At 41.7% G+C, this 267,527-nt stretch overlaps 3 protein-coding genes across 5 annotated transcripts; 2 read left to right on the top strand and 1 right to left on the bottom strand.

Moving 5' to 3' along the window:
• Nucleotides 1-45,750: 45,750 nt before the first annotated feature.
• Nucleotides 45,751-171,721, bottom strand: nbr1b (NBR1 autophagy cargo receptor b). Of its 3 annotated transcripts, none has more exons than XM_061981690.2 (23): nt 171,520-171,721; nt 166,129-166,191; nt 163,000-163,018; nt 162,909-162,931; nt 158,349-158,537; nt 144,515-144,583; nt 144,212-144,432; nt 122,249-122,374; nt 114,189-114,395; nt 113,517-113,676; nt 101,459-101,542; nt 92,355-92,540; nt 92,192-92,299; nt 82,763-82,838; nt 80,202-80,306; nt 79,983-80,138; nt 79,726-79,908; nt 61,257-61,449; nt 59,313-59,561; nt 59,063-59,151; nt 58,902-58,980; nt 51,158-51,251; nt 45,751-48,165 (listed from the first exon to the last, which is right to left on the bottom strand). In XM_061981690.2, the coding sequence occupies exons 1-23, from the start codon at nt 171,619-171,621 to the stop codon at nt 47,992-47,994; spliced, it is 2,955 nt and encodes a 984-aa protein (XP_061837674.2). In that variant the 5' UTR covers nt 171,622-171,721; the 3' UTR covers nt 45,751-47,991. The 3 variants fall into 3 exon arrangements, with proteins under 3 accessions (XP_061837674.2, XP_061837675.2, XP_061837677.2); XM_061981691.2 differs by having other exon boundaries at nt 45,751-48,158; XM_061981693.2 differs by lacking the exon at nt 162,909-162,931 and having other exon boundaries at nt 171,520-171,667.
• Nucleotides 171,722-179,017: 7,296 nt separating this feature from the next.
• On the top strand, nt 179,018-207,930 carry aoc2 (amine oxidase copper containing 2). Its single transcript, XM_061981689.2, has 5 exons — nt 179,018-180,839; nt 188,692-188,810; nt 200,356-200,522; nt 200,731-200,863; nt 205,399-207,930. The coding sequence occupies exons 1-5, from the start codon at nt 179,294-179,296 to the stop codon at nt 205,687-205,689; spliced, it is 2,256 nt and encodes a 751-aa protein (XP_061837673.2). The 5' UTR covers nt 179,018-179,293; the 3' UTR covers nt 205,690-207,930.
• A 3,936-nt stretch (nt 207,931-211,866) lies between these two features.
• Nucleotides 211,867-246,022, top strand: LOC133620608 (all-trans-retinol 13,14-reductase-like). Its single transcript, XM_061982203.2, has 12 exons — nt 211,867-212,032; nt 212,631-212,813; nt 222,646-222,784; nt 222,846-222,948; nt 223,782-223,977; nt 224,050-224,247; nt 227,540-227,659; nt 227,740-227,878; nt 232,047-232,156; nt 237,814-237,980; nt 244,387-244,546; nt 245,377-246,022. Exons 1-12 carry the CDS (start codon nt 211,879-211,881, stop codon nt 245,514-245,516), a joined length of 1,809 nt encoding a protein of 602 aa, XP_061838187.2. The 5' UTR covers nt 211,867-211,878; the 3' UTR covers nt 245,517-246,022.
• The last annotated feature ends 21,505 nt before the right edge of the window (nt 246,023-267,527 follow it).

Here is a 267,527-nt window from a genome sequence, read left to right as displayed (position 1 = left end):
CCACCTGTCCTACGGGGAGCCAAGTCGCAACCTCCAGCCAGGCCACCTCCGCCAAGGTCACGACTAGCCTCAACCCAGGTGGGCCTGCAGACGCTGCCATCCTCTCCGGTGGGCCTGCAGACACCATCCTCTCCGTTGGGCCCGCAGACGTCGTCATCATCTCCGCCTCCTGTGCCAGCTACCAGGCTTCCTCCTGTGCCTGCTCCACGACTGGTCCCCATGCCAGCACCCAGGCTGGGCCGCCTGCCAGCACCCCGGCTGGTCACCGTGACATCATCTCGGCTAGCTCCTGCGGCAGCACTACGGCTAGCAGCACCACGGCCGGCTCTTGCGGCAGCACCATGGCCGGCTCCTGCGCCGGCACCATGGCAGCCTCCTTCGCCTGCCGCTCAAGTTCCAGACACGCCTCCTACTCTTCTCACGACGACGTCATCGTCTCTTGCTGGCCTTCCCACCGCGCTGCCTCCATCTTCCTCGTCTCTGGCTGGCCTTCCCACGGCGCTGCCTCCATTTTCCTCGTCTCAGGCGGGCCTTTCCAAGGTGCTGCCTCCATCTTCCTTGTCTCCGGCGGGCCTTCGCACGGCACTGCCATCTTCCTTATCGTCTCCGGCGGGCCTTCCCACGGCGCCGCCATTCTCCTCATCATCTCCAGCTGGCTGTCCCACGGCTCCCTCAGTGGCCAGTTCATGGACGCCTTTTGCGGCAACAGCAGCGGCGTGTTATATTAATGATATACAAAGTACATGTACTCAACACCACCCTTAGAATCACCAGCTGTGTTATAGTCATAGGCATCCGTCCGTCAGTGGTGACGATTGACGATTGATAAACAAATACACAAATTAATAAATGCATGAACAAATAAATAACTGAATAAATGAATAAACAAATGAACAAATTAATAAATAAATGAACAAATAAATAACTAAATAAATGATTTAAAAAATACATTTAAACAAACATATAAATAAGCAAATAAATGAACGTCCTCTGGCGTTTCAAGGCGACATTGAACGAATAAACGGGTAAATAAGCAAATAAATAAATGTACAATTAAATAAATGAACAGATAAATAAACAAATACAGGAACTAATAACAAAGCAAAAAAATAAATAAATCAACAAATAAATCAACAAATGAATGAATACATTAATAAACAAATTACCAAATAAACACATTAATACATGAATAAACAAACAAAAAAACAAATAAATACATGTACAATTAAATAAATGAACAGATAAATAAACAAATACAGGAATAAATAAATAAGCAAACAAATAAATAAATCAACAAATTAATAAATACATTAATAAATGAATGAACAAATAAATAAACACATTAATACTGTACATAAATAAACAAACAAATAAATAAATGAACACATAAATAAACACGTTAATACATAAATAAACAAACACAAATAAATGAACAAATAAATCAAATAATGAATAAATAAATAAACTAATAAATAAAGGAACAAACAAATAGCTAATTAAATGAATAAACAAACAAGTAAATACAAAAACTTAAAATAAACAAACAAATAAATGAACAAATAAATAAATAAACATGATACATAAATTAACAAAAAATAAACAAATAAATCAATACAAAATAACTAAATAAATGTATGAACAAATAAAAAATACAAAAATATAAAATACAAAAATAAATACATAAACAAATAAACAATTAAATGAGCAAATAAATGAACAAATGAATAAATAAATAAACAAACTAATAAATAAATGAACAAATAAAAAACGAAATAAATGAATGAACAAATAAAAAATAAACAAACAAATACATAAATGAACAAATGAATAAACACATTAATACATAAAAATAATAATAATAATTCATTATTGTACAATAAATTAACAGATAAATAAACAAATACAGGAATAAACAAAAAAGCAAACAAATAAATACATCAAAAAATTAATCAACAAATTAATAAATACATTAATAAATAAATTAACAAATAAATAAACACATTAATACATAAAAAAATAAACAAAAATAAACACATAAATAAACACGTTAATACACAAATAAACAAACTAATAAATACATGAATAGAAAAACTTTAAAAAATCCATCCATCCATCCATTTTCTACCGCTTGTCCATTTTGAAGCTGACGGCCTGGTCTTCGGAGAACAACCTCGCTCTCAACACCAGCAAGACCAGAGAGATCATCGTCGACTTCAGGAGGAGCAGCACCGACCCTGCCCCCCTCTACATCAACGGCGAGCGTGTAGAGAGGGTCCACACCTTCAGGTACCTTGGAGTCCACATCTCTAATGACTTCTCCTGGACAGTCAACACCACATCAATCATCAAGAAGGCTCAGCAGCGGCTACACTTCCTTAGAGTCCTCGGAAAGTACAACCTGAAGCCTGACCTGCTGCTGACCTTCTACCGCTCGTCCATCGAGAGCCTGCTGACCTACTGTATTACGGTATGGTACGGCAGCTGCACTGCAGCAGACAGGGAGAGGCTGCAAAGAGTGGTCAAGACGGCTCAGAAGATCATCGGCCGCCCTCTCCCCTCTCTGACGGACATCTACACCTCCCGCTGCCTCAACAGAGCCAGTGCCATCATCAAGGACAGCACCCACCCTGGCTCTGACCTGTTCCACCTGCTGCCCTCTGGGAAGCGCTACAGGTGCATTAAAACCAAAACAAACAGGCTAAAGAACAGCTTCTTCCCCAGTCCTGAACGGACTGCCCCATTGTCCCTCATAACTGCCTTCTCTTCGGTGCAATAACCCATTCCACCAACCACCCTGTTTTTTTTTTGTTTTTTTTCATGTATATATTCATTTCACACCATATTCATTGCACTTCTACATTTTTTATATTTTTATATATTTGCACATTGTTTTTCTAGCATGCACACATCGCACTGTATGGAATGGCCTCAATCTCGTTACCTTGCGTACTGACAATAAAGCTGATTCTGATTCTGATTCTGATTCTGATTTTGGGGGTGGCGGGGGGTCGCTGGAGCCTATCTCAGCTGCATTCAGGCGGAAGGCGGGGTACACCCTGGACAAGTCGCCACCTCATCACAGGGCCAACACAGATAGACAGACAACATTCACACTCACATTCACACACTCGGACCAATTTAGAGTTGCCAATCAACCTATCCCCAGGTGCATGTTTCTGGAGGTGGGAGGAAGCCGGAGTACCCGGAGGGAACCCATGCAGTCATGGGGAGAACATGCAAACTCCACACAGAAAGATCCTGAGCGCAGGATCGAACCCCAGACCTTCGTATTGTGAGGCAAATGCACTAACCCCTCTGTCACCAATCTGCCCACTTAAAAAATAAATGAACAAAAATAATCAAAAAATAAACAAACAAACAAATAAATGAACAAATAAATAAATAACAACATAAATAAATGAACAAAAAAATAAACAAACAAATAAATGAGCAAATAAATGAATACACAAATAAACAAATAAATAAATGAACAAATAAATAAATACATAAATAAATGAACAAATAAATAAATAAAGAAGATAAATAAACAAACAAAAAATAAGCAAACAAATAAATGAGCAAATAAATGAATACATAAATAAACAAATAAATAAATGAACAAATAAATGAACAAATAACTAAATAAATAAACAAACAAATAAATAAATGAACAAATAAATAACTAAATAAATAAACAAACAAACAAGTGAACAAATACATTAAAAAACAAATACACACATTAACAAATACATAAACAAATATACAAATAAACACACAAACAAATACATAAATAAGTCATGGAGTGTTAGAATATGCATGACTTCCTGCCTGTGATACATGAGATACACCAAGTACCAAGATAGTACAACTGAAGTAGTACTAGGGACAGTAGTACAAGGGGCAGTAGTACGAGGGACAGTAGTACAAGGGGCAGTAGTACTAGGGGCAGTAGTACAAGTACTTGTTCCAGGTGTGATCTCTTCTTCCTTCAGACATTTCTCAAGGTGACTTTTTTCTTTTCTTCTTTCAATTGTACTTCAAAAGAGTAAGTAATACTTCAACTTCTACTACAGTATGTATATACTTTTGTTTACAAGGTACTTTTACACATATCAGGACTACTTACCATAGTTCACTCGAGTCCTAGTATTTGAGCAAGAAGTACACAACTATGTACTTGTTTACTGATACAGCACTGTAGTACTTCCATAGTACTTTTAGTCATAGTGGTATTCCTTCACAGTACCTTGCCATGTTGATAAACGATGTATTGACATCTGTTAGCCAAATACTACTGACAAGTACTTCAACCAATCAGAGAGTAACTTGGACTTGTACTAATTCATATAATATTTACTGCTCATTTAACAGTACATTTATAGTATTTTTGCTCATTTTACAGAACATTTATAGTATTTTCTGCTAATTTTACAGTACATTTATAGTATTTACAGGTCATTCAAAGTATTTGTTGTGGTATTTGCAGGTAATTTGAAGTACTTCTTGTGGTATTTGCAGGTATTATCATGTCGGCCATGCATTGGGAGGCCAGACGGCGTCAAAGTACTTTGGATCGCAGGATGGCGAGAGACAAAGAGCAGGTAGTACTTTATACTTTTAGTAAGAGCTACAGTAGACATATGTATTGAAAGTACTACTCAGTACTGCTAATAAAGTGATGTTGTGTACTTTTGCAAGAAGCAGTACACAAGACAACTAGATGTTTGTGAATACTTTATAGAAGATGTGTGCTGAAAAAGTATCACATACTACAAAAGTACTTGAATATTCTACTGCATTATTCAGCCAGGACATGTGACACTGAGCAGCAGGTGTACTTCCTGTACAAGTACAGTACAAGTACAAGTACTCCTTGCTGACCTTACTGCAGTATATTTTAGTCCCTCTGTTATAATTCATCTTTGAATACTTTCCTCTGATGTGAGGATTTGATTGATGATTTGTGTCTTTGAAACTGTTGCAGCAAAGTGAGAAGAACTGCAGTACAACTGAATGCTACACAACACAAGTACACACAGGTAGTACTTTGTACGCAGAACTGTCCTTCAACAGTGAACATAGTCTTCTTATTCAACATCATCATCAATAAAGTACTTTTGAAATTACTCACACATCAATCCTTGAATGCCCAAGATATATTAAATATGAATCAATAATCAATCAATAATCAGTCAATATATAAAATATTACATATGTATCAATAATCAATCAATAATCAGTCAATATATCAAATATTACATAAGCATCAATAATCAATCAATAATCAGTCAATATATGAAATATGAAATATAAATCAATAATCAGTCAAAATATGAAAAATGAAATATGTATCAATAATCAGTCAATATATGAAATATTACATATGTATCAATAATCAGTCAAAATATGAAATATAAATATGTATCAATAATCAATCAATAATCAGTCAATATATGAAATATTACATATGTATAAATAATGAATCAATAATCAGTCAATAATTGAAATATCAAATATGTATTAATAATGTATTAATAATAAGTCAATATATGAAATATTACATATGTATCAATAATTAATCAATAATCAGTCAATATATGAAATATTAAATATGGATCAATAATGAATCAATATTCAGTCAATATATGATAATACATTTGTATCAATAATCAATCAATAATCAGTCAATATATGAAATATTAAATATGTATCAATAATCAATTAATAATCAGTCAATATATGAAATATTAAATATGTATCAATAATCAATCAATAATCAGTCAATATATGAAATATTAAATATGTATCAATAAGCAATCAATAATCAGTCAATATATGAAACATTAACTATGCATCAATAATCAATCAATAATCAGTCAATATCTAAAATACTAAATATGTATCAATAATCAATCAATAATCAGTCAATATATGAAATATTAAATATGTATCAATAATAAATCAATAATGATGTAATTATGATTATGTATTTCAGTAATAAATATAAATCACACTTGTACAAAGTTTGATTTGTGCCAAAATGAAAAAGATACATAATTAAAAGATATATTCATCTAAATGTAAAATAACGAATGACAAAGTTCATAATTAATTAGAAAAAGATACATTTGAATTAGTTTATCAAATCAATATTTTATAACTGATTTATATATTTGTTATTCTGTTATTTCATCATGTTTTGATTTACCATTTTCTCTATAAGGAGAAAGTTGACCAAAGATATTTAAAAATATATTAAAATATATTAAGCAAATCAATCCATCCATCCATCTTCTTCCGCTTATCCGAGGTCGGGTCGTGGGGGCAGCAGCCCAAGCAGGGAAGCCCAGACTTCCCTCTCCCCAGCCACTTTGTCCAGCTCCTCCCGGGGGATCCCGAGGCGTTCCCTGGCCAGCCGGGAGAGATAGTCTTCCCAACGTGTCCTGGGTCTTACCCGTGGCCTCCTACCGGTCGGACGTGCCTGAAACACCTCCTTAGGGAGGCGTTCGGTGGCATCCTGACCAGATGCCCGGACCACCTCATCTGGCACCTCTTGATGTGGAGGAGCAGCGGCTTTACTTTGAGCCCCCCCCGGATGACAGAGCTTCTCACCCTATCTCTAAGGGAGAGCCCCGCCACCCGGCGGAGGAAACTAATTTCGTCTGCCTGTACCCGTGGTCTTGTCCTTTTGGTCATGACCCAAAGATCATGACCATAGGTGAGGATGGGAACGTAGATCGACCGGTAAATTGAGAGCTTTGCCTTCCGGCTCAGCTCCTTCTTCACCACAACGGATCGATACAGCGTCCGCATTACTGAAGATGCCGCACCGATCCGCCTGTCGATCTCACGATCCACTCTTCCCTCACTCGTAAACAAGACTCCGAAGTACTTGAACTCCTCCACTTGGGGCAAGATCTCCTCCCCAACCCAGAGAAGACACTCCACCCTTTTCCGGGCGAGAACCAAGGACTCAGACTTGGAGGTGCTGATTCCCATCCCAGTCGCTTCACACTGTGAACTGATCCAGTGAGAGCTGAAGATCTTGGCCAGATGAAGCCATCAGGACCACATCATCTGCAAATAGCAGAGACCTAATCCTGCAGCCACCAAACTAGATACCCTCAACACCCTGACTGCGCCTAGAAATTCTGTCCATAAAAGTTATGAACAGAGTCGGTGACAAAGGGCAGTCTTGGCAGAGTCCAACCCTCACTGGAAACAGGTCCGACTTACTGCCGGCAATTCGGACCAAGCTCTGACACTGAATATACAGGGAGCGGACCGCCACAATAAGACAGTCCGTTACCCCATACTCTCTGAGAACTCCCCACAGGACTTCCCGGAGTACACGGTCGAATGCCTTCTCCAAGCCCACAAAGCACATGTAGACTGGTTGGGCAAACTCCCATGCACCCTCAAGGACCCTGCCGAGAGTATAGCGCTGGTCCACAGTTCCACGACCAGGACGAAAACCACACTGTTCCTCCTGAATCCGAGGTTCGACTATCCGGCGTAGCTTCCTCACCAGTACACCTGAATAGACCTTACCGGGAAGGCTGAGGAGTGTGATCCCACGATAGTTGGAACACACCCTCTGGTTCCCCTTCTTAAGAGAGGAACCACCACCCCGGTCTGCCAATCCACAGGTACCGCCCCCGACGTCCAGGCGATGTTGCAGAGTCTTGTCAACCAAGACAGCCCCACAGCATCCAGAACCTTAAGGAACTCCGGGCGGTTCTCATCCACCCCCGGAGCCTTGCCACCGAGGAGCTTTTTAACTACCTCGGCAACCTCAGCCCCAGAAATAGGAGAGTCCACCACTGATTCCCCAGACACTGCTTCCTCATAGGAAGACGTGCTGGTAGGATTGAGGAGGTCTTCGAAGTATTCCCTCCACCAATCCACAACATCCGCAGTCGAGGTCAGCAGAACACCATCCCCACCATACACGGTGTTGACAGTGCACTGCTTCCCCTTCCTGAGGCGGCGGATGGTGGTCCAGAATCGCTTCGAAGCTGTTCGGAAGTCGTTTTCCATGGCTCCCCCGAACTCCTCCCATGTCCAAGTTTTTGCCTCCGCGACCGCTGAAGCCGCACACCGCTTGGCCTGTCGGTACCTGTCTGCTGCCTCCGGAGTCCTATTAGCCAAAAGAGCCCGATAGGACTCTTTCTTCAGCTTGACGGCATCCCTCACCACTGGTGTCCACCAGCGGGTTCTAGGATTACCGCCACGACAGGCACCAACCACGTTGCGGCCACAGCGCCAATCGGCCGCCTCGACAATAGAGGTACGGAACATGTCCAGCGCCTCCCTCGTGACATGTTCAAAGTTGTTCCGGAGGTGGGAATTTAAACTCTCTCTGACAGGAGACTCTGCCAGGCGTTCCCAGCAAACCCTCACAATGTGTTTTGGCCTGCCAGGTCTGTCTGGCATCCTCCCCCACCATCGCAGCCAACTCACCACCAGGTGGTGATCGGTAGAAAGTTCCGCCCCTCTCTTCCCCCGAGTGTCTAAAACATGAGACCGCAAATCCGATGACACAACTACAAAGTCGATCATGGAACTGCGGCCTAGGGTATCCTGGTGCCAAGTGCACATATGGACACCCTTATGTTTGAACATGGTGTTTGTTATTGACAATCTGTGACGAGCACAAAAGTCCAATAACAAAACACCACTCGGCTTCAGATCCGGGCGGCCATTCTTCGCAACCACGCCTCTCCAGGTTTCACTGTCGTTGCCAACATGAGCGTTGAAGGCCCCCAGTAGAACAAAGGAATCACCCGGGTGAGCACTCTCCAGTACTCCCTCGAGTGAATCCAAAAAGGGTGGGTACTCTGAGCTGCCGTTTGGCATGTAAGCGCAGTCAGGACCCGCCTCCCCCACCCGAAGGCGGAAGGAAGCTACCCTCTCGTCCACTGGGTTGAACTCCAACGTGCAGGCTTTGAGCCGGGGGGCAACAAGAATTTCCACCCGAGCCCGACGCCCCTCACTGCCAGAGTTGAAGAGAGTCCAGCCCCTCTCAAGAGAACAGGTTCCAGAGCCCTTGCTGTGTGTCGAAGTGAGTCCGACTATATCTATCCGGAACTTCGCCACCTCACGCACTAGCTCAGGCTCCTTCCCCCCCAGCGAGGTGACGTTTCATGTCCCAAAAGCTGGCTTATGCAGTCGAAGATCGGACCGCCAAGTGCCCTGCCTTCGGCTGCTGCCCAGCTCACACTCCACCCGACCTCAATGGCCCCTGCTATGGGTGGTGAGCCCATTGGAGGGGGGACCCACGTTGCCTCTTTGGGCTGTGGTCGGCCGGGCCCCATGGGGACAGGCCCGGCCACCAGGCGCTCGCCATCGTGCCCCACCTCCGGGCCTGGCTCCAGATGGGGGACCCCGGTGACCCGCGTCCGGGCGAGGGAAATCTGGGTCCTTTGTTTGTGTTCTTCATAGAGGTCTTTGAGCTGCTCTTTGTCTGATCCCTCACCTCAGACCAGCTTGCCTTGGGAGACCCTACCAGGGGGCATAGAAGCCCCCGGACAACATAGCTCTTAGGAACATTGGGACACGCAAACTCCTCTACCACGTTAAGGTGGCAGCTCAGAGAGGAGTAATAAGCAAATATTTATTGTTAATAATAATTGTCTATTAGGAGAAAGTTGACCAAAGATACTTAAAAATATATTAAAATATATTGAAGTGAAAGATACATCATGCAGATGCGCTGAGACACATCATCAGTGATGTTGTTTCCTCTGATCATCGGGGGTTTCGGGTCTTTCAACATCAGACCCCCTCGGCCCAGGCAGGTTGATCAAGGGTGATCAATCCCCAGCCTGTGTCCCGGCAGCGTTTGCCCACGGTTCTGCGCTCTTAATCCAAAGCCATCTTGTGGCTTTCTCTGCGGCTTCAGTTGCGGATCTGATAGCCTTCCGTTTTTGTCCCCGACAAGTCCTAGCTGGGTGAGCATCTGCAGAGTGACCGCACTGCGACAGCCCACCTCCAGAGGCGTTGTTGTTTTCCAGCCTTGCCTCTACACTTTTCCTCCAGCTCCTGGTACTTGGCACACTTCCTCTCATTGGCCTCGTCCATACATTCTTCCCATGGCACAGTTAGCTCCAGAATAATCAGCTGCTTGGTGGAATCTGAGACAATGAGCATGTCTGGGCACAGCCTGGTTGATGTAATCCTAGAAGAGAACTTCAGTTGCCTGCCCAGGTCCACTTCCAGTTGACAGTCGTTGGCGGAGGTGAGAAGGCCGGACTTTGCCCATGGTGGTATGTTGGGCTTCTCTCCAGCTCTGTGGAATGCGATGGTATTTGCTGGTGTTGATGGTGGTGGCGATGCTGTCAGCGACTGCCCTAAGCACCTGGTTGTGACGCCAGTGATAGCGCCTGTCTCCAAGAGCTTTTGGGCAGCTGCTGAGTACGTGTTCCAGGGAGCCCTGTCCTGAGCAGCGGGGGCCTGATGGTGTCTCCGTTTGACCCCAGACATGGAGGTTTGCTGGGCTTGGGAGAACATCATACACAGTCTGGACTAAGAACCTGATTCGACGGAAGTCTGCTTTCCAGATTTTGGACCAGGTGATTTTCAGTTGCAGAACATTCTCCCATTTAGTCCAAGCTTCTTGGACCATCCTGCTAGCTCATACTTCCTCCACGCCTGCCCGCACTTCCTCCTGGATGATGACGCTCCTTGCCTTGGGCCTTGTCAACTCTGGTTGACGAAAAGTAGCCAATGCCTGCATTCCCTGTTGCTTTGGACCAGTGCCTTCTGCCTCAGCCGTGACTCAGCCACATCTATGGCTTTGCCTGCGTTCCATTTCCTGCCTGTTTGCACCTGGATACCAGCTGATGCCACCTTTGGATCTCTGGATTCTCTGTATTGCAATGCTTCCTGTGTTTTGAACACCATGAACTCTTCAGTGAGGCCACTGATTGGGAGCTGCAGTATGTTGCTGGTGCCATACAGAGCAGAGCTTCTTAGGCTGTGTGGTAGACCAAGCCATCTTTGCAGGTAGCTGCTGATCTTTCTCTCCATGCCCTCGACTGTTGTTATAGGTACTGTGTACACTAGCAGAGGCCGCAGGATCCGAGGCAGGATGGAATGCTGGTAAATCCAGGCCTTGAACCTCCCTGGCAGACCAGTCTCTTCAACCCGGCTGAGCCAGTCCTTAAGTTCTTTGCTAGTTCTCTGGATGGAGGCAGTCTTTGAGGCTACAGTCAAAGTACTTTCCGAGGCTCTTGACTTGCTTTTCTGTGATGAATGAGATGGTGGCTCCAGCCAGTGAGAAGAGGAACCTGTCCACTACTTTCCCTCTCTTGAGCACGAGAGACCTTGATTTTGCTGGCTTAAAACTCCTCCCAGTCCAGGTGATGAGCTTCTCTAGGCCTTGGACAATCCACCTGCTGCCTGGTACGGACGTAGTGGTGACAGTCAGGTCGTCCATGAAGGCTCTGATTGGTGGCTGGCGTACTCCTGATGTTGTCAAGGGGCTCCTGCACTCTACCTCCGCTGACTTGACGATCATGTTCATGGCGAGGGCGAAAAGGATGACTGAGATGGTGCAGCCGGTTATGATGCCTTTCTCAAGCCTATGCCAATCTGATGTACCTGATCCAGCGTTAAATCTTAGCCTGAAGATACTGTCGTAATCCAAAATCAGGTCTGAAACTTTGCTGGGTACATGATGTCAGCGGAGGGCAACCTCAACAAGCTCGTGTGGAATGGAACCATATGCGTGGGCGAGATCAAGCCATAGCACAGTGAGGTCCCCTTACCCCTTACACGTGCCTCCCTGAGGAGTTGTGTTCTAAGCAGCCAGGCACTCCAGGGATTCCAGCCTTCTGAACAATGTAGCTGTTCTTCAGAAGGAACTTAGACTTAGACTTAGACTTAGACTTAGACTTAGACTTCCTTTTTATTGTCATTCAAGTCCGTTAGTCATCATGACAAGATGCTGAAGAAAATCTTGCCTTTGAGGTGTACTATCTATCTATCTATCTATCTATCTATCTATCTATCTATCTATCTATCTATCTATCTATCTATCTATCTATCTATCTATCTATCTATCTATCTATCTATCTATCTATCTATCTATCTATCTATCTATCTATCTATTAACCAAAATACAAATAATAATATTCAAGCTGTGTTGAGTTCCAAACACAAAGTGAGCTTCTTTCCAAAGATGATGCAAATATGAATGATTAATCATCGTTAACGTTATCTTTCACAACTTGATGTTTCAATCTGCTGCTCATATTTTCCTTCATCAACAATAAAATTATGTTTTTATCATCCTGATCGTCTTTTTTTACAGTTGTTCAAACATGTCCTCACTGCAACAAGAACGTCCATCACAGTGGACAAAACCGCCACAGATTTTCTGTGAGTCTCAGCACAACAACATCATGTTTGCACAAATATTATCATGTCAACAACATGTTTACACTAATATTATCATGTCAACAACATGTGTACACCAATATTATCATGTCAACATCATGTCTAAACTAATATTATCATGTCAACATGTTTACACCAGTATTATCATGTCAAAAACATGTTTACATCAATATTATCATGTCAACAACATGTTTACATCAATATTATCATGTCAACAACATGTTTTCACCAATATTATCATATCAACAACATGTTTACACCAATATTATCATGTCAACGACATGTTTACACCAATATTATCATGTCAACAACATGTTTACACCAATTTTATCATGTCAACAACATGTTTACCTAATATTATCATGTCAACAACATGTTACACCAATATTATCATGTCAACAACATGTTTACACCAATATTATCATGTTAACAACATGTTTACACTAACATTATCATGTCAACAACATGTTTACACCAATATTATCATGTCAACATCATGTTTAAACTAATATTGTCATCTCAACATCATGTTTACACCAATATTATTATTTCAACATCATGTTTACACTGATATTATCATGTCAACATCATGTTTACACCATTATCATGTCAACAACATGTTAAAACTAATATTATCATGTCAACAACATGCTACACCAATATTATCATGTCAACAACATGTTTACACCAATATTATCACGTCAACAACATGTTTACACCAATATTATGTTAACATCATGTTTGCACAAATGTTATCATGTCAACAACGTGTTTACACCAATATTATGTTAACATCATGTTTGCACAAATGTTATCATGTCAACAACGTGTTTACACCAATATCATCATGTCAACAACATGTTTACACTAATATTATCATGTCAACATCATGTTTAGACTAATATTATCATGTAAACAACATGTTTACACCAATATTATCATGTCAAGAACATGTTTACACCAATATTATCACGTCAACATCATGTTTACACCAATATTATCATGTCAACAACATGTTACACCAATATTATCATATCAACATCATGTTTAGACCAATATTATCATGTCAACATGTTTGCAGTAATATTATCATGTCAACAACATGTTTACACCAATATTATCACGTCAACAACATGTTTACACCAATATTATCATGTCAACATGTTTACACCAATATTATCATGTCAACAACATTTTTACACCAATATTGTCATGTCAACATAATGTTTACACCAATATTATCATGTCAACAACATGTTTACACCAATATTATGTTAACATCATGTTTGCACAAATGTTATCATGTCAACAACAAGTTTACACCAATATCATCATGTCAACAACATGTTTACACTAATATTATCATGTCAACATCATGTTTAGACTAATATTATCATGTCAACAACATGTTTACACCAATATTATCATGTCAAGAACATGTTTACACCAATATTATCATGTCAACAACATGTTACACCAATATTATCATATCAACATCATGTTTAGACCAATATTATCATGTCAACATGTTTACAGTAATATTATCATGTCAACAACATGTTTACACCAATATTATCACGTCAACAACACGTTTACACCAATATTATCATGTCAACATGTTTACACCAATATTATCATGTCAACAACATGTTTACACCAATATTATCATGTCAACATCACGTTTACACTGATATTATTATGTCAACATGTTTACACCTATATTATCATGTCAACAACATGTTTACACCAATATTATCATGTCAACAACATGTTTACACCATTAATATCATGTCAGCAGTGTCAGTACTGTCACTTTGACATATGAAATCTTTGTATGTTTCAGTCTCTGCAGTACGAGCAGCAGTGGTGACGCAACAAGAAACCTGCCAATTTGTGCTTGCAACCTCTTCCACCAAACATTCATTAATTCACAAACCAAACCTTCATTCATTCATACACTAAACATTAATTCATTCATACACCAAATACTCATTCATTTGCCAAACATTCATTCATTCATACACCAAACATTCATTGATTCATACACCAAAAATTAATTCATACGCCAAACATTCATTGATTCATACACCAAGCATTCTTTCATTCATACACCAAACATTTATTCATACACCAAACATTCATTCATACACCAAACATTCATTCATTCATACACCAAATATGTATTTATTCATACACCAGACATTAATTCGTACACCATTCATTTATTTTTACACCAAACATTCATTCATTCATACGCCAAACATTAATTCATTCATACGCCAAACATTCATTCATGCGTACACCAAACATTCATTCATACTCCAAACGTTCATTCACTCATACACCAAACCTTCATTCATTCACACATGCACCAAACATTCATTCATAAGCCAAACATTCATTCATTCATACAACAAACATTTATTCATACACCAAACATTAATTCAATCATACACCAAACATATGTTCATTCATACACCAAACATTCATTTATTCATACACCAGACATTAATTTGTACACCAATCATTTATTTTTACACCGAACATTCATTCATTCATACACCAAACATTCATTCATTCACCAAACATTAATTTATACGCCAAACATTCATTCACTCATACACTAAACCTTCTTTCAATAATACACCAGACATTCATTCATTCATACACCAAAAATTCATTTATTCATACACTGAACATTCATTTATTCATACACCAGACATTCATTCATACACTAGACATTCATTCATACAGAAAACATTCATATATTCATACACCAAACATTCATTCATTCATACACCAAACATTCATTCATACACCAACCATTCATTCATACAGCAAACATTAATTCATACACCAAACATTCATTTATTCATACACCAAACATTCTTTCATACACCAAATATTCATTCATACAGCAAATATTCATTTATTCATACACCAAACATACATTTATCCCTACACCGATCATTCATTCCTACACCGATCATTCATTCATACACCAAACATTCATTCATACACCAGATATTCATTCATACACCAAACATTCATTTATTCATACAAAAACGTAATTAATTCATACAATAAACATTCATTCATTCATACATCAAACATTCATTAATTCATACACCAAACATTCATTTATTCATACACCAAACATTCTTTCATACACCAAATATTCATTCATACAGCAAATATTCATTTATTCATACACCAAACATACATTTATCCCTACACCGATCATTCATTCCTACACCGATCATTCATTCATACACCAAACATTCATTCATACACCAGATATTCATTCATACACCAAACATTCATTTATTCATACAAAAACGTAATTAATTCATACAATAAACATTCATTCATTCATACATCAAACATTCATTAATTCATACACCAAAAATTCATCCATACACCAAACATTCATTTATTCATACACCAAACATTCTTTCATTCTTACACCAAACATTTATTCATACACCAAACATGAATTCACAAACCAAACCTTCATTTATTCATAAACTAAACATTAATTCACTCATACACCAAACATTCATTGATTCATACACCAAAAATTCATTCATACGCCAAACATTCATTGATTCATACGCCAAACATTCTTTCATTCATACACCAAACATTTATTCATACACCAGACATTAATTCGTACATCATTCATTTATTTTTTTACACCAAACATTCATTCATTCATACACCAAACATTCATTCATGTATACACTAAACATTCATTCATACTCCAAACATTCATTCACTCATACACCAAACCTTCATTCATTCACACATACACCAAACATTCATTCATACACCAAACATTCATTCATACACCTAACATTAATTCAACCATACACCAAACATTCGTTCATTCATACACCAAACATTCATGTATTCATACACCAGACATGAATTCGTACACCAATCATTTATTTTTTACACCAAACATTCATTCATTCATTCATAAACCAAACGTTCATTCAGACAACAGACATTAATTTATTCATACACCAGACCTTCATTCATACACCAAACATTCATTCATTCATGCACCAAACACTCATTTATAGCCAAACATTCATTCACTCCTACACTAAACCTTCTTTCATTAATACACCAGACATTCATTCATTCATACACCAAAAATGCATTTTTTCATACACTGAACATTAATTTATTCATACACCAGACATTCATGCATACACTAGACCTTCATTCATACAGCAAACATTCATTTATTAATACACCAAACATTAATTTATTCATACAGTAAACATTCATTAATACACCAACCATTCATTCATACAGCAAACATTCATTCATACACCAAACATTCATTCATACACCAAACATTCATTTATTCATACACCAAACATTCATTTATTCATACACCAAACATTCTTTCATACACCAAACATTCATTCATACAGCAAACCTTCATTTATTCATCCACCAAACATACATTTATTCCTACACCGATCATTCATTCATACGCCAAACATTCATTCATACACCAAACATTCATTTATTCATACACCAGACATTAATTCATACACCAAACATTCATTCATTCATAGACCAAACATTAATTTATACGCCAAACATTCATTCACTCATACACCAAACCTTCTTTCATTCATACACCAGACATTCATTCATTCATACACCAAATATTAATTTATTCATACACCAAACATTCATCTATTCATACACACCAGATATTCATTCATACACCAGACATTCTTTCATACAGCAAACATTCATTCATACACCAAACATTCATTTATTCATATACCAAATATTAATTCATACACCAGACATTCATTCATTCATACACCAGACATTCATTCATTCATACACCAGGCATTCATTAATACAGCAAAAAAATCATTTATTCATACACCAAACATTCATTTATTCATACACCAATCATTCATTTATTCATACATACACCAAACATTTATTCATACACCAAACATGCATTCCTTCATACACCAAACATTCATTCATACACCAAACATTAATTCATTCATACACTAAACATTAATTCACTCATACACCAGACATTATTTCATTCATACACCAAACAATTAGTTATTCATACGCCAAACATTCATTCATACATACACCAAACATTCATTCATACTCCAAACATTCATTCACTCATACACCAAAACCTTCATTCATTCATACACCAGACTTTCATTCATTCATACACCAAACAATGTATTCATACACCAAACATTCATAGGCCAAAAATGCATTCATAAGTCAAACATTCATTCATTCATACAACAAACATTCATTAATACAACAAACAGTCATTCATACTCCAAACATTAATTCAATCATACACCAAACATTCATTCATTCATACACCAAACATTCATTCATACTCCAAACATTCATTCACTCATACACCAAACCTTCATTCATTCATACACCAGACATTCATTCATTCATACACCAAACATTTATGTATTCATGCACCAAACATTCATAGGCCAAAAATTCATTCATAAGTCAAACATTCATTCATTCATACAACAGACAGTCATTCATACACCAAACATTCATTCAATCATACACCAAACATTAATTCATTCATACACCAAACATTCATTCATTCATACGCCAGACATTCATTCATACTCCAGACATTCATTCATTCATACATACACCAGACATTCATTTACTCATACACCAGACATTAATCCGTACACCATTCATTTATTCATGTACCAAACAATCATTCATTCATACACCAAACATTCATTCATGCACCAAACATTCATTTGTACACCATTCATTTATTCATATACCAGACATTCATTCATACACCATTCATTTATTCATACACCAAACATTCATTCACTCATACACCAAACATTCATTTATTCATACACCAAACCTTAATTCATTCCTACACCAAATCTTCATTCATTCATACACCAAACATTAATTCATTCATACACTAAACATTCATTTATTCATACACCAAACCTTCATTAATTCATACACCAAACCTTCATTAATTCATACACCAAACATTCATTCATTCATACACCAAACATTCATTCATTCATTCATACAGCAATGTGAGTGGAACTGGAGCAAAGTGACGAGGATGGTGGAAGCTGGAATGGTACCAGGAACCTTGAAGTCTCCTGATGGCTGCTCTAACATCTAAGCTGCACCATCACAAATCACATATCACATGACACATACCACATGTTACATATCACATGTTACATACCACACGTTACATATCACATGTTACATATCACACATTACATATCACATGTTACATACCACATATTACATATCACATGACACATATCACATGACACATATCACATGTTACATACCACATGTTACATATCACATGACACATATCACATGACACATATCACATGACACATATCACATGTTACATATCACATGTTAGATGTCACATGTTACATATCACATGACACACATCACATGTTACATATCACATGTTCTAAATCACATGACACACATGACATGACATACATCACATGACACACATCAAATTACACATATCACATGACATCACATCTTACATATCACATGTTACATATCACATCACGTGTTACATATCACATGTTACACATCACATGTTACATATCACATGACACATATCACATGTTACATATCACATGACGTCACATCTCACATATCACATGTTACATATCACATGACGTCACATCTCACATATCACATGTTAAATATCACATCACATGTTAGATATCCCATGTTACATATCACATATTACATATCACATGTTACATATCACATCACATGTTAGATATCACATCACATGTTAGATATCACACATGTTAGATATCACATGTTACATATCACATCACATGTTAGATATCACATGTTACATATCAAATTTTACATATCACATGACGTCGCGGGGGGGGGGCGGCACGGTGGAAGAGGGGTTAGTGCATCTGCCTCACAATACGAAGGTCCTGAGTAGTCTTGGGTTCAATCCCGGGCTCGGGATCTTTCTGTGTGGAGTTTGCATGTTCTCCCCGTGACTGCGTGGGTTCCCTCCGGGTACTCCGGCTTCCTCCCACTTCCAAAGACATGCACCTGGGGATAGGTTGATTGGCAACACTAAATTGGCCCTAGTGTGTGGATGTGAGTGTGAATGTTGTCTGTCTATCTGTGTTGGCCCTGCGATGAGGTGGCGACTTGTCCAGGGTGTACCCCGCCTTCCGCCCGATTGTAGCTGAGATAGGCTCCAGCGCCCCCCGCGAAGGGAATAAGCGGTAGTAAATGGATGGATGGATGACGTCGCGGGTTGCGGGGACTGCGGTCTGGTGGCCTGCCATTCCCGGGCAGAGACCTCGCTGAGGGTGTGAGGCTTTTATTCATTTTTTCAATTTTTTTCTTTCTTTATTTATTTGTTATTATTATTATTATTATTATTATTTTTTTTAATAAATTTTTTTAAATTATTTTTAAAATTGTATTATTTATTTATGTGTGGCGTCGCGCGGGTCTCGCTTCCTGTTGGGTGGGGTCCGTGCCCGTGTGGCCCGGACTTGCGCTGTGGGGTCTGTGTTGGTGACTTGATGCGGTGGCGGCGCGGCCCCCTTGTCTGGTCTAGATGCTGTGTCTCGGTTGTTTGGGCGGTGGTGTGTTTGTGCGGGTTTGGGTTGGGGTGGTGGGGTCTTTTGATGGGGCCGTGGGGGAGGTGTTAATGTCTCTTGTTTGCATGTTGGCGTTTGGGCTGACTGGCGGGCTGGCGCTGGCTGGTCTCCGTGATCCTGTTGGCGTGTGGTTGCCGGTCACAGTTTTTTCGATCGCTTTGATTTGATCGGGTGGTGCTGGCTGTCTGGGGGTATTGCAGCTGCTGTTTCGACTGCCGTTTGTTTGTGGTGTGGGCGCCTGTGGCTGCTGGGTCTGGTGCAGGGGGGTGGCTGATGTTGTGACTGGTGGCAGCGCGTGCACTTGGTGGTTGTCGGGGCTGATGAACTTGCCGGCTTCATATTCTTTTATTGTAGTGTTGGTTGGCTTGTCGGGTGTGGACCTGGGATGTCCTTGCGCCATTCCGCGCCACCCTTCGCGCCCGGTGTCATGCCGTCATCTGGTGCAGGCTTGTCGGGAGCTGTCCTTGGGGGACGAGGATGCGCGGCCGGACCTGTGGGTTTGGGGGAGGAGATCGGCTGGTTCTCAGTGGGCAGTGGGTGCCGGGACTTGATCGCTGTCCCGCCGGTCTGTGTACGGATTTGTTGTTGTTGTATATATATATGAGTGTGTGCGTGTGTGTGCATGTGGATGTGGATGGATGTAGGTATGTAAATGTGTGTATTTACGTGCATGTGTGTGCATGTATGGATATAGGAATGTGTGTGTTTATAGATGTGTATGTGTGTGTATATGTATATATGTGTATGTGTATGTACATGCATGTGTATATATATATATATATATATATATATATATATATATATATATATATATATATATATATATATATATATATATATATATATATATATATATATATATATATGTGTGTGTGTATATGTATGTGTATGTATATGCATGTATATATATATATATATATATATATATATATATATATATTTATGTGTGTGTATATGTATATATATATATATATACATACAGTATATGTATATTTCTGGGGGTACGCTCTGGGCCTGGCGGGGGTCGGCGCCTCAGGTTACTGCATCCGGGCTGCGTGTCTGGAGCTCCTGGGTCCCACCGTCCATCACTTCCGGGTGCCCGTCTTGGTTGGGGCTGCTGGGTCTAGTCCCCGTGTCTATTGTGGTAGCTTGGTGCTGTAAGGTACTCCGAGGTGCTGCAAGTCGGTCAGCTGCTGGGGTAGTGACCTTGTGTGTCAGCATGTCTGTGATCTTCGTTTAATTCTTTTTTTTGTATATAATAATAGTAATAATAATAATATTTTTTATTTATTATTATTATTATTTTATATATATTTTATTATTATTATATTTTTTATTTTTTTCCCTCCCTCAGGGGGGGGAATTCGACATGGCGGTTGCTGGTTGTTCCATCTTCATCGTTGGGGTCCCTGCAGGTGGGATGGTTGTTTCCCGTGGCCCCGTGCTGGGCGGTTCTGCGGCAACCAACTTGGGTGGGGTGGCCTGGGGCGGGCCGCACCGTGCTCTCTGGGGGTGTGGGGTGGGCCCGTGGGGGCCCGGTTGCTGGTGGGGCGGGGGCGGTCTTCCCGTCCGGTTGCGGGGAGTCTCTGGACCCGCCTTTCTGCCCGTATGGGGTGTGGTCTCTCGCTGGCTTGAGGGCTGGCTGTCCCCTGCTTCTCCCGTGCCTTGTCCTCTGCCGGGCGCGTCTGTCTGAGGCCTGCTGCTGGCTCTTCCGGGCGGCACGGTGGGCCGGGCTCTGGGGTTCCTGTCGCTGGCCGGCCTGGCTGCGTGGGGCCGGTGGTCCCTTGTTCCCTGGGCGCCACACCTGCTGTTTGTGGGTTGGGCTCTCTGGGTGGCTGGGGCCGTACTCTGGCTCCCACACATACTGGGAGTCAAATATATTGTACATGCGAATACACATATACTCACATACACACCGTTATTCATACATACATATATAGGTACCTAGGCTCCCACATACATACACAAATACAGTACATATCTACGTACTCAAAGTTCGTACATCCACATGCACATTCACTGTACAAACATACATATACACATTCTGTACATATGCATTCACTGTACATACATACATACATACATATAGCTGTACATATACATTCACTGTACAAACATACATATACACATACTGTACATATACATTCACTGTACAAACATACATATACACATAATGTACATATACAAGTACATAGACAAACATACACTCATGCACATAATCATGTTTCATCAAACATAATTTAACGTTGTTGCCCTAGGGTAAACTGGGTAACACATGGCACGCTGACAAAGCTTAACCTATTGTTACTATAACAATCTACAAGGTTAATATAGGTTGCTTCTCTTTCTTCCCCTCCATTTTTCTGCTTTCGTTTGTATTTTCAAGTTATCATTACATATATGTATTGTTGCATTTGAACAACTGAATTGTTGATAATAGAGGTCATTATTGGTATTGTTCATTATCAATAGCGCTATTTCTATTGGTATTTGTAATGTTCCATTTGTAGTGTAATAATGCTCATTGTCATTGCTGTATTATTATTTATTTCACTAACTGCTTCTTTGCTATCACTTTTATCATCATATTTGGACATATCCTATTTGCTGATGTTGCTCTATTGTTGTTGTTGTTGTGTTTGCTGTTGTTGTTTTTGTCTCTCTGTCTTATCCCCCACTGTCTTCCTTTTTTCTCTCTTTCTATCCCCTCCTGCTACGGCCCGGCTGCGCCAAATAATGATATAAATACATTTAATAAAGTCAAATACAAAAAAGGCAACAAGAGAAGTATCCCACACTTCTCTTTTGTAAAGTAAATCTGTACAGCTGATATGGGCATCTACATCAACTATATGATTTGCCTGAGAAGCTGGACAGGACAAAAAAAAAAAAAAAGACATCATATGTAACATATCATATGTTGCATATCACATGACGTCACATCTTACATATCACATGTTACATATCACATCACAGGTTACATATCACACAACGTCACATCTTACATATCACATCACAGGTTACATATCCCGTGTTACACATCACATGTTACATATCACATGTTACATATCACATGACATCACATCTTACATATCACATCACAGGTTACATATCACATGTTACACATCACGTGTTACACATCACATGTTACATATCACATTACGTCACATGTTATATATCACATCAAAGGTTCCATATCACATGTTACACATCACATGTTACATATCACATGACACATATTACATGTTACATATCCCATGTTACACATCACATGTTACATATCACATGTTACACATCACATGCTACATATCACATGACACATATTACATGTTACATATCCCATGTTACATATCACATGTTACATATCACATGATGTCACATCCTTACATATCACATCACAGGTCACAAATCACATGTTACACATCACATGTTACATATCACATGACACATATTACATGCTACATATCACATGTTACATATCACATGATGTCACATCCTTACATATCACATCACAGGTCACAAATCACATGTTACACATCACATGTTACATATCACATGACACATATTACATGCTACATATCACATGTTACATATCACATGATGTCACATCCTTACATATCACATCACAGGTCACAAATCACATGTTACACATCACATGTTACATATCATATGTTTCATATCACATGACGTCACATCTTACATATCACATGTTACATATCACATCACATGTTACATATCACATCACAGGTTACATATCACATGTTACACATCACATGTTACATATCACGTTACATATCACATGACGTCACATCTTACATATCACATCACAGGTTACATATCACATGTTACACATCACGTGTTACACATCACATGTTACATAGCACATGACGTCACATGTTATATATCACATCAAAGGTTCCATATCACATCTTACATATCACATGACACATATTACATGTTACATATCCCATGTTACATATCACATGTTACACATCACATGTTACATATCACATGACACATATTACATGTTACATATCCCATGTTACATATCACATGTTACATATCACATGATGTCACATCCTTACATATCACATCACAGGTCACAAATCACATGTTACACATCATGTAATATGTGTCACATGACACATATTACATGCTACATATCACATGTTACATATCACATGATGTCACATCCTTACATATCACGTTACATATCACATCACAGATCATGACACACATCACATGTTACATATCACATGACACATGTTCTAAATCCCGACACACATCACATGACACATATCACATGGTACATATCACATGTTCTACATCACATGACACACATGACATACATTTAATGACACATATCACATGTTACATATCACATGACACATAACATGACACACGTGACATGACATACATCACATGACACACATCACATGTTACATATCACATGTTCTACATCACATGTTCTACATCACATGACAACTAACATGACTTATATGTAAAATGGTAAATGGGTTATACTTGTAGAGCGCTTTTCCACATTCACACCCCCATTCACACCCACATTCATTCACCCATTCACACACACACACACACACACACACACACACACACACACACACACACACACACACACACACACACACACACACACGCACACGCACACGCACACGCACACACATACAGCCATTCACACACATATTTACACACACATTCATACACTTATTCACACACACATTCACACCCACACATTCCCACACACATTTACACACCCCATTCACACACACATTCACACACACATTCATACACTCCATTCACACACTGATGGCGGGAGCTGCCATGCAAGGCGCTAACCAGGACCCATCAGGAGCAAGGGTGAAGTGACTTGCTCAAGTACACCACGGACGTGACTAGGTTGGTAGAAGCTAGGGATCGAACCAGGAACCCTCAGGTTGCTGGCACGGCCACTCTCCCAACCGCGCCACGCCGTCACCACATATCACATGTCACCTACACTGCAGCTTGCAATAAAGTAAACGTACAGAAATAACGTTACTGTTCATGTCTTTATTGTTTATATATACATGCCTCACACACAGGTGTGCAGCCCGTGAGGAGTCAGTTAAGCTAGAACTAACCAGCGTCAGGCTGGAAAATCCCTGCACACATAGCATTTCTCCTAGAACAGGGGTCGGCAACACGCGGCTCCGGAGCCGCATGCGGCTCTTTGATCACTCTGATGCGGCTCAGCAGCTTACTTGCTGAACCCCCCAATTTTCCCGTGAGACTTCCGGATTTCAGTGCCTCTCGCAGAAAACTCCCAGGATTAATATTCACCTATTTTCACCCTTTCAGCTATAATAAGGGCGTGCCATGATGGTACAGCATTTGGCGCCCTCTACAACCTGTATTAACAGCGTGCCAGCCCAACACTTGTTATACAAAATACATTTTCTGCTTGCACACGTACGCGACAGCAATGAGCAATGCATACTTGGTCAACAGCCACACAAGTTACACTGACGGTGACCATATAAAACAACTTTAACACTCTTACTAATAATGCGCCACACTTTGAACCAAAACCAAACAAGAATGACAAACACATTTCGGGAGAACATCTGCACCTTAACACAACATAATCACAACAGAACAAACACCCAGAATCCCATGCAGCCCTGACTCTTCCGGGCTACATTATAGACCCCTGCTACCACCAAACCCCGCCCCCACCCCAAGCCTGCTCCCTCACACATCAACCCCCCCTCTCTGTGCGTCGGTTGAGGTGGGCGGGGTTTGGTAGCGGGGGGAGTATAATGTATCCCGGAAGAGTTAGGGCTGCATGGGATTCTGGGTATTTGTCCTGGTGTGTTTATGTTGTGTTACGGTGCAGATGTTCTCCCGAAATGTGTTTGTCATTCTTGTTTGGTGTGGGTTCACAGTGTGGCGCATTATTAGTAAGAGTGTTAAAGTTTTTTTTTTTTATACCGCCACCGTCAGTGTAACCTGTGTGGTTGTTGAACAAGTATGCCTTGCTGTCACCTACTTGAGCAAGCGGAAGCCCCATACAACGTGTGGCTGATCAGGCACGCTGGTTGTAGTGGGTGCTATATGCTGTACCATCACGGCACGCATGACGCTGACAAGCGCTAATCATTAGAAACCCGCGTGCCGCACCAGCTTAAAAATTCCATTCAAAGGTGTGGGCGGCGTGTCTGAGACCCCTGGTTTATACATAGCACAAAGCAAAAAATACAACTTTGTATGCAGTGTTATTTCATTTAAAAATTTCAAAATGTTTTGCGGCTCCCATTGTTTTCTATAATTTGTGAAACTGGTCAAAATGGCTCTTTGACTGGTAAAGGTTGCCGACCCCTGTCCTAGAATAATACACAACTCACATGTTTTTTCTGTAGTGCCTCAAAACAGCCCACAACCTCTAATATGGTCTTTTTAAACATCACATCATTGTCTCCCAAAACGTTGTTAGTTAATGAGGTCATTATAAACAACAATCCTAACAAAACGTTATTAGTTAATGAGGTCATTAGAGACCACAATCTTAACATCATTGGTCTCAGCGAAACCTGGCTCAAGCCAGACAGATTTTTCCCACTTAACGAGGCATCTCCTCCTAACTATACGAATGCACATATTGCCCTTCCCCTTAAAAGGGGTCGGGGAGCTTACTATGAGGTCTGTTGCACCGCTACCTCTCTACCTGGCTATTATCTACTGCCCCCTGGCCCCTATTCAGACTTTATCAGTGAATTCTCAGAGTTTGTCGCTGATCTAGTCCGGTTTCAGGGCAAATCACGTATCACGCATTGGTCTGTGAGACTTAGCCTTGTCTTGGTTTAACTCCTATCTTACTGACAGGATGCAGTGTGTCTCCATAACAATGTGACCTCGGACTGTGTTAAGGGAACATGCGGAGTTCCACAGGGTTCGATTCTTGGCCCTGCACTCTTCAGCATCTACATGCTGCCACTAGGTGACATCATATGTTTTAACTTTCACTGTAATGATGATGACACCCAACTCTACATTCCCCTAAAGATGACCAACACACCGGATTGTAGTCACCTGGAGGCGTGTCTTAATAAAATTAAACAATCACCTGGAGGCGTGTCTACTTTAAATTAAACAATCACATGGAGGCGTGTCTTAATGAAATTAAACAATCACATGGAGGCGTGTCTTAATGAAATTAAACAATCATCAGGTATATATATATATCTATATATATATATATATAAATAAAGGTATATACAGTATAGGTACAGTCGTGGTCAAAAGTTGACATACACTTGTAAAGAACATTGTTATGTACCGTATTTTCCGCACTATAAGGCGCACCGGATTATTAGCCGCACCTTCTATGAATTACATATTTCATAATTTTGTCCACCAATAAGCCGCCCCGGACTAAAAGCCGCGCCTACGCTGCGCTAAAGTGAATGTCAAAAAAACGCTGCGCTAAAGTGAATGTCAAAAAAACAGTCAGATAGTTCAGTCAAACTTTAATAATATATTGAAAACCAGCGTTCTAACAACTCTGTCCCAAAATGTACGCAAATGTGCAATCACAAACATAGTAAAATTCAAAATGGTGTAGAGCAATAGTAACATAATGTTGCTCGAACGTTAATGTCACAACACACAAAATAAACATAGCGCTCACCTTCTGAAGTTATTCTTCATTCGTAAATCCTTCGAATTCTTCGTCTTCGGTGTCCGAATTGAAAAGTTGCGCAAGCGTGGTATCCAAAATGGCCGGTTCCGTCTCGTAGAAGTCATCGGGAGTCAGTGTCGCTGTTGTTCTGTGAATCCTGCCTTCCGGAAAGCTCGGACCACAGTTGTGACCGAAATATCTGCCCAAGCATTTACGATCCACTGGCAAATGTTGGCGTATGTCGTCCGAGGCTGTCTGCCCGTCTTAGTGAAGGTGTGTTCGCCTTCGGAGCTGTGTGAAAAAAGCCACCCGGCCTCTTCGCGTAAACTTCCCTTAACCACTCGCTCATCTTTTCTTCATCCATCCATCCCTTCGAGTTAGCTTTTATGATGACGCCGGCTGGAAAGGTCTCTTTTGGCAAGGTCTTCCTTTTGAATATCACCATGAGTGGAAGTTAGCATGGCAAGCTAGAACCACAGTGAAGGATGACTTCATTCCCTGTGGTGCGAATATTCACCGTACGTGCTCCCGTTCCACAGTGCGGTTCACAGGAATATCAGTTGCTGTGAAATACGGTAGTAATCCGTGTGCGGATGGAGAGATTGCGTCTTTTTATGAACCGGATCGCTTATTAGGAGCCATTTTGTGGTCTTTACAGATGTAAACAGGAAATGAAACGTACGGTGATATCCGCGCGTTTTTTCTTCTTCTTCCGGGGGCGGGTGAAGCGCTTCCTGTTCTATGGGGGCGGGTGAAGCGCTTCCTGTTCTATGGGGGCGGGTGCTTTCCTTGGCGGTTGCTTGCGTAGAAGAAGAAGCGCTTCCTGTTCTACCGGGAAAAAAGATGGCGGCTGTTTACCGAAGTTGCGAGACCGAAACTTTATGAAAATGAATCGTAATAAAGCGCACCGGGTTATTAGGCGCACTGTCAGCTTTTGAGAAAAATTGTGGTTTTTAGGTGCGCCTTATAGTGCGGAAAATACGGTATGTAGGAGCGAGTTGTGACGGCACAGAACCACAAAGGGACCATATTGCTCTATGTATTTATTATATATAGAAACAATATAATATAATATATAATGAACAATATATATAATTAAACAACAAAGGAATGGAGTGTGACAAAACCCAAAGGGTGTATGGTGTAAGACTATGTGTATGAATGATTAGCTGTTGAGGTTTACCGTGTAGTGTTGAGCGAGACAACAGACAATCTCAAAAATGGGCTAGGCAGAAAGAGGTTGTGATCCAAGCGGGATGTCCGTGGGGCTGGAGAGCGACAAGAGGTCTGTGTCCAAAGCGGGGGTCGAGGATCGGGGGGGGATCCAAGGAAGCGAGACGCACAGCTCGAATCCAAGGCAACGGAAGGGAAACACTGCGGGCACAAGGGAGATGACAGGGGACAAATCAAACACGGGGAACAAAACACGGAGAGCAAGGAGCTAAGTTGCATAGAGCCAACGATCGCTTACGGGACATCAACAAAAGGTTACGTTCTGGCCACAGATAGCAGGTTGAGCAGGGTCTTGAAGACAGGACCTCATTGGCGCCAAGTGCGTAGATTGCCGGCGAGTGATTGCAGCTGCTCGCTGACGCCGGTCTGACGCGCACTCTCGGAGCTTCGCTCAGCACAGCACATAGATGAATGCGGACTGATGCGCACCCGAGCCGTGACGAACATAATGTCATGGCTGTATTGAGTTTCCAATCATTTCTACAACTCTTATTATTTTGTGATAGAGTGATTGGAGCACATACTTGTTGGTCACAAAAACATTCGTGAAATTTGATTCTTTTATGAATTTATTATGGGTCTACTGAAAATGTGAGCAAATCTGCTGGGTCAAAAGTATACATACAGCAATGTTAATATTTGCTTACATGTCCCTTGGCAAGTTTCACTGCAATAAGGCGCTTTTGGTAGCCATCCACTAGTTTCTGGCAAGCTTCTGCTTGAATTCTTCGCCACTCCTCTTGACAAAATTGGTGCAGTTCAGCTAAATGTGTTGGTTATACGACATGGACTTGTTTCTTCAGCATTGTCCACACGTTTAAGTCCATTCTAAAACCTTCATTCTAGCCTGATTTGGACTACATCCGTTTCTTGGGCACCACCATTACCCAGGACCTCAAGTGGGAACCGACCATCAGCTCCCTCATCAAGAAGGCCCAGCAGAGGATGTACTTCCTGCGGCAGCTGAAGAAACTGAAGGTGCAGACCGAGATGCTGGTGCAGTTCTACTCAGCCATCATCGAGTCCATCCTCACCTCCTCCATCACCGTGTGGTTCCCCGGCGCCACAGTCCGGGACAAGCATCGACTGCAGCGCATCGTACATGCTGCTGAGAAGGTTATTGGCTGCAAGCTCCCATCCCTCCAGGACCTGTTCTCCTCCAGGACCAGGAGGCTTGTGGGTCGGATCACAGCTGACTCTTCTCACCCTGGACACAAACTATTCTCCCCTCTACCCTCAGGCAGGAGACTACGGTCCATCCAGACCCACACCTCCTGCCACCTGAAGAGTTTTTTTCCCCTCGGCCATCAGGCACATGAACAATAACAAGATCTGATAGCTGAGTTACAGCTCATGTTATTCTATTCTGTGTTATATGTGTTTTATGTTGCACGATTGCACCAAGAAAAATTCCTAGTTTGTGAACCCGTTCTTAAACTATGGCTATAAAAACTCTTCTGATTCTGATTTAGCCATTCCTTTGCCACTTTTGACATGTGTTTGGGGTCATTGTACTATTGGAACACCCAACTGCGCCCAAGACCCAACCTCCGGGCTGATGATTTTAGGTTGTCCTGAAAAATTTGGAGGTAATCCTTCTTTTTCATTGTCTCATTTACACTCTGTAAAGCACCAAATCTATTGGCAGCAAAACAGGCTCAGAGCATAATACTACCACCACCATGCTTGACTGTAGGTAAGGTGTTCCTGGGATTAAAGGCCTCACCTTTTCTCCTCCAAACATATTGCTGGGTATTGAGACCAAAAAGCACTTTTTTTTTTCATCTGACCACAGAACCTCCAGGAGGTCTTATCTTCGATCCAAGCCACCCACCTGTCTTTTAGATCCCCTCCCTACTGCTTTGGTGAAAGTCTGCCTCGCCTCACTGATCCACCTCATCACCAATATCATCCATTCTTCTCTCACTACTGGAATTGTCCCCTCTTTCAAAACAGCAGCCATAACACCAATTTGGAAAAAACCAGCGTCAGATCCAAATAATTTTAATAAACTTCGTCCAATTTCAAATCTGCCATTCATCTCAAAAATCCTTGAAAAAACGGTCTCCTCCCAACTTCACTCCCACCTACAGCTAAATAACCTATATGAACAATTCCAGTCTGGTTTCCGCCCCCTGCACAGCACTGAAACAGCACTAGTAAAAATCACAAACAATCTCCTCCTGGTAGCTGATTCTGGTCTTCTCACTATCCTAATCCTCTTAGATCTCACTGCAGCCTTTGACACCATTTCACACACTGTCCTCCTCCATAGATTGCACAGTATTGGCATCACAAGCACACCCCTTCACTGGTTTAGATCATATCTCTCCGACCGCACTCAGTTTGTTCAACTCTGTTCATTCAAATCCCCTCCGTCTCCCGTTTCTTCTGGTGTCCCCCAGGGCTCTGTTCTTGGTCCCCTGCTTTTTATCATTTACATTCTTCCCCTGGGCAATATTTTCCGTAAATTTAAAATATATTTTCACTGTTATGCGGATGACACCCAGCTCTACATCTCCACCAAACCAACTGCCTCTCTCCCTCCTTCCTCCCTTACAGACTGCCTCAGTGAACTCAAGCAGTGGTTCTCATCCAATTTCCTTCAACTCAATAGTAATAAAACCGAAGTCTTACTTGTCGGTACAAAAACCATTCTCGCCAAAACCATCAGCTTGTCCGTTACTCTCGGCAATTCCTCTGTCTCACCCTCCTTCCAAGTCAAGAGTCTGGGTGTCATCCTCGACAGCACACTTTCCTTTCAAGCCCACATAAACAACATTACCCGGTCTGCTTACTTTCATCTACGAAACATTAATCATCTTCGCCCATCCCTTACCCCACATACTGCTGCCATACTAGTCCATAGCCTGGTCATCTCTCGCCTGGACTACTGCAACTCACTCCTGTTTGGTCTCCCTCACAAGTCACTTCACAAACTTCAGCTTCTCCAGAACTCTGCAGTCCGGATAATCACTAGAACCCCTTCAATCCAGCACATCACCCCTGTTCTGCAGCAACTCCACTGGCTACCCATCAAACATCGCATCCACTTTAAAATAATTATTCTCACTTTCAAAGCCATCCATAACCTCTCTCCATCATATCTCTCTGACCTGCTCCATGTCGCCACGCTCTCACGTTCCCTAAGATCCTCTTCATCCATCCATCTCACTGTCCCTTTATTTAAACTGTCCACCATGGGTGCCCGAGCTTTCAGCCGCTCTGCCCCACATCTTTGGAACTCTTTACCACCAGACCTTCGCAACTTAGATTCAATATCCCTCTTCAAATCAAGACTCAAAACACACCTATTCCTGACTGCTTATTCATTGTAATCATATTTTCTTTTCTCTTTGTTGTTGTTGTTGTTGTTGTTGTTTTTTTTTATCCAATTTGATTTTATTGTTGTGATTTTGTACGATGTCCTTAAGTGCCCAGAAAGGCGCCTTATAAATACAATTTATTCTTATTATCTTTGCCCGATGCAAGATGGCGCCAGTATGTGCTTTGGCCTGCCGTCTCTCGCTGTCAGCTCTGTTCGTTTTTGTGTTGTTTGCGTCTATTTTCGTCTCTGTCAGCTCACTGCTTGTGTATGACCGCCAAACACTGTTGGATCTTTGCCCCTCTCCCACTGATATGATCAACTTCGACGTTGGTTTTTCGACGTCCCAGTCAGCTTTTTCACCTGGCCGGATTCCTGCCTTCCTTTCCCGCCCCCTGGCTCCTCTCCCCCGGCGGAAGCGTCTCCGGCGCCGCGGTAAACGTGGCGGCCAGCTGGTGAAAGTTAGGGCACTCCTGGTCCGGCTTCCCGTGGCTTCCCGAAGGAGGAATGGTGCGGTATCCGGTCTCCTCCTGCACCCACGCTCGCTCGATCCCATCGGCTCCTGGCTGGTTCCTATCGTTGGTTTGGAGGAAGAAGCTTGCCGTCGTCGCTCCTGCTGTCCCTGCCCCCGGAGGCGCGGGGTGGATCACCGCCACCTGCGGGCTGTGTGTCGAGCCCCACCCGGATTAATTGCGGCCTTGGACGTGCTGGCCCCCGCCAGGTTCGGTCTTGTGAACGCAAGATCTTTGACAAACAAAACTTTTATCCTGAAGGATTTCTTCACTTCCCGCGGACTGGACTTCCTCTGTGTGACGGAGACATGGCTGAGAGCCGGTGAGTCCGCCCCTCTTAATGAACTTCTGCCTCCGGAGTGTTCCTACTTTAATTCCCCACGGCCGTCCGGTCGAAAAGGAGGAGGATTAGCAGTCGTTTTTAAAAATGACTTTAAATGCCGTCAGATCCGCCTACAATCCTCCTTTTCAAGCTTCGAACTGTGCATGTTTGAAGTGGGTCTTTCTGATGTCGTCCTGTGTGCCGTCATCTATCGACCACCCAAGTACCACAAAGACTTTATAACTGACTTTTCTGAATTTCTGGCTGAAATCCTGCCCAAATATGATCGTGTCCTTATTGTGGGTGATTTTAATATTCACACCTGCTGTCCAGACGAGCCGCTTTCCAGGAGCTTCCTGAATATAATCGACTCATTTAACTTTGTACAGTCTGTGTGTGGTTCTACACATGAACGCAGGCATACACTCGATTTAGTGCTCTCGTATGGTTTGTGTGTTTTTAATTTGGACATTTGCGACGCTGTGTTCTCTGATCACATGCCGATCCTGTTTGATATTGCCACGCAGTGTCCAGTTAAATTGTGCGCACCGCCCCAACGCTCTCGCATGTTTAATTCTTCGTCTCCTGCTCGTTTCTCCTCTATTTTTTCGACTCTTTGTGATGATAATTCTGCAGCATCTGTGTGTCTGAATACTGAAGAGTTGGTTTCTGGGTTCAACTCTATTTGTTTACAAACACTGGACACGATCGCGCCTTTCAAATGCCGCCGCTCTAAAGCCACGCCTCAACCCTGGTTGAATGACGTCACTCGGGCTGCCAGGCGCGTATGTAGAAGAGCAGAGAGAAAATGGAAAAAAGACAGGCTGCATGTGTCCTTTGCCATTTTTAAAGAAAGCCTGTTTTCCTTTCAGATGACTGTAAAAGCAGAAATGAATATATATCTATCTCAGATTATATCTTCTAACTGTAACAACCCCAGAGTTCTGTTTAAAACTGTTAACACTGTCATTGATGCTCCCAAATCTGCTGGTTTTGATGCTTCTTTTGAATTCTGTGAAAATTGTCTCCATTTTTTCACTGACAAAATTGTGTCAACTAGAGCCAGTCTATCTCAGCCTTCATATGACCCTTCTGTTCCTCTGCATTTCTCTTCTGTTTTCCATCAGTTTGAGCCGGTGTCCTTTTCTTTTTTAAGTGACACAGTTAGTCATATGAAGCCCTCTGGTTCTCCTGCAGATGCCCTCCCACCTCGCCGGTTTAAGGAGGTACTTGCTACTATTGGATCAAGTGTCCTTAACATTATCAATAGTAGCCTCTCTTCTGGAATAGTTCCAGTAGAGTTTAAACATGCAGTGGTACGACCTCTACTTAAAAAACCCAGCCTCGACTCCTCTCTCCTCTCTAACTTCAGACCTATCTCTAATCTTCCATACATTTCCAAAATATTAGAGAAGGTTGTCTACAGTCAGTTGTTGCCCTTCTTAGAGGATAATGGTATCACTGAGCTGTTCCAGTCCGGTTTTATAGCCCTCCACAGGACAGAGTCAGCGCTTCTAAAAGTTTTTAACGATATCCTCCTGTCCACTGATTCTGGTAAATATGTTGTCCTGGTGCTTTTAGATCTGTCTGCTGCGTTCGACACCGTCGACCACGCCACCTTAATCACTCGTCTTGAGAACTGTGTGGGCATTAAGGGCGCCGCCCTCAACTGGTTCCGTTCGTACCTAACCGACAGGAGTTTTTGTGTAAAAGTAGACAGTTTTATGTCGTCCACAGCTCCTTTACCACATGGGGTCCCCCAGGGCTCAATCCTTGCCCCAATTTTATTTGCGCTTTACCTTCTCCCCCTTGGTTCTATTTTTAGGAAGTACAGTATTGCATTTCATTTTTATGCCGATGATTGCCAGATTTATTTTCCCATGGCACAAAATAACACGGTTCAACGTCTTATTGACTGCCTGCACGACATCAAAGTCTGGCTTTCAGCTAACTTCCTGAGCCTAAATGAAGACAAAACAGAAGTTATGTTGTTCGGTCCAAGTCGCTCTCCCTCCCCCAACGTTGACCTCGGCACTCTGACCCCGTATCTCAGCGACTGTGTCACAAACCTGGGGGTAAAGTTTGACTCAGATTTTAAATTCGAAAAACAAATCAGCAGCGTCGTTCAAAAAAGCTTTTATCAATTACGCCAAATAGCGAAAGTGAAACCGCTTCTATCAAGACATGATCTTGAGAAATTAATCCACGCCTTTATCTCGACTCGTCTTGATTATTGCAATGCCCTGTATGTAGGCATTAGCCAGGCCTCCCTCGCCCGCCTGCAGCTCGTGCAGAACTCTGCTGCTCGTCTGCTAACACAGACCCGCAGACGTGAGCACATCACCCCTATTTTAGCGTCCCTTCACTGGCTCCCTGTGCGTTACCGTATCAATTTTAAACTCCTTTTATTTGTTTTTAAATGTCTAAACAACCTCGCGCCAACATATCTCTCCGACCTCCTTCAGCCTTACTGCCCCACCCGATCCTTAAGATCAGCCGATCAGCTGCTGTTGACGGTCCCTGACACAAGGCTGAAGCTTAGAGGTGACAGAGCTTTCGCCGTTGCTGCTCCCAAGCTCTGGAACGACCTACCTCTGAGTGTTAGACAAGCCTCCTCTCTTCCTGTTTTTAAATCTCTCTTAAAAACATACTTTTATTCCATGGCTTTTAACACTGAGTGATATCCATCCTGCAATGGCGCCCCATAATACACCTGCTGTGATCCTGTTTTTATGTTTTTATGTTTTTATTAATTCTATTTTAATTATTTATTTTTTATCGTGTTCTGTTTGTGTTGTGTTGTGTTTGCTCGGTACTCGTTTTATCTTTTAACCTGTTCATTGTACAGCACTTAGGCTACCCCTGTGGTAAATTGTAAATGTGCTTTATAAATAAAGTTGATTTGATTTGATTTGATGTGATGTCAGAGTGTGGACAATGCTGAAGAAACAAGTCTGTGTCAGAAAACCAACAAATTTAGCTGAACTGCACCAATTTTGTCAAGAGGAGTGGTCAAAAATTCAAGCAGAATAGAATAGAATAGAACGTACTTTATTGATCCCTTGGGAAATTCAGCACCACAGTTCGCTCACAATAGACAATAATAATAATAAATAATATAATATATGTAGTATATTATATATTATATATATAATATATGAATAATATAAATATATTCTACATATATTCTACATTTAAGTGCAGTCAAGGAACATGTGCATTATACAGTCTGATGGTTGTCGCTTTGAAGGGCCTCCTGTGTCGTTCCGTGTTGCATTTTGGGAGTCTGAGCCTTCCACTGAACGTGCTCATTCTCTCCGCAAGGTCCGAGTGTAGTGGGTGGGAGGTGTTGTCCATAATGGCTAGGAGCTTTACTAGACTTCTCCTCTCTGACACCACCGCCAGAGAGTCTAGCTCCACTCCCACCACGTTACTGGCCTTCTCTACCAACTTGTCCAGTCTGTTTGCTTCCCTCGCTCTCAGCCCGCTGCCCCAACAGGCCACGGCGTACAAGAAGGCGCCCGCCACCACCGACTCGTAGAACATCTTCAACATCTTTGTACAGACGTTGAAGGATCCTAGCCTCCTGAGGAAGTAGAGGCGGCTCTGTCCCTTCTTGTAGAGGGCCTCAGCGTGTTTTGACCCATTCAGCTTGTTGTCGATGTGTACACCGAGGTATTTATAATCCTCAACCATGCCCACATCGACCCCCCTGATGGAAACAGGGGTCGCCGGAGTACTCCTCCTCCTTCCCAGGTCCACAACCAGCTCCTTGGTCTTCGTCACATTGAGCTGGAGGTGGTTCTTTCCACCAGAGGTGTGGACTCGAGTCACATGACTTGGACTCGAGTCAGACTCGAGTCATGAATTTGATGACTTTAGACTCGACTTGACAAAATGTAAAGAGACTTGCAACTCGACTTAGACTTTAACATCAATGACTTGTGACTTCACTTGGACTTGAGCCTTTTGACTTGACATGACTTGACATGACTTGCCACTTTCCCCAAAATCCAAAGCTTAAAAAGTTATTTGGGAGCGCTCCGTATTTTTCATTTTCTCCGTCTGTCTATCAGCGTGTTGTTCCTGTCAGCTGGTGTGCTGTCAGTACAACAGCCAATCAAATTAGAACTACGTTGTTTTCATCACGCAGCATTCATCCAATCAAATTGCAGGACAACCAACCAATGAACAAGAGTTGGTCCAACAACGTGCCAGTGATAAACAATTATGTTAAAGTTGGTTTCGTTCGGGTATAAAAACTACGACTTGGTCAACAAAAAACGAATTGCCGTATGCAAATCACGCAGTTCGAATATTACAGACGGAGACGCAACAACTTCCAACTTCGTTCGACATTTGAAGTTGCACAAAGAAGGGTAAGTTTTGAATGTAAGATAACGTTTATTGGCTAAGTAACGTGACTTTTATTTGCTGTGTAGTTAAATCAGTGAGGCTGCAAACTCACTGCTAACGTTATAACCATAGACATCTTATAAGTAGACGCAGCATAGAGCGCTACTGCCTACTGGCGCAGACGAGGCGCGGGGCCGCCATCTTGGAGTGGTGATCCGCTCCACTCAGTGCAATTCATTTGGCAGGAGCAATGAACTGTCAGCGCATTTAATTCATTTTACCTCACTGAATACCACTGATTTTCACGTGCTTTTTTGTCATACGTGTGTAACAGACACATGTTTTGGCGTGTTTTATTATTCATAGTTTGCTTAACAGTAATATAATATTCTTATACGCTATAAGTGACCAGACGTCCGAGATCAAAACTGGGAATATAATCCCAGAGAAGGGGGAAAAAAACGGTAAACTATTTTTAAGTTGAAGAAACAATATGATTAGGTTATATATACATATGCGTGTATCCTACACAAACAATGTATGAATACATTAGATATCTATATATCTTAGGGACCTATAGACTGTATCTCTGTTGCTTCAGCAGCAGAGAGTTTATTCTGTCTTGACACTTTGTATTGATATTTTCTATTACATTCTTCCCTTAAATGATAATGTTTGCAGTGATTGTTTTATATGTATTATTTTATGTAAGTTGCTTTGGATAAAAGCGTCTGCCAAATACTTAAACATATATAAACACCTGAAAGTCTTCATATCAGCTAAAACCACCAATCTGTTTCACTGGATTCAGAATAAAACCAAATTCTGTTTAACCCAACAATGTTAGTATTTGAATATTGTTACTTGAAGACTGATTCCTGGTTACAATTATACTGTTATAAATAATGATAAATGGGTTGTACTTGTATAGCGCTTTTCTACCTTCAAGGTACTCAAAGCGCTTTGACACTACTTCCACATTTACCCATTCACACACACATTCACACACTGATGGAGGGAGCTGCCATGCAAGGCGCTAACCAGCACCCATCAGGAGCAAGGGTGAAGTGTCTTGCTCAGGACACAACGGACATGACGAGGTTGGTACTAGGTGGGGATTGAACCAGGGACCCTCGGGTTGCGCACGGCCACTCTCCGGGTTGCGCACGGCCACTCTCCCACTGCGCCACGCCGTTAAGAAAGTATTGTCTTATACTTTGCCTAAAATGAGAATGCATCATAATCAGTAGTGGCTGGTGAATTTTGTTTTAGGTGGGGCTGAAAGTTTGTAAACCAAACCCCTGTAGGGGCGTCATCCTCCCCCAGAAGATTTCTTTGTGATTTTCACATACAAATATTGAAGATCTTTGATCCTTCTCAACTCTGTGGTAATATTATTTTCATAAAATACAACCAATAGTACGTTAATGTTAAATCTTACTTGTGAAAAGTAATCCCCCGATTCCTATTTTCAACAGTCCGCTCATTAGAGCAGGAAAACGCTGAACACCATCTTTGTTTTCTACCTTTCAACTGTCAGTTTAGGCTGCTCGCCGGCTCCTCATCAGCACTTCAAGATGGCGGGCAAATTGCTCACGTCACAGCAACCAATGCTGCGTCTACTTATAAGATGTCTATGGTTATAACGTCATTGCAAACACTGCAATCTGTTGCGTCCACTGCAGTTTGCTACCTTATTCATACTTTTTGTCAAGTGATTTTTTTTTTAAGCAGGGTTTCATGAGGTACCTATACATAACGTTACGTTAGTCAATGTATCACACACAGTAACGTAACGTTAGTCAATGTATCACAAACAGTAACATTACGTTAGTCAATGTATCACACACAGTAACATTACGTTAGTCAATGTATCACACACAGTAACGTAACGTTAGACGGCAGTCAGCAGCACCGCGTATTTTAGCCACCTACAAAAAGACAAACATAGTCAAATAAAGGTCAGTTAAAATGTATACTATATTAAGAATATGTGTACATATTGCATAGGGTCCTGACATCTAAAAAGTACAACTCTGTTCATTGTTATGTTCATATATTTGTTATGTTTTTCATGTGTACGCACACATAAACACACATACAGTATGAGATGAGATCAATGAGATAAGGTAAGAACAGGATAGAAACTGCTGTGGAACTAGTTACAATGCAATATGCCATGGAAATACAATGTTAACACTTTTGTGCAAATAAGTACAGTTGCACTTGTTTTTTTCAAATGTGTTTATTCTGTAAAGGAATGAGTTACATGTTTAAAATGACTGGTTAATAGTGCTATTTTGAAGTGCAATGTCAGCACTATCTTTTTCCCTGCAATTTCAAATGCACTTGTTTTAATAAATAAATACAGCGTTTTAAAAGCATACACAATCTGTGTAAATATATTAGTCTGTGGTTAAATGACTTGAAAGGACTCGAAACTCAAAATGCAGGACTTGGGACTTGACTTGAGACTTTCCAGTCTTGACTTTGGACTTGACTCGGACTTGCCCTGTCTTGACTCGGGACTTGACTCGAGACTTGAGGGTAAAGACTTGAGACTTACTTGTGACTTGCAAAGCAATGACTTGGTCCCACCTCTGCTTTCCACACCATGTGACAAAGTCCTCCAGCAGTGCCCTGTATTCCTCATCGTCATCATCCTCAATACACCCCACTATCGCAGAGTCATCAGAAAACTTCTGAAGGTGGCAGGACTCTGAATGATAGTGGAAATCGGTGGTGTAGATGGTGAAGAGGAAGGGGGAGAGGACTGTGCCCTGTGGGGCCTCGGTGTTGCTGACCAGCCTGTCAGACACACAGCCCTGCAGTCGCACGTACTGTGGTCTGTCAGTCAGGTACTCAACAACCCAGGACACCAAGGGGGCCTCCACCTGCATCGTCTCCAACTTCACACCCAGTAGTCCAGGCCGTATGGTATCGAAAGCACTGGAGAAGTCAAAAAACATTAACCTCACACTGCTCGCAGGCTTGTCTAGGTGGGTGTGGGCTCGGTTCAGCAGGTAGATGACTGCGTCCTCCACTTCCAGTCGGGGCTGGTAGGCGAATTGGAGTGGGTTCAGGTAGGGCTTGACTGTAGGAAAGAAGCTTGCCAGAAGCTTGTGGATGGTTACCAAATGCACCTTATTGCAGTGAAACTTGCCAAGGGACATGTAAGCAAATATTAACATTGCTGTATGTATACTTTTGACCCAGCAGATTTGCTCACATTTTCAGTAGACCCATAATAAATTCATAAAAGAAGCAAACTTCCATCCATCCATCCATCCTCTTCCGCTTATCCAAGGTCGGGTCGCGGGGGCAGCAGCCTAAGCAGGGAAGCCCAGACTTTCCTCTCCCCAGCCACTTCGTCCAGCTCTTCCCTGGGGATCCCGAGGCGTTCCCAGGCCAGCCGGGAGACATAGTCTTCCCAACGTGTCCTGGGTCTTCCCTGTGGCCTCCTACCGGTTGGACGTGCCCTAAACACCTCCCGAGGCAGGCGTTCGGGTGGCATCCTGACCAGATGCCCGAACCACCTCATCTGGCTCCTCTCGATGTGGAGGAGCAGTGGCTTTACTTTGAGCTCCCCCCGGATGGCAGAGCTTCTCACCCTATCTCTAAGGGAGAGCCCCGCCACCCGGCGGAGGAAACTAATTTTGGCCGCCTGTACCCGTGATCTTGTCCTTTCGGTCATAACCCAAAGCTCATGACCATAGGTGAGGATGGGAACGTAGATCGACCGGTAAATTGAGAGCTTTGCCTTCCGGCTCAGCTTCTTCTTCACCACAACGGATCGATACAGCATCCGCATTACTGAAGACGCCGCACCGATCCGCCTGTCAATCTCACGATCCACTCTTCCCTCACTCGTGAACAAGAGTCCGAGGTACTCCCCAACCCGGAGATGGCACTCCACCCTTTTCCGGGAGAGAACCATGGACTCCGACTTGGAGGTGCTGATTCCCATCCCAATCGCTTTACACTCGGCTGCGAACTGATCCAGTGAGAGCTGAAGATCCAGGCCAGATGAAGCCATCAGGACCACATCATCTGCAAAAAGCAGAGACCTAATCCTGCAGCCACCAAACCGGATCCTCTCAACGCCTTGACTGCGTCTAGAAATTCTGTCCATAAAAGTTATGAACAGAATCGGTGACAAAGGGCAGCCTTGGCAGAGTCCAACCCTCACTGGAAACGTGTCCGACTTACTGCCGGCAATGTGGACCAAGCTCTGACACTGATCGTACATGGAGCGGACAGCCACAATCAGACAGTCCAATACCCCATACTCTCTGAGCACTCCCCACAGGACCTCCCGAGTGACACGGTCAAATGCCTTCTCCAAGTCCACAAAGCACATGTAGACTGGTTGGGCAAACTCCCATGCACCCTCAAGGACCCTGCCGAGAGTATAGAGCTGGTCCACAGTTCCACGACCAGGACGGAAACCACACTGTTCCTCCTGAATCCGAGGTTCGACTATCCGGCGTAGCCTCCTCTCCAGTACACCTGAATAGACCTTACCGGGAAGGCTCAGGAGTGTGATCCCACGATAATTGGAACACACCCTCCGGTTCCCCTTCTTAAAGAGAGGAACCACCACCCCGGTCTGCCAATCCAGAGGTACCGCCCCCGATGTCCACGGGATGCTGCTGAGTCTTGTCAACCAAGACAGCCCCACAGCATCCAGAGCCTTAAGGAACTCCGGGTGGATCTCATCCACCCCCGGGGCTTTGCCACCGAGGAGCTTTTTAACTAACTCAGCAACCTCAGCCCCAGAAATAGGAGAGCCCACCACAGATTCCCCAGGCACTTCTTCCTCATAGGAAGACGTGTCGGTGGGATTGAGGAGGTCTTCGAAGTATTCCCTCCACCGATCCACAACATCCGCAGTCGAGGTCAGCAGAACACCATCCGCACCATACACGGTGTTGACAGTGCACTGCTTCCCCTTCCTGAGGCGGCGGATGGTGGTCCAGAATTGCTATGAAGCCGTCCGGGAGTCGTTTTCCATGGCTTCCCCGAACTCCTCCCATGTCCGAGTTTTTGCCTCCGCGACCGCTGAAGCCGCACACCACCTGGCCTGTCGGTACCTATCCGCTGCCTCCGGAGTCCTATGAGCCAAAAGAACCCGATAGGACTCCTTCTTCAGCTTGACGGCATCCCTCACCGCCGGTGTCCACCAACGGGTTTTAGGATTACCGCCACGACAGGCACCAACTACCTTGCGGCCACAGCTCCAATCAGCCGCCTCGACAATAGAGGTGCGGAACATGGTCCACTCGGACTCAATGTCCAGCACCTCCCTCGTGACATGTTCAAAGTTCTTCCGGAGGTGGGAATTGAAACTCTCTCTGACAGGAGACTCTGCCAGACGTTCCCAGCAGACCCTCACAATGCGTTTGGGCCTGCCAGGTCTGTCCGGCATCCTCCCCCACCATCGCAGCCAACTCACCACCAGGTGGTGATCGGTAGAAAGCTCCGCCCCTCTCTTCACCCGAGTGTCCAAAACATGAGGCCGCAAATCCGATGACACAACTACAAAGTCGATCATGGAACTGCGGCCTTGGGTGTCCTGGTGCCAAGTGCACATATGGACACCCTTATGCTTGAACATGGTGTTTGTTATGGACAATCTGTGACGAGCACAAAAGTCCAATAACAAAACACCACTCGGGTTCAGATCTGGGCGGCCATTCTTCCCAATCACGCCTCTCCAGGTTTCACTGTCGTTGCCAACATGAGCGTTGAAGTCACCCAGTAGGACAAGGGAATCACCCGGGGGTGCACTTTCCAGTACTCCCTCGAGCCTATCCACAAAGGGTGGGTACTCTGAACTGCTGTTTGGTGCGTAAGCACAAACAACAGTCAGGACCCGTTCCCCCACCCAAAGGCGGAGGGAGGCTACCCTCTTGTCCACTGGGTTGAACTCCAACGTGCAGGCTTTGAGCCGGGCAACAAGAATTGCTACCCCAGCTCGTCGTCTCTCACTGCGTGCAACGCCAGTGTGGAAGAGAGTCCAGCCCCTCTCAAGAGAACTGGTTCCAGAGCCTTTGCTGTGCGTCGAGGTGAGTCCGACTATATCCAGCCGGAACTTCTCTACCTCGCGCACTAGCTCAGGCTCCTTCCCCACCAGCGAGGTGACGTTCCACGTCCCAAGAGTTAGCTTATGTAGCCGAGGATCGGACCGCCAAGTGCCCTGCCTTCGGCTCCTGCCGAGCTCACAATGCACCCGACCTCTATGGCCCCTCCCATGAGTGTTGAGTGAAATCTGAATCCTTGTTGTTTCATTCCCATAGAAGTCTTTGAGCTGCTCTTTGTCTGATCCCTCACCTAGGACCTGTTTGTCTTGGGAGACCCTACCAGGGGGCATGAAAGCCCCTGGACAACATAGCTCCTAGGATCATTGGGACACGCAAACTTCTCTACCACGGTAAGGTGGCAGCTCAGAGAGCAAACTTCATGAATGTTTTTTGTGACCAACAAGTATGTGCTCCAATCACTCTATCACAAAAAAATAAGAGTTGTAGAAATGATTGGAAACTCAAGACAGCCATGACATTATGTTCTTTACAAGTGTATTGTCACGGCCAGGGCACATTCAAATGCGCCCTCATCTTTGCGCTCTGCTTGTTGCGCCTCCGGGAGCACGCTTCGGGACGCACCCATGGCCGCGCACTTCTAGGGATGCGGCGGGCGCGTCTCCGCACTGCAGCAGCCGGCAGCTGCAATTATTCACCGCCAATCTGCCCACCTGCCGCTAATGAGAGGTCCTGCCTTCAAGAGCCTGCTCAGCCTGCTATCCATCGCCAGAACGTAATCATCTGTTGTCGTAAGCATCCCGTGTCTGGCCTCCCTGCCGTGCGCCTGATCTCTCTCCATGTCGTCCGAGTTCCCGTTCTGATCCCCCTTGTGTCTTCCCGCAGCGCTTCCCGTGCCTTCCATGATCGAGCTGTCCGTGTTGACTTTCCCTTTGGACTGCTTCCCTTGATCCCCGAACCCCGCTTTGCACACAGACCTCTTGACGCCTCTCTTAGCCCCACGGACCTACCGCTTGTCTCATGAACCTTCTTCCTGCTTTGTCCCTCCTCTCGCCCAACACGTCACGGTAAAACACAACAATTAATTACACACATAGTCACACACACATAAACCCCTTTTGGATTAGTCACACTCCATTCTCTTGTTTAGTTTATATTTTCTTAGTTGATTATTATATATACATATATATAACAAAATACATATATCAACATTTCCCCCTTGTGTCTGTGCCGTCAACTCCCTCCTGCAAACATAACAGTACGTTCTGGCCAACTTAATTACAAGGACCTGACAGCACAGTTTTTCCTTAGTCCTGATGTTAGTCCCGCCCCCAGTGACTTTTTTTTACTTTTTGCCCCACTCACCATGTCTTTTTCTTTTCACTCCACCCTGGATAATTTTTGTAGCCCTCCTCATTCTTTCAAGGGAATGTTTACTTCCCATATGGGGATGGAGAACTTTACCCGTCGCCTGACCGCCCGCTTCCCACCCTTAGTGACTGTTCCTCAGTGTGCAGGAAGCGTCTGGCATCCGCTGTCAGAGGGGATGATACTGACGGCTGTGCTGGTGGGGTAGCACAGCTGCGGCCAGAAAGACCGCTACCACTGGTCTTTCGGTTTGCCTGGCCGCACCCACCAAACAAACTACCAGCACACGCTCCTGAATTGGTCCCCGACCCAGCACATGCTCCAGAACTGGTTCCTGACTCAGCACCCAGGCTGGTCCCTGTATCAGCCCCAGCACCTAGGCTGGTCCCTGTACCAGCACCAGCACCCAGGATGGCCCCCGAGTCAGCACCAGCTCCCAGGATGGCCCCCGAGTCAGCACTAGCTCCCAGGCTGGCCCCCGAGTCAGCACCAGCTCCCAAGCTGGCCCCCGAGCTAGCACCCGCTCCGAGGCTGGTCCCCGAGCTAGCACCCGCTCCGAGGCTGGCCCCCGAGCTAGCACCCGCTCTGAGGCTAGCACCCGCTCCTGCACCACGACTGGCCTCTGCATCAGCACCAATAGTCACTACTAATGGTCACTAAAAATAGTCACTACTAACAGTCACTAAAATAGTCACTTCTATTAGTCCCTACTAACTGGCACTACTAATAGTGACTACTAATAGTCACTACTAATAGTCACAGTGAGTAAATCATTGACAACAAGCAGTAAAGGACACAAACACTACGTATAGTCAGTAGTATTTTATTAGGAGTGTGCCATTCATTCCATTTGTTATCATTCCGTGTAATAACTCTTTATTGTGATTACTAATAACTCTTTATTGTGATTACTAATAACTCATTATTATGATTACTAATAACTCATTATTGTCATTACTAACTAGGATTATTTGTCAGCATCATTAAATAAAGTCAACAAATATCAGACAGAACAATACAACACGTTCCCCACAACATAAAGTAATACATATTACATACAGTGTAATACTACATATTACAGACAGTGTAATACTACATATGTATGTAATACTATGTAATACATACAGTGTAATACATATTACATACAGTGTAATACATATTACATACAGTGTAATTATACATATTACATACAGTGTAATACATATTACATACAGTGTAATTCTACATATTACATACAGTGTAATACATATTACATACAGTGTAATACATATTACATACAGTGTAATTATACATATTACATACAGTGTAATACATATTACATACAGTGTAATTCTACATATTACATACAGTGTAATACATATTACATACAGTGTAATACATATTACATACAGTGTAATACATAAAGTGCTTTTACAAATAAGACTTCTTTGTACCAAAATGATTGTGTTGTTTCCACAGACGTCACTACCAGAATGTTTACTACAAAACAAATCAGAAATAATAAACACTTTCAAATCAAATTTAACAGCGATAAGTTCATTGAAGTAAAATCATCTTTTTTTGTACAATGAATACACCTAGTGTGTGTGTGTGTGTGTGTGTCTGTGTGTCTTTCTCAAGTGAGTGGAGTGAAAATAAAAGAAGTAAAAAAAAATAAAAAAAAAGTACTCCAGGGAAGCGTTTCAAGACAAGAGGCACTGAAAAGTGCTTGGACCCCTGCTGAGACTCCCATGATAACGTATTGGTGCTTGGACCCTTGCTGAGATCCCCATGATAACATATTGGTGCTTGGACCCCTGCTGAGACCCCCATGATAACATATTGGTGCTTGGACCCTGCTGAGACCCCCATGATAACATATTGGCATTGCTTCACTTTCCCCACATTTTCACATTTATGTCCAAAAAGGAACACATTCATTTTTGTTCTCAAAATTCTACACACAATACCCCATCATGACAATGTGAAAAGTTTTTTTTTGGCAAATGTAAATAAACAAGGAAGAAATGACATGCAGCTGAGATAGGCTCCAGCTACCCCCCGCGACCCCGAAAGGGACAAGCGGTAGAAAATGGATGGATGGATGGAAATGACATCATTATTCACAGCCTGGGCCTTGAAGCTGAAAAGGTGCAACTAGTCCTTCTTGAGATGTTCTTACAGCTTCAGTGGAGTCCACCTGTGCTAAATTCTGTTGGTCGGACACAGCTGTCTATATAAAAGGTCCCATGCAGAGCACAAACCAAGAAGGAAGTCCAAGGAACTGTCTGGAGACCTCAGGCACAGATCTGCGGCCTTGAAGGTCCCAATGAGCACAGCGGTCTCCGTCATCCAAAAATGGAAGAAGTTTGGAACCACCAGGACTCTTCCTAGAGATGAGTGATCAGGGGAGAAGGACCCTAGTCAGGGAGGTGACCAAGACCATGGTCACTCTGTCAGAGCTACAGCATTCCTCTGTGGAGAGAGGAGAACCTTCCAAAAGGAAAATCCACCAATCAGGACCAGACGGAATACATTTCTTGGTCAAAAGTTTGCACCTGAAAGACTCTCAGACCAGGAGGAAATAAATCCTCTGGTCTGATGAGACACAGATTGAAGTCTTTGGCGTGGATGTGTGGAGGAAACCAGATGCAATACCATCCCTACAGTCAAGCATGCTGGAGGCAGCATCATGCTCTCGGGTTGCTTTTCAGAGCCAGGAACTGTTAGACTAGTCAGGATGGAGGGAAAGACGAATGCAGCAATGTACAGAGACATCCTGCATGAAAACCAACACTTCATCCAACCTGATGGATCTTGAGAGGTGCTGAAAAGAGGAAAGAAAGAAAGTGCCCAAAGATAGGTGTGCCAAGGTTGTTCAAAAAGACTTGCCGCCAAAGGTGCATCGACAAAGTACTGAGCAGAAGATCTGAACACATGTCTTTTTTGAGTTTTTCTACATTTGCAACAATTAAAACAACTTTTCACATGGTCATTACCAGGACAAGAACCACGGTCTTCCATTTTGGAATAAGATTGTGACTACACCTGTGTCACACCTGCGTGGCGTCAGTAAGGTGTGGAGTAACAGTCACTGTCAGTCAGCTGCACCAGCTCGTTGACAACGTCCAACAGGTGGTACTGGTGTTGGTGCAGCAGGCGCTGGTTCAGGGGCCGGTCACCAAAGCCCATCTCCAGCAGCACGGCCATCATGGTGTCCTGGGTCCACTGGTCCACTGGGGGCTGACAACACTTTAGTAGGTACTCAAGAACATACTTCACTTGTACTTTAGTAGGTACTCACGAACATACTTCACTTGTACTTTAGTAGGTACTCAAGAACATACTTCACTTGTACTTTAGTAGGTACTTAAGAACATACTTCACTTGTACTTTAGTAGGTACTTAAGAACATACTTCACTTGTACTTTAGTAGGTACTTAAGAACATACTTCACTTGTACTTTAGCAGGTACTCAAGAACATACTTCACTTGTACTTTAGTAGGTATTGAAGAACATACTTCATTTGTACTTGGACTCTTTAGTAGGTACTCAGGAACATACATCACTTGTACTTAAGGAGGTACCCAAGAACATACTTCACTTGTACTTGGACACTTTAGTAGGCACTCAAGAACATACTTCACTTGTACTTGGACATTTTAGTAGGTACTCAAGAACATACTTCACTTGCACTTTAGTAGTTACACAAGAACATACTTCACTTGTACCTTAGTAGTTACTCAAGAACATACTTCACTTGTACTTTAGTGGGTACTCAAGAACATACTTCACTTGTACTTTAGTAGGTACTCAATAACATACTTCACTTGTACGTTAGTAGGTACTAAAGAACATACTTCACTTGCACTTTAGTAGGTACTCATGAACACACTTCACTTGTACTTTAGTAGGTACCCAAGAACATGCTTCACTTGTACTTTAGTAGGTACTCAAGAACATACTTCACTTGTACTTGGACTCTTTAGTAGGTACTCAGGAACATACTTCACTTGTATTTAAGGAGGTACTCAAGAACATACTTCACTTGTACTTGGACACTTTAGTAGGTACTCAAGAACATACTTCACTTGTACTTGGACACTTTAGTAGGTACTCAAGAACATACTTCACTTGTACTTCAGTAGGTACTCAAGAACATACTTCACTTGTACTTGGACACTTTAGTAGGTACTCAAGAACATACTTCACTTGTACTTTAGTATGTACTCAAAAACATACTTCACTTGTACTTTAGTAGGTACTCAAGAACATACTTCACTTGTACTTAGACTCTTTAGTAGGCACTCAGGAACATACTTCAATTGTACTTAAGTAGGTACTCAAGAACATACTTCACTTGTACTTTAGTAGGTACTCAAGAACATACTTCACTTGTACTTGGACTCTTTAGTAGGTACTCAGGAACATACTTCACTTGTACTTTAGTAGGTACTCAAGAACATACTTCACTTGTACTTGGACACTTTAGTAGGTACTCAAGAACATACTTCACTTGTACTTGGACACTTTAGTATATACTCAAAAACATACTTCACTTGTACTTGGACACTTTAGTAGGTACTCAAGCACATACTTCACTTATACTTGGACACTTTAGTAGGTACTCAAAAACATACTTCACTTGTACTTGGACACTTTAGTAGGTACTCAAGAACATACTTCACTTGTACTTTAGTAGGTACTCAAGGACATACTTCACTTGTACTTGGACACTTTAGTAGGTACTCAAGAACATACTTGTACTTGGACTGGAACTCCAAGCTAGTTGGTTCTACATGTTGTATTGTATGTGACATAAACAGTCATCATTTCCTGCAGGATTGATAGTAGGACACACACATGTTACATTGTTGAATACATGCGTGTGTAGTAGGGTGGTCCGGTATACTGTACTAGTAGCGGTATCCTATACTAGTACCGGTATACTCTATTAGTACCGGTATCCTATACTAGTACCGGTATACTCTACTAGTAGCGGTATCCTATACTAGTACCGGTATACTATACTAGTACCGGTATCCTATACTAGTCGCGGTATCCTATACTAGTAGGGGTATCCTATACTAGTATCAGTATACTATACTAGTAGCGGTATCCTATACTAGCACCGGTATACTATACTAGTAGCGGTATCCTATACTAGTACCGGTATACTATACTAGTAGAGGTATCTTATACTAGTACCAGTATAGTATACTAGTAGCGGTATCCTATACTAGTAGTGGTATCCTATACTAGTATCGGTATATGTTAATAGTAGGGGTATCATATGCTAGTACCAGTATCCTATACTAGTACCGATATACTCTACTAGTACCGGTATACTCTACTAGTAGTGGTATCCTATACTAGTACCGGTATCCTATACTAGTATTGGTATACTATACTAGTAGCAGTATCCTATACTAGTAATGGTCTAATATACTAGTAGTGGTATCCTATAATAGTAACAGTATACTATACTAGTAGCGGTATCCTATACTAGTAGGGGTATTCTGTACTAGTAGTGGTATACTATACTTGCAGTGGTATCCTATGCTTTTACCGGTATACTATACTAGTAGCGGTATCCTATACTAGTGCCAGTATCCTATAGTAGTAGCAGTATCCTATACTAGTAGCGGTATACTATACTAGTAGTGGTATCCTATACTAGTACCGGCATCCTATACTAGTAAGGGTATACCGTACAACCCTAGTGTGTAGTGGTTGTTGGCTTGATACAATATTCCACATGTGTGTGTTCCACCTGAAAGTATGAAGTACCTGAGTGGGGCCCTGTCCAGTGAAAATATGAAGTACCAGAGTGGGGCTTTGTCCAGTGAAAGTGTGAAAGTACCTAAGTGGGGCATTGTCCAGTGAAAGTATGAAGTACCTGAGTGGGGCCTTGACCAGTGAAAGTGTGAAGTACCTGAGTGGGGCCTTGTCCAGTGAAAGTGTGACGTACCTGAGTGGGGCCTTGTTCAGTCAAAGAGTGAAAGTACCTGAGTGGGGCCTTGTCCAGTGAAAGTATGAAGTACCTGAGTGGGGCCTTGTCCAGTGAAAGTGTGAAAGTACCTGAGTGGGGCCTTGCCCAGTGAAAGTATGAAGTACCTGAGTGGGGAGTGGGGTCTTGTCCAGTGAAAGTGTGAAAGTACCTGAGTGGGGCCCGGTCCAGTGAAAGTATGAAGTACCTGAGTAGGGCCTTGTCCAGTGAAAGTGTGAAAGTACCTGAGTGGGGCCTTGTCCAGTGAAGAGAGCTTTGTAGGCGGAGGCAGCGACCGACAGAGCTCCTTTGACCAGGTCACTGGTCACACCTGCATGCCTGAACACAGGTGACAAAAGAGCTCTCACCTGTGTGCTTCAGAGGACATTCTTCTTCTCATGCTTCTTCAACTTGCCAGTCTTCTTTAGACAAGATTGTGGAGCACAAGTACTTTCACATTTCATCCTCTCAAAGTCTCCTTTTTCTTGATTTGATACTTGACTATCAGTAACTTAGTTCATTGAGGTGCCTGACCATTATCTAGAATTTTCTTCTACTTGTCTAGGTCTGGATTGCGAAGTCCAGACATCCCAGTCCCTGGACACCTCTTTCTGGAGCTCCCAGGCCAAAAGTCCACAACGGGGCATGAACATGTCACCTGGGAAACATCCAGGAGGCATCAGGGTTTCCAAATCCATCTAAACCGGCGAAGAGGATCAGTCAGTGCCCAAAGCTGGTGAGCATAGGTGAGGAACGTACTGCAGAAGGACCAGTACATGGAGAGCTTTGTCTACTGGATCAGTACAGTACTGCTGCAGACACTAGCCTTCCCTCACCCAGGAACAAGATCCCCAGACATTTATACTCCTAGACCTAGTTTTGCTGTCCACATTTAATGATATTATTCCACAGTACAGGTTGTGTTATTTTCTTACTGTTTGATACAGCACAAGATATCCCATAATAAGAAAATAACACAACCTGAGTATGTTGCTGGCAGTATGAGTCGGGACACAAGATAGTCCGCAACATTGCAAACATTCATATGGAACAGTATCAGTCGGGAGACAAAATAGTCCAGGACATTGCAAACCTTCATCTGGAACAGTATCAGTCAGGACACAATATAGTCCAGATCATTGCAAACTTTCATCTGGAACAGCATCAGTCAGGGCACAAGATAGTCCAGCACATTGCAAACCTTCATCTGGAACAGTATCAGTCAGGACACAATATCGTGCAGAACATTGCAAACCTTCATCTGGGACAGTATCAGCCAGGACACAAGATAGTCCACAACATTGCAAACCTTCTTCTGGAACAGTATCAGTCAGGACACAATATAGTCCAGAACATTGCAAACCTTCATCTGGAACAGTATCAGTCAGGACACAAGATAGTCCACAATATTGCAAACCTTCATCTGGAACAATATCAGTCGGGACACAAGATAGTCCACAACTTTGCAAACCTTCATCTGGAACAGTATCAGTCAGGACACAAGGTAGTCCACAACATTGCAAACCTTCTCCTGGAACAGTATCAGTCGGGACATAAGATAGTCCAGAACATTGCAAACTTTCATCTGAAACAGGATCAGTCGGGACACAAGATAGTCCACAACAGTAACAATCTTCATCTAGAACAGTATCAGTCAGGACACAAGATAGTGCAGAACATTGCAAACCTTCATCTGGAACAGTATCAGTCAGGACAAAAGATAGTCCAGAGCATTACAAACCTTCATCTGGAACAGTATCAGTCAGGACACAAGATAGTCCAGCACATTGCATACTTTCAGCTGAAACAGTATGAGTCGGGACACAAGATAGTCCACAACAATAACGACCTTCATCTGGAACAGTATCAGTCAGGACACAAGATAGTGCAGAACATTGCAAACCTTCATCTGGAACAGTATCAGTCGGGACACAAGATAGTCCAGCACATTGCAAACCTTCATCTGAAACAGTGTCAGTCGGGGCACAAGATAGTCCACAACAACAATAACCTTCATCTGGAACAGTGTCAGTCAGAACACAAGATAGACCACAACATAGCAAACCTTCATTTGGAACAGTATCAGTCGGGACACAAGATAGTCCAGAACATTGCAAACCTTCATCTGAAACAGTATCAGTCGGGACACAAGATAGTCCACAACAATAACAACCTTTATCTGAAACAGTATAAGTCGGGAAGCAAGATAGTCCAGGACATTGCAAACCTTCATCTGGAACAGTATCAATGGAGACACAAGATAGTCCAGAACATTTCAAACCTTCATCTGGAACAGTATCAGTCGGGACAAAAGATAATCCAAAACATTGCAAACCTTCATCTGGAACAGTATCAGTCAGGACACAGGATAGTCCACAACATTGCAAACCTTCATCTGGAACAATATCAGTCGGGACACAAGATAGTCCAGAGCATTGCAAACCTTCATCTGGAACAGTATCATACGGGACATAAGATAGTCCAGGCATTGCAAACCTTCATCTGGAACAGTATCAGTCGGGACACAAGATAGTCCAGAACATTGCAAACCTTCATCTGGAACAGTATCAGTCAGAATACAAGATAGTCCAGGCAATTGCAAACCTTCATCTGGAACAGTTTAAGTCAGGACACAAGATAGTCCAGAACATTGTAACCTTCATCTGGAACAGTATCAGTCAGGACACAAGATAGTCCAGAACATTGAAACCTTCATCTGGAACAGTATCAGTCAGGACACAAGATAGTCCAGTACATTGCAACCGTCATCTGGAACAGTATCAGTCAGGACACAAGATAGTCCAGACATTGCAAACCTGCATCTGGAACAGTATCAGTCAGGACACAAGATAGTCCAGAACAATAACGACCTTCATCTGGAACAGTATCAGTCGGGACACAAGATAGTCCAGCACATTGCAAACCTTCATCTGAAACAGTGTCAGTCGGGGCACAAGATAGTCCACAACAACAACGACCTTCATCTGGAACAGTGTCAGTCAGAACACAAGATAGACCACAACATAGCAAACCTTCATTTGGAACAGTATCAGTCGGGACACAAGATAGTCCAGGACATTGCAAACCTTCATCTGAAACAGTATCAGTCGGGACACAAAATAGTCCACAACATTGCAAACCTTCATCTGAAACAGTATCAGTTGGTACACAAGATAGTCCAGGACATTGAAAACCTTCATCTGGAACAATATCAGTCGGGATACAAGATAGTCCAGACCATTGCAAACCTTCATCTGGAACAGTATCAGTCAGGACACAAGTGAGTCCAGAACATTGCAAACCTTCATCTGGAACAGTATCAGTCAGGACACAAGATAGTCCAGTACATTGCAACCGTCATCTGGAACAGTATCAGTCAGGACACAAGATAGTCCAGACATTGCAAACCTGCATCTGGAACAGTATCAGTCAGGACACAAGATAGTCCAGAACAATAACGACCTTCATCTGGAACAGTATCAGTCGGGACACAAGATAGTCCAGCACATTGCAAACCTTCATCTGAAACAGTATCAGTCAGGACACAAGATAGTCCAGCACATTGCAAACCTTCATCTGAAACAGCATCAGTCGGGACACAAGATAGTCCACAACAATAACAACCTTTATCTGAAACAGTATAAGTCGGGAAGCAAGATAGTCCAGGACATTGCAAACCTTCATCTGGAACAGTATCAATGGAGACACAAGATAGTCCAGAACATTTCAAACCTTCATCTGGAACAGTATCAGTCGGGACAAAAGATAATCCAAAACATTGCAAACCTTCATCTGGAACAGTATCAGTCAGGACACAGGATAGTCCACAACATTGCAAACCTTCATCTGGAACAATATCAGTCGGGACACAAGATAGTCCAGAGCATTGCAAACCTTCATCTGGAACAGTATCAGTCAGGACACAAGATAGTCCACAACATTGCAAACCTTCATCTGAAACAGTATCAGTTGGTACACAAGATAGTCCAGGACATTGCAAACCTTCATCTGGAACAGTATCATACGGGACATAAGATAGTCCAGGCATTGCAAACCTTCATCTGGAACAGTATCAGTCGGGACACAAGATAGTCCAGAACATTGCAAACCTTCATCTGGAACAGTATCAGTCAGAATACAAGATAGTTCAGGCAATTGCAAACCTTCATCTGGAACAGTTTAAGTCAGGACACAAGATAGTCCAGAACATTGTAACCTTCATCTGGAACAGTATCAGTCAGGACACAAGATAGTCCAGGACATTGAAACCTTCATCTGGAACAGTATCAGTCAGGACACAAGATAGTCCAGTACATTGCAACCGTCATCTGGAACAGTATCAGTCAGGACACAAGATAGTCCAGACATTGCAAACCTGCATCTGGAACAGTATCAGTCAGGACACAAGATAGTCCAGAACAATAACGACCTTCATCTGGAACAGTATCAGTCGGGACACAAGATAGTCCAGCACATTGCAAACCTTCATCTGAAACAGTGTCAGTCGGGGCACAAGATAGTCCACAACAACAACGACCTTCATCTGGAACAGTGTCAGTCAGAACACAAAATAGACCACAACATAGCAAACCTTCATTTGGAACAGTATCAGTCGGGACACAAAATAGTCCAGAACATTGCAAACCTTCATCTGAAACAGTATCAGTCGGGACACAAAATAGTCCACAACATTGCAAACCTTCATCTGAAACAGTATCAGTTGGTACACAAGATAGTCCAGGACATTGAAAACCTTCATCTGGAACAATATCAGTCGGGATACAAGATAGTCCAGACCATTGCAAACCTTCATCAGGAACAGTATCAGTCAGGACACAAGTGAGTCCAGAACATTGCAAACCTTCATCTGGAACAGTATCAGTCAGGACACAAGATAGTCCAGTACATTGCAACCGTCATCTGGAACAGTATCAGTCAGGACACAAGATAGTCCAGACATTGCAAACCTGCATCTGGAACAGTATCAGTCAGGACACAAGATAGTCCAGAACAATAACGACCTTCATCTGGAACAGTATCAGTCGGGACACAAGATAGTCCAGCACATTGCAAACCTTCATCTGAAACAGTATCAGTCAGGACACAAGATAGTCCAGCACATTGCAAACCTTCATCTGAAACAGTATCAGTCAGGACACAAGATAGTCCAGACATTGCAAACCTTCATCTGGAACAGTATCAGTCAGGACACAAGATAGTCCAGAACAATAACGACCTTCATCTGGAACAGTATCAGTCAGGACACAAGATAGTCCAGAACAATAACGACCTTCATCTGGAACAGTATCAGTCGGGAAACAAGATAGTCCAGAACATTGCAAACCTACATCTGGAACAGTATCAGTCGGGACACAAGATAGTCCAGAACATTGCAAACCTTCATCTGGAACAGTATCAGTCCGGACACAAGATAGTCCACAACATTGCAAACCTTCATCTGGAACAGTATCAGCCAGGACACAAATGGTCTTTTCCTTTGGATTTCAAATTCCTTCCATCAACCTACCGAGCCTTTTGAATGAGATCTGAGACATTCAAAGTTTCCATGATTCTCCTTCCAAAAATTCCTTCAAACAAACTCTATCCCGTCTTTCTTTGCTTCGGAGCTGCATCCCCCCAGATACCTTCTTGGTAGCGTCATGTTGGTAGCATCAATCCAAGACCATTTCTTGATGCTGTCTGCTATTGAATGTCAACATACCCACTGGAGACCTAATATTTCTGCCAATATTACAAACCCCGTTTCCATGAGTTGGGACATTGTTAGATGTAAATATAAACGGAATACATCCATCCATTTTCTACCGCTTATTCCCTTTGGGGTCGCGGGGGTCGCTGGAGCCTATCTCAGCTACAATCGGGCGGACACCCTGGACAAGTCGCCACCTCATCGCAGGGCCAACACAGATAGACAGACAACATTCACACTCACATCCACACACCAGGGCCAATTTTAGTGTTGCCAATCAACTTATCCCCAGGTGCATGTCTTTGGAAGTGGGAGGAAGCCGGAGTACCCGGAGGGAACCCACGCAGTCACAGGGAGAACATGTAAACTCCACACAGAAAGATCCCGAGCCCGGGATTGAACCCAAGACTACTCAGGACCTTCGTATTGTGAGGCAGATGCACTAACCCCTCTGCCACCGTGAAGCCCCCTGACTGATCATTGTATTCCGTGCTTCACGGAATACAATGATTTGCAAATCATTTTCAACCCATATTCAGTTGAATATGCTACAAAGACAACATATTTGATGTTCAAACTGATAAACATTTTTTTTTTTTTGCAAATAATCATTAATTTTAGAATTTGATGCCAGCAACACGTGACAAAGAAGTTGGGAAAGGTGGCAATAAATACTGATAAAATTGAGGAATGCTCATCAAACACTTATTTGGAACATCCCACAGGTGAACAGTAAAATTGGGAACAGGTGTGTGCCATGATTGGGTATAAAAGTAGATTCCATGAAATGCTCAGTCATTCACAATCAAGGATGGGGCGGGGGTCACCACTTTGTCAACAAATGCGTGGGCAAATTGTTGAACAGTTTAAGAAAAACCTTTCTCAACCAGCTATTGCAAAGAATTTAGGGATTTCACCATTTACGGTCCGTAATATCATCAAAGGGTTCAGAGAATCTGGAGAAATCACTGCACGTAAGCAGCTAAGCCCGTGACCTTCGATCCCTCAGGCTGTACTGCATCAACAAGCAACATCAGTGTGTAAAGGATATCACCACATGGGCTCAGGAACACTTCAGAAACCCACTGTCAGTAACTACAGTTGGTCGCTACATCTGTAAATGCAAGTTAAAACTCTCCTACGCAAGGCGAAAACCGTTTATCAACAACACCCAGAAACGCCGTCGGCTTCCCTGGGCCTGAGCTCATCTAAGATGGACTGATACAAAGTGGAAAAGTGTTCTGTGGTCTGACGAGTCCACATTTCAAATTGTTTTTGGAAACTGTGGACGTCGTGTCCTCCGGACCAAAGAGGAAAAGAACCATCCGGATTGTTATAGGCGCAAAGTTGAAAAGCCAGCATCTGTGATGGTATGGGGGTGTATTAGTGCCCAAGACATGGGTAACTTACACATCTGTGAAGGCGCCATTAATGCTGAAAGGTACATACAGGTTTTGGAGCAACATACAGTATGTTGCCATCCAAGCAACGTTACCATGGACGCCCCTGAGAATTTCAGCAAGACAATGCCAAGCCACGTGTTACATCAACATGGCTTCATAATAAAAGAGTGCGGGTACTAGACTGGCCTGCCTGTAGTCCAGACCTGTCTCCCATTGAAAATGTGTGGCGCATTATGAAGCCTAAAATACCACAACAGAGACCCCCGGACTATTGAACAACTTCAGCTGTACATCAAGCAAAAATGGGAAAGAATTCCACCTGAGAAGCTTAAAAAATGTGTCTCCTCAGTTCCCAAACGTTTACTGGGTGTTGTTAAAATAAAAGGTGATGTAACACAGTGGTGAACATGCCCTTTCCCAACTACTTTGGCACGTGTTGCAGCCATGAAATTCTAAGTTAATTATTATTTGCAAAATAAAAATAAAGTTTATGAGTTTGAACATCAAATATCTTGTCTTTGTAGTGCATTCGATTGAATATGGGTTGAAAAGGATTTGCAAATCATTGTATTCCGTTTATATTTACATCTAACACAATTTCCCAACTCATAGGGAAACGGGGTTTGTACAGCGGACATTACGTACCACAGAGCTCGGCTGGTAAATTGTAAGGACACACAGAGGCTAGTAAATAGTCATAGGTCAGCCGGCAAAGCAATATATTTATCCGTGCTAAAAGGAGATAAGCGCCCCCCAGTGTACGGGAGGCACACGGCGTATGACCAATAGGGGCATTAGAGAGAGTGCATGGACACTTGGACTTCACACCAACCAACCAATTTGACTCATTTAGTGAAAGGAGTGTTTCTTTCTAACCTGGGGTCCTCAGTGCTGTCTTCATCAGGGTCTGCCGTGGCTTGAGAAACATCTGACTCTTTCTTTTCCACACTAGATGCTGTAAGAAAAAACCCAGATCAAATGAATTAGAATTCAAGGATACAACTTCATACTACAGATACATGAAACATAATACTTACTATCATGAGTTTGATAGAGTTCACACTCCTCTGTTTCTTCCTCAGCTGCACCTACTTCTTCTCCTGCTGCTTTCCCAAAACTGTCTGGACTGTGGACACCAGGCAGCAAAGTTTAACCTTCATGCATGCCGAGCAGAATATCTGGCATACAATTCAATCTTAACAATCATAGCAGTATTCTTCTGAATGACCATTCATGCAATGAAGTATTCTTATGGAAGTATTCTTCTTCATGACCAATCCTGCTGACCTTGGTGTGAGGACGGCTGTCGGCGGCATCAGCACCTCAGGTGTCAGCGGCTCGTCATCAAGTGTCTGAGATGTGCAAAGCATGTCGTTAGCGCTGCTGTTGCCCAACGTCTCCGAATCCATCTCTGGAGCTGTGGTCTCATGCGCCTCTTCTTCTTCCTGGGGGTTGCTACCCGCAAGTTCCGAGGTCTGGGCTTCTGGCTCTGGGGGGTTGCTGGCTGGGATGTCCCCAGGTTGTGACAGAGCAGAGCTGTAACAGGATGACCAACATTAACAATCAAGTTCCACCAGGTGTCCATTAATCAGTGCAAAACACATATAGTCACGGTCTACACTGTAGTACACACTTGGGCTGTAAAACTACATGTATTTGTAGTACACACTTACATTGCCCATATCAAAAAAATCAAGCCAAACAATTTACAAAGCATTTTAGAAGTTAAGGGAGAGTCTAAAAAGGTGAGGTTCTGCATTGGTGATGACCCAATACCAATGGAGTCGCAGCAACCTGTCAAAAGCCTGGTTAGATGGTACAACGCAAGCCTCAGGAACAAGGACCAGGACCTCACTAACAGCCTGTAAGATAAATTGGAGACACATCTGACTGGAAGACATAGACCTTACTGAAGCTTGGCTCGCTACCCATGACAGCAGTTTCCAACCTTTTATGGGGCGCCGTAAGTGCATCCCATCATTATTCCTGTTCTGTTACGCTCTACGGTGTTCGTCTAATCTTGGACAGGTTTGTGCTGAACGTGACATTTTGTTGGACTTGTGCAATGACAAAACAGATCCTTCTTTCCTGTCTCAGTTTCTTGGAGACTAAAAAAGTAAAGAAACGAATATACCCCTAGAGCTTGCGGCGGTGCAAGATGGCTCAAAGATTGACAACAGCTACAGACAGACCCAGGAACGGATATGAGCATGAGCACGGCACATGAAACAACAAGCTGTGCACTTATGGTCGCACTTATGGCAAATATAACCCCATCCAGGGAACTGAGAATCCACCAAGGAATGAGAGGCTGCTTTAGAGAGCAGAGACAAGGGCCTCACATTGACCAGTGCTTCTCACAAAGCAACCAGTCAAGTCAGTCAATTGAAGCACAGCGACGAACAAATACAAAAGTTTACAGAACATCAGCACCCCAGTCACTGCAAAGGATAACGCAAGGAAGTAAGGCAGGTTGACGTAAGGCAAGTTGATGTAAGGCTTCTACTTTACAGAGGTGGAAAATGGTGGTCGAGGAGGTGCAGGAGAAGAAGCACTGAGGCTGTCTCTCTTACTAAGCAGGGACAACAGATGAGGTGGGAAGAGGAGAGACCTCACTTGAAAGCAGCTCTGGGAAATGGCTTTATCAACTTCATTTTTAGAGCTACACATGAAGTGCTCCCGTGGACCCATGGTGTGGACTTCACCTGCAGCCTCTGCCCAAACCCAGCGACTCTCTAACACATATCGACAGGTTGTAAGACAAGTCTCTGTTACACCTGGAGGCCCAATCAGGTCCTCAAGAGGCTGACAGCAGCCCTCGGAAGCAAGAGGAATACTATTAACTCAATGCCTTGAGAGCAACTAATAGCACCAGAGTGCCAACATTCACCTGAAAGGGGAAGTAAAAGCCCAAACATTCTCCCAGTGGCATAAGGTCAAGCGCACAGATCATTGTTGGGCTCACAAAACAGCAACAAGATCCGCTCATTGACCTCAAACCCTTTGCCCACTGGCCCCACCCAGACATGGGACACAGGCTCAGGCTTGATCACCGTGGAGCTGGCCACCTTTGATGAGGGTGTCTAAAACCCCCAGTGATAAAGGTAAACTAATAATGTGTCCCCAAATGTACATTCTTCCCACGGCTGACACCAAATTCCCCCGACACTCTCAACATCAAGGCCAACACCAACAGTTTTGCATCATGACCTTGGTTTTAGGAACCTGTACCTGTACATGGACTCCCCTAGTGGCCGACTGGTGTCAAAGCAGTCAGGAAGGATGATGATGTAATCCTCAGAGGAGGTGGAAGATGAGCGACTCCTCCTTCCTTCCTCTTTTCCCCCGCCTTTGGTGACGTCTGCTTCTTTCTCACTTTGCCTTCCTGTGGGCGGCACACTGCGTCTCGGACCCTTGCCTTCAGCTGCGTTCAACACAGGAAACAAAAATTATACACATGACTTTAGCTAGCTCGTCCACTTTGAACATGCGCATGTGGAGAGTGTTCACTTTGGACATGTTTGTCTCACAGTCATGTTTTATTGACCATTCTACAAACAAGCCTTCATCTAGGCAGGAACAGCAATGTGAGCAGATCTCAGCATTCTAGGACAAAGTATAAAGATTGAAGCACAAATTTCACTTTTTCACCAATGCATTAAATGCTTCTTATTCAATTTTTGGCGGACATAGATTCATTTATCTAGGCTATCATTTAGATCGACTGTAACTACAGTATCTGGTCACTTTGGATTGACTGTACCGACAATATTCTGTCACTGTAGATTGACTGTAACTACAGTTATGTCACACCTGGGTGAAGTCTTGTCTGGGTTTCGTCTGGTTTCATGTTGTTTTGTCATTTCCCGTTTTATTTTGAAATGCTGACTCTCCCTCTCGTTTTAGATCACTTGCCCTTCCTCCTGTTTCACTGGTCTGATGTCTTTCCTGATTGCCTGATTGTGCCCACCTGTGTCACCCTCTCTCATGTGTATAAATGTCTCGTCCTCCTCCTGTCCTGTGCCAGAGTGTTTCGTATCTTCTTGTGCGTACCTCCAGCGTTCCTTTGCCATAGTATTGTCCACAGCCATAGCCACGTATTGTATACCTTTTTGGATCCACTGAGTATTTTGGTTTGTAAGTTTTCTCAGGTAAGATTAGCTTCCAGCATCACCTCTGTTGGAGCGCTTTTTGTTCTACTTAGTAGTTTTTGTTCATAGCCCTTTTTCCCTCCGTAAACGGAACCTTTTTTATTTTTTTAAATATTTTTAGTAAGTTTAGTGGTCAGGTTAGGTCTGGTTTGATAGCCTGTTTTTGTTTCTCCCGTTTTGGACCCCTTCCCTGTTCAGAATAAATATCTGTTTCTGAAAATCCTGCATCTGTGTTCAGAGTCCTGTTCTGGTCATGACACAAACACAACAATAACAACAACAACAATAGGGCAACATCAGCAAATACGATATGTACAAATATGATGGTAAAAGTGATAGCAAAGAAGCAGTTAGCAAAATAAATAATAATACAGAAATGACAATGAACATTATTACACTACAAATGGAGCATTACAAATACCGTATTTTTCGGACTATAAGTCGCAGTTTTTTTCATAGTTTGGCCGGGCTCCAGTGCGACTTTTATATGTTTTTTTCCTTCTTTATTATGCATTTTTGGCAAGTGCGATTTATACTCCGGTGCGACTTATACTTAGAAAAATACGGTACCAATAGAAATAGCGCTATTGATAATGAACAATACCAATAATTTACCTCTATTATCAACAATACAGTTGTTTAAATGCAACCATACATATATGTAAAAGAAAGCAGACAAATGGAGGGGAAGAAAGAGAAGCCAGCTATATTAACCTTGTAGATTGTTATAGTAACAATAGTTTAAGCTTTGTCAGCGTGCCATGTGTTACCCAGTTTACCCTAGGGCAACAACGTTAATTTATGTTTGATGAAACGTTATTATGTGCATGAGTGTATGTATGTATATGTACTTATGTATGTACAGTATGTGTATAAGTATGTTTGTACAGTGAATGTATGTATACAGTATGTGTGTATGTATGTTTGTACAGTGAATGTATAAGTACAGTATGTATATATGTATGTTTGTACAGTGAATTTATATGTATATGTACATGCATGTGTATATGTATGTGTGTACAGTGAATGTATATGTACAGTATGTGTGTATGTATGTTTGTACAGTGAATGTATATGTACAGTATGTGTATATGTATGTTGGTACAGTGAATGTATATGTACAGTATGTGTATATGTATGTTTATACAGTGAATGTATATGTACAGTATGTGTATATGTACGTTTGTACACTGAATGTATATGTACAGTATGTGTATATGTATGTTTGTACAGTTAATATGCGTGTGGATGTACGAACTTTGAGTATGTAGGTATGTACTGTATTTGTGTATGTATGTGGGAGCATAGGTACCTATGTTTGTATGAATAACAGTGTGTATGTGAGCATACGTGTATTTGTATCTAGGGATGATGTTCGAAAACCGGTTCTCCCGATGCTTCGATAAGAAAAGAACCGATTCCTTGTATTTCAATCCCTTTTTGAGAACTTGTTCCCATTATCGAAACCACTATACCGTATTTTCGCGACCATAGGGCGCACCGTATTAAAAGGCTCTGTTTCAGTTACGGGTGCTATTTCTGTATTTAACGCATAAATAAGGCGCAGCATATTTTTGGACGCAGGTATGGTTAAACATACGCACGCTAGCTTAAAACATATGCTAGCATGCATGGACACTGTTTTAAAAAGGCAGCAGGAGCAAAGCTGAGTTGGATTGTACTTTATTCAAGTATTTATCAATGTACTCACATTATTTTTTAATCAATCCTCATCCACAAATCCATCAAAGTCCTCATCTTCTGTGTCTGAAATGAACAGCTGGGCAAGTTCTCCATCAAACACGCCAGATTCCCTCTCGTCATTTACAAAGTCAGTCTCGTTGCCGTGGGTCTTCTCGGAAAAGATGCCGGTTTTTGCAAAAGCTCGAACAACAGTGCAAGCAGACACGTTAGCTCAAGAATCCACGATCCATTCACAAATTGTGGTGTAACTCGCCCGACGCTGCCTCACAGTTTTGGTGAAGCTGTGTTGGTCTGTCATTCATCACTCCCATGACGCTTACAACTTCACTTTGAACGTCCTGTTTATACCCATGTCCAGCGGTTGGAGTTCCTTCGTGATGCCTTAATGATGACTCCAGGTGGAAACTTTTCTTTCGGCAGCGTCTTCTCCTAGAAAATCACCATAGTTGGCAGTTTCTGTCCATTAGCCTAGCAAGCTACCACAACAGTAAAGGCCGACTTCTCTTGCCCCGTTATGCGTATGGATTCTCTACCGTGCTGGTCCCCTTCTTATCCACAATGTGCTTCACCGGGATGTCGAAAGTGAGCGGCACCTCGTCCATGTTGGTGATGTGTTTGTTGGCAATTTTTTTATTTACAACGCACATAGCAGCACTATATGATCACTGGGGGCGTGCCTTTAGCGTCCTCTCTCACCTGAAACCTTCACCCTTTAACGTCCGCATGCTGTCCTCAGTCACATCCGCCTTTCCTCCATATAAACAGCGTGCCGGCCCAGTCACATAACATCTATGGCTTTTGGAACTCAGTGCACACACAACAACCTATCTGGATTCGATAAGAGATTCCATAAGAGGATTCGATAATGGCATCGACATCGATAATTTCTTAACGAACATCATTCCTATTTGTATGTACAATATATTTGACTCCCAGTGTGTGTGGGAGCCAGAGTACGGCCCCAGCCACCCAGAGAGCCCAACCCACAAACAGCAGGTGTGGTGCCCAGGGAACAAGGGACCACCGGCCCCACGCAGCCAGGCCGGCCAGCGACAGGAACCCCAGAGCCCGGCCCACCGTCCCGCCCGGAAATGCCAGCAGCAGGCCGCAGACAGATGCGCCCGGCAGAAGACAAGACACGGGAAAAGCAGGGGACAGTCAGCCCTCAAGCCAGCGAGAGACCACACCCCACACGGGCAGAAAGGAGGGACGCCCTGCCTGAGGGGCCCAGACACTCCCCACAATCGGACGGAAAGACTGCCCCCGCCCCACCAGCAACTGGGCCCCCACCCACCATCGATTGTAACTACAGTATTAGGTCACTGTCGATTGACTGTAACTACAGTATTGTGTCACTGTGGATTGACTGTAACTACAGTATTCTGTCACTGTAGATCGACTGTAAGTACAGTATTCTGTCACTTTGGATCGACTGTATAACTACAGTCTTTGGTCACTGTAGATTGACTGTAACTACAGTATTCTGTCACTTTGGATCGACTGTAACTACAGTATTCTGTCACTGTAGACTGACTGTAACGACAGTATTCTGTTAGTTTGGATCGACTGTAACTACAGTATTTTGTCACTTTGGATCAACTGTACTCTGTCACTGTAGATTGACTGTAACTAAAGTATTCTGTCACTTTGGATTGACTGTAACTACAGAATTTTGTCACTTTGGATCGACTGTAACTACAGCATTCTGTCGCTGTAAATTGACTCTAACTACAGTATGCTGTCACTTTGGATTGACTGTAACTACAGTATTGTGTCACTGTAGATTGACTGTAACTACAGTATTTTGTCACTTTGGATTGACTGTAACTACAGTATTCTGTAACTGTAGATCGACTGTAACTACAGTATTCTGTTACTGTAGATTGACTGTAACTACAGTATTTGGACAATTTGGATCGACTGTAAGTACAGTATTCCATCACTTTGGATCCACTGTAACTACAGTATTCTGTCACTTTGGATCGATTGTAACTACAGTCTTTGGTCACTATGAATCAACTGTAACTACAGTATTCGGTCACTTTGGATCGACTGTAACTACTGTATTCTGTCACTTTTGATCGACTGTAATTACAATATTCTGTCACTGTAGATTGACTGTAACTACAGTACTTTGTCACTGTAGATTGACTGTAACTACAGTATATTGTCACTTTGGATCGACTGTAACTACAGCCTTTGGTCACTGTAGATTGACTGTAACAACAGTATTCTGTCACTGTAGATAGACTGTAACTACAGTATTCTGTCACTTTGGATCGAATGTAACTACAGTATTCTGTCACTTTGGATTGACTGTAATTACAGTATTCTGTCACTTTGGATCGACTGTAACTACAGTATTTGGTCACTATGAATTGACTGTAAGTACAGTATTTTGTCACTTTGGATCGACTGTAACTACAGTATTTGGTTACTATGAATCGACTGTACCTACAGTATTCTGTCAATTTGGATCGACTGTAACTACAGTATTCTGTCACTTTGGATCGACTGTAACTACAGTATTCTGTCACTTTGGATCGACTGTAACTATAGTATTCTGTCCCCTTAGATCAACTGTATTCTGTCACTGTAGATTGACTGTACCTACAGTATTTTGTCACTTTGGATCGACTGTAACTACAGTATTCTGTCACTGTAGATTGACTGTAACTACAGTATTCTGTCACTTTGGATTGACTGTAACTACAGTATTCTGTAACTGTAGATCGACTGTAACTACAGTATTCTGTTACTGTAGATTGACTGTAACTACAGTATTTGGACAATTTGGATCGACTGTAAGTACAGTATTCCATCACTTTGGATCCACTGTAACTACAGTATTCTGTCACTTTGGATCGATTGTAACTACAGTCTTTGGTCACTATGAATCAACTGTAACTACAGTATTCGGTCACTTTGGATCGACTGTAACTACTGTATTCTGTCACTTTGGATCGACTGTAACTACAATATTCTGTCACTGTAGATTGACTGTAACTACAGTACTTTGTCACTGTAGATTGACTGTAACTACAGTATATTGTCACTTTGGATCGACTGTAACTACAGCCTTTGGTCACTGTAGATTGACTGTAACAACAGTATTCTGTCACTGTAGATTGACTGTAACTACAGTATTCTGTCACTTTGGATCGAATGTAACTACAGTATTCTGTCACTTTGGATTGACTGTAATTACAGTATTCTGTCACTTTGGATCGACTGTAACTACAGTATTTGGTCACTATGAATTGACTGTAAGTACAGTATTTTGTCACTTTGGATCGACTGTAACTACAGTATTTGGTTACTATGAATCGACTGTACCTACAGTATTCTGTCAATTTGGATCGACTGTAACTACAGTATTCTGTCACTTTGGATCGACTGTAACTACAGTATTCTGTCACTTTGGATCGACTGTAACTATAGTATTCTGTCCCTTTAGATCAACTGTATTCTGTCACTGTAGATTGACTGTACCTACAGTATTTTGTCACTTTGGATCGACTGTAACTACAGTATTCTGTCACTGTAGATTGACTGTAACTACAGTATTCTGTCACTTTGGATTGACTGTAACTACAGCATTTTGTCACTTTGGATCGACTGTAACTACGGTATTCTGTCACTGTAGATTGACTGTAACTACAGTATTCTGTCACTTTGGATAGACTGTAATTACAGTATTTTGTTACTTTGGATTGACTGTAACTACAGTATTTGGTCACTATCAATTGACTGTAACTATAGTATTCTGTCACTCTGGATCGACTGTAACTATAGAATTCTGTCCGTTTGGATCAACTGTATTCTGTCACTGTAGATTGACTGTACGTACAGTATTTTGTCACTTTGGATCGACTGTAAACACAGTATTCTGTCACTATAGATTGACTGTAACTACAGTATTCTGTCACTTTGGATTGACTGTAATTACAGCATTTTGTCACTTTGGATCAACTGTAACTACAGTATTCTGTCACTATAAATTGACTGTAACTACAGTATTCGGTCACTTTGGATCGACTGTAACTACTGTATTCTGTCACTTTGGATCGACTGTAACTACAATATTCTGTCACTGTAGATTGACTGTAACTACAGTACTTTGTCACTGTAGATTGACTGTAACTACAGTATATTGTCACTTTGGATCGACTGTAACTACAGCCTTTGGTCACTGTAGATTGACTGTAACAACAGTATTCTGTCACTGTAGATTGACTGTAACTACAGTATTCTGTCACTTTGGATCGAATGTAACTACAGTATTCTGTCACTTTGGATTGACTGTAATTACAGTATTCCGTCACTTTGGATCGACTGTAACTACAGTATTTGGTCACTATGAATTGACTGTAAGTACAGTATTTTGTCACTTTGGATCGACTGTAACTACAGTATTTGGTTACTATGAATCGACTGTACCTACAGTATTCTGTCAATTTGGATCGACTGTAACTACAGTATTCTGTCACTTTGGATCGACTGTAACTACAGTATTCTGTCACTTTGGATCGACTGTAACTATAGTATTCTGTCCCTTTAGATCAACTGTATTCTGTCACTGTAGATTGACTGTACCTACAGTATTTTGTCACTTTGGATCGACTGTAACTACGGTATTCTGTCACTGTAGATTGACTGTAACTACAGTATTCTGTCACTTTGGATTGACTGTAACTACAGCATTTTGTCACTTTGGATCGACTGTAACTACGGTATTCTGTCACTGTAGATTGACTGTAACTACAGTATTCTGTCACTTTGGATAGACTGTAATTACAGTATTTTGTTACTTTGGATTGACTGTAACTACAGTATTTGGTCACTATCAATTGACTGTAACTATAGTATTCTGTCACTCTGGATCGACTGTAACTATAGAATTCTGTCCGTTTGGATCAACTGTATTCTGTCACTGTAGATTGACTGTACGTACAGTATTTTGTCACTTTGGATCGACTGTAAACACAGTATTCTGTCACTATAGATTGACTGTAACTACAGTATTCTGTCACTTTGGATTGACTGTAATTACAGCATTTTGTCACTTTGGATCAACTGTAACTACAGTATTCTGTCACTATAAATTGACTGTAACTACAGTATTCTGTCACTTTGGATTGACTGTAATTACGTCTTTGGTCACTATGAATCAACTGTAACTACAGTATTCGGTCACTTTGGATCGACTATAACTACTGTATTCTGTCACTTTGGATCGACTGTAATTACAGTATTCTGTCACTTTGGATCGACTGTAACTACAATATTCTGTCACTGTAGATTGACTGTAACTACAGTACTTTGTCACTGTAGATTGACTGTAACTACAGTATATTGTCACTTTGGATCGACTGTAACTACAGCCTTTGGTCATTGTAGATAAATAAATAAATGATAAATGGGTTGTACTTGTATAGCGCTTTTCTACCTTCAAGGTACTCAAAGCGCTTTGACACTACTTCCACATTTACCCATTCACACACACATTCACACACTGATGGAGGGAGCTGCCATGCAAGGCGCTAACCAGCACCCATCAGGAGCAAGGGTGAAGTGTCTTGCTCAGGACACAACGGACATGACGAGGTTGGTACTAGGTGGGGATTGAACCAGGGACCCTCGGGTCGCGCACGGCCATTCTTCCACTGCGCCACGCCGTCCCCTTTGATTGACTGTAACTACAGTATTCTGTCACTGTAGATTGACTGTAACTACAGTATTCTGTCACTTTGGATCGACTGTAACTACAGTATTCTGTCACTTTGGATTGACTGTAATTACAGTATTCTGTCACTTTAGATCGACTGTAACTACAGTATTTGGTCACTATGAATTGACTAAGTACAGTATTTTGTCACTTTGGATCGACTGTAACTACAGTATTTGGTCACTATGAATCGACTGTACCTACAGTATTCTGTCACTTTGGATCGACTGTAACTACAGTATTCTGTCAATTTGGATCGACTGTATCTACAGTATTCTGTCACTTTGGATCGTCTGTAACTATAGTATTCTGTCCCTTTGGATCAACTCTATTCTGTCACTGTAGATTGACTGTACCTACAGTATTTTGTCACTTTGGATCGACTGTAACTACAGTATTCTGTCACTGTAGATTGACTGTAACTACAGTATTCTGTCACTTTGGATTGACTGTAACTACAGCATTTTGTCACTTTGGATCGACTGTAATTACGGTCTTCTGTCACTGTAGATTGACTGTAACTACAGTATTCTGTCACTTTGGATAGACTGTAATTACAGTATGTTGTTACTTTGGATTGACTGTAACTACAGTATTTAGTCACTATGAATTGACTGTAAGTACAGTATTCTGACACTTTGGATCGACTGTAACTACAGTATTCGGTCACTTTGGATTGACTGTAACAACAGTATTCTGTCACTTTGGATCGACTGTAACTACAGTATTGTGTCACTTTGGATTGACTGTATTCTGTCACTTTGGATCAACTGTAAGTACAGTATTATGTCACTGTAGATTGACTGTAACTACAGTATTATGTTTCTTTGGATTGACTGTAACTATAGTATTCTGTCCCTTTGGATCAACTGTATTCTGTCACTGTAGATTGACTGTACGTACAGTATTTTGTCACTTTGGATCGACTGTAACTACAGTATTCTGTCACTGTAGATTGACTCTATCTACAGCATTTTGTCACTTTGGATCGACTGTAACTACAGTATTCTGTAACTATAGATTGACTGTAACTACAGTATTCTGTCACTTTGGATTGACTGTAACTACAGTATTCTGTCACTTTTGAATGACTGTAATTACAGTATTTTGTTACTTTGGATTGACTGTAACTACAGTATTTGGTCACTATGAATTGACTGTAAGTACAGTATTCTGTCACTTTGGATCGACTGTAACTACAGTATTCGGTCACTTTGGATTGACTGTAACAACAGTATTCTGTCACTTTGGATCGACTGTAACTACAGTATTGTGTCACTTTGGATTGACTGTATTCTGTCACTTTGGATCAACTGTAAGTACAGTATTATGTCACTGTAGATTGACTGTAACTACAGTATTATGTTTCTTTGGATTGACTGTAACTACAGTATTCTGTCACTTTGGATCAACTGTATTATGTCACTGTAGATTGACAGTACCTACAGTATTTTGTCACTTTGGATTGACTGTAACTACAGTATTCTGTCACTTTGGATTGACTGTAACTCAGTGACGTGCAGTCACTGGAGGCAGGTGAGGCGGGGCCTCACGTGCCATCACGGTTCCGGTTCACCGTGCGTGACTGCTCGCTGACTGCTCGCTGTTTCGAAAAAGCTAAGTATCGTTCTATTTGTGTGCTTTTAAATTGTTCTGCAGCTTTCTTTATTACTTTCTCAACATATTTAGTAGTACTATTTAACTTGCAAATCACCCGATCTCTGTCTCTCCACCCCTCCCGCAGCTAGCTAGCAGCTAGCTGCTAAGCTAACGAAGCTAGCGCGGAGAAAGGCGTCGCCGGGCGCCGGTCAGAAGGAGTCTACTCCTGCACACCGTGACCAGGACTTCTCGGAAGACAGCAGGAACTTCACTCGGTGACAGAAAACACCGTGAGTATGGCTTCCTGCGCGTCATGCACCTTACTCACGGAGAGGCTGGCTCTGCTAGAGGGCCATGTCCGCCAGTTAGAGCAGAGTAATCTCGTAACTTTAGATGTTGTGGACACATCTGCTAGCGTTAGCTGTAGCGAGCTAATTAGCCCAGTCTGTAGTAGTCCTAAGCGGCCTACAAGCTACGGTGTACCGGTTGAGACGCATAATAGATTTAGCTCTTAAGCTAGTCCTACACCCCAGTCTACCGGGCACCACACCTTAGTCATAGGGGACTCCATCACCCGAAACATAAAGCTTAGCAAACCAGCCACAATTAAGTGCATCCCGGGGGCCCGAGCACCTGACATTGAGGCTAATCTTAGGGAGCTAACTCGCAACAGGCCTAGTAAACACGTACGACAGGCTAATCGCACCACTAGTTATGCGAATATAGTTGTACACGTTGGCTCCAATGACACTAGAATGAGACAGTCAGAGATTACAAAGAGAAACATAGCCAGGACTTGTGATCTCGCTAGAAAGATGTCCAGGCATCGAGTAATTGTCTCTGGCCCCCTGCCTGCGAGAGGCAATGATGAGAGATATAGCAGATTAGTCTCGCTTAACAAGTGGCTGGCTAGCTTCTGTAGACAACAGGGACTAACGTTTATTGATAATTGGCCCTCTTTCTGGGGCAAACCAGGCTTGCTGATGAGGGACGGCCTTCGCCCTAACCAGGAAGGCGCCATCATCCTGTCTAAAAACATAGACTACTGTTTAAGTCACATTTGACTAACTACACTAGAGCAAGCCCGGTCACAGGCAATTACAGAGCCTGCTAGTCCGGGTGAGGAGTCAGTTAAGCTAGAACTAGCCAGCGCCAGGCTGGATAATTCCTGTACGCATAGCAATTTTCTTAGAATAACACACAACTCACATAATGTGTTTTCTGTTGTGAATGTGTCAGGGGTAGATATGCATTCTACTGAGGTGGCAAATCATGATGCGTTCAGTCGATCGCTGCATCAAGCAAACAATCTGAAAATTCCCGTCGTATCAATTCCTAGATATGGTCGAAACTATTTAAAGTGCACTACGTATAATAAACGCAACATTATTAATATTTCTACTACGGATAATTTAAACAAAAACTCGTCAAAACAGCCCAATACTTATAATCTGGGCTTTTTAAACATAAGATCATTGTCTCCCAAAACGTTATTAGTTAATGAGGTCATTAGAGACAACAATCTTTTTTTTTTTTTTTTTTTTTTTTTTATTTTTTATTTTTTTTTTTTATGTCCTGTCCAGCTTCTCAGGCAAATCATATAGTTGATGTAGATGCCCATGTCGGCTGTTCAGATTTACTTTACAAAAGAGAAGTGTAGGATACTTCTCTTGTTGCCTTATTTGTATTTGACTTTATTAAATGTATTTATATTATCATTTAGTGCAGCCGGGCCGGAGCAGGAGGGGATAGAAAGAGAAAAAAAAAGAAGACAGAGGGGGAAATTGTGGGGACAAGAGGGGGATTAGACAGAGAGACAAAAACAACAACAGCAAACAACAAGAGCAACATCAGCAAATATGACATGTGCAAATATGATGGTAAAAGTAATAGCAAATAAGCAGTTAGCGAAAAATAAAAAATAATACAGAAATGACAATGAGCATTATTACACTACAAATGGATCAATACAAATACCAATAGAAATAGCGCTATTGATAATGAACAATACCAATAATTTACCTTTATTATCAACAATACAGTTGTTTAAATGCAACAATACATATACGTAATGATAACTTGAGATACGAAAGAATGCAGAAAAATGGAGGGGGAGAAAGAGAAGCAACCTACATTAACCTTGTAGATTGTTATAGTCACAATAGGTTAAGCTTTGTCAGTGTGCCATGTGTTACACCCAGTTTACCCTAGGGCAACAACGTTAATATATGTTTGATGAAACGTGATTATGTGCATGAGTGTAAGTATGCATATGTACTTGTATATGTACAGAATGTGTATATGTGTTTGTACAATGAATGTATATGTACAGAATGTGTATATGTGTTTGTACAGTGAATGTATATGTACAGTATGTGTATGTGTATGTTTGTATATTGAATGTGCGTGTGGATGTACGAACATTAGGTAGGTAAATATGTACTGTATTTGTGTATGTATGTGGGAGCGTAGGTACCTATGTACGTATGTGAGCATATGTGAATTTGCATGTACAATACATTCGACTACCAGAGTGCGTGGGAGCCAGAGCACGGCCCCATCACCCCCGAGAGCCCAACCCACAAACAGGAGGCGTGGTGCCCAGGGAACCAGGGACCACCGCCCCCACGGACCAGAGACAACAATCTTAACGTCATTGGTCTTAGCGAAACCTGGCTCAAACCAGACGAATTTTTTGCGCTAAATGAGGCATCTCCTCCTAACTATACGAATGCGCATATTGCCCGTCCCCTTAAAAGGGGTGGGGGGGTCGCACTAATATACAATGAAAACTTTAACCTTACCCCTAACCTAAATAATAAATACAAATCGTTTGAGGTGCTTACTATGAGGTCTGTCGCACCGCTGCCTCTCGATATGGCTGTTATCTACCGCCCCCCAGGGCCCTACTCGGACTTTATTAATGAATTCTCAGAGTTCGTTGCTGATCTAGTGACGCACGCAGACAATATAATCATAATGGGGGACTTTAATATCCATATGAATACCCCATCGGACCCTCAGTGCGTGGCGCTCCAGACTATAATTGATAGCTGTGGTCTTACACAAATAATAAATGAACATACGCATCGCAACGGCAATACGATAGATCTAGTGCTGGTCAGGGGTGTCACCACCTCCAAAGTTATGGTACTCCCGTATACTAAAGTAATGTCCGATCATTACCTTATAAAATTCGAAGTTCTGACTCATTGTCAACAAACTAATAATAATAACAACTGCTATAGCAGCCGCAACATTAATGCTGCCACAACGATGACTCTTGCTGACCTACTGCCTTCGGTAATGGCACCATTCCCAAATTATGTCGGCTCTATTGATAACCTCACTAACAACTTTGACAATGCCCTGCGCAAAACCATTGATAGTATAGCACCGCTAAAACAAAAAAGGGCCCCTAAAAGGCGCACCCCATGGTTTACAGAAGAAACCAGAGCTCATAAATTATCATGTAGAAAGTTGGAACGCAAATGGCGCGCGACCAAGCTTGAGGTTTTCCATCAAGCATGGAGTGATAGTTTAATATCGTATAAACGCATGCTTACCTTAGCTAAAGCTAAATATTACTCAAATCTCATCCGCCTCAACAAAAACGACCCTAAATTTTTGTTTAGTACAGTAGCATCGCTAACCCAACAAGGGACTCCTCCCAATAGCTCCACCCACTCGGCAGATGACTTTATGAATTTCTTTAATAAGAAAATTGAACTCATTAGAAAGGAGATTAAAGACAACGCATCCCAGCTACAACTGGGTTCTATGAACACAGATACAACTGTATCTACGACGGATACTGCAATACAAAATAGTCTCTCTCTTTTTGATGAAATAACATTAGAGGAACTATTACAGCGTGTAAGTGGGATAAAACAAACAACATGTTTACTCGACCCACTTCCTGGGAAACTTATCAAGGAGCTTTTTGTATTATTAGGTCCATCAGTGCTAAATATTATAAACTTATCACTTTCCTCTGGCACTGTTCCCCTAGCATTCAAGAAAGCGGTTATTCATCCTCTGCTCAAAAGACCTAACCTTGATCCTGACCTCATGGTAAACTACCGACCGGTGTCCCACCTTCCCTTTATTTCGAAAATCCTCGAAAAAATTGTCGCACAGCAGCTAAATGAACACTTAGTGTCTAACAATCTCTGTGAACCTTTTCAATCCGGTTTCAGGGCAAATCACTCTACGGAGACAGCCCTCGCAAAAATGACTAATGATCTACTGCTAACGATGGATTCTGATGCGTCATCTATGTTGCTGCTTCTTGATCTTAGCGCTGCTTTCGATACCGTCGATCATAATATTTTATTAGAGCGTATCAAAACACGTATTGGTATGTCACACTTAGCTTTGTCGTGGTTTAACTCTTATCTTACTGACAGGATGCAATGCGTCTCCCATAATAATGTGACCTCGGACTATGTTAAGGTAACGTGCGGAGTTCCTCAGGGTTCGGTTCTTGGCCCTGCACTCTTTAGTACTTACATGCTGCCGCTAGGCGACATCATACGCAAATACGGTGTTAGCTTTCATTGTTATGCTGATGACACCCAACTCTACATGCCCCTAAAGCTGACCAACACGCCGGATTGTAGTCAGCTGGAGGCGTGTCTTAATGAAATTAAACAATGGATGTCCGCTAACTTCTTGCAACTCAACGCCAAGAAAACGGAAATGCTGATTATCGGTCCTGCTAAACACCGACATTTATTTAATAATACCACCTTAACATTTGACAACCAAACAATTACACAAGGCGAATCAGTAAAGAATCTGGGTATTATCTTCGACCCAACTCTCTCGTTTGAATCACACATTAAGAGTGTTACTAAAACGGCCTTCTTTCATCTCCGTAATATCGCTAAAATCCGTTCTATTTTATCCACTAGCGACGCTGAGATCATTATTCATGCGTTCGTTACGTCTCGTCTCGACTACTGTAACGTATTATTTTCGGGTCTCCCTATGTCTAGCATTAAAAAATTACAGTTGGTACAAAATGCGGCTGCTAGACTTTTGACAAGAACAAGAAAGTTTGATCATATTACGCCTATACTGGCTCACCTGCACTGGCTTTCTGTGCACTTAAGATGTGACTTTAAGGTTTTACTACTTACGTATAAAATACTACACGGTCTAGCTCCGTCCTATCTTGTCGATTGCATTGTACCATATGTCCCGGCAAGAAATCTGCGTTCAAAGAACTCCGGCTTATTAGTGATTCCCAGAGCCCAAAAAAAGTCTGCGGGCTATAGAGCGTTTTCTATTCGGGCTCCAGTACTATGGAATGCCCTCCCGGTAACAATTAGAGATGCTACCTCAGTAGAAGCATTTAAGTCCCATCTTAAAACTCATTTGTATACTCTAGCCTTTAAATAGCCCCCCTGTTAGACCAGTTGATCTGCCGTTTCTTTTCTTTTCTCCTCTGCTCCCCTTTTCCTTGAGGGGGGGGGGGGGCACAAGTCCGGTGGCCATGGATGAAGTGCTGGCTGTCCAGAGTCGGGACCCGGGGTGGACCGCTCGCCTGTGCATCGGCTGGGAACATCTCTGCGCTGCTGACCCGTCTCCGCTCGGGATGGTGTCCTGCTGGCCCCACTATGGACTGGACTCTTACTATTATGTTGGATCCACTATGGACTGGACTCTCACAATATTATGTCAGACCCACTCGACATCCATTGCTTTCGGTCTCCCCTAGAGGGGGGGGGGTTACCCACATATGCGGTCCTCTCCAAGGTTTCTCATAGTCATTCACATCGACGTCCCACTGGGGTGAGTTTTTCCTTGCCCTTATGTGGGCTTTGTACCGAGGATGTCGTTGTGGCTTGTGCAGCCCTTTGAGACACTTGTGATTTAGGGCTATATAAATAAAGATTGATTGATTGATTGATTGATGGAAAGAAAAAAAATGTAAAAAAAAAAAAAAAAAATTTAATTGTTATATGTATCCGGTGATTATACTATAAAGTTATTTTCCATTTAACTTCACCAGTTTTAGATTATATTTATTCAAAATCGCTGAATTTTACATTTGCCGTTCAAATACTGAGAAGAGACGGTGCGGTGATCAGCAGCCAGTTGAGGCACGTCACTCAGTTGTGCCTCACATGGATTGCGGACTCGGCTAACTGCTGGCCTGCTGTGCAGAGAGACCGTATTGCTATATTATATTATACATTTCCATAGTTTAGTTAGCTGAGGTATATAATGTACAGTGTATTTTGTCAACAACTGTATGTGTGTAAGTATTTCTTGTGCTGAGCGATCAGAAAACGGCTGCAAAAGACGCACTGGCTGAGGCTCGCAGTAATCCCGCCTCCTTGTGCTGGATGCACCCCCGCCGTAGAATGCACCCCCTAACGGGAGTGTTATATTAACTAAAGCCCACACTTAAACTTTCCACGTGCAAGACTGAATCTATTTAAAAAAGTTATTTAATAAGAAGCCAAAAAGTGCAAAAACAATAATGTTTGTGTTGGAGGAGTTGTGAATGACTGCAGGGCCACAACATAAGGTACACCTGCAGACTGCAGCACGGATTTCATATTTCATTCATTCACAACTCCTCCAACACGAACATTATTGTTTTTGCACTTTTTGGTTTCTTATTAAATAACTTTTGTAACCTATTTTTATGGGCTTTCCTCTTTGTGATGTTAAGTTCCTGTAATACGCTGTTATACAGTATATGCCTTGAGCTCTTATTTTGAAGGCGCTAAAAGCGGAAGTGATGACACGGAGTGGAGCGGAGGTTTTTGAAAGAAGGTAAATAAAGTGGTCCTCGTGTAAACTGGAGCCTCCGTGTTTGTTATTTTGTAGTTTCATACAGTATAGGCGACATTTATAAACCCTCGGTTACACTTTTTTAAATAGATTCAATCTTGCACGTGGAAAGTTTAAGTGTGGGCTTTAGTTGATTGATTGATTGAGACTTTTATTAGTAGGTTGCACAGTGTAGTACATATTCCGTACAATTGACCACTAAATGGTAACACCCGAATAAGTTTTTCAACTTGTTTAAGTCGGGGTCCACTTAAATTGATTTATGATACCGATATATACTATCATCATAATACAGTCATCACACAAGATAATCACATTGAATTATTTATTATTTACAATCCGGGGTGTGGAGGGGGGGTGGGGTTAGGTTTGGTTGTTATCATCAGTCATCAACAATTGAGAACAGAGAAATGGATATTGGAACAGTGTAGATCTGACTTGGTAGGATATGGACAGCAAGTAGTGGGCATAGAGAGAGAGAGAGAGAGAGAGAGAGAGAGAGAGAGAGAGAGAGAGAGAGAGAGAGAGAGAGAGAGAGAGAGAGATCAGAAGGCATAAGAAAAAGTATCTGCATTTGATTGTTTACATTTGATTATTAACAATCCGGGGAGGGTGTTAGTTGTAGGGTTGATATAACACTCCCGTCAGGGGGTGCATTCTACGGCGGGGGTGCATTAATCCAGCACAACAGCGGCGCATGGACTTAATTTATAAGTAAAGGTAAGACCATAATAACGTTTTTTTTATTAAATGTGCTTTTTTGTGTGCTACAGTTTGTATGTGTAAAGTTAAAGTTCAGTTAAAGTACCAATGATTGTCACACACACACTAGGTGTAATGAAATGTGTCCTCTGCATTTGACCCATCCCCTTGTTCACCCCCTGGGAGGTGAGGGGAGCAGTGGGCAGCAGCGGCGCCGCGCCCGGGAATAATTTTTGGTGATTTAACCCCCAATTCCAACCCTTGATGCTGAGTGCCAAGCAGAGAAGAATGCTGGTATGAGCTTTTAAACATATCCCGTTAACTGCTGCCAATTAAATGGTGAATAAGATACTCTTTAGGGTTCATATGTTTGTAAATCTGACTGTGATGAAGTCAGTGCCTCACCAGCCATGAACCTCACCGCACGTCACTGCTGTGACTACAGTATTTGGTCACTATGAATCGACTGTAACTGCAGTATTCTGTCACTTTGAATCGACTGTAATTACAGTATTTTGTTACATTGGATTGACTGTAATTACAGTTGTTTGTCACTTTGGATTGACTAACTACAGTATTTGGTCACTATGAATTGACTGTAAGTACAGTATTCTGTCACTTTGGATCGACTGTAACTACAGTATTCTGTCACTTTAGATCGACTGTAACTACAGTATTCTGTCACTTTGGATCGACTGTAATTACAGTATTTTGTTACTTTGGATTGACTGTAACTACAGTAGTTTGTCACTTTGGATTGACTGTAACTACAGTATTTGGTCACTATGAATTGACTGTAAGTACAGTATTCTGTCACTTTGACTCGACTGTAACTACAGTATTCTGTCACTTTGGATCGACTGTAATAACATAATTTTGTTACTTTGGATTGACTGTAACTACAGTAGTTTGTCACTTTGGACTGACTGTAACTACAGTATTTGGTCACTATATGACAATATGGGTTGAGAATAATTGAGGGAGAAATTTGCGATCAAGCACTGACCTATTGTGCTGCACTCCATAGGGGTGGTTGGAGTGTGGAGTGGTACTGGCACTGAGCTGGGACCGGCCACCTGGGCTGTAGACTGGGGAGCAGGTAGGTAGGCTTTAAGAGGGGACGGCAGGGACGACTTTTGGCCGCTGCCCCCAGTGTCACTGTCCAGAAGGTCATGGCTGCCACGTAGCACTGCCACAAGTACACAGAAGGATGATGCAGGATGTGCTATGGACTGTACAGCTTGTACACTTCTTTAAGGAGACCTGCTCTCATCGGTGGGCCATCAGGGGCCTCCTCCAAGGCCATGGAGCGAATCACCGTCTCACAGACAAACTGAGTGCCACTGATGTCCTCCTCGCCCTCCTCTTGTGCTGGCACGCCGCTGTCCTCCACACCAGCAGCCACCTCACCAGGGACGTCTGAGCACACACAAGAAGAACCATGAAGAACAGCTCAGGATGAAGAAGAGTCTTGCAACACACCCATGATGCTCATCTCCGTCTCTTCTTGGATCAGCCCCAGGGAAGGGCTGACTTTGTCCGGCAGGTAGCCATCTTGAGGAAGAGGTGAGATGCAAGGAGTCCCGTCTAAAAGAGAGGGAAATATCCCTCGGTGATAAGTACACAACAAAGGTATAAAGTAGGGGTGAACAATATGTTATCAATAACATCAAATTAGGGCTGGGCAGTATACCTGTATTATAGTTCATACTGGTATATCTTAGAAAGCAATGTATATTTCAGACAATACCGCCATACCCGTATTACAGTTCATACCGGTAAATCTTAAAAAGCAATGTATATTTCATCCGATTCAAAACGTTCCAACTTCAAAATATTCAGCCTGTTCAGGAATTGTGTGCTCCCTTTTAACAATTATATCATTTTTTTTGCAGATTTCCTGGAATTCCCAGTTTTAGGGACATTTTCACCATTAAAAATTAATTATCCATTTTTTAAACGTCCACAATTCCCACATTTTTCAACCTATTCAGACCATTCCACCTTCGACACATTCAACTCATCCCGGAAATTCAAACTACCATTTTTCCACGTTTAACACGTTTCCAGGAATTCCTGTTTTTTTCCAACCTTATTTTCAACTTTTTTTCATTCGACGACTTCTTTCACATTTTTCAACCCACTTCAACCGTTCCACCGTCAAAACATTCTTCTTAGTCAGGACAAAAAAACAAGTCGGTTTAAGAACTTGAAAAATTCCCGGTTTTCCAAAAATTCCGTAATATAATTTTTCAATTAAAAACTGTTACTAAGTTAACATTTGTTGACCGATTCAAGCAATTTCAACACCAACCAATTCAGCTCATTCAGGACATTCATGTTCCTAATTATTTTTTTTTAAATCCCGCTTTTCCCAAAACTCCCAAATTTTCATGAAGTTCCCTTTGAAATGAATGAGACATTTTTCCAAGTTGCACAATTCCACATTTTTATCCGATTCAAAATGTTCCAACTTCAAAATATTCAGCCTGTTCAGGAATTGTGTGCTCCCTTTCAACAATTACAAAAAAAAAATCCCTGATTTCCTAGAATTCCCAGTTTTTAGGGACATTTTCCCCATTCAAAATTAATGATCCATTTTTCAAACTTCCACAATTGCCATATTTTTCAACCCATTCCACCTTTGACACATTCAACTCATCCTGGAAATTCAAACTACCATTTTTCCACGTTCAACAAATTTCCAGGAATTCCTGTTTTTTTCTAACCTTATTTCCAACCTTTTTTCATTCGACGACTTATTTCACATTTTTCAACCCACTTCAACCGTTCCACCGTCAAAACATTCCTCTTAGTCAGGACAAAAAACAAGTCGGTTTAATAAAGAACTTGAAAAATTCCCGGTTTTCCAAATATTCCATCATATCATTTTTCAATTAAAAACTGTTACTAATTTAACATTTGTTGACCGATTTAAACAATTCCAACACCAACCAATTTAGCTCATTCAGCACATTCATGTTCCTAATGATTTTTTTCTTTAAATCCTGCTTTTCCCAAAATTCCCAAATTTTCATGAAGTTCCCATTGAAATGAATGGGACATTTTTCCAAGTTGCAAAATTCCCACATTTTTATCCGATTCAAAATGTTCCAACTTCAAAATATTCAGCCTGTTCAGGAATTGTGTGCTTCCTTTCAACAATTACAAAAAAAAATCCATGATTTCCTAGAATTCCCAGTTTTTAGGGACATTTTCCCCATTCAAAATGAATGATCCATTTTTCAAACTTCCACAATTCCCACATTTTTCAACCCATTCCACCTTCAACACATTCAACTCATCCTGGAAATTCAAACAACCATTTTTCCACGTTCAACAAATTTCCAGGAATTCCTGTTTTTTTCTAACCTTATTTCCAACCTTTTTTCATTCGACGACTTATTTCACATTTTTCAACCCACCGTCAAAACATTCCTCTTAGTCAGGACAAAAAAACAAGTCGGTTTAAGAACTTGAAAAATTCCGGTTTTCCAAAAATTCCGTAATATAATTTTTCAATTAAAAGTGTTACTGATTCAAAATTTGTTGACCGATTTAAACAATTCCAACACCAACCAATTCAGCTAATTCAGGACATTGATGCTACTAATATTTTTTTTTTTAAATCCAGCTTTTCCCAAAATTACCACATTTTCAGGAAGTTCTCATTGAAATGAATGGGACATTTTTCCAAGTTGCACAAATCCCACATTTTTCAAACCATTCCACTCATCCTGGACATTCAAACTAACACTTTCCCAAGTTCCAAACCAAATTCTGGTTTTCCTGGAAATTCAAACTCTTCAACATTCAAAGCATTCCAACATTCAAACTATTCTTACATTCATACTACATTCTGTCAGCATTTCACTTCAACTTCAGCATTGGAGCATTAACACCTCATCTAGTACTTCCTCGTTTATCCCCTCTTAATAAAACACAGGAAACACCCGCCTTTTTCCAGCACACGTTGATCTTCTTACCTGTGGAAGTGTTATTTGATCTTCTTAGCTGTGGGAGTGTTTATTTGATCTTCTTACCTGTGGGAGTGTTATTTGGGGCACTCTCCAACTCTTGAACAATGTTGATGTCCAACAACTCAAAAGAGAGAAGATCCTAGATGACAGAATGACAGGAGAGCATCGATGACTATTACTGGAATACTTTTGCACACACACACACACACACACACACACACACACACACACACACACACACACACACACACACACACACACACACACACACACACACACACACACACGTGCGCTGGTGTCAACATGCTTGGTTATAACGTTGGTCTTTCAAGGAGACTGGTGCATGCTGGGAAACATGACAATATCTTAATTATTCCTAAATGCATGCAATACTTTATTTCCTGGTGCATGTGAAGGTAGTGACCATGTTGTTGTATTAGCATATCAAACGGCCACATGCTAACTTCTGTAACTAGCTGTACTCTAGTTAATTTTCCTCTTAGCTATTTTGAAATATTGACTCACAATCCCAACACTCAGTGATTCACACATCTACCAAGCTGTTTTCCCTTTAGGGGGTGTATAGACCCCCAGCTGTTGCCCGGTGGGAAATGACTTAAAATCTTACAAAACCCCAAAAGCAGTGAAGTTGTCACGTTGTGTAAATGGTAAATAAAAAGAGAATACAATGATTTGCAAATCCTTTTCAGCTTATATTCAATTGAATAGACTGCAAAGGCAAGATATTTCATGTTAACGCTGAGAAACTTTGTTATTTTTTGCAAATAATCATGAACTTAGAATTTAATAACAGCAACACATTGCAAAAAAGTTGTCACAAGGGCATTTTTACCACTGTGTTACATGGCCTTTCCTTTTAACAACACTCAGTAAAGGTTTGGGAACTGAGGAGACACATTTTTGAAGTGGATTTACTTCCCATTCTTGCTAGATGTACAGCTTCAAGTTGTTCTCCCTTCTGATATTTTAGCCTTCATATTGCACCACACATTTTTAATGTCTGGACTACAGGCATGCCAGTCTAGTACCCGCACTATTTTACTATGATGCCACGCTGTTGTAACCCCTGACTTGGCATTGTCTTGCTGAAATAAGCAGGGGCATCCATGATAACGTTGCTTGGTTGGCAACAAGTGTTGCTCCAAAAGCTGTATGTACCTTTCAGCATTTGGGCATTAATACACCCCCATACCATCGCAGATGCTGCCTTTTACACCTTGACCCTAGAACAGTCTAAATGGTTATTTTCCTCTTTGGTCCACAGTTTCCAAAAACAATTTGAAATGTGGACTACAGAAGACTTTTCCACTTTGCACCAGTCCATCTTAGCTTGGCTTTGCATCGTAGAGTTTTAACTTGCACTTACAGATGTAGCGACCAACTGTAGTTACTGACAGTGGTTTTCTGAAGTGTTCCTGAGCCCATGTGGTGATATCCTGTACACACTGATGTGGCTTTTTGATGCAGTACCGCCTGAGGGATCCAAGGTGCGTAATATCATGGCTTGCATGCAGTGATTTCTCCAGATTCTCTGAACCTTTTGACGGTATTCCGGAGCGTAGATGGTGAAATCCCTAAATTCCTTGCAATAGCTGGTTGAGAAATGTTGTTCTTAAACAATTTGCTCAGGAATTTGTTGACAAAGTGGTGACCCTCGCCCTGTCCTTGTTTGTGAATGACTGAGCATTTCATGGAAGTTGCTTTTATACCCAATCACCTGTGGGATGTTCCAAATAAGTCTTTGATGAGCATTCCTCAACTTTCTCACTCTTTTTTGCCACTTGTGCCAGCTTTTTTTAAACATGTTGCAGGCATCAAATTCCAAATGAGATAATATTTGCAGAAAATAACAGTCTCTCAGTGTGAACATGAAATATCTTGTCTTTGCAATCTATTCAATTGAATATAAGTTGAAAAGTATTTGCAAATCATTGTATTCTCTTTTTATTTACCATTCACACAACGTGACAACTTCACTGCTTTTGGGCTTTGTATAATGATCACATTTCAAATACCGGTAGATGTTACTCCAGATCAGACATGGGCAAAATAGGGCCCGCGGGCCCATTAATATTTTCAATCCGGCCTTCCTTTTTTTTTTTAGATTTTTTAATATCAAAAGTCTATTTGCCATTATGATGTGCAGTGCTGTTTTTAAATGACCGTAAGTCTTGAACTACAGAAAGTATTTCAATGGTTGAAATCTGCGCTTTTGGGTGTTTTTGGAGTTATTACAGTAATCTACGTCACAAGGAAGCAGAGTGGGCGGGGTTTGTTTTCAGAGCAGTCAGCCCCAAACACATGTGTCAGGAACAGATGTGGAAGCAGATTTGTACAACAAATGTCTGTATGAAAGTGATAATATATCATATTGTAGGTGTTTATTACATTTTGCATTCATATTTTGCTATTTGTAGCATTTGTGTTGCGTTTTGCTTGATTGTAAAAGATACACAACTATGGAGAAGTAAAAGATGTTCATATGTTGTTAGTATTCAGTGTTTTATTGTTCGTAGTTAATATTGTAAATCTCACTTTCTTTATTTTCATGGACATTTTGGGTGTCCCATTCAGTAAAGAACTGCGAAATTCCATTCCGTTTTTTTGAGGTGGTCTGTCATAACTTTTTTAGAACTCTATGGGACATTGTGACTTTTGGTGTTAGTGTTACTGAACGAAAGGGAGCCAAACACACAGCAGATTGTTACAGTTACATGTGTACATATCATTTAAACACATTGGCACCCCAGACACATGTTTTTCTGTCAATATGGCCCCCGAGTCTGTCAAATTTAATGCGATTCATCCAAAAATTATGGCATTAATCATGTCTAAACACAGATCACAGTGTTTCCCACAGGACAGGCATCTATTTGTGGTGGTGTGGTCGGCAGGCGGGCGGGGGGGCCGGTGGGGGGGGCGGCGGCGGCAGCGGCGATGACCAAGAAGAACGCGGAGTTGGAATATAATTACAACATTTTATGTACATATTTATATACAGATTTGAACAATTAGTGATTCACTGAAATATATTTATTAATTGTGGTTCTTACAAAAAATATATCTTATAAAATATAAAAGCTAAAATGTCTCTTAAAGCTCTGCCCCTTTAATTAGTGAATACTAAATAATTTAACTTTAGCCTACTACTACAACCATATTATTTACCAGCAACATGAAGTGAAACAGAGGCAGAGGTGTCCTGCCACAGTCAGTCAACCTCCTCCTCCTCCTGCTGCTGCTGCTGAACAGGTCGCACCTGTGGTCCGAACTGTAGGCCTACCTCCTCTCCAAGTCGAGCCCTTTTCGGCCGTTGAAAATATTTTTCTATACTCATCTGTGTGAAGGAGTGAACATCCAACATTAGAATTTATTACTAACGAGCAGAAGCGCTCTATGTACAGTGCTGTCTAACCTTAAGCGGCAGCAGCTCAACACATGCAGAGTTCAATGTTAAGGTTTTTTTCTACTTGCCTGACTTCTCAAATCTACTTGCCCCAATATTTGTACTTGTCCTGCCTAGGTTTTTTTCTGGCTGTGTAGTGCTCATGGCTTATATCTTAATAGAATCCTTCCCGTTGACTATTTACAACACTACACAGTATTTATTATTATTATTATCTATAATTGCATTTAAATGGCATTGCATACATGTAAAATTAAATGCTATTTCACATTATTTGACCAGTAGCAGTTACACTCATCTGAACAGGTCAGCCACCTGTTTAAAGCCCAATCACAGTTGAAATCTTGAAATGAATGGTCTTTAATGGCCAAAACATTAACCTGGACAACATTTTAACAGCTGGTTGGCTCAGATTTTATTATTTTCATTGCATTCACATGCTGCAGGGGACAGTGGACAATTTAGCTTCAGTCCATGTGTGTTTATTGACAACATGGTTATAACCTGGACACGTTAGCTCGTCGGTATTGTAACACGTGACTGTTACTACGAGCGTCTGCCCCGGGCCACGAGTCAAACAGCGGCGGTGTTAATGAAGCAGCGTCAGGCTGCTCACCGTCAGTGAAACGCTCGGTGAAATCACGGATTAACGTTAAATATATGACGAGCCGCGAGCGATGCACCTATAACCTATCTACTAGTGATGGGTTGATGAGGCGTCATGAAGCGTTTTGACATATTGCAAAACTGTATTGATACTGTGTCGATACTGTGTCACTAAATAATGACATCTGCTGGACATTAAAAATCCCTACAGGCAACCTATGGACCGACTCAACTGACACTGATTTTATGACCTAGTACAGTGGTTCTCAAATGGGGGTACGCGAACCCCTGGGGGTACTTGAAGGTATGCCAAGGGGTACGTGAGATTTTTTTTTAAATATTCTAAAAATAGCAACAATTCAAAAATCCTTTATATATTTATTGAATAATACTTCAATAAAATATGAATGTAAGTTCATAAACTCAGTGAAGCACAAGCTCAGGTTTGTCACTAAAATGTCTGTCAAAAAGAACTGTGAAAAGAAATGTAACTATGCAATATTTAGTGTTGACAGCTAGATTTTTTGTGGACATGTTCCATAAATATTGATGTTAAAGATTTATTTTTTTTGTGAAGAAATGTTTAGAATTAAGTTCATGAATCCAGATGGATCTCTAATACAATCCCCAAAGAGGGCACTTTAAGTTGATTATTACTTCTAGGTGTAGAAATCTTTATTTATAATTGAATCACTTGTTTATTTTTCAACAAGTTTTTAGTTATTTTTATATCTTTTTTTTCCAAATAGTTCAAGAAAGACCACTACAAATGAGAAATATTTTGCACTGTTATACAATTTAATAAATCAGAAACTGATGACATAGAGCTGTATTTTACTTCATCTTTTTTTTTTCCAACCAAAAATGCTTTGCTCTGATTAGGGGGTACTTGAATTTAAAAAAAAAATCACAGGGGGTACATTGCTGAAAAAAGGTTGAGAACCACTGACCTAGTATATACAATAATATAAACCAAGTCATTGTATTTCATTTAGGATTATTTCATAACTTCATTTAAATAAAAATATATTTTTTGTCTTTTTTAGATACAGTCAAATAATGTGAACATGTATCATAACATGGAAATCTAAGAGAACATGTTGTGAATGAGGATGCTTGTGGACCTGGAAATTATTATTTATTTATTTTTACACATTTTTATTTTAAAAAAACAGTTTTTCCAACGTATTCAATTTTAGACGCTTTCTCTTCTTAGTTATTTCTCCGGCTGTAGAAAAGAGCCGCTCACAGGGCACAGAGGAGGCGTCAGTGCGACACAGTTCGCGTATCGGTCACGTGACCAAAACAACTCATGATCGGTCACGTGACTTTCTAAAAGCGGTACGCGCACCGACACAGGGTTTCGCTCTATGAGCTCGACGCATGCGCCGATGCATCGGTGTTGCCGGACACATCACTACTATCTACCTATAACACCTGTAAAAATGAAGCAATGCTACCACGCTAGCAAGCGTTAGCTAGCCGGCTATGAGCCACCAAGCTGCTAACTGTCGCCAAAAGGCACCATTTAAGTTTTTTTCCCCATGGCATCCTGGATCAAGGCTTTCAGCAGCTTTTGGACGTTTGAGGTAGAAACGTAGGAAGCGCCATCATTATGAAAAGTAGCCGGCGAGTATTTTGATTCCGTCCGTCCCTCTTCTTCTTCTTCTTCTTCTTCTGGCCCACCAGGTGAATTAAGTGCTATTGCATAGTGCATAGTAGGCTACCGCCACCTACTGCACCTGAGGTGTAACTACAAGCAACATTCACAGACAGTCCCATTGCTTTTATGAGCGGTCGACCGAGTCAAACGCCGAAAAATCCATTTGTGGCGGACGTAATTCTTTCGTGGCGGGCCGCCACAAATAAATGAATGTGTGGGAAACACTGGATCAATCACAGCATGTACTTGTATTCACCTTGGTTACCTGAAAGGTGTGTCACACGTCAGTGATCAGGTCGATGCGCATGAGTGACGCTGACTCAATCATTTCAAAATAAACCCTGACTGAGTTTCCAGATAGAAAAAAACATTTTAACAAATCTTGTTTATGACATTCTGACAATAAAACTGCTGTTTGTCAAGATATTTGAAAAGGTCTTTTAAATTATACGAGCAATCATTTCATCAAAAAAGACAAATGAAATGTGTTGTTATTAAATTAAATGACAGCAGTAATTTTTACCAGACTATTCTCTCATCATTTTAACGAGCTATTAGGGCATCACACTATTTATTTTCTAATTGACTTGGCCCACTTACGATGAAAATAACACAAATATTACTAATGAGCTACAATCGTGTACTTGCACTTGTAAAGAACATAATGTCATGGCTGTCTTGAGTTTCCAATCATTACAACTCTTTTTTTTGTGATAGTGTGATTGGAGCACATACTTGTTGGTCACAAAATATTCATGAAGTTTGCTTCTTTTATGAATTTATTATGGGTCTACTGAAAATGTGAACAAATCTGCTGGGTCAAAAGTATACATACAGCAATGTTAATATTTGGTTACATGTCCCTTGGCAAGTTTCACTGCAATAAGGCACTTTTGGTAGCCATCCACAAGCTTCTGCTTGAATTTTGACCACTCCTCTTGACAAAATTGGTGCAGTTCAGCTAAATGTGTTGCTTTTCTGACATGGACTTGTTTCTTCAGCAATGTCCACTCGCTTAAGTCAGGACTTTGGGAAGGCAATTCTAAAACCTTCATTCTAGCCTGATTTAGCCATTCCTTTACCACTTTTGACGTGTGTTTGGGGTCATCGTCCAGTTGGAACACCCAACTGCGCCCAAGACCCAACCTCCGGGCTGAAAATTTTAGGTTGTCCTGAAGAATTTGGAGGTAATCCTCCTTTTTCATTGTCCCATTTAAAGCACCAGTTCCATTGGCAGCAAAACAGGCCCAGAGCATAATACTACCACCACCATGCTTGACGATAGGTATGGTGTTCCTGGGATTAAAGGCCTTACCTTAGCTCCTCCAAACATATTGCTGGGTATTGTGGCCAAAAAGCTATTTTTTTTTTCATCTGACCACAGAACTTTTGTCCAGAAGTTCTTATCGTTATCCATGTGATGTCAGAGTGTGGACAATGCTGAAGAAACAAGTTTGTTTTTTAATTTAAAATTTAGCTGAACTGCACCAATTTTGTCAATAGGAGTGGTCAAAAATTCAAGCAGAAGCTAGTGGGTGGCTACCAAAAGCGCCTTATTGCAGTGAAACTTGCCAAGGGACATGTAAGCAAATATTAACATTGCTGTATGTATACTTTTGACCCAGCAGATTTGCTCACATTTTCAGTAGACTCATAATAAATGCATAAAAGAAGCAAACTTCATGAATATTTTGTGACCAACAAGTATGTACTAGTATTGTGAGTGCTGGTGGGGGTCCTACTTTGGAAAGTAACCCTTTTAGATCACATTTAGTTCCCTTTAACACCTTCACATGTTGCACAATGAGATGTAAACATAGGGTAAAGTGTACATTCCTGTAATCTTTTTATTAGCATTTCTGTAATCTAGTAACAGCATTTCACGATTAATATTTAAAAATGAACATTCCAGTAGAACAAGCACACGTCTGATTGGGGAGTCCGAATGTAATGACCTGGAATTACACTCTATGTCTGGTGTTGGAGTTGTCCCACTTTTTGTGCGGCCTTAAACGCATCACTGGCCAAGTGCCTAATGTGGGCGTGTTAGTGCAGCCATTGTTGATATGACAAAGAGTTGGTGATATTTTTAGCAGTTTTTGCTGTGGTTACGGCCCACAATAAAGAGTTTTGCTCGATTCGCGTTCCCCTTAAAGCGCCTCGACAGACGTTAGAATAATTGACCATCATTTGTCATGGCTTTATTTTGTTCAGGTGGACTTTGAGGGGCACGCACCTTAGAGGGAACGTTGCTTGTAAGCCAGTTGACTTTGAAATCAACCAACAAAGAGCGCCCCCACCTGGCCGTAAGAGTGATTATGATACAATTCAAACATGTCTAAGTATTTGATCGACAGTCTTTCATTTTAATTGGGATTTTTTTGAAGATGATTTTATTTTATGATTTAAATTTAATTTATGATTATTGTTATGATGATTTTACTTTGAATTATCATCATTTTTTTTACTATTTATTTTATTGACATTTCAATTATAATTGTTTTTATGATTTTACTTTATGATTTTGAATGGAATTCTGATTATTTTTAATAATTTATTTTATTATTTACATCCATCCATCCATTTTCTACCGCTTATTCCCTTTTGGGGTGGCGGGGGGCGCTGGAGCCTATCTCAGCTACAATCGGGCGGAAGGCGGGGTACACCCTGGACAAGTCGCCAACTCATCGCAGGGCCAACGCAGATAGACAGACAACATTCACACTCACATCCACACACTAGGGCCAATTTAGTGTTGCCAATCAACTTATCCCCAGGTGCATGTCTTTGGAGGTGGGAGGAAGCCGGAGTACCTGGAGGGAACCCACGCAGTCACGGGGAGGACATGCAAACTCCACACAGAAAGATCCCGAGCCCGGGATTGAACCCAAGACTACTCAGGACCTTCGTATTGTGAGGCAGATGCACTAACCCCTCTTCCACCGTGAAGCCCTATTATTTACATTTGAATTATAATTGTTTTTATGATTTTAAATTGAATTAGGATTACTTTTAATGATTTATTTGATTATTTATATTTGAATTCTAATTTTCTTTTATGATTTCAAATTGAATTATGATTACTTTAAATCATTTATTTTATTATTTACATTTGAATTATAACTGTTTTTATGATTTTAAATTGAATTATTATTACTTTTCATGATTTATTTTATTGTTTACATTTGAATTATAATTGTTTTTATGATTTTAAATTAAATTAAGATTACTTTTAATGATTTATTATATTATTTACATTTGAATTATAATTGTTTTTATGATTTTAAATTGAATTAACATTACTTTAAATTATTTATTTTATTATTTACATTTGAATTATAATTGTTTTTATGATTTTACATTGAATTCCTATTACTTTGAATTATTTATTTTATTATTTACATTTGAATTATAATTGTTTTTATGATTTTAAATTGAATTAGGATTACTTTTAATTATGTTTTTTTTATTATTAAAATTTCAATTATGACTATGATTATAATTTGAATTATGATTGTTTAATTCTGATTTTATTTCATATTGTTTGGAATAAAAAATGGTATATATATGTTGTCATTTGTATATGTAGTTGTATGTTTATATATATGTTGTCATATGTAAGTGTGTTTGTTGTGGTTGATCTTTCCTCTTACAGTCATGTATTATGGATGGATGGATGTATGATGCATATATATAATACATCATGTTCTATATTGACATTTTCTGGGCAAGTGTCCATTATTAAAAATGTCTCCTGCAGGTCCTAGTATGCTGTCAGTATGATGCAGATCCATACCTGTGCAGTGAGCAGGTCCACAGAGGGGATGAAGTACTCTTCTCCACTGTCCACAGACTTTCTCCATGCTGTACCTGCTTTTCCATCCTTCGGTACTGGGTTCTTACCCTGTGGTGTAGTATTACTTCAATCATCATTCCACAAAGGAGGCCATGTGTCCTACCTGTGGTGTGACACAAGGAGATACCAGGATCCCGTCAGCCAGCATGGGGGCAGGGGCCAGAGGGTCCACCAAGATGCTGCACCAGACTCTGGGTCCAAACTGCTCTCCAGCATGGGCCAGACGCCAGTGGGAGGTGTAGGAACCGTCCACCGAGGGAGCGCATAGTGCCACACTCACGATGCCAACCTGGACACATGTAGGTTCATGACTACAACCATTGCCACATATCAAGACTTAGACCAGGGCTGTCCAAATTCTTTGCCCTAGGGGCCACCTTGAAATCTAAACATTTGGTGCAGGGCATGCAAAGTAACATACAACATACATATACACATAGATATATGTATGTATAAATATTTATACATATATATATATATATATATATATATATATATATATATATATATATATATATATATATATATATATATACATATATATATATATATATATATATATATATATATATATATATATATATATATATATATATATATATATATATATATATATATATATATCAGTGACGTGTGGTCACTAGAGGCAGGTGAGGCGGGGCCTCACCTGCCATCATGGAAAGAAAAAAATGTAAAAAGAAAAAAAATTAATTAAATTGTTATATGTATCCAGTGATTATACTATAAAGTTATTTTCCATTTAACTTCACCAGTTTTAGATTATTTTTATTCAAAATCGCTGAATTTTCACATTTACCGTTCAAATATTGAGAAGAGACGGTGCGGTGATCGGCAGCCAGTTGAGGCACGTCACTGCGTTGTGCCTCACCATGGATTGCGGACTCGGCTAACTGCTGGCCTGCTGTGCAGTGAGACCGTATTGCTATATGAACTATATTATACATTTCCATAGTTTAGTTAGCTGAGGTACATAATGTACAGTGTATTTTGTCAACAACTGTATGTGTGTAAAGTATTTATTGTTCTGAGCGATCATAAAACTGCTGCGAAGACGCACTGGCTGAGGCTCGCGTAACCCCGCCTCCTGGTGCCGGTTAAGGCACCTCCGCAGCAGACTGAACCCCCCGACGGGAGCGCCACACCAACCAAAGCCCACACCCAAACCCTCCACGTGCAAGACCGAATCCACCAAAAAAAAGTCACTTAACAAGAAGCCAAAAAGTGCAAAAACAACATTGCTCGCGCCGGAGGAGCCGTGAACGACTGCAGGGACACAACATTAGGTACACCTGCAGACTACAGCACGGATTTCATATTTCATTCATTCACAACTCCTCCAACACGAACACCACTGTCCCGCACTTATAAGTAAAGGTAAGACCATAATAACGTTTTTTTTATTAAATGTGCTTTTTTGTGTGCTACAGTTTGTATGTGTAAAGTTAAAGTTAAGTTAAAGTACCAATGATTGTCACACACACACACTAGGTGTGGTGAAATTTGTCCTCTGCATTTGACCCATCCCTTGATCACCCCCTGGGATGTGAGGGGAGCAGTGGGCAGCAGCGGCGCCGCGCCCGGGAATAATTGTTGGTAATTTAACCCCCAATTCCAACCCTTGATGCTGAGTGCCAAGCAGGAAAGAATGCTGGTATGAGCTTTTAAACATAACCCGTTAACTGCTGCCAATCAAATGGTGAATAAGATACTCTTTAGGGTTCATATGTTTGTAAATCTGACTGTGATGAAGTCAGTGCCTCACCAGCCATCAACCTCACCGCACGTCATATGTGTGTATATATCTATACATCTATATGTATATATATATATATATATACATATATATATAAGTTATATATAAGTTATATATAAGTTTCCACCATCACTGATGGTGGAAACTTTACACTAGACTTCAGGCAACGTGGATCCTGTGCCTCTCCTGTCTTCCTCCAGACTCTGGGACCTCGATTTCCAAAGGAAATGCAAAATTTGCATGGTTGGGTGATGGTTTGGGGTGCCATGTCATCTGCTGGTGTCGGTCTACTCTGTTTCCTGAGATCCAGGGTCAACGCAGCCGTCTACCAGCAAGTTTTAGAGCACTTCATGCTTCCTGCTGCTGACCTGCTCTATGGAGATGGAGATTTCAAGTTCCAACAGGACTTGGCGCCTGCACACAGCGCAAAATCTACCCGTGCCTGGTTTACGGACCATGGTATTTCTGTTCTAAATTGGCCCGCCAACTCCCCTGACCTTAGCCCCATAGAAAATCTGTGGGGTATTGTGAAAAGGAAGATGCAGAATGCCAGACCCAAAAACGCAGAAGAGTTGAAGGCCACTATCAGAGCAACCTGGGCTCTCATAACACCTGAGCAGTGCCAGAAACTCATCGACTCCATGCCACGCCCCATTAACGCAGTAATTGAGGCAAAAGGAGCTCCAACCAAGTATTGAGTATTGTACATGCTCATATTTTTCATTTTCATACTTTTCAGTTGGCCAACATTTCTAAAAATCCCTTTTTTGTATTAGCCTTAAGTAATATTCTAATTTTGTGACAAACGGAATTTTGGATTTTCATTTGTTGCCACTTCAAATCATCAAAATTAAATGAAATAAACATTTGAATGCATCAGTCTGTGTGCAATGAATCAAGTTTTTCAAAATATTCTAATTTACTGGCTTTTACCTGTATATATACATATATATATATATATATATATATATATATATATATATATATATATATATATATATATATATATATATAATATATATATATATATATATATATATATATATATATATATATACAAACCCCGTTTCCATATGAGTTGGGAAATTGTGTTAGATGTAAATATAAACGTAATACAATGATTTGCAAATCCTTTTCAACCCATATTCAATAGAATGCACCACAAAGACAAGATATTTGATGTTCACACTCATAAACTTTATTTTTTTTTGCAAATAATAATTAACTTAGAATTTCATGGCTGTAACATGTGCCAAAGTAGTTGGGAAAGGGCATGTTCACCACTGTGTTACATCACCTTTTCTTTTAACAACACTCAAACGATTGGGAACTGAGGAAACTAATTGTTGAAGCTTTGAAAGTGGAATTCTTTCCCATTCTTGTTTTATGTAGAGCTTCAGTCGTTCAACAGTCCAGGGTCTCTGCTGTCGTATTTTACGCTTCATAATGTGCCACACATTTTCAATGGGAGACAGGTCTGGACTGCAGGCGGGCCAGGTAATTACCCGCACTCTTTTTTTTACAAAGCCACGCTGTTGTAACACATGCTGAATATGGCTTGGCATTGTCTTGCTGAAATAAGCAGGGGCGTCACAGATGTGTAAGTTACCCATGCCTTGGGCACTAATGCACCCCCATACCATCACAGATGCTGGCTTTTGAACTTTGCGTCGATAACAGTCTGGATGGTTCGCTTCCCCTTTGGTTCGGATGACACGATGTCAAATATTTCCAAAAACAATTTGAAATGTGGACTCGTCAGACCACAGAACACTTTTCCACTTTGCATGAGTCCATCTTAGATGATCTTGGGCCCAGAGAAGCCGGCGGCGTTTCTGGATGTTGTTGATAAATGGCTTTCGCTTTGCATGGTAGAGCTTTAACTTGCACATACAGATGTGACAAACTGTATTTAGTGACAGTGGTTTTCTGAAGTGTTCCTGAGCCCATGTGGTGATATCCTTTAGAAATTGATGTCGGTTTTTGATACATTGCCGTCTGAGGGATCGAAGGTCACGGTCATTCAATGTTGGTTTCAGGCCATGCCGCTTACGTGGAGTGATTGCTCCAGATTCTCTGAACCTTTTGATGATATTATGGACCGTAGATGTTGAAATCCCTAAATTTCTTGCAATTGCACTTTGAGAAACGTTGTTCTTAAACTGTTTGACTATTTGCTCACGCAGTTGTGGACAAAGGGGTGTACCTCGCCCCATCCTTTCTTGTGAAAGACTGAGCATTTTTTGGGAAGCTGTTTTAATACCCAATCATGGCACCCACCTGTTCTCAATTAGCCTGCACACCTGTGGGATGTTCCAAATAAGTGTTTGATGAGCATTCCTCAACTTTATCAGTATTTATTGCCACCTTTCCCAACTTCTTTGTTATGTGTTGCTGGCATCAAATTCTAAAGTTAATGATTATTTGCAAAAAAAAAGTGTTTATCAGTATGAACATCAAATATGTTGTCTTTGTAGCATATTCAACTGAATATGGGTTCGAAATGATTTGCAAATCATTGTATTCCGTTTATATTTACATCTAACACATTTTCCCAACTCATATGGAAACGGGGTTTGTATATAAAGTAAAAAAAAAGTTAAAGTACCAATGATTGTCACACACACACTAGGTGTGGCGAAATTATTCTCTGCATTTGACCCATCACCCTTGATCACCCCCTGGGAGGTGAGGGGAGCAGTGGGCAGCAGCGGTGGCTGCGCCAGGGAATCATTTTGGTGATTTAACCCCCAATTCCAACCCTTGATGCTGAGTGCCAAGCAGGGAGGTAATGGGTCCCATTTTTATAGTCTTTGGTATGACTCGGCCGGGATTTGAACTCCCAACCTACCGATCTCAGGACGGACACTCTAACCACTAGGCCACTGAGTAGGTATATATATATATATATATATATATATATATATATATATATATATATATATATATATAATAGTATATTATAATATATAATAATAATAGTAGGTATATATATATATATATATGTATGTATATACATACATATATATGTATATACATACATATATACATACACGTACATACATACATACATATATATATATATATATATATATATATATATATATATATATATATATATATATATATATACACAGTATATACATACATATATATATGTGTGTGTATACATATACACATATATATACATATATACACATATTGTTTATTGTTTAAACAATAAACACAACACGTACATACATACATATATATATATATATATATATATATATATATATATATATATATATATATATATATATATATATATATATACACAGTATATACATACATATATATATGTGTGTGTATACATATACACATATATATACATATATACACATATATGTACATATACACACACACATATATATATATATATATATATATATATATAAAAATATGTATATACATATATACAAATATATATAGTCGAGGTTTCTGTGGTTTATCCGTTATACAGTGCTCAATAACGGGGTAAAGCGGAATATACGTTAGGTCAGGAAAAAACACAAGAGGCTATATCATCCCTACACCAAGGACTGTTTTCACTGCTGGACTCTAGAAAGAGGTTCCGCAGCCTCCGAAGCAGAACCTCCAGGTTCTGTAACAGCTTCTTCCCTCAAGCCGTAAGACTCTTGAACGCATCATAATTAAATTATCCCCTCAACTCCCCCCAAAATGGATTAACTTGCTGGAATAAAAAAGACAATATAACATACATCCATAAACGTGGACGCATGTGAAAAAGTGCATTATATGTATCTGTACAGTAATCTATTTATTTATTTATATATATTTATTTATTTTATATATATATTATATATATTATTTATAAATATTTATTTCAGCGTTTCTCAAAGTGTGGTGCGCGCCCCACTGGTGGGGAATAGAGACATGACAGGTGGGGCGCGAGGAACGGGAGGAAATTTCACTTTACATTTTTATTTTTTATTATTATATTCTTAGATAAATTTTTTTACTATGCTTTCATTTTCTATACACACTGTAAATCACTTTGTGATTCTGTCTGTGAAATCCGCTATATAAATAAATGGAAATTACCGGTACTTATTTTTACTGTAGGCTTTATATTTCTCGGTACTAGCGAAAGTTTGACAGACATAGCAACAGTAACTAATGGGGGCGGGGCTAAGCTGAACAAACTTTCGCGCGAATGGGTAGCAGGCTAATGTGTGGATCACAATTACACAAATATATACATTTGTGACTCGCACCTCAAAGGTCGTCGAGCCAGAGCCAGAGCCAGCGCCTGCAGAGAAACAAAAATCTGACGGGCACACACTGTGTCATTCACTGCGAAGCACTCGCGTCAAGGCAGCTCAGCCCCGAACTCAATGAGGTTTTAACAGATGTTGTGAGCGTGGTAAATTTGATCAAAACACGACCACTGAAAGTGCGACTGTTCTCTGCACTGTGTGAGGAAATGGGAGCTGATCATACAGCCGTGCTGTTTCACAGTGAAGCAAGGTGGCTCTCCTGGGGCAAAGTGCTGTCACTTGCCCTGTCTTGCCAAATGCATAGCTCCTCCTTTTTTTTTTGCAAAGATTGCAAAGTGGCACTTTTATTGTATTTATTATTGAACTTGATGCAAGTTATTTGATTTATTATTGAACTTGATGCAAGTTATAACACTTTTTTTGATTTATTATTGAACTTGATGCAAGTTATAACACTTTTGTTTTATTTATTATTGAACTTGATGCAAGTTATAACACTTTTTTTGATTTATTATTGAACTTGATGCAAGTTATAACACTTTTTTTGATTTATTATTGAACTTGATGCAAGTTATAACACTTTTGTTTTATTTATTATTGAACTTGATGCAAGTTATAACACTTTTTTTGATTTATTATTGAACTTGATGCAAGTTATTTGATTTATTATTGAACTTGATGCAAGTTATAACACTTTTATTTGATTTATTATTGAACTTGATGCAAGTTATAACACTTTTATTTATTTATTATTGAACTTGATGCAAGTTATAACACTTTTGTTTTATTTATTATTGAACTTGATGCAAGTTATAACACTTTTTTGATTTATTATTGAACTTGATGCAAGTTATTTGATTTATTATTGAACTTGATGCAAGTTATAACACTTTTTTTGATTTATTATTGAACGTGATGCAAGTTATAACACTTTTTGATTTATTATTGAACTTGATGCAAGTTATAACACTTTTTTGATTTATTATTGAACTTGATGCAAGTTATAACACTTTTATTTGATTTATTATTGAACTTGATGCAAGTTATAACACTTTTTTTGATTTATTATTGAACGTGATGCAAGTTATAACACTTTTTTTTTATTTATTATTGAACTTGATGCAAGTTATAACACTTTTGTTTTATTTATTATTGAACTTGATGGAAGTTATTTTATTTATTATTGAACTTGATGCAAGTTATATCACAGCTGCACAGTTATTTTATTTATTATTGAACTTAATGTTATTTTATGTTATTGAGTTTGAATGTATACAACTTGATGTTCAATAAATTTGAAAATGTTAAAGCTTGGCATTAGCACTCTGTTGGGGCGATGGGGGCAGGTGGGGCTTGAAAACTCCCCCTTGTCCAAAGTGGGGGATGACAAAAAAAATTTGAGAACCACTGATTTATTTATTTATATATGCACCTTATTGCTTTTTTATCCTGCACTACCATGAGCTTATGTAACGAAATTTCGTTCTTATCTGTGAAGTAAAGTTCAAATTTGAATGACAATAAAAAGGAAGTCTAAGTCTAAGTCCTACAAGCCTATTTTGCAGGTTTCCCTTCATAAAAAAGGGAAACCTGCGAAACAGGCTTGTAGGACTGATATAGCCTCTGTGTTTTTTCCTGATCTAACGTGTATATATATACAGTATATATATATATATATATATATATATATATATATATATATATGTATATATATATATATATATATATATTAGGGCTGCAACAACTACTCGATTAAATCGATTAAAATCGATTATCAAAACAGTTGGCGATTAATTTAGTCATCGATTCGTTGGAACAATGCTATGCGCATGCGCGGAGGCTTTTTTTTTGTTTGTTTGTTTTTTGTTATTTTCTCTGTTACTTTTTTTGTTTTATAAACCTTTATTTATAAACTGCAACATTTACAAACAGCTGAGAAACAATAATCAAAATAAGTACAAAAACAGTACAAAACAGCACCAGGGCGGCGCTGAGGCTACGTCTCATGAGGTGGAGGTAAGCTAGCCAATGATGTGTCATGTACAGCTCACGTGACCACGTCGTCTCCTTTGCTGGAAATATTCGAAAAATGGCGCAGGAAAACAGTACCGATAGTTCAGCGGAAAAACATCTTGAGGTTATTGCTTCAATGGAGAAAAGTGTACGACCTAAGTCGTCAAAAGTGTGGGAACACTTCACTTTAAAGACTTCAAAGAAGACCGTTTCCTGCAAAATGGCACGGAAGTACAACATTGCTTCAGGAGCACCTGAAAAGGAAACATGTTGGAGCCATGGATGAAGGGAACTCACAGTACGTAACTTTTTAAGACCATAGTGGCAACAACCATTCATGGGTTCAGCTTTTTTGTGAGTAACGTTATGCCTTTGTTGCAACGCGGGGCTGATAATGTGTCTACGGCACACTTGACTCCGTTTTGAGAGAGAAAATGCACGCTTACCAATTTCGAAATAAACGTACCGGACAGAAATATCTCAGGTTGGTTTCATAATGGATTGTAGCCGGGCCCGATAAATCTATATAAATATATTTAGATTTGAGTGACGCTTTAGTATTACTAAACGTTATGAAGGTGCTGGAATATTTCATGCTATTATTCAGAGGCAGCCTAAAATGAATCCTTTATTATTCACAACAGAAACGTGTACAATATCTGATTCAGTTCTGATGAGTTACATTTCTGTGTTATTATTGGTGTATGCTGCACCCCCAATGTCCAGAACATGGTGCCAGTATGCTGTTTTTTTTCAATAAAATACTGGAAAGGATAGAAATGTAGTTAGTCTCTTTTATCCGATTATTAATCGATTAATCTAAGTAATAATCGACAGATTAATCAATTATCAAATGAATCGTTAGTTGCAGCCCTAATATATATATATATATATATATATATATATATATATATATATATATACATACATATATTCATATATACACACACACACACACACACATATTATATATATATACGGTACACATACACACACATATTTATATATATATACACTGCATTGGAGCATTCACACCTCATCTAGGTTATATTCATATACAATAGAAACAAGTGATAGGACTTCAATTGCAAATTAATTGATTAGTGATCAGAGGAGTTGACAGAGGAAAAAAAAGGTCACCTGTCCAGGCTGGAGAAAGGGAACAGACACTTCTCTCCAACGATCTCCAGATCCCACAGCCAGGTTTCCCCACATGAACTTCAGCTAGAGGAAGCAAGTATTGGAGCGTTACAATAGAAGATTGAAAGAAGCAATCACTAAACAATGATAATGAGTATAGTAGTAATAATAAGAGTAACTTAGCCTCCTCATCTATGGGGGTTCTTGACTCTGAATATTTTTTACACAGATTTTTTTTTCACTGAATATTTTTTACACCAAATATTTTTACACTGAATATTTTTTACTCTGCATATTTTCACACTGAATATTTTCACTCTGAATATTTTTTACTCTGAATTTTTTTACATGTAATTTTTTTCACTGAATATTTTTACACTGAATTTGTTTACACTGGATATCTTTACTCTGAATACTTTTTACACTGATTTGTTTTTACACTAAATAGATATATAGATAGATAGATAGATAGATAGATAGATAGATAGATAGATAGATAGATAGATAGATGGATAGATAGTACTTTATTGATTCCTTCAGGAGTTCCATATGTTTACACTGAATATGTTTACTCAGAATTTTTTTGCATTTATTTTTTTTCACTGAATATTTTTAGACTGATTTTATTTTACTCTGAATATTTTTACACTGCATATTTTTACACTGATTATTTTTTTACACTGAATATTTTCACACTGAATATTTTTACACTGAATATTTTTACACTGAATATTTTTACACTGCATATTTTAACACTGAATTTTTTTTACACTGAATATTTTTACACTGAATTTGTTTACACTTTGTATTTTTGCACTGGATATTTTTACTCTGAATATCTTTACACTGGATATCTTTATACTGGATAATTTTTACACTGATTTGTTTTTACACTAAATATTTTTTACAGTATATATTCTTACTATGAATATTTCACACTGGCTGAATATTTTTACACTGAATATTTTTACTCAGACTTTTTTTGCATTGAATTTTTTTCTCTGAATATTTTTACACCAAATATTTTTGGACTGAATTTTTTTATTCTGAATATTTTTACACTGAATATTTTTACACTGAATATTTTTACACTGAATATTTTTATACTGCATATTTTAACACTGAATTTTTTTTACACTGAATATTTTTACACTCAATTTGTTTACACTTTGTATTTTTGCACTGGATATTTTTACTCTGAATATCTTTACACTGGATATCTTTGTACTGGATATTTTTTACACTGATTTGTTTTTACACTAAATATTTTTTACAGTATATATTCTTACTATGAATATTTTCACACTGGCTGAATATTTTTACACTGAATATTTTTACTCAGACTTTTTTTGCATTTAATTTTTTTCACTGAATATTTTTACACCAAATATTTTTGGACTGAATTTTTTTATTCTGAATATTTTTACACTGCATATTTTTACACTGATTTTTTTTTACGCTGAATATTTTCACACTAAATATTTTTACACTGAATATTTTTACAGTTAATTTTTTTTTCACACCAAATATTTTTACACTGGATATTTTTACTCTGAATATTTTTTACAGTGAATATTTTTTACACTGAATATTTTTACTCCTCTTTGAGCTGCCACCTTAACGTGGTAGAGGAGTTTGCGTGTCCCAGTGATCCTAGGAGCTATGTTGTCCGGGGGCTTCCATGCCCACTGGTAGGGTCTCCCAAGGCAAACTGGTCCTAGGTGAGGGATCAGACAAAGAACAGCTCGAAGACTTCTATGAAGAACACGAACAAAGGACCCAGATTTCCCTCGCCCGGACGCGGGTCACCGGGGCCCCCCTCTGGAGCCAGGCCCGGAGGTGGGTGACGATGGCGAGTGCCTGGTGGCCGGGCCTGTCCCCATGGGGCCCGGCCGGGCACAGCCCGAAGAGGCAACGTGGGTCCCCCCTCCAATGGGCTCACCACCCATAGCAGGGGCCATAGAGGTCGGGTGCAGTGTAAGCTGGGCAGCAGCCGAAGGCAGGGCACTTGGCGGTCCGATCCTCGGCTACATAAGGTAGCTCTTGGGACGTGGAGGGGAGGGAGCTTGAGCTAGTGCGTGAGGTGGAGAAGTCCCGCCTAGATAAAGTCGGACTCACTTCGACGCACAGCAAGGGCTCTGGAACCAGTTCTCTTGAGAGGGGCTGGACTCTCTTTCACTCTGGCGTTGCCGGCAGTGAGAGGCGACGAGCTGGGGTGGCAATTCTTGTTGCCCCCCGGCTCAAAGCCTGCATGTTGGAGTTCAACCCAGTGGACAAGAGGGTAGCTTCCCTCCGCCTTTGGGTGGGGGCACAGGTCTTGACTGTTGTTTGCGCTTACGCCCCAAACAGCAGCTCAGAGTACCCACCCTTTTTGGATTCACTCGAGGGAGTACTGGAGAGAGCTCACCCGGGTGATTCCCTCGTTCTACTGGGGGACTTCAACGGTCATGTTGGCAACGACAGTGAAACCTGGAGAAGCGTGATTGGGAAGAATGGCCGCCCGGATCTGAACCCGAGTGGTGTTTTGTTATTGGACTTTTGTGCTCGTCACAGATTGTCAATAACAAACACCATGTTCAAACATAAGGGTGTCCATATGTGCACTTGGCACCAGGACACCCTAGGCCGCAGTTCCATGATCGACTTTGTAGTTGTGTCATCGGATTTGCGGTCTCATGTTTTGGATACTCGGGTGAAGAGAGGGGCGGAGCTTTCTACCGATCACCACCTGGTGGTAAGTTGGCTGCGATGGTGGGGGAGGATGCCAGACAGACCTGGCAGGCCCAAACGCATTGTGAGGGTTTGCTGGGAACGCCTGGCAGAGTCTCCTGTCAGAGAGAGTTTCAATTCCCACCTCCGGAAGAACTTTGAACATGTCACGAGGGAGGCGATGGACATTGAGTCCGAGTGGACGATGTTCCGTACCTCTATTGTCGAGGCGGCCGATTGGAGCTGTGGCCGCAAGGTGGTTGGTGCCTGTCGTGGCGGTAATCCTAGAACCCGCTGGTGGACACCAGCGGTGAGGGATGCCGTCAAGCTGAAGAAAGAGTCCTATCGGGCTCTTTTGGCTCATTGGACTCCGGAGGCAGTAGACAGGTACCGACAGGCCAAGCGGTGTGCGGCTTCAGCGGTCGCGGAGGCAAACACTCGGACATGGGAGGAGTTCGGGGAAGCCATGGAAAACGACTTCCAGACGGCTTCGAAACGATTCTGGACCACCATCCGCCGCCTCAGGAAGGGGGCGCAGTGCAATGTCAACACCGTGTATGGTGGGGATGGTGTTCTGCTGACCTCGACTGCAGATGTTGTGGATCGGTGGAGGAAATACTTCGAAGACCTCCTCAATCCTACCAGCACGTCTTCCTATGAGGAAGCAGTGCGTGGGGAATCTGTGGTGGGCTCTCCTAGTTCTGGGGCTGAGGTTTCCGAGGTAGCTAAAAAGCTCCTCGGTGGCAAGGCCCCGGGGGTGGATGAGACCCGCCCTGAGTAACTTACTCAGTGGCCTAGTGGTTAGAGTGTCCGCCCTGAGATTGGTAGGTTGTGAGTTCAAACCCCGGCCGAGTCATACCAAAGACTATAAAAATGGGACCCATTACCTCCCTGCTTGGCACTCAGCATCAAGGGTTGGAATTGGGGGTTAAATCACCAAAATGATTCCCGGGCGCGGCCACCGCTGCTGCCCACTGCTCCCCTCACCTCCCAGGGGGTGATCAAGGGTGATGGGTCAAATGCAGAGAATAATCTCGCCACACCTAGTGTGTGTGTGACAATCATTGGTACTTTAACTTTAACTTTAACTTTAGTTCCTTAAGGCTCTGGATGTCGTGGGGCTGTCTTGGTTGACAAGACTCTGCAACATCGCGTGGATATCGGGGGCGGTACCTCTGGATTGGCAGACCGGGATGGTGGTTCTTCTCTTTAAGAAGGAGAACCGGAGGGTGTGTTCCAACTATCGTGGGATCACACTCCTCAGCCTTCCCGGTAAGGTCTATTCAGGTGTACTGGAGAGGAGGCTACGCCGGATAGTCAAACCTCGGATTCAGGAGGAACAGTGTGGTTTTCATCCCGGTCGTGGAACTGTGGACCAGCTGTATACTCTCGGCAGGGTCCTTGAGGGTGCATGGGAGATTGCCCACCCAGTCTACATGTGCTTTGTGGACTTGGAGAAGGCATTCGACCGTGTACCCCGGGAAGTCCTGTGGGGCGTGCTCAGAGAGTATGGAGTAACGGACTGTCTTATTGTGGCGGTCTGCTCCCTGTACGATCAGTGTCAGAGCTTGGTCCGCATTGCCGGCAGTAAGTCGGACCCGTTTCCAGTGAGGGTTGGACTCCACCAAGGCTGCCCTTTGTCACCGATACTGTTCATAACTTTTATGGACAGAATTTCTAGGCGCAGTCAGGGCGTTGAGGGTATCTGGTTTGGTGGCTGCAGGATTAGGTCTCTGCTATTTGCAGATGATGTGGTCCTGATGGCTTCATCTGGCCAAGATCTTCAGCTCTCACTGGATCGGTTCGCAGCCGAGTGTGAAGCGACTGGGATGGGAATCAGCACCTCCAAGTCCGAGTCCATGGTTCTCGCCCGGAAAAGGGTGGAGTGTCATCTCCGTGTTGGGGAGGAGACCCTGCCCCAAGTGGAGGAGTTCAAGTACCTCGGAGTCTTGTTCACGAGTGAGGGAAGAGTGGATCGTGAGATCGACAGGCGGATCAGTGCGGCGTCTTCAGTAATGCGGACGCTGTATCGATCCGTTGTGGTGAAGAAGGAGCTGAGCCGGAAGGCAAAGCTCTCAATTTACCGGTCGATATACGTTCCCATCATCATCTCTGGTTATGAGCTTTGGGTCATGACCGAAAGGACAAGATCACGGGTACAAGCGGCCGAAATTAGTTTCCTCCGCCGGGTGGCGGGGCTCTCCCTTAGAGATAGAGTGAGAAGCTCTGTCATCCGGGAGGAACTCAAAGTAAAGCCGCTGCTCCTCCACATCGAGAGGAGCTAGGTGAGGTGGTTCGGGCATCTGGTTAGGATGCCACCCGAACGCCTCCCTAGGGAGGTGTTTCGGGCACGTCCGACCGGTAGGAGGCCACGGGGAAGACCCAGGAGACGTTGGGAAGACTATCTCTCCCGGCTGGCCTGGGAACGCCTCGGGATCCCCCGGGAGGAGCTAGACCAAGTGCCTGGGGAGAGGGAAGTCTGGGCTTCCCTGCTTAGGCTGCTGCCCCCTTGACCCGACCTCAGATAAGCGGAAGAAGATGGATGGATGGATGGAATATTTTTTACTCTGCATATTTTTACTCTGAATATTTTTATTCTGAATTTGTTTACAGTGAATATTTTAACACTGAAATTTTTTACACTGAATTTGTTTTAACTGGATATTTTTACTCTGAATATTTTTACTCTAAGAATTGTTTTACATTTAATTTTTTTCACATAATATTTTTACACTGAAATTTTTTTACTCTAAATATCTTTACACTGGATATTTTTACAATGGATATTTTCACACCAAATTTTTTTTACACTGAATATTTTAACACTGAATTTGTTTACACTGGATATTTTTACTCTGAATATTTTTTACACTGAATATTTTTTACTGTGCACATTTTTACTCTGAATATTTTTTACACTGATTTGTTCTTACACTAAATATTTTTTACAGTGAATATCTTTACACTGAATACTTGTACTCTGAATTTTTTTGCATTGAATTTTTTTTCACTGAATATTTTTTACACTGAATATTATCTGCACCAAATATTTTTAGACTGAATTATTTTTACTCTGAATATTTTTACACTACATATTTTTAGACTGCATATTTTTTTACACTGAATATTTTTACTCTGAATATTTTTTTACAGTGAATATTTTTACACTGAATACTTGTACTCTGAATTTTTTTGCATTGAATTTTTTTTCACTGAATATTTTTTACACCAAATATTTTTAGACTGAATTATTTTTACTCTGAATATTTTTACACTGCATATTTTCTTTACACTGAATATTTTTACTCTGCATATTTTTTTACATTACATTTTTTTACACAGAATATTTTTACACTGAATTTTTTTCGACTGAATATTTTTACTCTGAATATTTTTACACTGAATGTTTTTACACTGATTTGTTTACACTGAATTTTTTTTTACATCTAATTTATTTGCACTGAATTCTTTTGCACCAAATATTTTACACTGAATATTTTTACACTGAAATGTTTTTACTCTGAATATCTTTACACTGGATATTTTTACAATGGATATTTTCACACCAAATTTTTTTTACACTGAATATTTTTACACTGAATTTGTTTACACTGGATATTTTTACTCTGAATATTTTTTACACTGAATATTTTTTACTCTGCACATTTTTACTTTGCACATTTTGACTCTGAATATTTTTTACACTGATTTGTTCTTACACTGAATATTTTTTACAGTGAATATTTTTACACTGAATACTTGTACTCTGAATTTTTTTGCATTGAATTTTTTTCACTGAATATTGTTTACACCAAATATTTTTAGACTGAATTATTTTTACTCTGAATATTTTTACACTGCATATTTTTACACTGTATACTTTTTTACACTGAATATTTTTACTCTGCATATTTTTTTACATTACATTTTTTTACACAGAATATTTTTACACAGAATTTTTTTAGACTGAATATTTTTTTCACTGAATTTTTTTTACATGTTTCTTATTTGCACTGAATTATTTTGCACCAAATTATTTTACACTGAATGTTTTTACACTAAATATTTTCATAATGAATATTTTCACTCTGAACTTTTTTTACACTGAATATTTTTACACTGAATTTTTTTTACACTTAATTTTTTTACACCGAATATTTTTACACTGAATGTTTACTCTGAATATATTTACTCCAAATATATTTACTCTGAATTTTTTTACAGTGAATATTTTTACACTGAATTTGTTTTACACGGAATATTTTTTACACTAAATATTTTTATACTGAATTTTAGAGATATCCGATAATGGCTTTTTTGCCGATATCCAATATTCCGATATTGTCCAACTCTTAATTACTGATTCCGATATCAACCGATACCGATATATACAGTCGTGGAATTAACACATTATTATGCCTAATTATGTTGTGATGCCCTGCTGGATGCATTAAACAATGTAACAAGGTTTTCCAAAATAAGAGAACAACTTCAACTCAAGTTATGGAAAAAAATGGCAACATGGCACTGCCGTATTTATTATTGAAGTCACAAAGTGCTTTTTTTTTTTTTTTAACATGCCTCAAAACAGCAGCTTGGAATTTGGGACATGCTCTCCCTGAGATAATCCTGATACCCACTACAACTATGGGAAATACTATACTTTGACTTTCACAAAGTGCATTATTATTATTTTTTTTTTAATCATGCCTCAAAACAACAGCTACAAAAACAATGAAGGCACACAGCTTCAGTCCAGAGTATACTAGAGTAATAAAGTAAACAATAACATAGTCCTCCTTTAGTGCAAGGCTGCCTGGTATACTGTATAACAGGAAATTATAAACTGGGCTCAATCTGCCCTGCTCTAACGTATTTGTATGAGTAACACAAATGTGCTGCAAGCTAGTGATGAGTGCTTGAAGTGGCCTACCAGTCAGCCAGAGCTTTTGAAATGCTGCGTTGAGACATGGCACCTCTGTTCACTGCAAGCTGCAAAGTGTGCGCGGGCAGACTAGCCATACCAAACTCCACCGTAGCTTTTGCCATACTGTGTGCGTTGTCCCTGACCACTACGTGGGCTTTCACCCTGGGGTGGTATTTGTTGTATTTTTGTTTTTTCTCGGCGGAGTCTTTAAGCGACAACTGTGTGGTACTACTTTTTTTCGGTGTTTGCTTTTCATCCATCTTCCGCTTGTATTCATCGTGTATCTCCTTATGATTCTTGAAGAGGTGAGAGATCTAATTGCTCGTGTTAAAGGAAGACGTCTTGGTTCCTCCTCGCATAACCAACTTTTTGCAGTCATTGCAAATTGTCAGTTTTTTATCCGTCAGACACACTTTAAAATAATCCCAAACCATAGACATGGTGTCGTTAGTCAGTCACCGGGCTCGCTGGCTTGTTAGCCACGGCTACAGCACCGGCAACAACACACTCTTGTTGTTGTTAGGTTGCGCTCGCGGCGGTTTGATGAGGTCATCAAGCGTCGCCAGTAAACCTCTCATGCTGCAGTCGTCAACTCTTGTGTTGTGTGTGGGAGAGGGGAGAGGGGAGGGGCTGCTGACTGGGATATGTACCGCTCCGTACAGCGGCGTTTTAAAAAGTCATTAATTTTACTTTTTGAAACCGATACCGATAATTTCCGATATTACATTTTAAAGCATTTATCAGCCGATAATATTGGCCTGCCGATATTATCGGACATCTCTACTGAATTTGTTTACACTTGGTATTTTTACACTGGATATTTTTAGTCTGAATATCTTTACACTGGATATCTTCACACTGAATATTTTACACTGAATATTTTTACTCTGAATATTTTTACATTAATTTTTTTAGACTGAATATTTTTAAACTGAATATTTTTACACTGAAATGTTTTAGACTGAATATTTTTACTCTGAATATTTTTACACTGCATATTTTTACACTGAATATTTTTACACTGATTTTTTTACTCTGAATATTTTTACATCTAATATTTTTGCACTGAATTATTTTGCAGCAAATTATTTTACACTGGATATTTTTACACTGAACATTTTCACTCTGAATATTTTCACTCCGAACTTTTTTACACTGAATTTTTTTTACACTGAATATTTCTTGCACTGAATATTTCTTGCACTGAATATTTCTTGCACTTAATATATTTTACACCAAATATTTTTTACACTGAATTTGTTTACACTGGATATTTTTACTCCAAATATTTTTACTCTGAATTTTTTTACGGTGAATATTTTTACACAGAATATTTTTACACTGGATGTATTTTCAATGCAATTGTCATCGTAATGTAAATGAATTCAGTTCACCAAATTCAAAGGCAAACGATTCATTTCCATAAATGTAAGACAGAAAGTTAGAGACCAGATACAGGATTGTGTCACAACACGCTAAACCTGCTGTCCAATTGCAGTTTTTTATGGCCCCTCAGCAGATTGCGAAAATAAAATAATTATTAATGAATAGGAATATCAGGTATAATTTGTCAGTCAATATTATCATCAAATCAAGTCATGTCAGTGACATTTATTGTGATGGATCACAACTAAACTTTTCATTTCAGCTTCATCAGGTCATGATTTACATGTTTAAAGCAGCACTAAGTCACTTTTCAAGAACTTCTGGGATCACACATGGACTCACAACTAGGTGAATGACGCCTGTGTCATGGCTAGAGGGGTCTGGGTCGCTCTCACTGGCACTTAGTTACTTTGAAGTCGCACAAAAAACTACAAACGTGCTGCCTTGCTTTACGGCATACGTCACTCACCCTTTCACCACTGGTTAAAAAGACGGAAGTTGAGGCGAACGCCTAAAAGAAGAAGAACAACGCCTCCGTGCAACTACTGCTATCATGGCCGAAATTCCAAAACAACCAAAGAAACAAAAAGTTTTGTCTGAGGAGAACAGGACAGTCAGGATCAACATTGTCCTGGCTTTGACTCGCTGGCGTGAGCTTGGGAACATCAGATCTAGGTGTCACTGACATCAGGTGAGCATCAGATCTAGGCGTCACTGACATCAGGTGAACATCAGATCTAGGTATCACTGACTGTAGGTGAACATCAGATCTAGGTGTCACTGACATCAGGTGAACATCAGATCTAGGTATCACTGACTGTAGGTGAACATCAGATCTAGGTGTCACTGACTGTAGGTGAACATCAGATCTAGGTGTCACTGACTGTAGGTGAACATATCAGGTGAATATCAGATCTATGTGTCACTGACGACAGGTGAACATCAGATCTAGGTGTCACTGATGGCAGGTGAACATCAGATCTAGGTTTCAATGACGGCAGGTGAGCATCAGATCTAGGTGTCAATGATGGCAGGTGAACATCAGATCTAGGTGTCACTGATGGCAGGTGAACATCAGATCTAGGTGTCACTGACGGCAGTTGAACATCAGATCTAGGTGTCACTGACGGCAGGTGAACATCAGATCTAGGTGTCACTGACATCACATCAGATCTAGGTATCACTGACATCAGGTGAACATCAGATCTAGGTGTCACTGACGGCAGGTGAACATCAGATCTAGGTGTCACTGACATCAGGTGAACATCAGATCTAAGTGTCACTGAGGGCAGTTGAACATTAGATCTAGGTGTCACTGACATCAGGTGAACATCAGATCTAGGTGTCACTGACATCAGGTGAACATCAGATCTAGGTGTAACTGACTGTAGGTGAACATTAGATCTAGGTGTCATTGATGGCAGGTGAACATCAGATCTAGGTGTCATTGATGGCAGGTGAACATCAGATCTAGGTGTCACTGATGGCAGGTGAACATCAGATCTAGGTGTCACTGACATCAGGTGAACATCAGATCTAGGTGTAACTGACTGTAGGTGAACATCAGATCTAGGTGTCACTGATGGCAGGTGAACATCAGATCTAGGTGTCACTGACATCAGGTGAACATCAGATCTAGGTGTCACTGATGGCAGGTGAACATCAGATCTAGGTGTCACTGACATCAAGTGAACATCAGATCTAGGTGTCACTGACATCAGGTGAACATCCGATCTAGGTGTCACTGACGGCAGTTGAACATCAGATCAAGGTGTCACTGACATTAGGTGAACATCAGATCTAGGTTTCACCGACATCAGGTGAACATCAGACCTAGGTGTCACTGACATCAGGTGAACATCAGATCTAAGTTTCACCGACATCAGGTGAACATCAGATCTAGGTGTCACTGACATCAGGTGAACATCAGATCTAGGTGTCACTGACATCAAGTGAAGATCAGATCTAGGTGTCACTGACATCAGGTGAACATCAGATCTAGGTGTCACTGACATCAGGTGAACATCAGATCTAGGTGTCACTGACGGCAGTTGAACATCAGATCTAGGTGTCACTGATGGCAGGTGAACATCAGATCTAGGTGTCACTGACATCAGGTGAACATCAGATCTAGGTGTCACTGATGGCAGGTGAACATCAGATCTAGGTGTCACTGACATCAAGTGAACATCAGATCTAGGTGTCACTGACATCAGGTGAACATCCGATCTAGGTGTCACTGACGGCAGTTGAACATCAGATCAAGGTGTCACTGACATTAGGTGAACATCAGATCTAGGTTTCACCGACATCAGGTGAACATCAGACCTAGGTGTCACTGACATCAGGTGAACATCAGATCTAAGTTTCACCGACATCAGGTGAACATCAGATCTAGGTGTCACTGACATCAGGTGAACATCAGATCTAGGTGTCACTGACATCAAGTGAAGATCAGATCTAGGTGTCACTGACATCAGGTGAACATCAGATCTAGGTGTCACTGACATCAGGTGAACATCAGATCTAGGTGTCACTGACGGCAGTTGAACATCAGATCTAGGTGTCACTGACGGCAGGTGAACATCAGATCTAGGTGTCACTGACATCACATCAGATCTAGGTATCACTGACATCAGGTGAACATCAGATCTAGGTGTCACTGATGGCAGGTGAACATCAGATCTAGGTGTCACTGACATCAGGTGAACATCAGATCTAAGTGTCACTGACGGCAGTTGAACATTAGATCTAGGTGTCACTGACATCAGGTGAACATCAGATCTAGGTGTCACTGAGATCAGGTGAACATCAGATATAGGTGTCACTGACATCAGGTGAACATCAGATCTAGGTGTAACTGACTGTAGGTGAACATTAGATCTTGGTGTCATTGATGGCAGGTGAACATCAGATCAAGGTGTCACTGATGGCAGGTGAACATCAGATCTAGGTGTCACTGACATCAGGTGAACATCAGATCTAGGTGTCACTGACGGCAGGTGAACATCAGATCTAGGTGTCACAGATACTGACCTTGGTGTCAGCGCTCCAGCTCATAGTTCCAGTGTTCCTCATCTTCCAGTACTTGATGAACTTGGTCCCAGGACGCAGGCGGGTGCCATCAGGAAGGTTCTCATCCAGAAAGGTGGCTGTCATGGCAGGAACCATCAGAGGACATGGACGCTTTGGTCGCCTGGAGAAAAAATGCAAGGATTGTTCAGCGTGTCTTTCACTTTCAGTCTGTACTGTAGGGCTGGACCATTATGGCAAAAATGATCATCACCATAATTCTTGTAGGTATTGTAGTCACGATTATTCAATCACTTGAAAACATGAGTATTTATTCTACCACCACAACTTGAAATATAGTTTAAAAGAACACATATAACTTAGTAACCAATCAACCTTGATGTTACATCCATGATGTCGTTCACAACAACAAAACAGATGAGATGTGTTGTGTGTATGTGATTGTTTTTACATAGATGTTACATCCATGATGTCGTTTACAACAACACAACAGATGACGTGTGTTGTGTGTGTATGATTGTTTGTACATTGATGTTACATTTATGATGTCGTTCACAACAACACGACAGTGTTGTGTGTATGGTTGTTTGTACATTGATGTTACATCCATGATGTGGTTCACAACAACACAACAGTGTTGTGTATGATTGCAGAAAAAAGTAGATAAACACTAACTCTGGGCTGCTGTGCTGTGTGGCGCGAGGCTGAAGGAGGACAGGCGAAGAAGTGGCATCATGGTGGGAGGAGCTCCACTGTAGGCCACGCCTCTCCATCCGTAACTGTTTACGGATCTCCTTGACCTCGGCCTTCAACAGACGTTTTTCTGCTTTAAGACGCTGCTTCTCGGCCTTACGGAAGCTGCGGTCTCCCCGCCTGTAGAACCTGGAAACCATACCGTCATGAGATAGGATGGACTTGGATTTTAACAGGGACAAGAACTACAGTCAAACAGCTAAAAATGAACAGTAAATAATACATATTGCACACAAATGATTCCAATGTGTACAAAAGCTAAAAGCAGTGAAGTTGTCACATTGTGTAAATGGTAAATAAAAAGAGAATAGAATGATTTGCAAATCCTTTTATTTCCTTATATTCAATTGAATAGACTGCAAAGACAAGATATTTACTTAATTTTTAGAATTTAATGGCAGCAACACATGTCAAAAATGTTGTCACAGGGGAATTTTTACCACTGTGTTACATGGCCTTTCCTTTTAACAACACTATTGGGAACTGAGGAGACCCATTTTTGAAGTGGAATTATTTCCAATACTTGCTTGATGTACAGCTTAAGTTGTTCAACAATCTCCCTTCTGATATTTTAGGCTTCATATTGCACCACACATTTTCAATGGGAGACAGGTCTGGACTACAGGCAGGCCAGTCTAGTACCCGTACTCTTTTACTACGAAGCCACGCTGTTGTAACACGTGGCTTGGAATTGTCTTGCTGAAATAAGCAGGGGCGTCCATGATAACGATGGCAACATATGTTGCTTCAAAAGCTGTATGTACCTTTCAGCATTAATGGTGCCTTCACAGATGTGTTAAGTTACCCATACCTTGGGCACTAATACACCCCCATACCATCACAGATGCTGCCTTTTACACTTTGACCCGAGAACAGTCCGGATGGTACTTTTCCTCTTTGGTCCACAGTTTCCAAAATCAATTTGAAATGTAGACTCGTCAGACCCACCAATGGTCATGAGCTTTGGGTCATGACCGAAAGGACAAGATCACGGGTACAAGCGGCCGAAATGAGTTTCCTCCGCCGAGTGGCGGGGCTCTCCCTTAGAGATAGGGTGAGAAGCTCTGTCATTCGGGGGGAGCTCAAAGTAAAGCCGCTGCTCCTCCACATCGAGAGAAGCCAGATGAGGTGGTTCGGGCATCTGGTCAGGATGCCACCCGAACGCCGCCCTAGGAAGGTGTTTCGGGCACGTCCGACCGGTAGGAGGCCACGGGGAAGACCCAGGACACGCTGGGAAGACTATCTCTCCCGGCTGGCCTGGGAACGCCTTGGGATCCCCCGGGAGGAGCTGGACGAAGTGGCTGGGGAGAGGGAAGTCTGGGCTTCCCTGCTTAAGCTGCTGCCCCCGCGACCCGACCTCGGATAAGCGGAAGAAGATGGATGGATGGATGGATGGATGGACTCGTCAGACCGCAGAACACTTTTCCACTTTGCATCAGTCCATCTTAGATGAACTCGGGCCCAGCGAAGCCGGCGGCGTTTCTGGGTGTTGTTGATAAAGGCTTTGACTTTGCATAGTAGAGTTTTAACTTGCACTTACAGATTTAGCGATCAACTGTAGTTACTGACAGTGGTTTTCTGAAGTGTTCCTGAGCCCATGTGGTGATATCCTTTACACACTGATGTGGCTGTTTGATGCAGTACCGCCTGAGGGATCCAAGTTTCGTATTATCATGTCTTACGTGCAGTGATTTCTCCTAATTCTCTGAACCTTTTGATGACATTACAGTGCGTAGATGGTGAAATCCCTAAATTCAACAAACACTCAGGCATTTGTTGACAAAGTGGTGACCCTCACCCCATCCTTGTTTGTGAATGACTGAGCATTTCATGGAAGCTGCTTTTATACCCAATCATGGCACCCACCTGTTCCCAATTAGCCTGTTCACCTGTGGGATGTTCCAAATAAGTCTTTGATGAGCATTCCTCAACTTTCTCACTCTTTTTTGCCACTTGTGCCAGCTTTTTTGAAACATGTTGCAGGCATCAAATTCCAAATGAGATAATATTTGCAAAAAATAACAAAGTTTCTCAGTGTGAACATGAAATATATTGTCTTTGCAGTCTATTCAATTGAATATAAGTTGAAAAGGATTAATGCAGCTGAGATAGGCTCCAGCACCCCCGCGAACCCAACAGGGACAAGCGGTAGAAAATGGATGGATATATTCTCTTTTTATTTACCATTTACACAACGTGACAACTTCACTGCTTTTGACTTTTGTAGATGACGACAGGTGTGGACAGTATTGTAGACGGACACATTTGTCCCGAGTTAGCATGCAGCATGTGATGTGTCGTGAACGTTGTCACAACTTGTTTATAAAGTCTGTAGTTTGACTGGGATGTTCACTCCTCCTTCATTTAACTGCAAACTTTATCAGTGCTCCAATAACATCAACACTAGCTCAAATGTGTTGTCGTCTCATCCAACTGAACGCAGGCTTAGTTGTCAGTGAGGCACAAAGATTGTGTGTTGGATGTGAGGGGTATCACTCTGTTTATTTTTGTTGGCCAAACTGTTACACTGAACCACAAGGAGGTGTTGTTGGAGAACAAAGCTTGCATCTTCATTCGCCAAACTGCTTTGTGTTTTATATTGATATCAAAAAGTAAACATTGTTTGTTTTTTTAATTACTTGTGTTTTTTATTTTTATTTCACAGTCCATCCATCCATCTTCTTCCGCTTATCCGAGGTCGGGTCGCGGGGGCAGCAGCTTAAGCAGGGAAGCCCAGACTTCCCTCTCCCCAGCCACTTCGTCCAGCTCCTCCTGGGGGATCCCGAGGCGTTCCCAGGCCAGCCGGGAGAGATAGTCTTCCCAGCGTGTCCTGGGTCTTCCCCGTGGCCTCCTACCGGTCGGACGTGCCCGAAACACCTTCCTAGGGAGGCGTTCGGGTGGCATCCTGACCAGATGCCCGAACCACCTCATCTGGCTCCTCTCGATGTGGAGGAGCAGCGGCTTTACTTTGAGCTCCCCCCGAATGACAGAGCTTCTCACCCTATCTCTAAGGGAGAGCCCCGCCACTCGGCGGAGGAAACTCATTTCGGCCGCTTGTACCCGTGATCTTGTCCTTTCGGTCATGACCCAAAGCTCATGACCATAGGTGAGGATGGGAACGTAGATCGACCGGTAAATCGAGAGCTTTGCCTTCCGGCTCAGCTCCTTCTTCACCACAACGGATCGATACAGCGTCCGCATTACTGAAGACGCCGCACCGATCCGCCTGTTGATCTCACGATCCACTCTTCCCCCACTCGTGAACAAGACTCCGAGGTACTTGAACTCCTCCACTTGGGGCAAGATCTCCTCCCCAACCCGGAGATGGCACTCCACCCTTTTCCGGGAGAGAACCATGGACTCGGACTTGGAGGTGCTGATTCCCATCCCAGTCGCTTCACACTCGGCTGCGAACCGATCCAGTGAGAGCTGAAGATCTTGGCCGGAGGAAGCCATCAGGACCACATCATCTGCAAATAGCAGTGACCTAATCCTGCAGCCACCAAACCAGATCCCCTCAACGCCCTGACTGCGCCTAGAAATTCTGTCCATAAAGGTTATGAACAGAATCGGTGACAAAGGGCAGCCTTGGCGGAGTCCAACCCTCACTGGAAACGTGTCCGACTTACTGCCGGAAATGCGGACCAAGCTCTGACACTGATTATACAGGGAGCGAACTGCCACAATAAGACAGTCCGTTACCCCATACTCTCTGAGCACTCCCCACAGGACTTCCCGGGGTACACGGTCGAATGCCTTCTCCAAGTCCACAAAGCACATGTAGACTGGTTGGGCAAACTCCCATGCACCCTCAAGGACCCTGCCGAGAGTATAGAGCTGGTCCACAGTTCCACGACCAGGACGAAAACCACACTGTTCCTCCTGAATCCGAGGTTCGACTATCCGGCGTAGCCTCCTCTCCAGTACACCTGAATAGACCTTACCGGGAAGGCTGAGGAGTGTGATCCCACGATAGTTGGAACACACCCTCCGGTTCCCCTTCTTAAAGAGAGGAACCACCACCCCGGTCTGCCAATCCAGAGGTACCGCCTCCGATGTCCACGCGATGTTGCAGAGTCTTGTCAACCAAGACAGCCCCTAAACATCCAGAGCCTTAAGGAACTCCGGGCGGATCTCATCCACCCCCGGGGCCTTGCCACCGAGGAGCTTTTTAACTGCCTCGGCAACCTCAGCCCCAGAAATAGGAGAGCCCACCACAGATTCCCCAGGCCCTGCTTCCTTATAGGAAGACGTGCTGGTAGGATTGAGGAGGTCTTCGAAGTATTCCCTCCACCGATCCACAACATCCGCAGTCGAGGTCAGCAGAGCACCATCCCCACCATACACGGTGTTGACACTGCACTGCTTCCCCTTCCTGAGGCGGCGGATGGTGGTCCAGAATTGCTTCGAAGCCGTCCGGAAGTCTTTTTCCATGGCCTCCCCGAACTCCTCCCATGTCCGAGTTTTTGCCTCCGCGACCGCCGAAGCCGCACACCGCTTGGCCTGTCGGTACCTGTCTGCTGCCTCAGGAGTCCCATGAGAAAAAAGAACCCGATAGGACTCCTTCTTCAGCCTGACGGCATCCCTCACCGCCGGCGTCCACCAACGGGTTCTAGGATTACCGCCACGACAGGCACCAACTACCATGCGGCCACAGCTCCAATCGGCCGCCTCGACAATAGAGGTACGGAACATTGTCCACTCGGACTCAATGTCCAGCACCTCCCTCGTGACATGTTCAAAGTTCTTCCGGAGGTGGGAATTGAAACTCTCTCTGACAGGAGACTCTGCCAGGCGTTCCCAGCAAACCCTCACAATGCGTTTGGGCCTGCCAGGTCTGTCCGGCATCCTTCCCCACCATCGCAGCCAACTCACCACCAGGTGGTGATCGGTAGAAAGCTCCGCCCCTCTCTTCACCCGAGTGTCCAAAACATGAGGCCGCAAATCCGATGACACAACTACAAAGTCGATCATGGAACTGCGGCCTAGGGTGTCCTGGTGCCAAGTGCACATATGGACACCCTTATGTTTGAACATGGTGTTTGTTATCGACAATCTGTGACGAGCACAAAAGTCCAATAACAGAACACCACTCGGGTTCAGATCCGGGCGGCCATTCTTCCCAATCACACCTCTCCAGGTTTCACTGTTGCTGCCAACATGAGCGTTGAAGTCCCCCAGTAGAACGAGGGAATCACCCGGGGGAGCACTCTCCAGTACTCCCTCGAGTGAATCCAAAAAGGGTGGGTACTCTGAGCTGCTGTTTGGCGCGCAAACGCAAACAACAGTCAGGACCCGTCCCCCCACCCGAAGGCGGAAGGAAGCTACCCTCTCGTCCACTGGGTTGAACTCCAACGTGCAGGCTTTGAGCCGAGGGGCAACAAGAATTGCCACCCCAGCCCGTCGCCTCTCACTGCCGGCAACGCCAGAGTGGAAGAGAGTCCAGCCCCTCTCAAGAGAAGTGGTTCCAGAGCCCTTGCTGTGCGTCGAAGTGAGTCCGACTATATCTAGCCGGAACTTCTCCACCTCACGCACTAGCTCAGCTCCTTCCCCCCCAGCGAAGTGACGTTCCACGTCCCAAGAGCCAGCTTATGTAGCCGAGGATCGGACCGCCAAGTGCCCTGCCCTCGGCTGCCGCCCAGCTCACACTGCACCCGACCTCTATGGCCCCTGCTATGGGTGGTGAGCCCATTGGAGGGGGGACCCACGTTGCCTCTTCGGGCTGTGCCCGGCCGGGCCCCATGGGGACAGGCCCGGCCACCAGGCGCTCGCCATCGTGCCCCACCTCCGGGCCTGGCTCCAGAGGGGGGCCCCGGTGACCCGCGTCCGGGCGAGGGAAATCTGGGTCCTTGGTTTGTGTTCTCCATCGAGGTCTTCGAGCTGCTCTTTGTCTGATCCCTCACCTAGGACCAGTTTGCCTTGGGAGACCCTACCAGGGGGCATAGAAACCCCCGGACAACATAGCTCCTAGGATCATTGGGACACGCAAACTCCTCTACCACGGTAAGGTGGCAGCTCAGAGAGGAGTTTATTTCACAGTGATTACTTTAAAAACCATTTATGTGCCGAAGCATTTTGTTCCTGTTTTATGATGTATAGTCCTATTTCTGCTGAAACTCTTAATGGATGTGTCCCAATACAGCATGTATGTCATGTCTTTTGATCATGTTTTGTTTTAGTTATGTCCTGTTTTGTTTTTGGTCACTTCGTTCCTGCTTTTTCACTCCCTTGTTTTGTTTCCATGGTTACCCATTAGTTTCACCTGTTGCTCATTTGCACACACGCACCTGTGTTAATCATGTCACTACTATTTAAGCCTTTCAGTTAGTCGTCCTGGCGACATTAACTCTGATACCCTTGCTACCCTAGTCACTCATGCCTGTTCATAGTTTCATGTTGATGTCTATTTCATGCTCCGCTCATGCCACAGTAAGTGTTGTTTGTTTTATGTTCATAGTTTTGCCTTTGTGCGAGTTAATTGTTTTCATAGCCAAGTTTGTTATCCGCCTTGTGCGCGCCTTTTGTTTACACCTTTTTGTTAGTGTTAAAATAAATTATGTATTTACCTTCTCGCCATGTCCGCTCCAGTTCTTTTGCATCCCAGGAAAACAAACCATCCCATAGTCCACGTTATGACAATGTACAAGTACATACAGCAGTACATGTATGTACATAACTTAAGACATACCTGTCTTTAGGAAAATGTAAAAACAGAGATAAAGGCATCATGTAAAGATAAAAAGTTGATATAATTGATAATATTTGTCTTTAGACATTACAAATGACATGATGGCGTCATGTTCCCTAACACTGTTTTACCTAACAATAAATAATCCTGATAAAAATAATCTTCATTATTATTTTGGCCATAATTGTGAAGCCCTATGTGTGAGACTAGATCTCATAAATGAACACTATTTGTATTTATATGGACAACAAGTGCAGTTACCTCTTATGTCCATAAGGTGCCATCTTGCAATTTTCATATGTATTTTTATTTATTCATGTTATTTGTTTCTGCCATATTACATATGCACATTCAATGTTCTACTTGAGGTACATGCATTTTGAATTTGTTCATTTTTTAAATAAAACTTCAGCTTAATTTAAAATATTTTAGTAGAAGTAGTTTTTGAACATTTTGAGCACATTTAAAAATACCGCAATAAGATAAATGATAATTACGGTCACAATAACCGTGATAAGAAGTGTTCATATTGTGCCATCCATAACTGTGTATCAATAAACAATCAAACAAAAACACAGATCACAGGGATCAAGTCAAACCCATCCATCCATTTTCTACCGCTTATTCCCTTTGGGGTCGCGGGGGGTGCTGGAGCCTATCTCAGCTACAATCGGGCGGAAGGCGGGGTACACCCTGGACAAGTCGCCACCTCATCGCAGGGCCAACACAGATAGACAGACAATATTCACACTCATATTCACACACTAGGGCCAATGTAGTGTTGCCAATCAACCTACCCCCAGGTGCATGTCTTTGGAGGTGGGAGGAGGCCGGAGTACCCGGAGGGAACCCACGCAGTCACGGGGAGAACATGCAAACTCCACACAGAAAGATCCCGAGCCCGGGATTGAACGCAGGACTACTCAGGACCTTTGTATTGTGAGGCAGATGCACTAACCCCTCTACCACCGTGCTGCCCTCAAGTCAAACCCAATTTGTTTAATAAAAAAAACTATTTGTACCACTACATTAGAAGTGCATGAGTCATGTTGTGAGTCATGTTGTGACTCATGTAATGACTCATGTAGTGAGTCATGTTGTGAGTCATGTTGTGAGTCATGTCATGAGTCATGCCGTGAGTCATGTTGTGAGTCATGCCGTGAGTCATGTTGTGAGTCATGCTGTGAGTCATGTTTTGAGTCATGTTGTGAGTCATGCCGTGAGTCATGTTGTGAGTCATGTTGTGAGTCATGTTGTGATGAGTCATGCCACGTAGTAGCAGTATGAATCCTACCTGTTGTGGTCGGGGGCAGGTGATCCATGTTCGGGGATGGAGAGGGGAGTTCTGGCCCTCACCAAATTGTGACTGGGGTCATGAGAGAAACTGCAAGGCTCACACAGAGTACAAGATGTACACACACTGTTGGCAGAAATACACAGAAAACACACTATTACAAGGTAATGGTGGGTAAAAGTGCCCCCTAGACCGGTGTTTTTCAACCTTTTTTGAGCCAAGGCACATTTTTTGCGTTGAAAAAATCCGGAGGCACACCACCAGCAGAAATCATTAAAAAACTAAACACAGTTGACAGTAAAAAGTCGTTGTCGCAATTGTTGGGTATGACTTTAAAGAATAACCAAGCATGCATCACTATAGCTCTTGTCTCAAAGTAGGTGTACTGTCACCACCTGTCACATCACGCCCTGACTTATTTTGACTTTCTTGCTGTTTTCCTGTGTGTAGTGTTTTAGTTCTTGTCTTGCACTGCTATTTTAGTGACTTTTTCTTTTTTTTTGGTATTTTCCTGGAGCAGTTTCATGTCTTCCTTTGAGCGATATTTCCCGCATCTACTTTGTTTTAGCAATCAAGAATATTTCAGTTGTTTTTATCGTTCTTTGTGGGGACATTGTTGATTGTCATGTCATGTTGGGATGTACATTGTGGACGCTGTCTTTGCTCCACAGTAAGTATTTGCTGTCGTCCAGCATTCTGTTTTTGTTTACTTTGTAGCCAGTTCAGTTTTAGTTTTGTTTTGCATAGCCTTCCCTAAGCTTCAATGCCTTTTCTTAGGGGCACTCACCTTTTGTTTCTTTTTGGTTTAAGCATTTGACACCTTTTTACTTGCATGCTGCCTCCCGCTGTTTCCGACATCTATAAAGCAATTAGCTACCGGCTGCCACCTACTGATATGGAAGAGTATTACACGGTTACTCTGCTGAGCTCTAGACAGCACAGACACTCAACAACAACACATCATTTTCCAACTATAATTACTGGTTTGCAAAATATATTTTTAACCCAAATAGGTGAAATTATATAATCTCCCACGGCACACCAGACTGTATTCATACAGTGGTTGAAAAACACTGCCCTAGATCACCATCTCTACCTGCTGTTGTCCCGGCAGGGCCAGAAACATCTAAAGGACACCACACACCCGGACACATGTAAAGGACACCACACACTCAGAAACATCCAAATGACACCACACACCCAGAAACATCTGAAGGACACCACACACCCAGAAACATCTAAAGGACACCAAACACCCAGAAACATGTCAAAGGACACCACACACCCAGAAACATGTCAAAGGACACCACACACCCAGAAACATCTAAAGGACACCACCGACCCAGAAACATGTCAAAGGATATCACACACCCAGAAACATCTAAAGGACACCACACACCCAGAAACATCTAAAGGACACCACACACCCAGAAACATCTAAAGCAGTGGTTTCCAACCACCGGGCCGCAAAAAAAAAAAAAAAAAAATTAAATCAACATAAAAACACAATATATACACTATATGTCAATGTATATCAATACAGTCTGCAGGGATACAGTCCGTAAGCACACATGATTGTATTTCTTTATTAAAAAAAACAAAACAAAACAAAAAAACTCATCCCCCCGGTCCGCGGGACAAATTTTCAAGCGTTGACCGGTCCGCAGCTACAAAAAGGTTGGGGACCACTGATCTAAAGGACACCACACACCCAGAAACATATAAAGGACACCACACACCCAGAAACATATAAAGGACACCACACACCCAGAAACATGTCAAAGGACACCACACACCCAGAAACATGTCAAAGGACACCACACCCTCAGAAACATAAAGGACACCACACACCCAGAAACACGTAAAGGACACCACACACCCAGAAACATGTCAAAGGACACCACAAACATCTGAAGGACACCACCTTTCCGAAAGCTGATGTACACCAACGTTATCAGTGTTGTTGCACCAACACTGATCCATCCATCCATCCATTTTCTACCGCTTATTCCCTTTTGGGGTCGCGGGGGGCGCTGGAGCTTATCTCAGCTACAATCGGGCGGAAGGCGGGGTACACCCTGGACAAGTCGCCACCTCATCGCAGGGCCAACACAGATAGACAGACAACATTCACACTCACATTCACACACTAGGGCCAATTTAGTGTTGCCAATCAACCTATCCCCAGGTGCATGTCTTTGGAAGTGGGAGGAAGCCGGAGTACCCGTAGGGAACCCACGCAGTCACGGGGAGGACATGCAAACTCCACACAGAAAGATCCCGAGCCCGGGATTGAACCCAAGACTACTCAGGACCTTCGTATTGTGAGGCAGATGCACTAACCCCTCTTCCACCGTGCTGCCCCCAACACTGATCCTTCAGACACAAACTAGTAAACATTTATTTTGAAAGGTCGCTGTATATCTCATAAAAACATAGTCACAGCATAATTAAGAAGTATAGTCCAATTATTACAGTGATAATAATATAATAACAAAAGTATATTATTGACATGTATAGTCTAATTATTATTATTATTTTTATCAGCGAAACCTGGCTCAAACCAGACACATTTTTCCCACTGAACGAGGCATCTCCTCCTAACTATACGAATGCGCATATTGCCCGTCCCCTTAAAAGGGGTGGGTGGTCGCACTAATGTACAATGAAAACCTTAACCTTACCCCTAACCTAAGTAATAAATATAAATAATTTGAGGGGCTTACTATGAGGTCTGTCGCACCGCTGCCTCTCTACCTGGCTATTATCTACCGCCCCCCTGGGCTCTATTCGCACTTTATCAGTGAATTCTCAGAGTTTGTCGCTGACCTAGTGACGCACGCCGACAATATAATTATAATGAGGACTTTAATATCCATATGAATACCCCATCAGACCCTCCATTCGTGGTGCTCAAGACTAATTGATAGATGTGGTCTTACACAAATAATAAATTAACCCACGCATCGCAACGGTAATACGATAGCTCTAGTCCTTGTCCGGGGTGTCACCACCTCCAAAGTTATGATACTCCCGTATACTAAAGTAATGTTCGATCATTACCTTATAAAATGTGAAGTTCTGACTCATTGTCAACAAGCTAATAATAACCACTGCTTTAGCAGCCGCAACATTAATGCTGTCACAACTATGACTCCTGCTGGCCTACTGCCTTCGGTAATGGCGCCATTCCCAAATGATGTGGGCTCTATTGATAACCTCACTAACAACTTTAACGATGCCCTGCGCGACACCATTGATAGTATAGCACTGCTAAAGCTAAAAAAGGCCCCTAAAAGACGTACCCCATGGTTTGCAGAAGAAATTAGAGCTCTGAATTTATCATGTAGAAAGCTGGAACGCAAATGGCGCGAGACTAAACTTGAGGTTTTCCATCCAGCATGGAGTGATAGTTTAATAACTTATAAACGCATGCTTACCTTAGCTATAGCGAACTACAACTCCAATCTCATCCGCATCAACAAAAACGATCCTAAATATTTGTTCAGTACAGTAGCATCGCTAACCCAACAAGGGACTCCTCCCATTAGCTCCACCCACTCGGCAAATGACTTTATGAATTTCTTTAATAAGAACATTGAACTCATTAGAAATTAGATTAAAGCTACAACTGGGTTCTATTAACACAGATACAAATGTATATGAGACAGATATTGCCCTCCAAAATAGTCTCTCTCTTTTTGATTACATAACATCAGAGGAACTCCTGCAGCATGTAAATGGGATAAAACAAACAACATGTTTACTTGACCCGCTTCCTGGGAATCTTATCAAGGAACTGTTCGTAATATTAGGACCATCAGTGCTAAATATTATAGACTTATCACTTTACTCTGGCACTGTTCACCGAGCATTCAAAAAAGCGGTTATTAATTCTCTGCTCAAAAGACCTAACCTCGATCCTGACCTCATGGTAAACTACCGGCCGGTGTCCCACCTTCCCATTATTTCAAAAATCCTCGAAAAAATTGTTGCACAGCAGCTAAATTAACACTTAGCGTCTAACAATCTCTGTGAACCCTTTCAGTCCAGTTTCAGGGAAAATCACTCTACGGAGCCAGCCCTCGCAAAAATGACGAATGATCTTTTGCTAACGATGGATGCTGATGTGTCATCCATGTTGATGCTTCTTGATCTGAGTGCTGCTTTTGATACCGTCGATCATAATATTTTATTAGAGTGTATAAAAACACGCATTGGTATGTCAGACTTAGCCTTGTCTTGGTTTATCAGTAGGGATATTTCCTTAGCAAGAAGACCCTTGCTGAAGTCCTGGTCCTCCTGCATGCCTGTATGTCACTTCCCGTGGTGCCTAGCCTAGCCAGCACACTGGGATAGAAGACTGGTTCTCGGCTGACCGCGCGAAAGAAACCCTCAGAGGTTCAACGGGCTGAATGGCGACTCCAGCGAGCTTTGTGGAGCGCTACGGGCTGGATGTGTTACGCTATAATGTGTCCAGGCCATCCAATGCACCTGGATCTATCTCCAGCCGTCTCGACTCAGTCTTGCCAATGGATACAGGTGGACTCGGGCGAGAGAGTGAGGTTGGCGCTGCGCAACCCACCCTCACTTAAATCAAATGCACTGCGCAAGTCATGACTTCACACACACACAACCCCCGCAATCTCCCCCGTCCCCACCCAAGTCCTGCGGCGTCGGGCACGTGGTGAAATGGCAGGTGTGGACTTCACTGGAAGCCATAGTCACAAACTCACACGCAGGCAGCTCAGGCCATAGGGTCGCTGTCCAATGACTGAGGCAGCACTGGACTTTGGCAGCCCCCGAGCGACTAGGAAACCCTCTTTAAGTATGCACTGCCTACCTCCTGGCATGAGGAACAGGCTAGAAAAAGTGCCCCAAAAATTTCCTGCCTCACTTTTTCCACTCCAGCTAGCCGCAGCTGGCAGGAGTCCCATTACCAGCGGTAAGAAACAGGGAAACAGAAAAAAGGTGACACCGATCACCCTTGGCGCATGGAATGTGCGCATACTTCTTGATAGGGCTGGTGACCTATCAAGACCTGAAAGGAGAACTGCCCTGATCGCCAGAGAGCTGGACCAGTAAGGCATCCAGATGGCTGCTCTCAGCGAAACACGTCTAGCTGGAGAGGGACAGTTGACAGAGACTGGTGCTGGCTATACATTCTTCTGGATAGGCCACACTGAAGCAGAGCGGCGTGAGGCAGGAGTTGGCTTTGCCATTAAACCCAACTTGGTCTGTAAGCTGGCTGCACTTCCCAAAGGTGTCAATGACCACCTGATGACGCTGCTCCTGCTTCTTCCAGGAAAACACTCTGTCACTCTCATCAGTGCCTATTCCCCGATGACGAACCCAGACGATGTGAAGGAGAGGTTCTATGAAGACCTGAACACTACCATTGCGGCAGTTCCCAGGGCAGACAAGCTCATCATCTTTGATGACTTCAATGCCAGGTGACTGATCACAAGTCATGGGAAGGAGTCCTTGGCAAAAATGGCGTGGGCAGCTTTAACAGCATGGGCACCCTTCTGCTGGAGACCTTGATCACCAACTCAATTTTCAGCCTCCCAAAGCGCAACAGGACCTCATAGATGCATCCCCGCTCAAGACACTGGCACCTACTGAACTATGTCATCGTGAGACAAAAGGGACAGACATGATCCCAGGGTTACAAAGGCGGTGTGCGGTGCAGAGTGCTGGACTGACCATAGGCTCCTTGTGTCTAAGCTGAACAGCATCACAGGACTTCATCAAAGGCCCTCTCCATCCGAGAGGAGGATGTACCCCGGCAGTTCTTGAAGCTGGACACGCGGGGTGGACGGTGCCTCCCCGTCCACCTTGAGACACTGCGCGAATCAGCTGGCTCCTGTTTTCACTGACATTTTTAACACATCTCTGGAGCTATGCCGCGTGCCGTCCTGCTTCAAGACCTCCACCATCGTCCCTGTTCCCAAGAAAGCACAGATCACAGGACTTAATGACTACAGGCCGGTGGCGCTGACGTCTGTGGTCATGAAGTCCTTTGAGTGCTTGGTCCTGCCTCACCTCAAGGACATCACTGCCCCCCTCCTGGACCCACTGCAATTCGCCTACAGAGCCAACAGGTTTGTGGATGATGCAGTGAATCTGGCCCTCTACTTCATCCTGGAGCATCTGGACTCCCCAGGAACCTACGCTAGGATCCTATTTGTGGACTTCAGCTCTGCCTTCAACAGCATCCTCTCTGGATTGCTCCGAGACAAGCTTTACCAGCTCAGCGTGCCTGACTCCCTCTGCAGTTGGATCAATGACTTCCTGACGGACCGAAGACAGCACGTGCGGCTGGAGAAGATTGTTTCGGATGGTCGAACCACGAACACCGGTACTCCTCAGGGCTGTATACTTCCCCCCTGGCTCTTCTCCCTTTATACAAACTGCTGCACTTCCAGTCACCAGTCCATAAAGCTGCTCAAGTTTGCGGACGACACTACCCTCACCCGGCTCATCTCGGATGGCGATGAGTCCGCCTACAGGAGAGAGGTGGACCGGCTGGCGTCCTAGTGCAGCGTCAACAACCTGGAGCTGAACGCCCAGAAAACAGTGGAGATGATCTTGGATTTCAAGAAAGTCAAAGCCCCACCATCCCCCCTCACCCTGATTGAATATCCCACCGTGTCCATTATGGACTCCATCCGTTTCTTGGGCACCACCATGACCCAGGACCTCAAGTGGGAGCCGACCATCAGCTACCTCATCAAGAAGGCCCAGCAGAGGATGTACTTCCTGCGGAAGCTGAAGAAACTTAAGGTGCCGACCGAGATGCTGGTACAGTTCTACTCAGCCATCATCGAGTCAATACGCACCTCCTCCATCATCGTGTGGTTCCCCAGCCCAACAGTCCGGGACAAGCATCGACTGCAGCGCATCGTACATGCTGCTCAGAAGGTTATTGGCTGCAAACTCCCATCCCTCCAGGAGTTGTTCTCCTCCAGGACCAGGAGGTGTGTGGGGCGGATCACAGCTGACTCTTCTCACCCTGGACACAAACTCTTATCCCCTCTCCCCTCAGGCAAGAGACTACGGTCCATCCAGACCCACACCTCCCGCCACCTGAACAGTTTGTTCCCCTAGGCCATCAGGCACATGAACAATAACAAGATCTGATAGCTAAGTTACAGCTTATGTTATTCTATTCTGTGTTATATGTGTTTTATGTTGCACGATTGCACCAAGTAAAATGTATAGTTTGTGAACCAGTTCTCAAACAATGGCAATAAAAACTATGCTGATTCTGATTCTGTACATCAAGATCCATCCTCCCAGAAGGGCTCAAGGTTCCAAACCTCCGAAGCGCTTGAACGTTTCCAGGCTCACCAATGCCTCTGTCAAGCAATCCCTGACTGAAGAGCTCACCAGCAAACTCCAGGACCTGAAACCCTCTGGAAACGTCGAGGAGGACTGGGCTGCGTTCAGAGACACCGTCCACACTGCTGCTCTCAATGCAGTAGGACCTACAGCCCGCAGGAAACCGGACTGGTTTGATGAGAACGATGATCACATCAGAGATCTTCTCCAGGAGAAACATCGTCTGCACAAAGCCCACCTCAGTGATCCAACATCCTCTCGAAAACAGTCTGCCTTCAAGAACATTAAAGCAACCATCCAGCGGGAGCTGCGTCGAGTGCAGGATGACTGGCTCTGCAGAAAATCTGACAAGATCCAGTGCTACGCAGAACAGAATGACAGCAAGAAGTTCTACAGCACCTTAAAGGCCATCTACGGGCCCACAACATCAGGATATCCCCCTCTCCTCTGTGCTGATGGCAGCACACTGGTCACAGACAGAGAGAAGATCCTTGAGCGCTTGGCTGAGCACTTCCACTGTGTTCTCAACTGCCCCTCAGCCATCAATGACAAAGCCATTGCACGCCTCCCTCAAGTCCCAGTCAACACCTCCCTTGACAAACCACCAACAGAAGCTGAGGTCATCAAAGCCATCAGAGGACTTCCAAATGGCAAAGCACCTGGTGCTGATGCAATTCCAGCAGAAATCTACACAGTTGGTGGACCACCTCTGACCAAACAACTGGTAGACCTATTCTGCACCATGTGGAACCAAGGGAAGTTGCCACAAGAGTTCAAAGATGCCTCCATTGTCCACCTATACAAACGCAAGGGCAACAGCAGGACTGCAACAATCACCGCAGCATTGCTATCCTGTCTGTAGCAGGAAAGATCCTGGCCAGAATTCTGCAGAACCGCCTGACGGAACATCTCGAACAAGAAGACCTCCTATCGGAGAGCCAATGTGGATTCAGGCAAGGTCGTGGTACAGTCGACATGATCTTTGCTGCTCGCCAACTCCAAGAGAAGTGCCGAGAACAGAACGTCAGTCTATACTCCACCTTTGTAGATCTGACGAAGGCCTTCTACACTGTCAGCCGAGAGGGCCTCTGGAAGATCATGGCCAAGTTTGGCTGCTCTAACATCTTCGTCAACATGGTCCGTGAATTCCATGATGGAAGGCAGGCACGAGTCCAGGACAATGGCGCATCATCTAAGCCTTTCCATGTGGAAAACAGAGTCAAACAAGGCTGTGTTCTGGCACCCACTCTGTTCAGCATGTTGTTCTCAGCCATGCTGACAGATGCTTTCCAGTCTGGGGACATGGGGATAGACCTGCGCTACCGCACTGATGGCAAGCTGTTCAATCTGATAAGACTCCAAGCAAGGACGAAAGTACAGACCACCAAGGTTTGCGACTTCCTCTTTGCGGATGACTGTGCCCTGAATGCTTCCAACGAGCTGGAAATGCAACTGAGCATGAACAACTTCGCCACAGCATGCTCAGACTTTGGACTCACCATCAGTACAAAGAAAACAGAGGGGATGCATCACCCTGCTCCTGGAGCGACGTACACTGAGCCCCTCGTCAGCGTAAATGGTGAAGACCTCAAAGCTGCTGAAAAGTTTGTCTACCTGGGTAGCATCTTGTCACGCGTGGGCAACATCGACGAGGAGGTCATGCATAGGATAGCGCATGGCAGTGCTGCAGTTCTGTCTGCGAGCGCAGAGGGCTTTGCCTACGGACCAAACTTAACGTCTACCGTGCTGTTGTCCTACCCGCCCTGCTGTATGCCTGTGAGACCTGGACTATACAGCCGGCATGCCAAACAACTTAACGCCTTCCACATGAGATCCTGCAGAAGGCTGCTCAATATCAGGTGGCAGGACAAGATCCCAGACACTGAAGTCCTCCACAGGGCTGAGATGGAGAGCATCTATGCCATCCTCAAGCGCTCCCAGCTGAGATGGGCTGGCCATGTCTGCCGCATGTCAGACGAATGCCTACTAAAAAGGCTCCTGTATGGTGAACTGCACCATGGAAAGCGCTCGCGCAGCGGACAGCTTTAAGGACACCCGAAAGGCCAGTCTCAAGGGCTGTGGTCTGGACCCAGAGACCTGGGAAGCTGATACCCAAAATCGTTCCAAATGGCGCTCTGCAGTCTGGCATGGTGTAGCAGACTTCGAGAAAAAACGCATTCATGAAGCTGAACAGAAGCGACAGCTCCGCAAGACCAGAGACAGTTCCTCCCTCTCAGCCAGCCAACCCCTAGCCATAACCTGCCCTCACTGCAGCCGGTCATTCCGCTCGAGGATTGGCCTTATCAGCCATCTTCGCAAACACAAGTCAACGCGAAGTCACCTGGTCATCTTCGAAAAGGAAGGACGAACATACATATATCTATATCTATATCTATATCTATATCTATATATATATATATATATATATATATATATATACAAACCCCGTTTCCATATGAGTTGGGACATTGTGTTAGATGTAAATATAAACGAAATACAATGATTTGCAAATCATTTTCAACCCATATTCAGTTGAATATGCTACAAAGACAACATATTTGATGTTCAAACTGATAAACATTTTTTTTTGCAAATAATCATTAACTTTAGAATTTGATGCCAGCAACACGTGACAAAGAAGTTGGGAAAGGTGGCAATAAATACTGATAAAGTTGAGGAATGCTCATCAAACACTTATTTGGAACATCCCACAGGTGAACAGGCAAATTGGGAACAGGTGGGTGCCATGATTGGGTATAAAAGTAGATTCCATGAAATGCTCAGTCATTCACAAACAAGGATGACTGAGCATTGGGTAACTTACACTGAGGGTCACCACTTTGTCAACAAATGCGTGAGCAAATTGTTGAACAGTTTAAGAAAAACCTTTCTCAACCAGCTATTGCAAGGAATTTAGGGATTTCACCATCTACGGTCCATAATATCATCAAAGGGTTCAAAGAATCTGGAGAAATCACTGCACGTAAGCAGCTAAGCCTGTGACCTTTGATCCCTCGAGTGACATCAGTGTGTAAAGGATATCACCACATGGGCTCAGGAACACTTCAGAAACCCACTGTCAGTAACTACAGTTGGTCGCTACATCTGTAAGTGCAAGTTAAAACTCTCCTATGAAAGGGGAAAACCGTTTATCAACAACACCCAGAAACGCTGTTGGCTTCGCTGGGCCTGAGCTCATCTAAGATGGACTGATACAAAGTGGAAAAGTGTTCTGTGGTCTGACGAGTCCACATTTCAAATTGTATTTGGAAACTGTGGACGTCGTGTCCTCCGGACCAAAGAGGAAAAGAACCATCCGGATTGTTATAGGAAAGTTGAAAAGCCAGCATCTGTGATGGTATGGGGGTGTATTAGTGCCCAAAACATGGGTAACTTACACATCTGTGTAGGCGCCATTAATGCTGAAAGGTACATACAGGTTTTGGAGCAACATATATTGCCATCCAAGCAACATTACCATGGACGCCCCTGCTTATTTCAGCAAAACAATGCCAAGCCACGTGTTACATCAACGTGGCTTCATAGTAAAAGAGTGCGGGTACTAGACTGGCCTGCCCGTAGTCCAGACCTGTCTCCCATTGAAAATATGTGGCCCATTATGAAGCCTAAAATACCACAACGGAGACCCCCGGACTGTTGAACAACTTAAGCTGTACATCAAGCAAGAATGGGAAAGAATTCCACCTGAGAAGCTTAAAAAATGTGTCTCCTCAGTTCCCAAACGTTTACTGAGTGTTGTTAAAAGGAAAGGTCATGTAACACAGTGGTGAACATGCCCTTTCCCAACTACTTTGGCACGTGTTGCAGCCATGAAATTCTAAGTTAATTATTATTTGCAAAAAAAAAATAAAAGTTTATGAGTTTGAACATGAAATATCTTGCCTTTGTAGTGCATTCAATTGAATATCGGTTGAAAAGGATTTGCAAATCATTGTATTCCGTTTATATTTACATCTAATACAATTTCCCAACTCATATGGAAACGGGGTTTGTGTATATATATATATACACACCTATGTATGTATATACAATATATATATATATATATATATATATATATATATATATATATATATATATATATATATATATACCTATACACATATATATTTATGTGTGTATATATATATATATATATATATATACACATATATATTTATGTATATATATATATATATATATATATATTTATGTATTTATTTATTTATATATATATATATATATATATATTTATGTATTTATTTATTTATATATATATATATATATATATATATATATATATATATATATATATATATATACACAGGTAAAAGCCAGTAAATTAGAATATTTCGAAAAACTTGATTTATTTCAGTAATTGCATTCAAAAGGTGTAACTTGTACATTATATTTATTCATTGCACACAGACTGATGCATTCAAATGTTTATTTCATTTAATTTTGATGATTTGAAGTGGCAACAAATGAAAATCCAAAATTCCGTGTGTCACAAAATTAGAATATTGTGTAAGGCTAATACAAAAAAGGGATTTTTAGAAATGTTGGCCTAATGTTCGTACATCCACACGCACATTCAATATACAAACATACACATACACATACTGTACATATACATTCACTGTACAAACACATATACACATTCTGTACATATACATTCATTGTACAAACACATATACACATTCTGTACATATACAAGTACATATGCATACTTACACTCATGCACATAATCACGTTTCATCAAACATATATTAACGTTGTTGCCCTAGGGTAAACTGGGTGTAACACATGGCACACTGACAAAGCTTAACCTATTGTGACTATAACAATCTACAAGGTTAATGTAGGTTGCTTCTCTTTCTCCCCCTCCATTTTTCTGCATTCTTTCGTATCTCAAGTTATCATTATGTATATGTATTGTTGCATTTAAACAACTGTATTGTTGATAATAAAGGTAAATTATTGGTATTGTTCATTATCAATAGCGCTATTTCTATTGGTATTTGTATTGATCCATTTGTAGTGTAATAATGCTCATTGTTATTTCTGTATTATTTTTTATTTTTCGCTAACTGCTTATTTGCTATTACTTTTACCATCATATTTGTACATGTCATATTTGCTGATGTTGCTCTATTGTTGTTGTTGTTGTTGTTTGCTGTTGTTGTTTTTGTCTCTCTGTCTAATCCCCCTCTTGTCCCCACAATTTCCCCCTCTGTCTTCTTTTTTTTTCTCTTTCTATCCCCTCCTGCTCCGGCCCGGCTGCACTAAATGATAATATAAATACATTTAATAAAGTCAAATACAAATAAGGCAACAAGAGAAGTATCCTACACTTCTCTTTTGTAAAGTAAATCTGAACAGCCGACATGGGCATCTACATCAACTATATGATTTGAATGAGAAGCTGGACAGGACATAAAAAAAAAAAAAAAAAAAGAAATGTTGGCCAACTGAAAAGTATGAAAATGAAAAATATGAGCATGTACAATACTCAATACTTGGTTGGAGCTCCTTTTGCCTCAATTACTGCATTAATGAGGCGTGGCATGGAGTCGATGAGTTTCTGGCACTGCTCAGGTGTTATGAGAGCCCAGGTTGCTCTGATAGTGGCCTTCAACTCTTCTGCGTTTTTGGGTCTGGCATTCTGCATCTTCCTTTTCACAATACCCCACAGATTTTCTATGGGGCTAAGGTCAGGGGAGTTGGCGGGCCAATTTAGAACAGAAATACCATGGTCCGTAAACCAGGCACGGGTAGATTTTGCGCTGTGTGCAGGCGCCAAGTCCTGTTGGAACTTGAAATCTCCATCTCCATAGAGCAGGTCAGCAGCAGGAAGCATGAAGTGCTCTAAAACTTGCTGGTAGACGGCTGCGTTGACCCTGGATCTCAGGAAACAGAGTGGACCGACACCAGCAGATGACATGGCACCCCAAACCATCACTGATGGTGGAAACTTTACACTAGACTTCAGGCAACGTGGATCCTGTGCCTCTCCTGTCTTCCTCCAGACTCTGGGACCTCGATTTCCAAAGGAAATGCAAAATTTGCTTTCGTCAGAAAACATGACTTTGGACCACTCAGCAGCAGTCCAGCTGGTGTCAGTCCATTCTGTTTCCTGAGATCCAGGGTCAACGCAGCCGTCTACCAGCAAGTTTTAGAGCACTTCATGCTTCCTGCTGCTGACCTGCTCTATGGAGATGGAGATTTCAAGTTCCAACAGCACTTGGCGCCTGCACACAGCGCAAAATCTACCCGTGCCTGGTTTACGAACCATGGTATTTCTGTTCTAAATTGGCCCGCCAACTCCCCTGACCTTAGCCCCATAGAAAATCTGTGGGGTATTGTGAAAAGGAAGATGCAGAATGCCAGACCCAAAAACGCATAAGAATTGAAGGCCACTATCAGAGCAACCTGGGCTCTCATAACACCTGAGCAGTGCCAGAAACTCATCGACTCCATGCCACGCCGCATTAACGCAGTAATTGAGGCAAAAGGAGCTCCAACCAAGTATTGAGTATTGTACATGCTCATATTTTTCATTTTCATACTTTTCAGTTGGCCAACATTTCTAAAAATCCCTTTTTTGTATTAGCCTTACACAATATTCTAATTTTGTGACACACGGAATTTTGGATTTTCATTTGTTGCCACTTCAAATCATCAAAATTAAATGAAATAAACATTTGAATGCATCAGTCTGTGTGCAATGAATAAATATAATGTACAAGTTACACCTTTTGAATGCAATTACTGAAATAAATCAAGTTTTTCAAAATATTCTAATTTACTGGCTTTTACCTGTATATATATATATATATATATATATACACCTATACCGACTCACCTGCACTGTCTTCCTGTGCACTTAAGATGCGACTTTAAGGTTTTGCTACTTAGGTATAAAATACTAAAGGGTCTAGTTCCATCCTATCTTGCTGATAGAAATCTAAGTTCAAAGAACTTATTAGTGATTCCCAGAGCCCAAAATAAGTCTGCGGGCTATAGAGTGTTTTCTATTGGGGCTCCAGTACTCTGGAATGTTCCAGCAGTAACAGTTAGAGATGCTACCTCAGTAGAAACATTAAAGTCCCATCTTAAAACTAATTTGTATACTCTAGCCTTTAAATAGACCCCCCTTTTAGACCAGTTGATCTGCCGTCTCTTTTCTGCTCTGCGCCCTCTCTTTACAGATTAACTGACCACAGATGATGCTCTAGCTGTTCAAAGTCAGGACCCGAGGTGGACCACTCATCTGTGCATCATTTGGGGACGTCTCTGCGCTGCTGACTTGTCTCCAATCAAGATGATCTCCTGCTGGTCCCACTATGGACTGGACTCTCACACTATTAACTAGATTCACTCCTGCTGGTCCCACTATGGACTGGACTCTCACACTATTAACTAGATCCACTCCTGCTGGTCCCACTACGGACTGGATTCTCACACTATTAACTAGATACACTCCTGCTGGTCCCACTACGGATTGGACTCTCACACTATTAACTAGATCCACTCCTGCTGGTCCCACTATGGACAGGACTCTCACACTATTAACTAGATCCACTCCTGCTGGTCCCACTATGGACAGGACTCTCACACTATTAACTAGATCCACTCCTGCTGGTTCCACTATGGACTGGACTTTAACACTATTAACTGGATCCACTCCTGCTGGTCTTACTATGGACTGGACTCTCACACTATTAACTAGTTCCACTCTTGCTGGTCCCACTATGGACTGGACTCTCACACTATTAACTAGATCCACTCCTGCTTGTCCAAATATGGACTGGAGCTTCACAACTATGACCTAGATCCACTATGGACTGGACTCTCACGCTATTAACTAGATCTACTATGGACTGGACTCTCACACTATTAACTAGATCCACTCCACATCCATTGCACAGGTCACCCAGGGGGGTCCCCACATCTGTGGTACCCTCCCTGGTTTCTCATTGGGTGGACTTTTTCCTTGCCCTGATGTGGGATCTGATGTGGTTGTGGCTTGTGCAGCCCTTTAAAACACTTGTGATTTAGGGCTACAGTGAAGAAAGTAAGTATTTGAACACCCTGCTATTTTGCAAGTTCTCCCACTTAGAAATCATGGAGGGGTCTGAAATTTTCATGGTAGGTGTATGTCCACTGTATGAGAGATAACCTAAAATGAAAAAATCCAGAAATCACAATCTATGATTTTTTAACAATTTATTTGTGTGATAAAGCTGAAAATAAGTATTTGAACACCAACATTAATATTTGGTAGAGTAGCCTTTGTTTGCAATTACAGAGGTCAAACGTTTCCTGTAGTTCTTCACCAGGTTTGCACAGACTGCAGGAGGGATTTTTGCCCACTCCTCCACACAGATCTTCTCTAGATCAGTCAGGTTTCTGGGCTGTCGCTGAGTAACACAGACTTTCAGCTCCCTCCAAAGATTTTCAATTGGATTTAGGTCTGGAGACTGGCTAGGCCACTCCAGAACCTTGATATGGTTCTTACGAAGCCACTTCTTGGTTTTCCTGGCTGTGTGCTTTGGGTCATTGTCATGTTGGAAGATCCAGCCACAACTCATCTTCAATGATCTGACTGAGGGAAGGAGGTTTTTGGCCAAAATCTCACAATACGTGGCTGTAGTCATCCTTTCCTCAATACAGTACAGTCGTCCTGTCCCATGAGCAGAAAAACACCCCCAAAGCATGATGCTACCACCCCCATGCTTCACAGTAAGGATGGGGTTCTTGGGATGGTCTGCATCATTCCTCCAAACACGCATAGTGGAATTATGACCAAAAAGGTAAATTTTGGTCTCATCTGTCCACAAAACTTTCTTCCATGACTCCTCTGGATCATCCAAATGGTCATTGGCAAACTTAAGACGGGCCTTAACATGTGCTGGTTTAAGCAGGGGAACCTTCCGTGCCATGCATGATTTCAAACCATGACGTCTTAGTATATTACCAACAGTGACCATGGAAACAGTGGTCCCAGTTCTTTTCAGGTCATTGACCAAGTCCTGGCGTGTAGTCCTGGGTTGATTCCTCAACTTTCTTAGCATCATTGAGACCCCACGAGGTGATATCTTGCATGGGGCTCCACTCCGATTGAGATTGACCATCATGTTTAGCTTCTTCCATTTTCTAATGATTGCTCCAACAGTGGACCTTTTTTCACCAAGCTGCTTGGAAATTTCTCCGTATTCCCTTTCCATCCTTGTGGAGTTGTACAATTTGGTCTCTGGTGTCTTTGGACAGCTCTTTGCTCTTAGCCATGCTGAATGTTTGGGTCTTACTGATTGTATGGGGTGGACAGGTGTCTTTATGCAGCTAACAACCTCACACAGGTGCATCTGATTCAGGATAATACAGTGGAGTGGAGGAGGACTTTTAAAGGCGGACTAACAGGTCTTTGAGGGTCAGAATTCTAGCTGATAGACAGGTGTTCAAATACTTATTTTCAGCTGTATCACACGAATAAATTGTTAAAAAATCATAGATTGTGATTTATGGATTTTTCTTTTTAGGTTATCTCTCATACAGTGGACATGCACCTACCGTGAACATTTCAGACCCCTCCATGATTTCTAAGTGGGAGAACTTGCAAAATAGCAGGGTGTTCAAATACTTATTTTCTTCATTGGTGATTTAGGGCTATATAAATACACTTTATTGATTGATTGAATGTATCGACTTATTTTGTCGTGACTGTCAAAGTGTCTAATATCATTTATCCTGAATGTATCGACTTATTTTGTCATGACTGTCAAAGTGTCTAATATCATTTATCTTGAATGTATCGATATCATTTATCCTGAATGTATCGACTTATTTTGTCATGACTATCAGTGTCTGATATCATTTATCCTTAATGTATCTACTTATTTTGTCATGACTGTCACAGCGTCTGATATCATTTATCCTGAATGTATCGACTTATTTTGTCATGACAGTCACAGTGTCTGATATCATTTATCCTGAATGTATCAACTTATTTTGTTACGACTATCAGTGACTGATATCATTTATCCTGAATGCATCAACTTGTTTTGTCGTGACTGTCAGTGTCTGATATCATTTATCCTGAATGTATTGATTTATTATGTCATGACTGTCACAGTGTCTGATATCATTCATCCTGAGTGTATCGAATATTTTGTCATGACAGTCACAGTGTCTGATATCAGTTATCCTGAATGTATTGACTTATTTTATGGTGACTTTCACAGTGTCTAATATCATTTATCCTGAATATATTGACTGATTTTGTTGAGACAGTCACAGTGTCTAATATCATTTATCCTGAATTTATCGACTTAGTTTGTTGTGACTGTCACATTGTCTAATATCAGAATCAGAATCAGAATCAGCTTTATTGTCATTACCCAAGGTAACGAGATTGAGGCCATTCCATACAGTGCGATGTGTGCATGCTAGAAAAACAATGTGCAAATATATAAAAATATAAAAAATGTAGAAGTGCAATGAATATGGTGTGAAATGAATATATACATGAAAAAAACAAAAACAAAAACAGGGTGGTTGGTGGAATGGGTTATTGCACCGAAGAGAAGGCAGTTATGAGGGACAATGGGGCAGTCCGTTCAGGATGGTTATGGCCCTGGGGAAGAAGCTGTTCTTTAGCCTGTTTGTTTTGGTTTTAATGCACCTGTAGCGCTTCCCAGAGGGCAGCAGGTGGAACAGGTCAGAGCCAGGGTGGGTGCTGTCCTTGATGATGGCACTGGCTCTGTTGAGGCAGCGGGAGGTGTAGATGTCCGTCAGAGAGGGGAGAGGGCGGCCGATGATCTTCTGAGCCGTCTTGACCACTCTTTGCAGCCTCTCCCTGTCTGCTGCAGTGCAGCTGCCGTACCATACTGTAATACAGTAGGTCAGCAGGCTCTCGATGGACGAGCGGTAGAAGGTCAGCAGCAGGTCAGGCTTCAGGTTGTACTTCCCGAGGACTCTAAGGAAGTGTAGCCGCTGCTGAGCCTTCTTGATGATTGATGTGGTGTTGACTGTCCAGGAGAAGTCATTAGAGATGTGGACTCCAAGGTACCTGAAGGTGTGGACCCTCTCTACACGCTCGCCGTTGATGTAGAGGGGGGCAGGGTCGGTGCTGCTCCTCCTGAAGTCGACGATGATCTCTCTGGTCTTGCTGGTGTTGAGAGCGAGGTTGTTCTCCGAAGACCAGGCCGTCAGCTTCAGGACCTCCTCTCTGTAGGCAGCCTCGTCACCCCTGGAGATGAGCCCGACCACTGTGGTATCGTCGGCGAACTTGACGGTAAGGTTGTCACTGTGGGCCGGACTGCAGTCATGGGTGTAAAGGCAGTAGAGGAGGGGGCTCAGCACACAGCCCTGTGGGGAGCCGATACTCAGCGTGCGGGAGGATGAGAGGTGCGGGCCAAGTCTCACATTCTGGGGTCGGTCCGTTAGGAAGTCCCTTATCCAGGCGTTTGTGAGAGGGGGGAGGCCAAGAGTGTCCAGTTTATTGCAGAGTCTGTCCGGGATTATTGTATTGAAGGCAGAGCTATAGTCCACAGAGAGCATCCGGACGTAGCTCTGCTGCTGCTCCAGGTGGTTCAGAGCAGAGTGGAGAGCAACAGCGATGGCGTCCTCTGTGGACCTGTTCGCCCGGTATGCGAACTGGTGGGGGTCGAAGTCTGGAGGGATATGGTCCTTGATGTGCTGGAGAACAAGTCGCTCGAAGCACTTCATGATTACCGGAGTGAGGGCCACTGGTCGGTAATCATTCAGGCTGGTGATGGGAGACTTCTTCGGCACCGGGATTATTGTAGATGACTTCAGGCAGGATGGGATGACTGCCTGAGCCAGGGAGAGGTTGAAGATCCTGGTGAGGGGGGGAGCGAGCTGGTGGGCGCACGTCCTGAGCACCTTTCCAGGTACTCCGTCTGGTCCGGTAGCCTTCCTGGGGTTCACAGCCAGGAGCACTCGTCTGACACTGTGCTCCTGTACAGTGAGTGGAGTGGCGCCGGAGCCCGGTGGGGGCGGGGGCAGGGCTGGAGCAGATGAGTGTCGCTGGGGGGTTTCGAAACGGGCAAAGAAACAGTTAAGCTCCTCTGCCAGTGTCGCACTCTGATCCGCAGTTGTCATATTGCAGCCTCTGAAGTTCGTGATGTCATGAATGCCCCGCCACACCTCCCGTGAGTTTTTGCTGGACAGATGGGACTCTATGCACCTCCTGTGGTCCGCCTTTGCTTTTTTAATCCCTCTCTTCAGGTCGGCTCTAGCAACACTGTACTGTGCCCTGTCCCCTGACCTGAAGGCTGCGTCGCGGGCCCTGAGGAGTGTGCGGACCTGGCTGGTCATCCAGGGTTTCTTGTTGGGGTAAACCCGGATGGTTTTTTCCACCATCCATCCATTTTCTACCGCTTATTCCCTTCGGGGTCGCTGGAGCCTATCTCAGCTACAATAGCATTTATCCTTAATGTATGGACTTATTTTGTCATGACTGTCACAGTGTCTGATATCATTTATCGATTTATTTTGTTATGACTGTCAGTGTCTGATATCCATCCATCCATCCATTTTCTACCGCTTGTCCCTTTTGGGGTCACGGGGGGTGCTGGAGCCTATCTCAGCTGCATTCGGGCGGAAGGCGGGATACACCCTGGACAAGTCGCCACCTCATATCATTTATCCTAAATAGACCGACTTATTTTGTTGTGACAGTCAGTGTCTGATATCATTTATCCTGAATGTATCAAATATTTTGTCATGACTGTCACAATGTCTGATATCATTTATCCTGCATGTATTGACATATTGTGTTGTGTCTGTCAGTGTCTGATATCATTTATCCTAAATGTAGCGACTTATTTTGTCATGACTGTCAGTGTCTGATATCATTTATCCTGAATGTATCTGATATGACTATCAGTGTCTAATTTCATTTATCCTGAATGTATCAACTTGTTTTGTTGTGACAGTCACAGTGTCTGATATCATTTATCCTGAATGTATCAACTTATTTTATCGTGACTGTCACAGTGTCTGGTATCATTTATTTTAAATGTATCGACTTATTTTGTCATGACTGTCACAGTGGCTGATATCATTTATCCTTAATGTATCAACTTATTTTGTCATGACTGTCAGTGTCTGATATCATTTATCCTGAATAGATCGACTTATTTTGTTGTGACTGTCACAGTGTCTGATATCATTCATCCTGAATGTATTGACATATTGTGTTGTGACTGTCAGTGTCTGATATCATTTACCGTATTTCCTTGAATTGCCGCCGGGTATATAATATGCGCATGCCTAGAATTACCGCCGGGTCAAACTCGTTTCGCAAAATAATTAACATATGCCTAGAATTACCGCCGGGTCAAACTCGTCACGTCGCGAGTGACACTTTACCTTTCAAGGCATCATTTTCAAAATGGAGGAGGCTAATTTCAATAATTTAAAATCGCAAAAAGGGAAGAAGATAAAAGAGCTATTCAGTAGGATTTAAGGTAATTGCAATTCTTATTATTAATATTGTGTTAGTTTGTAGTGGTGGAGAGCTGACTTTTTGTTGTTGGAGTTGCGTCTTTCAAATCGCTTTATTTAGTTTTATTAATATAGCTGCGTGTGTCAAATATGAATAATTTTGATGCAGTTGTACGAGTAACATTTCAGAAACAAATCATGAGCTAAGAAAACCTGCTAACAGGCGGTAATAATGTTATTTTAATTGCCTTTTTAGACCCAAACAAAAAGAACTCCCGGGATGATTCTTGGGCTTTAAATTTTATTGCGGCATTAAGCGATGTCATGATGGTATCCTTACATCACACTCAAATTAATAAGCGCATGCCTAAATTTACCGCATGCCTTTGGTAAGCGCCGGAGTGAGAAGAGGTTTAAAATAATTAGCGCATGCCTAAATTTACCGCATGCCTTTGGTAAGCGCCGGAGTGAGAAGGTTTTAAATTAATTACCGCCCCGGCGCTAATTCAAGGAAATACGGTATCCTAAATGTATCAACTTATTTTGTCATGACTGTCAGTGTCTGATATAATTTATCCTGAATGTATCAACTTATTGTGTTATGACTATCAGTGTCTGATATCATTTATCCTGAATGTATCAACTTGTTTTGTTGTGACAGTCACAGTGTCTGGTATCATTTATCCTGACTGTACCGACTTATTTTGTCGTGACTGTCACAGTGTCTGGTATCATTTATTCTTAATGTATCGACTTATTTTGTCAAGACTGTCACAGTGTCTGATATCATTTATCCTTAATGTATCGACTTGTTTTGTCATGACTGTCAGTGTCTAATATCATTTATCCAGAGTGTATTGACTCTTTTTGTTGTGACTGTCAGTGTCTGATATCTTTTATCCTGAATGTATTGACTTATTTTGTTGTGACTGTCACAGTGTCTGATATCATTTATCCTGAATGTATTGACTTATTTTAGTGTGACAGTCAGTGTTTGATATCATTCATCCTGAAAGTATTGATTGATTTTGTCATGACTGTCACAGTGTCTGATATTATTTATCCTGAAATAAATCGACTTATTTTGTCATGACAGTCACAGTGTCTGATATCATTTATCCTAAATGTTATTTTGTCTGATATTACCTGCATTGGTAGCCTCCACCTGTGGTCTGCCCCCTGCAGGAGGAGCAAGGAGGGGTGGAGGAGGACGGCGATCCAGGCAGGGTAGAAGAAGACACCTCTGGTATCACCTGGGTGGATGCTCCTCCCTCAGCTCCTCCACTCAGAGGCTTGTGGATACAACACTGTCCAGAGAACTCTCTGCAGATCTTCTCCACAGCCTCGCGCACCACCTGGTCTTTAAACTGGAGAGAAGTGGGAGAAGCCATCAGAGAGAAGTGGGAGGAGCCATCAGACAGGTTCACACCACTGGTGCTCTTCTTCTACCTTCTCCATGTAGGAAGTAAACCAGGCAGGTGGAGTCTTGTCTTCTTCTTTGGTGCCTTTCATCATCACCTGGCAGGAGGACACACATGTGGCAGTGAGGACAATGCTGTAGATCATGGGTGTCAAACTCTGGCCCACGGGTAATTTCACTTGGCCCTTGAGGCGATATCAAATTAACACTAGAGCTGGCCCGCCGATTATATTCAGCGGCGGTAACAACGCATTCACCGCTAATTCTCATACTTGCCAACCCTCCCGGGAGAGTCACAGATTTCAGTGCCTCTCCCGTAAATCGTCACATCCGCTTTTCATCCAGTCCAGCGTGTGCTGGCCCAGTCACATAATATGTGCGGCTTCTGAACACACACACAAGTGAATGCAACGCATACTTGATCTACAGCGATACAAGTTACACTGAGGGTGCCCGTATAAACAACTTTAAGTTTTGTTAGAAATATACGCCACACTGTGAACCCACACCTAACAAGAATAAATAAACACATTTCGGGACAACATCCGCACCGTAACACAACATAAACACAACAGAACAAATACCCAGAATCCTAAGAAGCACTAACTCTTCCGGGACGTGGGTGTATATTGTAGCGTCCCGGAAGAGTTAGTGCTGCAAAGGGTTCTGGGTATTTGTTCTGTTGTGTTTATGTTGTGTTACGGTGCGGATGTTCTCCCAAAATGTGTTCGTCATTCTTGTTTGGTGTGGATTCACAGTGTGGCGTATATTTGTAACAGTGTTAAAGTTATTTATATGGGCACCTTCAGTGTAACCTGAATCGTTGTTGATCAAGTATGCGTTGCATTCAAGTGTGTGTCTATGCAGAAGCCGCACAAATCTTGTGACTGGGCCGGCATGTTGTTAGAATGGATGAAAAGTGGACGTGACGACAGCTCACCTTTAAGGCACGCCCCCAAGACTGTGGTCCGGGCGCACTACGAGATATAATGACTGATGAACAGCTTCGTTCGATAATGAAGGTTGCCTTCGCTCAAAGCCTGAGCCCCGACATTAATGAACTAGCATCTAAGAAAAGATGGCAGGTATCTGGTTTAGGCATATCAGATTAGATCAGTGTGTTGCAAACTGAGCAGTTTAAAGTCCTGAATGGTTGGTTCATTCATTGTTATTTTATAGGGATGTCCGATAATGGCTTTTTGCTGAAATCTGATATTCCGATATTGTCCAACTCTTTAATTACCGATACCGATATCAACCGATACCGATATCAACCGATATATACAGTCGTGGAATTAACACATTATTATGCCTAATTTGGACAACCAGGTATGGTGAAGATAAGGTACTTTTAAAAATTTTTTGTAAAATAAGATAAGATAAATACATTTAAAACATTTTCTTGAATAAAAAAGAAAGTAAAACAATATAAAAACAGTTACATAGAAACTAGTAATTAATGAAAATTAATAAAATTAACTGTTAAAGGTTAGTACTATTAGTGGACCAGCAGCACGCACAATCATGTGTGCTTACGGATTGTATCCCTTGCAGACTGTATTGATATATATTGATATATAATGTAGGAACCAGAATATCAATAACTGAAAGAAACAACCCTTTTGTGTGAATGAGTGTAAATGGGGGAGGAAGGTTTTTTTGGGGTTGGTGCACTAATTGTAAATGTATCTTGTGTTTTTTATGTTGATTTAATAAAAATACCAAAAAACAAAAAAAAACAAAAAAAAAACGATACCGATAATAAAAAAAACGATACCGATAATTTTCGATATTACATTTTAACGCATTTATCGGTCGATAATAGCGGCCTGCCGATATTATCGGACATCTCTATTATTTCATTTTCAAATTTATTAGCCTGTGGAAAAAGTTAATGTTGATATTTACCTCAGAAGGCTGCAAATAGAAAAGAGGCATTCAATTTTTATTTAAATTGTATTTGATATGCCATTGATATTTTTTTAATTATTATTATTATTATTTGAAACTCGATTTTGCATGTCACTATAATGTTATATAAGCCTTGCTTGTTCAATATTCAATGCAAAACTTGTTTGGGTCCTTATTAAAAGGTTAATTTGTTCAACCTTGGCCCGCGGCTTTGTTCAGTTTTAAATTTTGGCCTTCTCTGTATTTGAGTTTGATACCCCTGGTGTAGATCAAGTACTTCTACCAGCAGTTATAGTCAAGTACTTCTACCAGCAGTTATAGTCAAGTACTTCTATCAGCAGTTATAGTCAAGTACTTCTACCAGCAGCGATAGTCAAGTACTTCTACCAGCAGCGATAGTCAAGTACTTCTAACAGCAGTTATAGTCAAGTACTTCTACTAGCAGTTATATTCAAGTACTTCTACTAGCAGTTATAGTCAAGTACTTCTACTAGCAGCTATAGTCAAGTGCTTCTACCAGCAGTTATAGTCAAGTACTTCTACTAGCAGTTATAGTCAAGTACTTCTACCAGCAGTTATAGTCAAGTACTTCTACTAACAGTTATAGTCTACTAACGGTTCCGGTTCACCGTGCGTGACTGCTCGCTGACTGCTCGCTGTTTCGAAAAAGCAAAGTATCGTTCTATTTGTGTGCTTTTAATTGTTCTGCAGCTTTCTTTATTACTTTCTCAACATATTTAGTAAATAAATTAATGATAAATGGGTTGTACTTGTATAGCGCTTTTCTACCTTCAAGGTACTCAAAGCGCTTTGACACTACTTCCACATTTACCCATTCACACACACATTCACACACTGATGGCGGGAGCTGCCATGCAAGGCGCTAACCAGCAGCCACCAGGAGCAAGGGTGAAGTGTCTTGCTCAGGACACAACGGACATGACGAGGTTGGTACTAGGTGGGGATTGAACCAGGGACCCTCGGGTTGCGCACGGCCACTCTTCCACTACGCCACGCCGTCCTATTTAACTTGCAAATCACCCGATCTCTGTCTCACCACCCCTCCCGCAGCTAGCTAGCAGCTAGCTGCTAAGCTAACGAAGCTAGCGCGGAGAAAGGCGGCGTCCGTCGTTGGTCGGAAGGAAGCGAATCCCCGCACACCGTGACCACGACTTCTCGGAAGACAGCAGGAACTTCACTCGGTGACAGAAAACACCGTGAGTATGGCTTCCTGCGCGTCTTGCACCTTACTCACGGAGAGGCTGGCTCTGCTAGAGGGCCGTGTCCGCCAGTCAGAGCAGAGTAATCTCGTAATTTTAGATGTTGCAGACACATCTGCTAGCGTTAGCTGTAGCGAGCTAACTAGCCCAGCCTGTAGTAGTCCTAAGCGGCCTACAAGCTACGGTGTACCGGTTGAGACGCATAATAGATTTAGCTCTTTAGCTAGTCCTACACCCCAGTCTACCGGGCACCACACCTTAGTCATAGGGGACTCCATCACCCGAAACATAAAGCTTAGCAAACCAGCCACAATTAAGTGCATCCCGGGGGCCCGAGCACCTGACATTGAGGCTAATCTTAGGGAGCTAACTCGCAACAGGCCTAGTAAACACGTACGACAGGCTAATCGCACCACTAGTTATGCGAATATAGTTGTACACGTTGGCTCCAATGACACTAGAATGAGACAGTCAGAGATTACAAAGAGAAACATAGCCAGGACTTGTGATCTCGCTAGAAAGATGTCCAGGCATCGAGTAATTGTCTCTGGCCCCCTGCCTGCGAGAGGCAATGATGAGAGATATAGCAGATTAGTCTCGCTTAACAAGTGGCTGGCTAGCTTCTGTAGACAACAGGGACTAACGTTTATTGATAATTGGCCCTCTTTCTGGGGCAAACCAGGCTTGCTGATGAGGGACGGCCTTCACCCTAACCAGGAAGGCGCCATCATCTTGTCTAAGAATATAGACTACTGTTAAAGTCACATTTGACTAACTACAATAGAGCAAGCACAGGCAATTACAGAGCCTGCTAGTCCGGGTGAGGAGTCAGTTAAGCTAGAACTAGCCAGCACCAGGCTGGATAATTCCTGTACGCATAGCAATTTTCTTAGAATAACACACAACTCACATAATGTGTTTTCTGTTGTGAATGTGTCCGGGGTAGATATGCATTCTACTGAGGTGGCAAATCATGATGCGTTCAGTCGATCGCAGCATCAAGCAAACAATCTGAAAATTCCCGTCGTATCAATTCCTAGATATGGTCGAAACTATTTAAAGTACACTACGTATAATAAACGCAACATTATTAATATTTCTACTACGGATAATTTAAACAAAAACTCGTCAAAACAGCCCAATACTTATAATATGGGCTTTTTAAACATAAGATCATTGTCTCCCAAAACGTTATAAGTTAATGAGGTCATTAGAGACAACAATCTTAACGTCATTGGTCTTAGCGAAACCTGGCTCAAACCAGACGAATTTTTTGCGCTAAATGAGGCATCTCCTCCTAACTATACGAATGCGCATATTGCCCGTCCCCTTAAAAGGGGTGGGGGGGTCGCACTAATATACAATGAAAACTTTAACCTTACCCCTAACCTAAATAATAAATACAAATCGTTTGAGGTGCTTACTATGAGGTCTGTCGCACCGCTGCCTCTCGATATGGCTGTTATCTACCGCCCCCCAGGGCCCTACTCGGACTTTATTAATGAATTCTCAGAGTTCGTTGCTGATCTAGTGACGCACGCAGACAATATAATCATAATGGGGGACTTTAATATCCATATGAATACCCCATCGGACCCTCAGTGCGTGGCGCTCCAGACTATAATTGATAGCTGTGGTCTTACACAAATAATAAATGAACCTACGCATCGCAACGGCAATACGATAGATCTAGTGCTGGTCAGGGGTGTCACCACCTCCAAAGTTATGGTACTCCCGTATACTAAAGTAATGTCCGATCATTACCTTATAAAATTCGAAGTTCTGACTCATTGTCAACAAACTAATAATAATAATAACTGCTATAGCAGCCGCAACATTAATGCCGCCACAACGATGACTCTTGCTGACCTACTGCCTTCGGTAATGGCACCATTCCCAAATTATGTCGGCTCTATTGATAACCTCACTAACAACTTTGACAATGCCCTGCGCAAAACCATTGATAGTATAGCACCGCTAAAACAAAAAAGGGCCCCTAAAAGGCGCACCCCATGGTTTACAGAGGAAACCAGAGCTCATAAATTATCATGTAGAAAGTTGGAACGCAAATGGCGCGCGACCAAGCTTGAGGTTTTCCATCAAGCATGGAGTGATAGTTTAATATCGTATAAACGCATGCTTACCTTAGCTAAAGCTAAATATTACTCAAATCTCATCCGCCTCAACAAAAACGACCCTAAATTTTTGTTTAGTACAGTAGCATCGCTAACCCAACAAGGGACTCCTCCCAATAGCTCCACCCACTCGGCAGATGACTTTATGAATTTCTTTAATAAGAAAATTGAACTCATTAGAAAGGAGATTAAAGACAACGCATCCCAGCTACAACTGGGTTCTATGAACACAGATACAACTGTATCTACGACGGATACTGCAATACAAAATAGTCTCTCTCTTTTTGATGAAATAACATTAGAGGAACTATTACAGCGTGTAAGTGGGATAAAACAAACAACATGTTTACTTGACCCACTTCCTGGGAAACTTATCAAGGAGCTTTTTGTATTATTAGGTCCATCAGTGCTAAATATTATAAACTTATCACTTTCCTCTGGCACTGTTCCCCTAGCATTCAAGAAAGCGGTTATTCATCCTCTGCTCAAAAGACCTAACCTTGATCCTGACCTCATGGTAAACTACCGACCGGTGTCCCACCTTCCCTTTATTTCGAAAATCCTCGAAAAAATTGTCGCACAGCAGCTAAATGAACACTTAGTGTCTAACAATCTCTGTGAACCTTTTCAATCCGGTTTCAGGGCAAATCACTCTACGGAGACAGCCCTCGCAAAAATGACTAATGATCTACTGCTAACGATGGATTCTGATGCGTCATCTATGTTGCTGCTTCTTGATCTTAGCGCTGCTTTCGATACCGTCGATCATAATATTTTATTAGAGCGTATCAAAACACGTATTGGTATGTCAGACTTAGCTTTGTCGTGGTTTAACTCTTATCTTACTGACAGGATGCAATGCGTCTCCCATAATAATGTGACCTCGGACTATGTTAAGGTAACGTGCGGAGTTCCTCAGGGTTCGGTTCTTGGCCCTGCACTCTTTAGTATTTACATGCTGCCGCTAGGCGACATCATACGCAAATACGGTGTTAGCTTTCATTGCTATGCTGATGACACCCAACTCTACATGCCCCTAAAGCTGACCAACACGCCGGATTGTAGTCAGCTGGAGGCGTGTCTTAATGAAATTAAACAATGGATGTCCGCTAACTTCTTGCAACTCAACGCCAAGAAAACGGAAATGCTGATTATCGGTCCTGCTAAACACCGACATTTATTTAATAATACCACCTTAACATTTGACAACCAAACAATTACACAAGGCGAATCAGTAAAGAATCTGGGTATTATCTTCGACCCAACTCTTTCGTTTGAATCACACATTAAGAGTGTTACTAAAACGGCCTTCTTTCATCTCCGTAATATCGCTAAAATTCGTTCTATTTTATCCACTAGCGACGCTGAGATCATTATTCATGCGTTCGTTACGTCTCGTCTCGACTACTGTAACGTATTATTTTCAGGTCTCCCTATGTCTAGCATTAAAAAATTACAGTTGGTACAAAATGCGGCTGCTAGACTTTTGACAAGAACAAGAAAGTTTGATCATATTACGCCTATACTGGCTCACCTGCACTGGCTTCCTGTGCACTTAAGAAGTGACTTTAAGGTTTTACTACTTACGTATAAAATACTACACGGTCTAGCTCCGTCCTATCTTGTCGATTGCATTGTACCATATGTCCCGGCAAGAAATCTGCGTTCAAAGAACTCCGGCTTATTAGTGATTCCCAGAGCCCAAAAAAAGTCTGCGGGCTATAGAGCGTTTTCTATTCGGGCTCCAGTACTATGGAATGCCCTCCCGGTAACAATTAGAGATGCTACCTCAGTAGAAGCATTTAAGTCCCATCTTAAAACTCATTTGTATACTCTAGCCTTTAAATAGCCCCCCTGTTAGACCAGTTGATCTGCCGTTTCTTTTCTTTTCTCCTCTGCTCCCCTTTTCCTTGAGGGGGGGGGGGGCACAGGTCCGGTGGCCATGGATGAAGTGCTGGCTGTCCAGAGTCGGGACCCGGGGTGGACCGCTCGCCTGTGCATCGGCTGGGAACATCTCTACGCTGCTGACCCGTCTCCGCTCGGGATGGTGTCCTGCTGGCCCCACTATGGACTGGACTCTTACTATTATGTTGGATCCACTATGGACTGGACTCTCACAATATTATGTCAGACCCACTCGACATCCATTGCTTTCGGTCTCCCCTAGAGGGGGGGGGTTACCCACATATGCGGTCCTCTCCAAGGTTTCTCATAGTCATTCACATCGACGTCCCACTGGGGTGAGTTTTTCCTTGCCCGTATGTGGGCTTTGTACCGAGGATGTCGTTGTGGCTTGTGCAGCCCTTTGAGACACTTGTGATTTAGGGCTATATAAATAAAGATTGATTGATTGATTGATTGACTACAATGAGACAGTCAGAGATTACAAAGAGAAACACAGCCACTTGTGATCTCGCTAGAAAGATGTCCAGGCATCGAGTAATTGTCTCTGGCCCCCTGCCTGCGAGAGGCAATGATGAGAGATATAGCAGATTAGTCTCGCTTAACAAGTGGCTGGCTAGCTTCTGTAGACAACAGGGACTAACGTTTATTGATAATTGGCCCTCTTTCTGGGGCAAACCAGGCTTGCTGATGAGAGACGGCCTTCACCCTAACCAGGAAGGCGCCATCATCCTGCCTAAAAACATAGACTACTGTTTAAGTCACATTTGACTAACTACACTAGAGCAAGCCCGGTCACAGGCAATTACAGAGCCTGCTAGTCCGGGTGAGGAGTCAGTTAAGCTAGAACTAGCCAGCGCTAGGCTGGATAATTCCTGTACGCATAGCAATTTTCTTAGAATAATACACAACTCACATAATGTGTTTTCTGTTGTGAATGTGTCAGAGGTAGATATGCATTCTACTGAGGTGGCAAATCATGATGCGTTCAGTCGATCGCAGCATCAAGCAAACAATCTGAAAATTCCCGTCGTATCAATTCCTAGATATGGTCGAAACTATTTAAAGTGCACTACGTATGATAAACGCAACATTATTAATATTGCTACTACGAATAATTTAAACAAAAACTCGTCAAAACAGCCCAATACTTATAATATGGGCTTTTTAAACATAAGATCATTGTCTCCCAAAACGTTATAAGTTAATGAGGTCATTAGAGACAACAATCTTAACGTCATTGGTCTTAGCGAAACCTGGCTCAAACCAGACAATTTTTTTGCGCTAAATGAGGCATCTCCTCCTAACTATACGAATGCGCATATTGCCCGTCCCCTCAAAAGGGGTGGGGGGGTCGCACTAATATACAATGAAAACTTTAACCTTACCCCCAACCTAAATAATAAATACAAATCGTTTGAGGTGCTTACTATGAGGTCTGTCGCACCGCTGCCTCTCGATATGGCTGTTATCTACCGCCCCCCAGGGCCCTACTCGGACTTTATCAATGAATTCTCAGAGTTCGTTGCTGATCTAGTGACGCACGCAGACAATATAATCATAATGGGGGACTTTAATATCCATATGAATACCCCATCGGACCCTCAGTGCGTGGCGCTCCAGACTATAATTGATAGCTGTGGTCTTACACAAATAATAAATGAACCTACGCATCGCAACGGTAATACGATAGATCTAGTGCTGGTCAGGGGTGTCACCACCTCCAAAGTTATGGTACTCCCGTATACTAAAGTAATGTCCGATCATTACCTTATAAAATTCGAAGTTCTGACTCATTGTCAACAAACTAATAATAATAATAACTGCTATAGCAGCCGCAACATTAATGCTGCCACAACGATGACTCTTGCTGACCTACTGCCTTCGGTAATGGCACCATTCCCAAATTATGTCGGCTCTATTGATAACCTAACTAACAACTTTGACAATGCCCTGCGCAAAACCATTGATAGTATAGCACCGCTAAAACAAAAAAGGGCCCCTAAAAGGCGCACCCCATGGTTTACAGAAGAAACCAGAGCTCATAAATTATCATGTAGAAAGTTGGAACGCAAATGGCGTGCGACCAAGCTTGAGGTTTTCCATCAAGCATGGAGTGATAGTTTAATATCGTATAAACACATGCTTACCTTAGCTAAAGCTAAATATAACTCAAATCTCATCCGCCTCAACAAAAACGACCCTAAATTTTTGTTTAGTACAGTAGCATCGCTAACCCAACAAGGGACTCCTCCCAATAGCTCCACCCACTCGGCAGATGACTTTATGAATTTCTTTAATAAGAAAATTGAACTCATTAGAAAGGAGATTAAAGACAACGCATCTCAGCTACAACTGGGTTCTATTAACACAGATACAACTGTATCGACGACGGATACTGCAATACAAAATAGTCTCTCTCTTTTTGATGAAATAACATTAGAGGAACTATTACGGCGTGTAAGTGGGATAAAACAAACAACATGTTTACTTGACCCACTTCCTGGGAAACTTATCAAGGAGCTTTTTGTATTATTAGGTCCATCAGTGCTAAATATTATAAACTTATCACTTTCCTCTGGCACTGTTCCCCTGGCATTCAAGAAATGCCAGGGGAACAGTATTCATCCTCTGCTCAAAAGACCTAACCTTGATCCTGACCTCATGGTAAACTACCGACCGGTGTCCCACCTTCCCTTTATTTCGAAAATCCTCGAAAAAATTGTTGCACAGCAGCTAAATGAACACTTAGTGTCTAACAATCTCTGTGAACCTTTTCAATCCGGTTTCAGGGCAAATCACTCTACGGAGACAGCCCTCGCAAAAATGACTAATGATCTACTGCTAACGATGGATTCTGATGCGTCATCTATGTTGCTGCTTCTTGATCTTAGCGCTGCTTTCGATACCGTCGATCATAATATTTTATTAGAGCGTATCAAAACACGTATTGGTATGTCAGACTTAGCTTTGTCGTGGTTTAACTCTTATCTTACTGACAGGATGCAGTGCGTCTCCCATATTAATGTGACCTCGGACTATGTTAAGGTAACGTGCGGAGTTCCTCAGGGTTCGGTTCTTGGCCCTGCACTCTTTAGTATTTACATGCTGCCGCTAGGCGACATCATACGCAAATACAGTGTTAGCTTTCATTGTTATGCTGATGACACCCAACTCTACATGCCCCTAAAGCTGACCAACACGCCGGATTGTAGTCAGCTGGAGGCGTGTCTTAATGAAATTAAACAATGGATGTCCGCTAACTTCTTGCAACTCAACGCCAAGAAAACGGAAATGCTGATTATCGGTCCTGCTAAACACCGACATTTATTTAATAATACCACCTTAACATTTGACAACCAAACAATTACACAAGGCGAATCAGTAAAGAATCTGGGTATTATCTTCGACCCAACTCTCTCCTTTGAATCACACATTATGAGTGTTACTAAAACGGCCTTCTTTCATCTTCGTAATATCGCTAAAATTCGTTCTATTTTATCCACTAGCGACGCTGAGATCATTATTCATGCGTTCGTTACGTCTCGTCTCGAATACTGTAACGTATTATTTTCGGGTCTCCCTATGTCTAGCATTAAAAGACTACAATTGGTACAAAATGCGGCTGCTAGACTTTTGACAAGAACAAGAAAGTTTGATCATATTACGCCTATATTGGCTCACCTGCACTGGCTTCCTGTGCACTTAAGATGTGACTTTAAGGTTTTACTACTTAGGTATAAAATACTACACGGTCTAGCTCCGTCCTATCTTGTCGATTGTATTGTACCATTTGTCCCGGCAAGAAATCTGCGTTCAAAGAACTCCGGCTTATTAGTGATTCCCAGAGCCCAAAAAAAGTCTGCGGGCTATAGAGCGTTTTCTATTCGGGCTCCAGTACTATGGAATGCCCTCCCGGTAACAATTAGAGATGCTACCTCAGTAGAAGCATTTAAGTCCCATCTTAAAACTCATTTGTATACTCTAGCCTTTAAATAGCCCCCCTTTTAGACCAGTTGATCTGCCGTTTCTTTTCTTTTCTCCTCGGCTCCTCTCTTCCTTGTGGAGGGGGGGGGGGGCACAGGTCCGGTGGCATGGATGAAGTGCTGGCTGTCCAGAGTCGGGACCCGGGGTGGACCGCTCGCCTGTGCATCGGCTGGGAACATCTCTGCGCTGCTGACCCGTCTCCGCTCGGGATGGTGTCCTGCTGGCCCCACTGTGGACTGGACTCTTACTATTATGTTGGATCCACTATGGACTGGACTCTCACAATATTATGTCAGACCCACTCGAAATCCATTGCATTCGGTCTCCCCTAGAGGGGGGGGGTTACCCACATATGCGGTCCTCTCCAAGGTTTCTCATAGTCATTCACATCGACGTCCCACTGGGGTGAGTTTTTCCTTGCCCTTATGTGGGCTTTGTACCGAGGATGTCGTTGTGGCTTGTGCAGCCCTTTGAGACACTTGTGATTTAGGGCTATATAAATAAACATTGATTGATTGATTGGTAGTCAAGTACTTAAAGCAGCAGTTATAGTCAAGTACTTAAAGCAGCAGTTATAGTCAAGTACTTCTACTAGCAGTTATAGTCAAGTACTTAAAGCAGCAGTTATAGTCAAGAACTTCTACTAGCAGTTAGTCAAGTACTTAGAGCAGCAGTTATAGTCAAGTACTTCTACTAGCAGTTATAGTCAAGTACTTCTACCAGCAGCTATAGTTAAGTACTTCTACCAGCAGTTATAGTCAAGTACTTCTACCAGCAGCTATAGTTAAGTACTTCTACCAGCAGTTATAGTCAAGTACTTCTACTCGCAGTTATAGTCAAGTCCTTAAAGCAGCAGTTATAGTCAAGTACTTCTACTGGCAGTTATAGTCAAGTACTTCTACTAGATGTTATAGTTATAAAACACTACTATAAATAATATTACTGTAATTGAATGAGATAATAAACTACTATAAATTCACATCGACGTCCCACTGGGGTGAGTTTTTCCTTGTCCTTATGTGGGCTCTGTACCGAGGATGTCGTTGTGGCTTGTGCAGCCCTTTGAGACACTTGTGATTTAGGGCTATATAAATAAACATTGATTGATTGATTCATTGATAAATAATAATATTACTGTAAATGAACGAGATAATAAACTACTATAAATAATAATATTACTGTAATTGAATGAGACAATAAACTACTATAAATAATAATATAACTGTAAATGAATGTGATAATAAAACTACTATAAATAATAATATTACTGTAAATGAATGAGATAATAAACTACTATAAAGTAATAATATTACTGGATATGAATGAGATAATAAAACTACTATAAATAATAACAATTATTGTAAATGAATGAGATAATAAAACTACTATAAAGTAATAATATTACTGTAAATGAATGAGATAATAAAACTACTATAAATAATATTATTGTAAATGAATGAGATAATAATCTACTATAAATAACAATATTACTGTAAATGACTGAGATAATAAACTACTATAAAGTAATAATATTACTGTAAATGAATGAGATAAACTACTATAAATAATAATATTACTGTAAATGAATGAGATAATAAACTACTATAAATAATAATATTACTGTAAATGAATGAGATAATAAACTACTATGAAGTAATAATATTACTGTAAATGAATGAGATAATAAAACTATTATAAATAATAATATTACTGTAAATGAATGAGATAATAAAACTACTATAAAAAATAACATCACTGTAATTAAATGAGATAATAAACTACTATAAATAATAATATTACTGTAAATGAATGAGATAATAAACTACTATAAATAATTACTGTAAATGAATGAGATAATAAACTATTATAAATAATAATATTACTGTAAATGAATGAGATAATAAAACTACTATAAATAATATTACTATAAATGAATGAGATAATAAAACTACTATAAATAATATTACTGTAAATGAATGAGATAAACTACTATAAATATTAATATTACTGTAAATGAATGAGATAATAAAACTACTATAAATAATATTATTGTAAATGAATGAGATAGTAAACTACTATAAATAATAATATTACTGTAAATGAATGAGATAATAAACTACTATACATTTTGTATTATTATTTCTTCTTTTTTCTCTCTCTCTTTTTTTCTCTTTCTTTGTTTATTTAATCGACATATTTGTAGATATTACTTTGTTTTTGTTGTTGTTTCTTTCTTTTTTTGGGGGGGGGGTGGGTGGTATGGGTGGGATATAAACAAAAATATTTTGACATTTAGGGCAGACAATAGATATATGATTTATGAGAATATGATGTAATGGATAGAAATGTCTGATGCTGGATGTCAATAAAAAAAAAAGAAAATAAATAAATAAAAATAAAAATAAAAGACTACTATAAATAATAATATTACTGTAAATTAATTAAATAATAAAACTACTATAAATAATAATATTACTGTAAATGAATGAGATAACAAACTAATATAAATAATAATATTACTGTAAATGAATAAGATAATAAACTACTATAAATAATAATATAACTGTAAATGAATGAGATAATAAAACTACTGTAAATAATAATATTACTGTAAATGAATGAGATAATAATCTACTATAAAGTAATAATGTTACTGTAAATGAATGAGATCATATCAATAATAATCAAGTACAGTAAGTGATACTTACCAGTCCTTGTTCTGGCACTGCAGCCTGGATCTTGCGAGTGACCAGGTGTGTGATGGTGGGACAGTTCTGTGGGGGTCTGAACCCTCTCTTTGCTTCTGTGGTATTGGTCTTAGTACTAGACCCCCTCACTGTGTGGCCCCTGGTCTCATACACGTTCATGTGCAGACGATGACCCTGTCTGGATGCACTCTGAACAGAAAAGCACTATGTTATTCATATTCATATCATCCTGTACATAGAACATGTCTAATGAAAACTACTTTCATTACAAGATTTGAATGCAGGCGTGCTTAGCAGGACCAGAGGGCGGAGCACATTACACCAGTTGGAAAGTTCTTTTCACTTTTGAAATGTCTATCTGACTTGCTTTGATCCTATTATTTAACAGCGGGCCAGAGAGCCTCAGGTCTATTTTGAAAAAAGGCTAAACACACACTTTTTAATCAGGCTTTTTACTGATCATGTTAAACTTTTCTTACGTTTTTTTTTGTAATTCATTTGTAATTTTTTTGTCTTATTTTCCATTTTATTCATTGCTATTATTACTACTTTTATTCATTCAATGTTATGTTTTTAATCATTCATTAATGAATCCATTCATCCATTTTTGTACTGCCTGATGGTGATATAATATATTTTGTATTTATTATATTTTAAATGATAATATATTTTTGTAGTGCACCTTTATAATTGTATTTGTACAAAAGCAAAAAGCAGTGAAGTTGTCAAGTTGTGTACATGGTAAATAAAAACAATGATTTGCAAATCCTTTTCAACTAATATTCAATTGAATAGACTGCTAAGACAAGATATTTAACGTTCGAACTGGAAAACTTAATTTTTTGCAAATATTATCTCATTTGGAATTTGATACCTGCAACATGTTTCAAAAAAGCTGGAACAAGTGGCAAAAAAGAGTGAGAAAGTTGAAGAATGCTCATCAAAGACTTATTTGGAACATCCCACAGGTGAACAGGCTAATTGGGAACAGGTGGGTGCCATGATTGGGTATAAAAGCAGCTTCCATGAAATGCTCAGTCATTCACAAACAAGGATGGGGCGAGGGTCACCACTTTGTCAACAAATGCCTGAGCAAATTGTTAAAGAACAACATTTCTCAGCCAGCTATTGCAAGGAATTTAGGGATTTCACCATCTACGCTCCGTAATATCATCAAAAGGTTCAGAGAATCTGGAGAAATCACTGCACGTAAGCCATGATATTACTCAGGCGGTACTGCATCAAAAAGCCACATCCGTGTGTAAAGGGTATCACACCACACTTCAGAAAACCACTGTCAATAACTACAGTTGGTCGCTACATCTGTAAGTGCAAGTTAAAACTCTACTATGCAAAGCCAAAGCCATTTATCAACAACACCCAGAAACGCTTCGCTGGGCTCGAGCTCGTCTAAGATGGACTGATGCAAAGTGGAAAAGTGTTCTGTGGTTTGATGAGTCCACATTTCAAATTGTTTTTGGAAACTGTGGACGTCGTGTCATCCGGACCAAAGAGGAAAAGAACAATCCGGACTGTTGTAGGCACAAAGTTGAAAAGGCAGCATCTGTGATGGTATGGGGGTGTATTAGTGCGCAAGGCATGTACTGGAGAGGAGGCTACGCCGAATAGTCGTACCTCGGATTCAGGAGGAACAGTGTGGTTTTTGTCCTGATGGTGGAACGATAGACCAGCTCTATACTCTCGGCAGGGTCCTTGAGGGTGCATGGGAGTTTGCCCAACCAGTCTACATGTGCTTTGTGGACTTGGAGAAGGCATTCGACCGTGTCCCCCGGGAAATCCTGTGGGGAGTGGGGAGTGCTCAGAGAGTATGGGGTATCGGACTGTCTGATTGTGGCGGTCCGCTCCATGTATGATCAGTGTCAGAGCTTGGACCCGTTTCCAGTGAGGGTTGGACTCCGCCAAGGCTGCCCTTTGTCACCGATTCTGTTCATAACTTTTATGGACAGAATTTCTAGGCGCAGTCAGGGCGTTGAGGGGATCCGGTTTGGTGGCTGCAGGCTTAGGTCTCTGCTTTTTGCAGATGATGTGGTCCTGATGGCTTCATCTGGCCAAGCTCTTCAGCTCTCACTGGATCGGTTCGCAGCCGAGTGTGAAGCGACTGGGATGGGAATAAGCACCTCCAAGTCCGAGTCCATGGTTCTCGCCCAGGAAAGGGTAGAGTACCATCTCCAGGCTGGGGAGGATATCTTGCCCCAAGTGGAGGAGTTCAAGTACCTAGGAGTCTTGCTCACGAGTGGAGGAAGAGTGGATCGTGATATCGACAGGCGGATCAGTGCGGCGTCTTCAGTAATGCGGACGCTGTATCGATCCGTTGTGGTGTAGAAAGAGCTGAGCCGGAAGGCAAAGCTCTCCATTTACCGGTCGATCTACATTCCCATCCTCACCTATGGTCATAGCCTTGGGTTATGACCGAAAGGACAAGATCACGGGTACAAGCGGCCGAAATGAGCTACCTCCGCCGGGTGGCAGGGCTCTCCCTTAGAGATAGGGTGAGAAGCTATGTCATCCGTGAGGAGCTCAAAGTAAAGCCGTTGCTCCTCCACATGGAGAGGAGCCAGATGAGGTGGTTCGGGCATCTGCTCAGGATGCCACCCAAACACGTTTGGGGCACGTCCGACCGACAGGAGGCCAAGGGGAAGACCCAGAACACGTTGGGAAGACTATGTCTCCCGGCTGGCCTGGGAACGCCTCGGGTTCACCCGGGAGGGGCTGGACGAAGTGGCTGGGGAGAGGGAAGTCTGGGCTTCCCTGCTTAGGCTGCTGCCCCTGCGACCCAACCTCGGATAAGCGGAAGAAAATGGATGGACGGATGGATGACATGGGTAACTTACACATCTGTGAAGGCACCATTAATGCTGAAAGGTACATACATCTTTTGGAGCATATGTTGCTATCGTTATCATGGACGCCCCTGCTTATTTCAGCAAGACAATGCCAAGCCACAGCGTGGCTTTGTAGTAAAAGAGTGCGGGTACTAGACTGGCCTGCCTGTAGTCCAGACCTGTCTCCCATTGAAAATGTGTGGTGCAATATGAAGGCTAAAATATCAGAAGGGAGACTGTTGAACAACTTAAGCTGTACATCAAGCAAGAATGGGAAAGAACTCCACTTCAAAAATGTGTCTTCTCAGTTCTCAAACCTTTACCGAGTGTTGTTAAAAGGAAAGGCCATGTAACACAGTGGTAAAAATGCTCCTCTGACAACTTTTCTGCTATGTGTTGCTGCCATTAAATTCTAAGTTCATGATTATTTGCAAAAAAAAATGAAGTTTCTCAGTGTGAACATTAAATATCTTGTATTTGCAGTCTATTCAATTGAATATAAGTTGAAAAGGATTTGTAAATCATTGTATTCTCTTTTTATTTACCATTTACACAACGTTACAACTTCACTACTTTTGGGGTTTGTATTCATGAGACTTGTATGTCATATATTGTTTGTATTTATGAGATTTTTTATATAAAAGTATATGATAGTATATTTTTGTAATTCTTTTACATTTGTATACAGTAATAAAATAGATTTTTGTATTTATGATATTTTTATATAATAATATATTGTTTGTATTTACATATATGATGTTTTTATGAGGTAAAATATTGTTTGTGTTTAAGATATTTTTATAAAATGATATATGATAATATATTTTGTAGTGTTTTAATACAATAATATAATACAATATATTTTGTATTGATGATATTTTCATCTACTATACTATTTAAAGTTAAAGTTAAAGTACCAATGATTGTCACACACACACTAGGTGTGGCGAGATTATTCTCTGCATTTGACCCATCACCCTTGATCACCCCCTGGGAGGTGAGGGGAGCAGTGGGCAGCAGCGGTGGCCGCGCCCGGGAATCATTTTGGTGATTTAACCCCCCAATTCCAACCAATTTGCATTTATATATAATAATACATCATTTTATGTAGTGATTTGATATATTTTATGGAATAATGTCAATGTATTTTTCTATATGTGATATTTTATATAGTAATATAATGATTACGTTAGGGCAGCACGGTGGTAGAGGGGTTAGTGCGTCTGCCTCACAATACGAAGGTCCTGAGCAGTCCTGGGTTCAATCCCGGGCTCGGGATCTTTCTGTGTGGAGTTTGCAGGTTCTCCCCGTGCCTGCGTGGGTTCCCTCCGGGTACTCCGGCTTCCTCCCACCTCCAAAAACATGCACCTAGGGATAGGTTGATTGGCAACACTAAATTGGCCCTAGTGTGTGAATGTGAGTGTGAATGTTGTCTGTGTTGGCCCTGTGATGAAGTGGCAACTTGTCCAGGGTGTATCCCGCCTTCCCCCTGATTGTAGCTGAGATAGGCTCCAGCGCCCCCCGCGACCCCGAAGGGATTAAGCGGTAGTAAATGGATGGATGATTACGTTAGTTATGGATCCATCATGATATGCATGCCAGGGTCATGTGATGTGACGATGACGTGTGATTGGTGAAAAGCAGGAAGTGTGTGTGATCTTATGGAATGAGTCAAAAAACCGGACAATAAATCTAGAATAAGAACAAATAAACAAACCTTGAGTGCTTCTTCGTACTCCGCTGTGACGGAAGCACAATTTGAAATATGTGCTTTGCCAAGAATTGAGGAGTGAGAAGGTCAATCTTACCTTGACTGTTGATGGACACCTGGAAGAAGAGGAAGATGACCTTATTTGGATGGCAAGTGCACTAAAAATGTCACTTCCTGCTTGGTTTTGGCCTAACAAACACAAATATTATATCTATCATTCCTTGTAGTGATTTTGTCACCTGTAAGGAAGAGAATGCTACATGCTAATAGCTAGGTGTGTAATGAAGAGAATGTTACATGCTAATAGCTAGGTGTGTTAGGAAGAGAATGCTACATGCTAATAGCTAGGTGTGTTAGGAAGAGAATGCTACATGCTAATAGCTAGGTGTGTAGGGAAGAGAATGCTACATGCTAATAGCTAGGTGTGTAGGGAAGAGAATGCTACATGCTAAAAGCTAGGTGTGTAAGGAAGAGAATGCTACATGCTAATAGCTAGGTGTGTTAGGAAGAGAATGCTACATGCTAATAGCTAGGTGTGTAAGGAAGAGAATGCTACATGCTAATAGCTAGGTGTGTAAGGAAGAGAATGCTAAATGCTAATAGCTAGGTGTGTTAGGAAGAGAATGCTACATGCTAATAGCTATGTGTGTTAGGAAGAGAATGCTACATGCTAATAGCTAGGTGTGTTAGGAAGAGAATGCTACATGCTAATAGCTAGGTGTGTTAGGAAGAGAATGCTACATGCTAATAGCTAGGTGTGTTAGGAAGAGAATGCTACATGCTAATAGCTAGGTGTGTAAGGAAGAGAATGCTACATGCTAATAGCTAGGTGTGTAAGGAAGAGAATGCTACATGCTAATAGCTCGGTGTGTTAGGAAGAGAATGCTACATGCTAATAGCTATGTGTGTTAGGAAGAGAATGCTACATGCTAATAGCTAGGTGTGGTAGGAAGAGAATGCTACATGCTAATAGCTAGGTGTGTTAGGAAGAGAATGCTACATGCTAATAGCTATGTGTGTAGGGAAGAGAATGCTACATGCTAATAGCTAGGTGTGTTAGGAAAATAATGCTACACGCTAATAGCTAGGTGTGTAAGGAAGAGAATGCTACATGCTAATAGCTAGGTGTGTAAGGAAGAGAATGCTACATATATGTATAGTTATGTTAGAATTAATACTTGTACAGTACATATATGTACCGGTATAGTTATGTTAGAATTAATACTTGTACAGTACATATATGTACCGGTATAGTTATGTTAGAATTAATAGTTGTACAGTACATATATGTATAGTTATTAGGGATGTCCCGATCCGATATTTGGATCGCATAGGCCGCCGATATTTGCAAAAAAATGCGTATCGGCAAGGCATGGGAAAATGCCGATCCAGATCCAGTTAAAAAAAAAACCTCCGCTCCGTGTTTTCCAACGCACCTATTTAAATAGTACATTCCACTTTTCTGCTGCTCCCTAATTTCCGTTCCGCAATTTCCAGCACACCTTCAACACATCCACAGGTCTGTGGATTCTCACGCAGTTGCTTTTAGCTGCTGGCATTACACGACAGGCTCTTCTCACTCTTTTCTGTCTCCCTCTCACAGACAGCAAGCGCACCTTCTTACACACGTCACATACTGTCACGTCATACGTCACATACGTATACGCCCTCCCCGAGCAGAGAGGTAGCAGCATGGCTAACGTTAGCTGTGATGCTAGCGCAGCCGTGTGACCAACGTTCTCTCTAAGGTGCGCGCTTGTGCAATTGCGCACTGTTTAAACGTCCTCTGCGCATAGCAATTATATGCCACGCACAAAATCAAATAAAAAAATAAGCGCACAACAATTTTCGACACACGGACACGACAGAGAAAACAGTTTTCGTCATCATTGTTCAAATATTATAACGTCTGCCGAGACGCTTATCTCCGTTCGGTGCTACACGTCCACACCATCAAAATGCCGAGGCAAAAATTTCCAGATCAACACCGTATGAAAACATTTGTGATTTTTTTAGTTGTGATTTCCTTCTCTGCATGAAAGTTTAAAAGTAGCATATATTAATGCAGTATGAAGAAGAATGTTTTAATGTAGACATGCAAGCCTTGAAGGAAAATGTTGAAAATCAAGACTACATTTCCTGCAAATGGATGCATTTCTACCCTATATTTTAACTTTATATTTATTCTCATATCAAACTCTTTTGGCTGTCTTTTTGACACTTACATCCGGCGCCCCCCTCCACACCCTGGATTATAAATAATGTAAATAATTCAATGTGATTATCTTGTGTGATGACTGTATTAAATGATAGTATATATGTGATAGTATGTATCTGTATCATGAATCAATTTAAGTGGACCCCGACTTAAACAAGTTGACAAACTTATTCGGGTGTTACCATTTAGTGGTCAATTGTACGGAATATGTACGGTACTTCACTGTGCAACCTACTAATAAAAGTCTCAATCAATCAATCAAAACACATAGAATCATCATACTGCTGTGATTATATGCATCAAGTGTTCATTCAAGGCTAAGGCAAAATATCGAGATATATATCATGTATCGCAATATGGCCTTAAAATATCGCAATATTAAAAAAAGGCCATATCGCCCAGCCCTTGTTTCAATTATGCCATTTCTGTTTGTCATGTATAATTTTGTCTATTTTGTGTTTATCCTTGAATAAACAGGTCAGTTTCTTGTTACCAACCATTGTGTATTATTTAAACTCACCTAATTCAGCTGGCTAGTTGTTATCAAGAGTTCTAAAACCCTTTTCAACATGATTCTGACAACTAAGTAGGCTAAATAACTTTAAACTTTAATACATGCTCGGATAGGCCATTATCGGTCAGTATCGGTATCGGTCAGTATCGGTATCGGATCGGAAGTGCAAAAACAATATCGGTATCGGAAGTGCAAAAACCTGGATCGGGACATCCCTAATAGTTATGTTAGAATTAATAGTTGTACAGTACATATATGTGTAGTTATGTTAGAATTAATACTTTTACAGTAAATATATGTGTAGTTATGTTAGAATTAATACTTGTACAGTAAATATATGTGTAGTTATGTTAGAATTAATACTTGCACAGTACATATATGTGAAGTTATGTTAGAATTAATACCGGTACAGTAAATATACGTGTAGCTATGTTAGAATGAATACTTGTACAGTACAAAAATGTGTAGTTATGTTAGAATTGATATTTGCTCACCTCCTCGTTCTCCTCATCAAAGTAAGTGAGCTGAAGACTGCACAAGCTAAAGGAGCGCTTCACCTGTGGACACACACACACACACACACACACACACACACACACACACACACACACACACACACACACACACACACACACACACACACACACACACACACACAATTCAAGTAGTCAGAAGAGCTGGGTGATAAATGGAGTTTGTAAGATAAATAGATATATTTTTAAACAAGATAAGAATTAAGAAAATATCCTAATATGGATATAATGTATTTCACGTTAAAATGAGCAAACGCCGCTTATTTGTTGTGTTGTCCATGACATCATACGTGTGTGTGACAGTCCATGACATCAAACAGTGGTCCCCAACCGGTCCGTGGCTCGATTGGTACCGGGCCGCACAAGAAATTAAAAAAAATAATATATATATATATATATATATATATATATATAATTTTTTGTTTTTGTTTTTGTTTTTATTAAATCAACATAAAAAACACAAGATACACTTACAATTAGTGCACCAACCCAAAAAACCTCCCCCCCATTTACACTCATTCACACAAAAGGGTTGTTTCTTTCTGTTATTAATATTTCTGGTTCCTACATTATGTATCAATATAGATCAATACAGTCTGCAGGGATACAGTCCGTAAACACAAGATTGTATTTTTTTATGAAAAAAAAAAAACATCCCCCCCCACCCCGCACCCCTGGTCCGTGGGACAAATTGTAAGTCAAGTGGTCAGTGTATAAAAGTATAATACAAGTAGTCAGTGTGTATAAAACTATCAATTCAAGTAGTCAGTGTGTATAAAAGTATAATTCAAGTAGTCAGTGTGTATAAAAGTATAATTCAAGTAGTCGGTGTGTATAAAAGTATAATTAAAGTAGTCAGAATGCATAAAAGTATAATTCAAGTAGTCAGAGTATGAAAGTATAATACAAGTAGTCAGTGTGTATAAAACTATCAATTCAAGTAGTCAGTGTGTATAAAAGTATAATTCAAGTAGTCAGTGTGTATAAAAGTATAATTCAAGTAGTCAGTATGTATAAAAGTATAATACAAGTAGTCAGTGTATAAAAGTATAATACAAGTAGTCAGTGTATAAAAGTATAATACAAGTAGTCAATGTGTATAAAACTATCAATTCAAGTAGTCAGTGTGTATAAAAGTATAATTTAAGTAGTCAGTGTGTATAAAAGTATAATTCAAGTAGTCAGTATGTATAAAAGTATAATTCAAGTAGTCAGTGTGTATAAAAGTATAATCCAAGTAGTCAGTGTATAAAAACATAATACAAGTAGTCAGTGTATGAAAATATAATACAAGTAGTCAGTGTATAAAAGTATAATACAAGTAGTCAGTGTATAAAAGTATAATTCAAGTAGTCAGTGTATAAAAGTATAATTCAAGTAGTCAGTGTGTATAAAAGTATAATTCAAGTAGTCAGTGTATAAAAAATATAATTCAAGTAGTCAGTGTATAAAAGTATAATTCAAGTAGTCAGTGTGTATAAAACTATAATTCAAGTAGTTAGTGTATAAAAGTATAATTCAAGTAGTCAGTGTATAAAAGTATAATACAACTAGTCAGTGTGTATAAAAGTATAATACAAGTAGTCAGTGTATAAAAGTATAATACAAGTAGTCAGTGTATAAAAGTATAATTCAAGTAGTCAGTGTGTATAAAACTATCAATTCAAGTAGTCAGTGTGTATAAAACTATCAATTCAAGTAGTCAGTGTGTATACAAGTATAATTCAAGTAGTCAGTGTGTATAAAAGTATAATCCAAGTAGTCAGTGTATAAAAATATAATACAAGTAGTCAGTGTATGAAAATATAATACAAGTAGTCAGTGTATAAAAGTATAATACAAGTAGTCAGTGTATAAAAGTATAATTCAAGTAGTCAGTGTATAAAAGTATAATTCAAGTAGTCAGTGTGTATAAAAGTATAATTCAAGTAGTCAGTGTATAAAAGTATAATTCAAGTAGTCAGTGTATAAAAGTATAATTCAAGTAGTCAGTGTGTATAAAACTATAATTCAAGTAGTTAGTGTATAAAAGTATAATTCAAGTAGTCAGTGTATAAAAGTATAATACAGCTAGTCAGTGTGTATAAAAGTATAATACAAGTAGTCAGTGTATAAAAGTATAATACAAGTAGTCAGTGTATAAAAGTATAATTCAAGTAGTCAGTGTGTATAAAACTATCAATTCAAGTAGTCAGTGTGTATAAAACTATCAATTCAAGTAGTCAGTGTGTATAAAACTATCAATTCAAGTAGTCAGTGTGTATAAAAGTATAATTCAAGTAGTCAGTGTATAAAAGTATAATACAAGTATTCAGTGTGTATAAAACTATCAATTCAAGTAGTCAGTGTGCACTGCAAAAACTGAAATCTAAGTAAGAATAAATATCTCAAATAAGGGTGATATTTGATAATGTTTTGTCTGATAAGATAATTCTTCTCACTAAGCAGATGTTATGTTAGAGTGTTTTACTTGTTTTAAGGGTTTTGGTCCTAAATGATCTCAGTAAGATATTAAAGCTTGTAGCTGAGATTGTATGACCTATATTGAGTAAAACATGCTTGAAACTAGAATATCAACTGTTGCAAAGCTGTGTCATCAACACTCACAAGTGTAAAACTACTTTTTTAAAGTAATAGTTTCTTATTTCAAGCATGAAAAAAAAAAATCATGTCTCATAATTAAAACAGATGACAGCCAAATGGACTTTGCTGTTTTATTTTCAATGAAACAATAGAAAATACGTACTCATAAAGTAGTACAGTTGGCACAGTACAGTAAACTGACATTTAATATTTAAACATTTAACATGTGACATTTCTAACAATGTTGAACAGAAATAGTTCATGCACATTCAGATAAATTCCTCAAAATTACAATTAAAAAATTTTTGGCCGCGGGGCAGGCTGTATATATGCGCACTAATTGACGAAAACAGCACGCACTTGGCGCGATGATGTCATGTTATCGATGGAAAAATGCATTTTTAGACAATATGATTTGCCTGAGCGGCTAGGAGACCCTGAGAGTAACAAACGGTTGCCTTGTTGCCTTTCCATTAGGAACAGTACATTTGTTTTTAAGTTTGCTGGTTTCAAGAAATGTAATGCCGAGCGCATATCATTATGTCAAGATAATGGCACTAGCATTTATTTAATTTAAGAATATTTTTCAACATATTGAGCAAAAAGGTCTCTTTTATTTCTACCAAGAAAAGTGCACTTGTTATTAGTGAGAATATACTTATTTTAAGGTATTTTTGGGTTCATTGAGGTTAGCTAATTTTACGTGTTTTGGAAAGTCTTGACAAGCCGAATTTTCTTGTTTTATTGGCAGATAATTTTGCTTAGTTCAAATAAAATACCCCTAATTTTTGCTTTGTTTTTTCTTGTTTTTGAACACTGACTTTTTGCAGTGAGTATAAAAGTATAATTCAAGTAGTCAGTGTGTATAAAAGTATAATACAAGTAGTCAGTGTGTACAAAAGTATAATTCAAATAGTCAGTGTATAAATGTATAATTCAAGTAGTCAGTGTGTATAAAAGTATAACACAAGTAGTCAGTGTATAAAAGTATAATTCAAGTAGTCAGTGTGTATAAAAGTATAACACAAGTAGTCAGTGTATAAAAGTATAATTCAAGTAGTCAGTGTGTATAAAAGTATAATACAAGTAGTCAGTGTGTATAAAAGTATAATTCAAGTAGTCAGTGTGTATAAAAGTACAATTCAAGTAGTCAGTGTGTATAAAAGTATAATACGAGTAGTCAGTGTATAAAAGTATAATTCAAGTAGTCAGTGTATAAAAGTATAATTCAAGTAGTCAGTGTGTATAAAAGTATAATACAAGTAGTCAGTGTATAAAAGTACAAATCAAGTAGTCAGTGTATTAAAGTATAATTCAAGTAGTCAGTGTGTATAAAAGTATAATACAAGTACTCATTGTATAAAAGTATAATACAAGTAGTCAGTGTGTATAAAGTATAATACAAGTGGTCAGTGTATAAAAGTATAATTCAAGTAGTCAGTGTGTATAAAAGTATAATTCAAGTAGTCAGTGTGTATAAAAGTATATATAAGTAGTCAGTGTATAAAAGTATAATACAAGTAGTCAGTGTATAAAAGTATAATACATGTAGTCAGTGTGTATAAAAGTATAATACATGTAGTCAGTGTGTATAAAAGTATAATACAAGTAGTCAGTGAATAAAAGTATAACACAAGTAGTCAGTGTGTATAAAAGTATAATACAAGTAGCCAGTGTATAAAAGTATAATTCAAGTAGTCAGTGTGTATACAAGTATAATACAAGTAGTCAGTGTATAAAAGTATAATACAAGTAGTCAGTGTGTATAAAAGTATAATACAAGTAGTCAGTGTGTATACAAGCATAATACAAGTAGTCAGTGTATAAAAGTATAATACAAGTAGTCAGTGTGTATAAAAGTATAATACAAGTGGTCAGTATGTATATAATGTTCATCACAGTACAAGTCAGCTGCGAAACAACAATATTTTGCTACATGTCCATCAATCAATCACATTGATCTGTATAGTTCTTGATCACGGGTATAAGATTGTACTACAGCAGTGGAACTCTAGTAATGCAGTATTTAGCTGTTAGCTTGCTAATATTACTGTTAGCTTAGCAATATGTACAGTATGTTTAGCTGTTAGCTGAGTTTTGTGTATTTCGGTGTTTGCTTAGTATTAGGTATGTTCAGCTGTGAGCTTGTAACAACTATTAGCTGTGATTTTAGTAACAAGAATTAGCTGTGAGCTTAGTGATAGTGTGCTAGCTGTTAGCTTAGTAACAAGTATTAGCTGTTAGCTTAGTGATATGTGTGCTAGCTGTGAGCTTAGTAACAAGTGCTAGCTGGTAGCTTAGTGATACCTATGTTATCTTCATGCTGTTAGCTTAGTTGTGAGTGTGTTAGCTGTTAGCTAAGTAATAATATGTGTTAGCTAACTAATAATATGTGTTAGTTAGCTAAGTAATAATATGTGCTATCTAAGTAATAATATGTGCTAGCTAGGTAATAATATGTGCTAGCTAAGTAATAATATGTGTTAGCTAAGTAATAATATGTGTTAGCTAAGTAATAATATGTGCTAGCGAAGTAATAATATGTGTTAGCTAAGTAATAATATGTGCTAGCTAAGTAATAATATGTGTTAGCTGTTAGCTAAGTAATAATATGTGTTAGCTAAGTAATAATATATGTTAGCTAAGTAATAATATGTGTCAGCTGTTAGCTAAGTAATAATATGTGCTAGCTGCTTAGGCTGCTGCCCCCGCGACCCGACCTCAGATAAGCGGAAGAAGATGGATAATATGTGTTAGCTGTTAGCTTACCATGGCCTCCATCGAGTCCCAGCTCTTGGTCTCCGTGCCCGACAGGAGGAAATTCTTAGAATTCCCTCTGAAGTTGAGTTTGACGTTGATGTATGAATCCATGATGTCCGCACATTAAAACGTATTCGTCACAAAAATAGCCAGGCAGGATGGAGGTCAATCTCGCCGCTATATTCTGTGTTTACATCAGCATCATAGACACGCCCACTCTGCACCTCGTGACCGGAACAACGAAAGCCGCTTCCGCTTAATTCCTTTCGAAACAAAACGTCTTTTCTATCCGGGCCCGAGCAGCGCAGCAAGAGCCGTATTGAATGCACTGTTTTTTTAAATTATCATTATCCCCGTTTAAACGCCTTTTGGAGGCCCTTAACGTGCACGAAAACTCCCCAAATGTTCCAAGCGCATCAGGTTCGGTGAAAAATTTTATAATTTGGTCATCCCAAAAATGAAATTTCAAAATTGGCTCTCTCGCGCCACCTTTAAAAGTAGAAACAATGAGCCCCAATTTCCCAGTATTCCCACATGAGCAGGTACCCGTACAAATACTACCTCTACTTTCATTTCCCAGTATTCCCACATGAGCAGTACCGGTACAAATACTACTTCTACTTTCATTTCCCAGTATTCCCACATGAGCAGGTACCCGTACAAATACTACTTCTACTTTCATTTCCCAGTATTTCAAAGTATGATAACTTTCATGTTTCTCTTCCAGGATCTTTGCTAAACATCTTTCTCACAACTTACACACATAACGTTCATGTTTCTCTACCTTCCAGGACCTTAGAGAATAAGATGACGCAACGTTCCTACTGCAGGAGAACTATTACACAAAACATCTTCAGCTCGACATTCATCAATCTTGCGTGTGTGTGTGTGTGTGTGTGTGCGTGTGTGTGTGTGTGCGTGCGTGTGTGTGTGTGTGTGTTTGTGTGTGCGTGCGTGCGTGCGTGTGTGTGCGCGTGTGTGTGCGCGCGCGCGCGCGTGTGTGTGTGTGTGTGTGTGTGTGTGTGTGTGTGCGTGTGTGCGTGTGTTCGTGTGTGATGCCTCCTCCACAAATTAAAGTTAAACAGAATTGTTAAAATTCTTTAGTCAGACTTTTTCCTGGTCGTAAAAATTGAGCAATAAAATCATCTTGTCACATGTGAGAAGTATTTTACACATATACTGTGCAATACTACAGTGCAATATGTATTAGTGTAGTGCGATGTGTGTATTAGTGCAGTAGAGTGTGTATTAGTGCAATAGAATGTGTGTATTAGTGCAGTACATTGTGTATGAGTGTAGTAACATGTGTTTTAGTGTAGTAGAATGTGTATTTGTGTGGTACAATGTGTGTATTAGTGTAGTAGAACGTGTATTAGTGTAGTACATTGTGTATATTAGTGTAGGACAGGGGTCGGCAACCCGCGGCTCCGGAGCCGCATGCGGCTCTTTGATCACTCTGATGCGGCTCAGCTGCATACTTGCCGACCCACCCGATTTTTCCGGGAGACTTACGGATTTCAGTGCCTCTCCCGAAAATCTCCCGGGGCAACCATTCTCCGACTTTCACCCGGACAAGAATATTGAGGGCGTGCCGTAATGGCACTCGCGTCAGCTTCTTCACCATACTGTCTGCATGCCGGCCCAGTCACATGTTGTATGCTGTTTCTGCTTACACACGTAAGTGACTGCAAGGCATACTTGGTCAACAGCCATACAGGTCACACTGAGGGTGGCGATATAAACAACTTTAACACTCTTACTGTGACGACGTGGTCGCATAGTGATGCGGGTGTGGTTCTCCCAAGGATGCAGACGGCTTCGGACACAGCTTGCAGGTAGGAAAAATGATTTATTTTAAATATAAATAATATGATGAATAAACAAAAGGGCTAGCGTGGGAGCTAGCAAACCAAAAGAGCCTAGCGTGAGAACTAGTAGCTAAGAAACAGTAAATAATCGTCGTCATCAGTTGTGTGAGAACAAACTACGAAGCCAGACAGAGTGAGGCCAGAGCAAAGACTAAATAGCCCTCTGATTAGTGCCCGGGCAACAGGTGCGCGTCCCGAACACTAACCAGAGGCAGGTGAAAGTAATCAGCTGACATGGCAACTGAACACAAACAAAATCAAATGTGCTGAAAACATATGTGACGAGAAACATAAACAAACTATGATCCGTGCAGCGGATCGTAACAGTACCCCCCCCCTTAAAGGACAGATTCCAGATGTCCCTTGACACTAAATAAAACTAGAACCCAAAAAACAAGAAATAGTTCGAGAGTCAAGGGAGGGTGGAGGGAGGATTTGGTGGTGGGTCGCCAGGCCACGTGTCCCTGAATCCACCGGGGAAGAGTCAGGTGGCGGCGGCGAGTGGAACGCCGCTGCCGCAGGCGAGGCGGGCGACCACGGAAAGGCCACATTCGTGGCTGCCGAGAAGGTGGGCGTGAATGGCGCCAGAAGTTCAGCAGCCGGAGAGTTCTACGACTACGTCTCGGGTGTCGCTGCTGTTTGCGCCACTGGCGTCCATAAACAAACCTCTGAGAGCGCCGCTTGCGCAGCCAGACCACTCGAGGTCGCTGAGACGAAGACGAGGAGAGAGCAGACGTCGCCGTGGAAACAGGAGGAGCCGACGTCGCCGTGGAAGCAGGAGGAGCCGACGTCGCCGTGGAGGCAGGAGGAGCCGACGTCGCCGTGGAGGCAGGAGGAGCCGACGTCGCCGTGGAGGCAGGAGGAGCCGACGTCGCCGTGGAGGCAGGAGGAGCCGACGTCGCCGTGGAGGCAGGAGGAGACGTCGTCGCCGTGGAGGCAGGTGCAGGTTCTGGTACCAGCCGTGGAGCAGGTGCAGGTTCTGGTACCAGCCGTGGAGCAGGTGCAGGTTCTGGTACCAGCCGTGGAGCCGGCGCTGGTGTGGGTACCAGCCGTGGAGCCGGCGCTGGTGTGGGTACCAGCCGTGGAGCCGGCGCTGGTGTGGGTACCAGCCGTGGAGCCGGCGCTGGTGTGGGTACCAGCCGTGGAGCCGGCGCTGGTGTGGGTACCAGCCGTGGAGCCGGCGCTGGTGTGGGTACCAGCCGTGGAGCCGGCGCTGGTGTGGGAACCAGCCTTGGAGCCGGCGCTGGTGTGGGAACCAGCCTTGGAGCCGGCGCTGGTGTGGGAACCAGCCTTGGAGCCGGGACAGGGGTTGGTCTTGGAGTCGGTGCTGGTGTGAGAACCAGCCTTGGAGCCGGCGCTGGTGTGAGAACCAGCCTTGGAGCCGGCGCTGGTGTGAGAACCAGCCTTGGAGCCGGCGCTGGTGTGGGAACCAGCCTTGGAGCCGGCGCTGGTGTGGGAACCAGTCTTGGAGCCGGCGCTGGTGTGGGAACCAGCCTTGGAGCCGGCGCTGGTGTGGGAACCAGCCGAGGAACTTGGCATTGTGGAGCTTGGCGTGGAGGAGGTACAGGAGACGAAGCTTGGTGTGTCAGCTGAGGTGCAGGAACAGGTGCTAGCCGAGGTGCAGCTGGAGGTGGCCTAGCTGGCGGTTGTGGCTTAGCAGGACGAAGGACTGGTGGCGGTGGCCGTGCAGGAGGTTGCGGTTTAGCACGCCGGAAGACTGGTGGCGGTGGCCTTGCAGGAGGTTGCGGTTTAGCACGCCGAAAGACTGGTGGCGGTGGCCGTGCAGGGGGTTGCGGCTTAGCACGCCGAAAAACTGGTGGCGGTGGCCGTGCAGGAGGTTGCGGTTTAGCACGCCGAAAAACTGGTGGCGGTGGCCTTGCAGGAGGTTGCGGTTTAGCACGCCGAAGTTGTGCCACCACACTAGCACAGTTCCCAGTACTAGCCTCCCCTTCAAGACGCGGATACCAGACGCGCTCTTTGCGGTTTGGAACCGTCTTCAAGGGTGGGTGGGGGGAGGTATGGAGGGGGGTATACTCCTCTTTAAATTGTCCAAATTGACTATTATCACTCCTCACTTGAGATTTGGTGGGAGCACAGGGGGGGAAAATACGTGCAGTGGGCGTAGCAATAGTCACTGGGGGCGGAACCAAATTCACTGGAGGTGGAGTCTGAAAATCAGAATGTGACTGACTAGACTTACACTTAATAAAAATGTCCTGATAATGTTTTATCTTGGAATAAAAGTCATTTGGAGGTGGCTGACAGAAAGAATTAGAAGATGGAAAAAAAAAATCTTGTTCAATGATGTCATCAGAAGTGGGCGGAGTTACCTCTTCGGGAGGCGCCAATGACATGACATTACTGTTGCAACTGTCCATGTGACTTACAGCCCAATCGGAGAACTTTTTGGCGAAGTGGTCGATGGGGTTGCCAAACATCTGAGGAGGGGGAGTTTGGGCTGAATGTAGCTTGCTTCGGTCCGGGGGAGGAGTTTGCAGGAGCGGCGCGTCTTGGCGGCGAGGGAAAGACCTCCTGGCCGGCTTCCGTCTTTGACGGCGCGCACGGTACTGCGGTGTAGCGGCGATGTCTTCCGACCAGAGGGAATCGATGGGGATAAGAGAGCCTCCAGGTCCCCACATGAGATTCGACCTCTCCTCCGTCGAATAGCGAAGCGTCTCGGCTTCCATCGCTCGCAACACCATGAGCGTACCTTCGTCCAACTCCTCGTTAGCCAGTGCGGGAGAATTGTTTTCTGCTGGCTTCGTACTGTGACGACGTGGTCGCATAGTGATGCGGGTGTGGTTCTCCCAAGGATGCAGACGGCTTCGGACACAGCTTGCAGGTAGGAAAAATGATTTATTTTAAATATAAATAATATGATGAATAAACAAAGGGCTAGCGTGGGAGCTAGCAAACCAAAAGAGCCTAGCGTGAGAACTAGTAGCTAAGAAACAGTAAATAATCGTCGTCATCAGTTGTGTGAGAACAAACTACGAAGCCAGACAGAGTGAGGCCAGAGCAAAGACTAAATAGCCCTCTGATTAGTGCCCGGGCAACAGGTGCGCGTCCCGAACACTAACCAGAGGCAGGTGAAAGTAATCAGCTGACATGGCAACTGAACACAAACAAAATCAAATGTGCTGAAAACATATGTGACGAGAAACATAAACAAACTATGATCCGTGCAGCGGATCGTAACACTTACTAATATGCGCCACACTATGAACCCACACCAAACAAGAATGACAAACACATTACGGGAGAACATCCGCACCGTAACACAACATAAACACAACAGAACAAATACCCAGAATCCCATGCATCCCTAACTCTTCCGGGCTACATTATACACCCCCGCTACCACCAAACCCCGCAACCCCAACCCCACCCACCTCAACCGACGCACGAAGGGGGGAGGGGGTGTTTGATGTGTGGGGGGGCAGGGTTGGGGGGCGGGGTTTGGTGGTAGCGGGGGGTGTATAATGTAGCCTGGAAGAGTTAGAGATGCATGGGATTATGGGTATTTGTTCTGTTGTGTTTATGTTGTGTTACGGTGCGGATCTTCTGCCAAAATGTGTTTGTCATTCTTGTTTGGTGTGGGTTCACATTGTGGTACATATTAGTAAGAGTGTTAAAGTTGTTTATATCGCCACCCTCAGTGTGACCTGTATGGCTGTTGACCAAGTATGCCTTGCAGTCACTTAGGTGTGTGTACAGAAGCCTCATACAACATGTAACTAAGCTGGCACGCTGTTAGTACAGACTGTAGATGGCGCTAAAGGCAGTGTCATCACGGCACGCCCTTATTAGTGTTGTTTGGTTGAAAATCAGCAGACATTCAAGAGGAGATTCCCGGAAAAATCAGGAAGGTTGGCAAGTATGATGCTGTCAAGTGCCATTCACATAAAATTACATAAAATGTTCTTATTGAGGTGCGGGCCGCGTGTCTGAGACCCCTGGTTTATACATAGCACAAAGCAAAAAAAAAACTTTGTATGCAGTGTTATTTCATTTTAAATTTCAAAAGAGTTTTGTGGCTCCCATTGTTTTCTTTAATTTGTGAAACGGGTCGAAATGGATCTTTGAGTGGTAAAGGTTGCCGACCTCGGGTGTAGGACAATGTGTGTATTGGTGTAGTAAAATGTGTTTTAGCGTAGTAGAATGTGTATTAGTGTGGTACAATGTGTGTTTTATTTAGTGTAGTATAATTTGTGCATTTGTGTAGTACAATGTGTGTATTAGTGTAGTAGAATGTGTATTAGTGTAGTACAATGTGTGCATTTGTGTAGTACAGTGTGTATTAGTGTAGTAGAATGTGTATTAGTGTAGTACAATGTGTGTATTAGTGTAGTAAAATGTGTTTTAGCGTAGTAGAATGTGTATTAGTGTGGTACAAGGTGTGTTTTAGTGTAGTATAATGTGTGCATTCGTGTAGTACAATGTGTGTATTAGTGTAGTAGAATATGTATTAGTGTAGTACAATGTGTGTATTAGTGTAGTAGAACGTGTATTACTGTAGTACAATGTGGATAATAATAATAATGGATTAGATTTTATATCGCACTTTTCTATTGTTAGATACTCAAAGCGCTCACAGAGAAGTGGGAACCCATCATTCATTCACACCTGCTGGTGGTAAGCTACATTTGTAGCCACAGCTGCCCTGGGGTACACTGACGGAAATCGAGGCTGCCAGTTTGCGCCTACGGCCCCTCCGACCACCACCTATCATTCATTCATCATTCATTCACCAGTGTGAGCGGCAGCGGGGGCAAGGGTGAAGTGTCCTGCCCAAAGACACAACGGCAGCGATTTGGATGTCAAGAGGCGGGGAGCGAACCTGCAACCCTCAGGTTTCTGGCATGGCTGCTCTACCCACTACGCCATACCGCCCTGGATTAGTATAGTAGAATGTGTATTAGTGTAGTACTATGTGTGTATTAGTGTAGTAGAATGTGTATTATTGTAGTAGGATGTGTATTAGTGTAGTAGAATGTGTGTATTAGTGTAGTAGAATGTGTATTAGTGTAGTACAATGTATGTATTAGTGTAGTAGAAAGTTTATTAGTGTAGTAGAATGTGTGTATTAGTGTAGTAGAATGTGTGTAATAGTGTAGTACAATGTGTGTATTAGTGTAGTAGAATGTGTATTAGTGTAGTACAATGTGTGTATTAGTGTAGTAGAATGTTTATTAGTGTAGTACAAGGTGTGCATTAGTGTAGTACAATGTGTGTATTAGTGTAGTAGAACGTGTATTAGTGTAATACAGTGTGGATTTGTGTCGTAGAATGTGTATTAGTGTAGTACTGTGTGTATTAGTGTAGTAGAATGTGTATTAGTGTAGTACAATGTGTGTATTAGTGTAGTAGAATGTTTATTAGTGTAGTAAATTGTGTGTATTAGTGTAGTAGAATGTGTGTATTAGTGTAGTACAATGTGTGTATTAGTGTAATACAATGTGTATCGGTGTAGTAGAATATGTATTTGTGTAGTATTCGAGTACATGAAAGTATTGCATCAGAAGAGGATTCTTCTCCACTCCACTTCTCCACTCTCCACTGACATTCTTCTGTTTCTCTGCTATTGGATCATGCAGGAAGTGGGCGGGTTCTCATGCAGAACTTTCGTCTGGCCACCTTCTCACCACTGCTCTCAGACTCTTCAGACCACCTTCTCACCACTGCTCTCAGACTCTTCTGACCACCTTCTCCTACTGGTCTCGGACACTTCTGACCACCTTCCCCTACTGGTCTCGGACTCTTCTGACCACCTTCCCCCGCTGGTCTGGGACTCTTCTGACCACCTTCCCCCGCTGGTCTCGGACTCTTCTGAGTACCTTCCCCCGCTGGTCTTGGACTCTTCTGACCACCTTCCCCCGCTGATCTGGGACACGGTGCGAGCACAGAAGCACAAGATGCACTCTCTGGTTAAATGGACGCTTCTTGTCCTGGTCCTGGTCTCTGTTCTTCTTAACATTGTTTTGCTGGGCTTCCACTCCAGCAGGGCTCCCAAATGCTCCGGGCGACGCCTTCATCCTATCAAAGGCAAACACGACAAGCGCAGCCGCGTCTTTGCTGATGTCACTCAAGAGGAGTACCTGCAGGTCCAGCAGTACATGGTCCAGCAGAAGGACTTGGCCATCAGCACCAGGCAGCTCACCAAGCCGTCGGAAAACTTCCTGTTCCTAATCGACTTGTCTCTGCCCAAAAAGGCGGACGTTTTGTCCTACCTGGACGGGGCAGGTCCTGAGCCGGTGCGCGAAGCCACTGTGGTGGTCTTCTACGGGTCCTTGGGCCACATCAAGGAGTACGTGGTAGGACCTCTGCCTAAGCCCACGTACCACACGGACGTGACCAAGAAGAAGTATAAGAGGGAGCTGCCCATCAACGCCCGCACCGTGACCGTGGGGGAGTACGATTTGTTGTCTAAGTTTTTCGAACAACAGTTTTCCAAGATGGAGCAGCTTGTGAAGGAGAGTTTTGGTGCTAAAAAACTGAACCTGTTTGAGCAAATGCCGCGAGGACTTCGTTCTGGAGACAGAAAAACCTGGGTGTCTTTCTTCAGGAACATGAGCGGCATGTACATCCACCCGGTAGGTTTGGAGATGCTGGTTAACCACGAGAGCGTAGACGCCTCCGACTGGACGGTGGATAAGCTCCTGTACAACGGTCAGTACTTCGACACGGTGGAAGAACTCCGTGACAAGTACTCCGCAGGGTCCGTGAGAAGAATTGTCTACCAGGAAGTGGCCGACTATGGCTCGCTGAAACCTAGGAATACACCTTTGCAGCTCGGTCCTCTGCAGTTCTACGCAGAAGGCAAACGCTTCAGTGTCAGCGGTAATCACGTCCTCTACCTGGACTGGAGTTTTGCCTTCGGTCTGAGCTCCCTCACTGGCATGCGAGTTTTTGACGTGCGCTTCAAGGAGGAGCGGATCATCTACGAGCTGAGCGTGCAAGAAGCCATGTCGGTTTACGGCTCGGTGACGCCCGGGATGATCCTCACCAAGTTTTTGGACTCCAGCATCGGAATCGGACGCTTTGCACACGAACTGGTCCGCGGCGTGGACTGTCCCTACCAGGCCACTTATGTGGACACCTTCCGCTACATCGATGTGCCGGCGCCCGTCAGGTACAGGAGGTCCATCTGCATCTTTGAGCACAACTTTGGTCAGCCCCTGCGCAGACACTTCTCCGACTTCTTCAGCAACAGTTACGGCGGCCTGGTCAACAGCGGCCTGGTGTTCAGGACCATCACCGCCATCGGGAACTACGACTACTTGTGGGACTTCATCTTCTACCAGAGCGGCTCAGTGGAAGCCAAGGTCCACGCCACGGGTTACATCTCCTCGTCTTACCTGCTGGACGGCAGCCTGCGGCACGGCCACCAGGTAGCGCCAAATGTCCTGGGCAACATCCACACACACTTCATCAACTTCAAAGTGGACGTGGATGTGTTGGGTGAGCAGATATTCACAATTATTATTATACATTATCTATCTACAATTTACATGTTTTATATATTATTATGTATTCACAATTATTAGTATATATTATCTAGCTACAATTCACATGTTTCATATATTAATATGTATTCACAATTATTATTATATATTTTCTATCTACAATTTACATGTTGTATAGATAATTATGTATTTACAATTATTATTATATACTATGTATCTAAAATGTACATGTTTTATATATTATTATGTATTTACAATTATTAGTATATATTATCTATCTACAATTTACAATTTTTATATAATATTATATATTTAGAATTAAATATATTATATGTATCTATAATTTATATGTTTTATATATTATTATGTATTCACAATTATTAGTATATATTATGTATCTACAATTTACATGTTTTATATATTATTATGTATTTACAATTATTAGTATGTATTGTGTATCCACAATTTACACGTTTTATATATTATTATGTATTTACAATTATTAGTATATATTGTGTATCCAGAATTTACATGTTTTATATATTATTATGTATTTACAATTATTATTATATATTATCTATCTACTGGTTACACGTTTTATATAATATATATTTACAATTATATATTATTATATATTTACAATTTACACATATTATATATTTTGTTTTTACAATTTACAATTATATATTATTATGTATTTACAATTATTATATGTTATGTATCTATAATTTACAATCATCATTATATATTATTATGTATTTACAATTATATAGTATTATGTATTTACAATGTAGAAATAATATTATATATTATGTATTAACAATTTACAATTATACAATATTATGTATTTACAATTTAAATTTTGTATATCTTATTATATATTTATAATTATTATTATATATTATGTACCTGCAATTTACAATTATTATTATATATTATTATGTATTCACAATGATCATATATTATGAATTTACAATTTACATGTTTTATATACGTATTATTATGTATTCACAATTATTATTATATATTATGTATCTACAATCTACATGTTTTTATAATATGTTTTATATAATATGTATTTACACTCATTAGTATATATTATGTATCTACAATTTACAATTATTTATTTATTATCATATATTTAAAATGATTGTACATTATGTATTTACAATTATCTTTATATATTATGTATCTACAATTACATTTTTTATATATTATCATATATATATTATCATATATCAGGGCGGCATGGCGTAGTGGGTAGAGCAACCGTGCCAGAAACCTGAGGGTTGCAGGTTCGCTCCCCGCCTCTTACCATCCAAAAAAAAAAAAAATCGCTGCCGTTGTGTCCTTGGGCGGGACACTTCACCCTTTGCCCCCGGTGCCACTCACACCGGTGAATTGAATGATGAATGATAGGTGGTGGTCGGAGGGGCCGTTGGCGCAAATTGCAGCCACGCTTCCGTCAGTCTACCCCAGGGCAGCTGTGGCTATGAAAGTAGCTTACCACCACCATGTGTGAATGATTGATGGGTTCTACATGTAAAGCGACTTTGGGTACTTAGAAAAGCGCTATATAAATCCCAGTTATTATTATTATTATTATATTTACAATTATTATTATATACTATGTATTTAAAATTATTTTATATTATATATTTACAATTTACAATTGTATAATATTATAAATTTACAATGTACATGTTTTATATATTGTTATATATTTACAATTATTATTATATATTGTGCATCTACAATTTACCATTATTATTACATATAAGTATGTATTTACAATTCTTATGATATATTATGTATCTACAATTTACAATTATTAATATACCTTATGTATTTACAATCATTATATATTTATAATTTACCTTTTTTATAAATTATTATATATTTACAATGTATATTATTAATTATTTATCTACAATTTATAATTATTAATATATATTATTATATATTTACAAATATTATATATTATGTATTTACAATTCACAATTATGTAATATAATGCATTTACAAATTACAACTATCTATTATGTATTATCAATCAATCAATCAATGTTTACTTATATAGGCCTAAATCACTAGTGTCTCAAAGGGCTGCACAATCCACAACAACATCCTCGGCTCAGATCCCACATCAGGGCAAGGAAAAACTCAACCCAATGGGACAATGAGAAACCTTGGAGGGGACCGCAGATGTGGGGACCCCCCCTGGGTGACCGGTGCAATGGACGTCGAGTGGCTCTAGCATAATATTGTGAGAATCCAGTCCATAGTGGATCTAACATAATAGTGAGAGTCCAGTCCATAGTGGGGCCAGTAGGAGACCATCCCGAGCGGAGACAGGTCAGCAGCACAGAGATGTCCCCAACCAATGCACAGGGTCCCGACTCTGGACAGCCAGCGCATCATCCGTGGCCACCGAACCTGTGCCCCCCCCCCCCCCCTCCACGAAGGAGAGGGGGCAGAACAGAAAAGAAAAGAAATGGCTGATCAACTGGTCTAAAAGGGGGGTCTATTTAAAGGCTAGTGTATACAAATGAGTTTTAAGATGGGACTTAAATGCTTCTACTGAGGTAGCATCTCTAACTGTTACCGGGAGGGCATTCCAGAATACTGAAGCCCGAATAGAAAACGCTCTATAGCCCGCAGACTTTTTTGGGCTCTGGGAATCACTAATAAGCCGGAGTTCTTTGAACGCAGATTTCTTGCCGGGACATACGGTACAATACAATCAGCAAGATAGGATGGAGCTAGACCGTGTAGTATTTTATACGTAAGTAGTAAAATCTTAAAGTCCCATCTTAAGTGCACAGAAAGCCAGTGCAGGTGAGCCAGTATAGGCGTAATATGATCGTACTTTCTTGTTCTTGTCAAAAGTCTAGCAGCCGCATTTTGTACCAACTGTAATCTTTTAACATTAGACATAGGGAGACACGAAAATAATACGTTACAGTAATCGAGATGAGACGTAACGAACGCATTAATAATGATCTCAGTGTCGCTAGTGGACAAAATGGAACGAATTTTAGCGAAATTACGGAGATGAAAGAAGCCCGTTTTAGTAACACTCTTGATGTGTGACTCAAACGAGAGAGTTGGGTCGAAGATAATACCAAGATTCTTTATCGAGTCGCCTTGTGTAATTGTTTGGTTGTCAAATGTTAAGGTAGTATTAATAAATAGGTGTCGGTGTCTAGCAGGACCGATAATCAGCATTTCCGTTTTCTTAGCGTTGAGTTGCAAAAAGTTAGCGGACATCCATTGTTTAATTTCATTAAGACACGCCTCCAACTGACTACAATCCGGCGTGTTGGTCCGCTTTAGGGGCATGTAGAGTTGGGTGTCATCAGCATAACAGTGAAAGCTAACACCGTATTTGCGTATGATGTCACCTAGCGGCAGCATGTAGATGCTGAAGAGTGCAGGGCCAAGAACCGAACCCTGGGGAACTCCACACGCACCTTAACATAGTCCGAGGTCACATTGTTATGGGAGACGCACTGCATCCTGTCAGTAAGATAAGAGTTAAACCAAGACAAGGCTAAGTCTGACATACCAATGCGTGTTTTGATCAATCAATCAATCAATGTTTATTTATATAGCCCTAAATCACAAGTGTCTCAAAGGGCTGATACGCTCTAATAAAATATTATGATCGACGGTATCAAGAAGCAGCAACATAGATGACGCATCAGAATCCATCGTTAGCAATAGATCATTAGTCAGTTTTGCGAGGGCTGTCTCCGTAGAGTGATTTGCCCTGAAACCAGATTGAAAGGGTTCACAGAGATTGTTAGACGCTAAGTGTTCATTTAGCTGCTGTGCAACAATTTTTTCGAGGATTTTCGAAATAAAGGGAAGGTGGGACACCGGCTGGTAGTTTACCATGAGGTCAGGATCGAGGTTAGGTCTTTTGAGCAGAGGATGAATAATCGCTTTTTTGAATGCTAAGGGAACAGTGCCAGAGGAAAGTGATAAGTTTATAATATTTAGCACTGATGGACCTAATATTACAAAAAGCTCCTTGATAAGTTTCCCAGGAGGTGGGGCAAGTAAACATGTTGTTTGTTTAATCCCATTTACACGCCGTAGCAATTCCTCTAATGTTATTTCATCAAAAAGAGAGAGACTATTTTGGAGGGCAATATCCGTTGTATATACAGTCGTATCTGTGTTAATAGAACCCAGTTGTAGCTGGGATGCGTTGTCTTTAATCTCCTTTCTAATGAGTTCAATTTTCTTATTAAAGAAATTCATAAAGTCATCTGCCGAGTGGGTGGAGCTACTGGGAGGAGTCCCTTGTTGGGTTAGCGATGCTACTGTACTGAACAAATATTTAGGATCGTTTTTGTTGAGGCGGATGAGATCAGCAAGATAGGATGGAGCTAGACCGTGTAGTATTTTATACGTAAGTAGTAAAACCTTAAAGTCACATCTTAAGTGCACAGCAAGCCAGTGCAGGTGAGCCAGTATAGGCGTAATATGATCAAACTTTCTTGTTCTTGTCAAAAGTCCAGCAGCCGCTTTATATATTTACAATTATTATTATATACAATGTATCTACAATTACAATTATTATTATACATCATTATGTATTTAAAATGTACAATTATATAATAATATGTATTTACAATTTACAAATATCATCATTTATTAAGTATTTACAATTTACAATTACTATATGTAATTATTTATTTACAATTATTACATATTATGTGTTTACAATTTACATGATTTATATATTATTATATATTTACAATTATTATTCAATATTATGTATCTACAATTTACAAATATTAATATATTATATTGTGTATTTACAATTATCATATATTATTAATTTACAATTATATAATATTATGTTTCTACAATTTACAATTATTATATATTTACAATTTACAATTATTATATATTATTATATATTTACAATTAGCCCGCCCGGCGGAGGAAACTCATTTCGGCCACCTGTGATCTTGTCCTTTCGGTCATAACCCAAAGTTAATGACCATAGGTGAGGATGGGAACGTAGTTCAACCGGTAAATGGAGAGCATTGCCTCCCGGCTCAGCTCCTTCTTCACCACAACGGATCGATATAGCGTCCGCATTACTGAAGATGCCGCACCGATCCACCTGTCGATCTCACGATCCACTCTTCCCTCACTTGTGAACAAGACTCCGAGGTACTTGAACAAAATCTCCTCCCAAACCCGGAGATGACACTCCACCCTTTCCCGGACGAGAACCATGGACTCGGGCTTGGAAGTGCTGATTCGCATCCCAGTCGCTTCACACTCGGCTGTGAACCGATCCAGTGAGAACTGAAGATCCTGGCCAGATGAAGCCGTCAGGACCACATCATCTGCAAAAAGCAGAGACCTAATTCTGCAGCCACCAAACCGGATCCCCTCAACGCCCTGACTGTGCCTGGAAATTCTGTCCATAAAAGTTATGAACAGAATCAGTGACAAAGGGCAGCCTTGGCACAGTCCAACCCTCACTGGAAACGGGTCCGACTTACTGCCGGCAATGGGGACCAAGCTCTGACACTGATCGTACAGGGAGCGGACCGCAACAATCAGACAGTCCCATACCCCATACTCTCTGAGCACTCCCCACTTCCCGGGGTACAGGGTCGAATGCCTTCACCAAGTCCACAAAACACATGTAGACTGGTTGGGCAAACTCCCATGCACCCTCAAGGACCCTGTCGAGAGTATAGAGCTGGTCCACAGTTCCACGACCAGGACGAAAACCACACTGTTCCTCCTGAATCTGAAGTTCGACTATCCGGCGTAACCTCCTCTCCAGTACACCTGAATAGACCTTACTGGGAAGGCTGAGGAGTGAGATCCCACGATAGTGGGAACACATCCTCTGGTTCCCCTTCTTGAAGAGAAGAACCACCACCCGGGTCTGCCAATCTAGAGGTACTTCCCCCGATGTCCACGCGATGTTGCAGAGTCTTGTCAACCAAGACAGCCCCACAGCATCCAGAGCCTTAAGGAACTCCGGGCGGATCTCATCCACCCCTGGGGCCTTGCCACCGAGGAGCTTTTTAACTACCTTGGCAACCTCAGCCACATACATAAGAGAGTCCACCACAGATCATCCAGGCACTGCTTTCTCATAGGAAGACGTGTTGGTGGGATTGAAGAGGTCTTCGAAGTATTGCCTCGCCCGATCCACAACATCCGCAGTCGAGGTCAGTAGCACACCATCACCACCATACACAGTGTTGACAGTGCACTGCTTCCCCTTCCTGAAGCGGCAGATAGTGGTCCAGAATCACTTCGAAGCCATCTGGAAGTCGATTTCCATGGCTTCCCCGAACTCTTCTCATGTCCGGGTTTTTGCATCTGCGACCGCTGAAGCTGCACACTGCTGGGCCTATCGGTACCTGTCCATTGCCTCCGGAGTTCCATGAGCCAAAAGAACCGGATAGGACTCTTTCTTCAGCTTGACGGCATCCTTCATCGCTGGTTCTTGGATTACCGCCACGACAGGCACCAACCACCTTGCGACCACAGCTCCAATCGGCCGCCTCGACATATAGGGTACGGAACATGGTCCACTCAGACTCAATGTCCAGCGCCTCCCTAGTGACATGTTCAAAGTTCTTTCGGAGGTGGGAATTGAAACTCTCTCTGACAGGAGACTCTGCTAGACGTTCCCAGCAGACCCTCACATTGCGTTTGGGCCTGCCAGGTCTGTCCGGCATCCTCCCCCACCATCGCAGCCAACTCACCACCAGGCGGTGATCGATAGAAAGCTCCGCCCCTCTCTGCACCTGAGTGTCCAAAACATGAGACCGCAAATCCGATGACATAACTACAAAGTCGATCATGGATTTGCGACCTAGTGTGTCCTGGTGCCAAGTACACATATGGACATCCTTATGTTTGAACATGGTGTTTGTTAAGGACAATCTGTGATGAGCACAAAAGTCCAATAACAAAACACCACTCGGGTTCAGATCCGGGCGGCCATTCTTCCCTATAACGCCTCTCCAGGTTTTACTGTCGTTGCCAACATGAGCGTTGAAGTCCCCCAGTAGAACAAGGGAATCACCCGGGGGAGCACTCTCTAGTACTCACTTGAGTGAATCCAAAAAGAGTGGGTACTGCGAACTGCTGTTTGGTGCGTAAGCACAAACAACAGTCAGGACCCGTCTCCCCCACCCGAAGGCGGAGGGAAGCTATCCTCTCGTCCACTGGGTTTAACTCTAACAACAAGAACTCTACCCCAGCCCATCGCCTCTCACTGCGTGCAATGCCAAAGTGGAAGAGAATCCAGCCCCTCTCTAGAGAACTGGTTCCAGAGCCTTTGCTGTGCGTCAAAGTGAGTCCGACTATATCCGGCCGGAACTTCTCCACCTCGCACACCAGCTCTGGCTCCTTCCCCCCCAGCGAGGTGACGTTACACATCCCAAGAGCTAGCTTATGTAGCCTAGGATCTTCGAGCTGCTCTTTGTCTGATCCCTCACCTAGGACCTGTTTGTCTTGGGAGACCCTACCAGGGGTCATAGAAGTCCCCGGACAACATAGTTCCTAAGATCATTGGGACACGCAAACTCCTCTACCACGATAAGGAGGAGATTATAATTTGATATCATTATTTATTTACTATTTAAAATTATCACTATATATCATTATATATTTACAATTTACAATTGTCACTAAATATCATTATATATTTACAATTTACAAGTAGTATTACAGTAAATACAATGAAGAATGATCTGCCAGACAGTAGAAGAAGCTAGTTTGTGAGTAATATCTGGGTGCTGCATGTAAAGTACTGCAGTCCAAAAATATTTGTGTGTATTTTCCTGCAGGAGTGAGAAACGTGTTCCAGACCAAAGACATGCAGTTTGTCAACAGCACAATTCCATGGGTGGCTAACGGCTATGCTATGGTTCCCCAGCTGGTGGAGAGGCAGCTGAAATCAGAACAGGTCATATTTCCATTCATTTAGCGAAATGTATTTGGAGTCGTCAATAATGACAACATCAATACAAACATGTACTTACTTACATGTGTACATGACTTTTAAAGTTTGATAATAATAACAAACATGTGTTTCAGCGTGTAGGAACATCACTTTTAAGTTGTACTGGTATTTATTGTTAATGCTAACATGAACATATGTTTAAGTGTGTACAAACATGACTTTTAAGTTGTATTAGTATTTATCAATAATAACATAAATACACAATCACGTATTTAAGTGTGTAAAAACATGATTTTTAAGTTGTACTCGTATTCATTAATAATACTAACATGAATATGTGTTTAAGTGTGTAAAAACATGACTTTTAAGTTGTATTAGTATTTATTAATAATAACATAAATATACAAACACGTGTTTAAGTGTGTAAAAAACATGACTTTTAAGTTGTAATAGTATTCATTAATAATACTAACATGAATATGTGTTTAAGTGTGTAAAAACATGACCAAAGCTATATTAGTATTTATTAATAATAACATAAATATACAAACATGTGTTTAAGTGTGTCAAACATGACTTTTAAGTTGTATTAGCATTAATTAATAATACTAACATGAATGTGTTTAAGTGTGTAAAAAACATGACTTTTTAAGTTGTAATAGTATTCATTAATAATATTAACACTAGTGTGTATTTAAATGTGTAAAAATATGACTAAAGTTATATTAGTATTTATTAATAATAACATATATACACAAACACGTGTTTAAGTATTTAAAAACATGACTTTTAAGGTATATTAGTATTTATCAATAATACTAACATGAAAATGTGTTTAAGTGTGTAAAAACATGACTTTTAAGTTGTATTAGGATTTATTAATAATAACATAAATATACAAACACATGTTTAAGTGTGTAAAAACATGACTTTTAAGTTGTATTAATATTTATTAATAATAACATACAAATACAAAAATGTTTTTAAGTGTGTAAGAACATGACTTTTGTGGTACTAGTATTTATTAATAATAACATGAATATACACACACGTGTTTAAGTGTGTAAGAACATGACTTTTAAGATGTACTAGTATTTATTAATAATACTAACATGAACATGTGCTTAAGTGTGTCAAAACATGACTTTTAAGTTGTATTAGTATTTATTAATAATACTAACATGATAATGTTTTTAAGTGTGTAAAAACATGACTTTTAAGTTGTAATAGTATTCATTAATAATACTAACATGAATATGTGTTTAAGTATGTAAGAACATGACTTTTAAGTTGTACTAGTATTTATTAATAATTACATAAATATACAAACACATGTTTTAGTGTGTAAAAACATGACTTTTAAGTTGTAATATATTTTATTAATAATAACATGAATGTACAAAAACATTTTTAAGTGTGTAAGAACATGACTTTTGTGGTATTAGTATTTATTAATAATAACATTAATATACACAAACTTATTTAAGTGTGTAAGAACATGACTTTTAAGTTGTATTAGTATTAATCAATAATAACATAAATATACAAACACGTGTTTAAGTGTGTAAAAACATGACTTTTAAGTTGTACTAGTATTCATTAATAATACTAACATGAATATGTGTTTAAGTGTGTAAAAACATGACTAAAGTTATATTAGTATGTATTAATATTAACATAAATATACAAACACGTGTTTCAGTGTGTAAGAACAAGACTTCTAAGTTGTATTAGTATTTATTAATAATACTTACATTAATATGTGTTTAAGTGTGTAAAAAACATGACTTTTAAGTTGTACTAGTATTCTTTAATAATACTAACATGAATGTGTTTAAGTGTGTAAAAACATGACTAAAGTTATATTAGTATTTATTAATAATAACATAAATATACACACACATGTTTAAGTGTGTTAAACATGGCTTTTATGTTGTATTAGCATTAATTAATAATACTAACATGGATTTGTCTTTAAGTGTGTAAAAAACATGACTTTTAAGTTGTAATAGTATTCATTGATAATACTAACATTAATATGTGTTTAAGTGTGTAAAAAACATTATTCTTAAGTTGTACTAGTATTCATTAATAATACTAACATGAATATGTGTTTAAGTGTATAAAAACATGACTAGTTATATTAGTATTTATTAATAATATTATAAATACACAAACACGTGTTTAAGTGTGTAAAAACATGACTTTTAAGTTGTATTAGCTTTAATTAATAATAACATAAATATACAAACACGTGTTTGAGTGTGTAAAAACATGACTTTTAAGTTGTATTAGGATTTATTAATAATAACATAAATATAAAACACGTGTTTAAGTGTGTAAAACATGACTTTTAAGTTGTATTAGTATTCATTAATAATAACGTAAATGTACAAAAACATTTTTAAGTGTGTAACAACATGACTTTTGTGGTACTAGTATTTATTAATAATAACATAAATATACACACATGTGTTTAAGTGTGTAAGAACATGACTTGTAAGTTGTGCTAGTATTTATCAATAATACTAACATGAAAATGTGTTTAAGTGTGTAAAAACATGACTTTTAAGTATTCAATACTAGTATTAACAACCTCTGCTGCACGGAGAGTACGGCCGATGACAGAAAATCAGTTTGGAAATCAATAGGGTTGAAAATGCCAGAACGCAGAAAAGACAAGTCCAATCCACCGGACATGTCAACAATCATGTCAATATGGAACAGTTTTAACACCCTTGAGGGTATCAAGGGCCAACTGGAAAGCTTTGATGGCATCAAGGTCCAGATGGACAACTTCATGAACGAGATCCGTTACCTCAAGGACCAAAATATCAAACAGGACCAAAAAATAAAATCCCTGACCAACAGAGTTGAGGAGCTCGAGCAAGTTGGGAAATTTAACGATGTCATAGTGACTGGCCTGAAAATAAGGCCCAGGAGCTATGCCGTTGCAACAGCAGGGCTCAGTGTGAACCTAAATGAGGAGATCAAATATGTGGAAGCTCAGGTGACAGGGTTTCTACACAAACAAGGCATCGAGATGGATCCTGGAAATGTGGATACCTGCTATCTGCTTCCCAAAAAAGCAGGGAGTGGTGACGGTGACAACGACACCCGTGCCGTGGTGCTGTCCTTCACAAACAAGAAATACAAAATTGCTCTGTTGAGGCAATGTACCAAACTGAAAGGCTCCAGAATGTATGTAAACCAATATCTCAGCAAGAAGAATGCAACAATCACTTGGAAGGCTTGCCAGCTGAAGAAAAATAAAAGGATTCAAAACATCTGGACGGCTAACTGCAAAGTCTACATCAAACCAAATGGATCAGATACCACCAGACCGGTGCTGATCAGGGCACTGGAGGAGCTGGAAAAGTATGACTAGAAATAGGTAGAAAGATACCTATGGAATAAGACAGCTCATTGAACTCAGTTCAACCTGATTGTTCACAAATAAATAAGAATGAATTGGATAACCTGATTGCTGTCTATGGAAAAATAAGTATATCATCTGATCTGCATCAAGGATATGAAGACCCAAATGAAGAAATTGAGCCGGATTATCATTTCTATTATAACGGGGTAAACGATTGTGGATATTACACAGAGGGTAAATTCAACGAGAACATTTACCTCAAAGGAAATCTTTCAATAATTCATTTTAGCGCCAGGAGCCTATATGCTAACTTTGATCAAGTACAGGACTACCTTTCATCATTTGACAAGCCCTTCAACATAATCGCAGTGTCGGAAACCCGAAACAAATATTGGGGTGGAGTTCCATTGTTTATTGATTAAACATTATTTCAAGATTCTGGAAAATATGTTGAGAGTGGTTGATGATGTGATGGTGTGAGTAACAATTCAAATCTCAGGGCTGAAAGGAAAAAAACATCTGTATGCTGTGTTTACAGTGCTCCAAATTCAAACATTGATATATTTGGAAATTGCCTGGGGGAAATAATCGCATAAATGAAACAAGGAAATGTATTTCTATGTGGTGACTTTAATATTGATCTGTTAAACCCCAATGACAACAACCAGAATGAGGACTTTGTTAACTCTATGTATGCCTATGGCTTGTGACTTCTTATCACACGCCCTAGTAGAATCACGAAGCAGAGCGCCACTCTAATTGACAATATTTTTACCAACATATGAGTGTTGAACTGAAATAACTAGCGGTCTTATGGTAACTGATATATCGGATCACCTTCCGGTATTCGCCGTCTGTAGTTTGGATTATTGCACACTTCAAAAACCAGAAACAAAAACCATTAGAAGCCTCTGTAATGAAAGGAGAATCATGGCCTTTGAACGTGACATGATAAACAAAGAATGGAATAGTGTATTCAGTGAATCGGATACCAACTCCGCATATGAGATATTCCTTAACACAATAATTGAATCATACAACATGCACAATCACTACTTCATGCAGAAGTAAAAAACACAAATATAAAAAGCTTTGGATGACAAAAGCGTTGAGTAATGCATGCAGGAAAAAGAATACATTATATAAAAACTTTTAAAAGGCCAGAAATGAGCAAACATATGACAAATACACATTCTACAGAAATAAAGTGACTTATTTAATCAGAAAACAGAAAAAGGACTATTATGATAAAATATTGACGGATAACCGGAAATTTACTAAGAGCCTGTGGAAAATGTTAAACAAGGTTGCTGGGAGACCCACGACAAGGTCATTTCCAACTCACTTCGAGATAAACGGGTTGAAGGAGGAAAATAAGGAGTGGATTCCGGAGAAATGTAATGAGTATTTTGTGCAGGTGGGCCCGTCACTGGCCAGAAACATTCCTCCCTCACATGTGCACTGGAATTATTTTGACTCAAACTAACTAACAGCAACATGACAGAGCACATGTTCCTGACACCAGTGTCACAGCATGAAGTGGCTTCTCTATTCAGAGAGTTCTCACCAAAAGCCTCCACTGATGGAGATGGTTCATCAATGAGACTGTTAAAAACCATCACCACGGCTCTAGTGCCAGCACTGACACATGTCTGTAATTTATCATTTTTAAATGGTGTTTTTCCTGATAAAATGAAGAAGGCGAAAGTGTTTCCTCTGTACAAAAGCGGTGATAAACTTTTGTTTTCAAATTACCGTCCGATTGTATTACTACCCCAATGCTCTAAATTCTCAGAGAGGCTTTTCCAGACCAGATTACAAAAATTCATTGATAAACATAGACTGTTGTGTGATAGCCAATACGATTTTAGAAAAAAACATTCTACAGGAATCAGTCTCAGGGGTCAGTCTTGGGACCAAAACCTGGCCGGGGGTGGGGCGGGGGCGTGGTTGGGGCGTGGTTAAGAGGGGAGGAGTATATTTACAGCGAGAATTCACCAAAAGTGAAGTATTTCATATTTATATATATATATATATATATATATATAAATATATATATATATATATATATATATATATATATATATATATATATATATATATATATATATATATATATATATATATATATATATAAGAAATACTTGACTTTCAGTGAATTCTAGCTATATATATATATATATATATATATAAATAAAATAAATACTTGAATTTCAGTGTTCATTTATTTACACATATACACACACATAACACTCATCTACTTATTGTTGTACTTGAAAGTGCAATGCTTTGCAGCCAGAAGCACAGCCTTATATACTACATACATACTAAATACACAGTAATGAAAACACAGTTGTTCTACTAACTGTACTGTGCTTGCTGCTTACTTACTAAAAAAACCACAACAACACTCACCTTTCAATATTTGAGTAGCCTTTGTTCTGCCATTTGCGTACTGGCGAGCAATCTCTGAATCCAGGAACATATCCTTCACGGATTTGTTGAAAACATCCGCAAATGAGAACGGGATGTTGCTTCCAGCTATCAGCATAGCCACCTTTGTCTCGGCATATGTTACATCATCGGGTCTTCATTTAGCGAGGTGGCCCATAATACTGGGCTGGGACCGGTGCTGCACTGCCGACGCTTTGTGCTTCGCTGTCCGTTCATGACTGAGTATATCCGTTCGGCCACCGTGTTCAATGGAGAAGTCTGTTCTACAAAATTTACAGGCAACATACACCTTCCCCTTCGAACTGTCCTGGATAAACTGAAATTCTTGTTTCCATTCGTTTTGGAACTTACAAGCGTATTTCTTCATCTTACTCGTCGTCGGTGTCGCCATTGCTGTATCTTCCTCGTCCGCATGGAGCTGGAGGGGGCGTGGCCTCCAGCTCCGGCTGGAAATCGGGAGAAAATCGGGAGAAAATTTAGAGAGAGAAGCGCTGAAATTCGTGAGTCTCCCGGGAAAATCGGGAGGGTTGGCAAGTATGGTATACTGACTTGTCATCATCATCCATTATCATATGTTATACTTGTTCTGAAATTGTCATGTATCCATCAAATCTGCTGTTGAAACTTGGACTATATAACCAACATATATAACCAACATATATAACCAACACATATAACCAACATATATAACCAACATATAATAACAATAATAATAATAGATTAGATTTTATATCGCGCTTTTCTATTATTAGATACTCAAAGCGCTCACAGAGAAGTGGGAAGCCATCATTCATTCACACCTGGTGGTGGTAAGCTACATTTGTAGCCACAGCTGCCCTGGGGTAGACTGACGGATATATAACTAACATATATAACCAACACATATAACCAACATATATAACCAACATATATAACCAACACATATAACCAACATATATAACCAACATATATAACCAACATATATAACCATAAATTGATTGTAAATTAGGGGCCGGACATGAATAAGCATTCTTGCTTTATTCCCGTATCCCTTTTCGGTGGGTGCCATTGCATGTCTGTCAAATTACAAAGAGTGATGAAGTGTTGCTGTATATGTCTGTCCGCCGGAATAAATAAATAAATAAATTCATTCATTCATTAATAATACTAACATGAATATGTGTTTAAGTGTGTAAAAACATGACTTTTAAGTTGTATCAGTATTTATTGATAATACTAACGTGAAGATGTGTTTAAGTGTTTAAAAACATAACTTTTAAGTTGTATTAGCATTAATTAATAATAACATAAATATAAAAACACGTGTTTAAGTGTGTAAAAACATGACTTTTAAATTGTATTAGTATTTATTAATAATAACATAAATGTACAAAAGCGTTTTTAAGTGTGTAAGAACATGACTCTTATGGTACTAGTATTTATTAATAACATTAATATACACAAACGTGTTTAAGTGTGTAAGAACATGACTTTTAAGTTGTACTAGTATTTATTAATAATACTAACATGAATATGTGTTTAAGTGTGTAAAAACATGACTAAAGTTATATTAGTAGTTGTTAATATTAACATAAATATACAGACACGTGTTTAAGTGTGTAAAAACATGACTTTTAAGTTGTATTAGTATTTATTAATAATAACATACGTATACAAACACATGTTAAAGTGTGTAAAAACATGACTTTTAAGTTGTACTAGTATTCATATATATATACAGTATATATAATACTAACATGAATATGTGTTTACGTGTGTAAAAGCATGACTAAAGTTATATTAGTATTTAATAATAATAACCTAACTATACAAAAACATGTTTCAGTGTGTAAGAACATGACTTTTAAGTTGTATTAGTGTTTATTAATAATACTAACATTAATATGTGTTTAAGTGTGTAAAAAACACGACTTTTAAGTTGTAATAGTAATCATTACTAATACTAACATAACTATGTGTTTAAGTGTGTAAAAACATGACATTTAAGTTTTAATAGTAATCATTAATAATACTAACATAAATATGTGTTTAAGTGTGTAAAAACATGACTAAATTTATATTAGTATTTATTAATAATGACATAAATATACAAACACGTGTTTAAATGTGTAAAAACCTGACTTTTAAGTTGTATTAGTGTTTATTAATAATACTAACATGAAGATGTGTTTAAGTGTTTAAAAACATAACTTTTAAGTTGGATTAGCATTAATTAATAATAATAACATATAACTATACAAACACGTGTTTAAGTGTGTAAAAACATGACTTTTAAGTTGTATTAGTATTTATTAATAATAACATAAATATACAAACACGTGTTTAAGTGTGTAAAAACATTACTTTTAAGTTGTATTAGTATTTATTAATATTACATAAATATATAAACACATGTTAAAGTGTGTAAAAACATGACTTTTAAGTTGTTCTAGTATTCATTACTAATACTAACATAAATATGTGTTTTAGTGTGTAATATCACTTTACAGTGGTATTTTGTCTATTAATAATACTAATATGTATTATGTCTATTAATAATACTAATATGTATTTTGTCTATTAATAATACTTGTATGTATTAATTCTTGTTATAATACTAGTATGCATTAAGTCTAGTAATAACATGTAATATGTCTCGTAATAATAAGTATTGTGTGTAGTAATAATAAGCATTATGTCTAGTAATAATGTGTATTATATCTCGTAATAATAAGTATTATGCCAAGTAATAATACATGTTATGTCTAGTAATAATGTGTATTATGTCTAGTAATAACACGTATTATGTCTAGTAATAGTATGTATTATGTCACGTAATAACGTGTATTATATGTTGTAATAGTATGTATTACTTATGTCTAGTAATATTGTGAATAATGTGTATTAATAGTATGTATTACGTATGTCTAGTAATAATTGGGAGCGTAGTAGTCCTATCCCTGGGACACACAGTCTTCCACGAATACTGCAGGGAATTTTGTCCAGTGTGGAGGTGAGAGGTCCACGTTTCCTGCAGTCTCTTTTGTCTTGGATGGAGTCCGCCCCTGTCCGTTCGAAGCTCTGAGTGCCTCGGTAACCTGGTGCCTCCACCTTTCCCTGTCGGCAGCTGTATCCTCCCAGTTTGCTACATCGATGTTGCAAGGCCCTGGGATTGGCCTTCAGGGTGTCCTTGAAGCAGATAAGGGGTCTTTCCAGGCCACGCTGTCCCTCCTTCAGCTGACCGTAGAGCATCATCTTTGGTATCCGACTATCTGGTATACGGACAACATGACCTGCCCACCGGAGCTGGGCTGTGATGACCAGGCTTTAAACGCTGGGTAGACCACACTTCTGCAGGACCTCGAGGTTAGACACTTTGTCCTGCCACTAGATGTTGCATATTGAGCGCAGACACCTATGGTGGAACCGTTCCAGCTGATGGATGTGACAATGGTAGGTTGTCCAGGTTTCACAGCCGTAGAGCAGTGCACTCACCACTACTGCTCTGTAGACAGCAGCTTTTGTGCACAGCTTTATGCCGTGGTTCTGCTACAGCCTCTTTGTCAGTCCTCCAAATGATGAGCTTGCTTTGGAGATGCGCAGTGAGATCTCGTTGTCCAGAGATCCATTGCTGGAGATGGTTCTTCCAAGGTAGCAGAACTTCTCTACGGTCTTGAGGTCCGTACTATCAATGGTCACAGGTGGTGGAGGGAGCACAGCAGGGTTCTGAGGTGATGGGGGCGGTTGAAACATGGCCACTGTCTTCCCCAGGCTTATAGTCAAACCAAAGTGTCTGCAGGACACTGAAAAGCGGTTCAAAATGTGCTGGATGTCATCTGAAGTTGTAGCTGTCAAAGCACAGTCATCAGCAAAGAGAAATTCCCGCAGTAGAGCCTCACACTTTGGTCCTTGCCTGGAGTCTCCGCAAGTTGAAAAGCTTGCCACTGAAGCGGAACTGGATGTAAACACCCATGTCACAGTCTGTGAAAGCATCCAGCAGCATTGCAGAGAACAAGATGGAGCAGAGAGTTGGCGCTAGAACACATCCTTGCTTCACTCCATTCCTAACAGGGAATGGCTCGGATGCATAACCATTCTCTTGGACCCTGGCTTGCATCCTGTCACGAAAAGACACGATGAGTGATATCAGCTTCTTTGGGCTGTCAAACTTGCCAAGGATCTGCCATAGGCCCTCACGATTGACTGTGTCAAAGGCCTTGGTGAGGTCAACGAACACCATAAAGAGACCCTTGTTCTCCTCTCTTCACTTTTCTTGTAGTTGTCAGATGGCAAAGATCATGTCACAGGTACCTCTGCCTGCACAGAAACCACATTGGGATTCAGGGACAACATTCTCACCAACATGTTTGATGAGTCGGTTGAGGATGATTCTCGCCAGGATTTTTCCTGCGATGCTCAGCAGGGCTATACCGCGATGGTTATTGCAGGATGCCCTGTACCCTTTCCTCTTGTAAACATGCACTATGGATGCATCCTTGAAGTCTTGAGGGACTTTACCCTTCCTCCAGATGACCTGGTACAGGGACAATAGCTTCTCTACTAGTGCCATGCCTCCAATCTTGTAGATGTCTGCAGTCAGCCCATCGCCTGCTGGAAGTGGTCTGTTGGAGTGCTTTCACTGTCTCTGCACTGGCAGCTGGGGGATCGTGGCAATTGCTTCTTTAGAAATTGAGGAATATCTGTTTAAAAGCTCCTTGAAGTGATCTGCCCAGCATGCTAGGATGTCACTTTTGTCAGTGAGCAGGACTGCATTGTCGGATGAACGAACTGGAGCTGAACCAGTGGTTTTGGGCCCATAAACAGCACGCAGGCCTGCATGAAAAGACCCAAAGTCCATGGTGTCAGCAGCAAGCAGAAGATCTTTTGCAATTTTATCCCACCAGTTTTTTTCCATCTGCCGAGTCCTACGCTGCAGCTTTTGCTTGGCTTGTTGGTATCGCTGCTTCTTCTGGCTGCAAGCCTTATCATCAATATGTTGTTTGTGGGCTTCATGGAGCCTGTTGATGAGGATGTTGATCTCTGGGTCGTTCTCGTCAAACCAGTCCCTATGCTTCCTTTTGATGAAACCGAGAGTATGAGCAGCAGCAGTGTAGACACACTCCTTAAAGATCTTTCACTGTTCTTCCATGCAGCACTTCCATGATACTCTCTTCTAGTGCCTTGTTATCATGTACCAAGCTTGCAACATTGAGCTTACGCATGAGCTTGCCTCGGGTCGTCTTCCTCTTCTGGGCAAGCTGGATGTTTATCTTGCTCCTGAATAGACCGTGGTCTGACCAGCAGTCCGCACCCCTCATGCAGCCTGTGATGTGCACATCAGCTCGGTTTCTCTGGCGGGCTATGACATAGTCGAGCATGTGCCACTGTTTGGAGCGAGGGTGCATCCAGAGGACTGACCTGCCAGGCAACATGTGGTTTGGAATCAGAGTTTCCCTCTCCTATCCGATGTGTTGGCTAGACTAGGTACTACCGGACGTACCATACAGGCATGCAGGAGGCCCAGGTCTGTCAGTAGGGACATTTCCTTGCTGAGGTAAGGTTTTGCCTCTCTGCAGCCTGCGGTTGCAGTTTAACGTCTTACCCAGGACACTATGTGTAGTAGTAGTATGTAAGTGTAGTAGTAATTTGTGTAGTACTAGCATGTAAGTGTAGTAATAATGTGTAGTAATAGTATGTAAGTGTAGTAGTAATGTGTGTAGTACTAATACTGTGCAGGAAGCGGCTCTGCGTCACGATGCCAAGGTTCCTCGCTATCTCCACATAGCGAGCAACAAAAGCAACGCCTGGGGCCATCAGCGCTCCTACAGACTTCAGCTTCTCAGCTCCACAGGAGATCACCTGCCAGAGAGCCAGACCGAGGAGCGTGCCATGTCCTGGGCCAGGTGAGAACGCTTGATACAAGTGGTCTGAGTCACATGACTCAGACTTGACTGGAATCAAAATTAATCCATTATTGGTTATGTAAGTTGATCGTTTAAAGAAGACAGTTTGTGTGTGTGTGTGTGTGTGTGTGTGTGTGTGTGTGTGTGTGTGTGTGTGTGTGTGTGTGTGTGTGTGTGTGTGTGTGTGTGTGTGTGTGTGTGTGTGCAGGTACAAGGTGGCCATCAGCAAGCATAAGGACGAGGAACAGAGCAGCAGCAGTTTGTACAACCAGAACAACATCTGGATGCCAGCAGTCGACTTCAGCTCTTTTATTGCAGACGACGAAAACATCGAGAACGAGGTACGTTGACATGAACACAAGAAGACATGAACACATAAACACAAAAAAATACATGAATACATGAACACAAAAAATACATGAATACATGAACACATTAAAACATGAACATATGAAAATATGAATACATGAACACATACATATGTAAATACATGAATGCTTGAATGTATGAACATACATGTACATATAATACATGAACACATAAATATATTAATACATGAACATATGAATACATAACTACATGAACACATGAATATATAAAAACATGAATGCTTGAATGCATGAACATTTGAAAACGTGAACACATGAACACATTAATACATGAACCTATGAACAAATGAAGACATGAATACATGAACACATTGATTTATAAATACATGAACATATGAATATATGAATAAATTAATACATAAACATATGAATACATAACTACATGAACACATGGATATATAAATACATACATACTTAAAGCATGAACATATGAATACTTGATTACATGAACACATTAATACAATAATACATAAACATATGAATACATAACTACGTGAATACATGGATATATAAACACATGAATGCTTTAATACATGAACATATGAATATATGAACACACAAATACAATAATACATTAACATATGAATACATAAATACATGAGCACATTGATATATAAAGACATGAATGCTTGTCAGCACGGTGCGAGAGGGGTTAGTGCATGTGCCTCACAATACGAACGTCCTGAGTAGTCCTGAGTTCAATCTTTCGATCTTTCTTTGTGGAGCTTGCATGTTCTCCCCGTGACGGCGTGGGTTCCCTCTGGGTACTCCGGCTTCCTCCCACCGCCAAAAACATGCACCTGGGGATAGGTTGATTGGCAACACTAAATTGGCCCTAGTGTGTGAATGTGAGTGTGAATGTTGTCTGTCTATCTGTGTTGGCCCTGCGATGAGGTGGCGACTTGTCCAGGGTGTACCCCGCCTTCCGCCCGAATGCAGCTGAGATAGGCTCCAGCACCTCCCGCGACCCCAAAAGGGACAAGCGGTAGGAAATGGATGGATGGATGGATGAATGCTTGAATACATGAACATATGAATATGTGAGAACATGAAAACATTAATACATGAATACATGAATACAGGAAAATATGAATGCATATATACATGAACACATGGATATATAAATACATGAATGCTTGAATACATGAACACAAATAAATAAACACATCAACATATGACACATTACTACATCAACACATGAACAGATGATACAATGTAAACATGAACACATGAACACATCAATACATGAACAAATGATTACATCAAAACATGAACAAATGATTACATGAATACATGAACAAATGATTACATCAAAACATGAACAAATGATTACATGAATACATGAACACATTAACTTGTGTTCATAAGCTCATGTTTCCATGAACACATAAATAAATGAACGACATCGACATATGACACATACATACATCAACGCATGAACAAATGACTACATGAACACATAAATACATGGACACGTGAATACATGGACACATGAATACATAAAAAAATAAACACTTCAACATATGACACATACATACATCAAGACATGAGCAAATGATTACATGAACACATAAATACAAGAACACGTGAATAAGTGGACATTGGAATTCATAAATAAATTAACATATGACACATACATACATCAAAGAATGAGCAAATGATTACATGAACACATAAATACATGGACACATGAATACATGGACACATGAATACATGAACACTAATAAATGAACGCATCAACATATGACACATACATACATCAATGCATGAACATATGATTACATGTACACATAAAAACATGGACACATGATTACATAAACACATGTATACATGAACACATGAACACATGAATACATGAACACATGGACGAATGAACACATGAGCACGTGGATACATGAATACATGAACACATGAACAAAATAATACAGGAACACACGGATACATGAATACATGAACACATGGATACATGAACACATAAATACATGAACACATGGATACATGAATACATGAAAACATGAATACATGAACACATGGACACATGAACGCATGAGCACATGGATACATGAGTACATGAACACATGAACAAAATAATTCAGAACACATGGATACATGAATGCATGAACACATGGATGCATGAACAAATGAATACATGAACGAATTAAGACATGAATAAATGGATAAAAGAATATATGGATATACGAATACATGAACACATGGATACATGAACACATGAAAACATGAGCACATGGATACATGAACATATAATTACATGAATATATGAACACATAACTACATTAACACATGAACACATGGATAGATGAATACATGAACACATGGATACATGACCACATGAATACATGGTTACATGAATACATGGACACATTGATACATTAATACATGAACACATGAATACAAGAGCACGTGAATACATGATGAACACATGAATACATGGATAAATGAATATATGAATGCATGAACACATGGATACATGAACACATGAAAACATAAATACATGGACACATGAACACAGATAGATGAATACATGAACACATGGATACATGACCACATGAATAGATGGATACATTAATACATGAACACATGAATACACAAACACATGAATACATGGACACATTGATACATGAATACATGAACACGTGAATACAAGAGCACATGAATACATGAATAAGTGGATACATGAACACATGAATACATCAACACATGGATACATAAACACATGAGCACATGGATACATGAATACATGAGCACATGAAAAAATGAACACATGAATAATGAACACATTGATGCATGAACACATGAGCACATGGTTACATGGATACATGAACACAAATACATGAACACATGAGCACATGAACACATGAATACATTAATACATGAACACATGGATACATGAGCACACGGATACACGAACATATGAATACATTACCACATGGATACATGAATACATGAGCACATGGATACATGAACAGATGAGCACATAATACATGAATACATGAGCACATGGATACATGAACACATAAATACATGAATACATGAGCACATGAATACATGAATGCATAAATACATGAATACATGAATACATGAACACATGAATACATGAACACATGGATACATGAATGCATAAATACATGAATACATGAATTCATGAGCACATGAATACATGAATGCATAAATACATGAATACATGAATACATGAACACATGAATACATGAACACATGAATACATGAACACATGGATACATGAGCACATTGATACACGAACATATGAATACATTACCACATGGATACATGAATACATGAGCACATGGATACATGAACAGATGAGCACATAACACATGAATACATGAGCACATGGATACATGAACACAAAAATACATGAATACATGAACACATGAATACATGAACACATCAACACATGAGCACATGGTTACATGGATACATGAGCACTTGGTTACATGGGTACATGAGCACATGAATACATGAACACATGGATACCTACTCAGTGGCCTAGTGGTTAGAGTGTCCGCCCTGAGATCGGTAGGTTGTGAGTTCTAACCCCGGCCGAGTCATACCAAAGACTATAAAAATGGACCCATTACCTCCCTGCTTGGCACTCAGCATCAAGGGTTGGAATTGGGGGTTGAATCTCCAAAAATGATTCCCGGGCGCGGCCACCACTGCTGCTCACTGCTCCCCTCACATCTCAGGGGGTGATCAAATGGGATGGGTCAAATGCAGAGAATAATTTCGCCACACCTCGTGTGTGTGTGTGACAATCATTGGTACTTTAACTTTAACTTTAATACATGACCACATGAGTACATGGTTACATGGATACATGAACGCATAAATCATGAATACATGAATACATGAACACATGGATACATGAATACATGAACACATGAACACATGGATACATGAACACATGAAACATGAACACATGGATACATTAATACATGAGCACATGAACACATGGATACATGAATACATGAACACATGAACACATAAATACATGAACACATGAGCACATGGATACATGAACACATGAATACATGAACACATGGCTACATGAACACATGAGCACATGGTAACATGGATACATGAATACATGAATATATGAACACATAAATACCTGAATACATGGATACATGGACACATGAATACATGGACACATGGATACATGAATACATGAAAACATAAATACATGAATACATGGACACATGGATACATGAATACATGAAAACATAAATACATGAATACATGGACACATGGATACATGAATACATGAAAACATAAATACATGAGTACATGGACACATGGATACATGAATACATGAAAACATAAATACATGAATACATGGATCCATGGATACATGGATACATGCACACATGAATACATGAATACATGAATACATGAGCACATGAACCACAAAACAGAGGTACCAGTGATGATAGTTTCTGTATTTGCAGGATCTGGTTGCCTGGGTAACCACTGGCTTCCTGCACATTCCACATGCTGAGGACATCCCTAATACAGTAACCGTGGGCAACGGGGGCGGAGTCTTACTGCGACCTCACAACTACTTTGATGAAGACCCTTCAGTCCAATCAGATGACAGCGTCTACTTCCAACCAGGAAGTGAAGGGTCATGTGACCTCAACAAGATGGCGTGTGTGTCTCAGCAGACTTGTAGTCCTGTCATGGAGACCTGGGACTACCACGGCTTTGATGGAGTCATGAAGTTCATAGACTGGCACTGAGTACTACTACTACATCCTACATGTATTACTACTACATCCTACATGTATTACTACTACATCCTACATGTTCTACTACTACATCCTACATGTTCTTCTACTACATCCTACATGTCCTTCTACTACATCCTACATGTACTACTACTACATCCTACATGTACCACTACTACATCCTACATGTTCTTCTACTACATCCTACATGTTCTTCTACTACATCCTACATGTACCACTACTACATCTTACATGTACCACTGTATCCTACATGTACCACTACAACATCCTACATGTTCTTCTACTACATCCTACATGTTCTTCTACTACATCCTACATGTTCTTCTACTACATCCTACATGTACTACTACTACATCCTACATGTACCACTACTACATCCTGCATGTACTACTACATCCTACATGTACTACTTTTAAGCTAGCGTATGTTTAACCATGCCTGCGCCCAAAAATACGCTGCGCCTTATTTATGCGTTAAATACAGAAATAGCACCCGTAACTGACACAGAGCCTTTTAGTACGGTGCGCCCTATGGTCGCGAAAATACGGTATAGTGGCTTTGATAACGGGAACCGGTTCTCAACAAGGGATTCGAATCCATGGAATCGGTTCTTTTCTTATCGAACAATCGGGAGAACCGGTCTCGAACATCATCCCTACTACAGGATATAGTAATACATCATACATGTACTGTAGGATATAGTAGTACATCATACATGTTCTACATGATATAGTAATACATCATATATGTACTACATGATATAGTAATAAATCATACATGTACTATAGGAAATAGTAATACATCATACATGTACTATATAATATAGTAATACATCATACATGTACTGCAGGATATAGTAATACATAATACATGTACTGTAGGATATAGTAGTACATCATACATGTTCTACATGATATAGTAATAAATCATACATGTACAACTGATATACTAATAAATCATACATGTACCAGAGGATATAGTAATACATCATACATGTACTGCAGGATATAGTAATACATAATACATGTACTGTAGGATATAATAGTACATCATACATGTTCTACATGATATAGTAATACATCATATATGTACTACATGATATAGTAATAAATCATACATGTACTAGAGGATATAGTAATACATCATACATGTACTATATAATATAGTAATACATCATACATGTACTGCAGGATATAGTAATACATAATACAGGTACTGTAGGATATAGTAGTACATCATACATGTTCTACATGATATAGTAATACATCATACATGTTCTACATGATATAGTAATACATCATACATGTACAACTGATATACTAATAAATCATACATGTACCAGAGGATATAGTAATACATCATACATGTACTATATAATATAGTAATACATCATACATGTAGTACATGATATTGTAGTATAGTATTCATCATAAATGTACTACTGGATAATAGTAATATTGTATACATGTACTAATGGATATAGTAATACATCATACATGTATTACATGATATAGTAATACATCATATATGTACTACATGATGTTATAATACATCAAACATGTAGTATATAAAGTAGTAATACATCATAAATGTACTACTGGATAGAGTAATACATCATACATGTACTACATGATATAGTAATACATCATATATGTACTACATGATGTTATAATACATCATACATGTAGTATATAAAGTAGTAATACATCATAAATGTACTACTGGATAGAGTAATGCATCATACATGTACTACATGATATAGTCATACATCATACATGTACTAATGGTAAATGGGTTATACTTGTATAGCGCTATTCTACCTTTTTTTAAGGAACTCAAAGCGCTTTGACACTATTTCCACATTTACACATTCACACACACATTCACACACTGATGGCGGGAGCTGCCATGCAAGGCGTTAACTAGGACCCATCAGGAGCAAGGGTGAAGTGTCTTGCTCAAGGACACAACGGACGTGACGAGGATGGTAGAAGGTGGGTATTGAACCAGTAACCCTCAGATTGCTGGCACGGCCACTCTACCAACTTCGCCATGCCATCTCCTACATGATATAGTAATACATCATACATGTACTACATTATATAGTAATACATCATACATGTACTACATTATATAGTAATACAGCATACATGTACTGCAGTTTACAGTAATAATCTGCAATTACTACGGTACTTTCTAATTTGTCATACAATTAAAGTATCAAGTACTGTGTCTTCATTCTTTTTTTAAAGTTATTAAATTCTTTAAGTGTAATATTTCAGTGCGAATGAATATTTTCCAAATGTATACTGCATTTCTTTGCTGTACATAAAAGGTATGTTCTTTACAAAATGCAGTATGGTAGTATACATAATACTTTGTTATATACAAAATATGATGTTATACAAAGTACTTCTATATTTACCAAATATGATGTTATACAAAATACTTCTATATTTACAAAATATGATTGTATACAAAATACTTATATAGTTGCGAAATATGATATTTTAGAAAATACTTCTATATTTACAAAATATCATCAATCAATGTCAATCAATGTTTATTTATATAGCCCTAAATCACAAGTGTCTCAAAGGGCTGCACAAGCCACAACGCACAACGACATCCTCGGTACAGAGCCCACATAAGGGCAAGGAAAAACTCACCCCAGTGGGACATCGATGTGAATGACTATGAGAAACCTTGGAGAGGACCGCATATGTGGGTAACCCCCCCCTCTAGGGGAGACCGAATGCAATGGATGTCGAGTGGGTCTGACATAATATTGTGAGAGTCCAGTTCATAGTGGATCCAACATAATAGTAAGAGTCCAGTCCATAGTGGGGCCATCACTATGAGGCCATATGATATTTTAGAAAATACTTCTATATTTACAAAATACGATCATATACAAAATACTTCTATATTTACAAAATATGATTGTATACAAAATACCTCTATATTCACAAAATATGATTGTATACAAAATACTTCTATATTTACAAAATATGATCTTATACAAAATACCTCTATATTTACTAAATATGATTGTATACAAAATACTTCTATATTTACAAAATATGATTGTATACAAAAGACATCTATATTTACAAAATATGATTGTATACAAAATACTTCTATATTTACAAAATATGATTGTATACAAAATACTTCTATATTTACAGAATATGACTGTATACAAAATACTTCTATATTTACAAAATATGATGGTATACAAAGTACTTCTATATTTACAAAATATGATTGTATACCAAATATGCTTGTACACAAAATACTTCTATATTTACAAAATATGATTGTATACAAAATACTTCTATATTTACAAAATATGATTGTTTACAAAATACTTCTATATTTACAAAATATGATTGTATACAAAATACTTCTATATTTACAAAATATGATCGTATACAAAATACTTCTATATTTACAGAATATGACTGTATACAAAATACTTCTATATTTACAAAATATGATGGTATACAAAGTACTTCTATATTTACAACATATGATTGTATACAAAATATGATTGTATACAAAATATGATTGTACACAAAACACTTCTATATTTACAAAATATGATTGTATACAAAATACTTATATATTTACAAAATATGATTGTATACAAAATACTTCTATATTTACAGAATATGACTGTATACAAAATACTTCTATATTTACAAAATATGATGGTATACAAAGTACTTCTATATTTACAAAATATGATTGTATACAAAATATGATTGTACACAAAATACTTCTATATTTACAAAATATGATTGTATACAAAATACTTCTATATGTACAAAATATGATTGTATACAAAATACTTATATATTTAGAAAATATGATTGTTTACAAAATACTTCTATATTTACAAAATATAATTGTATACAAAATACTTCTATATTTACAAAATATGACTGTATACAAAATACTTCTATATTTACAAAATATGATGGTATACAAAGTACTTCTATATTTACAAAATATGATTGTATACAAAATATGATTGTATACAAAATATGATTGTACACAAAATACTTCTATATTAACAAAATATGATTGTATACAAAATACTTCTATATTTACAAAATACGATCTTATACAAAATACTTCTATATTTGCAAAATATGATTGTATACAAAATACTTCTATATTTACAAAATATGATCTTGTACAAAATACTGTGTAGTACAACGCTAAAATAGTACTACAGTAATGTAGAATAACAGTGTGGTAGTACAACAGCAGTAGTACAGTGCAGTAATAAAATAGTATTATAGTATAACAGCAGTAGTGAAGTGAAGTGAAGTGAAGTGAAGTGAATTACATTTATATAGCGCTTTTTCTCAAGTGACTCAAAGCGCTTTACATAGTGAAACCCAATATCTAAGTTACATTTAAACCAGTGTGGGTGGCACTGGGAGCAGGTGGGTAAAGTGTCTTGCCCAAGGACACAACGGCAGTGACTAGGATGGCGGAAGCGGGGATCGAACCTGCAACCCTCAAGTTGATGGCACGGCCGCTCTACCAACCGAGCTATACCGTCCCAAGTAAAACAGTAAAACAGTAGAGTAGTACAACAGTAAAGTAATAATACAGTATAGTAGTATACCAGTACAGTAGTGTAACAGCTGTACTGCAATAGAATAGTATACAAGTACAGTAGCAAAACAGCGGTACTACAGCAAAGTGTCATAACAGTACGATAGTACAACAGCAGTAGTAGTTCAGTAGCAAAGTAATTCTACAGTTAAGTAATACAAGAGTACAGTAATAAAGAACAGTAATACAATATAGTAGTACTACAGTAGTACTATGGAGTAGTAGATAGGAAGGCAGTAGACATGTGATGAAGCACGTTATTAAAGCATAATAATTCATAAAAATAAGACTTATGAATCATATTTTATATCTAGTATAATAGTATTACAGTAGTACTACAGTAGTACTTCAGTAGACAGTAAGTAGACATGTGATGAAGCACGTTATTAAAGCGTAATAATTCTTTATGAATCCTATTTTTCTACACTTCATTGACTTAGGCAAAGTTCATCTCGGAGCAGAGAGGACATCTTTGTTGACACAAGTGGGCGTTAAATGTGCGGCAGGAAGAAGGCCCTGAGGTACTTGACTACCAGCAGCCAGCAGTAGTACTCGCTGGTGTACTTCCTAGTGTGACTTCACAGTCATCAGTGTGTAACAACAAGTTGGGTGTTTGCGACCTTTGATCCGCTCTTTTAACGCCATCACGTCCAAAATGTCACGAGTTCAAACTCCTCCTATCATCTTCTCTCTACAAAATCTTCCTCCTTCACTTCAGACTGTAGCTTTAACTCAGTGTACCTGGCTGGTCCTGACTTCTACTTTAACTCAGTGTACCTGACTGGTCCTGACTTCTACTTTAACTCAGTGTACCTGGCTGGACCCGAATGCTGCTTTAACTCAGTGTACTTGGCTGGTCCTGACTTCTACTTTAACTCAGTGTACCTGGCTGGTCCTGACTTCTACTTTCACTCAGTGTACCTGGCTGGACCTGACTTCTACTTTAACTCAGTGTACCTGGCTGGTCCTGACTTCTACTTTAACTCAGTGTACCTGGCTGGTCCTGACTTCTACTTTAACTCAGTGTACCTGGCTGGACCTGAATGCTGCTTTAACTCAGTGTACCTGGCTGGTCCTGACTTCTACTTTAACTCAGTGTACCTGGCTAGACCTGAATGCTCCTTTAACTCAGTGTACCTGGCTGGACCTGACTTCTACTTTAACTCAGTGTACCTGGCTAGACCTGAATGCTCCTTTAACTCAGTGTACCTGGCTGGACCTGACTTCTACTTTAACTCAGTGTACCTGGCTGGACCTGAATGCTGCTTTAACTCAGTGTACCTGGCTGGACCTGAATGCTGCTTTAACTCAGTGTATGTACCTGGCTGGACCTGACTTCTACTTTAACTCAGTGTACCTGGCTGGATCTGAATGCTGCTTTAACTCAGTGTACCTGGCTGGTCCTGACTTCTACTTTAACTCAGTGTACCTGGCTGGACCTGACTTTTACTTTAACTCAGTGTACCTGGGTGGACCTGACCTCTATTTTAACTCAGTGTACCTGGCCGTACCTGACTGCTGCTTTAAGTGGGCGTACCTGGCTGGACCATGTGGTGGTGGCTGCTGGCCGTGTTGTTGGCAGGAACGTTGGTGGCCTTCCTCACCTTTGGTCGCCGTTACAAAGTGTTCAGCGAGAAGAACCTGAGAGCTCCTGCACCTTTTGTCAGCGACACCAAGAAGAGAGACGACAGGCTGAAGAAAGGTGACTACACACTTTTTATACCTACCCAAGTACTACTCTACAGTAGTACAACACTAGTACTACAATATAATAGTAAACCAGTACAGTAGTGTTACAGTAGAGTAGTATTACAGTACAGCAGTACTACAGTAGAGTAGTATTCCAGTGCAGTAGTACTACATGAGAGTTGTAATACAGTACAGTAGTATCACAGGAGAGTAGTATTACAGTACATTAGAACCACAGTAGAGTAATATTGCATTACAGCAGTACTCCAGTTTAGTAGCATTACAGTACAGTAACACTGCAGTGGAGTAGTGTTACAGTACAGTAGCATTACAGTATAGTAGTATTACAGTGCAGCACTACTACCGTAAAGCGGCATTCCAGTACAGTAGTACTACAATATAGTAATAGTCCAGTACAGTAAAATGGTATTCCGGTATAGTAGTACTGCAATAGAGTAGTATTCCACTACAGTAGTACTACAGTAGAGTAGTATTCCAGTACAGTAGCACTACAATAGAGTAGTATTCCAGCACAGTAGTACTTTGTACAACCTTTGACCTGCGAGTGTGTTTCTGCCCAACAAAAATTCACAGTCTTGGTATCACCGCAGGATTCCGCTTGGATCGAGTTCCAGGCGACTTGGACGCTGTGGTTATCGGCAGCGGTGTAGGAGGACTGACAGCGGCGGCCATATTGTCCAAAGCTGGAAAGAAGGTTCTGGTTTTGGAGCAGCATGACCAGGCCGGTGGATGCACACACACCTTCCAAAATAAAGGCTTTGAATTTGATGTTGGTAAGTCAAGTCAATATTCTCATAAACATGCTCATAAATGATCAGCAATATTCATAAATGTTGATCAATATTCCACAATATTCATCAATATTCATCAATATTGCACAATGTTCATCAATATTCCACAATGTTCATCAATGTTTATCAATATTCATCAATGTTCATCAATATTCATCAATGTTCATAAATGTTCATCAATATTCCACAATGTTCATCAATGTTCATCAACATTCATAAATGTTCATCAATGTTCATCAATATTCATCAATGTTGATCGATATTCATAAATGTTCATTAATATTCTTCAATATTCATAATTGTTCATTAATATTCATCAATATTCATCCATGTTTATAAATATTTATCAATGTTCATCAATATTCCACAATGTTAATCAATATTCATCAATGTTCATAAATGATCATCAATATTCCACAAAATTCATCAATGTCGATCAATATTCATAAATGTTCATTAATATTCATCAATATTAATCCGTGTTTATCAATAAGTATCAAAATTCATCAATGTTCATCCATATTCATCAATATTCATAAAAAATATTTTGTTTATCAATATTCATCAATGCTCATCAGTAATCATTAATGTTCATCAATGTTAATCAATATTCATAAATGTTCATCAATTTTTTTAAATCAATATTCATCAATGTTCATCAATATTCATAAATGTTCATCAAAATTTCACAATGTTCATCAACATTCATAAATGGTCATCAATGTTCATCAATATTCATCAATGTTCATCAATGTTCATAAATGTTCATAAATGTTCATAAATGTTCATCAATATTCATACAATTTAATTAATATTCATCAATATGTATCACTATTCATCAATTTAATCAATATTCATCAATGTTCATAAATGTTCATCAAAATTTGACAATGTTCATCAACATTCATTAATGTTAATGAATGTTCATCAATATTCATAAATGTTTATCAATATTCATTAATGTTCACCAATGTTAATCAATATTCATAGATGTTCATCAATGTTCATGAATATTCTCAAATGTTCATCAATGTTCATCAATATTCCACAGTGTTCATCAAAATGCATCATTTTCATCAATATTCATAAATCTTCATCAATATTCCTCAATGTTCATCAACATTCATAAATGTTCATCAATATTCATAAACGTTCATTAATATTCATCAATGTTCATCAATGTATATCAATGTGTATTAATATTCATCAATGTTCATCAATATGCATCAATGTTCATCAAAATTCATAAATGTTCATTAATATTTTTGTCAATATTCATAAATTGTTATCCATATTTATCAATGTTCATCAATATTCATCAAAAGCAATACATGTTCAATAATATTCATCAATATTTATCATTGTTCATCAATAGTAATAAAGGTTCAATAATATTTATCAATATTCATCAATTTCCATCCATGTTTATCAATATTCCACAATGCTAATCGATGTTTATCAATATTCATAATTTTTTAAATCAAAATTCATTAGTATTTATCGATATTCAGCAATGTTCATTAATATTCCACAATGTTAATCAATGTTCATCAATATTCATAAACGTTTATCAATATTCATCGATATTCATCAATGTTCACCACTGTTCATTAGTATTCATCAATGTTCATCAATATTCATAAATGTGTATCAATGTTAATCAATACTCAAAAATGTTAATCAATGTTAATCAATACTCATAAATGTTCATCAATGTTCATCAATATTCATCAATGTTCATCCATATGAGTTAATGTCCATCCATGTTCATCAATATTCATCAATATGCATCAATATTCATCAATATTTATCAATATTTGTCAAAGTTTATCAATATTTATAAATATTCCTCAATGTCCATGAACATTAGTGAATGTTCATAAATGTTCATCAATGTTCATTAATATTCTTAATGTTCATCAGTAGTCATCAATATTCATACATTTTCATTAATGTTCATCAATATTCATAAATATTAATCAATATTCATACATGTTCATCAATATTCGTAAATGTTCATAAATATTCAGCCATATTCATACATTTTCATAGATGTTTATTAGTGTTTATGTAATGTTTATCAATATTCATCATTTTTTATGTTTAGCAATATTAATCAATGTTCATCAATGTTCATCAGTATCCATCAATATTCATTAATGTTCATCAATGTTCATCAATATTCATCAATATGTTACGGTTTGTACAGAGGAAGAAGACGGCACAGACAGGAGAGACGTCGTTTAACTATATGTTTATTTATATATATGAATAATATATATAAATATTAAATAATAATAATAAACAAGGTAATAGAGTGAGACTACTCTAAAAGTGTATGGTGTGTGACTATGTGTAGGAATTAAAAGAGGAGTGTTACCCATAGTGTTGAATGAGAGGCGGAAGTCCAAGACGGGCAAAGTTTGCTCGGATGTCCGTGAGCTGACGTGAGGTCGAGGGGAGAAGAGAGGTGTCAAAGTCCGTTTCCAGGCGGGAGGTGGAGATCTAAGAAGCAGCCAGGGAAGCAGAGGGAATGCGGAGAGACAAGATACATCTCGTGACACGGGAACGGAGATATGCTGCTGGAAGACAGGAGAACACAAGACAATTGAACACGACTGGGAAGAAAATACAGAGAGAGCAAAGAGTGCATAGAGCTAGATATGTACGGCTTACTGTACAGGACAGGTCGCTACGTTCTGGCCCAGGATAGCAGGTTGCTCTGGCTTAAGAAGGCAGGTCCTCTCATCAGCGACAGGTGCGTTGATTGCTGATGATTGAATGCAGCTGCTTGCTGCAGCCGGAGGTGCGTGCTCTCGGAGGTGTGTCCGGCGCAGGGCACAGATGAATGCACACTGAGGTACGCCCGGGCCGTGACAGTACCCCCCTCTTATGGACAGCTTACAGATGTCTTAACACTGGAACCAGAAGAACACAGAGACCAAGAGTCAAAGGAGGGTGGAGAGGTGAACTGGTGGTGGGTCGCCGGCGCAAGTGTCCCTGAATCTGGTGGCGGCGGCGAGTAGAACGCCATTGCAGCCTGCGAAGGACCAAGGAACGGTCACCTTCTTGGCCGTCGGGACGGCGGACGCGAGTGACGCCAGAACCACAGCAGCCTAAGAGTTCCACGTCTCTGTCCTGGGCGTCGCTGCTATTGGCGCAAAAAGCGTCCATGCACTGGCCACAGAGGGTTACGCGTGCGGGCACCTGATGGCCACCTGTGCGACCGGCCAGCCGGAGGTTGCAAGGGCAACAATGCAGGAGACGAGGAGGTTGGTGGCGCTGTGGAAAGGACCGCCAGAGGTGAGGAGGATGATGTCGTCAGAGTCAGAGATGAGGAGGACGATGTCGTCGGAGTCAGAGACAAGGAAGACGACGTCGTCAGAGCCAGAGACGAGGAGGATGATGTCGTCGGAGTCAGAGACGAAGCAGCAGGCTGAGGAGCTGGCTGAGTTGCTGAAGGAGGCAGTGGACATAGGGTGCCGGTGCTGGTACGGAGACCAGCCTTGGAGCGGGTGTTGGTTTGGGGCCCAGCCTTGGAGCGGGTGCTGGATCGGGAACCAGTCTTGGAGCGGGTGCTGTGCCTGGGATCAGTCTTGGAGCGGGTGCTGATTAGCGGACCAGTTTTGGAGCGGGTGCTGGTTCGGGGACCAGACTTGGAGCGGGTGCTGCTTTGGGGACCAGTCTTGGAGCGGATGAGCGTTTGGGGACTAGTCCTCGAGCGGGTGCTTGTACGGGGACCAACCTTGGAGCGGGTGCTGGTACGGAGACCAGCCTTGGAGCAGGTGGTGGTGGTCTGGCTGGAGGTTGCGGTTTGGCCTGTCGAAGAACAGGTGGTGGTGGTCTGGCTTGTGGTTGCGGCTTGCTATGCCGGAGAACAGGTGGTGGTGGTCTGCCTCGGGGATGGTGTTTGGCCTGTTGAAAAACCGGTGGTGGTGGTCGAGCAGGAATATCCGTTTTGCACGCCGCATCTGTGCTACCCCACCAGCACAGCCACCAGTATAATTCCCCCCAGTCTGACAGTGGATGCCAGACACTTCCTGCCAACTGTGGAATAGTCACAAAGGGTGGGAAGCGGGAGGCCAGGAGGCGGGTAGATTCATCCTCCCCTTTAGCTATGCTAAACACTAAATCATAAGATTGTTGATGAAGGTCCGAAAAAAAATTCCCGAGTGGTGGGCGGACCAAAAGGCAAAGGGGGCGGGCCAAAGTCACTGGGGGCGGAGCTTTAATCACTGGAGGCGGAGCTTTAATCACTGGAGGCGGAGCTTTAATCACTGGGGGAGAAGTCTGGATCACTGGAGGCGGAGCTTGAATCACTGGAGGCGGAGTTTGAATCACTGGGGGCGGAGATTTCCGACAGCGAGTCGAAGCCCTTCTGGGAGGTCTTTGTCCTCGCCGACGCAACCGGGACGCGGCCGCGGTCTTCTCGGGCCAGACAGAGTCAATGGTAACCAGCGAACACTCGGGGCTCCACACAATGTTCACCAGCTCCTCGGGTGAATAGCTGAGGGCCTCCGCTATATCATTGCGTCCGCCGCACTTCACGTCGTGGGTACATAGCCGTAGTTTGTGTCGCGGGGATCTAGCACTGGGGAGTTCCTTGTCTGGGTCGGGTGAAGGTATAGATGCCTGCGGGCAAAGTGGTGAGGACGATGTCCGGGCGGCTTGCGAGTGGGAGAGGAAGCGGTCTTCTGCTTCTGTCACCTTAGCCATTAGCTGCCACCATAGTGTCAGAAGGGAGATCTTCTACGGCTTGCTCTGCTTTGTCCTCGCATTCCCATGGCTGGGTGTCTGCCTTAAGCTCCAGGAAGATCGCTTGCTTGTCTTTGTTGGACAAGAACACTTCATCCTCTGAGGAACACCATGACTGCAACGAGTCTGCCTTCAACTGCTGGAACATCCTTTTCTGCGAGATACGCTTCGCCAGGTTGGGGCAATTCACGGCATCTCGGGCGCATGGTGACGGATAGGGAACTGTGGGGGTCGAGAAAGGGGCGGGGACTGAGGTCACTGTGCCGTCTGTTTCCTAATGTTATGGCCAGAACGTACTGTTACGGTTTGTACAGGGGAAGAAGACGGCACAGACAGGAGGGTCGTCGTTTAACTCTATATAACTTTAATGATCTATATATGAATAATATATATATAAATAAGAAATAATACTAATAAACAAGGGAATAGAGTGTGACTAATCCAAAAGTGTATGATGTGTGAGTATGTGTAGGAATTAAATGATGAGTGTTACCCGTAGTGTTGAGAGAGAGGCAGAAGTCCAAGAGGGGCAAGGCTTGCTCGGCGGTCCGTGAGCCGACGTGAGGTCGAGGGGAGGAGAGAGGCGTCAAAGTCCGTTTCCAGGCGGGAGGTGGAGATCCAAGAGGCAGCCAGGGAAGCAGAGGCAATACGGGAAGACGAGACACACAGCTTGTGATGTGGGAACGGAGGTATCTGCTGGAAGGCGACAAGGAGGACACGAGACAATTGAACACAGCGGGGAAGAAAATACAGAGGGAGCAAAGAGTGCATAGAGCTAGATATGTACGGCTTACTGTACAGGACTGGTCGCTACGTTCTGGCCCAGGATATTAGGTTGCCCTGGCTTAAGAAGGCAGGTCCTCTCATCAGCGACAGGTGTGTTGATTGCTGATGATTGACTGGAGCTGCTGGCTGCAGTTGGAGTGGCGCGCACCTGACGTGCTCTTGGAGGTGCGCCCAGCGCAACACACCGATGAATGCGACTGAGGTGTGCCTGGGCCGTGACACAATATTCATAAATGTTCATCAGCATTCATCAATGTTCATCAACATTCATAAATGTTCATCAACATTCATAAATGTTCATCAATATTCATAAATGTTCATTAGCATTCATCAATGAATGATGAATGAATGATATGTGTTGGTCGGAGGGGCCGTAGGCGCAAACTGGCAGCCTCGCTTCCGTCAGTCTACCCCAGGGCAGCTGTGGCTACAAATGTAGCTTACCACCACCAGGTGTGAATGAATGATGGGTTCCCACTTCTCTGTGAGCGTTTTGAGTATCTAATAATAGAAAAGCGCGATATAAAATCTAATCCATTAATTAATTAATTAATTAATTAGTTGTTGAGTACGGTTTCAAAATTTGATGATTGGCAAGACCTGGACGACAAAGAATCTAGTATGAACAGGACCTGAGTGACTAAGAATCTAGCATTACCACTACCTGGACGACGAAGACTCTACTATTACCAAGACCTGGGCGACTAAGAATCTACTATTACCAAGACCTGGACGACTAAGAATCTACTATTGCCAAGACCTGTACGACTCAGAATCTAGTATGACCAAGACCTGGATGACTAAGAATCTAGTATTATAAAGACCTGGAAGACTAAGAATCTAGTACTACCCAAGACCTGGATGACTAAGAATCTAGTATTACCAAGATTTTGATGACTAAGAATATAATATGACCAAGACCTGGATGACTAAGAATATACTATTACCAAGACCCAGATGACTAAGAATATAGTATTACCAAGACCTGAATGACTAAGACTCTATCATTACCTAGACCTGGATGACTAAGAAATACTTTTACCAAGACTTGGATGACTAAGACGTAGTATTACCAAGACATGGATGATTAAGAATCTGGTGTTACCAAGACCTGTATGACTAAGAATCTAGTATTACCAAGACCTGGACAACTAAGAATCTCATATTGCCAAGACCTGAATGACTAAGAATCTACTATTACCAAGACCTGGATGACTAAGAATCTACTATTACCAAGACCTGGATGACTAAAACGTAGTATTACCAAGGCCTCGATGACTGAGAATCTAGTATTACCAAGACCTGGATGACTAAGAATTTAATATTACCCAGACATGGACACCTAAGAATCTTGTATTGCCAAGACCTGGATGACTAAGAATCCAGTTTTACCCAGACCTGGACGACTAAGAATCTAGTATTACTAAGACTTGGACGACTAAGAATCTAGTATTACGAAGACCTGAATGACTAAGAATCTACTATTACCAAGACCTGGACAACTAACAATCTAGTATTACCAAGACCTGGATGACTAAGAATCTACAATTACCAAGTCCTGGATGACTAAGAATTTACTATTACCAAGACCTGGATGACTAAGAATCTACTATTACCAAGACTTGGATGACTAAGACGTAGTATTACTAAGACCTTGACGACTAAGAATCTAGTATTACCAAGACCTGGATGACTAAGAATCTAGTATTACCAAGACCTGCATGACTAAGAATCTAGAATTACCAAGACCTGGATAACTAAGAATCTCGTATTGCCAAGACCTGAATGACCAAGAATCTACTATTACCAAGACCTGGATGACTAAGAACCTACTATTACCAAGACCTGGATGACTAAAGCGTAGTATTACAAAGACCTGGATGACTGAGAATCTAGGATTACTATGACCTTGATGAATAAGAATGTACTATTACCAAGACCTGGATGACTAAGAATCTAGTATTACCAAGACTGTATGACTAAGAATCTAGTATTACCAAGACCTGGACAACTAAGAATCTCATATTGCCAAGACGGGGATGACTAAGAATCCAGTATTACTTAGACTTAGACAAACTTTAATGATCCACAAGGGAAATTGTTCAACCCTGCCCTTAACGACTAATAATCTAGTATTACCAAGACTTGGAAAACTAAGAATCTAGTATTACCGAGACCTGAATGACTAAGAATTTACTATTAACCAGACCTGGACAACTAACAATCTAGTATTACCAAGACCGGGATGACAAAGATTCTCATATTGCCCAGGCCTGGACGACTAAGAATCTAGTATTACCAAGACCTGGACGATAAAGAATCTAGTATTACCAAGACCTAGACAACTAAGAATCTCGTATTGCCAAGACATGGATGACTAAGAATCCAGTATTACCCAGACCTGGACGACTAGGAATCTAGTATTACCAAGACCTGGACGATTAAGAATTTAGTATTACCAAGACCTAGACAACTAAGAATCTCGTATTGCCAAGACCTGGATGACTAAGGATCCAGTATTACCCAGACCTGGACAACTAAGAATCTAGTATTACCAAGACTTGGACGACTAACAATCTAGTAGGGGACGGCGTGGCGCGGTTGGGAGAGTGGCCGTGCCAGCAACCTGAGGGTTCCTTGTTCGATCCCTACCTTCTACCAACCTCGTCACTTGAGCAAGACACTTCACCCTTGCTCCTGATGGGTCGTGGTTAGGGCCTTGCATGGCAGCTCCATCAGTGTGGGAATGTGTGTATGAATGGGTGAATGTGGAAATAGTGTCAAAGCGCTTTGAGTACCTTGAAGGTAGAAAAGCGCTATACAAGTACAACCCATTTACCATTTATCATTAGTATTACCAAGACCTGGATGACTAAGAATCTCATATTGCCCAGACCTGGACGACTAAGAATCCAGTATTACCAAGACTTGGACAATTAAGAATTTAGTATTGCCAAGACCTGTATGACTAAGAATCTAGTATTTCTAAGACCTGAATAGTACTATGTGAAGTTTCCCTCTTGTGGGTCCTCCTCAGGGCCGGCCCGTGGCATAGGCCGTATAGGCAAATGCTAAGGGCGCCGTCCATCAGGGGGCGCCACGCCAGTTCCACAAATGTTGGAGAAAAAAAAAAAAAAAAGTTGATACTATTATTTCTAAATACAAAAAATAATCCCACGTTAATTAAAATGCAAAGTAAAGCCTATTTAATAGAAATATTATTTGTAACAACATTACGCGCCCCCTCCCTTCCCGTATCATGACTCTTTTTGGACGTCACCACATCAAACAATCAACACAAGATGTCAAAACGGCCAAAACTGTCAGGTGCCCAGGGAAGAAAAAAGAGAAAAGAGGAGAAACGAGAAAAGACAGAGGTAGCAGGTATGCCTACATGAAATGATTTGTCTGTTACAGAATGTGATAGTAACCTGGCTTTTTAGCATTAAGCTAATGTTACATGATTCGGCAATTGCTAATCAATAAATAGCTAGTTCTGTTTTAACGTCGGGTTAATATTGTGGAGGGGGCTAAATTGTTATGGAAAATAATAATGTAACGTTAGGTAATTACAGTACTCCCACCTTACATTCCTCAGGGACATTTGTATTAGATCTTTTAAGGAGGTGTTTTTTGTTTACACTGTTATTGCCTTCTGGTTAGCTAATGTTTGCCCTGCAGGTAATAGTCACTTTTCCACCCCTTTATATATTAGGTATAGTTGTAAGTTAAAAAAAAAAAGGTCAAAGACAAAGCTATTCGGTTTCTTGTGAGTATATACCGGTACACTTCACTGCCGATGTGGGGGGGCGCCACCTAAAATCTTGCCTAGGGCGCCAGATTGGTTAGGGCCGGGCCTGGTCCTCCTGACCGTAATAGATGTTCTCATGAGCCCGGTAGTCTGGTGTAACAATGTATTTTATTTGTGCGCACACGCGCCAACACAGCACACTGTTCTTGCAACTTTCCAGTCCTTCTGCTGCTCTCCTTCTTGCGACGTGGTCTCGGGCACATACAGGTAGTGTCTGTCTGCAACTCTAACTCCAACGTGTCTCGGTCCGGCTGCTGCTAATAAAGGCGAAAGGTGATTAGATAACCATCCCCAGCTGGGCAATCTATTCACCTGCCGCTGGCTTCGAGGCTGGTCCTTACACACCCCGCTGCGCGGCAGGCCCGCAGACCACGCCCCCTCCACATACTACTATTACCAAGACCCTGTACAACAACCTTTCTTTAGTCCAGTGTTAAGTGTTGTGATTGTTCCTTCTGTCAGGTATTCATTATCTTGGTCAGCTTCACGACAACAGTCTGCTTCGAGTGGCTCTGGACCAGATCACAGAGGGTCAGCTGCAGTTCACCCGACTTGAACAACACTTTGATACTTTAGTTCTGGGCCAGCCTGGACAACACAGGTACAGTAAGTACTTCAAATGTGTAGTACTTCATCTCAGACTATTTGCATGCACTGCTCAGGGAGTACCACATCCATGCCGGAAAGACTGAAATGGCGGAGAGTCTGAAGAAACAGTTTCCAGGGGAGGAAGACGCCATTGATGAGTTCTTTCGCTTGATGAAGGTACACTCGGAGAAGTACTGGTGATCAAAACCGGCGGTAGTATTGGTGTCAAACTCAAGGCCCATGGGCCAAATCTGGCCCGCCACGTCATTATACTGTTTGTGGTCCGCCACTTTAGGTTAATGTGGTCCGCCACTTTAGGTTAATGTGGCACGCCACATCATTTTGAAGTGGCCTGCCAAATCTTTTTTATGTGGCCTGCCCCATCATATATAAGTCAAGCCACATATTTTTAAACTAGCCAGCCAAATATTTTTAAACTGCCCAGCCAAATCATTTTAAAGTGGCCCACCACATCAGATTAAATTGACCAGCCACATCTTTTTAAAATGGCCAGCCACTTCTTTTTAAAGTGGCCAGTCACATCTCTTTAAAATGGCCTGCCTAATCATTCTAAAGTGGCCTGCCCCATCATATGTATGTCAAGCCAGATCTTTTTAATCTGGCCTGCCAGATCTTTTTATATGTCCTGCCAAATCATTTTGAAGTGATCCGCCACATCATTTTAATATGGCATGCCAAATCATTTTAAAGTGGACCGCCACTTCATTTTAAAGTGCAAAGCCACATTTTTTAACATCGCCATTTTTAACGTGGATTGCTAAATAATTTTAAAGTGAACAGCCACATCTTTTTAAAGTGACAAGCTACATTTTAAAAAATTGCCTGCCAAATCATTTTAAATTGGCCCGCCACATCATTTTAATGTGGTAAGCTACATTTTTTAAAACGGCCTGCCAAATCATTTTAAAGTAGCCCGCCACATCTTTTAAAATGGCCTGCCAAAACAACTACCGGTAGCATGCTTCTTGCGACTGTGTGCTGTATTGCAGTCGGTGTCACAGCGGACGCCACTCATCGCTTGTTTGAAGATTATTCCTTACTGGCTGGTCACATTCCTCATTTGGACGGGTCTACTGGATCGCATATCTACAGTGTTCCGCCTGGCGACAACAAACCATTCTCAAATGATGTCCCGTCTGACAGACAACAAGGACCTGCAAGCCTTGTCCGCCTACCTCTTCTATGGTGACACACACACATTCCTAAATGGGACTCAGGAAGCCGAAAGTGACACTTTCTTCTCTCGTTTCCTTGAAGGTGTGCCTCCTAAAGAGTCCAGCTTCCTCATCAACGCTCTTCTTATTCACCATTACAAGCGGGGTGCGTATTACCCACGAGGGGGCGCCAGTGAGTTTGCCTTCCACATCATTCCGGTCATCCAGCAGTCAGGGGGCGCTGTATTGGTCCGAGCTCCTGTGCAGCGAGTTCTGCTGAACCAGCAAGGGAGAGCCTGTGGTGAGAAAAGATTCTTCATATGTTCGTCATAATAATAATGTTTGACATATTTATTCTTCATATTCACGTCAGGAGTTTAAGGATGTTTGCATCATTCCAGGAGCTTTTAAAATCTGTTGGTTTGTGTTTCCACCGCACCTCCGAACCTTGAAGAAAATGATATTCCAGTCATCAATCTCCTTCTGCCATTTCAAGTTTGGTCGCGGGGACAGCAGCCCAAGCAGAGAAGCTCAGACTTCCCTCTCCCCAACTACTTCATCCAGCTCCTCCCCGAGACGTTCCCAGGCCAGCTGGGAGACATAGTCTCCCCCCGATGTGTCCTGGGTCTTCCCCGTGGTTTCTTACTGGTCAGACGTCTCCCCAGGGAAGCATCCGCGGGACATCCTCACCAGATGCCCGAACAACCCCATCGACTTTGCTCCAAGTTCCTCCCGTATTACAAAGCTTCTCACCCTATTTCCAAGGAAGAGCCCCACCACCCTACGGAGGAAACTCATTTTGGCCGCTTGTTTGTGAACCATAAACTCACTCTTTGAGGTGCTGATTCATATCCCAGTCGCTTCACACTCAGCTTTAAACTGATCCAGTGAGAGCTGAAGATTGCGACCAAATTAAGCCAGCAGGACCACATCAAAAAGAAGAGACCTAATCCTGCAGCCACTAAAGCAGATCCCCTCAACGCCCTGACTGTGCCTAGAAAATGTATCCATAAAAATTATGAACATAATCGGTGACAAAGGGCAGCCTTGATGTAGTCCAACCCTCACAGAAAACGGGTCTGATTTACTGCTGGCAATGCCGACCAAGCTCTGACACTAATCATAAAGGCAGTGGACCGACACAATTAGACAGACCCCTTTTCCCATAGGACTCCCCACAGGACTTCCCAAGGGACACGGCCTAATACCTTCTCCAAGTTCACAAAACACATGTAGACTGCTTGGGAAAACTCCCATTCACCTTCAAGGACTCTGCCAAGAGTATAGAGCTTGTCCATTGTTCCATGACCAGGACAAAAACAACACCGCTCCTCTTGAATTCGAGGTTCAAATATCCGGTGCAGCCTCCTCTCCCGTACACCCAAATAGACCTTAACACCAAAGCTGAGGAGTGTGATCCCGCAATAGTTGTAACACACCCTTAGAGAGAGGAACCACAACCCCTGTCTGCCAATCTAGAGGCCCGGTTTCTACGCAATGTTGCAGAGTCTCGTCAACCAAGGCATCCCCACATACGCCTCATATACGTATCTCATATGCCTGCGGCCAGAGTTCCGATTAGCCTCTTCGGCAATAGAGGCAGAGAACATGGCCAACTCGGCCTCGATGTCCACTGCCTCCCTTGGAACATGGTCAAAGCTTTTCTAGAGGTAGGAATTGAAACTCTTTCTGATGGGAGACTTTTGCCAGACATTCTCATTAGAATCTCATTATGCGTTTGGACCTGCCTGTGATGACTGAAATCCTCCCCAACTCACCACAAGGTGGTGATTGTTTGAAAGCTCCACCCCTCTCTTCACCCAAGTGTCCAGGGCATGGGATCACAAAGTCAATCAACTGTGGCCCACAGTGTCTGGCTGCCATGGTCACCATCATACTTGAACATTGTGTTTGGTATTGATAATCTATGATGAGCACAAAAGTCCAGTAACAAAAGACCACTCGTGTTCAAATCCGGGCGATCGTTCCTACCAACCAGCCCTCTCTAGGTTTCACTGTTGTTGCTCATGTGAGCACAGAAGTCCCCCAGCAAAAGAAGGAAATCACTTGATGAGCATTCTCCAGGACTTCATCTAGGTCTTCATCTGTCCAAACTATTTTGCAGCCATCTTATGCACACAAATCAGGTCAATGACCATAAATTGTCATAAATTGACCACACAACATTTATTTATATGACCCAATTCAAACAACCTTTACAACTCATGGCGCAAAAAAAAATGCACAACCAACACAAAAAGTCAACACACATGGTCACACATAGCACAACCCGATCACTGAACTTTGTTGATATTATAAAACACGTCCAAACACAATTCAAAATTACACTCATTAAAAAATCCATTAAAATGTATGATGGGTAAAATAAAAAACAACCTCTACACTCATCCATGTTTGGCACATTTTAGCTGCTTGATATTTCTGACTGATTACAAAACTTTGAGGAGGTCGTCACAGAAGTGAACACGGTAGGAGTCCAACTTTCACATATTCTTAATACCCAATTATATTAATTAAATATATATCATAAATATTATTATATGTACACATGTATATATATATATATATATATATATATATATATATATATATATATATATATATATATATATATATATATTGTTACTTTACATGCAGTCGGATTTTGGCCCCCAAGTCCAAATGTTTGGTCACCTCTGATATAGGGAATCCAAAAAGGGCGGGCACTCTGAACTACTGTTTGGTGCGTAAGTACAACAACAGTTGGTACCCATCCCACCCACCTGGGGAGGGAGGAAAACTACTGTCTTGTCTGCTGGGTTCAACTCCAAAGTACAGGCTCTGAGCCAGGGGGCGAGAAGTGTTACCCCCGTCCACCGCCTCTGTGCTTGTAATGCCAGAGTGGAGGACAGTCCTGCCCCTCTTGAAAGACTGGTTCCAGAGCCCTTGCTGTGCGTCGAGGTGAGTTCGACTATATCTAGCCGGAACTTCTTCACCTTACGCACCAGCTCAGGCTCTTTACCGCCCAGCGAAGTGATATTCCACGTCCGTAGAGCTGGCTTCTGCAGCTGGGGAACGGAACGCCAAGGTCACTGTTTTTGGCTTCCGTCCAACTTACAATGTATACGACCATGAGTGGTGAGCCCATTGGGGGGGACCCCCACGTTGCCTCTTCGGGCTGTGCCCAGCCGGGCCGCATGTGGGCCCCATCGAGCCCCACCTGTAGGCTTGGCTTCAGATGAGGGCCTGGTGACCTAGTGTCTTATAATCATTAGGTTTGTTCACATGCGTGTTTGTTTGTGGACTACGTTCCACAGATTTGGTGGTTCGGTGTTGCTGTCTATTTCCTTTTGTAGCTTTTCTACTTTTGCTGCACTTTTCAAAAGATTGAAATGAAGCTTGTAAAAAATGAGTTAGCTTAAACACAAACGCTCCTATCCCGTTCCACCAATCAGCAGTTCTAACCCTCCCCTTTATCTGTTCCTGGGTCTGAAGGAGGAAACATTTAGGACAAAGTTTGGTTCATGTACAACTTTTCAAATGTTACTCCTCCCACTGCTCATGTTTTGTTTGTCGGGATGTTTTGGTGACAGGTGTGACAGTTCTGAAAGGCCAAGAGGAGTTGGAGATCTTTGCTCCTGTTATCATCTCCAACGCAGGAATCTTCAACACCTTCCAGAAGTTTTTGCCCCGGCAGATCCAAGAGAAAGCAGGTGATGGATGGACTGTTTGGCTTCCAACTCCTACTGCTCGCTTGTTTTCCAGCTTGGCTTCCAATTCTTTGTCTGTGCAGAGATCCAGTCCTTGTTGAGCATGGTGCGTCACGGTATGGGCTCCTTCTTGGTCTTTGTTGGTCTGGATGGAACCAAAGAAGAACTGGGAATCGTTTCCACCAATTTCTGGATGTACAAAGACAACGATCTTGACTCATTGTAAGTTCCTGAAATGTCCCAACAAAAAACAACAGTGTCTTCAATCCAACTCTTTGGGTCACCGCGTAGAAGAACACGTCCATCTTGTTTATCTTCGTCTTTACTCCTCTGGTCTTCTTGTAAAACTGCACTGCATCACTTTGACAAGTGTTTAGGTGACCTGCTTCTGCTAGTGCGCCAGTGTAAATATTATAGAGAAGTGTCATAATGAGACTATGTGCTCTTCTTTATCTCTGGAACACACACACACACACACACACACACACACACACACACACACACACACACACACACACACACACACACACACACACACACACACACACACTCACACACAATCGTTATAGTGTGAATGCTCCAAAACATTCACACGTATGGTTTTCTACACCAAAATGCATCTATGTGTTATTATTATTGTTTGAACGTTCCAAAACATTCACACATATGGTTTTCTACACCAAAATGCATTTATTTTATCACTATTATTATTATTATTATTATTGTGTGAATGCTCCAAAACATTCACCCATATGGTTTTCTACACCAAAATGCATCTATTTATTATTATTATTATTGTTGTGTGAATGCTCCAAAACATTCACACTTATGGTTTTCTACACCAAAATGCATCTATTTATTATTATGATTATTATTGTGTAACTGTTCCAAAACATTCACACTAATGCTTTTCTACACCAAAATGCATCTATGTATTATTATTATTGTGTGAATGTTCCAAAACATTCACACATTTGGTTTTCTACACCAAAATGCATTTATTTATTATTATTATTATTATTATTATTATTATTATTATTATTGTGTGAATGTTTTGCAACGTTCACAGCTATGGTTTTCTACACCAAAATTCATCTATTTATTCTTCTTCTTATTATTATTAATATTATTATTATTATTGTGTGAATGCTCCAAAACATTCACACATATGGTTTTCTTGTCATGATCCGTGGTCTGGATCATGTTTTTGTTATGTTCTGTTAGTTTTGGACTCCCTTAGTTCCTGTTTTTGTGCACCCTTATTAGTTACCATGGTTACTTATTATTTCCACCTGGCTCTGATTAGTGTTCGCCCGCTCACCTGCTTCGCGAGCACTAATCAGAGGCATTATTTAAGCTTGCCTTTGCCAGTCAGTCGTCTTGGCGTCATTGTTTGCTTCATGCCATGCCACGTAAGTTTTGTTTGTTCATGCCACAGTTAGTGAGTGTTAGCTTCTGTTTCCTGCGCTAAGTTTTTGTGCTTTAGCTCCAAGTGCAATCAGCGCGTTGTGCCTTCGCCTTGTGTTCCTTTTTGTTTGTGCCTCTTCGAGAGTTGAGAATTAAATCATGTTTTTACCTGCACACCTTGTCCGGAGTGGTCCGTCTGCCTTCCTGGGAGAACGACCCCGCAGTAAGCTGCGAAAACCACCTTGTGACATTTCTACACCAAAATGCATCTATTTATTATTATTATTATTATTATTATTATAATTGTGTGAATGTTCCAAAACATTCACAGCTATGGTTTTCTACACCAAAATGCATTTATTTATCATTATTATTATTATTATGATTGTGTGAATGCTCCAAAACATTCACACATATGGTTTTGTACACCAAAATGCATCTATTTATTATTATTATTATTGTGTGAATGCTCCAAAACATTCACACATATACTTTTTTACACCAAAATGCATCTATGTATTATTATTATTGTGCAAATGTTCCAAAACATTCACACATATGGTTTTCTACACTAAAATGCATGTATTAATTATTATTATTATTATTATTATTATTATTATTATTATTATTGTGTGAATGTTGCAGAACATTCACAGCTATGGTTTTCTACACCAAAATTCATCTATTTATTATTATTATTACAATTATTATTATTGTGTGAATGCTCCAAAATATTCACACATATGGTTTTCTTCACCAAAATGCATGTATTTATTATTATTATTGTTATTATTATTATTGTGTGAATGTTCTAAAACATTCACAGCTATGGTTTTCTACACCAAAATGCATGTATTTATTATTATTATTATTATTATTATTATTATTATTATTATTATTATTGTGTGAATACTTCAAAACATTCACACATATGGTTTTCCACACCAAAATACATCTATTTATTATTATTATTATTATTATTATTATTGTGTGAATGTTCCAAAACATTCACACATATGGTTTTCTACAAATGCATCTATTTATTATTATTATTATTATTGTGTGAATGTTCCAAAACATTCAAAGCTATGGTTTTCTACACCAAAATTCATCTATTTATTCTTCTTCTTATTATCATCATTATTATTGTGTGAATGTTACAAAACATTCACACACATGCTTTTCTACACCAAAATGCTTCTATTCATTATTATTTATATTATTATTATTCCCCAGATTTTGGCGTGCTCTACCTTCCACATTTTTCATCGAATTCAAACAATTTCAACTTCAAACTGTTCAGCCTATTCGGGAATCGCGGACTTTTCATTGACAAATTCCCAGATTTCCCAGAATTCCCGGGACATTTTTCCCATTTAAAATGAATTTTCAAACATTCACCATTCCCAAATTTTTCAACTGATTCAAACCATTCCACCTTCAACATATTCCACTCATCCTGGAAATTCAAACTATCAGTTTTCCATATTTAAAAAATTCCAGGAGTTTCGGCGACTCCTTCCGCATTTTTCAACGCATTTCAACTGTTCCACCGTCAAAACATTCCTCTTAATCAGGACAAAAAAACAAAGTTGTTTTTTTAACTGGAAAAATTCCCAGTTTTCCCAAAATTCCGGGAATTCCGTAATACCAATTCTCAATTCAAAATATTACTACTTCAGCATTTCTCGACCGATTTGAAAAATTCCAACACCAACCATTTCAACTCATTCAGAAAATTCAATCCAATTTAAAAAAAATTCCCACTTTTGTAGAAATTCCCAAATTTTCTGGAAATTTCCATTTAAATCAATGGGTCATTCTTCAAAGTTCTACAACTCCCACATTTTTCATCTGATTCAAAATGTTCCAACTCCAAAATATTCAGCCTGTTCAGGAATTGTGTGCTCTAGTTCAACACTTCTAAAAAAATTCCCGGATATCCCATAATTCCTTTTTTTTTTTCACTCTACCCATTCAAAATGAATTGTCTATTTTTCAAACTTTCACAATTCCCACATTCTTCAATCCATTCAAACCATTCCACCTTCAACACATTAAACTCCTCCTAGCTATTCAAACTACTATTTTTTCACATTCAACAAATTTCCAGGAATTCCCGTTTTTTGTAACCTAATTCCACCCTTTTTAAGTTCGACGACTCCTTTCACATTTTTCAACCCATTTCAACCGTTTCACCGTCAAAACACTCCTCATCGTCAGGACAAAAAAACTAATTGGTTAAGGAACGAGACAAATTCCCGGTTTTCCCAAAATTCCAGGAATGTCTCAATTAAAAAGTGTTACTACTTCAATATTTCTTGACCGATTTAAACGATTCCAGCACCAACCAATTCAGCTGATTCAGGATTGTCATGCTCCTAATCATTTTCAAAAAAAAATCCAGCTTTTCCCCAAATTCCCAAATTTCCAGGATGTTCCCATTGAAATGAATGGGACATTTTTCCAGGTTAAACAATTCCCACATTTTTCAACTTATTCAAACCATTCCAACATCAACACATTTCACTCATCCTGGACATTCAAACTAACACTTTCCAAAGTTTCAAACCAAATTCCGGTTTTCCCGGAAATACAAACTCTTCAACATTCAAATCATTCCAACATTCAAACCATTCTTACATTCATACTACATTCTGTCAGCATTTTAGTTCAACTTCAGCATAGGAGCCTTCACACCTCATCTATTTTATATTCAACGTCCTTTCTATGGTGGTCAAGTCCTATGTTGGCTTACACGATGCAAGTGCTCATAATACTCCAAGTCTGAGCAGAAAGCAACATCAAATCATCATAAACTACTGAAGGACGTGCATGTAACCATGCATTAATAATGTCAAATGTGTGTGTGCGTGTGTGTGTGTGTGTGTGTGTGTGTGTGTGTGTGTGTGTGTGTGTGTGTGTGTGTGTGTGTGTGTGTGTGTGTGTGTGTGTGTGTGTGTGTGTGTGTGTGTGTGTGAAGGATGGATCAATACTCCTCCCTGAGCAGAGAGCAGGTACTTGGCAACATTCCCATGATGTTCATCACCTTTCCGTCTGCCAAAGATCCCACCTCCAGCGTTCGGCAGCCAGGTAACCACACCACTTTTATCCCACGATAATGACATTAATGATGTCATGTGATCGCTACACCAATACGAACATGTACAACGTGAACGACTGTATGTGTTCCCTCATGTAGTTTTTATGAATATTTGATGTATTTGAGGGCATCATAAACCCTCATAATAATAATAATAGTAAATGCCACTTATCCGAGGTCGGGTCGCGGGGGCATCAGCCGAAACATAGAAGCCCAGCTACTTTGTTCAGCTCCTCCCGGGGGATCTTAAGGCGTTCCCAGGCCAGCCGGGAGGCATAGTCTTCCTAACGTGTCCTGGGTCTTCCCCTTGGCCTCCTACCAGGGAGGCGTACGGTGGGCATCCTGACCAGATGCCCGAGCCACCTCATCTGGCTCCTCTCGAAGTGGAGGAACAGCGGCTTTACTCCGAGCTCCTCCCGAATGACAGAGCTTCTCACCCTATCTCTAAAGAAGACACTTGCCACTCGATGGAGGAAACTCATATCGGCCGCTTGTACCCGTGATCTTGTCCTTTCGGTCATAACCCAAACCTCATGACCATAGGTGAGGATACGAACGTAGATTGACCGGTACATTGAGAGCTCCTTCTTCACGACGGCGGCCCGATACAGGATCCGCATGACTGCAGACGCAGCACCACTCGTGAACAAGATTTTGAGGTCCTTGAACTCCTCCAATTGGGGCTATATCTCCTCTACCACCCAGAGATGACACTCCACCCTTTTTTGGGCGAGAACCATGGACTCAGACTTGAAGGTGCTGATTCTCATCCCAGTCGCTTCACACTCGACTGCAAACTGATAATAAATAATGATTAGATTTGTTACAGTGAGAACTGGGCACCCATAATAATGTTATCAACCTTTCACACACACCCTGAACACTTTCTATACTCTTTTGTAATTGTAACATCAAATACTCCCAAATAATGATACTGAATATTTGATGATGGCGGCGTCACGGTGGCCAAGTGAGGAACAAAGTTACGAAGAGTTGTCGGTACAGTGTGTTAAAGAGATGCTGGTGCTAATGACAGCAAGATCCGTTTCTTAACCATAGGGCCCATTGTAGAGCCGAAAGCGCCGCCCAAAGGGCCTCAAATAAATATGTGTATCTCAGAGACCACAGCCACGTTCAGTTGTAGAACACTTTTCCACCACTTATGGCAGTAATGACAATATCAAACAAACAGAAGCAGTCTGGAGCTAACGTCATAGAGAAGTTTCTTAAGTGCAAAAATTATTAGAATGCACAGAATGTTTGGGCGAGATTGTAGGAAGAGAAACACGAGAGCACAGCTAAAATGTTCAACAAGCAAGTGAAAAGCAAATGGTGCAGCTGTTGACCAGACTGTACAACTGTTCCATGGTGTAGATGTCACCCAGACTGTACAACTGTTCCATGGTGCATAACTGTTCCATGGTGCAGATAACGACCAGACTGCATACCTGTTCCATGGTGCATAACTGTTCCATGGTGCATAACTGTTCCATGGTGCAGATGTCACCCAGACTGCATAACTGTTCCATGGCGCAGATGTCGACCAGACTGTACAACTGTTCTGTGGTGCATAACTGTTCCATGGTGCAGATGTCACCCAGACTGTACAACTGTTCCATGGTGCATAACTGTTCCATGGTGCAGATAACGACCAGACTGCAGACCTGTTCCATGGTGCATAACTGTTCCATGGTGCAGATGTCACCCAGACTGCATAACTGTTCCATGGCGCAGATGTCGACCAGACTGTACAACTGTTCTGTGGTGCATAACTGTTCCATGGTGCAGATGTCACCCAGACTGTACAACTGTTCCATGGTGCATAACTGTTCCATGGTGCAGATAACGACCAGACTGCAGATCAGTTCCATGGTGCATAACTGTTCCATGGTGCAGATGTCACCCAGACTGCATAACTGTTCCATGGCGCAGATGTCGACCAGACTGTACAACTATTCTGTGGTGCATAACTGTTCCATGGTGCAGATGTCACCCAGACTGTAAAACTGTTTCATGGTGCAGATGTCGACCAGTGCATAACTGTTCCATGGTGCAGATGTCACCCAGACTGTAAAACTGTTTCATGGTGCAGATGTCGACCAGACTGTTCAACTGTACAACCATGGTGCAAATGCAAATGTAGACCAGCCTGTACAAATGTTCCATGGTGCAGATGTGTACCAGACTGCATCATTGTTCCATGGTGCAGATGGAGACCAGAATGCATAACTCTTCCATTGTGCAGATGTCTCCAAGACTGTATAACTGTTTCATGGTGCATAACGGTCCCATGGTGCAGATGTCACCCACACTGCATCATTGTTCCATGGTGCAGATGGAGACCAGAATGCATAACTCTTCCATTGTGCAGATGTCTCCAAGACTGTATAACTGTTTCATGGTGCATAACGGTCCCATGGTGCAGATGTCACCCACACTGCATAACTGTTCCATGGTGCATAACTGTTCCATGGTTCATAACTGTTCCATGGTGCAGATGTCACCCACACTGCATAACTGTTCCATGGTGCATAACTGTTCCATGGTGCAGATGTCGACCAAACTGTACACCTGTTCCTTGGTGCTGATGTCACCCAGACTGCATAACTGTTCCATGGTGCATAATTGTTCCAGGGTGCAGATGTCGACCAGAATGCATAACTGTTCCATGGTGCAGATGTCACCCAGACTGCATAACTGTTCCATGGTGCATCACTGTTCCATGGTGCATAACTGTTCCATGGTTCAGATGTCACCCACACTGCATAACTGTTTCATGGTGCATAACTGTTCCATGGTGCAGATGCCGACCAGACTGTACAACTGTTCCATGGTGCATAACTGTTCCAGGGTGCAGATGTCACCCAGACTGCATAACTGTTCTATGGTGCAGATGTCACCAAGACTGCATAACTGTTCCATGTTGCAGATGTTGACCAGACTGCATAACTGTTCCATGGTGCGGATTTCACCCAGACTGCATAACTGTTCTAAGGTGCAGATGTCGAAAAGACTGCATAACTGTTCCATGGTGCAGATGTCACCCAGACTGTAAAACTGTTTCATGGTGCAGATGTCGACCAGTGCATAACTGTTCCATGGTGCAGATGTCACCCAGACTGTAAAACTGTTTCATGGTGCAGATGTCGACCAGACTGTTCATCTGTACAACCATGGTGCAAATGCAAATGTAGACCAGCCTGTACAAATGTTCCATGGTGCAGATGTGTACCAGACTGCATCATTGTTCCATGGTGCAGATGGAGACCAGAATGCATAACTCTTCCATTGTGCAGATGTCTCCAAGACTTTATAACTGTTTCATGGTGCATAACGGTCCCATGGTGCAGATGTCACCCACACTGCATAACTGTTCCATGGTGCATAACTGTTCCATGGTTCATAACTGTTCCATGGTGCAGATGTCACCCACACTGCATAACTGTTCCATGGTGCATAACTGTTCCATGGTGCAGATGTCGACCAAACTGTACAACTGTTCCATGGTGCTGATGTCACCCAGACTGCATAACTGTTCCATGGTGCATAATTGTTCCAGGGTGCAGATGTCGACCAGAATGCATAACTGTTCCATGGTGCAGATGTCACCCAGACTGCATAACTGTTCCATGGTGCATAACTGTTCCATGGTTCAGATGTCACCCACACTGCATAACTGTTTCATGGTGCATAACTGTTCCATGGTGCAGATGCCGACCAGACTGTACAACTGTTCCATGGTGCATAACTGTTCCAGGGTGCAGATGTCACCCAGACTGCATAACTGTTCTATGGTGCAGATGTCACCAAGACTGCATAACTGTTCCATGTTGCAGATGTTGACCAGACTGCATAACTGTTCCGTGGTGCGGATTTCACTCAGACTGCATAACTGTTCTAAGGTGCAGATGTCGAAAAGACTGCATAACTGTTCCATGGTGCAGATGTCAAACGGACTGTACAACTGTTCCATGGTGCAGATGTCACCCAGACTGCGTAACTCTTCCATGGTGCAGATGTAGACCAGACTGCATGACCTTTCCATGGTGCAGATGTAGACCACACTGTACAACTGTTCCATGGTGCATAATTGTCCAATGGTGCACATGTCACCCAGACTGTACAACTGTTCTATGGTGCAGATGTAGACCAGACTGCATAACCTTTCCATGGTGCAGATGTAGACCACAATGTACAACTGTTCCATGGTGCGTAACTGTTCAATGGTGCACATGTCACCCAGACTTTACAACTGTTCCATGGTGCAGATGTTGACCAGACTGTACAACTGTTCCATGGTGCAGATGTTGACCAGACTGCATAACTGTTCTATGGTGCAGATGTCGAAAAGACTGCATAACTGTTCTATGGTGCAGATGTCAACCAGACTGCATAACTGTTCCATGGTGCATAACGCTTTCATTCTGCAGATGTCGACCAGAATGTACAACTGTGCCATGGTGCAGATGTCTACCAGACTGCAGAACTGTTCCATGGTGCAGATGTTGACCAGACTGTACAACTGTTCCATGTTGCAGATGTCGACCAGACTGCATAACTGTTCTATGGTGCATATGTAGAAAAGACTGCATAACTGTCCCATGGTGCAGATGTCAACCAGACTGCATAACTGTTCCATGGTGCATAACGCTTTCATTCTGCAGATGTCGACCAGAATGTACAACTGTTCCATGGTGCAGATGTCTACCAGACTGCATAACTGTTCCATGGTGCAAATGTCTACTAGACTGCATACATGTTCTATGGTGCAGATGTTGAAAAGACTGCATAACTTTTCCATGGTGCAGATGTCACCAAGACTGCATGACTGTTCCATGTTGCAGATGTCGACCAGACTGCATAACTGTTCTATGGTGCTGATGTCGAAAAGACTGCATAACTGTCCCATGGTGCAGATGTCAACCAAACTGCATAACTGTTCCATGGTGCATAACTGTTCCATTCTGCAGATGTTAAGTTAAAGTTAAAAGTTAAAGTGCCAATGATTGTCACACACACACTAAGTGCGGTGAAATGATCCGCTGCTTTTGACCCATCCCCACAGGGGAGCAGTAAGCAGTCGACCAGAATGTACAACTGTTCCATGGTGCAGATGTCGACCAGACTGCATAACTTTTCCATGGTGCAGATGTAGACCACACTGTACAACTGTTCCATGGTGCACATGTCACCCAGACCGCATAACTCTTTCATAGTGCATAACTGTTCCATGTTGCAGATGTCGACCAGACTGAACAACTGTTCCATGGTGCAGATGTCCACCAGACTTTATAACTGTTCCATGGTGCAGATGTTGACTAGACTGTACAACTGGGGCTGTATAGCTCAGTTGGTAGTGTGGCTGTGCCAGCAACTTGAGGGTTCCAGGTTCGAGCCTTGCTTCTGCCATCCTAGTCACTGCCGTTGTGTCCTTGGGCAAGACACTTTACCCACCTGCTCCCAGTGCCACCCACACTGGTTTAAATGTAACTTAGATATTGGGTTTCACAATGTAAAGCGCTTTGAGTGACTAGAGAAAAGTGCTATATAAATATAATTCACTTCACTTCACAACTGTTCCATGGTGCAGATGTCGACCAGACTGTACAACTGTTCCATGTTCCAGCAGATGTTCTTGTGTGTTCAGGGAAGTCCTGCATGACGTTACTCACCATGGCTCGCTATGAGTGGTTTGAGGAATGGGAGAAGACCAAGCTGGGCAAGAGAGGACAAGACTACCTGGACCTGAAGAATGGAATGTCCCAGGAGCTGCTGGACTGGGCCTTGACCATCTTCCCCCAACTGAAAGACAAGGTGTGTTTCCTTCAAGTGTGTACTTACCTTTTAAGACTACCCAATATTACAGTATTACTATTAGTATTAGTATTATGAATGGTTTCCTCCCACATTGCAAACCAAAATCTTGAACAATGAGTCCAAGCTGACACTTGCTGTCCTCCAAGGTCTACTGGGGTAGGCTCCAGCTTCAATTGCTGTCATCCAAGGTCTAGTGGAGTAGGCTCCCGCTTCACTTGCTGTCATCTAAGGTTTAGTGGGGTAGGCTCCAGCTTCAGTTGTTGTCATCTAAGGTATGCTGGGGTAGGCTCCAGCTTCACTTGCTGTCATCTAAGATCTGCTAGGGTTGGCTCCAGCTTCACTTGCTGTCATCCAAGGTCTACGAGGGTAGGCTTCACTTGCTGTCATCTAAGGTCTACTGGGGTAGGCTCCAGCTTCACGTGTTCTCATCTAGGATCTGCTAGGGTAGACTCCAGCTTCACTTCACAAGGGGTTGGGATATTATAAACATTTGCTTCATCCAACCCCTTTTCAAGCCTTGCATAAATGTCTCTGCCAAAATCTAAAAAAAAATGTGTTGTTGTACTGTACAGGTTTGAAATATCCATCCATCCATCCATCCATCTTCTTCCGCTTATCCGAGGTCGGGTCGCGGGGGCAGCAGCTTAAGCAGGGAAGCCGAGACTTCCCTTTCCCCAGCCACTTCGTCCAGCTCCTCCCGGGGGATCCCGAGGCGTTCCCAGGCCAGCCGGGAGAGATAGTCTTCCCAGCGTGTCCTGGGTCTTCCCCGTGGCCTCCTACCGGTCGGACGTGCCCGAAACACCTTCCTAGGGAGGCGTTCGGGTGGCATCCTGACCAGATGCCCGAACCACCTCATCTGGCTCCTCTCGATGTGGAGGAGCAGCGGCTTTACTTTGAGCTCCCCCCGAATGACAGAGCTTCTCACCCTATCTCTAAGGGAGAGCCCCGCCACTCGGCGGAGGAAACTCATTTCGGCCGCTTGTACCCGTGATCTTGTCCTTTCGGTCATGACCCAAAGCTCATGACCATAGGTGAGGATGGGAACGTAGATCGACCGGTAAATCGAGAGCTTTGCCTTCCGGCTCAGCTCCTTCTTCACCACAACGGATCGATACAGCGTCCGCATTACTGAAGACGCCGCACCGATCCGCCTGTCGATCTCACGATCCACTCTTCCCCCACTCGTGAACAAGACTCCGAGGTACTTGAACTCCTCCACTTGGGGCAAGATCTCCTCCCCAACCCGGAGATGGCACTCCACCCTTTTCCGGGAGAGAACCATGGACTCGGACTTGGAGGTGCTGATTCCCATCCCAGTCGCTTCACACTCGGCTGCGAACCGATCCAGTGAGAGCTGAAGATCTTGGCCGGAGGAAGCCATCAGGACCACATCATCTGCAAATAGCAGAGACCTAATCCTGCAGCCACCAAGCCAGATCCCCTCAACGCCCTGACTGCGCCTAGAGATTCTGTCCATAAAGGTTATGAACAGAATCGGTGACAAAGGGCAGCCTTGGCGGAGTCCAACCCTCACTGGAAACGTGTCCGACTTACTGCCGGCAATGCGGACCAAGCTCTGACACTGATTATACAGGGAGCGAACTGCCACAATAAGACAGTCCGTTACCCCATACTCTCTGAGCACTCCCCACAGGACTTCCCGGTCGAATGCCTTCTCCAAGTCCACAAAGCACATGTAGACTGGTTGGGCAAACTCCCATGCACCCTCAAGGACCCTGCCGAGAGTATAGAGCTGGTCCACAGTTCCACGACCAGGACGAAAACCACACTGTTCCTCCTGAATCCGAGGTTCGACTATCCGGCGTAGCCTCCTCTCCAGTACACCTGAATAGACCTTACCGGGAAGGCTGAGGAGTGTGATCCCACGATAGTTGGAACACACCCTCCAGTTCACCTTCTTAAAGAGAGGAACCACCACCCCGGTCTGCCAATCCAGAGGTACCGCCCCCGATGTCCACGCGATGTTGCAGAGTCTTGTCAACCAAGACAGCCCCACAACATCCAGAGCCTTAAGGAACTCCGGGCGGTTCTCATCCACCCCCGGGACCTTGCCACCGAGGAGCTTTTTAACTACCTCGGCAACCTCAGCCTCAGAAATAGGAGAGCCCACCACGGATTACCCAGGCCCTGCTTCCTTATAGGAAGACGTGCTGGTAGGATTGAGGAGGTCTTCGAAGTATTCCCTCCACCGATCCACAACATCCGCAGTCGAGGTCAGCAGAGCACCATCCCCACCATACACGGTGTTGACACTGCACTGCTTCCCCTTCCTGAGGCGGCGGATGGTGGTCCAGAATTGCTTCGAAGCCGTCCGGAAGTCTTTTTCCATGGCCTCCCCGAACTCCTCCCATGTCCGAGTTTTTGCCTCCGCGACCGCTGAAGCCGCACACCGCTTGGCCTGTCGGTACCTGTCTGCTGCCTCAGGAGTCCCATGAGCCAAAAGAACCCGATAGGACTCCTTCTTCAGCCTGACGGCATCCCTCACCGCCGGCGTCCACCAACGGGTTCTAGGATTACCGCCACGACAGGCACCAACTACCTTGCGGCCACAGCTCCAATCGGCCGCCTCGACAATAGAGGTACGGAACATTGTCCACTCGGACTCAATGTCCAGCACCTCCCTCGTGACATGTTCAAAGTTCTTCCGGAGGTGGGAATTGAAACTCTCTCTGACAGGAGACTCTGCCAGGCGTTCCCAGCAAACCCTCACAATGCGTTTGGGCCTGCCAGGTCTGTCCGGCATCCTCCCCCACCATCGCAGCCAACTCACCACCAGGTGGTGATCGGTAGAAAGCTCCGCCCCTCTCTTCACCCGAGTGTCCAAAACATGAGGCCGCAAATCCGATGACACAACTACAAAGTCGATCATGGAACTGCGGCCTAGGGTGTCCTGGTGCCAAGTGCACATATGGACACCCTTATGTTTGAACATGGTGTTTGTTATCGACAATCTGTGACGAGCACAAAAGTCCAATAACAGAACACCACTCGGGTTCAGATCCGGGCGGCCATTCTTCCCAATCACACCTCTCCAGGTTTCACTGTTGCTGCCAACATGAGCGTTGAAGTCCCCCAGTAGAACGAGGGAATCACCCGGGGGCGCACTCTCCAGTACTCCCTCGAGTGAATCCAAAAAGGGTGGGTACTCTGAGCTGCTGTTTGGCGCGTAAACGCAAACAACAGTCAGGACCCGTCCCCCCACCCGAAGGCGGAGGGAAGCTACCCTCTCGTCCACCGGGTTGAACTCCAACGTGCAGGCTTTGAGCCGAGGGGCAACAAGAATTGCCACCCCAGCCCGTCGCCTCTCACTGCCGGCAACGCCAGAGTGGAAGAGAGTCCAGCCCCTCTCAAGAGAAGTGGTTCCAGAGCTCTTGCTGTGCGTCGAAGTGAGTCCGACTATATCTAGCCGGAACTTCTCCACCTCACGCACTAGCTCAGGCTCCTTCCCCCCCAGCGAAGTGACGTTCCACGTCCCAAGAGCCAGCTTATGTAGCCGAGGATCGGACCGCCAAGCGCCCTGCCCTCGGCTTCCGCCCAGCTCACACTGCACCCTACCTCTATGGCCCCTGCTATGGGTGGTGAGCCCATTGGAGGGGGGACCCACGTTGCCTCTTCGGGCTGTGCCCGGCCGGGCCCCATGGGGACAGGCCCGGCCACCAGGCGCTCGCCATCGTGCCCCACCTCCGGGCCTGGCTCCAGAGGGGGGCCTCGGTGACCCGCGTCCGGGCGAGGGAAATCTGGGTCCTTGGTTTGTGTTCTTCATCGAGGTCTTCGAGCTGCTCTTTGTCTGATCCCTCACCTAGGACCAGTTTGCCTTGGGAGACCCTACCAGGGGGCATAGAAACCCCCGGACAACATAGCTCCTAGGATCATTGGGACACGCAAACTCCTCTACCACGGTAAGGTGGCAGCTCAGAGAGGAGAGGTTTGAAATAAATAATTCAATTCAAATTCAATTCAATTCACTTGCTGTCATCCAAGGTCTACCAGGGTAGGCTCCAGCTTCACTTGCTGTCATCCAGGGTCTGTTAGGGTAGGCCTAAGCTTCACTTGCTGTCATCCAAGGTCTACTGGGGTAGGCTCCAGCTTCACTTGCTGTCATCTTATGTCTACTGAAGTAGGCTCCAGCTTCACTTGCTGTCATCTAGGGTCTACTGAGGTAAGCCCCAGCTTCAGTTGCTGTCATCCAAGGTCCACTGGGGTAGGCTCTAGCTTCACTTGCGGTCATCTAGGGTCTGCTGGGGTAGGCTCCAGCTTCACTTGCTGTCATCCAAAGTCTGCTAGAGTAGGCTCAGATGTGGTCAGATGTTCCTGTGATTAGGTGGTCAGGTGGTCTGGTGGTCAGGTGGTTTGGTGGTCAGATGTTCAGATTTTCAGGTGGTTAGGTGGTCAGTTGTTCAGATTTTCAGGTGGTCAGGTGGTCTGGTAGTCAGGTGGTCTGGTGGTCAGATGTTCAGATGTTCAGGTGGTTAGGTGGTTAGGTGGTTAGGTGGTCAGGTGGTCTGGTGGTCAGGTTATTTGGTAGTCAGATGTTCAGATGTTTAGATGTTCAGGTGGTTAGGTGGTTAGGTTGTCTGGTGGTCAGATATTCAGGTGGTCAGGTGGTCTGGTGGTCAGATGTTCAGGTGGTCTGGTGCTCAGGTTGTCAGGTGGTCAGATGTTCAGGTGGTTAGGTGGTCAGGTGGTCTGGTGGTCAGATGTTCAGATGGTTAGGTGGTCTTGTGGTCAGGTGGTTAAGTGGTCAGGTGGCCTGGTTGTCGGGTGATCAGGTGGTCAGGTGTGCAGGTGGTCAGGTGTGCAAGTGGTCAGGTGTTCAGGTGGTCAGGTGTTCAGATGTTTAGGTGGTCAGGTGATCAGGTGGTCAGATGTTCAGGTGGTTAGGTGGTTTTGTGGTCAGTTGGTTAAGTGGTCAGGTGGCCTGGTTGTCGGGTGATCAGGTGGTCAGGTGTGCAGGTGGTCAGGTGTGCAAGTGGTCAGGTGTTCAGGTGGTCAGGTGTTCAGATGTTTAGGTGGTCAGGTGATCAGGTGGTCAGGTGGTCAGATGATCAGGTGGTCAGGTGTGCAGGTGGTTGGGTGATCAGGTGGTCAGATGATCAGGTGGTCATGTGATCAGGTGTGCAGGTGTTCAGGTGTTCAGATGATCAGGTGTTCAGATGGTCAGGTGGTCAGATGATCCGGTGGTCAGGTGGTCGGGTTATCAGGTGGTCAGATAATCAGGTGGTCAGATGATCAGGTAGTCAGCTGGTCAGATGATCAGGTGGTCAGGTGTTCAGAATTGCAGATGATCAGGTGTTCAGATGGTCAGATGATCAGGTGGTCAGGTGTGCAGGTGGTCGGGTGATCAGGTGGTCAGATGATCAGGTGGTCAGATGATCAGGTGGTCAGGTGTTCAGAATTGCAAATGATCACATGGTCAGATTATCAGGTGGTCGGGTGATCAGGTGGTCAGATGATCAGGTGGTCAGATGATCAGGTGGTCGGGTGATCAGGTGGTCAGATGATCAGATGATCAGGTGGTCAGGTGTGCAGGTGGTCGGGTGATCAAGTGGTCAGATGATCAGGTGGTTAGATTATCAGGTGGTCGGGTGATCAGGTAGTCAGATGATCAAGTGGTCAGATGATCAGGTGGTCAAGTGTGCAGGTGGTCGGGTGATCAGGTGGTTAGATTATCAGGTGGTCAGGTGTTTAGATAATCAGGTGGTCGGGTGATCAGGTGGTCAGATGATCAGGTGGTTAGGTGTTCAGATGGTCAGGTGGTCGGATGATCAGCTGTGCAGGTATCCAGATGGTCAGATGATCAGGTTGTCAGGTCTTCAGGTGTGTCTCCAAGCTACCTCCCACATGGAGCCACCAGAGGGAGATAGAGAGCAGGAAGTACAAGCAGGTTGTTGGTGTTGTGTGCAGGTGGTGATGGTGGACGCTGCCACCCCCCTGACTAATGTGCACTACCTGCGTAGGTGGTGATGGTGGACGCTGCGTACCCCCCTGACTAATGTGCACTGCCTGCGCAGGTGGTGATGGTGGACGCTGCCACCCCCCTGAGTAATGTGCCCTACCTGCGCAGGTGGTGATGGTGGATGCTGCCACCCCCTTGACTAATGTGCACTACCTGCGTAGGTGGTGATGGTGGACGCTGCCACCCCTTTGACTAATGTGCACTACCTGCGCAGGTGGTGATGGTGGATGCTGCCACCCCCCTGACTAATGTGAACTACCTGCGCAGGTGGTGATGGTGGACGTTGCCACCCCCTTGACTAATGTGCACTACCTGTGCAGGTAGTGATGGTGGACGCTGCCACCCCCGTGACTAATGTGCACTACCTGCGCAGGTGGTGATGGTGGACGTTGCCACCCCCTTGACTAATGTGCACTACCTGTGCAGGTAGTGATGGTGGACGCTGCCACCCCCCTGACTAATGTGCACTACCTGGGCGCCCCCAGGGGTGAGATGTACGGTGCTGAACACAACTTGGAGCGCTTCACCCCACAGACAGTGGCTAGGACCAGACCACAAACACCAGTGGCTGGTCTCTACCTGACAGGTGAGATACAGCGGACCCCTCCCACCTCCAACACCCACTGATCATCTTTCTTTTTTTCTTTCTTGCTTGTTTGTTTGTTTTTTGTTTATCTGTTTGTGTTTGTTTATCTGTTTGTTTATATTTTTGTCCATTTGTTTGTTTATCTGTTTTGTTTGTTTTTTCTGTTTTGTTGGATTTTTGTTTGTCTTTTTGTTTATCCGTTTGTTTGTTTATCTTTGTGTCTGTTTGTTTGTTTTTCTGTTTTGTTTGTCTTTTTGTTTATCTGTTCATCTTTGTGTCTGTTTGTTTGTGTATCTGTTTGTTTGTTTGTTTATCTGTTTGTCCGTTTATTTGTTTGTTTGTCTATTTGTTCGCTTGTTTTTATGTTGTTTGTTTTGTGTTTGTCTTTTTGTTTATCTGTTTGTTTGTTTGTTTATATGTTTGTCTTTGTTTTTCTGTTTTGTTTTGTGTTTGTCTTTTTGTTTATCTGTGTGTTTATTTATTTGTTTGTTTATATGTTTTTGTTTGTTTTGTTTTTGTTTATCTGCTTGTTTGTCTGTGTTTGTTTATCTGTTTGTTTGTTGGTTTATCTGTTTGTTCATTTGTTTGTTTGTTTGTATTTCTGTTTTGTTCATTTTTTCTTTGTGTTTTTGTTTATCTGTTTGTTTGTTTAAATTGTGTCTGTTTGTTTGTTTATCTCTTTGTTTGTTTGATTGTCTGTTTATCTGTTTGTTTGGTTGTTTATCTGTTTGTTTTTCTGTTTTGTTTATTATTTCTTTGTCTTTTTGTTTATCTGTTTGTTTATGTTTTTGTCTGTTTGTTTGTTTGTTTGTCTCTTTGTCTGTTTGCAGGGCAGGACGTGTTCTGTAACGGCATGGCCGGAGCGCTGCATGGAGGACTTCTGTGTGCCTCATCTGTCCTCGATCAGGTTCTCTACATCGACCTTCTGGCCCTGAAGTCCCGTATGAAGAAAAAACATAAACTCACCTGAAAGTCAACATGACAACCCTAAATATGTATCAGGTTTATGCAGATACATATTACTTTTCACTATTGTGTTGTGTATTGTAGTATTAACATGTTTTACCACTACTGTAACATAGATTTATTGTAGTATTAACATGTTTTACCAATACTGTAACGTAAATGTATTGTGGTATTAACTTGTTTTACCAATACTGTAACCTAGATTTATTGTAGTATTAACATGTTTTACCAAAACAGTAACAGATTTATTGTAGTATTAACATGTTTTACCAATACTGTAACAAATATTTATTGTAGTATTAACATGTTTCACTAATACTGAAACATAGATTTATTGAAGTATTAATATTTGTTACCAATACTGTAAAATCTATTATTACGGTTTGTGCTCAGTGGGATTAAAAGGTTTACTTTGCATTGTTGCTGTGGATTGTTGTTTATTATTTACAGTAAAGACGATAGGAGCTTTAACGTTCCTCCATTTTGTTTACGTCTGCTGGAAAGTTTGGTGACTATTTTCATGCTCCAAGAATCTTCAATCAAAAGTATTTCTAGCAGAAGTGAAAGTTGCTCACCAAATAATATTGCTGTACTTCATTTACCCAGGATACAACAGAAATATTTAGGCACAAGACAGTAAGTTGAACACACACAAGGACTACTCATAATATTAATTAAGAAGCAAATATAGCAATAATAAATACATAACTTTATAAATGCTGCACTGATAATTATGTAATCGACAACTATTCACATGTACTCCAGTGACACGTCCCTTTCTTAGACTCAAACCAAATGTTGCTTATTAATATCACACGTTTGGATGGTGACAACAAAGTCTACTGCGTTAAAATGTGTTAAGAAATGAGCTTGTTAGGATCTATTTCTATTGTACATGCATTGCCTTCATTGGGAACCTTTCCCCCACCAAGATGGCTGCTACGTAGGAGCGTTGCTCCCACAAAGATGGCTGCCATGTAGTACCATTGCCTCCACAAAGATTGCTGGCAAGTAGGAACGTTGCCTCTAAATAAATGGCTGCCATGTAGTACCGTTGCCTCCACAAAAAAGGCTGGCACGTAGGAATGTTGCCCCTAAATAAATGGCTGCCACGTAGGAGTGTTCCCCCACAAAGATGGCTGCTATGTAGTAATGTTGCCGCTGCCAAGATTACCGGACGACAATATTCTTCATTTAATGACTGTAAATAATGTAAAAACAAGAGTATAAAGAAGCCATACTGTTCCATTACCTCTGTTCATACTACTGTCACTACTCAACTGCCAAAAGAACTGTAGACCCATCTATCCATCCATCCATCTTCTTCCGCCTATCCGAGGTCGGGTCGTGGGGGCAGCAGCTTAAGCAGGGAAGCCCAGACTTCCCTCTCCCCAGTCACTTCGTCCAGCTCCTCCCGGGGGAACCCGAGGCGTTCCCAGGCCGGCCGGGAGACATAGTCTTCCCAACGTGTCCTGGGTCTTCCCCGTGGCCTCCTACCGGTCGGACGTGCCCTAAACACCTCCCTAGGGAGGCGCTCGGGTGGCATCCTGACCAGATGCCTGAACCACCTCATCTGGCTCCTCTCGATGTGGAGGAGCAGCGGCTTTACTTTGAGCTCCCCCCGGATGACAGAGCTTCTCACCCTATCTCTAAGGGAGAGCCCCGCCACCCGGCGGAGGAAACTCATTTCGGCCGCTTGTACCCGTGATCTTGTCCTTTCGGTCATAACCTAAAGCTCATGACCATAGGTGAGGATGGGAACGTAGATCGACCGGTAAATTGAGAGCTTTGCCTTCCGGCTCAGCTCCTTCTTCACCACAACGGATCGATACAGCGTCCGCATTACTGAAGACGCCGCACCGATCCGCTTGTCGATCTCACGATCCACTCTTCCCTCACTCGTGAACAAGACTCCGAGGTACTTGAACTCCCCCACTTGGGGAAAGATCTCCTCCCCAACCCGGAGATGGCACTCCACCCTTTTCCGGGCGAGAACCATGGACTCGGACTTGGAGGTGCTGATTCTCATCCCAGTCGCTTCACACTCAGCTGCAATCACGCCTCTCCAGGTTTCACTGTCGTTGCCAATATGAGCGTTGAAGTCCCCCAGTAGAACGAGGGAAACACCCGGGGGAGCACCCTCAAGTACTCCCTCGAGTGAATCCAAAAAGGGTGGGTACTCTGAGCTGCTGTTTGGAGCGTAAGCGCAAACAATAGTCAGGACCCGTCCCCCCACCCGAAGGCGGAGAGAAGCTACCCTCTCGTCCACCGGGTTGAACTCCAACATGCAGGCTCTGAGCCGGGGGGCAACAAGAATTGCCACCCCAGCCCGTCGCCTCTCACTGCTGGCAACGCCAGGGTGGAAGAGAGTCCAGCCCCTCTCGAGAGAACTGGTTCAAGAGCCCTAGCTGTGCGTCGAGGTGAGTCCGACTATATCCAACCGGAACTTCTCTACCTCGCGCACTAGCTTAGGCTCCTTTCCCCCAGCGAGGTGACGTTCTGAGCTAGCTTCTGTAGCCGAGGATCGGACCGCCAAGTGCCCTGCATTCGGCTTCCGCCCAGCTCACATTGCACCCGACCTCTATGGCCCCTGCTATGGGTGGTGAGCCCATTGGAGGGGGGACCCACGTTGCCTCTTCGGGCTGTGCCCGGCTGGGCCCCATGGGGACGGGCCCAGCCACCAGGCGCTCGCCATCGTGCCCCAACTTCGGGCCTGGCTCTGGAGGGGGGCCCCGGTGACCCGCGTCCGGGCGAGGGAAATCTGAGTCTCGGTTCTTGCATTTCCATAGAAGTCTTCGAGCTGCTCTTTGTCTGATCCCTCACCTAGGACCTGTTTGTCTTGGGAGACCCTACCAGGGGGCATGGAAGCCCCCGGACAACATAGCTCCTAGGATCATTGGGACACGCAAAGTCTTCTACCACGGTAAGGTGGCAGCTCAGAGAGGAGTAAACACCTTAATATTTATTACTTCCTATATTTTATATACTTTGTATAGTGTATATACTGTTATACTATTTGATATTGCACTGGTACTGTATGTGACTACTGTACTTTTACTTGTACTGATACTTCTACCATAACTACTGGGACTTATTGTGCAACTTATTGTCTTGTAATTAATGTACATCAAAGCTATTCAAATTGTTGTATTTTTCGTATTTAGTGTATTAGATTCAGCAACTAGGGTTTGGATCCCACTGTACGCAATATCTGAAGAGCATGGAAAAAAGCATTTCACTGTGGTGTACTCTGCATGTGACGAATAAAACCCTTGAACCTTGAAGATGGCTGCCACCTAGGAGCGTTTCCCCCACAAAGATGGCTGCCATGTGGTAACGTTGCCCCCACCAAGATGGCTGCCACCGAGGAGCATTGCCCCAACCAAGATGGCTGCCACGTAGGAGCGTTGCCCCCACCAAGATGGCTGCCACGTAGGAGCTTTGCCCCCACACAAGTAAACACCCTGCATTCACAAGTACACACTAAATACACAAGTGCATACCCCGCATACACAAGTACATACCACACTAACTCATGTGCATACCTCGCATACACAAATACACACCCCACGTACACAAGTACATACCCCGCATACAAAAGTACACACCACACATGAACAAGTACACACCCCTCATACACAAGTACACACCACACATACAATCAATCAATCAATGTTTATTTATAAAGCCCTAAATCACAGGTGTCTCAAAGGGCTGCACAAGCCACAACGACATCCTCGGTTCAGATCCCACATAAGGGCAAGGAAAAACTCACCCCAGTGGGATGTCAATGAGAATGACAATGAGAAACCTTGGAGAGGACCGCAGATGTGGGTGACCCCCCCCCTCAAGGGGAGACCAGATGCAATGGACGTCGAGTGGGTCTAGCATAATATTGTGAAAGTCCAGTCCATAGTGGATCTAACATAATAGTGAGAGTCCAGTCCATAGTGGGGCCAGCAGGAGACCATCCCGAGCGGAGACAGGTAAGCAGCGCAGAGACGTCCCCAACCGGGTCCACCCCAGGTCCCGACTCTGGACAGCCAGCACTTCATCCATGGCCACCAGACCTGTCCCCCCCCTTCCACAAGGGAGAGGGGGGCAGAGCAGAAAAGAAAAGAAATGGTAGATCAACTGGTCTAAAAAGGGGGCTATTTAAAGGCTAGAGTATACAAATGAGTTTTAAGATGGGACTTAAATGCTTCTACTGAGGTAGCATCTCTAACTGTTACCGGGAGGGCATTCCAGAGTACTGGAGCCCCAATAGAAAACGCTCTATAGCCCGCAGACTTTTTTTGTGCTCTGGGAATCACTAATAAGCCGGAGTTCTTTGAACGCAGATTTCTTGCTGGGACATATGGTACAATACAATCGGCAAGATAGGATGGAGCTAGACCAGGGGTCGGCAACCTTTACCAGTCAAAGAGCCATTTTGACCAGTTTCGCAAATTATAGAAAACAATGGGAGCCGCAAATTTTTTTTGAAATTTTAAATGAAATAACACTGCATACAAAGTTTTCTTTTTGCTATGTATAAACCAGGGGTCTCAGACACGCTGCCCACACCTTTATATGGAATTTGTAAGCTGGTGCAGCACGCGGGTTTTAAATGAATGGCGCTTGTCAGCATCATACGTGCTGTGATGGTACAGCATATAGCACCCACCACTAATGTTGTGTCGTTCGCGAACGATTCGTTCGAACGAACGAATCTTTTGAGTGAACGTACTGAAACGAAGCTCCCTCCATCAGTGTGTGAATGTGTGTGTGAATGGGTAAATGTGGAAGTAGTGTCAAAGCGCTTTGAGTACCTTGAAGATAGAAAAGCGCTATACAAGTACAACCCATTTATCATTTTTATATATATATATATATATATATATATATATATATATATATATATATATATATATATATATATATATATATATATATACACACAGGTAAAAGCCAGTAAGTTAGAATATTTTGAAAAACTTGATTTATTTCAGTAATTGCATTCAAAAGGTGTAACTTGTACATTATATTTATTCATTGCACACAGACTGATGCATTCAAATGTTTATTTCATTTAATTTTGATGATTTGAAGTGGCAACAAATGAAAATCCAAAATTCCGTGTGTCACAAAATTAGAATATTGTGTAAGGGTTAAATTTTGAAGACACCTGGTGCCACAAACTAATCAGCTGATTAACTCAAAACACCTGCAAAGGGCTTTAAATGGTCTCTCAGTCCAGTTCTGAAGCCTACACAAACATGGGGAAGACTTCAGATTTGACAGCTGTCCAAAAGGCAACCATCGACACATTGCACAAGGAGGGAAAGACACAAAAGGTTATTGCTGAAGAGGCTGGCTGTTCTCAGAGCTCTGTGTCCAAACACATTAATGGAGAGGCAAAGGGAAGGAAAAACTGTGGTCAGAAAAAGTGTACAAGCGATAGGGATCACCGCGCCCTGGTCAAGATTGTGAAAAAAAACCCATTCAAAAATGTGGGGGAGATTCAGAAGGAGTGGACAGCTGCTGGAGTCAGTGCTTCAAGATCCACCACCAAGAGACGCTTGAAAGACATGGGTTTCAACTGCCGCATACCTCGTGTCAAGCCACTGTTGACCAAGAAACAGCGCGAAAAGCGTCTCACCTGGGCTAAGGAAAAAAAGAGCTGGACTGCTGCTGAGTGGTCCAAAGTCATGTTTTCTGACGAAAGCAAATTTTGCATTTCCTTTGGAAATCGAGGTCCCAGAGTCTGGAGGAAGACAGGAGAGGCACAGGATCCACGTTGCCTGAAGTCTAGTGTAAAGTTTCCACCATCAGTGATGGTTTGGGGGCCATGTCATCTGCTGGTGTCGGTCCACTCTGTTTCCTGAGATCCAGGGTCAACGCAGCCGTCTACCAGCAAGTTTTAGAGCACTTCAAGCTTCCTGCTGCTGACCTGCTCTATGGAGATGGAGATTTCAAGTTCCAACAGGACTTGGCGCCTGCACACAGCGCAAAGTCTACCCGTGCATGGTTTACGGACCATGGTATTTCTGTTCTAAATTGGCCCGCCAACTCCCCTGACCTTAGCCCCATAGAAAATCTGTGGGGTATTGTGAAAAGGAAGATGCAGAATGCCAGACCCAAAAACGCAGAAGAGTTGAAGGCCACTATCAGAGCAACCTGGGCTCTCATAACACCTGAGCAGTGCCAGAAACTCATCGACTCCATGCCACGCCGCATTAACGCAGTAATTGAGGCAAAAGGAGCTCCAACCAAGTATTGAGTATTGTACATGCTCATATTTTTCATTTTCATACTTTTCAGTTGGCCAACATTTCTAAAAATCCCTTTTTTGTATTAGCCTTAAGTAATATTCTAATTTTGTGACACACGGAATTTTGGATTTTCATTTGTTGCCACTTCAAATCATCAAAATTAAATGAAATAAACATTTGAATGCATCAGTCTGTGTGCAATGAATAAATATAATGTACAAGTTACACCTTTTGAATGCAATTACTGAAATAAATCAAGTTTTTCAAAATATTCTAATTTACTGGCTTTTACCTGTATATATATATATAAATATACACATATATATATATATATATATAGTACAGTAAACATCTACTGCCTTAGTGTCCTATGTGCGACTGTACATCTATCTCTGAGGATTTATGTGGTGAATTTACCGTCGGACCAACATCCACCATCTTAGATAATACCCCTGAATGTGACTCGTTTTTAACTCATAAACTTAACAAAACAGACCTTGCTTACTCTAAAAGGTACAGAATATATCCTAGTGTTGTGTGTTTGTGTTACATGCGAACCAGCTTACCTGTAAAACAGTTCAAACAGCTTAACAACCGGAGCTTGATGTCTCTGCTTTCCTCAGATCAGTACTGACAGACTTCTTCTCCAGGCCAGCTACTGTTACCAAGGCACCAAGCGCCCTCTACTGGTGTAACTAAATATCGCATTCTGCATAGAACTACATAGTAAACCTGGACGTCACAAAACAATGAGTCTATAAACATTATTTAAACCGAGTTTTCTGACCTCAAAGAGTTTTTAATGGGGGGGGGGGGGGGGGGGGGGGCGCAACTATTTTAATTAAAGCAATCGGAGGGTTGCTGGTCACTGGGGTTCAATCCCCACCTTCTACCATCCTAGTCACATCCGTTGTGTCCTTGGGCAAGACACTTCACCCCTTGCTCCTGATGGCTGCTAATTAGCGCCTTGCATGGCAGCTCCCGCCATCAGTGTGTGAATGTGTGTGTGAATGGGTGAATGTGGAAATAGTGTCAAAGCGCTTTGAGTACCTTGAAGGTAGAAAAGCGCTATACAAGTATAACCCATTTATCATTTATTTATTAAAGTAAATCACTTAGTGCCACATACACACCACACATACACTAGTACACACCGCGGGTTGCCGACCCCTGAGCTAGACCGTGTAGTATTTTATACCAAAGTAGTAAAACCTTAAAGTCGCATCTTAAGTGCACAGGAACCCAGTGCAAGTGAGCCAGTATAGGCGTAATATGATCAAACTTTCTTGACAAGAACTTTCTTGTTCTTGTCAAAAGTCTAGCAGCCGCATTTTGTACCAACTGTAATCTTTTAACGCTAGACATAGGGAGACCCGAAAAAAATACGCTACTGTAATCGAGACGAGACGTAACAAACGCTTGAAAACTGATCTCAGCGTCGCTAGTGGACAAAATGGAACGAATTTTAGCGATATCACGGAGATGAAAGAAGGCCGTTTTAGTAACACTCTTGATGTGTGACTTGGCACTCAGCATTAAGGGTTAGAATTGGGGGTTGAATCACCAAAGATGATTCCCGGGCACGGCCACCGCTGCTGCTCACTGCTCCCCTCACCTCCCAGGTTAAGGGTTGGAATTGGGGGTTAAATCACCAAAAATAATTCCCGGGCGCGGCCACCGCTGCTTCTCACTGCTCCCCTCACCTCCCAGGGGGTGAGGGTGATGGGTCAAATGCAGAGGATTTTCTCACCACACCTAGTGTGTGCGTGACAATCATTGGTACTTTAACTTTTAACTTTAAACGAGAGAGTTGGGTCGAAGATAATACCCAGATTCTTTACAGAGTCGCCTTGTGTAATTGTTTGGTTGTCAAATGTTAAGGTGGTATTATTAAATAGGTGTCGGTGTCTAGCAGGACCGATAATCAGCATTTCCGTTTTCTTGGCGTTGAGTTGCAAAAAGTTAGCGGACATCCATTGTTTAATTTCATTAAGACACGCCTCCAGCCGACTACAATCCGGCGTGTTGGTCAGCTTTAGGGGCATGTAGAGTTGGGTGTCATCAGCATAACAGTGAAAGCTAACATGTATGATGTCACCTAGCGGCAGCATGTAGATGCTGAAGAGTGCAGGGCCAAGAACTGAATCCTGTGGAACTCCACACGTTACCTTAACATAGTCCGAGGTCACATTGTTATGGGAGATGCACTGCATCCTGTCAGTAAGATAAGAGTCAAACCAAGACAAGGCTAAGTCTGACATACCAATACGTGTTTTGATACGCTCTAATAAAATATTATGATCGACGGTATCGAAAGCAGCACTAAGATCAAGAAGCAGCAACATGGATGACGCATCAGAATCCATCGTTAGCAATAGATCATTAGTCATTTTTGCGAGGGCTGTCTCCGTAGAGTGATTTGCCCTGAAACTGGATTGAAAGGGTTCACAGAGATTGTTTGACGCTAAGTGTTCATTTAGCTGATGTGCAACAATTTTTTCGAGGATTTTCGAAATAAACGGAAGGTGGGACACCGGCCGGTAGTTTACCATGAAGTCAGGATCGAGGTTAGGTCTTTTGAGCAAAGGATGAATAACCACTTTTTTGAATGCTAGGGGAACAGTGCCAGAGGAAAGTGATAAGTTTATAATATTTAGCACTGATGGACCTAATAATACAAAAAGCTCCTTGATAAGTTTCCCAGGAAGTGGGTCAAGTAAACATGTTGTTTGTTTTATCCCACTTACACGCCGTAATAGTTTCTCTAATGTTATTTCAACAAAAAGAGAGAGACTATTTTGTCTTGCAGTATCCGTCGTATATACAGTCATATCTGTGTTAATAGAACCCAGTTGTAGCTGGGATGCGTTGTCTTTAATCTCCTTTCTAATGAGTTCAATTTTCTTATTAAAGAAATTAATAAAGTCATCTGCCGAGTGGGTGGAGCTATTGGGAGGAGTCCCTTGTTGGGTTAGCGATGCTACTGTACTAAACAAAAATTTAGGGTTGTTTTTGTTGAGGCGGATGAGATTTGAGTAATATTTAGCTTTAGCTAAGGTAAGCATGCATTATATAAGATATTAAACTATCATTCCATGCTTGATGGAAAACCTCAAGCTTAGTCGCGCGCCATTTGCGTTCCAACTTTCTACATGATAATTTATGAGCTCTAGTTTCTTCTGTAAACCATGGGGTGCGCCTTTTAGGGGCCCTTTTTTGTTTTAGCGGTGCTATACTATCAATGGTTTCGCGCAGGGCATTGTCAAAGTTGTTAGTGAGGTTATCAATAGAGCCGACATAATTTGGGAATGGTTCCATTACCAAAGGCAGTAGGTCAGCAAGAGTCATTGTTGTGGCAGCATTAATGTTGCAGCTGCTATAGCAGTTATTATTATTATTAGCTTGTTGACAATGAGTCAGAACTTTGAATTTTATAAGGTAATGATCGGACATTACTTTAGTATACAGGAGTACCATAACTTTGGAGGTGGTGACACCCCTGACCAGCACTAGATCTATTGTATTACCGTTGCGATGCGTAGGTTCATTTATTATTTGTGTAAGACCACAGCTATCAATTATAGTCTGGAGCGCCACGCACTGAGGGTCCGATGGGGTATTCATATGGATATTAAAGTCCCCCATTATGATTATATTGTCGGCGTGCGTCACTAGATCAGCAACGAACTCTGAGAATTAATTGATAAAGTCCGAATAGGGCCCTGGGGGGCGGTAGATAACAGCCAGGTCGAGAGGCAGCGGTGTGACAGACCTCATAGTAAGCACCTCAAACGATTTATATTTATTATTTAGGTTAGGGGTAAGGTTAAAGTTTTCATTGTATATTAGTGCGACCCTCCCACCCCTTTTAAGGGGACGGGCAATATGTGCACTCGTATAGTTAGGAGGAGATGCCTCATTTAGCGCAAAAAAATCGTCTGGTTTGAGCCAGGTTTCGCTAAGACCAATGACGTTAAGATTGTTGTTTCTTATGACCTCATTAACTAATAACGTTTTGGGAGACAATGATTTTATGTTTAAAAAGCCCATATTATAGGTATTGGGCTGTTTTGACGAGTTTTTGTTGAAATTATCCGTAGTAGCAATATTAATAATGTTGCGTTTATTATGCGTAGTGCACTTTAAATAGTTTCGACCATATCTAGGAATTGATATGACGGGAATTGTCAGATTGTTTGCTTGGCGCTGCAATAAACTGAACGCATCATAATTTGCCACCTCAGTAGAATGCACATCCATCTCTGACACAGTCACAATCAGGGGCCTGCAGGCGGCTCTCTCGGAGGTTAGTGTACGGACGCCAGTGGCGCAAACAGCAGCGACACCCAAGACTTAGTCGTAGAACTCTCCGGCTGCTGAACTTCTGGCGCCACTCACGCCCACCTTCTCGGCGGCCACGAATGTGGCCGTTCCGTAGTCGCCCGCCTTGTCTGCGGCAGCGGCGTTCCATTCGCCGCCGCCACCTGACTCTTCCCCGGTGGATTCAGGGACACGTGGCCTGGCGACCCTCCGCCAAGTCGTCCCTCCGCCCTCCCTTGACTCTTGAACTGTCTTGTAGTTGGTGGGTTTTAGTTTTTCCAGGGGAGATCTGGAATCTGTCCCTTAAGGGGTTGGGGGGTACTGTTATGATCCGCTGCCCGGATCATATTTCTGTTTACGTTTTCGAGGCACTTGTGTTTTCTGTTAGTTTTGTGCACCTGAGTTTGTTGCCATGGCTGCTTATTGTTTTCACCTGCCGCGTGTGTTTCCGGACGCGCACCTGTTAGCCATCAATGACATTATTTAAGCCTGCCTTGCCAGTGGGTCGGTCTGGCTTCCTAGTTTGCTTTTTACAACAGTAGACGACTTTTGTTCTTGCTCTGTACCTGCTAGCTTCCACGCTAGGCTCTGTTACTCGCTAGCTTCCACGCTAGGCTCTGTTACTCGCTAGCTCCCACGCTAGCCACCTTTAGTTTTTACCTCATGTGCTATGAGCACGTTTTTCTTTGTTCCTTCTGATTTATTCCTTAAATACATTATTTTTTTACCTGCACGCTGTGTCTGAAGCCCGTCTGCATTCCTGGGAGAACGAGCCCCCGCATCACTATGCGCCCCGGTCGTCAGATTAAGCTTAATTATGATAAATGTAAAAAGTTAAGGATCGGAAATCTAAAGGGAACGTCCTTTCGAATGGAATGCAAAGTGCCTGTTTTGTGGACAGAGAATCTGGAAGATCTAGACTCAGTAAATTATGATTATCAACTAAGAAAGCTGGACAAAATTATGCAATTATGGAAAGGGAAATCCTTAACCTTGTATGGTAAAATATATATTGTCAACTTGTTAATTATTCCTCAATTTATTTATTTGTTTTTGTCATTACCAGCTCCATCACAAAACTTTTTTAAGATTTATGAGCGGAGGGTCTTCGATTTTGTCTGGGACGGCAAACCAGAAAAGATTAAAAGAAAGGTTTTGTACAATGAGTATGAATATGGTGGCCTGAAACTTCTCAACCTTGAAGCTATGTGTCTGTCTTTAAAAGCATCAATTGTTCCAAAGATGTATTTAAACACCGAGTGGTACACAAGTGTCCTGTTGGACAAAAAACATGTACTGTATCAAAAGAAATTGTATCCTTTTTTACAAGTGATCCCCTCCCATTTTTCTTATGTAGAGAGTCTGCTGGGAAACATGGCGGGGTTCATAAAGGAAACAATCCACTCATGGTGGTGTTTTCAATTTTATGTGCCAGAAAAAAGATACAATATTTTACAGCAGATAATATGGATGAACTCTAATATTGTAATAGATGGAAAGCCTTTCTTTTGGAAAAATATGTTTGAAAGAGGAATCATTTTTGTCAATGATATTATCAATGAGAATGGTAAAATGATGAAGTATGATGAATTTAGAACTATGTATGGTGATGCTTGTTCAAGCTTTTCATTTAATCAACTAACTGGAATAATTGGGAAAAGATGGAAACAAATAATTAATTATGGAACTACTAAATTATTAGTTTGTAAACCTCTAATAAGACATTCTAGTTGGCAAAAAGAAACTATAATAAATAGAAAAATATATAATTTTTATATCCATTTTCTACCGCTTATTCCCTTTGGGGTCGCGGGGGGCGCTGGAGCCTATCTCAGCTACAATCGGGCGGAAGGCGGGGTACACCCTGGACAAGTCGCCATCTCATCGCAGGGCCAACACAGATAGACAGACAACATTCACACTCACATCCACACACTAGGGCCAATTTAGTGTTGCCAATCAACTTATCCCCAGGTGCATGTCTATAATTTTTATAGAATAAAAAAATCTTTGAAGGCTGCCCCTTATAACACATGGAAAATGGGAGGACTTTTTTGACTGCCCGTTGCCGTGGGGTGCCATATTCAAACTAATTTATAAACCTACTATCGATGTGCAAAATCGTTATTTTCAAATTAAAATTATTTATAACTTCTTACCCATGGGGAAAATGTTAAAATTATGGAATATGACAGAGTCAGATGATTGCCGATTTTGTTGTCAGAAGTCTGAATCCACCCTGAGACCTCCGAATTCGGGAGATTAAGGGGCGGAGGGGGGGTGGGGGGGTGTTAAGGGGGAGGAGTATATTTATAGCTAGAATTCACTGAAATTAAAGTATTTCTCATATATATATATATATATATATATATATATATATATATATATATATATATATACACACAGGTAAAAGCCAGTAAATTAGAATATTTTGAAAAACTTGATTTATTTCAGTAATTGCATTCAAAAGGTGTAACTTGTACATTATATTTATTCATTGCACACAGACTGATGCATTCAAATGATTTGAAGTGGCAACAAATGAAAATCCAAAATTCCGTGTGTCACAAAATTAGAATATTACTTAAGGCTAATACAAAAAAGGGATTTTTAGAAATGTTGGCCAACTGAAAAGTATGAAAATGAAAAATATGAGCATGTACAATACCCAATACTTGGTTGGAGCTCCTTTTGCCTCAATTACTGCGTTAATGCGGCGTGGCATGGAGTCGATGAGTTTCTGGCACTGCTCAGGTGTTATGAGAGCCCAGGTTGCTCTGATAGTGGCCTTCAACTCTTCTGCGTTTTTGGGTCTGGCATTCTGCATCTTCCTTTTCACAATACCCCACAGATTTTCTATGGGGCTAAGGTCAGGGGAGTTGGTGGGCCAATTTAGAACAGAAATACCATGGTCCGTAAACCAGGCACGGGTAGATTTTGCGCTGTGTGCAGGCGCCAAGTCCTGTTGGAACTTGAAATCTCCATCTCCATAGAGCAGGTCAGCAGCAGGAAGCATGAAGTGCTCTAAAACTTGCTGGTAGACGGCTGCGTTGACCCTGGATCTCAGGAAACAGAGTGGACCGACACCAGCAGATGACATGGCACCCCAAACCATCACTGATGGTGGAAACTTTACACTAGACTTCAGGCAACGTGGATCCTGTGCCTCTCCTGTCTTCCTCCAGACTCTGGGACCTCGATTTCCAAAGGAAATGCAAAATTTGCATGGTTGGGTGATGGTTTGGGGTGCCATGTCATCTGCTGGTGTCGGTCCACTCTGTTTCCTGAGATCCAGGGTCAACGCAGCAGTCTACCAGCAAGTTTTAGAGCACTTCATGCTTCCTGCTGCTGACCTGCTCTATGGAGATGGAGATTTCAAGTTCCAACAGGACTTGGCGCCTGCACACAGCGCAAAATCTACCCGTGCCTGGTTTACGGACCATGGTATTTCTGTTCTAAATTGGCCCGCCAACTCCCCTGACCTTAGCCCCATAGAAAATCTGTGGGGTATTGTGAAAAGGAAGATGCAGAATGCCAGACCCAAAAACGCAAAAGAGTTGAAGGCCACTATCAGAGCAACCTGGGCTCTCATAACACCTGAGCAGTGCCAGAAACTCATCGACTCCATGCCACGCCGCATTAACGCAGTAATTGAGGCAAAAGGAGCTCCAACCAAGTATTGAGTATTGTACATGCTCATATTTTTCATTTTCATACTTTTCAGTTGGCCGACATTTCTAAAAATCCCTTTTTTGTATTAGCCTTAAGTAATATTCTAATTTTGTGACACACGGAATTTTGGATTTTCATTTGTTGCCACTTCAAATCATCAAAATTAAATGAAATAAACATTTGAATGCATCAGTCTGTGTGCAATGAATAAATATAATGTACAAGTTACACCTTTTGAATGCAATTACCGAAATAAATCAAGTTTTTCAAAATATTCTAATTTACTGGCTTTTACCTGTATATATATATATATATATATATATATATATATATATATATATATATATATATATATATATACATACATACACATACGGACGGCATGGCGCAGTGGCAGAGTGGCCGTGCGCAACCCGAGGGTCCCTGGTTCAATCCCCACCTAGTACCAACCTTGTCATGTCCGTTGTGTCCTGAGCAAGACACTTCACCCTTGCTCCTGATGGGTGCTGGTTAGCGCCTTGCATGCAGGCAGCTCCCTCCATCAGTGTGTGAATGTGTGTGTGAATGGGTAAATGTGGAAGTAGTGTCAAAGCGCTTTGAGTACCTTGAAGATAGAAAAGCGCTATACAAGTACAACCCATTTATCATTTATATATATATATATATATATATATATATATATATATATATATATATATATATATATATATATATATATATATATATAGGTAAAAGCCAGTAAATTAGAATATTTTGGAAAAACTTGATTTATTTCAGTAATTGCATTCAAAAGGTGTAACTTGTACATTATATTTATTCATTGCACACAGACTGATGCATTCAAATGTTTATTTCATTTAATTTTGATGATTTGAAGTGGCAACAAATGAAAATCCAAAATTCCGTGTGTCACAAAATTAGAATATTGTGTAAGGGTTAAATTTTGAAGACACCTGGTGCCACAAACTAATCAGCTGATTAACTCAAAACACCTGCAAAGGGCTTTAAATGGTCTCTCAGTCCAGTTCTGAAGCCTACACAAACATGGGGAAGACTTCAGATTTGACAGCTGTCCAAAAGGCAACCATCGACACATTGCACATGGAGGGAAAGACACAAAAGGTTATTGCTGAAGAGGCTGGCTGTTCTCAGAGCTCTGTGTCCAAACACATTAATGGAGAGGCAAAGGGAAGGAAAAACTGTGGTCAGAATAAGTGTACAAGCGATAGGGATCACCGCGCCCTGGTCAAGATTGTGAAAAAAAACCCATTCAAAAATGTGGGGGAGATTCAGAAGGAGTGGACAGCTGCTGGAGTCAGTGCTTCAAGATCCACCACCAAGAGACGCTTGAAAGACATGGGTTTCAACTGCCGCATACCTCGTGTCAAGCCACTGTTGACCAAGAAACAGCGCGAAAAGCGTCTCACCTGGGCTAAGGAAAAAAAGAGCTGGACTGCTGCTGAGTGGTCCAAAGTCATGTTTTCTGACGAAAGCAAATTTTGCATTTCCTTTGGAAGTCGAGGTCCCAGAGTCTGGAGGAAGACAGGAGAGGCACAGGATCCACGTTGCCTGAAGTCTAGTGTAAAGTTTCCACCATCAGTGATGGTTTGGGGGCCATGTCATCTGCTGGTGTCGGTCCACTCTGTTTCCTGAGATCCAGGGTCAACGCAGCCGTCTACCAGCAAGTTTTAGAGCACTTCATGCTTCCTGCTGCTGACCTGCTCTATGGAGATGGAGATTTCAAGTTCCAACAGGACTTGGCGCCTGCACACAGCGCAAAATCTACCCGTGCCTGGTTTACGGACCATGGTATTTCTGTTCTAAATTGGCCCGCCAACTCCCCTGACCTTAGCCCCATAGAAAATCTGTGAGGTATTGAGAAAAGGAAGATGCAGAATGCCAGACCCAAAAACGCAGAAGAGTTGAAAGCCACTATCAGAGCAACCTGGGCTCTCATAACACCTGAGCAGTGCCAGAAACTCATCGACTCCATGCCACGCCGCATTAACGCAGTAATTGAGGCAAAAGGAGCTCCAACCAAGTATTGGGTATTGTACATGCTCATATTTTTCATTTTCATACTTTTCAGTTGGCCAACATTTCTAAAAATCCCTTTTTTGTATTAGCCTTAAGTAATATTCTAATTTTGTGACACACGGAATTTTGGATTTTCATTTGTTGCCACTTCAAATCATCAAAATTAAATGAAATAAACATTTGAATGCATCAGTCTGTGTGCAATGAATAAATATAATGTACAAGTTACACCTTTTGAATGCAATTACTGAAATAAATCAAGTTTTTCAAAATATTCAAATTTACTGGCTTTTACCTGTATATATATATATAAATATACACAGATATATATATATAGTACAGTAAACATCTACTGCCTTAGTGTCCTATGTGCGACTGTACATCTATCTCTGAGGATTTATGTGGTGAATTTACCGTCGGACCAACATCCACCATCTTAGATAATACCCCTGAATGTGACTCGTTTTTAACTCATAAACTTAACAAAACAGACCTTGCTTACTCTAAAAGGTACAGAATATATCCTAGTGTTGTGTGTTTGTGTTACATGCGAACCAGCTTACCTGTAAAACAGTTCAAACAGCTTAACAACCGGAGCTTGATGTCTCTGCTTTCCTCAGATCAGTACTGACAGACTTCTTCTCCAGGCCAGCTACTGTTACCAAGGCACCAAGCGCCCTCTACTGGTGTAACTAAATATCGCATTCTGCATAGAACTACATAGTAAACCTGGACGTCACAAAACAATGAGTCTATAAACATTATTTAAACCGAGTTTTCTGACCTCAAAGAGTTTTTAATGGGGGGGGGGGGGGGGGGGGGGGCGCAACTATTTTAATTAAAGCAATCGGAGGGTTGCTGGTCACTGGGGTTCAATCCCCACCTTCTACCATCCTAGTCACATCCGTTGTGTCCTTGGGCAAGACACTTCACCACTTGCTCCTGATGGCTGCTAATTAGCGCCTTGCATGGCAGCTCCCGCCATCAGTGTGTGAATGTGTGTGTGAATGGGTGAATGTGGAAGTAGTGTCAAAGCGCTTTGAGTACCTTGAAGGTAGAAAAGCGCTATACAAGTATAACCCATTTATCATTTATTTATTAAAGTAAATCACTTAGTGCCACATACACACCACACATACACTAGTACACACATACACAAGTACACGCCACACATACACACACACACACACGCCATACCTACACAAGTACACACCACACATACACAAGTACACACATACACTAGTAAACACCACACATACACTAGTAAACACCACACATACACTAGTACACACATACACAAGTACACGCCACACCTACACAAGTACACACCACACATACACAAGTACACACATACACAAGTACACGCCACACATCCACGCCACACCTACACAAGTACACACCACACATACACAAGTACACACATACACAAGTACACGCCACACGTACACAAGTACACAACACACATACACAAGTACACGCCACACGTACACACATACACGCCACACCTACACAAGTACACACCACACATACACAAGTACACACATACACAAGTACATGCCACACATCCACGCCACACCTACACAAGTACACACCACACATACACAAGTACACACATACACTAGTACCGTAAACACCACACATACACAAGTACACACATACACTAGTAAACACCACACATACACTAGTACACACATACACAAGTACACGCCACACGTACACACATACACGCCGCACCTACACAAGTACACACCACACATACACAAGTACACACGTACACAAGTACACGCCACACATCCACGCCACACCTACACAAGTACACACCACACATACACAAGTACACACATACACAAGTACACGCCACACGTACACAAGTACACAACACACATTCACAAGTACACGCCACACGTACACACATAGACGCCACACTTACACAAGTACACACCACACATACACAAGTACACACTTACACAAGTACACGCCACACATCCACGCCACACCTACACAAGTACACACCACACATACACAAGTACACAACACACATACACAATTACACACATACACAAGTACACGCCACACATACACAAGTACACACCACACATACACAAGTACACACATACACAAGTACACGCCACACATCCACGCCACACCTACACAAGTACACACCACACATACACAAGTACACACATACACAAGTACACGCCACACGTACACAAGTACACAACACACATACACAAGTACACGCCACACGTACACACATACACGCCACACCTACACAAGTACACACCACACATACACAAGTACACACATACACAAGTACATGCCACACATCCACGCCACACCTACACAAGTACACACCACACATACACAAGTACACACATACACTAGTACCGTAAACACCACACATACACAAGTACACACATACACTAGTAAACACCACACATACACTAGTACACACATACACAAGTACACGCCACACATACACACATACACGCCGCACCTACACAAGTACACACCACACATACACAAGTACACACGTACACAAGTACACGCCACACATCCACGCCACACCTACACAAGTACACACCACACATACACAAGTACACACATACACAAGTACACGCCACACGTACACAAGTACACAACACACATACACAAGTACACGCCACACGTACACACATACACGCCACACTTACACAAGTACACACCACACATACACAAGTACACACTTACACAAGTACACGCCACACATCCACGCCACACCTACACAAGTACACACCACACATACACAAGTACACAACACACATACACAATTACACACATACACAAGTACACGCCACACATACACAAGTACACAACACACATACACAATTACACACATACACAAGTACACGCCACACATACACACTTACACGCCACACCTACACAAGTACACACCACACATACACAAGTACACACGTACACAAGTACACACCACACATACACAAGTAAACGCCACACATACACAAGTACACGCCACACATACACGCCACACCTACACAAGTACACACCACACACACACAAGTACACGCCACGCATACACAAGTACACACCACACAAACACAAGTACACACCATACATACACGCCACACCTACACAAGTACACACCACACATACACAAGTACACACCACACGTACACAAGTACACACCACACGTACACAAGTACACACCACGCATACACAAGTACACACCACACAAACACAAGTACACACCACACATACACGCCACACATACAAAAGTACACACTACACATACACAAGTACACACCACACATACACGCCACACCTACACAAACAAGTACACACCACACATACACAAATACACACTACACGTACACAAGTACACACCACACATACAAAAGTACACACCACACATACACAAGTACACACCACACATACACAAGTACACACCCCACATACACAAGTACACACCACACATACAAAAGTACACACCACACATACACAAGTACACGCCACACTTACACAAGTACACGCCACACATACACAAGTACACGCCTCACGTACACAAGTATGCGCCACACATACACGCCACACATACACAAGTACACACCACACGTACACAAGTACACACCACACGTACACAAGTACACACCACACATACACAAGTACACGCCACACATACACAAGTAAACACCACATACACGAGTACACACCTTACATACACAAGTACACACCAGAAATACACACCTCACATACACAAGTACACACCACACATACATGAGTACACACCACACATACACAAGTACACACCACACATACAAAAGTACACACCACACATACACAAGTACACACCACACATACACAACTACGACCCCACATTCACAAGTACACACCTCACATACAAAAGTACACACCACACATACACAAGTACACGCCACACATACACAAGTACACGCCTCACGTACACAAGTACGCGCCACACATACACGCCACACATACACAAGTACACACCACACGTACACAAGTACACACCTCACATACACAAGTATACACTTCACATACACAAGTACAGACCATACATACACAAGTACACACCCATCATACACAAGTACACACCCATCATACACAAGTGCACGCTTCACATACACAAGTACACACCAATCATACACAAGTACACACCCCTCATACAAAAGTACACACTTCATATACACAAGCACACACCATACATACACACTCCACATACACAAGTACACACTTGACATATACATGTACACACCACACATACACAACTGACATATGCAAGTACACACTCCACATACACAAGTACACACTTGACATATGCATGTACACTCTACATACACAAGTTCACTCCACATACACAAGTACACACTTGACATATGCATGTACACTCTACATACACAAGTTCACTCCACATACACAAGTATACACTTGACATACACCAGGGGTCGGCAACCTTTACCACTAAAAGAGCCATTTTCACCCGTTTCACAAATCAAAGAAAACAATGGGAGCCACAAAATTCTTTTGAAATTTAAAATGAAATAACACTGCATACAAAGTTTTTTTTTGCTTTGTGCTATGTATAAACCAGACATGCGGCCCGCACCTTAATATGAAAATTTAATGTCAGTGCGGCCCGCAAGTTTTATATGAACGGCGCTTTACAGCGTCATACTTGCCAACCCTCCCGATTTTTCCGGGAGACTCCCGAAATTCAGGGCAACTATTCTATCGGATGTCTGCTGATTTTCACCAAAACAACAATAATAAGGGCGTGCCGTGAAGGCACTGTCTTTAGCGCCCTCTACAACCTGTATAAACAGCGTATCAGCCCAGTTACATGTTGTATGCAGCTTCTGCAGACACACTTAAAGGCCTACTGAAATGTGATTTTCTTATTTGAACGGGGATAGCAGGTCCATTCTATGTGTCATACTTGATCATTTCGCGATATTGCCATATTTTTGCTGAAAGGATTTAGTAGAGAACATCGACGATAAAGTTCGCAACTTTTGGTCGCTGATAAAAAAGCCTTGCCTGTACCGGAAGTAGCAGACGAGTAGCGTGACGTCACAGGTTGTGGAGCTCCTCACATCTGCACATTGTTTACAATCATGGCCACCAGCAGCGAGAGCGATTCGGACCAAGAAAGCGACGATTTCCCCATTAATTTGAGCGAGGATGAAAGATTCGTGGATGAGGAAAGTGAGAGTGAAGGACTAGAGGGCAGTGGGAGCGATTCAGATAGGGAAGATGCTGTGAGAGGCGGGTGGGACCTGATATTCAGCTGGGAATGACTAAAACTATAAATAAACACATGTCTATTAGCCACAACACAACCAGGCTTATATTTATTATGCCACAAATTAATCCGGCATAACAAACAGCTCCCCCCTCCCGTCCATATAACCCGCCAATACAACTCAAACACCTGCACAACACACTCAATCCCACAGCCCAAAGTGCCGTTCACCTCCCCAAAGTTCATATAGCACATATATTTCCCCAAAGTCCCCAAAGTTACGTACGTGACATGCACATAGCGGCACGCACGTACGGGCAAGCGATCAAATGTTTGGAAGCCGCAGCTGCATGCGTACTCACGGTACCGTGTCTGCGTATCCAACTCAAAGTCCTCCTGGTAAGAGTCTCTGTTGTCCCAGTTCTCCACAGGCCAATGGTAAAGCTTGACTGTCATCTTCCGGGAATGTAAA

The sequence above is a fragment of the Nerophis lumbriciformis genome, linkage group LG24, assembly GCF_033978685.3.
Source record: "Nerophis lumbriciformis linkage group LG24, RoL_Nlum_v2.1, whole genome shotgun sequence".
Lineage (NCBI taxonomy): Eukaryota > Metazoa > Chordata > Actinopteri > Syngnathiformes > Syngnathidae > Nerophis > Nerophis lumbriciformis.
The sequence above is the reverse complement of the archived record's forward strand: the minus strand, read 5'-3'. Positions and strand labels throughout refer to the sequence as shown.

Excerpts from the sequence above, each read along its gene's own strand:
- nbr1b (XM_061981690.2), bottom strand. The coding sequence starts at position 171,621 with ATGGATTCATACATCAACGTCAAACTCAACTTCAGAGGGAATTCTAAG. Across the intron at positions 92,300-92,354 it reads CTCCTTGTGTCACACCACAG|GGTAAGAACCCAGTACCGAA; the intron begins GTAGGACACATG and ends ACTACACCACAG. Across the intron at positions 48,166-51,157 it reads CTGGACAAGGCCCCACTCAG|CCCCCAGTGGACCAGTGGAC; the intron begins GTACTTTCACAC and ends AAGTGTTGTCAG.
- aoc2 (XM_061981689.2), top strand. The coding sequence starts at position 179,294 with ATGCACTCTCTGGTTAAATGGACGCTTCTTGTCCTGGTCCTGGTCTCT. Across the intron at positions 180,840-188,691 it reads AGTGGACGTGGATGTGTTGG|GAGTGAGAAACGTGTTCCAG; the intron begins GTGAGCAGATAT and ends ATTTTCCTGCAG. Across the intron at positions 200,864-205,398 it reads ACGAAAACATCGAGAACGAG|GATCTGGTTGCCTGGGTAAC; the intron begins GTACGTTGACAT and ends CTGTATTTGCAG.
- LOC133620608 (XM_061982203.2), top strand. The coding sequence starts at position 211,879 with ATGTGGTGGTGGCTGCTGGCCGTGTTGTTGGCAGGAACGTTGGTGGCC. Across the intron at positions 223,978-224,049 it reads GTCCGCCTACCTCTTCTATG|GTGTGCCTCCTAAAGAGTCC; the intron begins GTGACACACACA and ends GTTTCCTTGAAG. Across the intron at positions 227,879-232,046 it reads GACAACGATCTTGACTCATT|GATGGATCAATACTCCTCCC; the intron begins GTAAGTTCCTGA and ends GTGTGTGTGAAG.